The following is a 267,999-nucleotide window of genomic DNA, read 5'->3' on the forward strand; positions in this document are numbered from 1 at the left end:
GTGCCAGCAACACTCATGCAGCCCAAGACCATGATGCTACCACCACCATGCTTGACTGTAGGCAAGATACAGTTGTCTTGGTACTTCTCACCAGGGCGCCGCCACACATGCTGGACACCATCTGAGCCAAACAAGTTTATCTTGGTCTCGTCAGACCACAGGGCATTCCAGTAATCCATGTTCTTGGACTGCTTGTCTTCAGCAAACTGTTTGCTGGTTTTCTTGTGCGTCAGCTTCCTTCTGGGATGACGACCATGCAGACCGAGTCGATGCAGTGTGCGGCGTATGGTCTGAGCACTGACAGGCTGACCTCCCACGTCTTCAACCTCTGCAGCAATGCTGGCAGCACTCATGTGTCTATTTTTTAAAGCCAACCTCTGGATATGACGCCGAACACGTGGACTCAACTTCTTTGGTCGACCCTGGCGAAGCCTGTTCCGAGTGGAACCTGTCCTGGAAAACCGCTGTATGACCTTGGCCACCATGCTGTAGCTCAGTTTCAGGGTGTTAGCAATCTTCTTATAGCCCAGGCCATCTTTGTGGAGAGCAACAATTCTATTTCTCACATCCTCAGAGAGTTCTTTGCCATGAGGTGCCATGTTGAATATCCAGTGGCCAGTATGAGAGAATTGTACCCAAAACACCAAATTTAACAGCCCTGCTCCCCATTTACACCTGGGACCTTGACACATGACACCAGGGAGGGACAACGACACATTTGGGCACAATTTGGACATGTTCACTGTGGGGTGTACTCACTTATGTTGCCAGCTATTTAGACATTAATGGCTGTGTGTTGAGTTATTTTCAGAAGACAGTAAATCTACACTGCTATACAAGCTGTACACTGACTACTCTAAGTTATATCCAAGTTTCATGTCTATAGTGTTGTCCCATGAAAAGATATAATGAAATATTTGCAGAAATGTGAGGGGTGTACTCACTTTTGTGATACACTGTATATTTATTGTCACTGTACAAATAGATAGATAGATAGAAAGATAGAAAGATAGAAGCACTTTGTAGTTCTACAATTACTGACTGTAGTCCATCTGTTTCTCTGCATGCTTTGTTACCCCCCTTTCATGCTGTTCTTCAATGGTCAGGACTCTTCCAGGACCACTACAGAGCAGGTATTATTTTGGGTGGTGGATCATTCTCAGTACTGCAGTGACACTGACATGGTAGTGGTGTGTTAGTGTGTGTTGTGCTGGTTTGAGTGGATAAAACACAGCAATGCTGATGTAGTTTTTAAACACCTCACTCTCACTGCTGGACTGAGAATAGTCCACCAACAAAAAATATCCAGGCAACAGCGCCCCATGGGCAGCGTCCTGTGACCACTGATGAAGGTCTAGAAGATGACCAACTCAAACAGCAGCAATAGATGAGCGATCGTCTCTGACTTTACATCTACAAGGTGGACCAACTAGGTAGGAGTGTCTAACAGAGTGGACAGTGAGTGGACACGGTAATTAAAAACTCCAGCAGCGCTGCTGTGTCTGATCCACTCATACCAGCAAAACACACACTAACACACCATGTGATTGCAGTGCTGAGATCATCCACCACCTAAATAATACCTGCTCTGTGGTGGTCCTGTCAGGGTCCTGACCATTGAAGAACAGCATGAAAGGGGGCTAACAAAGCATGCAGAGAAACAGGTGGACTACAGTCAGTAATTGTAGAACTACAAAGTGCTTCTATATGGTAAGTGGACGGTGACTGCAGAAACTAGGAGGTGGTTTTAATGTTATGGCTGATCGGTGTATATACGCTACATAAAATCTGTATAAGTCTGCCTTGAAACTAACTTGTGCCTAAGAAGTAATGATATAAAGTTTTAGGAATATAAAAGCTGAACAAATTCAATAGCATTTGCAACAGATTGTGCATCCCACAATGATATATATACAGTTTATGCCAAAGGTACATTTTCCCTTTCTAAATAGTTCTCTATATTTGTGCATGCGTACACCATCAAAACAATATTGATATACGCATATAGCAAGTGCATGACAGATAACTCGTCTCATATATATTCATAAAGTCGTATCACACCATGTCGAACACGCTATTTTAAAAAATACAGTTAAAACAGGGAAGAAAAGGCAACAAAAAAGAGGGAACAATCAATCAGAAGGCAATTCGCTGGCGGCTGCATATGCATCAGATCATGTCTTATGTCTTCAAGGATTTTCAGAGCGAATCGTAAAACAAAACTCCATTACCTCCTGCCAGAACATGCAAATGAATCCCACCATGGGGTGAGAGGGAATTAAAGAGGCTTCTCTAATCAATGACAAGCCAAGATGAAACCATCCTCTTCATTCTCTTTTCCTCGACAACAAAGGAATGCAACCCACCTCTTTCTTACAGAAACCGACGTTCTGCCAAAGGGTAACATTTCTACACGCTTCCACCGGCTATTAGCTATTAGCATGCTGTGGTTACACTTAGCACTGGGCAGCAGCATCACTGAAGCTATTAGTTTAACTACATTTCTCAGTAACGAGGCCTTTGACCTTTCACAGTAGCGTGTATGCATGTAAGATGCATTGCAGATTAAAAATGTTTTGTTGGTTTATTTTGATAATGTGCACAACTTCTTTGTTTTAATGAATCAGATTGTGATCAATATGGTTCACGTGTGGACTGAATCAAAAGACTCAGAGTCAGAACCAAGAAACATGTATTTTCCAATTAAAATGGAAAGAGGCGACATAATGGTTTGGTGGGAATCACTGTCGCCTTACAGCAATAAGGTCCTGGGTTCAATTCCCAGACAGAATAAAGTGCTAGTAAAACAGACAATGAATGAATAAGTTAATTGACAGGGTCATAGGGTCAAATCTTGACTGCAGAGAATACAATTTAAACTACAGGAACTGATTGATCACCTGTAGCTGTATCTCAGGATGTTAGCCATTTATAAATGGAACATGCCATGATTTGTTGATTTTGTGATAGATAGATAGATAGATATATAAATAGATAGATAGATATTTAGATAGATAGATAGATAGATAGATAGATAGATAGATAGATAGATAGATAGATAGATAGAACACTTTATTAATCCCATATGGAAAGTCAGTTATTACAGCAGCTCAAGATACATTAAAGCAAAAAGTCTTAAAGTACACAAGTATTGGGGATACTGGACACAAACAACTATACTTTATGTGCCCCCTCTGACACATCTCCAATCTGCGGCCACTTCTTATCACCTGCCAGTGCTGGGTTCCCAAACAAAGCCATACCCCATGCGCACAGGCGTCTACACCAGTCACACAGATCGCACAGGTGTAGTTAAGTGAGTTAACAGGTGACAGTTTGATGCCCTGCTGTATTTCAGGATGTTAGCCATTTATAAATGGAACATGCCATGATTTGTTGATTTTGTGATAGATAGATAGATAGATAGATAGATAGATAGATAGATAGATAGATAGATAGATAGATAGATAGATAGATAGATAGATAGATAGATAGATAGATAGATAGATAGATAGATAGATAGATAGATCGATCGATCGATCGATCGATCGATCGATCACTTTATTAATCCCATAGGGAAAGTCAGTTATTACAGCAGCTCAAGATAGATTAAAGTACACAAGTATTAAAGTAGAAAGTAGAAAGGAAAGCTTAAAGACTATTGAGCAGAAGCAAGAGAAACGCTGCTTTTACTAGAAGGTTATGTGAGTGCTGGGAAGCCTGGCGATCCTGGACTCAAACAACTATACTTTATGTGCCCCCTCCGACACATCTCCAATCTGCGGCCACTTCTTATCACCTGCCAGTGCTGGGTTCCCAAAGCCGTACCCCATGCGCACAGGCGTCTACACCAGTCACACAGATCGCATATCACAGCGGCAGGAGACCCTGTCCAACATTCCCTCCCTTAAACCACTGCGCCATCCGAGCACCCCAAGTTTAAATCTATAACTATAATTTGTACAGGAGAATTTCAGTGTCTGCCACCTAAAGCTTAGTTAAGGACCAAAATGCATGTTTTCTTGATATCCACAGTATTAACTGCTAACCTAAACTGGCACGTCCCCTCCGACACGTGGGCAGCAGCCGTATGCATTTTGTCACCTACACTTTGACGAGTGCAATGCGGATCAGCACTGTGTATGGAGAGACACACCCTGACAGCACTCTTTTTCTTGTCTCTGTGCAGGCGCCATCAATCAGCCAGCGGAGGTCGTAGCTGCATTAGTTATGAGAGAGTCCCTTTCCGGGTTTTAATATCCCACCCCTATCTGAACAACAGGCCAATCGTTGTTCATGTGGCTGCTCAGCCCAGCCAGCAGGCAGAGCTGAGATTCAATACGATGTATTAGAGATCTCAGCTCTGGTGTTCAGCATGTGTTTTACCGCTGCGCCACCTGAGCGGCCTCTTAACGTCTTTTTTAAACTCAAGACCACTCCCAAAAACAATTGACGTCGAGTTTCAAGGTGTAACTGTATTTTTCTCACTCAGCAATAGCGACACGGGTCCCTCTCAGTCTTTCATAAATCGCAGATCTCAAGTGGGACTCAGGTGCCAGCCGGTATGTTTTTGTGTTGTGGGTGTGTTTGCATGGAGGCTAAGAACTTGCAATACACACCCACGCAGATGCACGGGGCTGACTAAATGACAGCCTGGGCCCGAGGACGTGCGCCGGCTTCCTGCTCGGTCTCGGGTTCGCCCGCCTCGCCTCGCCTCTCCGCTCGTCTCCTCTCCACCCGCCTCCCGCCGCCAGCCTGCTACAGCCCGCAGGTAAGGAGTCTGCGGCGCCATATGGAGCGAGGAAAATTAACAACGAGGAGAAAATCTCCACAGCAGCAGGAGGCCACTACCCTCGCTCTCCTCTCTTTTCTCCCCCGAACAAAATTCAAAGATGTAGAGCGAGGGAAAACAAGAGAGAAAGACGATAGTGGGGGCGATAAAATTAATGGGGTTCAACACTTTAACACAACACCGCCGGCAATATTTGCACAAAATTGAAGAAAAAAAAAAGCTGAGATTTCTTCTTACTGTTCGGTCATATTGTGGTATTATAAATCAGACCCTGGCTTAAGTATTTTATGCCCCTGTTTTATAAACGTACATTAACCCCATTTGTCCCCTCTCTCCCTCAGGAAGACAGTCAAGGCTGTTCCGGGCCGGATCACGCTGAGGGAGATTCCATTGTCCCCGGTGTGTCCTCGTATTTGATGCCATCACGGAGGAAAGGTCCCCCACGGAGCCTCTCCCGGCCTGGGTCATTGATTACAAAGAGCCTCCTGGTTTTGTCTGACAGATGTGAATCTGCGCTATTTAATTTGGAGCGTTCCCCTCAAAGGGACACCATTAGCCCCGCCAATAGAGGCGCAAATAGGATTCCATTAACAACTAGTGTTTCACTGGAGCCGGGAAATGTGGCGAAGAACTTTACGGAGGGACGGGGAGGCCCTTTTTGCATAGAAAATGCATCAAGTGTGATGGGCGATATAACACCCCCCCGGACCGACCGTGTCAGTGTGATGACACCCGGGCCCCGGGCTGGCATACCGTACACGCAACATGCCAGTGTCAAGCTTGTCCTTGAGTGCCATCAGAGGAGGGTGGGGTTAGTACTTAAAATGTTAATAAGTGCAATACAGTTTTAATTTAACAGCCCTCTGCATTTCTAATCAGACCAGTGGCTGTGACTAAATGAGAAAGAGAAAATTCAAGTCCTAGTCCTCCTCTTTTCCTGACACAGTGTATACATGTCCTTTTTGTCTTTGCCATTCTTCACTACATTATTTTGAATCATGTCTTGAGATCATAACATAACGTGTATTTTCCACTCATATTTATATATGTTTTTTTTTGGTCAAGGACGTCTGTTTAGCATTAATTCATGCTAGCTTTACTTGAACACAAAAACATACAATTCAATTCGGCACAACTTTTCTCACAAAAAATGAATGCGGAGCAACTAATAGAGTTCTTTTCAAATGTAAATAAATACTTACAGATTTTTTATTTGTATAAAGGTGCACAAGTGTCATTTATTTGCAAATTCAGGCTTGTCAGTGACAAGTTAATAGTTTTCGGTAAAGAGAGGAAGATGTTAGCTTGCATGCTAGTGCGTTGTGTCAGCTCAGCCCGTTGGTTTGACTGGCATGAGGATAACTGTGTTAGCTTAGTAAGCAAACTTGCGGTGACGTAATCTCTATAATCACTGTCTGAGTAGTGCGTCTAAATAATCTGCTTTATAAGTCAATGTCTTATGAATCTTCTCTACTTATGCAGCTGCGTAGGTAGGCAGTAGGCAACAAGGCAGGCCCTCTGTGTTCTGTCCACTTGTTCAAAAAGTGGGAGGGATCTGCCATACGTCAGATCTGGCATCTTTTTCCTAAATAAAAAGCTTCTCAGTGGTGCTATCGGCCAGTCGAGCGACTTCACAGACACAGTTGGAGTGTCTGGAGGGGAAGCCGGATGATGGCTAATGCCCTGCAATGGACTGGCACCCTGTCCAGGGTATTCTTGCCTAATACTCAGCATTTTTGCATGGTAGCCTATCAGTCATATACACCGACTAGGCATAACATTATGACCACTGACAGGTGAAGTGAATAACACTGATTATCTCTTCATCATGGCACCTGTTAGTAGGTGGGATATATTAGGCAGCAGGTGAACATTTTATCCTCAAAGTTGATGTGTTAAGGATTTGAGCGAGTTTGACAAGGGCCAAATTGTATTGGCCAGACGACTGGGTCAGAGCATCTCCAAAACTGCAGCTCTTGTGGGGTGTTCCCGGTCTGCAGTGGTCAGTATCTATCAAAAGTGGTCTAAGAAAGAAACACTGGCAAACCGGCGACAGGGTCGTCACGTGGGGAGCGAAGACTGGCCCGTGTGGTCCGATCTAACAGACGAGCTACTGTAGCTCAAATTGCTGAAGCAGTTAATTCTGGTTCTGATAGAAAGGTGTCAGAATACACAGTGCAAACACAATATTAGAATCATAATGGTCATAATGTTATGCCTCATCTATGTAAGTTTAAAAGCTTGCTTGTATGAAGTGGTAGCTTGGTGGTAAAGATACTGGACTAGTAATTAAAAGGTCACTGATTCAAGCCCCACCACTGCTGAGTTTCCAATACTGGACCCTTAAACAAGACCCTTAACCCTCAGTTTTTACAACAAAAAATGCCATTGTGTCACCCATGCTCCAGCTAAATAATGATGGCAAACCTGATTTTGTGTGGTTGTTGGATAAAATCCAACCACCTGGAGAAAATGTCTCTTAATAATTTATGTTCTTCCACACATGGACTGATTTCCTGCTTTGATAAAACAATAAAGCAACAATTACATCCCTTAATAACAGTAATACGTGACAAGCAGTGGTTTGCAAATCAGGTACTAGCAGTAGGTGTGGTAGTTGATAAACAGACGTAAAGAGCACCGTACAGGATGAAGATGCGTGGACATGGAGAGTCTCTTCACTACAAGCCTGTCGGTGCAGTCACGCAATAAAACAGTGCATAAATTACTTTATGTAATCATACAATGTAGATTAGCATGATAATGGCAGCATTAATAGATGCCGGGAAGCATGGAGTGACAGCACTCAGACATGCCGGGGGCACACACACACACACACACACACACAGGCATGCGTGCATACACACTTCAACTGGGAATAGCTAGGTCTCAATTCCATCAGCCACGCTGATGATGACAGGACAGGGAGCGCACCTCTTTGTGTACCTCTAGGCTGCAGTGCTACTTCACCTCATCCAGCAGTTACAGGCCTCAGGAGAGGAGCTGGTAATGGAACTAGTCTACAATGTTTTGAATTACAATGAATACAACATATTTTTCAATAATGTTATGCACTGTAGAGGGTAAAATCCCTGTAAAATAATGTTTAACTTAAACTGTCGGATTAAACCTTAAACCATTCTTGCTTGGCTTTGTTTATTGCTCTTTATACACCCAATTATGATAGTAAAAGTGTTTACCAGGGTAAAGTTCCAAAGCAGGTGTTTTATTTATTTCACAAATCTGCCTTTGTCCCAACTTTTTTTTTTAAGAATTAGTGTATATTACAAAAAAAATAATCTCATTTATGCTGCAGTGCTACTTCACCTCGTCCACCAGTTACAGGCCTCAGGAGAGAAGGTGGTAATGGAAGAAGTCTAGAGTGTTTTAAATTACAATGAATACAATGAATTCTTGAATAATGTTATGCACTGTAGAGGGTAAAATCCCTGTAAAATAATGTTTTTCTTAAACTGTTGGATTCAACTTTGACCTATTCTTGTTTGCCTTTGTGTATTGCTCCTTATATAAGATGATATAAGATAAGATAAGATAAAATAAGACTTTATTGATCCCCTTAGAGAAATTAACTTGTTACAACAGTACAAGAGAAAGATGGAAAAAACAAAAAGGAAATGACAACTAAGTGAAAAACCTTAAAAAATGTAAGATATACATTTAAGAGCTGTGTCACAAATCCAGCCTCTTTGAGCTGGAGCCATGTTTACATGCCACCCCACTCTCTCCAGGAGCACATGTTGGAGGTGTTTTCGTTTAGGTTTGAAGACCCTCTCTATGATTGGTCCCATGCTAAGTATCCACAGCTGCACCTAGTTTGAGAGGTAACGCTTTGGACATTTAAGAGGTAGCTGTGGATACTGCATTGGAGACTATTTTGATTAGGTCATGGTGGTTTGTTTTGAGCTCATGTTGTTTTGGTTAGTTAGAGATTCTTGTTCCTGTTCGTTGGCTAATGTTCATGTTTAGAAGTCTTGTTTAAAGTTAGTCTTGTTCATGTTTTGTTTTTAGTCAGTCAATGTTCTTTGTTAGCTTAGCTTAGGCTTTAGGTTCCTGTTTCATGTGTTTAGCTTTAGCTTGGTTCTTGTGTGTTTAGTTAGCTTTAGCATCTAGCTTAGCATAGTGTGTTTGTATCTGGTCTTGTCTTGTTTAAACCTGTCTTGTGTAGTCTTGTCTTGTTGTTATTATTAAACAGTTTGTTAGTTAACATCTCTGTGTCCGCTTCTCTTGTCACGTTTAGCCCCAATACCAATATGTTCAGCTCCACTTACCATATAGAAGCACATTGTAGTTCTACAGTACAATTACTGAATGTAGTTCATTTGTTTCTCTGCGTGCTTTGTTAGCCCCCTTTCGTGCTGTTCTTCAATGGTCCGGATTCTCTTAGGACCACCACAGAGTAGGTATTATTTAGGTGGTGGATGATTCTCAGCACTGCAGTGACACTGACATGGTGGTGGTGTGTTAGTGTGTGTTGTGCTGGTATGAGTGGATCAGACACAGCAGCACTGCTGGAGTTTTTACTTACCGTGTCCACTCACTGTCCACTCTATTAGACACTCCTACCTAGTTGGTCCACCTTGTAGATGTAAAGTCAGAGGCGATCGCTCATCTATTGCTGCTGTTGGAGTTGGTCATCTTCTAGACCTTCATCAGTGGTCACCCACTGAATTGGATCCACCGCGACCCTGAATAGAATGGAGTATGTAGTGGAGAAGTACAGTGTCAAGGTTTGAAAGTCAAGGGTGATAAGACACAGACTAGCACAGTGCCGAAAATTAAAATGGGATACTGGTGAGTACTGGGGCCAAGTGTGTTAAAAGCAGCCGGTGTAATCCTCTAATGGTGGTCATGTAGAGGAGCAGCAGATCTAAGTTGAGGCTTTGAAGGATCTTCATCACAAGCACTACCACCATTAGTTAATCACTTCTGCTGTGAGCCACAGTGGGGTCCTTACAAGCATAATTCAGGCATACAGCAGATCAAAGCTTAAAACAAGCATAAGCATATGACACTTCCTAGGCTGCGTGGTGTATTACGTGGTGTTTAAGTCCACAAAGGCTCAGCAGGTGAACCAAGGCATCAAACAAAAAGCATAGAAGAAATCAAACTCAGCAACATCATCCATTATATATTATAGCTTAATCTAAATCTGATTGGATTCAGGAGCCAACTACCTTTCTGGTTTATGTTCAGCCCTGCTTCACAGGGAATCAAGGTGAATTTGAGAGTAGGTCTGGATCCAGTGTGGTGTAATTATAAGATTGTAGAGCAATACAATCAAGAATGTTTTTTTCTTGCTTAATGTTTCTACAATTACATCAACCACCAATCCAATTCAGATTAATATTGATAATAATAAATGTAATTTATTTAATATAATAAAAATACATTTAATTTATATAATAATACAAAGTGATAACTAGAGACAAAAACATAAAATATTAGAGAAAAAAACACAATAAAACTAAGACAAAGAAAGAAGAATAATGTGCATTATTTATTTATTTAAGATTTTAATGTCATATACACACTTTGGTTACATTTATGACAAGAAAGTTACTGGTTACACAAGATTCATCAGTTCAAGTCTTTAATGTTAAACACAGTCAAAGACAATTTTGTATCTCTAATTCACCTCACCTGCATGTCTTTGGACTGTGATAGGAAACCAGAGCTCCCAGAGGAAACACATGCATCCACGAGGAGAACAAGCAAACTCTATGTCTGTCTGTCTGTCTGCCTGCCTGCCTGCCTGCCTTTCTGTCTATCTTATCTGTCTGTCTGCCTGCCTGCCTGTCTGTCTGTCTGTCTGTGTCTGTCTGTTTACCTGTCTATCAATCAAGCTATCATCTATCTGTTTATCTATCTGTCTGTCTGTCTGTCTACCTATATGTCTGCCTATCTACCTACAGGGGTTGGACAAAATAACTGAAACACCTGTCATTTTAGTGTGGGAGGTTTCATGGCTAAATTGGACCAGTCTGGTGGCCAATCTTCATTAATTGCACATTGCACCAGTAAGAGCAGAGTGTGAAGGTTCAATTAGCAGGGTAAGAGCACAGTTTTGCTCAAAATATTGCAATGCACACAACATTATGTGTGACATACCAGAGTTCAAAAGAGGACAAATTGTTGGTGCACGTCTTGCTGGCGCATCTGTGACCAAGACAGCAAGTCTTTGTGATGTATCAAGAGCCACGGTATCCAGGGTAATGTCAGCATACCACCAAGAAGGACAAACCACATCCAACAGGATTAACTGTGGACGCAAGAGGAAGCTGTCTGAAAGGGATGTTCGGGTGCTAACCCGGATTGTATCCAAAAAACATAAAACCACGGCTGCCCAAATCACGGCAGAATTAAATGTGCACCTCAACTCTCCTGTTTCCACCAGAACTGTCCGTCGGGAGCTCCACAGGGTCAATATACACGGCCGGGCTGCTATAGCCAAACCTTTGGTCACTCGTGCCAATGCCAAACGTCGGTTTCAATGGTGCAAGGAGCGCAAATCTTGGGCTGTGGACAATGTGAAACATGTATTGTTCTCTGATGAGTCCACCTTTACTGTTTTCCCCACATCCGGGAGAGTTACGGTGTGGAGAAGCCCCAAAGAAGCGTACCACCCAGACTGTTGCATGCCCAGAGTGAAGCATGGGGGTGGATCAGTGATGGTTTGGGCTGCCATATCATGGCATTCCCTTGGCCCAATACTTGTGCTAGATGGGCGCGTCACTGCCAAGGACTAACAAACCATTTTGGAGGACCATGTGCATCCAATGGCGGTGCCGTGTATCAGGATGACAATGCACCAATACACACAGCAAGACTGGTGAAAGATTGGTTTGATGAACATGAAAGTGAAGTTGAACATCTCCCATGGCCTGCACAGTCACCAGATCTAAATATTATTGAGCCACTTTGGGGTGTTTTGGAGAAGCGAGTCAGGGAACGTTTTCCTCCACCAGCATCACGTAGTGACCTGGCCACTATCCTGCAAGAAGAATGGCTTAAAATCCCTCTGACCACTGTGCAGGACTTGTATATGTCATTTCCAAGACGAATTGACGCTGTATTGGCCGCAAAAGGAGGCCCTACACCATACTAATAAATTATTGTGGAAGTTTGTTTTGGCTCCAAATTTAAAGCCATTATGTTGACACATTAAGAATCAACAGCCTTAATCAGGGGTACATGGCGGTCACATTAAAGTGTAAAATAAAGCATTATTTTAAATTATAGTCCATCACTAACCCTTTGACTGCAGTGGTTATGACATACCTATATGTAGGAGCACCACACTTCACACACACAGGATGCAGACAGTTATATTTACACACACTCATGCTAAGAAAGACAATGATGGTATTCTCAAGGGTTTGCTCTGTTAAAATGCAGGCGCTGCTGACCTGCTGACAGCCGTAGATGAGAAGATGGCTCCATTCAAATCGGGAAGCACAGGGTCAGTGCCATTATAGTGCTCCGAGTTGGGGCGATGAAAATTAATTAAAGTTGGTGCGTGTGGTGAATGATGGGCGGCTCTGGCGACCCACTTCTCCCCACGCAAACATCCCCCTGTGCTTTTTGACTATTGTGCGCTTGCCCCGCGCGTGCACAGCCACTGCCGGCATAGCAATGATGCTGCTCTTCTGTTTGTGTTAATGGTAATTACAACATGAAGAGTTTTGTGTAGGGAAACAATTGGTGGGCGACTGTGAAGGACTGGGAATGTGACGGTGGCATGAAGGTCTTAATGACTGCAGGACTGATGGGACACAAGAAGCTGGAGAGTTAAATAGAAAAGTCTCAAAGGAGGAAGAATAAGCAGCATCTCATATTTATCATAACATATTTAGTCAATGTGTGTAATGCGTAACATTATGACCACCTTCCTAATATTGTGTTGATCCCTTTTTGCTGCCAAAACAGCCCTGACCTGTCGATGCATGGACTCCATGGTCTGCAACAATGCTTAGGTAGGCGGTAGGTGTCAAAGTAACATCCACATGGATGGCAGGACCCAAGATTTCCCAGCAGAACATTGCCCAAAGCATCACACTCCTTCCACCGGCTTGCCTTCTTCCTATAGTGCATCCTGGTGCCATGTGTTCCCCAGGTAAGCATCACACACGTACCAGGCCACCCACGTGATTCATCAGACCAGGCCACCTTCTTCAATTGCTCCGTGGTCCAGTTCCAAGCTCACGTGCCCATTGTTGGTACTTTAGGCAGTGGACAGGGGTCAGCATGGGCACCCTGACTGGTCTGCAACTAACCACATTTGTGCTTTAAATCTCAGCTGTGCTATTGGACCATTGGGCGTCTGCACAGAGATTATTGTTTACCTATGCAGGAAGAAGCTTTGTGCTAAATTTTTGTTCCTTCTTGGATACACCCAGTGTTTCCTGGTAAAAATAGTGAAAGTTGATTGACCTTGCCAGCTCATCTACAATTGTCTGAAACTAAAAAATTTTTGCTTGTATTTTGTTTATGCATTTTCTCCTCTTTTTCTCTCGACTTTTAGCGCGTCCAATCGCTTGATTGCGTCATGCTTCCTCTCCACTAATGCCGATCCCCGCTCCGATTGAGTAGAACAAAGTGACACGTGGGCAGCAGCCGTATGCATTTTGCCACCTGCACTAGGCGAGTGCTAATGCGGATCAGCACTGTGTACGGAGAGACACACACTGATCAACACACTCCTTCCCCACCCCTGTGAAGGCGCCATCAATCAGCCAGCAGAGGTCGTAGTTGCATCAGTTACCCCACCCCTATATGAACAACAGGCCAATCGTTGTTCATGTGGCCGCTCGGCCCAGCCGGATGGCAGAGCTGAGATTCGATATTCGAGATCCCAGCTCCGGTGTGCTAGCGTGTGTTTTAGAGCTCAGGTGGTGTTGTGCTCTATTACATTAGCTTGCCACTGCTGAGTTCCAGGTTTGAATCAGTGTCATCATCTGCTGACCGGGCATCTACACAGACATGATTAGTTATGTTGGGGAAGATGGGGGAGTCTTGCAATCGAGGGATCCAGTATCAAGTGTTTCACAGTAAAACTGGGCATGATAACATGGGTGGCATTTGCATATTTGTAAATATTTGTGGATTTTAATATTTTTAATGACAGTAAAGATGTAGAGATGTTCTAAGCATGTTTTCTCAAGTATTACAAATATGAATAATTTCTTTATTAATGTAAGATTACATTATAGTGATGTGTAGGGGTAACTTCATATGATACAGCTATAACAGCTTATTACTTACAGCTACAATTAAACATTAAGTTTAGATAAAAATGACAAATGTATCAGAGCAAACACCACAACAGCACTTCTACCCTGACAAAGTGCAGAACTGCTCCACTGAGGCAGTTTAGATGCATCTCTGAAAATGGGCAACTATTAAGTCAGTGTCAGGAGCCACGGGGGACTAAATGATCTCAGCATCTCTCAGTGTTAACTACTTGCATTCCCCCCGGTCCCCCACTCATTAAAAGCAGGCAGCATCCACCCATGGAGCTTTTTACACACACTCACTGACCAACGGAACATCTAATAGCTCTTTACAGCGACAAGCATCAGCCCAGGGGTGTGAATGGATGGATGCCGGTGGATTTATGGAGCACTTTCCGAGACGGAATGCTCAGCTCACATTTACTTTGTCCTACATCAAAGCCTAGGAGCACTGGTAAATACAATCTATCAAAGAAAAAGAGATTTACAAATGCAAAAAACTGCAGGGGAGTTGTGTATTCTACATCTTTATGATTCTAAAGATGAAAATGTTTTATAACTTTAACATCTTAAGCTTTAACCATGTAATCAGGACACATTCGCCCACCTTCCACAGACATATCTTGTCCCATTCTTCCTGCAAACACGTCTTAAGATGTGCAACAGTACGGGGCCGTTGTTGTCACATTTTTCGTTTCAAAATTCTCCACACACTCTCTACTGTGGACATGTCAGGACTGCAGGCAGGTCAGTCCGGTACCCGTACCTGCATGTGGTTTTGCATTGTCTTGTTGAGTTATGAACGGATTACCATACGAACATTTTGTGTTACGAACTATCTTTTTCAGCTTAACGTACGAACAAATTTCGGATTACGAACCAAGCATCACTCTCTCTCTCTCTCTCTCTCTCTATATATATATATATATATATATATATATACAGTGAGCGAACGTTCGGACAGCGGACAGTGTTTTTTCAGTGTTTTCTTTTTATTTTGTAAAATTCAATATTAAATGGTGCAGAGAAAGCTTAGTGGTGAGAAAATGAACAAATCTATTACATTTGTTGTTGTATAATTACTCCTGCCAGTAGCTGTCACTGTGTATCAGACAGAGGGAACAGTGAGTGAGAGAGAAGAAGGAAGTCGCTGAGTAAAGTATTATTTATTTCGTGCAATTACACCTACAAAATACAACACTATTGAAATAAAGAAGGAAATAATAGAAATATGAGAGTTATTGTTGTTTCTGGTAGATACATTTTATAAAAAAAGAAGGAAATGTATTATGGTGTATGGTACAGCACATGTACTGTACTGAAATGTGTGTTTTTTATGTACAGTACTGCTGTGTATTGTTGTATATTATTATTTATTACAGTATTATCTATTCTATAATTTAAGATTAAGGGAAAATATAGTTGTATTTATAATAAAAAAGACCATTTAAGACATTAGGTAGGTAAGGTTAGGTAAGGGGGTGGTTTGGGAGGTCTGGCATGGATTAATTCTATTTACATTATTTCTTTTGTTCGTTAGTTAATTGGTTTAACTAACGAACATTTTGACTTAAGAACGGTCCTTCAGAACCAATTAAATTCGTAAGTCAAGGGTCTACTGTACTTTTCTGCATTAATGCTGCCATCACAGAAGTGTAAATGACCTTTGCCAAGGGCACTGACACAGCCCCATACCATGACAGACCCTGGCTTTTGGACTTGTTGCTGATAACAGTCTGGATGGTCCTTTTCGTCTTTGGTCCGGAGCACACGGCGTCCATTTTTCCAAAATAAGACCTGGAATGCTGATTCATCTGACCACAATACAGGTTTCCACTGTGTGATGGTCCATCCTAGATGCCTCCGAGCCCAGAGAAGTCGACGCCGCTTCTGAACATGGTTAACATAAGGCTTCTTTTTTGCACAGTAAAGTTTTAAGTGGCATTTCTGCATGTAACTTCGTAATGGAGTGCTTCACAAAGGTTTGCCAAAGTACGAGAATGGAGGTATATTAACAATGAAGTTGAGCAGACAAAATATGAAATATATCGGGTCTTCATAATATTCAAACGGACTGCAATCAAATAAAAATTAAAGTAAATGTAAGGAACACTGCATTTGTATTTTATTTGCATTTTTCATACTGTCCCAACTTTTTCTGATTTGTTATTGTAAACATACATAAGGAAAGGGCAACTGAGTGAATTTTCGCTGTTTTTTGAGAAGGTTGTCTCTCTATTTGCTTGCTTCTGCATACACATTAAAACAAGCTTTGTAAAAGACTGCTGAATAATTCAGATTGCACTAACAGTGCCATCCAGGTTCAACATAATGTCCTTTGCAGGGGCTGTAGATGAAGTACAGAAAGGATAATCACCACTTGTACTGTAGTGTGCTTAAACGTATAGCTGGAATTGTACTGAACTTGAGAACATGTTCAAATTAAATAAAAGAATTGTGTCATTTTTAAGCGACGATATCACTTAAATGTATGAACGGAAATAAAAGAGAGAAAGAGCAAGAGAGGAAGGGAGAGCGAGACAGAAATGGAACACAGGAGGCATTATAAGGTCAGAACAAGCTCTTGCTGAACCTCACACCAGAGGTTAAATGGTTCAATTACAAAATGAGCTTTGTGTGTTCAATCTACCAATTAGAGTTAGATTACAATCAGTCCCCCAAACACAGCCATTCATCACCAACTGCCAGAGAGAGTCACTTCACTGGGGGCACAGTGACCACCAACAGCTACTACGGCCATAGACGTAGACGAAGTCATTAAGCTACTGTGTTGTACTTCTATGGATTCCTCTTAACACTGAAATAGCCAGGTGGATATTGGCTGAAAAAGATGTTCTAAGACAGATATACTGTAATTCATTGCAATGAAACCATAACATTGTACTTCTATTTCTATTAAAAACCATTTGAAAACTGTGATTGAATACAAATACATAGGGCTAGGCGGTATGACCAAAAATTTGTATCATGGTATTTTTTAAGATCCTGACAGTTTTACGGTATATCATGGTATGTTTAATTCTTTGTATGACTGGGACTTTTTATATTTCTGTGACTTATTCTACTGTCATAAAGACATATAATATAAAACACTTTAATTTCACCATGTATATAATGAAGGTTTTGAGTACTATAAGTTTTGCTTGGCCCCACAAAATGACACAATATATGATGGAATCAGTAGGCATTAAACAGGTGCAATATATATATATATATATATATATATATATTTAATATTTAAGTATTGTACAATTACCGTTAGCTCTCCCTTTAACAAATAAAACAACGTTTTCAGTCACCCAGTCACCACTGACTGCTTGCTTTGGTGGTGTCGGAATACATCGGTATAGCAATTAAACTGAAGTATTTTCACCCCGGTAGTAACGTTGCTCCATTTTTTACTTTTTTGCAACAACTGTGCAAACTAATTAAGTTTTTTTTTTTTTTTGCGTTGCTGTGTCGTTTCCTGCACGACGCCCACTTTTGCAGTGTTGGGCTTGCGATTTTTGCGTTTGCCGTGGCGCTCAAAGTTCACCTGATTGATAGAGGTTTAGTGTTCCTATATCGTTCTTTTAATAAATTAAACCATGTTAAACTTTTTTTTTTTTTAACAATAAACAATTATACTCTCTCAGAAAAGCTGATTCTCAGCAGCCCGAGCTATAACACAAATTTAAAAGTAAAACAGGAGAAAAAAAAACAGCTTAACAAAGATACATGTGGAGCTTTCAGAGTAAATTTGACGGTTATTTCACACAAATGCAGATTTGTCTCATATTCGCATATTCTCATATTGATGATGTTTTGCCGCACCTAGCGCTGAGCAAAGCGGCAGTTTGCATCAAGGCTTGCGGTGAGCAATGCGCAAATTGCTTGTTAAAAAGCTTACATTTTTAATACATTTATTTTAATCCAAGTCATTATTTTTGTGTAGTTTGTTAAACGGGCGGCACGGTGGGTAGCACTGTTGCCTCACAGCAAGAAGGTCCTGGGTTCGATCCCCAGGCGGGGCGGTCCGGGTCCTTTCTGTGCGGAGTTTGCATGTTCTCCCTGTGTCTGCGTGGGTTTCCTCCGGGAGTACCGGTTTTGTCACACAGTCCAAAAACATGCAGTCAGGTTAATTGGAGACACTGAATTGCCCTATAAGTTAACGGGTGTGTGTATGTGTGTGTGTGTGTGTATGTGTGTCTGCCTTGCAATGGACTGACACCCCATCTAGGGTGTTACTGTGTGCCTTGCGCCCATTGAAAAGCCGGGATTGGCTCCAGCACCCCCCCCGCGAACCTGATTGGATATGCGGTTAAGACAGTGAGTGAGTGAGTGAGTGAGTGAATGAGTTTGTTAAACACAGGTAAGTCATAGCTGAGAACTCAATCATCACTTGAATAGAACCTCTATGGTACCAATAACAGATTGATACAGCATGCTGAATTCACCACACCAGCTGCACCCCTAAATAAGAAATCCGACTAATGTTTAAATAAATGTAAGCATGCACCACCCGGTAAATACAACAGTCGCAGCAGTAACTAAACATCACGCTTCAAAGATATTCAGATAAGCAGCGGTCAGGTGTTAGGTGGGCCAGCTTGGGTCTTTGAGCTAACCACATTGTCTTATTCACAGGGTAGAGCAGCTTCATCAGCCTGTCAGCACCGGGGCAGCCTCACTGATAACGTTACAAAGTCCCGCAGGGCTTCAGGTTACAGGCTGATTTAAAAGAAAAGACCTGATGATTTAATCATGACACCAGCCCTTTCAGACCCGGTGGTTAGGTTACTAAGAGTGGAACATGGAGATAAAGTAATTTAAAGCTGATTAACGGTCAAGATTATTATTTTTATCTATTCCCTGGAGAAAGGGCAAACACGTGGTGAAATGTCAAATGGTAAAACTATAGTTAAAAACCAAAAGGGAGCAAATACTGTGCATCAAATTTATAAACTAACGTGTTTATATACAGTATTAAGGCCCTCAGTGAGCTTAGAGGGGGTCCTGTTGCATGTAACGGGACTATTGGCATATGGGATACTTCTGATCAGCCATAACATTAAAACCACCTCCTTGTTTCTACACTCACTGTCCATTTTATCAGCTCCACTTACCATATAGGAGCACTTTGTAGTTCTACAATTACTGACTGTAGTCCATCTGTTTCTCTGCATGCATTGTTAGCCCCCTTTCATGCTGTTCATCAATGGTCAGGACTCTCCCAGGACCACTACAGAGCAGGTATTATTTGGGTGGTGAATCATTCTCAGCACTGCAGTGACACTGACATGGTGGTGGTGTGTTAGTGTGTGTTGTGCTGGTATGAGTGGATAAGTTTTATAACACCTCACTGTCACTGCTGGACTGAGAATAGTCCACCAACCAAAAATATCCAGCCAACAGCGCCCTGTGAGCAGCGTCCTGTGACCACTGATGAAGGTCTCGAAGATGACCAACTCAAACAGCAGCAATAGATGCTTCTATATTGTAAGTGGAGCTGATAAAATGGACAGTGAGTGTAGAAACAAGGAGGTGGTTTTAATTTTATGGCTGATCAGTGTATTTATAATTAATTGAAAGCAGTTTGAGATATCGGACTTTACTGTATGAGATTTGTTTTATCTGTCTGTATAAAAGATAGATTAAGATGTATTCTTGGTGTACACTGCTTGATGCATTACCAGCATCCACTCCAGGGGCCTCTCTGCTACATTTAGTGTTGATGGTTTACCTCTCCGTTGAAGCGCACTCAGTACCTGTTAAGCAAGACTTTCATTTCTTAATTAAGTGGGGAAGAAGATATTAATTTTAAAGCATAAGGAACCTTATGGTTCCTGGCATTTGATAGTGATTATCTTGCTCCCTGTACACCAGCAGAAAGGTAATTAGACTTCTGCTAGCACAATATGTTTTCTGAGCCATAAAGATACAAGCTTTTAGCAAATAAAGAGACACCAGCTATAGACAGCAGCACCATTGATTAAAATTTGTTGAATTTTTTCAGGTTGTGCCCATAAAACTGTGAAACACAGGTATGTGACACTTGTACCGCCATTTCGAATGGAATTTCGGGTTACATTAGGGACACTTTAATATAAACGCTTCCCCTGGGATGGCCAAAAGAGCACAAAACTATTTTTAAATATTCATTCCTGCTTTGATCATGCTAAATTAAAGCATACAAAAGGATGCACTACCTGCTGAATCAATCTCATAAAAAAACCCTGACCCGAGGTCAGTACAGTCTACATGCGCTAGCCTTGACGAGTGAATGGCGAGTAAGTAGCTCAGTCTGACTGACAGCGCTTTCCTCCCCTAGATGGACTGACCCGTGCTACAGTGCACCTGTATCCCTCTCCCTCCTGTCTCTTACTTACACTCTAATCTGGCCTGTAATGAAAGCTAGACCATGCACTATTCATGTCCTTCTCTAAAAGGCTGCACACAAAATCTGGATGGCTGTGCCTTCAGACGCACGTCGGCTTAACAGCGGAGAAAGATACGAGATGGTTTCAGATATCAATTCAGTATCCGTGCACAGGTCAGCACCGAGCTTCCATTAAAAAACACCTCTGGTGGTCATTCAGCAGCCAGATAGCTCTCTGCTCACTCAAAAGGTAACAGAGTAGAAAGAAAACATTCAAAGAGCAGGCACAGTTTTGTTTACAGCATGCTGTATTATTTAAAGAGAACTATTTTGTGTCAGATTTTAGAGTTTTTTTTTTTTATTATTAATACCCATGTAGTAAATGTGAGAGAAAGCTGGACAGCTTAAAGGTGAATGGCAAGGCCAAATACAACACAGCTCACAAAGAGCAATAATTGAAATGCCTTTTTCTTTTTACATAGTTATTTTATCTGTAATCTGGTTAAACACTTAATGATTTTAAACCCTCTAAAGATTGCCAGTTCCTGGAGCAGAGGAACATTCTTCTGGTCATAAGCCTGTCAGACTAAGTGCTGATTCATATGGGCAAACAGTTCCAGGTTTGATTGGTTACTTCATAGAACTGTGGATTCAAATTCCTTCTGGTGTATTAATGATCTACGTCAGAAGTGACAATGAGCACAAGCATAGGGGTAACCAGCAAAACTATTAGCATATTAATCAGTTACATGTATTTTTTTTAAATGCATTTTTCTCCCCATTTTCCCTCTCGATTTAGCGCATCCAATTTGTCTTCCGCCAATCAGGGTCCTTACACAGGATTATGAAGAACCACCCACCCACATATAGTCCGGTCCCCACCCTGCAGATACGGTGGCCAATTAGTATCTGCTGCAGGCACTGCCAATTATGCCCGCCAGATGGCGCCCAGCCGACCGGTGGCAACACCGAGCCTCGAACCCGGGAGTTCAGAAACTCGGTGCTGGTGCGTCAGCGGAATATCCCGCTGCGTCAACTGGGCGCCCAGTTACATGTGTAGTAACATTAACACTGAGCTAAATCCCAGTAGTCTAGCATAAGATAAGATGAGATAAGATAAGATAAATTAGGATAAGATAAAATAATCCTTTATTAGTCCCACAGTGTTGCAGCAGCAAAGGGATAGCAAGGGATATCACTCAGTACAAAAAATAGACAACTTAAAAGTACAATGTATAACAATATAGACAATGATCAATCTATCTATTTCCTTGGCTGCTACCCACTTAGCTACCGTGCCGCCCAGACAATTATCAATAATAAAAGTTTAAAAAAAATTAAAAATAATTGCACATTAACTAAAATTGCACATGGTAAAAATGAAGAATGTTGCACATCATTATCAATAGTTTGATAATAATAATAATTAGGGATGCATCAATACCATTTTTTCCCAATCGAGTACAAGTACATTTTTTTTTTTACTTGCCGATACCGATACCAATACCTATTGGATCAGATATCTGACATGCTAGAAAACTCGATCCGGTTGCCGAGCGCTCGGCGAGCCGGTCGGATCGAGTTGTTGGATAGTTCACTCTTAGCGATCGAGAGCCGAGTTTTGATCACCGAGCGAATGCCGAGTTGCTCCCGAGCCGGCAAATCTAGCGCCGACCAGTCGCCGAGCGAAAATCAGGGCAAAGATCGTGTAGTGTGAACCAGGCATAACGCAGCAACGTGCACTAGGCACACGGTATCGGATGTTTAGTATCGGAGCCTCGTTTGCGAGTACGAGTACAAGTTAATGAGCGCGTATCGGGCAAATACCCGATACCAGTATCGGTACTCATGCATCTCTAATAATAATAATAGGTGTGTGGTAGTATTGCACAAGTATTTCATGAAAGTACTTAAATATGTATTTTACTGTATTATTATTATTGTGGTCAGATAAATCAGTATTTCATGATGTATTATTTAAAGAGAACAATTTTGTGTACACGTGTCAAATGTTAGAGTTTTTTTTTACTAATACATGTGTAGTAAATGTGTCAGAAAGCTGGACAGTTTTCTTTCAGTGATCAATGAAACACAGTTCACTAAGAGCAACAGTTAAAATGACTTTTTCTTAATACATAATTAATTTATCTGTAATCTGGTTAAACACTTAATGCTCTTAAAGCCCAAAAACAAAAAGGGCTGTAAAGACTGTTATCTGTAACAGGGCGAATAGCTTCTGTAGCTACTGTGGGAAATAGAAAGCTAAATTTAATATAACTGCATTTCCCACAGTCCACCGCGCTCATCAATGAATATTTGCAACACCTGTCCTAAGCACTATATTAATGCGCGTTCACATCAACGTGGTGCTCAGTCTTTAATATTTATGGACTGAGCGGGTATTCCTGAGAGGTATTTATTTATTTATATAGATATTTAGAAAGAATATTTAGAGATAGAAAGAAACCAGCGTAGTAAAAAGGAAAAAAAATAGAAAAAAGAAGAAAAGAAAGGATCTAGAAAGTCGTTTCGAACGTGAGCAGTTTTGCCGAGGTGATTCGGGGGCAGTTCACGTTCACCTAGGCGAGGTTTCTTTGTCATATCGCGATCAGTGTGGTTTTTAAATACTAATCGCTTTTTTGCCCGTGAGTTTTTATTACTTTTAGTGGAGTAAATTCTAAACGCGATTTAGTAACAATGTGTGTGCACAGACACACAAACATAACTATCATATCAGGCGCAAAATTGGCCAGTGGGTAGAGAACATCTCTTACACTAAATCACCCGGAGTTTGAATGCAGCTTGGGTGATTCTCAACACCCTGAAGTAACACAAGCACCCCCAAACTCATTTAAACCTATTTCTGTTCTGCACAGTGGGTCCAAACCGTGTGCTAGTGAACAATAAAAGTAAAAGAGGCCAACTTTGGTTTTGGCTTTAAAAATATGACTAACAACATGCCCACCCATTACGTTTTACTGCACCCCCAAGGAAAGCAGTCCAGAACCGGGGCTGTGTCACAGTCACTTTTACTTACTTGCTGGATACAAGTACACTTGTTCCAGTACACTGTGTAGTTTAAAGAATGCCATTTTAAACACTGCTTTAATTTGGTGTTATTTGAAAAACCTACATTAATCTCTACCTATTTTGTATGAAACTATTCTGCTATGTGTCAAATTATTCCTAAAATTTTTTTTGTTACTTTAAGTGGAGTAAACACGTTTTAGTAACAACGTGTGTGCACAGACAGACAAACATAAATATCATATTACGCGCAAAATTGTCTGTGTAGGCCAGTGGGTAGAGAACATCTCTTACACTAAATCACCCAGAGTTTGAATGTAGCTTGGGTGATTCTCACCACCCTGAAGTAACACAAGCACCCCCAAACTCATTTAAACCTATTTCTGTTCTGCACAGTGGGTCAAAAACTTGTGCTAGTAATTAATAATAAAAGTACAAAAGACCAACTTTATTATTATTCACCACACACAACCCTTAAAGTCATCAGCAACAAGTCCAAAAGTCAGGGTCTGTCATGGTATGGGGTTGTTTTGGTGCCCTTGGCTTCTGTGATGGCAGCATTAATGCAGAAAAGTACATGAATATTTTAAAGCAACATGCCCCACGTTCCAAGAATGGATGTATATTAACAAATGAAATCACAACAGGCAGACAGAACGTGAAATATCCTGGGATCATACTGTCTGCAATAAAAAAGCCAAAATAAATGCACTTTTCAAAATTTGCATTTTCCATCCTGTCCCAACATATTCTGCATTGGGATTGTAATTTTTTTTTAGTATGCTATTTGTCACAGTCTATCAGTCTCTATCTATGATGGGTGGTAATCAATAACAGGAATCAGCTTGAAGTCTTTTTATAAGCCCAGATCGCAGAGTTCAGTTAAAATGCTCGAGGTACGTAGGAGGGTTATGGAATGGATGTATATTAAAATAAATGACAGTAACCAGACAAAACATGGAATATCTTAATCATACCGTCTGCAATAAAAAGCCAATGTAAATGCATTTGTTTCATAGTCCCAACATATTCTGCTTTGGGATTGTAATTTTTTAAATATATTTGTCAGTCACTTTTACTTACTTACTGGATAAAATTACACTTGTGCCAGTACATTCTGTGTAGTTTGAAGGATGTCATTTTAAACGCTGGTTTAATTTGGTGTTATTTAAAATACCTACATTAATCTCTACCCATTTTGTATGAAATCATTCTGCTATGTGTAAAATTATTCCTATAAGATAAGATAAGATAAGATAGCCTTTTATTATCCCACAGGGGGAAATTTGTAGTGTTACAGCAGCTTTCAAGAATACAAAAAATAGAAAATTACAAAATGTTTACATGTATGTACACATATACTAAATAGTAAGAATATGTAAAAATTACAAAAATATAAACAGTATTTATAGAGGAAGTTAAACCAAATATTGCAGTTATTAGAAATATTGCACAAAGTACAGCAGTAAAGTGCAAAGTTACAAAATAATTACAAAAGTAAAAATTACAAAAATATAAACAGTATTTATAGATGAAGTTAACCAAATGCACAGTTATTAAAAAATATTGCACAAAGTACAGCAGGTACAGCAAGTATTGCACATAATTTAAAAGTAATTGCACAGAGAAGTACTAAAAACCAAGTGAATTATTGTGATGGTAATTGTCTACGTTTGGGACGGTGCTGGTTGTATAGCCTGACAGCAGAAGGAAGAAAGGAGCTATAATGTTTTCACAATTAGAACAACTGTAGATAATGCAGTTGTTGCCATGATTTAGGACACAATTTTATCTTTCTTATATAGGCAAAACAAAAAATCATCCAAACAATAGGTTTTATTTTTGTGTATGTTGCAAATTGTTTCTCTAGTTTAGTGTTAGTAGTTTTTACAATAAAAATACTGTGCATGAAACCTAATCAGTCAGTAATTATTAGAAACTCCTTTAAAACTCTAAGACAATAAAACAAGTCTGGGCTCTTTAATAGCAATTTGTACCAGGGAACCATGTTAGTTATCATGTTCTGGCCTACATTAAATTAGATTAGATTGAACTTTACTGTCATTGCATGTAGTACAAGACAACAAAATTCAGTTTAGCATCTAAACAGAAGTGCAAAATAGCAGAGACTGCAGTGTCCTAATGATAAATGGATATACGTACTATAGGTATGTTTAGATAAAAGAATTCTAGGGGTGAGCACAGGCGTACTATTGACCTACTTACTACTGACTGTTTATACAGTAGAGAGCACTATAGACAGAGTATGACATGATTACAGTATTATAAATTATATACAATGGTAATATGTAATAGTATCCAACTCAAACACTAATGTTACCCTCATTACTCAAAATGATTTTTTGCAGTTTTAATTTTAAAAGTAATTAAAATTTTTGTGGGCCAGTATGTTTTGCTAGTCCACTTGAAGCACTTCAACCTAATCTCCCAGGGAATAGCGAGAGGAGTTCACTGGTGAGTGGTTGAATTTAGAAGCCATTGTAAATGAGACATGCTTATTCCTCACTGCCATAAAGAGAGAGATGGTGCTGCTATGGATTTTCTGCATGGTTCAATTGACTGCGAAGTTGTTTGGCTTGCAGTATTGACTTTCGCAGCATGCTGGAACACTGGGTAGGCAGGTGCTTTTGCTCAGCTCCAATTATACTGTCATAAAAACAAGTATTAATGAGCTATTCTGTCTGCCATAAACTGTTAAAAGGTTAGTGGAAACACTGAAGACATAAATGAAAAGTGACTGGACATAATCAAGACTAGACATCACAAAAGCCCTCGGATTTAGCAAATGGCGTTAGCGTTTAATATAGTGCCGCGCAATGCCACAGTCGGTTCTGATAGTCTGTATGAAGGTAATCAATAACAGGAATCAGCATGAAGTCTTTTTATAAGCTCGGATCGCGGAGTTCAGTTAAAATGCTCTCAGAGGTACAGAGGAGGTTTAGTGGAATGTAGCCAGTGGATCTTGTTGATCGAAAAGAACAGCATTTCAACACTAGATGTACTCACTTGGAAACGAGCCTGGCTCTCAATCTCAAAATCGATATACATTCTACCATCTCAGATCTGGAACTATAAATACTTCTGAATCACTGCTACACTGGTTTTCTAATAGACTGAATGACAGACTGGACAGACATGCTGGTAAACAGGCGGAGGGTCACCTTAAGTTCAGTGGCACGAAGATCAATAAGAAATCTGCTATTTCATTTCGAACACATACAAAGATGACTTGCCTAGTGACATGTGATTTGTCTTAAATTTCTCAAATTTAATGTTACTAAATGGTTATTTGCTCTGAAAATGAAGTTTTATTGGTATAAAAGCTTTTTTGTTTATATTAACACTGAGATGTATGTTAATGTGTTATATAAACACAACCCAAAGATTCAAGTGTTCTGAGTGTCCTGCATTTAATTAATTGTACAAACAGGACAGTAGGTATAGAAGATTTTACAGAAGACCACTCAGAACATTCTTGAACATTCCTAGAGACACCATTTGGAAGTATCTTTTCCGGAATCCGGGTGACTTATAGAAGCCTGGCTGGTGAAGAAAACCCAAAATTCTATCCATAAACTATAGCAATGACATTGGGACTACATTTGAAACACCCCTTTGTTACTACAAAAAACTTAAAGGATTACCTGATGAGGGCTGGTAAAATGTGTCAGTCCCAACGCCAAGAACTAGAACCAACCAAATACAGTGGTACCTTGTAACTTGACGTCAATTGGTTGTTTCAAGGTATTTTTTTCTCATAAGGATGTCTGGAAAACATGTTAATGCATTCCATGGGCTTGTAGAACTGCATATATTTTAGGCTAATGTAAAATAATGGGGTTGTTTTTGACACCTATACACTGACAACACTGAAATACAATTGAAAAACAGTTACATCTAAAATACAATAACCTGCACTTTATCTTTACTTCTTTACTGTTTCCTTATGCTGCTTAATCATGGAGATGCTTGACCTTGGAATACCGTATTCCGTTCAGTAAAGGCACATTCACATGAGAAGTGGCACAATGTGCTGTTATTTCCTATATAGAGTGTAGCGGTGCACAAAGCTTAACGTGACTTATTGTACTAAAACAACAAGCGAGCAATTTCATTAGTGGAGAGAACTTATGAGCAGTAATAATCAAGAGAGGTTTAGTGTTTCTATATCATTCTTATAATACATTGAGTCATGTTAAGCTTTTTTTAACGATACGTTTTTTAGACTCTCTTAGAGAAGCTGATTCTCATATTTTCTCAGAGCCCTGAAGTGGAACAGGAGGGAAATCCAGCTGAACACACATACACGTGGATGCTTTCAGAGTGAATTTGACAGTTACTCCACACAAATGCAGATTCGTCTCATATTCGCACTTTGATGACGTTTTACTGCACCGCTCAAGCCGCTTAAGGGAAATGTTGAGTTTTAGTGTACAAAGCATCAAGTTTCAAAGATTTTGAGTTTAGGGGACGTCAGGTTACAAGTTACCACTGTAGTAAGAAGCAGAGGAAGGGTTGACTGAAATACGTCAGAAGGTATTTGGATCCACAGTTCTATGGAGTGACCAATCAACACTTGAACTGTTTGCCCATATGGATCAGCTTTGTCTGACGGGTTTATGACCAAGAATGGCGTTGGGTCCTTGAGAATCTGGAGATGTTCTTCTGCTGTAGGAACTGGCAATCTAGTGGGATTTAAAGAAAGCAAGTGGCAGCATGAAAGCCAACAAACCTTAATGAGCTGGAAGCGTTTAGACTAGAAGAATGGACAACAATTTAGCAAGACAGGTATCAGCAGCTTGTTGGCATTACCAAAATTGCTTATTAGAGGTTATCAAGGCAAAGGATGTTCCACCAAGTATTAAAGCTGGATAAATAATAGTGCACCTGGACATTTTTTAATATAAACTCAGTATTTATGTATTAATAAATATATTTTTCTCTATTTACTGAGACTTCTTGTTTTATATTTTAATTCAGTTCTATCCAAATCACCATGATTTCTTTTTAAGGTGACTGAGGGGGAAAAGGGAGGGTTGAATATTTCTAATTGCAGCTGTACCTGCAAATAACCAAAAATGTCCAAAAGATGCAAAAATGCATCAATAACAGAACATTTTTGTATGCATAGGCAAAATACAGATGCGTATGTGTAATCAGACTGTGTGGGGAGCAGTGCATGGGTCAGCACAAGCTGAGTGTGAAGGTCATCGTATATAATCGTATGTGGAGCCCAGGGAACAGATATAAAATGACAGAATCACAGCTCTGCAAAGATAGAACCGTTGAAGCAGTTTGATTTAGCTTCAGCGCAATGAACATCCGATGAGAACAAAAATGTAAAACGATGCATAAAAACCTTAATAGCGGAGTGGCTATTTTTTACGACGGCATATTAGGGCCACTGTAAAAAATATTTTTAAGTTTTGATTTTGAGAATAAAGTCGAAATATTATGGCCAAAGAGCTCGTCAGTTCAGAGAAGCACGGGTCTCAGTACCTGGATCGGCATGCAAGCGCTGAGGGCAGCCTCCAATCTGTGTTACTGTGATTATCCACAGTATTCCTCGGCTGGTCCGGTTAGGGGTCGCCGGCGAATCGTGATCCTTATTATTGATTTGGCACAGTTTTAACGCTGGATGCCCTTCCTGACACAACCCTCCTTCTTTATCCGGGCTTGGGACCTGCACTACAATGCACTGGTTTATGCATCCTAGTGGCTTGGTAACTATAGGACAATTCAGTGTCTCTAATTAGCCTGGCTGCATATATGGATGAGCCATAACATTAAAGCCACCTCATTGTTTCTGCACTCACTGTCTATTTTATCAGCTCCACTTACTATAGAAGCACTTTGTAGTTCTACAACTACTGACTGTAGTTAATCTGTTTCTCTACATACTTTTTTAGCCTGCTTTCACCCTGTTCTTCAATGGTCAGGACCCCCACAGAGCAGGTATTATTTGGGTGGTGGATCATTCTCAGCACTGCAGTGACACTAACATGGTGGTGGTGTGTTAGTGTGTGTTGTGCTGGTATGAGTGGATCAGACACAGCAGCGCTGCTGGAGTTATATTGTCCACTCACTGTCCACTCTATTAGACACTCCTACCTAGTTGGTCCACCTTGTAGATGTAAAGTCAGAGACAATCGCTCATCTACTGCTGCTGTTTGAGTTGGTCATCTTCTAGACCTTCATTAGTGGTCACAGGACGCTGCCCACAGGGTGCTGTTGGCTGGATATATTTTTGGTTGGTGGACTATTGTCAGTCCAGCAGTGACAGTGAGGTGTTTAAAAACTCCATCAGCACTGCTGTGTCTTATCCGCTCATACCAGCACCATGTTAGTGTCACTGCAGTGCTGACAATGACCCACCACCCAAATAATACCTACTCTGTGGTGGTCCTGTGGGGGTCCTGACCATTGAAGAACAGCATAAAAGGGGGCTAACAAAGTATGCAGAGAAATAGATGGACTACAGTCAGTAATTGTAGAACTACAAAGTGCTTCCATATGGTAAGTGAAGCAGATAAAATGGACAATGTGTGTAGAAACAAGGATAATATTTATTATTATTTTCTTCAGATATTTTACCATTTGTTTGTTGTTTTAAAATCTATATATTTATGGACTATTTTAAAACATATTATCTTGTTTCTATATGTAGCAATAAATCCTGCTCTTAAGCACGTGAATGGGAAGTTATTTGACTGCCTATCAATAACTGATTTTAGCACAGCGCAATCTTTTTGTCTCTGGGTGACTCGGACTGATATGAAGTCGATATTTGCTGTCAGACTTCATTTTGGCAACAGATGCGGGACAGATTGCAGCTACGCACAACAGCCGCACTCGCACCCCCCACCGCTCAATTTATTCTCCTCGCAGGAACACTTAAAATGTATCCAAATTTCCCTGGTAGTAATAAACACAATGTACAGGCATTATACAGTATACAGTAAAAATACAGTACTATTAATGTGGTTGATTAGGGCTTGAAGTGTCGTGTGGAATAGAGGTATAATGCGACAACGCAACAATCAGTCTGGATAAAGAAGCCCTGGAAAAGGGAAGTGAAGAGGGCGAGAAAAAATCAATAAAGAACCAGCCATTCAGAGGGCCACATGTGTGTCACAGTCAATAGGAGTTAATAGGCCTGGGCTTGTCTCCACACAGAGGCTGACCGGGGAGCTCCAGTTCCTCTCCATCACCTCGCTCAGACAGCTTAATACATACTGATAGACTGACTGTCTAATGCCACGTCGGCTTGAACCGACTAATAAAGCGGCGTGAATAATAGGCCCGGATTAGGATGCTGAGCGCTAACGGAAAGACTTTGCATTTCAGCTTAAGGTCGCTCTATTGAGAACGCTTGCTTGGGTGCGAACAAAAGAGTGCAATCATTCCAGCGATCGCTCCACAGGTAATTAGACGACGGAATTTGCATCTTGACATTAGAACTATACACCGATCAACCATAACACTAAAATCACCTTGTTTCTACACTCACTGTCTATTTTATCAGCTCCACTTACCATTTAGAAGCACTTTGTGGTTCTACAATTACTGACTGTAGTCCATCTGTTTCTCTGCAAGCTTTGTTAGCCCCCTTTCATGCTGTTCTTCAATGGTCAGGACCCCCACAGGACCACCACAGAGCAGGTATTATTTGGGTGATGGATCATTCTCAGCACTGCAGTGACAATGACATGGTGGTGGTGTGTTAGTGTGTGTTGTGCTGGTATTGTGTTGAGTGGATAAGACAAAGCAGCGCTGCTGGAGTTTTTAAACACTTCACTGTCCTTGATGGATTGAGAATAGTCCACCAACTAAAAATATATCCAGCCAACAGCACCCTGTGGGCAGCGTCTTTTGATCACTGATGAAGGTCTAGAAGATGACCAACTCAAACAGCAGCAATAGATGAGCGATCATCTCTGACTTTACATCTACAAGGTGGACCAACTAGGTAGGAGTGTCTAACAGAGTGGACAGTGAGTGGACACGGTTTTTAAAACTCCAGTGTCTGATCCACTCATACCAGCACAACACACACTAACACACCACCACCATGTCATTGTCACTGCAGTGCTGAGAATGAGAGTCCTGAGAGAGTCCTGACCATTGAAGAACAGCGTGAAAGGGGGCTAACAAAGCATGCAGAGAAAATAGACTACAGTCAGTAATTGTAGAACTACAAAGTGCTTCTATATGGTAAGTGAATCTGATACAATGGACAGAGTGTAGAAACAAGGAGGTGGTTTTAATGTTATGGCTGGTTGATGTACATAACAGCAGTGGCGTCTAATCTCTAACTTTGAATGTAACAGCAAAGCATTCAGGTTCAAATGCTGTGAAATAACTGAAATGTTACACCCGTCGGGTAACGACATAAATTCACTTCAGTGAAGATTGCCCGAGCAGAAGATAAACGGCAAAAAATGAGCTAGCTAATTGAGGTCTCGGGGTCATGTTGTTTGGTCCAGTTACACGTTCTCCCCCTCATTAACATCCATTAAGACCTCATTTAAAGGGATCTAATTTTTTAATTGATTCTGATTTAATTAATTTGTAATTAAAGAGGACCTCGGGAGAAGTTCTGCAGTTGTGCAACCCTGCTGCTGAATTACATTTTGGGGAAGACTCATAAGTACAAAGAAGAAAACTAATATAATATCATCCACAGCTTGAATGGACCTGGGATTAAATAAATGCTGTAGGAGGAATACACTCAGATTATGTTTTTTAGGTTACACAAACAATAAAAAAATTATAAAATTCATATCTAGGGCAGAACCTGCCATAATGGCTTATTTGTAAAATTCCATTTTGACTAGTTTTCTTCTGAAAAATTGTAATATACAGTAATATTTTCTAAACCGAATAAAATGTTACAAGAAATGTCAGAATAAATGTAAATGTTAGGTTAAGATCAATATTTATTAAATAATTTAAAAAAATAATTGTGTAGTACTTGTTTCTATGTTAAAAATTGAGACCTTGTGACATATTAATTCGGTCATTTTCCCTGCAAACCACAAACAAACCACAATCAGGGTAATCAGTGTTCCATCATGGAACAACATGCGCCTTGCGTCTGAGGTGCCAGGTGAAGCTCCATATGTCCAAAACTGAACCTAGTTTGCAGGGAATTAAAAGTAGTGGCCAAAATAACGGAAATAAACTAACAAATGGTCAAAACAGAAGCATCTGCAGCCCACGACAGAGAAAGTGGATAGAAAAGGGACAGCGCAGAAATGAAAACTGGCTGTCCCAATAAGGCAACCTGCACAGAGCGCCTGTGGGCGGGGCGGCAATGCAGGAGCCACACATCACACAACAAAGTAGTGCGGTCTGTTCCCAGTGTGGGTCCAAATGTGTGGCCGGTGTAACAAAAGGGCCATCATGCGACCTCTGGGGGAGATTGCTTGTCCAGGGCAGTTTCTGGCAAATCTGGGTGGAAGAAGCCACCATAAAAGGAAACACTTTCACCTGGAGCGAATTATTGCTAAAACAGAAGCAGGTGACTGTCAGTTAAGAGGAACTGACACGTCACATCTAACGCGCCTCAGTGCCCCCTCTGCCAGCCATATTTGGCAAGGCTGTGGAATGGAAGCCTGTCAACCTTGAACCTACTGACTTTTTTTCTAGTCATATCCAATTACCCTCCACCGCTGACTGAGGAGCTTCGCAACTGACACACGCCCCCTCCGACACGTGTGCAGTACCGACTGCATCTTTTCACCTGCACGAGGCGAGTTCATATGCAGATCAGCTTTGTGCACGGAGAGCCACACCCTGATCAGCATTATTCCTCAACTCTCCGCAGGCGCCATCAATCAGCCAGCAGAGGTTGTACCAGTTATGGGGAACCCTGGTCCGGCTTTCCCATCCCTGAACAAAAGCTAATTGTTGTTCATGTGGCCGTCCAGCCCAGCCGGGTGGCAGAGCTGAGATTCGACACGATGTATTCGAGATCCCGGCTCTGGTGTGCTAGCGTATTTTACAGCTGCGCCACCTGAGCGGCGAACCTACTGACTTTTTTGAATTTTCTTATTAACAAAAGTGTTTGCACTCAAAGAACTGCCGCTTACTGGATGTTTTTGTTTGTTGTTTTTACTCAAAGATCTGTGGTTACCAATATCCTCAAACTTGATCATGTGGCATCAACAAGCAGATTACTGAGATCACATTTTCCCTCATTTGAATAATAATAAACACTCTTTTTTTTAATATTTTCTTTATGCATTTTCTCTCCTTTATTTTCCCCATTTTTTAGCACGTCCAATTGCCCGATTGCATCATGCTTCCTCTCCACCAATGCCGATCCCTGCTCTGATTGAGGAGAACGAAGCTAACCCACACCCCCTCCGACACGTGGGCAGCATGCCGTATGCATCTTATCACCTACACTTTAAGTACAGTGCAGCTTAGCGTTGTGTACGGAGAGACACACCCTGAGAGCACTCTTTTCTCATCTCTGTGCAGACGCCATCAATCAGCCAGCAGAGGTCGTAATTGCACCAGTCATGAGGGAGAGACCTCATCCGGCTTAGTCCCGCCCATACCTGAACTGGCCAATCGTTGTTCATGTGGCCGCTCAGCCTTAGCCGGCAGGTATTCGAGATCCCAGCTCTGGTTCCAGCGTGTATTTTTACCGCTGCACCACCTGAGCGGCATTAATAAACACTCTTGATCAGGGTATGTATGGTTTATGCATTGCACTGTTGTTGTGGACTACATGTACAATCTGGTGTATGGGCAGTTTGGCAAACAATAATACTGAACAAATTTTGCTGTTTACGTGGATTAATTAGTGTCCATGTGACCATTTGTTCAAATACAATGTGAAATTCAGGTATGTAGTAAATCACATGTAATTACATGACGTAATATAGTATAATTGAAGTTATACTGCCTCTGGTGTTAATCGTCTATTATAAAGCTTTTTGTACCAATATATCTTGGCTGAAAAATACTAGAAACCTGCCAGTACAAAGAAAAAATAAAAAGAATTCCATATATTTCTAATAGAACACAGAAGTGTGTAACACAAGAATGGGATGTGTGAAGTCCCGGCTCCAATTGACATTTCAATAAGTAGAACACAACGTTAGCAATCCATTCCCAACTTTCCTGAAACAATTATTGAGATGGTAGCTCAAGGCCATGTATGTTCAGGCTCCCCGGAGCCTGGGTGGCTGAAACAGTAATTGACTAAATTGTAGAACACATCGGGGCCATTTACTGTACAAATGTGCTGAAAATGAATCGTTTAAAAAGAAATGAGGGTGACTCTCAAATTAGCAGAGAAAATGATTGAGATGTGGCTCAGGGAATTAGGAAACGTGATTTAGAGGACTGCCTCAGATTCTGTGTGTGTGTGTATGAGTGGTCCACAGTTTTATACACCACGTGTCACTGACTTGTATTTAAATTATAGGATACACACAAAGAGATGCATAAATGAGTATCTGTAGTGGGGTAGATGCTGGCTTGGAATGAATGAACATGGATCTGATTTATTTGATCCTATTAACTGATGCATTTGTGCTGTGATGTTGACTGACATGGCACTGATCATGAAGACTGTTATATAGCAGGCGGTCATCACAGCTGTCATATCACAGCTGTTTCTGAAAGTATCAGTATCTCAGTATCAGATCAGATCATGCTCAAAGCATAGATAAGCATCGCATTAGATAAAGTATCTGGGACATATTATGCAAAAATCTTATTAAAAAACTGATCACCTCACAGCAAGAAGGGCCTGGGTTCGATTCCCAGGTGGGTTTTCTTCCAGTATCTCCGGTTTCCTCCCACAGTCCAAAACATGCAGACAGGTTAACTGGAGCTACTAAAAATGACCCCAAGTGTGAGAGTGTTTGCCCTGTGATCGATAGGAAACACCCCAGACAGGTTGCCAGTCCTTCATCCAGTGAATCAGACCCACTGCAACCCTGATCAGGATAAACTGGTGGTCAAACATACAGTGAATGAATGAGTAAATTTACTAAACTTCCATTGTTTTCAGCCTTATAAATGCAAAATCGCGTTAGTATTTAGCATTTTCGTTCATCTGCAAACACAGTTGAGTGGAATTCCTCAATACTTAAATTATAACAAGCTGGCCACTTCTGTGTAAATTTATCACTTTTTATTCTTACCATTTAAAGATAGTGACTGTCACTGAGGTTCAGTGGAGTCCTGTCGGTTTAGAAATAGCTTTGTAACCCTCTAGACAAATTTATTATTGTTGTTTTTATTATTGTTATTATTATTATTAGTAGTAGTAGTAGCAGTAGTAGTAGTAGTAGTAGTAGTATTTTATTATTTTTATTATCAGTAATATCATTATTTTATTATTATTATTATTATTTTATTATTTTGTTATTATCATCATCATTATTATTATTTCATTATTATCTTATCATTATTATAATTATTATTATTATCTTATTATTTTATTATTATTATTAATTTATTATTATTATTTTCATTATTATTATTATTATTATTATCATTATTATTTTATCATTATTATTTTATCATCATCATTATTATTAATGTATTATTATTACTTTCATTATTACTTTCATTATTATTATTATTTTAATTATTATTATTATTATTTTATCATTTATTATTATCAACATTTATATTTTTATTTTTATTATCATTATTAATTTATTATTATTATTATTTTCATTATTATTATTATTTTATCATTATTTTATCATTATTTTTATTATGTTTATTATTTTCATTATTATTATTATTATTATTTTGATTATCATTATTATTATCATTATTATTACTTTTATTATTATTATTTTATCATTATTATTTTCATTATTATTATTGTATTATTATTATTATTATTTGTATTATTATTATCATTATCATTATTATTATTAATATTATCATTATATTATGATTTCATTATCATTATTATTATTATTATACATTTTATAATTGTATTTTTTATTTTTATTTTTTTTATTATTATTACATTTTATTAATATTATAATTATTTTTTACATAGCTCTTCTGGGAATCTCTTAAATCGTGGCATAATGATGTTGTTGAAATGCTTAGATGTTCAAAATACCATCAAGATAATTGAGATTTCTATTTTACAGGGCTTGTTGTGTTCAGTTACCTGCATTGGCATTACAGTTTGGTTATACATTTACATAAGTTCTTGTTGTGTGGTTTTATATTTTCTTAAATGATCTGAAATCATTTAGTAAGTTTAAATCGTTGCAATTGCTTTTTTACAGCACTGTAATTACTTATTTCTATAAAACAACATTAAAATATATAGATTTTTTAAAAGGAAAATCAATATGTAGAGATGATGGTTAATACTGTTTGGCTTATGTATTGATTTAAAAAAAAAATTATTATTATATTTCAGGCTTCCACAACAGTATTTACAGTAGTGCTGCTCCTTCCACATCACTGGTTATGAAATGTGAACACAGCATGGCTATTGAGATCGAATCACATAATGATTTTGCTCTTCTGTCTGTTAAGAAATAATCCACGGTGGGTCCAGAGCCATCCAGAAACATTAAGAACACTCATTGACAGTGACATGTGCTCACACAGTCACGCATTCATGGTGGCACTGTGGGTAGCACTGTCACCTTACAGCCAGAAGGTCTTGAGTTTGATTCCCAGGTGGAGCAGTTCGAGTCCTTTCTGTGTGGAGTTTGCATGTTCTCCCCATGTCTCTCACAGTCCATGCATGCAGCCTTGTTAACTGGAGCTACTACAATTCCCCTGAGTGTGCATGTGAGTGTGTTTGCCCTGTGATGGTCTGGCGACCTGTCTTGGGTGTTTCCTATCTATCGTCCAATGAATCAGACCCACTGCAACCCTGATCAGGGTAAAACGGTGGTAAAATAGACAATGAATAAATAACTTTGAGAAAGGATGGTAGTAGCTCAGCGGTTGAGGTACTTGCGTAGTCATTCGAAGGTTGCTGGTTCAAATCCCATCACCGCCAGGTTGCCACTGTTGGGCACCTGAGCTGAGCACTCAGTTGGGCAGTTGTAGCCTAGCGGTTAAGGTACTGAACTAGTAATCAAAAGTTTGCTAGTTCAAGCCCCACCACTACCAGGTTGACACTGTTGGGCCCCTGAGCAAGGCTCTCAAAATTCTATTGCTCAAATTGCTTTCAGTTGGGAAGTTGTAGCCTAGCAGTTAAGGTACTTGACTAGTAATCAAAGGGGTGTGGTTTAAGCCCCACCACTTCCAGGTTGACACTGCTGGGCCCCCTGAGCAAGGCTCTCAAAATTCAATTGCTCACTGCTTTCATTTGGGAAGTTGTAGCCTAGCGCTTATAGTACTGGATAAGTAATCAAAGGGTGGCTGGTTCAAGCCCCATCACCGCCAAGTTGCCACTGTTGAGCCCCTGAGCTGAGCAAGGCTCTCAAAATTGAATTTCTAAAATTGCAGTCAGTTGGGCAGCTGTAGCCTAGCAGTTAAGGTACTGGACTAGTAATCAAAGGGTTGCTGGTTCAAGCCCACCACTACCAGGTTGACACTGTTAGGCCCCTCAGCAAGGCTCTCAGTTTCAATTGCTCAAATTGCAGTCAGTTGGGCAGTTGTAGCCTAGCGGTTAGACTACTGGACTAGTAATCAAAAGGTTGCTAGTTCAAGCCCCACCACTACCAGGTTGACACTGTTGGGCCCCCGAACATGGCTCTCAAAATTCAATTGCTCAAATTGCAGTCAGTTGGGCAGTTGTAGCCTAGCGGTTAAGGTACTTGACTAGTAATCAAAGGGTTGTGGTTTAAGCCCCACCACTACTAGGTTGACACTTGGGCCCCCGAGCAAGGCTCTCAAAATTGAATTCCTCAAATTGCACTCAGTTGGGCAGTTGTAGCCTAGCGATTAAGGTACATGCTTTGTCATTTGAAGGTTGCTGGTTCAAGCCCCATCACCGCCAAGTTGCCACTGTTGGGCCCCTGAGCTGAGCAAGGCTCTCAGTTTCAATTGCTCAGATTGCATTCAGTCAGGCAGTTGTAGCCTAGCCATTAAGGTACTGGACTAGTAATCAAAGGGTTGCTGGTTCAAGCCCCACCACTTTCAGGTTGCCACTGTTGGGCACCTGAGCTGAGCAAGGCTCTCAAAATTCACTTGCTGAAATTGCACTCAGTCGGAAAGTTGTAGCCTAGCGGTTAAGGTGTACTGGACTAGTAATCAAAGGGTTGCTGGTTCAAGCCCCACCACTACCAGGTTGAAAAAAGCATCTGCTAAATTCCTAAAATGTAAAGGTAGGAGGAGACTGGAGTGCTGAAATAACATGCGTGTAAGGAATCGTGGTGTTCTGCCCCTGCATTAACCTCCAAATTAAGTAAATCCAGGTAAAATAAGCATTTAATGCAGTTGTTCCATGCGCCCGATTATTAGCAAAACGCCGTCTGAAAAACAACCAAGTAAGGTCGAGATATTTCTTAATAAAACACATGACACAACAGCAGCAGCAAAGGGCAGAGTCACAGATCAGAGGACACAGCCCAAGATTGGTTTCAATATCAGGTGCTGTGAGGTGTTAGAGAGCGTGATCTTAGCTACACGTTACAGAGTGTACCTATTTCCTAAGTACAATTCCAATAAATTACACAGCCTGGTAAAAGGTCTGACACATTTGATGGATTGTTCTGCAGCCGCTGTGTTGATTTTAGCCGGTTTTTCGGCAGCCCTTCCCTCCCTTGTCCCCTCCACCACTAATCTTCTGCGCAGTCATCTAGAGAGCTGTATTTAATTTATGATGAGAAACAATCAAAGGTTTTTAGATGCCGGTCATTTAAAACATCAGTGATTACACCTAGGTGATCCATACACGTTTGTACAAGCCTACATGCACACATGACTGAAGCTGGATTTCCGATCCAGTGGCTTGATGCCAGGGCATGTACCTGTCACCTACAATGCTGTGGGTTTGATTCCCATCTTGGTTGAATCTATTGAAAGTTATATGTACGGCCCGACAAGCAGTCATTAAATAACACTGATAAATTGAATTATAGAATAAATAGAAGCTACAATACACAGAACAGCCTTCCTTAATGGTTAAATGTAAACCTAGAACATCCGGCGACAATGCGAGGCTCCGTCTCAAATATGAAAGTTCTCATCTGTGTTTTGACACACCCCCCTCTGTGTCCACAGGATTGGTTGGGAGTTTTCCAAACTCAGTTACATGAGTGATATCTTGGACATTTGACTATTTTGACCGATTGCTAACTGAATTGCCATAGGATTGCTAGGACCACCTCATAGTGCAAATAGTGGGGCATGAACCAGCAAACTTTTGAATAATAGTCCATTACCTTAGCTGCTAGGCTATAACTGCCCACAGTCAGAAGACTGTCGGTTCAAATCCAGGCTTCTCCATGGGTGCTCCCTGTGCTCTGACCCCAGCTTCCAAACAAGCTGGGCTATGTGGAAAAAGAATTTGTTATATATATATATATATATATATATATATATATATATATATATATATATATATATATATATATAAAGTTGATGTGTTAAAAGCAGGAAATGGGCAAGTGTAAGGATATGACAAGGGCCAAATTCTGATGGCTAGACGACTGGGTCAGAGCATCTCCCAAACTGCAGCTCTTGTGGGGTGTTCCAGGTCTGCAGTGGTCAGTATCTATCAAAATAGGTCAAGGCTCATCGATGCACGTGGGGAGTGAAGGCTGGCCTGTGTGGTCCGATCCAACAGACGAGCAACTGTAGCTCAAACTGCTGAAGAAGTTAATGCAGGTTCTGATAGAAAGGTGTCAGAATACACGTGCTGACCCCTGTCCACCGCCGAAAGCGCCAACAATGGGCACATGAGATGTTGTGCTGGTATGAGTGGATCAGACACAGCAGCGCTGCTGGAGTTTTTAAATATCGTGTCCACTCACGATATAAAGTCAGAGACGATCATCACTGTCATCACTGAGATCTTCATCAGTGGTCAGTTGGCTGGATATATTTTTGGTTGGTGGACTATTCTCATTCCAGCAGTGACAGTGATGGGTTTAAAAACTCCAGCAGCGCTGCTGTGTCTGATCCACTCATACCAGCACAACACACACTAACACACCACCACCATGTCAGTGTCACTGCAGTGCTGAGAATGATCCACCATCCAAATAATAACTGCTCTGTTGTGGTCCTGTGGGGGTCCTGACCATTGAAGAACAGCATGAAAGGGGGCTAACAAAGCATGCAGAGAAACAGATGGACTACAGTCAGTAATTGTAGACCTACAAAGTGCTTCTATATGGTAAGTGGAGCTTATAAAATGGACAGTGAGTGTAGAAACAAGAAGGTGGTTTTAATGTTATGGCTGATACACACACACTCACATAGCAACAATTAAACATGACATGGTAGTGTGGGGTACTATGCAGCATCAGGACCGTTATGGCTGTATCGTGGGATATAAAAAATCCAGTTATCCGTTTATCTTTTATCAAAGCGCAGTGTAGTGTTTACAAAGTTGCTAAAGTAGCTAAATATCAGTCTGCCCGTTAGTGCTCCTGGCAGCATTTTTCACCCCATAAAAGATGCGCAGTGTGTTGCTTGAATGAACGTTGCATCCTCTGACATCGCACCATGTGCCCGGCGTCACCCTTTAATGTGTCTGACAGCTCGTGTGATTGGAGTGCGGCTGGCAGTGGCTGCAAAGTGCAGATCAATAAACAGCAAATTTTCCATTAAAGAAAGATTACCTGGACCTTGCTCTTAAATAGCCAGTGGCTTTGGCATGGATAGAAAGAGCAGGAAATGTTTTGCGCACACGAGTTCTGTTCTGTACATAGCTGGAGGTCAGTACAGTGAGTAATCAATCTGCCATACAGCAGGCTAATGAAATACTCACTGTGTAATGTAAGCAAGTGACCTGAATGAATAAAATGAATGAATTTTTTTTAGAAGAATGGCTTTATTTGTCATACATCGATCTGGCATTACATTATGACCACCTTCTTGATATTGTGTTGCTGCCAAAACAGCCCTGTCCCATCAAGGCATGGACTCCACTAGACTCCTGAAGGTGTGCTGTTGTATCTGGCACCAAGATGTTAGCAGTAGATCCCTTAACTCCTGTAAGTTGTGACGTGGGGCCTCCATGGATCGGACTTGTTTGTCCGGCACGTCCCACAGATGCTCGATTGGATTGAGATCTGGGGAATTTGGAGGCCTTGTCAACACCTCAAACTCGTGTTGTGCTCCTCAAACCATTCCTGAACCATTTTTGCTTTGTGGCAGGGAAGAGGCCACAGCCATCAGGGAATACCATTTTCATGATAGAGTGTACATGGTCTGCAACAATGCTTAGGTAGGTGGTACGTGTCAAAGTAACATCCACATGGATGGCAGGACCCAAGGTTTCCCAGCAGAACATTGCCCAAAGCATCACACTGCCTCCGCCGGCTTGCCTCCTTCCCATAGTGCATCCTGGTGCCATGTGTTCCCCAGGTAAGCGACGCGCACACACACCCGGCCATCCACGCGATGTTAAAGAAAACGGGATTCATCAGACCAGGCCACCTTATTCCATTGCTCTGTGGTCCAGTTCCGACCACCACCATGTCAGTGTCTCTGCAAGTGCTGAGAATGATCCACCACCTAAATAATACCTGCTCTGTGGTAGTCAGGGTGAAAGCAGGCTAAAAAAGTATGTAGAGAAACAGATGAATTACAGTCAGTAATTGTAGAACTACAAAGTGCTTCTATATGGTAAGTGGAGCTGATAGAATGGACAGTGTGTGTAGAAACAAGGAGGTGGTTTTAATGTTATGGTTGATCAGTGTATATTGAGCAAGGCCCTTAACCCTCTCTGCTCCAGGTGCGCTTTGACCCCACCTCCAAACAAGCTGGGATATGTGAAGAAAGTATTTCATTGTACTGCACATCTGTATATGTATATTTGACAGATAAAGGCATTCTATCTTCTATATTCTATATCACAGCCTGCATATTTACATAGTTTCTAACAGGTACTGTATAATCCAAGTCTTTATAATGCAGTACAGTACTGTAAATAAACTTAGGCAAAGTTCTCTAGTCTAATGTCCTCTGGAGGGGCAATGTGTGGTACTGTAAGTGTGTGTGTGTGTGTGTGTTTCTAACTCTTCGCCACAAACAGAGCCGTGGTCCACTGGTCATGGCCATTATGCGCTATGATTTGCCATTCCGATTGTAGCCTCTTTCCGGCCCATTTCCTCCACTGCACAAATAACACAAAAGACCATTTTCAGTTCAATATCAAAGACTCCAACCGAATAATCACAGGGGTGAAACTGTAACTATTATACAGGTACCTCAGGGATATCCCTGCGCTACAGGGGTGTCAGAAACCATCACGGTGCAGAGTCTCTGCAGGGCAAACGCATGTGTTTGTGTTTACGTATCAACATCTGCTTTTAATTACTCAATTAGTTCAATCACTTACTAGCTCCGACATTAACATATTTACGAACATTGTAAATTTCCTACTTCAGGGTTTAGAATTTTGTAACTTTATAACATAGTGTTTGTGGTCTGTAGTAAAGTACCTTAATTACACTGATCAACCATAACATTAAAACCACCTCCTTGTTTCTACACTCACTGTCCATTTTATCAGCTCCACTTACCATATAGAAGCATTGACTGTAGTCCATCTATTTCTCTACACACTTTTTAGCCTGCTTTTACTCTGTTCTTCAATGGTCAGGACCACAGAGTAGGTATTATTTAGGTGGTGGATGATTCTCAGCACTGCAGTGACAATGACCTGGTGGTGGTGTGTTCGTGTGTGTTGTGCTGGTATGAGTGGATCAGACACAGCAGCGCTGCTGGAGTTTTTAAATACCGTGTCCACTCTATTAGACACTCCTACCTAGTTGGTCCACCTTGTAGATGTAAAGTCAGAGACGATCGCTCATCTATTGCTGCTGTTTGAGTTGGTCATCTTCTAGACCTTCATCAGTGGTCACAGGACGCTGCCCATGGGGCGCTGTTGGCTGGATATATTTTTGGTGTGTGGACTATTCTCAGTCTAGCAGGGACAGTGAGGTGTTTAAAAACTCCATCGGCAATTTTTGTAGTTGTACAACATACAGTGGTTGTTATAATTAGGGTACTTGACTGCAGACCACAGGCACAGACAATGCACTTCATGGACTTCATTACAGTGCAGAAGTTTAAAAAAATACATTTAAAGTAGAGCTGGGCGGTTCCTGAATCACCCGGGTTAATGATTCAAATCTTTGTACTGAATCAGGAATCACGAGTCCGAAATCTCAATTAACCCGGATCCTCTGACTGGCTGCTGTTAAGTACACAAGGCGAGTGAGCAGACTCACCGGAAACACCGCAGACTCAGATGATTTGGAATCTAAGTAATAAGTTAAATATTCCAATAAACAAGCAGTTAAACACACTGGTGTTCGTTATATGGCTGATTTTATGCGCATGCTTTTATTATTATTCTTATTATTATCAGTAGTCAAGGTATAGAATAGTAATGCAGCATATTTTCTTGTAAGCAAAACAACAACAAAATATAGTTATATTATTATTATTAAAATGCAAATGCTTACAGGCTACTTTAGTACTGTACCACTATGGAGTATCATAGCCCCCATGGTAATTTTAAACCCTTGACCCATTAATATACCCATCTGATTGGTAGGTGAGTCCACCCCCCTCTCCCGCATGATCAAGATTCCACTTAGAAAAAAGTGTCAACTTGTCACTGATAAGAGAAGTGTGAAGTGCCAAGAGAATTAAGAGAGAAGGATTTATTTACAGAAGATGAGTGCACAGATGACAAGTGATATTTGGATGCATTTTCATGCAGCAATCAGAATGTCAGTACAAGTGACTCAACTGACCCAAGTGAACCGGATCACATTACTGAGTGACTCAGATTAACCCGAGTCCATAAAATGAACCGAATTTACCACCACTAGTTTAAAGCTTGTTTGCATGAACCTGGAATTATGTTAATTATTATTATTTAGACTGCTGGTCCACCCCCCAGAAAAAACCCATTATTTTGTTTTTTTTACAATTTAGACACATCCAATTCCTTTACTGCATTGCCAACTTTCGTCTAATACATGATATCCATGCTGGCTGAGACAGAACTGAGACTTGTTCACTGGTCACTGTAATAGACTGCTTTGCAATTGACTACAATGTTAAAAGTTTATAAAAGACATAATAAAAGAAGCACCATTTATTCAAATAGTCAGAGAAATACAAAGCAAACATAGTAGGTCTATAGTCAAACGGGCTGTGTGGTTGTTTGCCTACTTTATCATAATTTGGTAAAACTGACTATAATTAGAAACTGAGCCAGAGTCAAAAGGTGTAGTTCAACCTTTATTTAAGCTGACAGCAATGCAGTGTGTCCAGTGGCTGGTAGTCATTATTTATTGACAGTTTCTGGCAACATAAACCACTGGCTACTGACATAAGTACTGGAAAAAATCTAAATCAGCTGGTGCATTCAAAGTCTATGACAAAAAATAAAGTTCCAGGTTTGACTGTAGTACGAACCCAGCCAAGTTCCAAAAACTAAATCATGATTAAGATAAAGCCCAAGCGGAGCTGCATGATTTGCTTGGGTTAAAGGATCAAATCTGGCTGAAAAATTTAATATGTAATATCACCAGCCTTCCCCCCCTCACTTAAAAAAAGGCATATTGGAGCCCTACGGTCGTGATTTCCTTCCCGCTATGGATGCATAAATAAACATAGGAATAAATACACAGAGGACACAGGCTGTGAATGGCTGGCCAAGTGGGGCAGCTGTTATTAAAAGGGCTATTTATCATTGTCACCCTGCCCGGGATTCATCACTCTCTGCCCGCCAGCGTTGTCACTAGGCCGCGCAGGAACAATGAGGCTCATCCGAGCAGTTTGCAGCTACAATGAATAGACACATACGCATACACACACACACACACACACACACACACACACAGATCAGGCACAAGGACCCTTGATATGACAGCCCTCGCATTTACACACTTACATACACTCGGCCGTGGACGGTCCGTCCTATTTACCGTTACCACCCGGTCAAAAACACGGCGGAGTGTACGGAAAGATTTCGGTAAACCTATTCCGGGCCTCCCTTCCGCCATACAATCACACCTTTCATTTTACGCACTGCTGGCTTATTGATTATGGCAACAATTACCCACTAATCTGTGTAGGTTGTATTAAGTGAATTCCCCCTTTGTTGGCCAATAACTAAGCAGGACCGTTTCCCAAACACCATCGCTCAGCCCGGGGGGACAAGTCTGCACAACTCCACGCTCATCATCATTAGCAGCCGCAGATAGAGTTTTCTCCTCAATTTGTCTGGCTCTGCACAAGGACTGGGCCCGAGCAAGGGCACATTCAAACATTTACACACAGTTGAAAGGGTATGGGACACGTTTGGGACTTGTAAGCTTCTGTCCATAGTTAAAAGGCTGTTTTAATTAGGCGAAACTTTCTAGACAAACTTAATGATCGTATCCATATTAATGTGCATGGTTGTTTACACTTAATTCAGCTTATAAACAGATAACCTCTGTCTTCTCCTCTGTGCTCATAAAATCTAATGTTGCTCATGTATGTATTATAAAATATTCAGTTTAATCTCTGGTTGTTACTGAGCATTCAAACAAATTCATTCACTGTCTGTTTCACCACCACTTTATTCTGTTTAGGGTCGCGCTGTGTCAGATTCACAGGGCGAAAAGCAGGAGACACAGTTTTGCCAGGTCGCCAGTCCATCACAGGGCCAACACACTCACAAACACTCGCACTTAGGGCAATTACATGGGACAGTGGTAGCCTAGTGGGTACAGATTTGGGCTATCAACTGAAAGGTTGAGCATTCAAATCCCAGCTCTGCCATGCAGCCACTGTTGGGCCCTTGAGCAACTCTCCCTTGACCCTGCGCTCTGACCCCAGCTTCCAAACCAGCTGGGATACGCGAAGAAAGAATTTTGTTGTACTGTACGTCTGTATATGTATATATGACAAATAAAAGCATTCTAATTTTTAGTAGCTCCAATTGGCCTGACTGCACGTCTTTGGAATTGCATGTGGAACCCATGCAGACACGAGGAGAACATGCAAACTGCAGACATAAAAGACCCGGAATTAAACCCAAGTCCTTTATGTGGTGAGGCGACAGCTAGCACTACCCACTGTGCCACAGTGTCACCCCATGTGTTAAGTTGGGACAGTGGTAGCCTAGTGGGTAGAGCTTTGGGCTATCAACTGGAAGATTGGTGGTTCAAATCCAGGCTCTGCTATGCAGCCACTTTTGGGTCCTTGAGCAAGGCCCCTAACCCTGTCTGCTCCAGGGGTGGCACGATGGCTGACCCTGTGCTCTGACCCCAGCTTCCAAACCAGCTGGGATACGTGAAGAAAGAATTTTGTTGTACTGTATGTCTGTAGATGTATATATGACAAATAAAGTTCTTCTAAAATGCATATAGCCCGAATTTGAAGGCCAGAATATTACTGTGTTAAATGAAAACAGGATTAATTAAATGTAAAGGGTTGTTTATCATTTCAATAGCTTTTTTATTTGTATTAGTATTCATATTTTATTTTGTAAAATGATGATGATTCTACTTTGACTGCTCCCGTTAGGTGTCTGCAGCAAATCATTCATGCGCATATTTGATTTGGCAGAGTTTTTACACCGGATACTCTTCCTGATGCAACCCTCCTATTTATCCAGGCTTGTAACCGGCAGGTTAGGTTTACATCACACCACACATCTTCTGTATTTGCAGCAGCACGGTGGGTAGCACTGTCGCCTCACAGCAAGAAGGTCCTGGGTTCGATCACCAGGTGGGGCGTTCTGGGTCCTTTCTGTGGGGAGTTTGCATGTTCTCCCCGTGTCTGTAACCAAAGAGTGTAAAACGTGACATTAAAATCCTAATAAACAAACAAACAAACACACTTCTGTATTTGTGAGCACAGCCAGGGATTCGAACCATGGAACTCAGGCTCACAAATAATTTTATGTATTATTATATTTTTAATAAATACATAAGATATACAGAATATGCAGGTTTGAATCCACAGTGGTGCAATCGGCCGGTCGGGCGACTACATACAGACAAGATTGGCTACGTCTGGAAAGGGCGGATGGGGTGGTTGAGGTCCTGCGATAGATTGACATCCTGTCCGGGTGTGTTGCTGCATTTCAGCAGTGATTCCAATTATTTTATGAATAAACACATTTAAAAAGGCATTGTTTTGTAGGAATGACACTATTATCTATTGAATGGAAAACAGTAAACAGCTACACTGTACCGTTGCTACAAAAAAACAAAAACAAGATTATTATTTTTTCATTAAAAAACGCCTGTAAAAATGTGAAAAATCTCTCAGGAAATTCTCCCGACCTTCAATGTCACAGCCTCCATGTCCTCTCTCTTTTAACACGTCATCTCTGCTTTTGTAGCCCCCTTCTGAGTTTAATCAAGTGCTTGCTTAACCAACTCCAGCCTCTTTAATTCCTATTAATTTAGCATAACAGCAATCCTCTCATGTGGAATTAACACCAGACCAGCAGAAACCCTGTACTCTCAGTGGGCCTGCAAACAGTCCAGACAGCACATCCCCCCCCCCCCCCTCCCCCCCCATTATGCTATGTATGTACATAGAAGTGTATGATAAGAATTGTTAAAATTCATAACCCTCTCATAAGACCCCCATCAAGTCTGCTTTACACCTGTATTGCATTTTTTTCCCCTTCAATCAGCAGCTTTTTGAGCGGGCACTTACGGCCGTCTTCCCATGAGAAGCAGAAAGCCATTACAGCAAGCCGGGGCTCATTTGCAGAAAGATTGGAGATCTAGCATCACATCTGAGAGGTGAAAAAAAAAGTATCAGTGTGGAGGAACGAGAATGATTTATTCCACTTTGAGTTTCCAAAAGGTTGCTGTTGAACGCTGGGGCTTAAACATAGCATCGTTTTTACAAGACACCTAACACCAGAATACAGACCTACTTTAAATACTAAGTTGTGTGGGTAGCATATAAATGGAAAAAACTTGACTTTTAACCTTTATTAAATGCTATTGACCTTAGAGAGGTCACGCTTTTACAAACATCAGCTGCTTGAACTCTGTTGACCCCTAAGGACTCATTTGACACGTTCTGTAGCGCCTTAATAGAAAGCTTTTGAATGATAGGAAATTGGCTAAATTGTACTGAACTACACTGACATTGTAACGATACACTCAGCATATAATATGATGTACTTTGCTTCACAATACTGAGTTTATAATTACAACCCCAAATCAGAAAAAGTTGGGACAGCATGGAAAATGCAAGTAATAATAAAAAAACACAGAGTTTCTTACATTTTATTTCATTGCAACTTCATTTCGTTTACTAATAAACATCCATCCTTGCATTTCAGACCTGCAACACATTCCAAAAAAAGTTGGGACAGTAAAGCATTTACCACTTTGTAATGTTGCCATTCCTTTTCACCACACTTACAAGACGTTTTGGCACCGAGGATCCCAAGTGATTTAGTGTTTCAGCTTTTCCACAAAGTTGAATCAGTTCATCTGTACACAAGTTTGTTGTAGAGATACGTTTCGTCACTCAATCCGAATGATTTCTTCAGTCCGCCATCACAGAAGTGTAAATTACCTTTGCCAAGGGCACTGACACAACTCCATACCATCACAGACCCTGACTTTTGGACTTGTTCCTGATGACAGTCTGGATGGTCCTTTTCATCTTTGGTCCGGAGCACACAGCATCCATTTTTTCCAAAAAAGACCTGGAATGCTGATTCATCTGACCACAATACACATTTCCATTGTGTGATGGTCCATCCTAGATGCCTTCGAGCCCAGAGAAGAAAATGGGACAAAAAGTCTTCTTTTTTTAAGATGCATTTGTGCATGTAACTCTGTATTGTAGTGCTTGACAAAGGTTTGCCAAAGTAATCCCTCACCCATGTGGTTATATCAGATATTGTTGAGTGGCGGTTCTTGATGCAGTGCCGTCTGAGGGATCAAAGATCACGGGCGTTCGGCTTAAGCTTGCACCCTTGGTCTTTACGCACTGATTCTTCCAGGAATCCTGGAATCGTTTAATGATATTATGCACCGTAGAGGGAGAAATATGCAAATTCCTTCCAATCTTTATCCCAGCTTGTTTGGAAGTCGGGGTCAGAGTGCAGGGTCAGCCACTGTACGACGCCCCTGTAGCTGAGAGGGTTATGGGCCTTGCTCAAGGGCCCAACAGTGGCTGCATGGCAGAGCTGGGATTTGAACTATCAACCTTTCAATTTATAGCCCAAAGCTCTACCCACTTGGCTACCACTGTCCTTTGAGCAAGGCCCGTAACCTTCAATTATACTATCACAGTACTGAAGGTATATTTGGATAAAGTCCTTGGTGCAGCTGTCTAACATAATACCTCACCACTGTGGAGTTTTTAAGCTCTGGAGCAGTGCTTCCAACCTGGCTGGACACCTCGAGACACGATTGGTAATGTCTGAGGAAGGGAAATTGAATACTGTGAGTGGTGGCAAATAGAGGAAAAAAAAGACTAAAGTTACCCATGGACCAAAAATACTGCCTTATACGATACGAAATAAAAATTCAACGGTAAATTGGAAAGAATTAAAATAAATAATTATTCCATAATATTCTTATTATGCTTTATGAAAAACAGATTAAACGCAGCCTGTGGCGACAGGAGAATCAGTACATGCAGGCAGGGGGTAAGAAGCAACCTCGAGCGGGGAGGCAGAGGGTGATGTCTGCCTTTTAATGACCCGAAACTTTAAATACTGCATAATATATAACAAAAATGAATAGTTCATTTAACTCTCACAATAACTCACAGAGAGACCATTAAAATCCATCACTCTTAATGTCAACACTGTAAGCAGTAAATATGGATGAAGGAAACATGAGATGAGCATCAAGGGAGAAGGGAAAAATAACACAATCAGCTAGCGCAGAGATCGAAAGCATCCTGTTACACTAAACGCTCAACACGACTGGAATAGAAACAGATACATGAAATATGCTGTCGGGTTTAGAAGAGACAAAAACCCAAATGGTGAACTGGTGAATCAGTAGCAGTTGCAAAGGTTAAAACTGATAACATGACCAAGCCCTGATAAGCTGGTCTCATGTTTTCTTGTTTGGCAAGACTTTTCTGACAAGGTAAAAGTCTATTTATTCAAGAGTTCAAGAGGCTTCATGGTCATTTCAGCTATATACAAGTACATATTGAAATGAAACAACATTCCTCCAGGACCAGGGTGCAACACAGAACACAAGTGCAAAACAACACAATATACACAGTACACTAAATACAATAACCTACAATAAATACAGGAGACATTGTCTAATCTAAAGGAATTGAGGGGGGTGAGACCAAGATAAATGTAGTCTTGGCCAGTATATAGTACTGAGTAAATGTTCTGATCTAAAATATAGCAGCAAAAAGGCAATATTGTGCAAAGGTACGAGTGAAAGTCACTGAGTAGTTGACACTGAGCTCTACGTATTTTAGAGTTGTCAGAGTCCAGGGAGCAAGACTGTGTTGGCTGGTTGTGTGTGTGTGTGTGTGTGTACGAGTACGAGTATGTGTATGTATATATGTGTGTGAGTTTGTGTGTGTGTGAGTGAATGTGTGACGTGTATGTGGGTGTGAATGAGTTTTGTGTGTGTGTAAGTGTGTGCATGTGTGTGAGTGTGGCTCTGTATGTATATGTGAGTGTGTATGTATGTGTCTGTATGTATGTGTATATATTTGTGTGTTTGTATTTATTTATTTATGAATGTATGTGCATGTGTGTATGTGTATGTATGTATGTATGTATGTGTATGTATGTATATGCATGTGTGTGTATACATGTATGTGTATATATTTGTGTGTATGCATGTATTTAAGCATGTACTGTATGTGTGTATATATATATGTGTGTGTGTGTATATATGTATGTGTATGTCTGTATTTAAGTGTATGTATGTGTGTATGCATGTATATGTATATATTTATGTACTGTATGTATGTGTATATATTTGTGTGTTTGTATTTATTTATTTATGAATGTATGTGCAAGTGTGTATGTGTGTGTGTATATATATATACAGTATATATGTATGTGTATATATATACATATATATATATATATATATATGTGTGTGTATATATATGTATGTGTATGTCTGTATTTAAGTGTATGTATGTATGTATGTGTGTATGCATGTATTTAAGTATGTGTATGCATGTACAGTATGTGTATGTATTTGTGTTTGTATTTATTTATTTACGAATGTATGTGTGTGTATGTATTTATGAATATATGTATGTGTGTATGTATGTATTTATTTATAATGTATGTATGTGTGCATGTTTGTGTATGTATGTATATGTATGTGTGTATGCATGTGGGTGTATACATTTGTATTATATACACATTGTGTATATATTTGTGTGTATGTATGTATTTAGGCATGTGTATGTATGTATGTACAGTATGTGTGTATGTCTGTATTTAAGTATATGTATGCATGTATGTGTGTGTATGTATGTATTTATTTATGTATGTATATGAGTGTGTGTGTATGTATGTATTTAAGTGTATGTATGTATTTAAGTATATGTATGCATGTATGTGTGTGTATGTATGTATTTATTTATGTATGTATATGAGCGTGTGTATGTGTGTATGTATGTATTTAATCATAGGTGAAAGTGGTCTTAAAGGCAGGTAGGAACAAAGCGAGGGAACAAGAGTGTGTGTATGTATGGGGCCAGTGATAGCTCAGTGGTTAAGGTACTGGACTAGTAAACAGAAGGTTGCCGGTTCAAGCCCCGCCACCACCAAGTTGCCACTGTTGGGTCCCTGAGCAAGGCCCTTAACCCTCAATTGCTCATTGTGTTCCGCTCACTGTGTAAGTCGCTTTGGATAAAAGCGTCTGCTAAATGCTGAAAATGTAAATGTATGTATGTGAGTATGTGAGTATGTGAGTATGTGAGTGTGTGAGTGTGACTGTGTGATTGTGCATATGTTAGTGTTAGTTTGTGTGTGTGTGTGTGTGTGTGTGTGTGTGTGTGTGTGTGTGTGTGTGTGTGTGTGTGTGTGTGTGTGTGTGTGTGTGTGTGTGTGTGTGTGTGTGTGTGTGTGTGTGTGTGTGTATGTATTTAATCATATTCTGTGTTGTGAAAGTCGTCTTAAAAGCAGGTAGGAACAAATACTCACTAGGGAGGGAACAAGAATTCAAACTTTCAGCACACAAAGCGACTGTGCACTTTAAATGGTTACCTACTATGTAGGACATACTGTATAAGTAGTTTGGGATGCAGCTACTAGACAGGATGACAGGCAAGTGTAAAATAATTTCTCGCAAGGGACACATTGTAGTAATAATAAATGTATCTTTTTTTTTTTTTAATATGAACTGCATAGTGTACTGCAAAAATAAAATGTCTCTCTATACAGGATCTGAATGCAAATAACAGAGCTAAACAAGCAGCTCACAGCAAGGGTCTGGGTTCGATTTCCTTCCTGTTTGGAGTTTGCATGTTCTCCCCGTGTCTGTCTGGGTTTCCTCCCACAGTCCACAGACATGCAGTAAGGTTACTTTAAATACTGCATAATATATAAGGAGCTACTATAAATTGTTTCCTGCCTTTCGCTTACTGAATTAAACCCACCACAGCTCTGACCAGGATGAAGCACTTGTAAAACAGACAATGACTAAATAGAGCTGAACAGTGTGATGTTACTCATGAGAAAAGATGGAATAAATGAGACGTTTAATTTTAAGACTTTGGCTTGTTTGTGTGTGTTGTGAATTAAACTCTACTGGTATTGGGACACGTCAAAGCTGAAACTTGTAGTGAACATTGCAAACTAAATTTTCTTAGCATGATAAGGTATGTAATGTAGTTTCTTTTTAATTTTGCAATATATATTGCAGTTAGAGAGACATTAAAAAAGAACAGACTAACAAACACTCCGAACAAACCTATACCCCAACCCCACTACCTCAGGTATTTTTGTATAGTATAACTGACACTTACTTTCTCCCTGTAGCCATACCTGAATCCCCTGGCCTGACCACAAAACAGGGAGGGGGGGTGCAGAGAGGAAAATAAAAAAAGAAATATAGAACCACTTGTCATCCCTAGCAATCTGCTTAGTAATGAGAAGGCTTTCCCCTTGGGTGAAAAGATCTGCTATAATAGATTTTTAATGGCTTTCCTCCTCTCCACGAGAACTACTTCCAGCACCCAATAGCAAGTTGGGAGGAGTGGGGATCAAGTAATTTCAGCCTCAATGGTGTGAGGTCAGCAAATATAATCCATTGAAATCATTAAAGCTTTTAAGTGTCTCAGTTAATCTATTTTTCTCTGCTGTTTTCATCTTTCTTTTCTATTTTTCTAAAATTGTAAAAGGAGAAATATCTCAATCAATACCCACTTTATTAGAAATGAACAAACTGCTATAGGAACTGTATTATTTGAGCATGAAGGTACATTAAATAAACATGAAGTTTTTGTTTTTGTATGAGTCAAGGACAATTCAATGGTCTTGTTATGATACCTGATATGTTTATCTTTAAGTTAAAAAATTAAACCTTGGTTACCCGTCCACACAATCAGATATATTCAGAGATATACACTGATCAGCCATAACATTAAAACCTCCATATAAAAGCACTTTGTAGATCTACAATCACTGACTGTAGTCCATCTGTTTCTCTGCATGCTTTGTTAGCCCCCTTTCATGCTGTTCTTCAATGGTCAGGACCCCTACAGGGCCACTACAGAGCAGGTATTATTTAGGTGGTGGATCATTCTCAGCACTGCAGTGACACTGACATGGTGGTGGTGTGTTAGTGTGTGTTGTGCTGGTATGAGTGGATCAGACACAGCAGCGCTGCTGGAGTTTTTTAACACCTCACTGTCACTGCTGGACTGAGAATACTCCACCAACCAAAAACATCCAGCCAACAGCGCCCCGTGGGCAGCGTCCTGTGACCACTGATGAAGGTCTAGAAAATGACCAACTCAAACAGCATCAATAGATGAGCGATCGTCTCTGACTTTACATCTACAAGGTGGACCAACAAGGTAGGAGTGTCTAATAGAGTGGACAGTGAGTGGACACGATATTTAAAAACTCCAGCAGTGCTGCTGTGTCTGATCCACTCATACCAGCACAACACACACTAACACACCACCACCATGTCAGTGTCACTGCAGTGCTGAGAATGATCCACCACCTAAATAATACCTGCTCTGTAGTGGTCCTGGGGGGTCCTGACCACTGAAGAACAGGGGGAAAGCAGGCTAAAAAAGCATGCAGAGAAAGTCAGTGAGTGGAGCTGATAAAATGGACAGTGAGTGTAGAAACAAGGAGGTGGGTTTTAATGTTATGGCTGATCAGTGTATATATTCAGTCAGTTGTGTCAGTAAATTTGATTGTTGGGCAGTTGTAGCCTAGCGGTTAAGGTATCATACTGGTAATCAGAAGGTTGTCGTTTCAAATCTGATTCCAGTTGGTGATTGATCGTGTAGTGTGAAACCCCCTATCGCCAATCAGTCGTGTAGTGTGAAATACACAGTGACTTGAAAGACTCCGATTACAAGAGATCCAGTTGTGTAGTGTGAACTGTACAGCGACCTGACGACTTGGAAAGTCGTGTAGTGTAAACTTGGCATCAGGAGTTGCTATGTAGGTATGTCTAATAGTAGATACTGAGACTTAAAACCCCTCTGAATATCTTTAGCAGGTTTCTTACTGTGGTGATGGAAATATTTTGCCACATTACCACATTAGCACTAGTACTGCCCCAACAGTGAATTGTCATTATTATTACAAGGGTTCTTCAAAAAGTTTCCACACTTTTTAATCTCTATTTATTAAGAATTTCAAAAAAAGGGCAGTTGTAGCCAAGCGGTTAGAGTACTGGACTAGTAAGCAGAAGGTTGCTGGTTCAAATCCGCCACTGCCAGGTTGCCACTGTTGGGCCCTTGAGCAAGGCCCTTAACTTTCAATTGCTTAGACTGTATAATGTAAGTCGCTTTGGATAAAAGCGTCTGCTAAATGCTGAAAATGTAAATGTAAAACAAATTACATCACTTCTCTATATTGTCACCTTCCTTTGTGATGCATTTTTTCCCAGCGTCGTACCAACTTTTTCATGTAATCGACGCACCGCTGCTTTTACATCAGCATCACAGGGCGGCACGGTGGCTAAGTGGGTAGCACTGTCGCCTCACAGCAAGAAGGTCCTGGGTTCGATCCCCAGGTGGGGCGGTCCGGGTCCTTTCTGTGTGGAGTTTGCATGTTCTCCCCGTGTCTGCGTGGGTTTCCTCCGGGTGCTCCGGTTTCCTCCCACAGTCCAAAAACATGCCACTAGGCTAATTGGAGACACTGAATTGTCCCATAGTTACCTAGCCGCTGGGATGCACTGACCAGTGCATTGTAGTGCCAGTCCCAAGCCTGGATAAATAGGGAGGGTTGTGTCAGGAAGGGCATCCGGCGTAAAAACTGTGCCAAATCCCGCCGGCGACCCCTAAAAAGGGAAGAAGCCGGAAATGCCGACCCCGTAACCGAAAAACGGGACAAAAGGCTGAGGAACAAGATTACAAGGGTTCTTCAAAAAGTTTCCACACTTTTTAATCTCTATTTATTAAGAATTTCAAAAAAAGGGCAGTTGTAGCCAAGCGGTTAGAGTACTGGACTAGTAAGCAGAAGGTTGCTGGTTCAAATCCGCCACTGCCAGGTTGCCACTGTTGGGCCCTTGAGCAAGGCCCTTAACTTTCAATTGCTTAGACTGTATAATGTAAGTCGCTTTGGATAAAAGCGTCTGCTAAATGCTGAAAATGTAAATGTAAAACAAATTACATCACTTCTCTATATTGTCACCTTCCTTTGTGATGCATTTTTTCCCAGCGTCGTACCAACTTTTTCATGTAATCGACGCACCGCTGCTTTTACATCAGCATCACAGGGCGGCACGGTGGCTAAGTGGGTAGCACTGTCGCCTCACAGCAAGAAGGTCCTGGGTTCGATCCCCAGGTGGGGCGGTCCGGGTCCTTTCTGTGTGGAGTTTGCATGTTCTCCCCGTGTCTGCGTAGGTTTACTCCGGGTGCTCCGGTTTCCTCCCACAGTCCAAAGACGTGCAAGTGAGGTAAATTTGAGATACTAAATTGTCCATGACTTTGTGAAGTGATGAATCTTGTGTAAAGAATAACTACCGTTCCTGTCATGAATGTAACCAAAATTGTGAAACATGACGTTAAAATCCTAATAAACAAACAAACGTCAGCATCACATGTAAATCTTCTTCCTCTTAAAGCTTCTTTGAGTGTGTAAGGGGTCGGTCGACACCGCTGGTCACCAGCAGGGAGCCTAGGCAGTGCAGTAAGAGAGCAGTTGGGAGCAGCTCTCAGAACTCCATTTCCCAGAAGCCCCAGCACTGATTACTGCTGATCACTGCTGATCAGACACACCTGCTAGGCTCTGCATAAAAAGCTCATCCAAACCATGGCTCAGTGCTGCACCTTTGTAGAGGGGCAGACGGTATGGTAACTAGCAAAAAGGTGAACAGAAAACAACAAGAAAGGAAAAGAAAAGAGAGAAAAGAATGGAAAGCTGAAACAAAGAAAAAAAAAAGTAATATCAAAGGTTTCAAACTCCAGCAGACAGATTAACTGAGGTCTAAGCTCAGAAAGAAAAACCTAACCTGGGTGAAAACAGTGAGCTGAACTTAAAGGATTGGTTTCCCAGACAGGGATTAAGGCTAGTCCAGGACTACATTTTGCTTTAAATAGAGAATCTCATTCAAAATGCTGTGTAGTCTAGGACTAGGCTTAATCCCTGTCTGTGAAACCAACCTCATTGTCTAAGTTTATTAACTTCTGAGAACACAAACATTTTAGTTAGGAGTGTTTTCATCCCCAAGGCTGAGGATAGTTTTGTGTTAGACTTTATCGGCTTACTATTGTCTCCCTTTTTTTGCAACTGGATGACAAACTGGACTGGTCAGTGAATACTAACACCTTATACAGAAAGGGACAGCGCTGGCTCTATTTCCTAAGAAGGTTAAGGTCCTTTAATGTATGCAAAAAAACTCCTGCATATGTTCTACCAATCTGTTGTGGACAGTGTTCTTTTTTATGTGGTGCTGTGCTGGGGTGGCAGCATTAAAAAGAAAGATGAAGCACAACCGAACAAACTATCAAGCACTCGCAACTGTGAAAGCACACAAACGTTGTCTGTTCATCTCCACACCCTACACATTATTTTTTTTGGTTATTTTAGTTCACATTCACTGTTTAACCTAAAGTAAATAAACCAGTAGCTCTGCTTTTGTGTCCAACCAATTACTACTCCTCTCACCCTCACTGCTTCCAATGAAAATGCTAAAACTTTTTGGAGATCACTTATTATGGCAGTATTAGGTAGGTGGTCATAATGTTATGCCTCATCGGTGTATATAATAGTAATAAACACATTTCAAATCAAAAGTTTTAGTTTAGAAGAATATAAAGTTTTAGAATGGTCTCAGATCTGATGAGCACGTTCCAGTGCCCTTCCAAACTGGGTGCCTTCTTACAGAATTGGAAATACACATCAAGTCTCATAAGTAAATGGCAAAATAGTGACAGAATACTGCAATTAATATGCTGTCAAACGTATAACGTTCTGCAGGACGCTCTCATGAATATAATTCAGTAGCCTATAATTGCCTTAAATTGCCGTCATATATTTGAGAAATTTGATCATTTTTGCGCAACGGCCGCACAAACCGAAATCCGATCCTATCTTTTGTACCACACGGAACGTTTGAAAACATAAGCGATTACGTTTTACCGTTAGCGAATGTCACAGATCACAGTGCAGCTGATGCCACCCTGCTGCTAGTGTACACAGTGAGACACACGGGGTTTGCGGTTGGTCTGGTCTCAATGATAACCTCCATAGAGTTAGCTGCAGGGGTAATACATTCAATAATTGTTTCTGCCAAACCCATACATCTATATGTCACCAAAATTAATGTGATTTTTCCCGCTAAACAATAGTTTGTCACATGCCTGAAGTGTACCGTAATGTGCCACACGAGCCACTGCCAGTTTTTTGACCCTATTTTTTTTATTCGACAGCCTTTAAATGATTGTACTTTTAATTAGTTGCCTTAAATGTAAATAGAATTTGTATTTAAAAGTTTCACCTTGTCCTCTTTCATTATCATTTAATTAAACTTGTTGATTCAAACGTTCAGTCCTTGATTAGTTGATTAGCACTTTTTATTTAGTCGGGGTAATTTGGTCCCTCAATTACAGGCGTGAGTCTGGTTAGCACTGTCCTTAAAACACGGAATCGATCCCTCAACGTGGCACCCTTAATTTTCCCCCCCCATTAATTTAGAGTAACCAATTTGCTGCCGTGATATACTAGAAGGCTGACTGGGGTGAGGTGTAACAGTAAGCACCTGCTTGGCTTATGACCTCTAGCAACTTGGCTCCTGTATCTACCGCCTGGCTGGAACGCGGGTACACGGCCCGCCTCGGGTCTGGTTACACGCGGCTCACGTCACCTTTTAAAAGAACAAATAAAGCTTGGCCTGGCGCTGCCCTGAGCTGCAACTCATCCTGCGACAGAGCTACAGGATCGGCGCCAAATTGTAGGATCAAAGGGTCAACGAGGAATTAAGACGCGGTGGCCTAAACGTTCCTCATGCAGAAATGCAGTGTCTGATGGCAGAACAGATGAAAAGCAGGAGCTTTTCTTACAGACCGGTGCTCTCGATCGGATTGCACCGGGAGCCCAAATGAGTTCAATGAAAGTCTCTTTAAATCAGGCTGCATTTTAAGCTACACCAATGTGAGAGAAACATATTAATTTACACTAGAAGTATTAATACATAATTAATTACCACTTTTAAATATGCTTAGGGCATGATTGCTAGTAGTCATATTCCAATATTCCAGTGCCCAGGTGGCGCAGCGGGACATTCCGCTAGCACACCAGCGCCGAGATTCTGAACTCCTCGGTTCGAAACTCTGCATTGCCACCGGTCGGCTAGGTGAAATCTAGCAAGCGTATTTGGCAGTGCCTGCAGGAAGGGATGACCGTAAGGACCCTAATTGGCGGCTGTGCAGACTGGAAAAGGGTTTCGTTAATGAGTGGAAAAGGGTTCCGTTAAGGACTGCGTGTGGGTTGGAGGAGGCGTGAGCAGCAATATACCCTCAACTGCAAAAAAAATGGGGATCCCCCAGCAGCAAAAATTGACTGCACTAAATTGGGAGAAAATGTGAGAAAAACGCATAAAATATACAGTATATATACAGTGTATGCCAAAACAGCCCTGCAACTGTGATGCACTGTATATTCTGACACCTTTCTATCAAAACCAGCAGTAACTTCTTCAGCAATTTGAGCTACAGTAGCTCGTATGTTGGATCGGACCACACGAGCCAGCCTTCGCTCCCCACGTGCATCAATCAATGAGCCTTGGCCGCCCATGACCTTGTCGCCGGTTTACCACTGTTTCTTCCGTGGACCACTTTTGATAGATACTGACCACTGCAGACCAGGAACACCCCCCAGTCGTCTAGCCATCACAATTTGGCCCTCGTCAAACTTTTCCTGCTTGTAACACATCAACTTTGAGGATAAAATGTTCACTTGCTGCCTAATATAGCCCACCCACTAGCAGGTCCTGTGATGAAGAGACAATCAGTTTTATTCACTTCACATGTAAATGGTCATATGTTATGTTATGCCTGGTCGGTGTATATTTGAGCCAGCAGTAAACCCCATAATAAACTAATGAAGGAACTTAAATTTGAATGTGTTCCAGTCATTCAGCGAATTAAAATGAATTGAAATGTGGATGACATGCAGGATAAAAAGAAAAATAAATAGCGCCATCATAATCGAGCGACAGTGATTTCCTTGCCCTCGGAATTACCCCACGCTAAAAGAAAAGGTGATGAGGTCCATTGATTTGCAAGTAATACACGAAATTATTGCTTGTGTTTAATTGTTACTAAAAGAGGGGCGTTGAGGCCAGGAAATCAAGACCTCTGATAAATGGGCTCAGCAGAATGCTTTAAGGGGCGGACAGGATCAATATATCAGTTTGTCAAACCCAATCTCGGAGGGAACAGCGGGGCTTAGATTCTGCGCTCGAGTCAGCACGGCACGTTATCAGAAATCAAAGGACCCGAGCGTGACCGAGGGAGGGAAAGGGGGCGGGGAGACCGAACGAAGGCCACACTTACTCCATGGTAATTAAAAACCATTTTATCAAGCCTGTCCTTTCAACAACCTCTCCTGCTTTCTATTGTCAACACGGCGGGCAGAGAGTGAGCACTAATTTGACTTTAAATGAATGAACTGAAAGTATTTAAAATTCTGCATTAGCAGGGGAGACTGAGCTAAAGAACAGGCCGATCGCAGCACCTGTGTGCTAATTCGCTATACCTTTAAGGCTCAGGAGCTTCGCCTTTTTCCTTTAGACCAAAACATCTGTCCCATAGCAATTTGTAAAGAAAAACGTCCAACACAAGTAGAACAATTGGCAACACCTTTATAGACCTTTGTTGTTGTTGCAAATAATTTATATATAATATTTAAATTATATATACATATGTATATGTGTGTGTATGTGTGTATATATATATACAGTATATATACTGTATATACAGTGTATCACAAAAGTGAGTACACCCCTCACATTTCTGCAGATATTTAAGTATATCTTTTCATGGGACAACACTGACAAAATGACACTTTGACACAATGAAAAGTAGTCTGTGTGCAGCTTATATAACAGTGTAAATTTATTCTTCCCTCAAAATAACTCAATGTACAGCCATTAATGTCTAAACCACCGGCAACAAAAGTGAGTACACCCCTTAGTGAAAGTTCCTGAAGTGTCAATATTTTGTGTGGCCACCATTATTTCCCAAAACTGCCTTAACTCTGCTGGGCATGGAGTTTACCAGAGCTTCACAGGTTGCCACTGGAATGCTTTTCCACTCCTCCATGACGACATCACGGAGCTGGCGGATATTCGAGACTTTGTGCTCCTCCACCTTCCGCTTGAGGATGCCCCAAAGATGTTCTATTGGGTTTAGGTCTGGAGACATGCTTGGCCAGTCCATCACCTTTACCCTCAGCCTCTTCAATAAAGCAGTGGTCGTCTTAGAGGTGTGTTTGGGGTCATTATCATGCTGGAACACTGCCCTGCGACCCAGTTTCCGGAGGGAGGGGATCATGCTCTGCTTCAGTATTTCACAGTACATATTGGAGTTCATGTGTCCCTCAATGAAATGTAACTCCCCAACACCTGCTGCACTCATGCAGCCCCAGACCATGGCATTCCCACCACCATGCTTGACTGTAGGCATGACACACTTATCTTTGTACTCCTCACCTGATTGCCGCCACACATGCTTGAGACCATCTGAACCAAACAAATGAATCTTGGTCTCATCAGACCATAGGACATGGTTCCAGTAATCCATGTCCTTTTTTGACATGTCTTCAGCAAACTGTTTGCGGGCTTTCTTGTGTAGAGACTTCAGAAGAGGCTTCCTTCTGGGGTGACAGCCATGCAGACCAATTTGATGTAGTGTGCGGCGTATGGTCTGAGCACTGACAGGCTGACCCCCCACCTTTTCAATCTCTGCAGCAATGCTGACAGCACTCCTGCGCCTATCTTTCAAAGACAGCAGTTGGATGTGACGCTGAGCACGTGCACTCAGCTTCTTTGGATGACCAACGCGAGGTCTGTTCTGAGTGGACCCTGCTCTTTTAAAACGCTGGATGATCTTGGCCACTGTGCTGCAGCTCAGTTTCAGGGTGTTGGCAATCTTCTTGTAGCCTTGGCCATCTTCATGTAGCGCAACAATTCGTCTTTTAAGATCCTCAGAGAGTTCTTTGCCATGAAGTGCCATGTTGGAACTTTCAGTGACCAGTATGAGAGAGTGTGAGAGCTGTACTACTAAATTGAACACACCTGCTCCCTATGCACACCTGAGACCTAGTAACACTAACAAATCACATGACATTTTGGAGGGAAAATGACAAGCAGTGCTCAATTTGGACATTTAGGGGTGCAGTCTCTTAGGGGTGTACTCACTTTTGTTGCAGGTGGTTTAGACATTAATGGCTGTATATTGAGTTATTTTGAGGGAAGAATAAATTTACACTGTTATATAAGCTGCACACAGACTACTTTTCATTGTGTCAAAGTGTCATTTTGTCAGTGTTGTCCCATGAAAAGATATACTTAAATATCTGCAGAAATGTGAGGGGTGTACTCACTTTTGTGATACACTGTATATATATATGTGTGTGTGTGTGTGTGTGTGTGTGTGTGTATATATATATACATATATACAGTATGTATATATACATGACAAAGTGAAAACATGTTTTCAGACATTTTTGTAAATCTTTTAAAAATGTAAACATTTAAACATAATAGGTAAATAAGAATTCACACCCTTTGCTATGACGCTCAAAATTTAGCTCAGGTGCATCCAGTTTACACTGATCATCCTTGAGACGCTTCTACAACTTGATTGGAGACCACCTGTGGTAAATTCAGTTGATTGAACATCATTTGGAATGGCACACACTTGTCTATAAAAGGTCTCACAGTTGACAGTGCATATCAGAGCAGAAACCAAGCAATGAAGTCAAAGGAATTGTCTTTAGACCTCCGAGACTGGATTGTGTCAAGGCACAAATCTGGGGAAGGATACAAAAAAATTTCGGCAGCATTGAAGGTCCCGAAAAGCACTGTGGTCTCCATTATTCGGAAATGGAAGAAGTTTAGAACCACCAGAACCCTCCCTAGATCTGGGCACCCGACCAAACTGAGTAATCGGGGAAGAAGGGCCTTGGTCAGAGAGGTGACCAAGAACCCAATGGTCACTAAGGCAGAGCTCCAGTGTTCCCTTGTGGAGATAGGACAACCATCCAGTAGGCCAACCATTGCTAACACACTCCATCATATATATATAAATGTGTGTGTGTGTGTGTGTGTGTATATATACACCGATCATGCATAACCTAATGACCACCTCCTTGTTTCTACACTCACTGTCCATTTTATCAGCTTCACTTACCATATAGAAGCACTTTGTAGTTCTACAATTACTGACTGAAGACCATCTGTTTCTCTGAATGCTTTGTTAGGCCCTTTTCATGCTGAACTTCAATGGTCAGGACTCTCCCAGGACCACTACAGAGCAGGTATTATTTAGGTGGTGGATCATTCTCAGCACTGCACTGACACTGACATGGTGGTGGTGGTGGCCGATTGCAGCACCTGTGTGCTAATTCGCTATACCTTTAAGGCTCAGGAGCTTCACCTCTTCCCTTTATACCATAAATCTGTCCCAGAGCAATTTATAAAGAAAGACGTCCACCACAAGTAGAAAAATGGACTTTTGGAGGGTGAAAGAAGCTTTATTGCAGCATTGACCACTGAGAACCTGTTTAACAAAAATACAGTGCTTCACATCCCACATGAAGGATGAGAAACGATGGCGTGTACCATCAAAACTTGGCACCTTCTACCTCTTTATATGCAAAATAAACAGTCACTGGGCCCGCTGAAGTATGCACGGTTTCTGTTACCCGAGCCACCATCAATGAGCCTAAGCCATACGCCAGACACGGGATACCTGCAAACAAGATGGAGGGATATTATAGCTATTGTACAGTCAAACAATGCTGTTTCTGCTTAAGGATTATAGAATAACACACACTGTACACACACTGGTACACCTTGCTGAACACGGAAACTGATACACAACACGTCCAAAAGTATGTAGACACCTGCCTTAAATCATTTGCTTTACTATGGAGTTGCTTCCCTCTTTGCAGCCATAACAACCTTCACTCTGCTTTAATGGCTTTTGTGACTAATGTTAGACAAACAAGCTCATAATCAACATTCCAATTCATCCCAGTTGTGTTCAGTAGGGTTGAGGTCAAAGATCTGTGCAGGCCACTGGCCATTCCACACCAAATTTGGCAACACCTTTATAGACCTTAGTGTTGCCGCAAATAATTTATATATAATATTTAAATTATATATAATTTTGTTTCTACACTCAGTCCATTTTATAGAAGCACTTTGTAGTTCTACAATTACTGACGGCAGACCATCTGTTTCTCTGCATACTTTGTTAGCCCCCTTTCATGCTGTACTTCAATGCTCAGGACTCTCCCAGGACCACTACAGAGTAGGTATTATTTAGGTGGTGGATCATTCTCAGCACTGCAGTGACACTGACATGGTGGTGGTGTGTTAGTGTGTGTTGTGCTGGTATGAGTGGATCAGACACAGCAACGCTGATGGAGTTTTTAAACCACTGATGAAGGTGTACAAGATGACCAACTCAAACAGCAGCAATAGATGAGCGATCGTCTCTGACTTTACATCTACAAGGTGGACCAACTAGGTAGGAGCGTCTAATAGAGTGGACAGCGAGTGGACACGGTATTTAAAAGCTGTGTCTGATCCACTCATACCAGCACAACACACACTAACACACCACCATCATGTCAGTGTCACTGCAGTGCTGAGAATGATCCAGCACCTAAATAATATCTGCTCTGTAGTGGTCCTGACCATTGAAGAACAGGGTGAAAGCAGGCTAAAAAGATATATAGAGAAATAGATGGACTACAGTTAGTAATTGTAGAACTTCAATGGAGTGGAGCTAATAAAATGCTCAAGCTCGTTGTTATGTGCTCTTTATGTGTCCATGCTGGCACCTAATACAATAGTCACTAGAAGTGTTATCTGTAGAAACCTAGGTTGATGACTTTCAGCATGCTGAAGAAGTTGTTCTCGAAGATCAGGTCCTGTGGGGCAGCTTTGGTACAGTGGTACTTGATGAAGGGGAAAGCTCCAGTTCTCAGGATGTGGTAGTTGGCACCTTGTACCCGCCAGTTAAAGTTGGACAGTCCGAACTGGTCGTTGATGACGGCACTGTAACGAACACAGAACGAGGTCCAGGGTGGCAGATGGCGCTGGGACAGGTGGCATGTCAGCACCTCGGAGGCAGCAGGACGGGGACGGGTGTTCCGAAATGTACTTGGGAAAAGCACAAGCTTTAAAAAACAAGCGTGAATCCTGCGCAGGATTTCTGTCATTGCCTACTGCTTACAAAAGTATTCGGACACCATGCTAATACAGTTATTGCCATTTAAAACTAAATTCACTAAACATGTTTACACATGGTTCACATTGCTGTTCCATAACCCCAATAACAACCGTATTGCCGTAACCACCGTAATCACCGCGCATCCCAAACCGCGTACTACCTTACTAGATAGTGTGTACATCGCTAGGGATGGTGGTAACATTTAGACATACTATGTAGTACGCTAGTACACAATTTGAGACGAAACCTTGGTCCGTCATAAACGTTTGCTTTTACTGTCCGGTCAGAAACAAACGTATAGTCTTGGTTCCGCCTGAATAACACATTTATTCATCTTTATTTATCTTTTATTTAAATTTAAATGCCGTAAATGTACAAGTTAAATGTATGAGAACATACACTTTCGAAATTAATTGGTTCCAAAAAGCTGTTCTTAAGTCAAAATGTTCGTTAGTTAAACCTATTTTTCCCATAAGAAATCATGTAAATAGAATTAATCCGTGCCAGACCTCCCAAACCACCCTTCTTATCTAACCTTTCTAATGTCTTAAATGGTCTTTTTTGTTATAAATACAAGTATATTTTCCCTTAATCTTAAATTATAGAATAGACATTCCTGTAATAAACAATAATAAACAATAATAAACAGTAGTACTGTACTGTACATAAAACACACATCATTTCAATACAGTACGTGTGCTGTACCTTACACTGTAATAAATTCCTTTCTTTTTTTATAAAATGTATCTACCAGAAACAACAATAACTCTCATATTTCTCTATTATTTCCTTCTTTATTTCAATAGTGTTGTATTTTGTAGGTGTAATTGCATGAAAGAAAGAATACTTTACTCAGCGACTTCCTTCTTCTCTCTCACTCACTGTCCCCTCTGTCTGATACACAGTGACAGCTACTGGCAGGAGTAATTATACAACAACAACAAATAGTGATTTTTTTTTTTCACCACTGCGCTTCCTCTGTACATTCTTTGGGGACATTTTAATATTGAATTTTACAAACTATAAAGAAAACACCGGAAAAACACTGTCCGCTGTCCGAATGTTCGCTCACTATATATATATATATATATATATATATATATATATATACAGTGTATCACAAAAGTGAGTACACCCCTCACATTTCTGCAGATATTTAAGTATATCTTTTCATGGGACAACACTGACAAAATTACACTTTGACACAATGAAAAGTAGTCTGTGTGCAGCTTATATAACAGTGTAAATTTATTCTTCCCTCAAAATAACTCAATATACAGCCATTAATGTCTAAACCACCGGCAACAAAAGTGAGTACACCCCTAAGAGACTACACCCCTAAATGTCCAAATTGAGCACTGCTTGTCATTTTCCCTCCAAAATGTCATGTGATTTGTTAGTGTTACTAGGTCTCAGGTGTGCATAGGGAGCAGTTGTGTGCAATTTAGTAGTACAGCTCTCACACTCTCTCATACTGGTCACTGAAAGTTCCAACATGGCACCTCATGGCAAAGAACTCTCTGAGGATCCTAAAAGATGAATTGTTGCGCTACATGAAGATGGCCAAGGCTACAAGAAGATTGCCAACACCCTGAAACTGGGCTGCAGCACAGTGGCCAAGATCATCCAGCGTTTTAAAAGAGCAGGGTCCACTCAGAACAGACCTCGCGTTGGTCGTCCAAAGAAGCTGAGTGCACGTGCTCAGCGTCACATCCAACTGCTGTCTTTGAAAGATAGGCGCAGGAGTGCTGTCAGCATTGCTGCAGAGATTGAAAAGGTGGGGGGTCAGCCTGTCAGTGCTCAGACCATACGCCGCACACTACATCAAATTGGTCTGCATGGCTGTCACCTCAGAAGGAAGCCTCTTCTGAAGTCTCTACACAAGAAAGCCTGCAAACAGTTTGCTGAAGACATGTCAACAAAGGACATGGATTACTGGAACCATGTCCTATGGTCTGATGAGACCAAGATTCATTTGTTTGGTTCAGATGATCTCAAGCATGTGTGGCGGCAATCAGGTGAGGAGTACAAAGATAAGTGTGTCATGCCTACAGTCAAGCATGGTGGTGGGAATGCCATGGTCTGGGGCTGCATGAGTGCAGCAGGTGTTGGGGAGTTACATTTCATTGAGGGACACATGAACTCCAATATGTACTGTGAAATACTGAAGCAGAGCATGATCCCCTCCCTCCGGAAACTGGGTCGCAGGGCAGTGTTCCAGCATGATAATGACCCCAAACACACCTCTAAGACGACCACTGCTTTATTGAAGAGGCTGAGGGTAAAGGTGATGGACTGGCCAAGCATGTCTCCAGACCTAAACCCAATAGAACATCTTTGGGGCATCCTCAAGCGGAAGGTGGAGGAGTGCAAAGTCTCGAATATCCGCCAGCTCCGTGATGTCGTCATGGAGGAGTGGAAAAGCATTCCAGTGGCAACCTGTGAAGCTCTGGTAAACTCCATGCCCAGGAGAGTTAAGGCAGTTCTGGGAAATAATGGTGGCCACACAAAATATTGACACTTCAGGAACTTTCACTAAGGGGTGTACTCACTTTTGTTGCCGGTGGTTTAGACATTAATGGCTGTATATTGAGTTATTTTGAGGGAAGAATAAATTTACACTGTTATATAAGCTGCACACAGACTACTTTTCATTGTGTCAAAGTGTCATTTTGTCAGTGTTGTCCCATGAAAAGATATACTTAAATAACTGCAGAAATGTGAGGGGTGTACTCACTTTTGTGATACACTGTATATATATATATATATATATATATATAGAGAGAGAGAGAGAGAGAGAGAGAGAGAGAGAGAGAGACATTTGGCGTCAACTTGTTCGTGACGTCACGTGTTTCGCGAATTTCTGTTCGTAATCCGAAATTTGTTCGCACGTTAAGTTGAAAAAGATCATTCGGAACCCGAAATGTTCGTATGGTAAACCGTTCGGAACTCAAGGGTCCACTGTATATGCAATACAGTCTTGAGAAGCTTCAATTTACCTGACTGCATGTCTGTAAACTGTAGAAGGAAACCAGCGCACCTATAGGACACACACACAGACACCAAAAGAACATGCAAACTCCACACAGCGGGGAATCTTGCTGTGAGGTGACGGTGCTACCCACTGAGCCACCGTGTCACCCTCTACTTTCAAATTAACCAAACATTTGTTTATCTAAACATAAAGCTTTAAGCAAGCTTTTTTGGTCCATGTCATGAACAGACACAACTGCTTCAGCAACTTCTAATTCATGGCGGATCTGGGTTGTTTTGGGATCACATTTTACCATCTGAACAAATTTGCTCTTAGATTACAGTTTAGTTTTAATGCAATTACAAACATTTATTTCTAACGATGATTTGGGAGCCTAAATTCGTTCAGAGATTTTAACTTCGGTCACCAGATGTGCCCAAATATATTGTACCGTATATTGTATTACTAAAGGTAATCTGCATCATAGTAAGAGACGGTCATAGTGCATGTAAACATATTTAGGTAGGTGGTGTGTACATTTTTCACCAGTTTAAGATGTTTCGAAAATCATATTGCATATTGCATCAGCTTTAGCACAACTACAAGTACCATAGTAATTAGTATCATACTGCCTGAGGTCAACACACTTTTTAAAAAGACAAATACAATAAGAATCGACCAATGATGAGCTGTTTGCTATTTGAATATTTAATAAACACATTTGAATGTGTAGAAAGCATTTATGGGATCATTATTAAAAGTTTAATTGGCAGATTGGCTTAAGAAATGAGCTGTTAAGAGAGTAAAGGTTCTGCACAGTTGTCGTCTTCTTTGTGTTCCTTTGTAGTATTCTGTATGGTTACGTCCAGCACCTCCTCAATATATTTGATCAATCCCTGTGACACACAAACAATTTTGTTTAATATTAAGTTTAATATTGTACTTTTAATTGGAGTAACAAATGACACTATACTACAACTATAGAGACAATTGAAGTCTAGTGGTTAAGGTACTGGTCCAGTAATCAGAAGGTTGCTGGTTCATACCTCACCACTGCCAGGTTGCCACTGTTGGGCCCTTGAGCAAGGCCCTTAACGCTCAATGGCTTAGATTGTACACTGTCACAACTGTAAGTCGCTTTGGATAAAAGCTGCTAAGTGCCGAAAATGTAAATGTACATTCATAAATATATATTTAGGCACTTGGGTGGTGGTCCAGAGTTTGAATCCCTAGCGTTGCTGTCGGCCAGTCGGGTGGCTACATACAGACATGATTAGCTATCCCTGGGCCCCTTGATGGACTGGCATTCTGTCCAGGGTGGGTTTAGTCAGGGGGTCTAAATACTATCTGAATCCACTGTACTTGTTTTAAAATAGATATTATATGTATACCAAAAATATAGGCTTTTATTCTGAGACATGCTATATATAACTTGTTATAAGAAGCTGTGTAAATGATGAGGACACAGATGCTTGTACACAGACCAGAAGAGGCAGACATACTTGCACCCTGAGCCAAACTCATAGCTGTTATCCTGGCAAGGAGATGCTGCAAAAAGTACTAAATGAAAATGTAACTGACAGAAAGTTTTGACATGATTAGATTAAAACCCTTTGGTTAATAACAGAATTTCTTTTCTGACAGTAATATTGACTAAAATTAATAAGGCTTTTTCCTGACAATGAACCTCTTGAACAACGTAGCGTGACCTGTCTGGTTTCAAAACTTTACATCTGTTTACTTCCAGTCAGTGCCTGCTATGCATAGATATCCTCACCTGTTTCAGTGGGATCAAAGATCACAGGCGTTCAGCTTAAGCTTGCGCCTTTGGCCTTTATGACTGAAATTCCTTCTGATTCCTTGAATCATTTAATGATATTATGCACTGTAGAGGGAGAAATATGCAAATCTTTTCCAAACTTTCTTTGAGGTACATTGTTTTTAAACATCTCAATCATTTTGGAGATCCTCTGATCATCTTTGCTCATCAAAGACTTTCCTGGATGCTGCTTTTCTACCAAACCATGATTACAATCACCTGTTAACATCACCTGTTTAGTTTTTTTTTACCTCATTACTAGCCCTAAATTGCCCCCGTCCCAACTTTCTTTGGAATGTGTTGCAGGCCTGAAATGCAGGAATGGATGTTTATTAATAAATGAAATGAAGTTGAGCAGATAAAACATAAAATATCTTGGGTTCGAATGGTCTGCAATCAAATAAAAGTCAAAGTAAATGTAAGGAACACTGCATTTTTTTTATTTGCATTTTCCATACTGTCCCAATTTCTTCTGAAACAGGTGAGGAAATCAGATGTATAGATGTGTAGCAGGCGGAAAGCGGACATACGTCACGCTACATTGTGCAAGAGGTCGAGGGTCTATAATATTGACCATAATTAACTCATAAAACATAACTTTTTTTTTCCAAGGATGGCATATTTTTGAAGCTGATTGTAACTGGATGCTTGTACTAGTGCAGCAGAGCTGTTATTTAATGTCACCCTTTTAATGCTGTAAGCATGGTACTGATTTGTACACCTCAAACGAACAGACATGATGTGCAAATTGTTAAAGCTCGAGAAAACATTTTCTTAAACAACGGTTCTAAGAAACAATAGTGTAAATGGAGCAGCTTCACGTTCCCACTCATTTTTCCCAAGGCTATGAGAGTGGAGTTATTATCTCACAGTATGCTATTCCCTCTAAATAGCTAATTGAGAAGCGAAGATTTCCAGAGGCATGGAATTTAATTTAAATATGCAACTGTGACCAGTGCTTTCTTTTACTACTCCAAACTTTTGCTTCCAAAGTCCTTACCTTGCAAACAGTCACGGATGCATCCACATCGAAACTAGGAGCTCGGCTCAGTATGCATCAGCGTGCGCACACTGGATGATTAAAACGTGCGGAGGACGCCGTTAACAGCTTCCACGTTTATAAGGAAGGAACAATTCGAGGAAAAAAGAGCAGCCAATCATTAGTTCATTAACAGTGTACCTTAAAATTGGTCTCTCCTTGCATATTTGGGGCTGATATTTCTTGATGAATGACGAAGAGGTTGCGAGCAAAGGTCAGCAGGGCTCCCTGGAGATCCTGGGAGATTGTTCTGTTAACGAGACGCAGAGACAAACGAGCTTACTAATGATCCCCATCTACTGCCATCAGAGGAAAAACCAAAAACAAAATCACCTTGTTTGACTGCTGGGGATGCTGGGAGTTTAATGAGAGCTCTCAGGCTTAAAGAGGGCTGTTGTTCTTTAGGGAGCAACAAGAGAAGGAAGCAGGGCTTGAGTGGTTAGCCGAGCACTGAGTGATGTATGCTTTTAATTGTGCACGGCAGTATTTTGTGAGACAAAACCTTTTATTTGAATTATTTGTAGTGGGACAAGGAAGTGGACGCTCAGCTTCTGGAGATTTACGTACCCAAACGTTGCCGTTCGAGTCTTGGGTGCAGTGGTCTGTTAGTCTAGCCCTAAAGAGCTAAGATTGAATAGGGGATGGCAGAAGCCATGCAATGGATTGGCAACCTGTCCAGGGTACTTCTGCCTTGCAGCCAGTTTTTCCTGGTTAAACAAGACCTACCACGATCCTGACCAGCCAGGATAAGGTGGTTAATGAAAATAAAATTTACACCACTTGTTAAAAACAGTATATTTTAATATACAAACATGGTAATTTAATCCAATATATAAAAAATAAAAAAAGTATTTTTTATATACAGTATAAACAGGATAATTTAATCTAATATAAAATATAATAACAATTTATTTTAATATAATCTAAAATATAAAATATAAAAACAGTGTATTTTTAATATACAAACAGGGTAATTTAATGTAATATAATATTTAAAATACAAAAACAGTACAATATTAAATCAATATAAAAATATATATAAATATTTAAAAATGTATTTTTTAATAAACAAACTAATTTAATCTAAAATTATATAGAATATAAACAGTATATTAATATACAAACTGTGATTTTTTTTATTCTGAAATAACATATAAAAAATTTTAAATCTACAAACAGTGGATTTTTATTTTAAAATAATATATAAAATATTTAAAAAATCTACAAAAAGGGCATATTAAAGTAAAATAATATATAAAATACAAAAAAACAGTATATTTTAATCTAATTTAATGTAAAATAATTTATAAAATATTAAAAACTGTATTTTAATAAACAGTGTAATTTAATATAAAATAATATATAAAATATAAAAAACTGTATATTTTAATATGCAAACAGTGTAATTTATTATAAAATAATATATAAAATATAAAAAAAAATTATATTTTAATATGCAAACAGTGTAATTTTAATCTAAAATAATATATAAAATATTAAGCAGTATATTTTAATATACAGGGTAATTTAATCTAAAATAATATATAAAATATTTAAAAACAGTATATTTTAATAAACAAACAGGGTAGTTTAATCTAAAATAATTTATAAAATATTTAAAAACTGTATATTTTAATATGCAAACAGTGTAATTTAATCTAAAATAATATATATAAAAATAAAAAACTCCTTTAATAAGAAAACAGTGTAATTTAATATAAAATAATTTATAAAATATTAAAAACCATATATTTTAATATACAAAGTAATTTAATCTAAAATAATTTATAAAATATTAAAAACAGTATACTTTAATAAACAAACAGTGTAACCTAATGTAAAATAATATATGAAACATAAAAAAGTGTATTTTAATAAACTAGATTTTTATCCAAGACTGCTGGAATTTGCTTTAACTTCACTACAGGGTAATTTAATATAAAATAATATATAAAAATATAATATAAAAAACAGCATACTTTAATAGACTTGCCACTTAATTTTCATCCAAGACTGCTGGAATTTGCTTTTATTTAGCCACAGAGCATTAAAAGGATGGGTAGTAATGATGGGTAATAAGACATTAGCATTAAATTCATTATAAAAAAATGTTATATATCAACTCAACTTTTTCTTAATGGGCCTGAATTAGTGGAGAAAAGGGCTTGTCCAAGCTGTTCGCATAAATTGGAAACACACAACTCACACAAAGCAATGTTGTTGTATACTGTTGCACTAATATGCACTGATAAAAACATGATTTGATAGGAGGGGGCAGAAAGAAAGGAAAACAGAAACATGGAAGCAGTGTGTGTGTCGTATGGTTGTGCTAACTTACACCATGCCGAGGCTGTTCCTCTCTGTACCGTCATGGAGTGTGAACACGGAGCCTTGCTTTTCCTGAAACAACAGATGATAGCAGCTACAGCGCCAATATGTTAAAGAAAATAGCTATTCTTCCAGCTCTAGTGGGCATTCGAGAGACCCTTTACCTTGATGTCAAAGCCTATGCCCTGTGCCTTGCAGATCTTGAAGAACACACTGTAGTGGATAATTGAGAGGTGAGTATGAAAGAGCTGGTTGCTCATTACTGCAAAACGGCTCGTCGTTGATGCTGGCTGAGGAAACACACAGTGAACCAATTACATTTCAGTATTAAACATGGGTGCCGGATTATTCTTTAATGAACCACATTCAACTGAGCTATTTCTAAGCAACACTGGCAATGTATGATTTGCTAATATTCAACCCCAATTCCAAAAAAGTTGGGACGCTTTGTAAAATGTAAATCAATGTAAATAAAAACAGAATGCAATGATTTTATTAACAATAGAACTGCTATCAAGTTCTAAATGAGTTAATCATTTTCATGAAATGGTAAAATGTCTCACCTTCAGCATCTGATATGTGTTCTATGTTCCTTTGTGAATAAAATATGGGTCCATGAGATTTGCAAGTCATTGCATTCTGTTTTTATTTATATTTATTTACACTTTACACAGCGTCCCAACTTTGTGGAATTGGGGTTGTAGTTTAATTAGTGATCAATCAGTCTAATAATAATAATAATAATATTCAAAAACAGTAATAAGAAAGGACAGCGGTAGCTCATCGGTTAAAGTAATGGACTAGTAATCACAAGGTTGCCGGTTCAGTCTACACCACCACTGTAGTTGCCACTGTTGGACTCTTGAGCAAGGCCTTTAACTTTCAATTGCTCGAATTGTATTGTCATAATTGTAAGTCACTTTTGGAAATGCTGCAAATGTAAACGTAATAATAGGTGCTTTTGTGGTGCACTGGTTTATTACGATAGTCCACCACCTCTGAGATACTGGTTTGCATATCAGCCAACTGGGTATCTACACGTACATGATTGACTATGTCTGATGGGGCGATGGCTGAAGCCCTGCAATGGATTGGCGCCCTATCCAGGGTATTCCTGCCTTGCACCCAGTGTTAAAAACTTAAAAAAGAGTAACACGGTATGTTATTATTTATAACAGTAACTACTACTGTATGTAATTACTTTTATTTATTTTTAATTGACACCACATGTATCTGTGTTTAGCTGAATTTTCCTCACTGTTTCACTTTTAAACTTGTGTTACAGCTCGAGGTTCTAAGAAACTGTAAGAATCAGCTTTTTATTTCAGTGTTTTTTATATTATATTTGTGTTATTTTTAGAGTATACAGTGTATCACAAAAGTGAGTACACCCCTCACATTTCTGCAGATATTTAAGTATATCTTTTCATGGGACAACACTGACAAAATGACACTCTGACACAATGAAAAGTAGTCTGTGTGCAGCTTATATAACAGTGTAAATTTATTCTTCCCTCAAAATAACTCAATATACAGCCATTAATGTCTAAACCACCGGCAACAAAAGTGAGTACACCCCTTAGTGAAAGTTCCTGAAGTGTCAATATTTTGTGTGGCCACCATTATTTCCCAGAACTGCCTTAACTCTCCTGGGCATGGAGTTTACCAGAGCTTCACAGGTTGCCACTGGAATGCTTTTCCACTCCTCCATGACAACATCACGGAGCTGGCGGATATTCAAGACTTTGCGCTCCTCCACCTTCCGCTTGAGGATGCCCCAAAGATGTTCTATTGGGTTTAAGTCTGGAGACATGCTTGGCCAGTCCATCACCTTTACCCTCAGCCTCTTCAATAAAGCAGTGGTCGTCTTAGAGGTGTGTTTGGGGTCATTATCATGCTGGAACACTGCCCTGCGACCCAGTTTCCGGAGGGAGGGGATCATGCTCTGCTTCAGTATTTCACAGTACATATTGGAGTTCATGTGTCCCTCAATGAAATGTAACTCCCCAACACCTGCTGCACTCATGCAGCCCCAGACCATGGCATTCCCACCACCATGCTTGATTGTAGGCATGACACACTTATCTTTGTACTCCTCACCTGATTGCCGCCACACATGCTTGAGACCATCTGAACCAAACAAATTAATCTTGGTCTCATCAGACCATAGGACATGGTTCCAGTAATCCATGTCCTTTGTTGACATGTCTTCAGCAAACTGTTTGCGGGCTTTCTTGTGTAGAGACTTCAGAAGAGGCTTCCTTCTGGGGTGACAGCCATGCAGACCAATTTGATGTAGTGTGCGGCGTATGGTCTGAGCACTGACAGGCTGACCCCCCACCTTTTCAATCTCTGCAGCAATGCTGACAGCACTCCTGCACCTATCTTTCAAAGACAGCAGTTGGATGTGACGCTGAGCACGTGCACTCAGGTTCTTTGGACGACCAACGCGAGGTCTGTTCTGAGTGGAACCTGCTCTTTTAAAACGCTGGATGATCTTGGCCACTGTGCTGCAGCTCAGTTTCAGGGTGTTGGCAATCTTCTTGTAGCCTTTGCCATCTTCATGTAGCGCAACAATTCGTCTTTTAAGATCCTCAGAGAGTTCTTTGCCATGAGGTGCCATGTTGGAACTTTCAGTGACCAGTATGAGAGAGTGTGAGAGCTGTACTACTAAATTGAACACACCTGCTCCCTATGCACACCTGAGACCTAGTAACACTAACAAATCACATTACATTTTGGAGGGAAAATGACAAGCAGTGCTCAATTTGGACATTTAGGGGTGTAGTCTCTTAGGGGTGTACTCACTTTTGTTGCCGGTGGTTTAGACATTAATGGCTGTATATTGAGTTATTTTGAGGGAAGAATAAATTTACACTGTTATATAAGCTGCACACAGACTACTTTTCATTGTGTCAAAGTGTCATTTTGTCAGTGTTGTCCCATGAAAAGATATACTTAAATATCTGCAGAAATGTGAGGGGTGTACTCACTTTTGTGATACACTGTAAGTGTCAAAAACAACCCCATTATTTTACATTAGCCTAAAATATATGGAAGTCCATGGGACCATGGAACGCATTAACAGGTTTCCCATACATCCTTATAGGAAAAAATACCTTGAGACTCAACGCCTTTTAAACTCAACGCCAGTCCCAGAACCAATTGACGTTGAGTTTCAAGGTACCACTGTAACTGTTTTTGCCAAATGTTATGCACAATTATTTTATATTTGATCAGCCTAACTGAGTAAACAAAATAGTTATTGTAGCATATGTAAAGGTTTGGACACCCTTCCAGGACCTAATTACTTGGTTAGGCCTTAATTGACCTATTAGAAGTAATTAAGCAGGTCAAGAAATGCAGAAATACACTTAACCAGCAAGCACCTGACTGAAGATCTAAGTCTAGGCTAAGCAAGACCCCCATGTGATAGCGATGGACCTGCAGGAAGGTTAGCTGACACAGTTTTAATGTGCAGCGTTGATTGCACCAACATGATCTGCATTAAAGAGTCATTAGAAAGAAAACCTTATCTGCAAAAACATCTAGATAAGCCACAAGCAATATGGAAACAAATGCTCCGGACTGATGAAGTAAAAGTTGAAGTTGGCCGCTATCACTAATGTATGGAGGGGGAAAGAGCGGCGTTTAATGAAAAGAACACCTTGCCAAATTTGGCTGGCACGAAGACTATTCTATTATGCTTAGGTTGTATAGCAGCCAACGGCCCAGGAAACGTTGCAAAGGTAAAATATCAGCAAATTTTGGAAGCAAATGTGAGAGAGTCAGTCAAGAGACTGGAGCTTCTTTATAATTACAATCTGGGGGTAGATCACCCAAAAATAAGAGTATTACAGAGAAGACAGAGACATTTTTGTACAAGCCACAATCAATTACATTTTTTTCTCTTAATATTAAGTACAGCGGTACCTTGAAACTCAAAATCAATTGGTTCTGCGAGTGGCATTGAGTTGGAAAACCTGTTAATATGTTCCATGGTCCTGTGGACGTCCATATATTTTAGGCTAATGTAAAATAATGGGGTTGTTTTTGACACTTATACACTGAAAATAGCACAAATATAATATAAAAAACATTTAAATAAAAAGCTGATTCTTACAATTTGTCAGCACCCTAAGCTGTAACACAAGTTTAAAAGTGAAACAGTGAGGAAAATCCAGATAAACACAGATACATGTGGACGCTTTCAGAGTAAATCTGATGGTTATTCCACACAAATGCAGATTCGTCTCATATGCACACTTTGATGACGTATTACTGCACCGCTCAAGCCGAGCACTGAACAAAGCGACTGTTCATTGTTAATTTGAATACATTTTTTAAAAACTAAAAGCATGATGTAAGAACATGTTGAGTTTAAGGGAAAAGTTGAGTTTAAAGGTACAAATTTCTCAAAGGGTGTTGAGTTTCAAAGATTTTGAGTTTAGGGCACGTTGAGTTACAAGGTACCACTGTAATGACACACTAACATTGGCTAAAATAAATACTTAAATAATTACAAGTTTTTGTTAATAGTTAAATATACTTCAAAGCTTGTTTTTAGTTTAGATTGCCAATTAAAATTAAGCCACATGTAAATCATCTGTGCCTCCGTAGCCCTTCTGCAGGCCATACATGGCAAGGCATTAGGGCATTATTCTGATAATTAGAGCAGGAGGCAGTCAAGAGACTGGAGCTTCTTCATAATTACAATCATCTGGAGGTAGATCACCTCAAAAATAAGAGTAGATATACTAACAAAGATTGAAAGACACCTAGCTATACCAGGTTAGCTATAAAAAGTGTTGACACTCAAGTTTTTGTTAACAGTTGTGTTTACTACAAAGGTTGTGTGTACTTCTTTTCACAAATAAGGTGATTGTCAAATCAAATGAACCCACATGTCAATCATCTGTGCCTCCACAGCACCTCTGCAGGCTATAAATGGCAAGGCATTATGGCAATATTCTGTAACCCTATACTCTCACTGATCCCCACAGCGAGTGGGCTTGTTACAGTGAATAAACATAAAATACACTTCTTAAATGATTATTTTACATTAATAGCAATAACAGATGTTAGCTCTGTAGGACTTTTGCGAGGGTGAGCACTACAGGAGCTGATTAGTTGCGATGAGCAGGACTCTAAGGACTTTGAGCGTACGCGAGACACATTCTGCCCGACAGAAGTAAAGCACAAGCATCGCGGCCCGTCTGCAGGCCATACATGTCAAGGCATTAAGGCATTATTCTGTAACCCTAAACCCTCACTGATCTCCACAGCAGGTGGGCTCGTTACAGTAAATAAACATAAAATACAGTTCCTAAATGATCATTTTACATTAATAGCAATACCAGATGCTAGCTCTGTAGGACTTTTGGGAGGGTGAGCACTAGATTGTTTGTGTACAGCACAACCAAGGACAGCAAGAACAATTAAAAGATGTATGTGAATGCTACAGGAGCTGATTAGTTGCATTGAGCAGGACTCTAAGGACTTTAAACGTACACGAGACACATTCTGCCCGACAGAGGTAAAGCACAAGCATCGCGTCCCCGTCGCACTCTGGAGACGCTGAGCGATTCTCTCCGAAAGAGCTACTCTGTAAGGTGTCAAAGGCACCGTCCTCATCCGACAATAAAGACCCTTTCCAGTCGGGACTTAATTGTGTTTGTAATATCCAGGCCCCTTGTGACGGCCGGAGCCATTAACGTGAAGCAGGATATACGCCGCACGCGCGTGCACACACTAAATGAATGTTTGATAAAATAATACAAGTCTCAGATTAACAAGCGTAAACTTGGGCTTGGCGCTAATAAAGAAAGTCTATTGTTCAGGGGGCCGGCATCAGGTTGATGAGGTGCTCAGGCATGCATACACATGCATAATGAATGCTATATGAATTATTAATGAGTTGATTATTTAGGCTCATCTATCAAAATGATAATGAATTTAACATCTAAGCACCAATCAGGTCCAAAGCGTAATTACAGCGTTTAGTTGTATTTAACCAAAAAAAAACCCCAACAACAACAAACCTTTGGCTGATCACTCTTTATAGATGCAGTGATGTATAGAGACAATATTCTGGTGAGAGGACCATTATTGCTCTCAGGTCCACTCACTGGCAACAGATGCTAGATAATTACATTCTCATACTACCCGGCTACATTTAACGATCTTTTGTTAATTCTCTTCCTTTAGTTCAACAAAGGCTTAGTGTCTTAGCTCTTAGTTCACTTAATGGCTGTAAACGTATTAAAAATACCTAGATTTTTGCATTACTTGATAATAAAAAGTGGTCTCATCTTCATCTATATCATAGTAACAGACATTTTCATTTAATAATTGAATGAATATATTAATTGATAATTAACAGTTCAGTTCAGGTAATCTTAAATAGCTCTTCTGCAGGTCTATTGCTATCATATGGGGGTCTTGCTTTGTCTCTTTATCCAGCATTCAGTCAGTTCTGGGCATTTCAAAACACTATTGTTGTACTTTTGTAATGGCTCAACTGAAATATAGAGTGGCAGGGGGTATGTGTTGCAGTATACTGCTCACCTGCCATGCCACTGGGGTCAGTAGATGGCATGTAGGCGCAGATTCTTTCAATCTACAGGCTTTGCGCCTTATTAGGCATTCATTTGCTTCAGCTGTGCTGTGTGCAGTGGGCTTCCTTCACCATGCTTTACAGCTGGAATGCAGTTTTTCCTAGTACAACCCCAAATCAGAAAAAGTTGGAGATTTGGGACAGTATGGAAAATGCAAATAATAAAAAAAAAACTTACATTTCTTACATTTACTTCGACTTTGATTTCACTGCAGACAGGATGAACCTGAGATATTTCATGTTTTGTCTGGTAAACTTCATTTAATTTATTAATAAACATCCATTCCGGCATTTCAGGCCTGCAACCCATTTCAAAAAAAGTTGGGACAGTAAAGCATTTACCACTTTGTAATGTTGACATTCCTTTTCACCACACTTAAAAGATGTTTTGGCACCGAGGAGACCAAGTGATTTAGTGTTTCAGCTTTTATTTTGTCCCATTTTTGTCCAATCAGCCCAATGCTGATTCGTCTGACCACAATACACGTTTCCACTGTCTGTATGATGGTCCATCCTAGATGCCTCCTAGCCTCTTCTGGACATGGTTAACATAAGGCTTCTTTTTTTGCACAGTAAAGTTTTAAGTGGCATTTGTGCATGTAACTCTGTATTGTAGTGCTTGACAAAGGTTTGCTAAAGTAATCCCTCACCCATGTGGTTATATCAGCTATTGTTGAGTGGCGGTTCTTGATGCAGTGCCATCTGAGGGATGGAAGATCACGTGCGTTCAGCTTAAGTTTGCGCCCTTGGCCTTTATGCACTGAAATTCCTCCTGATTCCTCGAACCGTTTAATGATATTATGCACTGTAGAGGGAGAAATATGCAAATCCCTTCCAATCTTTCTTTTTTTCTTTGATAAACTGGAGATCCTCTGATCATCTTTGCTCATCAAAGACTCAGCCTTTCCTGGATGCTGCTTTTGTACCAAACCATGATTACAATCACCTGTTTGGAATCACATCAATATTTAGTTTTCTCACCTCATTACTAGCCTTAAATTGCCCCCGTTCCAACTTTTTTTGGAATGTGTTGCAGACCTGAAATGCAAGAATGGTTGTTTTTTAATAAATGAAATGAAGTTGAGCAGAAAAAACATGAAATATTTTGGGTTCAAACTGTCTGCAATCAAATAAAAGTCAAAGTAAATGTAAGGAACACTGCATTTTTATTTTATTTGCATTTTCCATACTGTCCCAGCTTTTTCTGATTTGGGGTTCTACATTCATTTGAAAAACATTGTCCCAGACATGAGCATTCAAATGGTTTTCTTCCTGGTGTTCCTCACTGAACAATTTTTGCTTTGTATCTTTAATCTCTGTTTATTATTTGTACCGACTGACTGTTGAAGAAGTCATTATGCCAGAGGATCACATACTTCCTCCAGCCTGACCTAGCATGAATATTTTATCAATAAAATTAAACCATCGATCATACAATGTACACTTTTGAGTGTGTTATTAGCTTGGGCTAAATTTGTTTGCTTGTTATGACATGGATAAAGATCAGACCACATTTTTTGAGCAATTGATGCCAAAATCCAGGTCATTCCAATAGTTTACAAATGTACTGTTCACTGCATAGATAAATAGTGATTGCAGAATATATAAGATGATTTGAGGAGTACTGTATTAGCTGTAGATGCTCCTTGGAGTACAGAGGGTTTGGCGGAAGGGACCTGCAGACTGCTGGCGTGGCAGTTCAGTGTTCCTCCTGTCATAAGTAGCATGAGCTGGGTCATTGCCAGCTGGTTACTGTAGCCCAGGTCCAGATCAACAGCCCATACCTAAAAATCACACACACACACACACACACACACACACACACACACTCATACAGATTAAAAAGTATTGGTTTGTAATGTTGTGACATCCAATGAATTAAAGGAATAGATTTCTCCAGATTCCTTGAACCTTTTGATGATAGTATGCACTGTAAAAGGTAAAATCTTTAATGGCTTAGTGAGACGTATTTTAAACTGTTGGATTATTCACAATAAATTGCAGTTTTACATCCAAAACAACCCCATTATTATTATTTTATTATTATTTTCTCCCTTTTTTTTTAGTTTTAAGGTACCACTGTAATTTATCACATAATGATTTATTATTATAACATAGACCAGCATTACTGAGCCTTCTTTTATTTCTAAGACAAATTATTATTACTGTAAAATTGTTACTTCATGGTATCAAAAGATGAGTGCGCTGGTGATCACATAAAAAAACTGAGTTCATGTAAGAGCGAGAGATGGTGAGAAAGACGAAAAGAGCGAGAAAGAGAGAGTCTCTATATCAGGCAGGCTGACGGGCTACTCTCCTCACATCTGTATGGTTAATGGCATCATTATAAGGATATTAAGGGGTCAAGCCCCATCGTGGCCTTATTCTTAAACAGGGCTAATTTTTCCTGATAATAATCTAATAGCTGTGCCCCTCTTTAAACAGTGGGAAATAAATCACCAGTGAAAGAGTTGTTAATAACTAAGTGGCAGTTGGCAGCCTCTCCCGTCGTCTCTATTTGTCAAGCTAAACGCTCCTGCCAGGGAATGCAAATGGCGGTGCAGCTCCTGAACTCTACCCCCCCCCCCCCCCCCTCCTTAATCGAGGCTTTTAATCGGGGCTCACCAGAGCCAGGCTGCATAGATATTTTCATCCACAAGCTTAAACCAGACCTTAACCCAGTAAAGGTAACAATAATAGCTCAATACAATCTGTTTGAGTGGGATTTCTTTTCTAAATGGCCTAGTCACAATGATGACTGTGATGATTATGAAATTTTAGCTGATTAATGGTAATACAGATAACAGGGATAAACGATTTTATTGCCTTTCTTGCTGACATTACACCACTTATATATTTTTTTATATTATAATGAATTAGGCACGGCACGGTGGGTAGCACTGTCGCCTCACAGCAAGAAGGGCCAAGATTCGATTTGCTGGCCAGACTGCAGGTCCTTTCTGTGTAGAATTTGCATGTTCTCCCTGTGTCCACTCTAGTTTGCTCCCACAAGTTCAAATACATGCATGGGTGGCACAGTGGCTCAGTGGGTAGCACTGTCTTTCCTCACAGCAAGAAGGTCCTGGGTTCTTGGAGTTGGTCTGTGGAGTTTGCATGTTCTCCCTGTGTCTGCGTGGGTTTCTTCCGGGAGCTCCGGTTTCCTCCCACAGTCCAAAGACGTGCAAGTGAGGTGAATTGGAGATACAAAATTGTCCATGACTGTGTTTGATATAAACTTGTGAACTGATGAATCTTGTGTAATGAGTAACTACCGTTCCTGTCATGAATGTAACCAAAGTGTAAAACATGATGTTAAAATCCTAATAAACAAACAAAAAACAAACAAATACATGCACTCAGGCTATACTAAAATTGCCCCAAGTGTGAGTGTGTGTATTAATGTGTGTGTGTGTGTGTGTGTGTGTGTGTGTTTTTTTGCCCGGTGATGGACTGGCAACCTGAATAGAGTGTTTCCTGCCTTTAGCACACTGAATCAAAGCCACTTGACCCTGATCAGGATTAGTGGTGGTAAAACAGACAATGAATGAATTATATAATTAATAAAATGAATTATATTATGCTTTCATTAAATAAGCAGTAAATGTACTGACCTGCTGTTAATTACCATAACCAATAGATTGTATTTATTTCTGTAGAGGAACACATACCTAGTGCTAGATTTTGGGTCAGAACCGCATGGTTTACGTCTTGCCACAACATCTCTACTGGGTTCAAGACAAGCTCTTAAATAGGCCAATTCAGAAGAATTGAAATCAGCTTTTTTACTCATTCAGACAGTCAGAACTTTTTGTTGTATTTAGGATCACTGTCCTGTTGCACTACCTTATATAACTGTTGCAGTTATACACTGCCTGGCCAAAAAAAAAAAGTCACACACTCTAATATTTGGTTGGACCGCCTTTAGCTTTGATTACGGCACGCATTCACTGTGGCATCGTTTCCACAAGCTTCTGCAATGTCACAACATTTATTTCTGTCCAAAGTTGCATTAATTTTTAACAAGATCTTGTATTGATGATGGGAGATTTGGACCACTGAGCAAAGTCTTCTCCAGCACATCCCAAAGATTCCCAATGGGGTTCAGGTCTGGACTCTGTGGTGGCCAATCCATGTGTGAAAATGATGTCTCATGCTCCCTGAACAACTCTCTCACAATTTGAGCCTGATTAATCCTGGCATTGTCATCTTGGAATATCCATTGATGGAATAACCTGGTGGTTCAGTATATTCAGGTAGTCAGCTGACCTCATTCTTTGGGCACATAACGTTGCTGAACCTAGACCTGACCAACTGCAGCAACCCCAGATCATAGCACTGCACCCACAGGCGTGTACGGTAGGCACTAGGCATGATGGGTGCATCACTTCAGCCGCCTCTCTTCTTACCCTGATGCGCCCATCACTCTGGAACAGGGTAAATCTGGACTCATCAGACCACATGACCTTCTTCCATTGCTCCAGTGTCCAATCTTTATGCTCCCTAGCAAATTGAAGCCGTTTTTGCTGGTTAGCCTCACTGACAAGTGGTTTTCTTAAGGCTACACAGCTGTTTAGTCCCAATCCTTTGAGTTCTCTTCGCATATCCCTGAGTTCTACTGTAGTTTTTCTACCATTTGATTTCACCAAACGTTTAAGTGATCACCGATCACGATCATTCAAGATTTTTTTTCCGACCACATTCCTTCCTCGAAGATGATGTTTCCCCGTTGGACAGTTCTTAACCCGATTTTAGTTTTCTCTGCTTGATGCATGCCAATAATTTGACCCTTCTGAAACAGCTTTTCCACGACCACAGGATGTGTCTTTCAACATGGTTGTTTAACAAATGAGAAGCTACTCACTGCATCAGTTAGGGTTAAATAACTTGTTGCCAGCTGAAACATAATCACCCATGCAGTAATTATCCAATGGGAGGCTCTTACCTATTTGCTTAGTTAAATCCAGGTGGTGACCTTTATTTTGGCCAAGCAGTGTATATAATCAAAGCTCCCCAAAGCTTACTAATCATACAACCATCAGGTTTTGCAAGTTTTGCAGTTAGTATGATCATGATCATTGAAGTATGCCTGTGGGAATTTGTGCCCATTCAGTCAAAAGAGAATCTGTATAGTTTACATTTACATTTTCTGCATTTAGCAGATGATTGTATCCACAGTGACTTATAGTACCGTGACAGTATATTGTCTAAGCAATTAAGGGTTAAGAGCCTTGCTCAAGTACCTACAACTAAGGCTACAACTGCCCTATATTGGGCACAAGTTGGGCACTGAAGGTCAACAAAACTTCAGTTAATATTGCATTTTATTCCACAGCTGTTTAATGGGGCTCTGTACTACAGACCACTGGAGTTTCTTTATGTCAAGCTTTTCTTTATGTCACATAAATTCAGTAATTAGAAGGGGTGTCCATATAGTGCAGTTTATCTGATATCTGATATTTCCACCCCGTATATAATTAAATCTGTCTTGTTTGACTTAACAATGCTTAAAATGATTACATCTAAAGAATGCTGGTCTCTTACTACAGCTCAATAAATTGTTCGGTGCAAAATAAAAAGCAATATTACAAGGTTAAAATCTATATCCAGCTCTGACTGGCTAGGCTGGTTGAGCTAGTGGCTGAAAATAGGACCTAGATATTGTTCAGGATCGATCCAGGGGCGTCTCCTGACTCGCAGTTTATACCAGGGGTTTGTGTGATGGGCCAGACTCCAGAGAGCCATTTAGCCAGTCTGTAAGAATCACCCGGGCCTGCCTCATTGTCAGGCACGACAAAGGCGTCTGATATATACGCCTGGATCGTACCTGTTTTTTCTATAGCCTCTTAGCTTTCATTAAAAGCTGCGATCCTGCAGCTGAGCCTCCCCTTGCACACAATGTGAGGCAGACCTACAAGGGCAAACACGTGCGACCCTCCCTCCTTTTTTGCCTTTAAAAAGATACACCAGCTTTCAGCAACAGGTTTGAATGTAAATTGATGTTCGAATAGAGACAGGTTTGCTCTGGTCTGGCTCTGCCATCTGGTTGCGTGCCAGGATTGATGGGATGTAATGCCCATAATGCTGTCTGAATTCCTTGTGAATTCTAAGGGAGACACGAAATGAAATTCATTCTGTGCTTTGTTGTTGTCGTATTTTACTGGATCAGGTTTGTAATGGACTGATTCTGAACAATATCTAGGTCTATAGACTGATCAGACATAACATTAAAACCACCTCCTTGTTTCTACACACATTGTCCATTTTATCAGCTCCACTTACCATAGAGAAGAACTTACTGACTGTAGTCCATCTGTTTCTGTACATACTTTGTTAGCCCCCAGCATGTTCTTTAATGGTCAGGACTCTCCCAGGACCATTACAGAGCAGGAATCATGTGGGTGGTGGATCATTCTCAGCACTGCAGTGACACTGACATGGTGGTGGTGTGTTAGTGTGTGTTGTGCTGGTATGAGTGGATCAGACACAGCAGCGCTGATGGAGTTTTTAAACACCTCCCTCACTGTCACTGCTGGACTGAGAATAGTCCACCAACCAAAAATATCCAGCCAACAGCTCCCCATGGGCAGCGTCCTGTGACCACTGGTGAAGGTCTAGAAGATGACCAACTCAAACAGCAGCAATAGATGAGCGACCGTCTCTGACTTTACATCTACAAGGTGGACCAACTAGGTAGGAGTGTCTAATAGCTTTGCCTTCTTTGTATTCAGTCACATGATACAAATGACACATGGTAATTAATATTTCATGGATAAATTGATATAATTGTCACTTTAGACAAAGCATCTCTCCTAAACACCATAAATTTAAATGACACAATGACCGCCTTACCTTTGTGTCATTTTCCGTATGTATTTGAATACAAAACCAGGGTTCATTTTGCTTTCTTTAATTATTTACATTGATTTATTTGTCTCTTATTTAATCGTATGTGATTACGAACACACTTCTTGAGTGATGTGTTGACAAGATACCTTCAAACTGAAGAAACACTTCGGTTTACTTCACTAGCTGTGTAATTCTTTTTAAATTATCAGTCATTTTACTTAAGTAACATCTTTGCTACTCTGTGCACCCACCTCTGTAATCCACTTTGTGTGGGTTACAGCAGTGTAGGTTTGACTGAAGCGTGCAGAGGTGGCTTCTCCGGGGTGCTGTGGGATCCATCAGCACTGAGTAAACCAATTCGGTTTACGCTTTTCCTTACAAGCCCTAATGTCCTTTTACGCTGTAGGAGATCGGATTGAGAAGCTCCCCTCTGCCCTGTATATTCCAGAAGGCCAGTTCACACACCACTGCTCCTGAGTGCTAAACGCTCAGCGCTGCCATCTCTCAACAGGGCTTTTAAACATTTAGGAAACAGCACAGGGGTTTGGACTACAGGCGCTTTTAAATGCAGACTATTACAACGAGAGCGCGTTGCTCTGCCCTCTAGTGTCCAGTGAGGGTAGAGCCGATTCAATGAGGAACAATGAACTCGGACAATTGCATATCTAGTATTGCAAAATAAAATAAATAATTACTGTAATTACACTGTAATTACAGTTCACATTCAACCAAGATTTAGTATCTACAAGGTGTAACCTAGAAGTTTTTATGACTATTGTTTCAAAAAGGCGTGATGATATGTAGGTGTTACACAGCTCAAGATTGTTAGAGACACTGCCTAGAGGAAATTTGGCCGGTTCTCCTTGAGTCTGTGTGGGTTTTCTAAAGATGAAGTAAATGTGTGTATCGGCACCCTGTTTCCACGCATCCATAACCCCCCACAGGACCACCACAGAGCAGGTATTATTTAGGTAATGGATCATTCTCAGCTCTGCAGTGACACTGACATGGTGGTGGTGTGTAAGTGTGTGTTGTGCTGGTATGAGTGGATCAGACACAGCAGCACTGCTGGAGTTTTTAAATACCGTGTCCACTCACTGTCCACTCTATTAGACACTCCTACCTAGTTGGTCCACATTGTCAAATCAATCAAATCAAATCAAATCACTTTATTGTCACGTCACATTAACACAGGTGTGAAAGGTGAGTGAAATGCTTAGGTGCGTAGTCCCTCACAGTTCCAATACACATTAATTATATACTCATTAGCTTACATAAAAACTAGCACCATTTGTTCAGTATATACAGATATAATACAGGAATCTTTATGTGCAGATGTGCAAAATTATGAAAAGTGAATGAATATAAATATATAAAATACAATTGAAATAATAAGTCCGAGATGTACAGTTATTGTGCAAGATATGAGTTACACATGGTAAAGTAAAGTGCAGAGTGCAGAATGGGTTGTAGGGGGGGGGGGGAGATCACTGTATAGATTGTGAGTGGTGTGCTTGTTCATTGCTGTTCAGCAGTCTGATGGCTCGGGGGAAGAAGCTGTCTCGGAACCGGCTGGTTCTGGTCCTGATGCTCCTGTACCTCCTGCCGCTCGGCAGCTGTAAAAACAGGCATTGGCTTGGGTGGGTGGAGTCCTTTATAATCCTCCTGGTCTTCCTCAGGCAGCGGCTGGTGTAAAGATCTTGGAGGTTTGGCAGTTGAACCCTGGTGATACGTTGGGCTGTCCGTACGACCCTCTGCAGGGCTTTCCGTTCCAGAGCTGTGCAGCTCCCGTACCAGGCGGTGATGCAGCCTGTCAGTACACTTTCCACAGTGCACGTGTAAAATGTCCTGAGGATACGGGTACTCATGCCAAACCTCTTGAGCCGTCTGAGGAAAAAGAGGCGTTGTTGGGCCTTCTTCACCACCCGTGTGGTGTGTTCTGTCCATGTGAGGTCCTCAGTGATGTGGACCCCGAGGAACCTGAAGCTGCTGACCCTCTCCACCGTGGCTCAGTTGATGGCGATGGGGGCGTGCGCTGTCTCCTGCTTCCTGAAGTCCACAATCAACTCCTTGGTCTTGTTGACGTTCAGATAGAGGTTATTATCCTGGCACCAGTGTGTCAGGAAGCTGACCTCCTCTCTGTAGGCTGTCTCGTCGTTGTTGGAGATCAGACCTATGATCGTCGTGTCATCTGCAAATTTGATGATGACGTTGGAGCTGTGACTAGCAGTGCAGTCATGTGTGTACAGGCAGTAGAGCAGGGGACTCAGAACGCAGCCCTGGGGAGCTCCGGTGTTGAGGGTCTGTGAGGAGGAGGTGATGCTTCCCATCCTGACCACCTGGCGTCGATCAGACAGGAAGTCCGATGTAAAGTCAGATGTAAAGTCAGATTGTAGATGTAAAGTCAGAAACGATCGCTCATCTATTGCTGCTGTTTGAGTTGGTCATCTTCTAGATCTTCATCAGTGGTCACAGGGCGCTGCCTATGCGGCGCTGTTGGCTGGATATTTCTGGTTGGTGGACTATTCTCAGTCCAGCAGTGACAGTGAGGGAGGTGTTTAAAAACTTCATCAGCGCTGCTGTGTCTGATCCACTCATACCAGCACAACACACACTAACACACCACCATCATGTCAGTGTCACTGCAGCGCTGAGAATGATCCACCACCCAAATAATACCTGCTCTGTAGTGGCCCTGTGGGGGTCCTGACCATTGAAGAACAGGGTGAAAGCAGGTTAAAAAGATATGCAGAGAAACAGATGGACTACAGTCAGTAATAGTAGAACTACAAAGTGCTTCTATATGGTAAGTGAAGCCAATAAAATGGACAGTGAGTGTAGAAACAAGGAGGTGGTTTTAATGTTATGGCTGATCGGTGTATATAAATAGCTATTTAAAAAAACAATTTATTGTAATATATAATAATTAAGAATATTTTTTAGGTGCTCAGTGTCTATTCAGGGTTTTCCTGCCTTGCACCCAGTGTTTCCTGGTGGAACCAGACCCGCCACAATCCTGACCAGGATAAAGTGATTGACATAAAATAATTATATGAATAATTAATAATAATTTTTTATTATATGATAATGATTTTTATGAATATGATTTGCATGTATTCATACATTTGCATATATTAATACATTTTATTTTAAACATTGTGATAATTAAAGGTAAGGTGCTGAGGCCATACAATAATTAGCATATTGCAAACAATGTATCATAATTATCATTATTGTTAACCTTTGTATGTTTAATATTTGTACTGTATATACTGCATGAGACTTTGTAAAGATCATTTTGTTAATCCCACCTGACATGATGAACTGAAGCATGACTAATGCCCATTTTCCATTGCATGGTACCCTACAGTACAATAAGGTACGCATCCAAATTCAGAACTATCCCATGGGTCTGTGTCAGTGTTTCAGTGTCATCCCATGGCACTGTCGCCTCACAGCAAAAAGGTCCTGGGTTTGACCCCCAGGTGGGGCAGTTCGGGTCCTTTCTGTGTGGAGTTTGCATGCTGAGATTTCAGCTCGACGGAATTCTTTCTTCACGTATCCCAGCTTGTTTGGGAAGCTGAGGTCATAGCGCAGGGTCAGGCAGGGTACAGCGCCCCTGGAGCAGAGAGGGTTAAGGGCCTTGCTCAAGGGCCCAACAATGGCTGCATGGCAGAGCTGTGGGTAGCACTGTCGCCTCACAGAAAGATGGTCCCGGGTCTGATTCTCAGGTGAAGTGGTCCGGGTCCCTTCTGTGTGGAGTTGGCATGTTCTCCCTGTGTCTGTGTGGGTTTTCGTCCAGGAGCTCCGGTTTCCTTCCACAGTCCAAAGACATGCAATGAGGTGAACTGGAGATACAAAAGTGTCCATAGCTGCGTCCGGAATCGCATACTTACAGAGTTCGTTCTAGATTGGAGGAAGTATGCACTACTCGGCCGGTAAAGAAGTACATACGTACATTCAGTACAGAAGTTTGCAGTATGCACACAACACAACGCTACGTCCTACATCCGCCATCTAACCAACGTCAAGTGATGACGTGAGGATGTGATGACGTAATATCACCATAGTTACAGACTCATTACAAACCCCATCGCCAAAATTTTGGATATTTATCGTCTTTTTGTTATTTATTCGTCTTTAAAATGTTTATTTTATTTATCTTACTTACACCTGTAAACAGAGGACTCTCCGTTTTCCGCCATCTTTCTCGGTTCTTCTTTTGCTTCGAACGCCTACGCAGCTCCAGCTGCATTATGGGATACATTAGCGGACCACCAGTGTGCATCGCTTGCATACTCAAACATGGCTGCCCAAGAAGTAGGTCATCCGGGTACTTCTCGCGTACCTTTTTATGTGTACTATGTATTCGGACGTACTAACCGCTCTCGCGTACTCGTTTCGCGTACTATCGAGTATGAAAGTATGCGATTCCGACTGTGTGTGTTTGACATTAAAGACTTGACGTTGACGTTAAAATCCTTGCTCAAAGGCCCAACAATGGCTGCATGGCAGAGCTGGGATTCAAACTCTCAACCTTTCAATTGATTGCCCAGAGCTCTACCCACTAGGCTACCACTGTCCCTTGCTGGCTGGTTAATAATGGAGATCGGTGCATGACTCTCCAGATGTGAAACTGATCCCTGAGTAACCCTGCCTCATGCTGGTGAAAAGAAGTGGTTGGCTACTACACGCTTAGGAGTATCAGTGGGGCCGTGTGTTAGGTATGGCTCTTCTAGGTCAGGGTAGGGATCTGGAGCAGTAGGGGAGAGATATGACTAGATAATTTGATATCATTAGATTAGGGAGAAAAAAAGGGTTGTTTTTTATTCTTAAACTCTAAGGCAAGATATTTTTCTAGCAAATGATGAGAGACAACAACCAGACACGCCAACGCATGGTTGAGGTATTGCCGGATCAAAGGTCATGGCCCTAGATGGGGAATTAGTTTATTGACACAATAAGAACTGACAGTTTACTAGATGGGAGTGAACCCTCAAGGAGCCATTCATCTCTCCAATAACATCACTTTCCTTAACACAGTAGATTGAGCACTCACTCCGGCAAGGTGTAATAAAATAGCACTAACTGAATAGACACGTGTCTGATCTCATCTCGGCGGCTTCTACACACGGTCTTGTTTCCACCATCGACTGTAAAAATCGACTGTTGACACCGAGGAATCAATCTACCTCCGAGTGCTCTTATGTTCAGTGAAAGGATCAGCTGACATCCTGTAGCTGTTTGCTGATTTGTGTTGAGCTGTTAACCACACATCATGCATGATTGCCATTTCACTGCCTTAATTGGAGATCACTGACCTGCTGTTCCAAACTGCCAGGCTCCAAAAAGGTGACCAGATCCAGGGAGAGGTGGCCCAGGATGTTGCGTTCCCGACAGGCCTTGCCGACGCTCGTGCAGACGGAGTGGAGGACATCGGGGCAGACGGAGCTCTGGGGCACGGTGCAGCCCAGCACATGTAGAGAACCGGGGCCATGCAGCTGGTCTCCACACGAGAGAATGCGTACCTCTGCACCTGGCTCCACCAACAGATCCACTGTCAGGGATGTCACACTGTCTGACGGCGGGTAAGCCTCGATCACGCCACCTGAGATTAAAAATCTAATTAGTGCATTTGTGTCATTTTTTAAAGGTGTTAAGTTGAAAAGTTGCTTAACCTTTTAACTAGTTGACGCCAAACAAGGCTGCATTTACATGATAAGTGTGTGGCTCTTTGTTCGGGACAAGACTGGATGCATTTGCCGCTTACCACAACGTTTAAGTCTTTCACAATACGCGGATACACCGATTTCTGCTGGCTGTGACAGTACTGACAGTTTATTCACAAGCGGTTTTGTGAGAAATGTATTTTACAACCCCTAATCAGAAAAAGTTGGGACAGTATGGACAATGCAAATAAAATAAAAAAGCAGTGTTCCTTACATTTACTTTGACTTTTATTTGATTGCAGAGTTTAAACCCAAGATATTTCATGTTTTATCTGCTCAACTTCATTTCATTTGTTATTATACCTCCATTCCTGCATTTCAGGCCTGCAACACATTCCAAAAAAAGTTGGGACGGGGGCAATTTAGGGCTAGTAATGAGTAAAAAATCTAAATAATGATGCGATTCCAAACAGGTGATGTCAACATGTGATTGCAATCATGGTTTGGTATAAAAGCAGCATCCAGGAAAGGCTGAGTCTTTGATGAGCAAAGATGATCAGAGGATCTCCAGTTTGTCAACAAATGCGTGAGAAAATTATTAAAATTTACCTCAAAGAAAGATTGGAAGGGATTTGCATATTTCTCCCTCTACAGTGCATAATATCATTAAAGGATTCAAGGAATCAGGAGCAATTTCAGTGCGTAAAGGTCAAGGGCGCAAGCTTAAGCTGAACACCTGTGATCTTTGATCCCTCAGACAGCACTGCATCATGAACCGCCACTCAACAATAGCTGATATAACCACATGGGTGAGGGATTACTTTGGCAAACCTTTGTCAAGCCCTACAATACAGAGTTACATGCACAAATGCCACTTAAAACTGGCCAGAAGCGGCGTCGACTTCTCTGGGCTCGGAGGCATCTAGGATGGACCATCACACAGTGGAAACGTGTATTGTGGTCAGATGAATCAGCATTCTAGGTCTTTTTTGGAAAAAATGAACGCCGTGTGCTCCGGACCAAAGACGAATAGGACCATCCAGACTGTTATCAGTAACAAGTCCAAAAGCCAGGGTCATTTACACTTCTGTGATGGCAGCCAATGTGTGCAATGGAAATTTCATCTGCTTTGTCCAATAGTGTTTGATAACAGTGGAATAGTGGGGTTCTCACCTGCTCTGAGAAATTCTTTCAAGAAACAGGTCCAGTTTGGATATGATCTATCGAAAGGTTTGGCGTACGAGGTCAGCAGAGCAGGTAGCGCCTCCTGAAACTTCAGCAGCACTCGTTCCTGCATAAACAGAGGTAGCAAACACCACCTAAAATCAGTCCAGCACTGCGTAACAGTATAGTTTAACTAACAATAACACCCAGCGGCCTGTATGAGAGGGATTCTAAGTGACTGACAGTCAGTTACAGTAGCCTAATGACTTTAACTGACAATGCAATCTGGTTGTACCTGCCCCCAAGAATTTAGGTGACGAGCAGGGAGATAAATACCTAAGCAAGCCGATCAATCAACAGATCAATTACGGACAGTTACTGATCAATAGATCTCTTGTTCCGCTAACTAGAAAAGGCCGTATTGGCTTCGGCACTTGATTATCTTGTTAATTGCACAGTTTGACTTCCAGTGAGTGGTTGTTAAAGCCTGATTGTTGCTGAATATATTGTTTGCTAAAGCTCCCAAAACTGAATAAACAGGGAAAGGAGTGTGGAATGAACTACAGTATGCAAGCATGAGCTGAAATACAATTGGAAAAGGATGTGAGGTGAAGTCTCTGATCCCTATGTGAACCTGCAGGTAAAAAGAAGAGGTTGGCAACTGTACACATGTCTGAGGGTGGGGTTCCACAGCAGGAGAAGAGATTTAAACAGTGTAATTGAATTTGACTAGATTGGGGGGGAAACGGAAATGCATAAATAGAATTTTTAAAAATCCAATGACCCAAGGTATACAGCCAAAACAACACTGGAGTGACTTCAGGGTAGATCTCTGTCTGGGTTTAAGTCTGAGCTTTGGCTGGGCCACTCAAAGACATTCAAACACCTGTGATGAAGATGGTATTGGATGGCAGTGGTAGAAGAAGGTAGTGGAAAAATTGAAAAAGCATAAAAAAAACCAATGACCCAAAGTATACAGGCAGAACAATGCTGGGGTGGCTTCAGGGCAGGTCCCTGAATGTCTTTGAGTGGCCCAGCCAAAGCTGAGACTTAAACCCAGACAAACATCTGTGGAGAAGATGGTATTGGATGGCAGTGGTAGAAGATGATAGTGGAAAAATGGAAAATACATTAAAAAAACCCAATGACCCAAAGTATACAGCCAAAACAACACTAGAGTGGCTTCAGGGCAAGTCTCATAATGTCTTTGAGTGGCCCACCCAAAGCCTAGACTTAAACCCAGACAAACATCTGTGGAGAATATGGTAGTGGATGACAGTGGAAAAATGGAAAATGCATAAAAAAACCCAATGACCCAAAGTATACAGCCAAAACAACACTAGAGTGGCTTCAGGGCAGGTCTCATAATGTCTTTGAGTGGCCCAGCCAAAGCCTAGACTTAAACCCAGACAAACATCTGTGGAGAATGTGGTAGTGGAAAAATGGAAAATGCATTAAAACAACCCAATGACCCAAAGTATACAGCCAAAACAACACTGAAGTGACTTTAGGGCAGGTCTCTGAATGTCTTTGAGTGACCCAGCCAAAGCCTAGACTTAAACCCAGACAAACATCTGTGGAGAATATGGTAGTGCCCATATGTTGGAACCCAATTGAAAAAGCATTTAAGGTGAAGTCCTCTGTACTACTGTGAATACTATAGTATGACATGGTCACATGATATCATTTAAACACGTCTGTGTGTTATGATGCGAATGTGCTGCAACTATCTCCATTCGGCGACACGGTGGGACGAGAGAGGAGGGTTTTGATATTCAAGTCATGAAACAGCCATCATCATATTCAAGTACTGTAAGAACCGGGGTCAATCACCGCACAGCGATGTCGCCCTGCCACATGTCATAAAGCACACAATGGTGCGGCAAAGAGCGGGCAAGGAAGCAACCCCCTCCCCCCCCTTCCCAAGAGCGCACGTTTGGAGAATTTGCCAATGCACTTCCATGCGAACCACGGGGTAGCTGAGAATTTGATTCCATTTTTCATTTGGACTTAAACTGCAGGCTGTGGCGTGTGAGAGGATTCATGCTTTGCTTGGTTTCTACATAAAGATGAGCGATCGGACCTTAGATAAATAAAGCAGACGTGCCGTGATGGCTGTTTGATCTCTCCATTATAGCATGTAACTCCTGCAGATGATGTTTTTTTGGATAATACACTGAGAGAAGGCGGGGTGTTTTATATTCATGGTTTTTTATTGTTGTTGTTGCTCTGAATTACCAACAGCTGCTGCTTTTGTAAATCAAATAACATGACAGACAACAGCGTTGACATAACCTATGAAGCTAACGATTCTTAAATGTCAAAGCTGAGTCTTATGGTTAAAACTTTTTGGACTTTTTATCCAGTCTGATGTTAAAATTAAGAGTAAAATTACTAGAGTGGCTTTAGGGTAGGTCTCTGAATGACTGAGTGGCCCAGCCAAAACTCAGACTTAAACCCCGACAAACATCTGTGGGGAATATGGTATTAGATGCAGAGGTGGAAAGTAACGAATTACATTTACTCGCGTTACTGTAATTGAGTATTTTTTTTGTGTACTTGTACTTTTTAAAGTAGATTTTACAACCAGTAATTTCACTTTTACTTAAGTATGTTTTGTATTAAGAATTGTAATTCACTACATTTTAAATAACATCCGTTACTGAGTTAAAAAAAAATCGCGTCTGGGAAACTGCTGCAGTGAATTCTGCGATGGAGAATAAACTGGAGCTAAAATAAAGGAGCTGTAATCTAGGTATAGAGTAGGGAAGGGTGATTTTAAAAGTTTAACATGTTTGGAGTTTAATGTTTCATTATTTAATAACATAGTCTGATGTCAAAGAATGGCAAAGTTTTGTCATACATCTTGAAGGTTTTCTTTGGGTCATTTAGTGAAAGTCACAACACTTGTAACCTTGACTTGTTTTGAGTTATGGATTTGCAGTATGACTGTTGTTTGGTATTTGTTAGTGATGAAAAGAAGGCTGGTCTATAGAATCCACAATTAATGCCAACTTCAGTGGTTATTAGTGATGGGAATTATGGATCTTTGAAGGGAGTCGGATCTTTCGGCTCCTTTCCTTTTAAAGAGCCGTTCAAAAAAATGGCTCTTCGTTCCTCGATATTAATATCAATATTTAATATCACATTTTGCTACCTTGCCTTTAATGTAGGCCTAATTCAAACAACACTTCAATGAGAAAAAAGATTGTTGTCAAAATTATACACGAAAAAAAGTTTAAAATAATTGCAATAAATCATCTGTTGTATAGCTTGTAGTCAAACTGGGCTTACATTTCAAGCATAAAAAACATTAGAAACACAAAAACAATTTAGTAAAATGTACAAAAAAAAGTTCTTTGACTTTTGAAGGTCCGCTCGGTAATACGTGATAGAGAAAAAACTACAGGGAAGAGACATACTGTGGTTGCATTACATTAAGTTTCAGAAAAATCCTCTCTTGTAAGAACTGAGCACAAAAAGAAATATATACAGGTCCTTCTCAAAAAATTAGCATATTGTGATAAAGTTCATTATTTTCCATAATGTAATGATAAAAATTAAACTTTCATATATTTTAGATTCATTGCACACCAACTGAAATATTTCAGGTCTTTTATTGTTTTAATACTGATGATTTTGGCATACAGCTCATGAAAACCCAAAATTCCTATCTCAAAAAATTAGCATATTTCATCCGACCAATAAAAGAAAAGTGTTTTTAATACAAAAAAAGTCAACCTTCAAATAATTATGTTCAGTTATGCACTCAATACTTGGTCGGGAATCCTTTTGCAGAAATGACTGCTTCAATGCGGCGTGGCATGGAGGCAATCAGCCTGTGGCACTGCTGAGGTGTTATGGAGGCCCAGGATGCTTCGATAGCGGCCTTAAGCTCATCCAGAGTGTTGGGTCTTGTGTCTCTCAACTTTCTCTTCACAATATCCCACAGATTCTCTATGGGGTTCAGGTCAGGAGAGTTGGCAGGCCAATTGAGCACAGTAATACCATGGTCAGTAAACCATTCACCAGTGGTTTTGGCACTGTAAGCAGGTGCCAGGTCGTGCTGAAAAATGAAATCTTCATCTCCATAAAGCTTTTCAGCAGATGGAAGCATGCAGTGCTCCAAAATCTCCTGATAGCTAGCTGCATTGACCCTGCCCTTGATAAAACACAGTGGACCAACACCAGCAGCTGACATGGCACCCCAGACCATCACTGACTGTGGGTACTTGACACTGGACTTCAGGCATTTTGGCATTTCCTTCTCCCCAGTCTTCCTCCAGACTCTGGCACCTTGATTTCCGAAAACAGTACTTTGGACCACTGAGCAACAGTCCAGTGCTGCTTCTCTGTAGCCCAGGTCAGGCGCTTCTGCCGCTGTTTCTGGTTCAAAAGTGGCTTGACCTGGGGAATGCGGCACCTGTAGCCCATTTCCTGCACACGCCTGTGCACGGTGGCTCTGGATGTTTCTACTCCAGACTCAGTCCACTGCTTCCGCAGGTCCCCCAAGGTCTGGAATCGGCCCTTCTCCACAATCTTCCTCAGGGTCCGGTCACCTCTTCTCGTTGTGCAGCGTTTTCTGCCACACTTTTTCCTTCCCACAGACTTCCCACTGAGGTGCCTTGATACAGCACTCTGGGAACAGCCTATTCGTTCAGAAATTTCTTTCTGTGTCTTACCCTCTTGCTTGAGGGTGTCAATGATGGCCTTCTGGACAGCAGTCAGGTCGGCAGTCTTACCCATGATTGCAGTTTTGAGTAATGAACCAGGCTGGGAGTTTTTAAAAGCCTCAGGAATCTTTTGCAGGTGTTTAGAGTTAATTCGTTGATTCAGATGATTAGGTTAATAGCTCGTTTAGAGAACCTTTTCATGATATGCTAATTTTTTGAGATAGGAATTTTGGGTTTTCATGAGCTGTATGCCAAAATCATCAGTATTAAAACAATAAAAGACCTGAAATATTTCAGTTGGTGTGCAATGAATCTAAAATATATGAAAGTTTAATTTTTATCATTACATTATGGAAAATAATGAACTTTATCACAATATGCTAATTTTTTGAGAAGGACCTGTATATAACGGCTCCCAGAGGCGCGACTCGGTTCCTTTCGTTCATTTTAAAGGGCCGTTCAACATAATCGGATCGTTCGTGAATGACCCATCACTAGTGGTTATACAGTTTGAAAAAGTTTTATGGGATGGTCTGTACTAAAATGATACATTACACAATAAATGTTGTAAATTTTAAATTGTTTTCTATTATATTTTAATTAAAAACAACTATTGTTAGATTTATATCCACTTCTCCTGTTTGCATTACACAGAAGAGACACCCTCTCCTGTTAAAAAAGTATGAGTTACTTTTTACTTGAGTAGATTTTTAGATTAGTAATTTTACTCGTACTTAAGTAAAAATTCATGAAATTAATAGTACTTTTACTTGAGTACAATATTTAAGTACTCTTTCCACCTCTGATTAGATGGTAGTGGTAGAAGATGGTAGTAGAAAAATGGAAAATGCAACCAATGACCCAAAGTATACAGCCAAAACAACACTGGAGCAGTTTCAGGGTAGGTCTCTAAATGTCTTTGAGTGGCCCAACCAAACCCCAGACAAATATCTGTGGAGAATATGGTAGTACACATATGCTTGTCACCCAAGTGGAAAAGGATTTGAGGTGAAATCCTCTGTACTACTGTGAAGATGGTAAAACACAGATGCGCACCATCCAATCTGTCAGAGTTTGAGTTGATTTAATTGGTTAAGCTGCTCAAATCCAGTTGTGCAACGTCTTAAAAAGACGTTGTGTAGTTTATTTCATCCAACATGTATTACTAGGTGGCAAGAGGACACGGGTGCTGGTATAAACATATATGCAAATGTTTCTAGACTTGTTTTATTGTACTCCTGAGCATCGAAATGTACAGAGATTATTTAATAGTTAAAAATAACCAGTTTAAAACTGCTAAATTATCCCAAAACTGTCTATTAGTAATAAATGTTACTATAAACTTAAATGTTTTCTAACCTTTTTCACACAGGCTACAAAAAACAATCAAAAAAGACTGTCCATCTGTTGATGCTATTAGGTATATCACTTCCCACTGTGTGAAATGACCCATGTGCTGGCAGCATGTTCAAGTGTGTAATGCGTAACATATAGTATGTATGGACTCCCCCACTCACTGAATGGAACGAGACCCATACGTCTTTAGCTTCTCTTTTCTGAATGGGGTGAAATCTAGGAGGCCAGGGTAATTCGCCTTAGGACATGGGCCTCCAAAACGCCCCTTATCCTAAAATGCTCAAATCTTTCATTATAAGCCTTCCAGGTCTGTTCTTTAATTTGCCTGTGGGAGGTCGACGGCTGGCTGCATAAGTTCTGGTATCTGTCATTCTGCATGAATTAAAAGGATCACTTGAGGAATCAATGATTAAACAATATGCACACAGTCTGGGAAATAGCAGGAGGGTTCCATGTGGTACTCCATGGTCAAGCACTGACAGAATATTTTACAGCATGCACAGACATAAAAGCTACCGCTTCCTAGAGACTAAATGTATACTATGCAAAATCATTTAATAAAGAATTTGCAGCTACACCGATCAGGCATAACATTATGACCACTTTCCTAATATTATGCATAACTTCTTCAGCAATTTGAGCTATAGTAGCTCGTCTGTTGGATCGGACCACACAGGCCAGCCTTCGCTCCCCACGTGCATCAATGAGCCTTGGCCGCCCATGACCCTGTCGCCGGTTTACCACTGTTCCTTCCTTGGACCACTTTTGATAGATGCTGACCACTGCAGACCGGGAACACCCCACAAGAGTTGCAGCTGTGGAGATGCTCTGACCCAATCGTCTAGACATCACAAGAGCATTTGTATAGCCAGGTTCGAATCTCGGCTCTGCTACCGGTCGGCTGGGCGCCCTCTAGCAGGTGCAACTGGGACAGTGGTAGCCTAGTGGGTAGAGCTTTGGGCTGTCAACCAGAAGATTGGCGGTTCAAATCCAGGCTCTGACCTCAACTTCTAAAGCAAGCTGGGATATGTGAAGAAAGAATTTCATTGTACTGTACATGTGTATATGTATATATGACAAATAAAGTATATCTTCCTCCTATCTGACTTCCAGTCTGCTGGGTGGGAAAAAGACCGGACTAAGGGGTGGGGTTATCAACGTTGAGTAAGGACCTTGGTTGCCCAGGGTGCCTGTACAGAAAGTGGAGGAGCGCAGGGATCTGGGCGTCCTTGGATACACCCATCTTGGACGCCGTCTGGGTCCCCAGCAGTGGATTGGCTACGCTAAATTAGGAGGAAAATGAGGTAAAATGTATTTTTTTTGTAGTACCAACTGTAGTAATTGCAGCCCAGTGAGAACATCCTAATTGTCTGTATTCTTTGGCTGAATATGCTTTAGCAGAAGACTTGATTTACTCACTGAACAGAAGGTATTATTTGCCCATTATTCCTTATAAACGCTCCTGGAATTAAAAAGTTGGACTGATGATGCTGCATCATAATATTTTTAGCATTTACGCTTAAAATTTAATAGCATACGCTCATAAACATAAAAAACAGAGAACAGATGAACAAGCACTTTCTCGCGAACACCCCACCGTAAACACAACCATTCACATTTGGCAAAATTCATGTTTCCGAAGTAAGAGGCACTTAAATGGAACAAGTAAATTAACAGCGTTTTATGAATACGGATCTTTATAAAATAGATGACACGCCAGAGTAACCCCTGCGCTCCGCGTGCTGTTAGCCGGGCTTGCCATTGATTAAAAGGCTGGAGTGGTGGAATAAAGGCCGGCTCTGGCTTCCATATGGCTGTAAAGCCCTAAGGGTGTAGGGCCATTTCATCAGGCCCCAACTCCCTCGCCTCTCTCAGGGACCTCAGCTGGTGAAGAACCCCCCCCCCCCCCCCCCCCCCAGTCTCCCCCTCCTTGCTCCCCACACACACACACACACACCACCACTTTTCATTTAAACTGCCATCCCTTGCTTTCGCCATAATGGAGCTTGGCTGGGCCTTAGCAGCTCACCCCTGTAATTAACAGCGCCAGTGTTGCCACAATTACATCCCCTTACTCAGCCCTTGTGTAAATTAGGGACTGAGCTAATTGCTAAGAGGCCGGGTGCTAAGCCTTCTACGTATACGACAGAAATAAACACAGGACCCAGTTTTGCGTGCGGCCTATATGGTGATAACCTTGTAATTAGTTTACACAAAGCTTACAGTTTAATGGCAAAGCGAAGTAATTAATGCATGACAGAAAATCAAAAGACCCATTATAAGCCTATCAGGGATAAAGAGCAAAAGCTAGGGGAGCTACACGTAGCATTAGAGACATATTAAATCAATGTGTAGCTGCTTAGCAAATGCGTTTGTATTGAGTTAGGAGTTAGGACGCGATCCAATATGCTAACACCCAACCATTCCCAACAACTCTATTCACATTTCATACGAATTTACCTGACGAGCACTTTTTGACATCTCGGTTATAGTGATCTCTCATTATTTACTTATACAATTACTGATTGACTCATTGGGTCTGTCTAAAAAACCTAGTGAGCCCTCTATAAAGATGGCATTTTATGCCATCATACATGCGCTCCCGAGAAGGAGGCTGTCTGAATTCTTAGACGCCTTTAAAAATGCTGCCTTACACTGATCAGGCATAACATTATGACCCCCTTTTGCACTGTGACACCTTTCTATCAGAACCAGCATCAACTTCTTCAGCAATTTGAGCTACAGTAGCTCGTTCACATGCTCCAGCCTTTGCTCCCCACGTGCATCAATGAGCCTTGCCCGCCCATGACCCTGTCACCGGTTTACCACTGTTCCTTCCTTGGACCACTTTTAATAGGTACTGACCACTGCAGACCGGGAAAACACTAAAGAGCTGCAGTTTTGGAGATGCTCTGACCCAGTCGTCTAGACATCACAATTTGGCCCTTGTCAAACTTGCTCAAATCCTCATTTTTTTAACTACAGAAAGCAATTTTACAGGGCACAAGTTAACTCTATCTCCTGAATGTTAATAGAATGGCAAATTAAAAGTCCAGACCTTCACCCAATAAGGATGTTGTGGCTAAATGTCTTCCTCACCATGTCTTCCTCTGTGTGCACGTCTAATCATCAGCAACAGACAATGCTGCTAAAATTGGTTTTATCAGCTATTTAATACAAGGATCTTCATATTTAGGAGATAGATTAGAGAAATGCAGCTGTAGAACACAAGAAAGAGTGAACAAGACTGTAGAGACCTTACCTGAGCCCAGGCCGTCCTCCAGAGCTGTGGTCCGTGACGTCGATACTCCTGCAGAGCCCAGGGCATGAAGCTAACATGACACACATCAAAGTAGGCTATGCCACATCCACTCAACCCACCGTCCGTTTTAAAGAGCCAGCGCTGCACCTCTAAATGATCTGTGATCAGCTGAGAAAGACACTCATGGAGCTAAAAAATAAAGAAATAATTAATTATAATAAAATACACAAAACACAAATCATAAAACAGTACATTGGCCTGTAGCAATGTCTAGCTGTGCAGTTTATAGAGTTAGAAATCCTAATTTTATTTGGAGGGGGTTAAATATTTCCAAGTGCAACTGTGCAGTATATTCAAATAGCCATATAGCCCAACATCAGCTCAGCATCAGCATCTATAATTGATGGGATCCAATTCATTCCATTGTCAGTTGAATTTCATTCTACTTAACCAGGTACTGATTAAATAATCACCTGATCTAAATATTATTCTTGCAGTAGGTCCTGGTAGGTAGCAAAACAGTGCTAGTAGCAGAGGCATCATTAAAACAAATTTATTTGAACACATACCTACAGGACATGCTATGAAAATTCACTTTGGCACTACATGTACTACTGTATAATGCCCAGCATCTTTCTAAAAGATTGGGGGTTTAGGTTTTACATATTGACTAATGAGCATGTGAATATTTAATTCAGCAAACAAGGTCACAGAATCGTTTAGCTCTATGTCTAAGATGTTTAAGCCACTTAAACTGACCAGGCATAACATTATGACCACTGACAGGTGAAGTGAATAACACTGATTATCTCTTCATCACGGCACCTGTTAGTGGGTGGGATATATTAGGAAGCAAGTGAACATTTTATCCTCAAAGTTGATGTGTTAGAAGCAGGAAAAGGGGCGAGCGTAAGGACTTGAACATGTTTGACGAGGGCCAAATTGTGATGGCTAGACGACTGGGTCAAAACTGCAGCTTTTGTGGGGTGTTCCCGATGTGCAGTGGTCAGTATCTATCAAAAGTGGTACAAGGAAGGAACAGTGGTAAACCGGCGACAGGGTCATGGGCGGCCAAGGCTCATTGATGCACGTGGGGAGCGAAGGCTGACCCGATCCAACAGACGAGCTACTGTAGCTCAAATTGCTGAAGATGTTAATACTGGTTCTGATAGAAAGGTGTCAGACTACACAGTGCATCACAGTTTGTTGCATATGGGGCAGCAAAAGGGGGACCAACACAATATTAGGAAGGTGCTCATAATGTTTTGCCTCATAGGTGTATATGACTTGTAGATGTGGATGCAGTTTTAGTCAATGGTTGTGCAAACCTAACAGCTTTTCGATGCATTAAATTTCCGATGGATTAAATTTCGTTGAGGATGTGAGAGATCTCCAAGCCAGGACAAGATACATTTGTTTATTTTTTATTATTTAATTGTTTTATTTTTATTGTTCATAAATAATATTTTTATTATTTAATTGTTCCATTTTTATTGTTTATAAATATTTTTTATTATTTAACTGTTTCATTTTTATTGTTTATAAATATTTTTTATTATTTGTTTCATTTTCATTGTTTATAAAAATTTTTTATTATTTAATTGTTTCATTTTTATTGTTTATAAATATTTTTTAATTATTTAATTGTTTCATTTTTATTATTTATAAATAATATTTTGTATTATTTAATTGTTTCATTTTTATTGTTTATACAAATATTTTTTTATATTTAATTGCTTCATTTTAATTGTTTATAAATATTTTTTATTATTTAATTGTTTCATTTTTATTGTTTATAAATAATTGTTTTATTATTTAATTATTTCATTTTTGTTTATAAATAATATTTTTTATTATTTAATTGTTTCATTTTTATTGTTTATAAATAATATTTTGTATTATTTAATTGTTTAATTTTTTTTGTTTTAAAAAATATTTTTTATTATTTAATTGTTTCATTTTTATTGTTTATAAATAATATTTTTTATTATTTAATTGTTTCATTTTTATTGTTTATAAAAATATTTTTTATTATTTAATTGTTTTATTTTTATTGTTTATAAATAATATTTTTTATTATTTATTTTATAATTTTTTCGCTGCCTCTTCAAGGCGTAGACTTGAGACTTGACATATCAAGAATTTTATATTGAAATTATAATTTATTTGTTAAATACAGATAAAGTTGCACTTAAAATTTTGTTTTAAATGTTTGTACAGTGCTGTTAAACAAGCCAAAAATGCTGCAAAATGTTCTGTGTGTAAAAGTTAAAATAAAAACAGCAGTTTTGCGTAAGTGTGATGTTGTAGGTTCTGTATTTATTCCTTTAGAATATTTGTTTCACAGTCTGAGCATTGTTATGTAGATAGCTAGTTTAACCGTGGTGCATTGAGACATGTATTATTACTGCTTAGTTGTTTGAGAGAAGAAATGATACTCAGTATCGGTATCGGACATAAAAAAGTGGTATTGAGCCAGCGCTAGTTGCTGTCATCCTTAAAATTTTAAAGACAGCGGTTCATAAGGTCAGGGTCAACCAGAAGACATTGGGGTCAACCAAGCTACAGACCTCAGCGAATAAAAACAACTATCTACTGACCGGGATGACCAGCAACTTATTTGAATGTCACTCAACTCAACAACCATAAGATGACATAAAAGTACCCTTTCCTAAAGAATAACAAATGGGAGCTGGAGAAAAGTGCATGATAAGGATTGTTTGAAATAAGCTTCTAGGGCAAACACTGAGGTCGTACAAAGCTAGAAGCTCTTCATCAATCAGAAGCAAAGAAGATCCAGGCTGAAGTGTAAAAAAGACCATGACAATTGGACCATAGAGGCTGGAGTAAGGTCATTGTTTCTGTTCAGTCCAATTCTCAGCTTGGCCCAATGCCTGGTCATCTAATAGTCAGCAAGCCACAGTGTCTGACACCTACTGTGTGGGGGAACGGCTAAAAACTGTGGGTGCTTATCAAGTCTGGTAGGACCCATGAATCAAGCCAAGTACAAGGTTATCCTGGATGAAAACATGCTTCATTGTGCCCTGAAGGTGTTCCTCAACTCCTAGGAGGTCTTTTTTGCATAATTTGAGGTCTGTAACACTCTTTGGAATTTTGTAGTTTGCTGTCAGTAGTGAAAGGGGTGGCTCTGGGGCTAGTCAGACTCCGGCCACTAGGAGTCAACAGCGAGCCAGCAATCAGGCCTAAAGCTCAACACCTGTGCACAGGTTATAAAGGGACAGCGAAGCAGTCAGAATTTGCTGGGTCTTTGTCTCATTTGAGCAAACGCAGCCGGTAATCTGGGTAGAGGACTGAGAGCTTTCACTCTCACCCTCATTTCTATCTTGTCTCAAGTTTCTCTCTAGGAAATAAATAAATATATATTAGTTAGTAAATATTAAAATATAAGTTCTTCATTCTCTCAGTTAAATCTATTGTAGTTCTACTCTTGTGTTGGGAAAGGCTTTAGTTATAATTTCTTCTTTTCCTGAGGTGGCCAGTGTTTCCCCTGGCAGTCCTTTGTTCTCAGTTTTTCCCGCTCAAACATTTCCCCAAAACGGGTGGTTTTTGTGTTTCCATTTTTGTGTCTCTTTGAGTCTATTGGGTCTTAACCCACCTGAGTAGAGATATTTTCTATAGTGCCTACTTGGCTGAGTTGTTGAGTATTCGGTTGTAACACAGCAGCCTGGGTTCAAATCCCACTCAGGAAGTCTTTGTTTTTTTGTTCCACACTCAGACAACTAAGCATTTGGGTTCTAGTCCTAGCTAGTCTGGTAGCTCACCCTGTAAAGGCACCTGCGTGGTACACAGGAGGTATGTGTTCAAATCCACCACTGGGTGAGCACTATTACAAGTAGTTCGTAGAATAAAGAAAAGAGTCATGTTAGTCAAACACATACCAATAAATATTAAAACTCATTTTTCCAGAGCTGTTGATACACTCACATACGTGCACGACTGCTCATTTGTGTATTTATCCAATCAGCTAATCATGTGGCAGCAATGCAGTACATAGACATATACAGATATTGGCCAGTAGCATCTGGTAGTGCCTTGGACTGATGCATGGATGTTGGTGCCAATTAGCTGGATGTTTTATGTGCAAAAGCTATACAGAATGGTGCAAAAAATCTGGTGAACTGAAATTCTGTGGACAAAAACATACTGTTGATGAAATGCAGTGGTGGAGAATGGCCAGACTGGTTTAAGCTGACTAAAAGACTATGGTAATAATATGATAAATATTATAATATGAATAATTATATCTGCACTCATTTAAAGTAAACTCAAACCATTTGCAGAACCTTTTAAAACGGTGCAATATTTGTTAAACTTTTTAAAAGTTGTTAAAATATATTTATAAACACTGTTCTATCTTTATTTTCTTTAAACCTGCTGTAAAGTTGCAAATTCCCCCCTGTAGAACAATAACAATCTATCAAATAACCAGTTCTTTCAAACCTTGAGGGATATATGAAATGTTGGGCTGAATGTACTCAAAGTAATTGTGAATAAAAGAGCGCTGAACGGGAGTAAAACCAGAGTGAATCTGATAAGGGTCAAATCCCGATGGCCAGACAATTGTATCTGTCAAAGTATCTGCAAGACAACAAGGAGAGATAAGCCACAAACCGGCGACAGGTTGTTGGGCGGCGAAGACTCTCTTAAGGAAATGAAGGTGGTGTTGACATACGTTTGTCAATGTAGCGTATTATTTAAAACGTTTAAAGAAATGTATTGGCAAAATGCATGGACAGCTGTATAGCATAATCAACCCTAAACAGGCAGAATAATGTCTTTTGTAAAAACACTGCTGTCCATAAATATTGTCCAGATTTTTAAAAGACATTATTCTGCCTGTTTAGGGTTGATTATGCTATACAGCTGTCCATGCATTTTGCCAATACATTTCTTTAAACGTTTTAAATAATACGCTACATTGACAAACGTATGTCGACACCATAGCCTTCATTTTCTATTTCATATAGAGTCTTGTCCGCCCAACAACCTGTCGCCGGTTTGTGGCTTGTCTGTCCTTGCTGTTTTGGAGATATTTTGACCCAGTTGTCTGGGAGAGTTTTGTGCACAGAAAGACTAACAAAAATTAGCTTTAAGATTTTAAGTATATTTTGACATATTCTCTGATTTGTAAAAATGCCGCTGTCCATAAATATTGTCCAGATTTTTAAATCCGAGAATATGTCAAAATATACTTGACATCTTGAAGCTAAGTATTTTTAGCTTCTCTCACTCACATAAATGTGTGTGCATAGGGCATAGGGCAGTTGTAGTCTAGTGGTTAAGGTACTGGACTACTAATCGAAAGGTCGCTGGTTCAACAGGTTTCCACTGTTGGGCCCTTGAACAAGGCCCTTAACCCTCAATTGCTTAGACAATATACTGTCACAGTACTGTAAGTCACTTAGGATAAGTGTCTGCTAAATGCCAAAAATGTTTAATAAATAACCGTCCTTTTTGCTTCCTTTGAGATCTCTGTCCTTTCTGTTGTCTGCAGCTGTAATTTGTGACTGTATACACACGCATCAAACCCATTAAGAGCAGCGGAGGGGTCGTGACCTTGCCGGTACTACTGCAGATTTAATTGATAAAAGACCCCAAGGAAAGACAAGTCACAAACCGCCGACAGGTTGTTGGACGGCCAGGACTCATTGATGAGAAGAAATTTAAGGCTATGGTGTCTGGTACATTTACATTTTTGGCATTTTATCCAAAGCGACTTAAGCAATTAAGGGATAAGGGTCTTCCTCAACAGTGGCAATCTTAAAGTGGTGGGGCTTGAACCAGTGACCTTTGGATTAATAGTCCAGTACCTTAACCACTAGGCTACTAGGCAACTGTGACTCAAATCGCAAATTATTTTTAACACTGGTTATGAAGTGTATGTGCAAGTGAAGAGGACATGAAGACAGTGTCCGGTATGTCCCAAGACTTATAGATGAATATTAGATGTGCGATCTAAATATATTGGCTCATCAGTGTACATTTTATTAAGTAAAAATCTTAAATCGTAGGACTTACAGCAGCTTAGTTGGCTACTCAGTACTCCAAACTGCAAGCATGACTATTTTTTCCCAACTGAATTAAAAAAAATAATAAATCCAACCTGCTGCAAAGTATAGATGTCAGCATGTCCTGGGGGTGTGCTGACCCCAGCACTGCTGAAAATCCTCCTGGCTCCAGATTTCGTGCCATAGAGCTGCGCTACAGCGGGTTCCGGGCCCAGGACTGGGACCCCTAACTCATCGGCCACGGCAAGATCGTCCATGTGGGGGACGCCCCCAACGATATAGGCATGTTTCCCCTGGATCAGGTTTTTAATGCGGCGTAATGTGTGTGGGCTGTACTTCAGCAGTGTGGAGACACACATGGAGTGATTCTGTAAGACAGAGATATTAACAGGGGTTTAAGCATTACATTCATTATTAAATATAATTTCTGTGTATAATTTGTATAGTTTGTTTACACCTAACGTATTATATTCAATATCATGGGAATAAAGTTGGCATTGGCTGAACCTATAAGCTATAACAGCCTCCACTTTTCACTACATTATAACATAGCAACAGGGATACATTTCCATTCAGCCACAAGAGCATTTGTGCTGTCCAGTACTGATGATGGCTCACAGTGGGAGTCCCAAGGCCTTTTTTCTGCAAACTCAACAAAACATCTTAAACGCCTTGCCTTGTGAATAAGCTGAAAAGGACTTTGGCTTCCTCAAACTACTGGCTCTAGGTTAGAAGTGCTAGATCCTGTAAAATGTCTAGTATAGTCCAATTAGTTCCATTTTAGTCTAGTATAGTCCAACAGTATGGTCCAATTGCTGTAAAAATTGTACGGCACCAGTGAAGCAGAAAGGCTTGAGGGCTTTGCTCAAGGGTCCAACAGTGGCTGCATGGCAGAGCCTGAATTTGAACCGACCTTCCTATTGATAGCCCAACGCTCTACACGCTAGGCTACAACTACCAGAAGACACTTTTTATAGCTGGTTGAGTGTGTGTGCGCCTGGTCATGGTCGCACGAGTACGGTTTCATTAGGAATCAGTGGACATAGGGCATGAACACACCCCAGGGCTTCAACCAACATGTCTGTGTAGACGCCCCGACCAGCCGATAGCAACGCTGAGATCAGGGTTCGATTGGTGGGCTACAGTAACAGACCGCTGCACCACTCAAGCACTCTGTTAGCAATAAGGGAAATAGAAAACGCACTTTTTATGTCTACATACTTTTGGCAATGTAGTGTATAGTTTGACACGTGTCTAAATAAATGTATTGGCAAAATGCATGGACAGCTGTATAGCATAATCAACCCCAAACAGAATAATGGCTTAAATATATGTACAATACAGATAATATTTATATAATTAATTTTTTTTTTTACTCTTTCTGTGCACAAAACTCTCTCACATCAATGTGTTTGCATAAATAACCGTCCTTTCTGCTTCCTTTTAGGTCTCGGTCCTTTCTATTGTCTGCAGCGGTAATTTGTGACTGTACACACATGCATCGAGCCCATTAAGAGCAGCCGGAGGGGTCGTGACCTTTCCTGTACTACTGCAGGTTCGATTGATAAAAGACCGCCGAGGGGAGGCACCGGGCCGCGCTTTCCCTCCCGCCCATCCTTCCCGCACACTAAGCGATGGGCTCCTTGGGACTCGCACTAATTACTTCACATCTGTATTTATTTGATCCATACGGAGTTTTCCCTCCCGTCACTGGCATCGGTGAGCAGCGATTCATCCCGCTGACAGGCCTGGCTGAGCTTACACACGCCGATAGGGAAAAGCGGAGAGTGCCTTGCGTGCTTCGCTGCGAGCTAGCGGCGGCCGGGCAGTAAGTAAGGCTGCCATGTGGGAAACAATGCAGAGCCACTTACGTCGTATTGATATGCAGTAAACATGAGCGGCCGGATCGAACGTGAGCAGGACGCGGCCTGCTAAGAAGCCTTTTGTTTAATCAGGACCTGAGCCGGCTGCTATTAGATATTGGATTGTCCTGCGCATTAAAATACGAGCGATTGCAAATACGGGCGATTACAATGATTTGCAGTTACAATTAAAACGAGAGGTAACCTTTAACCTAAGTAAAAACCATAGCAGCACTTCATTAATAATTAACTTTTTAATCTAGTGTCCTTATTTATTCATACACATTTCACAAACACCTATAAAACAGGCTAATAAAAAGGCAGATACATTTTTCTTAGATAAATATTAGGAAAACAAACATTTCATCACCAAGACCTTGGTGCATAACTGGAAAAGGTGGGGGGGACACAGGGACGCGTATTCATTACTGAGATTTACCAACAAAATACCTCAGACACCCCCAACAGGACAATAGCAGATTTACAAGACATTATAACCAGCTGGAATGCTTTATTTAATCCAATATAAACCAAACCCGGAAGTTGGTAGAGTGGGTGCTTTACAGTAGCATGGTTTTCTAGGTCCTGGGCTCGATTATTGCTAATATTATTGCTTTGGGTCACTGTTTTCGAGGGGTTCTGTGTGTTCCCCCTGTGTTCACAAGGCTTAACTAGAACCCACTGGAACCCTGACCCAGATAAACTGGATATTGAACATATAAAGTGCATACAGAAGCAACCCAGGGATACTAAAATAAAACAGCTGGACACAATAATGAAAACCCAAGAATAAATGAACAAGGAGATAATAGGTACAACCACTATGTCTCTAAAATAGATTTAATTCTTCCTTAAATGCTGTGATGATTTTTGGTGAATAGTTAGTAAGGAAATCAAGTGGTTGGATGGAATAGGTGGAGACCTGAGTGTCTGTCTGCACTCCTGAACTCAAGCTCTCTTCTCATGTTTAGTTAATGGTATTTTGTCCACCCCCTGTATTTTTATTCTTGTTGTGCTCTTGTGTTTAGTACAATAATGAAAACCCAACAACAATAAACGAGCAGGGGGATGATGAGTAGAACCACTTTTTGTCTCTAGTAGATTTAATACTTCATAAAATGCTATAATACAAGTTCCTAATGGTTTTTGGTGGGAAGTTAGGAAAAAAATCAAGTGGTTGGATGAAAAATCTGTTGATGCATGCTCAATAATCCAGGTAAACAAATCCACAAAGTTGAATCAGTTCATCTGGACACAAGTTTGTTGTAGAGATACGTTTCGTCACTCAATCGGATTGAGTGACGAAACGTATCTCTACAACAAACTTGTGTCCAGATGAACTGATTCAACTTTGTGGGGTTGGATGAAAAAGTTGTAGACCCAAGTGTCTGCATACACTCCCAAACTTTTTATTCTTATTGTGTTCCTGTGGTAGTCCAATAATGAAAAACAGACAACAATAAATGAACAGGAAGCTAATAAGTACGACCACTTTTTGTCTCTAGAATAGCTTCATTCTGTTCTAAAAATGCTGTGATTCAAGAGGTTGGATGGAATAGGTGAAGACCTGAGTGTCAGCCTACACTCCTGTATCTAAGCTCAGGTTTAGTTTCTGGTATTTTGTCCACTCATTGTATTTTAATACACTCACTGTTTAGTACACTGAATTAAAATGGAACTAATGGGAACTAATGTGACTAAACTAAAATGAAACTTTGAATATACAGTAGTACTGCTGAAAACTGTTGTTTTAGAAGTACACTTGGTAGACTAAGCTGACATGTCTTTATGAGAGAAAAAAATAAAATACCCTAAGAAAACACATGCAGACAAAAAACATATACCAAACTCCACAGACTGCAACCCTAATGCGATGAAAAAACCTCATGACCCTGACGATCTCGAGCTCTTGAGTTCAAATCTCGGCTGTAGTATCGACTGACTGGGCTCTGACAGACGTAAATGGCTGTGTCTGAGGGAGGAAATAGACACTGGGTGTGTTCGAAAACCTAGGGAGCTGTCTTACTGTCTACATAGGCAGCTGCCTCAGTAGAGAGGATTCTAATAAGTCATAGACTCATAAGTCAGGTTATTCGAACGCACTGCTTAGACAGCGATAACAGCAGGTTTTGCTTACTAAGCTAACACAGTTAGCATCATGCCATTCAAACCAATGGGATGAGGTGGCACAACACGCTAGCATGTCAACTAAGGTCTCCCTCCGTGTACCAAAAATGGTTCAACTGTCCCTGACGAGCCCGAATTTGCAAATAAATACGCTTGTACACGTTTATACAAATTAAAAATCAATTATAATTTATTTACTTTTAAAAGTAACTCTGTTCAGATCTCCACACCATCCGCAATGTTTTTTTTTTTTTTTTGTGAGAAAAGTTGTGCCGCAATGAATGCTGGGATTGCCTTGGCCGCTCAGGCAGCATCGGATGCTACCTCGTTCTTAAGTCAAAAAACATTGAAATTTTAAGATGCCTTAGTAGACAGCATTTTAAGGCATCTAGGATTTCGAACAGCCTCCTTCTCGGGAGCGCGCATAGGATGACGTAAAATGCTGTCTATGTAGAGAGCGCACTAGGTTTTCGAACACACCCACTGTCTCTGGTCAGTGAAAAGAAGTGGTTGGTGACTACATGTGTGTCAGAGGGGGTGTGAGAGTCTACATCTCTCCTCACTCAGGGTGAGAAAGTTACTTGGAAACTGGATACAAAAGCTGGAACTTAACCCCCATGGCACACAGATTTGTGGAATTGTAGAAGTCTGTTATTCTTTAAATGTTAATATGAACAAACAATTATGAAATCATGAAAATGAACAAAAAAATCATGAATCCCTGTTTATAAATGGACCATTTTAAATATCTTGAGGTAATATCAGTACATTAATATTAGTAGTATTTATTATTACTCTAGTGTTTATTATTACACTAATATTTATTAGGGTGGCACGGTGGCTTGGTGGCTTGGTGGGTAGCACTGTCACCTCACAGCAAGAAGGTCCTGGGTTTGATTCCCAGGTGGAGCGATTCGGGTCCTTTCTGTGTGGAGTTTTCATGTTCTTCATGTGTCTGTGTGGGTTTCCTTCAGGTGCTCCGGTTTCCTCCCACAGTCCAAAAACATGCAAGTGAGGTGAATTGAAGCTACTAAAAACCTATCCAGGGTGATTCCTGTCTTTTGCCACCACAACCCTGAATAGGATAAAGTGGTAATACTGCGTAAAACAGACTTTTACTATGTACCTCATACTAAAAACTAAAGGAAACGTAGTGAAAAGGTATTAATAGCTGGTGTGTGTGTGTGTAGTGCACCTTACTGGAAAGTGCTGATGTGCCGCAGGTGTGAGGATGGTAAAGCGTTCGGCACAGCTAGAAGAAAAATCGGTGCTCTTTCCAGTCTCCACAGCTCCATGCAGACCCAGCAGCTGAGTGTAGTAGTGGATCAAGTCTTCTCCCAGCCGTACGGGACACACATAGATCACCTCCACGTTCTTATCTAGGTCAAAAAGTTACAACGTGGCAAATAAAATTAGCACTTTGTTCAAAACTAGAGGGTGGCAGAGCGGCACAGCTGGTACAGTAATACGGTCCTGCAAACCAGGGGTTTGATCTTTCAACGGTTGCCACACTTGTTTCATTTGGGTACATCAATAAATGCAGACAGCAGATTGGCTTTTTTTGTGTGTGTGTGTGTGAGCTAAAGTGAACTTTGTCCAGCCTGCCACACACCCTCCGCGTCCCTGACCAGAATGAGGAGGTTGACAAAAAATATATATGAATAAATGAATGGGAAACTTCATGTTGTACAGCTGTGCTATCAAATTTTAATGCTGTTTACCGTGTATAAAACAAGCCTCGACTAAATAACACTTATAAAACTTATAGAATAAATAGTTTAAAGCAAAACAGTCCCAGTTAATTATATTTGTGAGGTTAGAAAAGACTGTACAAAAATCCTTAAAATATTGAGTAGGACAAAGCTAGAAAAGCTGGACCATCAGAGTTACTCTGTCTGTATTATGCAGGGAAGGAAGCCAACTCCTGTAAATCAACATGGTGGCATAAACTAGGCATAACAACTAGAAGGTGCCTGATAACAAAAAGGCAGGTCTGGAAAATACTGCTTGCTACCAGCTTGATAAAACCATAATGCATAATACTGAAGTCAAAAATCGGGTGGCGCAGCGGTAAAATACTTTCGCCCACTACTGCTATTTGTGGTGCTATTTGTGGTGCTATTGGCCGGTCGGACGCCTACACAGACATGATCTGCTTTCGGGGGTGGATTGGTGTGTGGTTGAACAATCTGGCTATTAGGAATGCACTTGTCAGTGTGTTTCCAAGGCTGGATAAAATAAGGAGGGTTGCATCAGGAAGGGCATCCGGTGTCAAAACCGTGCCAAGTCAGGTATGTGGACTGATCAGCTGTGGCAACCCCTTTAAATATAGGAGCAGCCAAAATGAATTAAAAATATATATACTTAAATATACTAAACATACAAATAATATACTACTATAATGAAGTACTATCAGTACATGACCAGCTTAACTTTGGACATATTTTTAAAATGTTTGTGTGTAAGACTATTGACTGTTGGTCAGAGCAACACAAAGGTCACTTAGGGTCAAAGTTATGACACTGTAGCCCTCTTAAAAGCATAAAAAATAATAGAATTTGACACAAAAATGCATGTCAATTTTCAGGATTTATTTTTCTGATTTTTAGATTTATTTAATTTGAGATCATTTCCTACATACACTATATGGTCAAAAGTATGTGGACACTTGACCATTAGCTTTTTGGACATCCCATTTCAAAAACAAATTATATTAAAATAGCATGACCTCTATGTCATCAACAACAGCCACTCTTCTAAAAAGACTTTGAAGCAAGTCTGTGGGAATGTGTGCCCAGTCAGTATAAAGAGCATTCGTCAAGAAAGCCTCAGTTGCTGTTCCAGTTCATTCCCAAGCTGTTCGTTGTGGCTGAGGTCAGGGTACTGTGCGGGCCACTGGAGTTTCCTTAAATCAAGTTTTAATTCATGGCTTTATAGACCAGGGTTTTTTTAACTTTTTTTCAAGTAACCCACATTTTGTCCATGAATCTGACCCAGGCAACACGAACAATGCATTAAAATGAAAAATGCTCAATTAATAAAATGATGGTAATCTGATCCAACTGTGGTTTACAAGATGTAATGTAAAGCCTCCACAAGAGGTGTTTGTGTACACATTTAATTTCGTGTTTGTGCCTGTTAAAATGTGTTCATTTAATTATTATTTTTCTCTGTGACCTATGTTGCTGGCTCACGACCCACCCAAGGGTCATGACCCAGGGTTTGAAAAAACCCTGCTATAGACCATGCTTTGAGCACAGGGGCACAGTATTGCTGGTGCAGGGAAGGGTCTTCATTAAACTGCTGCTGGTGGCACAGTGGGTAGCACTGTCACCTCACAGCGAGAAGGTCCTGGGTTCGATTCCCAGGCAGAGAGGTCCGAGAGGTTTCCTCCCATGGAGATACAAAATTGGCTGTGATGGTTTGACATTGAACTTGAACTGATGAATCATGTGTAACCTGTAACTACCTGTCCTGTCAGGAATGTAACCAGGTCTTACCTATGACATCACACAGACGGCCAATCTGGGTGTTTTGAAGTACATCAAACCTTCTGATACGGGAACGCTGCTGCTGAGAGTATCCTTACACACACACAAACACACACACACACACAGTTAAAAGTTAAAAATACACCTCTATTATAAGACATATAGATCCAGAACTCTGAACAGACTGTTCTACTTTAAGCACATAAAGGTAATTAAATGATTAAATGCAGCTGAACTATCAGAGTGTAGCAATAAAAGCAATAGGGTTCAACTTCTTAATTATCCAAGCTCACACAGCACTCGTCTCAGCCTCCCCCAGAGTGAATACAGCACTCCATCTGCTGCTAATTACCATCCACACTCTTCACTTCATCATCCGATCGGAGCACAGATCTAACCGCTAGACAACTAACGCTTAGAATAGATGATAAATACGAACCGAAGGAAAGTTTGTGAATCCTTCAGAAAACTACTTCACATGGAACTGCTGAATCAATCCACTGCTGCAAACCTTCCAGTGGCTGCTGACTTTATTTATTTATTCATTCATTATCTGTTTTACCACTGCTTTGATCCTATTTAGGGTTGCAGTGGGTACGATTCACTGAGCAAATACCTAGGGGGACTTTTTTAGTATCTTCAGTTATCCTGACTGCATGTCTTTGGACTGTGGGAGGAAAATGAAACACCCAAAGGAAACCCACACAGAAAGGACCCAGACTGCTCAACCTCACAGCTAAAAGGGTTTGAATCCCCGGCCAGGCAACTAGGGTCCTTTCTGTTTGGAGTTTGCATATTCTCCTTGTGTCAGCATGGGTTTCCTCCAGGTACTTCAGTTTCCTCCCACAAGCCCTAAGACATACAGTCAGGACAACTGGAGCACTCACTGTCCATTTTATCAGCTCCTCTTGCCATATAGAAGCACTTTGTAGTTCTACAATTACTGACTGGAGTCCATCTGTTTCTCTGCATGCTTTGTTAGTCCTCTTTCATGCTGTTCTTCAATGGTCAGGACCCCCACAGGACCACTACAGAGCAGGTATTATTTAGGTGGTGGATCATTCTCAGCACTGCAGTGACACTGACATGGTGGTGGTGTGTTAGTGTGTGTTGTGCTGGTATTAGTGGATAAAACACAACAATGCTGCTGGAGTTTTTAAACACCCCACTGTCACTGCTGGACTGAGAGTAGTCCACCAACCAAAAATATATCCAGCCAACAGTGCCCCGTGGGCAGCGTCCTATGACCACTGATGAAGGTCTAGAAGATGAGCAACTCAAACAGCAGCAATAGATGAGTGATCGTCTCTGACTTTACATCTACAAGGTGGACCAACTAGGTAGGAGTGTCTAATAGAGTGGACAGTGAGTGGACACGGTATTTAAAAACTCCAACAGCGATGCTGTGTCTGATTCACTCATACAAGCACAACACACACTAACACACCACCACCATGTCATTGTCACTGCAGTGCTGAGAATCATCCACCACCTAAGTACTACCTGCTCTGTGTTGGTCCTGTGGGGGTCCTGACCATTGAAGAACAGGGTGAAAGCTAGTTTAGAAGATATGCAGAGAAACAGATGGACCTACAGTCAGAAATTGTAGAACCACAAAGTGCTTCTATATGGTAAGTGGCGCTGAAAAAATGGACAGTGATTGTAGAAACAAGGAGGTGGTTTTAATGTTATGGCTCCAGCACCCCCCCACGACCGATAAACGGTTAAGAAAGTGAATGAGTGAGTGAGTATTACCTAAAGAAGGCATGTGGATGATAGTCCTCTTGGAGTTGATAATGTGATTCCAGTTAGCAGCTAACCACTGCCCAGTACAGACCAAACACCGAGGAGTGGCAAGCAAGAAACAGACACGTACACACACACACACACACACACACACACACACAGAGCATCAACGTTAACAACAAAAACACAGCAAATTACACTCATCTATCTCTCTGGGCTTCGAGGTGCCAAGTCAAGCATGAATCGTATTCATTAAATCAGCTAAGTGCATACTTCAAAACATCTTCCCTCTATTAATTCAATTAGCAGGTTACATGATGCTATCTGCCAGGGGTACATTAAGGCTTAATTAACACTGTTTGACTGCTTAAAGCACAGAAACACGCACAGGCGTCGGTCTGCTCATGCAGCGAGTGACGGTATTAACAAAGGAAGGTGTTGAGTCGTAATTAAGAGACATGCAAAATTCATAAAGATGTTACGAGGATGTCAGCGCAGATAAAACATCTGTTCTGACGACTGGAAATGATGAACCATGTCATTGTACAACTCTGCAGAGGTCCCATCTTTCATAGCGTGAGTACCTCAGCAGTGGAATTTCATTTGTAACAGTCTTGTTTAAACAATACAAAGCCAGGAAAAGCAAAGAGCAGATTTATAGTGACTGGTGAAGTTCACGTCTCCAGGGGGCTTGTAGTTTAATGTCAACGTACTACATAATAAACAACCCCAAATCAGAAAAAGTTGGGACAGCATGGAAAATGCAAATAATAAAAAAACACAGTTTTTTACATGTGTAAGACAGTATGAATCTGGTCAACTTCATTCATGTATTAATAAACATCCATTCCTGCATTTCATGCCTGCAACACATTCCAAAAAAAGTTGGCACAGTAAAGCATTTACCACTTTGTAATGTTGCCATACGTTTTGGCACCGAGGATACCAAGTGGCATGTGGTTTTTCATTGTCTTGTTGAAAAATGCATGGACGTCCCTGGAAAAGACGACGTCTTGAAGGCAGCACATGTTGCTCTAAGATCTCAATGTACTTTTCTGCATTAATGCTGCCATCACAGAAGTGTAAATCAAGGGCACTGACACCGCCCCATACCATGACAGACCCTGGCTTTTGGACTTGTTTCTGATAACAGTCGGGATGGTCCTACTGGTCTTAGGTCCGGAGCACATGGCATCCATTTTTTCCAAAAAACACCTGAAATGCTGATTCATCTGACCACAATACATGTTTCCACTGTGTGGTGGTCCATCCTAGATGCCTCTGAGCCCAGAGAAGTCGACACCGCTTCTGGACATGGTTAACATAAGGCTTCTTTTTTGCACAGTAAAGTATTAAGTGGCATTTGTGCATGTAACTCTGTATTGTACTGCTTGGCAAAGGTTTGCCAAAGTAATCCCTCACCCATGTGGTTATATCAGCTATTGTTGAGTGGCGGTTCTTGATGCAGTGCTGTCTGAGGGATCAAAGATCACGGGCGTTCAGCTTAAGCTTGCGCCCTTGGCCTTTAGGCACTGAAATTCCTCCGGATTCCTTGAATGATTTAATGATATTATGCACTGTAGAGGGAGAAATATGCAAATCCCTTCCAATCTTTCTTTCAGGTACATGGTTTTTAAACATTTCAATCATTTTCTCACACATTTGTTGACAAACTGGAGATCATCTGATCATCTTTGCTCATCAAAGACTCAGCCTTTCCTGTATGCTGCTTTTGTACCAAACCATGACTACAATCACCTGACATCATCTATTTTGAATCACATCATTATTTAGTTTTTTTATCTCATTACTAGGCCTAAATTGCCCCCGTCCCAATTTTTTTGGAATGTGTTGCAGGCCTGAAATGCAGGAATGGATGTTTATTAATAAATGAAATGAAGTTGAGCAGATAAAACATGACATATCTCTGGTTCATCCTGTCTGCAATCAAATAAAAGTCAAAGTAAATGTAAGGAGTTGGGTTGTATTATGTAGCATGACAAGCATTTAAGTGCTACATACAGTGCTGTGTCAAAGTATTTGCTCCCTGTCCGATCACACTTAACACAGGTTGGACACATGTCGGAGGAAGTTGTACCAGCAACAGCGGATTCACAATCAGGAATTGGAAAGGGATTGTGAGATAAAAAGGGAGCAAATCCAGAGGAAAGAAACAGCCTGTTAGTGTGAGTAAATTAACAACTAGGCCAATATTTTCAGTTTAAAGGGGCATTTATTTTTTCACATTGATGAGAGGTCTTTTTCATGCTCACCTCGTCTTAATTAACAAATTTGCAATAATAGAGAAAATAGGAAGGGACAGAAACTACACTACAGAATCCTCAGGGTCAGAGTGCCAATCCATCACAGTAGTTCAGCCACCCTTCCCCTCAGACCTGGCCAATCATGTCTTTATAGACACCCGGCCAACCAGTAACCCTGCCGAGATTCGAACCTGCACCTCAGCAGTGATGGGCTAGTGTAATAGACCTGTAGAATCCTAAACAAATTCTTAAATCTGATTTATTAAATTCTAATTTACCAAGATTTGCTAAAGCAAGGGCACTAATTTGCATGTGCAGTAAAAAAGCACATACAGTATGTAGTTAGCAGATTCAGCCTCCCATGTTTGTGTTTCAGCCCCTGTCTCTGGGAGAACATGGTTAGGAAGGCTTTGATTATTGCCCTTGTGTGTGCGTTAAGGTGTGAATGTGTTTGTGTGTCTGTCCTGCGATGGACTGGCGCCCTGTCCAGGGTGTTTCTGTGTGCCTTGCGCCCATTGAGAGCTGGAATAGGCTCCAGCGCCACTGCGACCCTGCTTAGGATAAACAACTTAGAAAATAAGTGAGTGAGTGTACTGGTAAATATGAAATATTAAGTTAATATGAATAGCACATAGGATGACGTTTGGGACACAGCCAAGAAATCAACTATGTTTACATGAGTAAAAATCACAGATAACATGTACATTAAATGTGATTTGATGTCTGGCAAGCTATACACACTATATATTAATAGTATATGTGGGTGCATCTAACCTCTGCCCTGCTGTGGAAATTCTCCAGGTGACGGAGGCGGGTGGTCCGCAGGCTCTTCCTCACACGCCTCCGCTGGATATGCAGCCAGCAGAAAATGCCAATGGTTCGAGCAGCCCACTTGCGTTTGTTTTGACGCAGGTAATCGCTTCGAGCGCGGTGTCGCCTCCAGCAGGCCTGAATGTGCACCGCTGCCGCCTGCTCCCCACCCTCGCCCCTGTATCTCTGCCCAGGGTGGTTAATCAGCTCCAGTACCTCCTTTTTGTTTTCCAGAACTGAAAGAAGGCAGTCGGGCCTGCCCCGGTGCAGCTTGCCGCTCTGCACCAGGGCCACGAGGCGCTCCCCGCACACCTGTGCATGAGGCACGGCAAACTGGCGCAGCAGTCGTTCCAGCTGCCACACTGCCTCCAGCACGGCGGCCCAACACAGACTGAAGCTCTGTTCGAAGGCGCAGAAGTCAGAAGCGTGGGGATCAACGCGGCCCTCCGATATGCTGAAACTGTGCTGGCTGACGGGGGATGCTGTCAGTGCTGGAAGACGCTGAACACATGAGAAACAGACATGGTGTTAGTTTATACTGTATCAAGCACAACCTGTCATGTCTCTGATAAGCATTTCAGTAATGTCATGTCAGGTGTTATACACTCTCATGAGTCATAACAGTTGATGGCATTTATAACAGAAGTGTTATGTCAATTGATTCATTTATTTATTCATTGTATTTTTACCACCGCTTTATCCTAATTGGGGTTGCGGAGGGTACAATTCACTGGATGAAATGCAGGAAACACCCTGGACAGGTTGCCAGTGTTCTACCATGCACTGTCTCCTTAAAAAACAGTTAAGTAGTCAACAAAGAATCATGTACAGGCTTTAAAGACTGGCATGTGTACTATTTTAAGTAATACGTCCTAATATAAATAAATATTTGGAGGGCAGTTGTAGCCTAGTGGTTAAAATACTGAATTAGTAATCACAAGGTCGCTGGTTCAAGTCCCACCACTACCAGACTGCCACTGTTGTACCTTTGAGCAAGACACTTAACCCTCAATTGCTTAGACAAGTACTGTAAGTCACTATGGATAAAGGCGTCTGCTAAATGCCGAAAATCTACATTTAAATGCTATTGTGTGGCAGAGGGGTAAAGTATGCTAGCCCAATACTTTTGAGATCCAGGAATCCATGTTCGAATCCCATCGGCTGGTCAGACGACTACTCGGACATGCACGAGGAACGGTTGTTACCACGGATAGTCTGTGAAAGCCCGTCTCTGGTGGGTAAAAAGAAGTAGTTGGCGAGTGTGCACGTGTTGCAGGGAGGTCAGTGATTGTCTCTGGCTGTCCTTGGTCAGAGCAGTCTCAGAAACGAATTGCTGAAACGAATATTACTTGATTATGAATTACAAGCAAATTTGCTGGTGATACCTGAGAGTTGTAAAGGAGGATTCTGCAATCAGAGGCAGCAGAGGGAGGTGGAGTCATTGTAGCCCATGAGGATCGACACAGTGGGTCAGGAGTTGCAGAAACCTGAGTGGAACCCTTAGTCCGTCTCATGGCTGGCAGCTGTTTCTCGTCCTTGTTACACACATCTGTCCACAAATCACAATATCAAACCTGATGAAAGCTCTTTTTAGGCTTTTTCAGCTAAAAAATATTTTCTATTGGCTTGAAACATTAGGACCACCCCCAAAAATGAAATGGCAATGCATATTTCATAATTATTGAGCATGTGATGGTTAGGGTTATATTAAATGTTGAGCTGATGGTAGTTACTAGAGGTACAGGTACATGTGCTGAGTGCAGCAGATATGATCAGGCTAAAAGACCTGAGTGACTTTGATAAGGCCAATATTGTGCCTCATATGTGTACAAATATACACTGATTAGCCATAACATTAAAAAACACCACCTTGTTTCTACACTGTCCATTTTATCAGCTCCTCTTACCATATAGAAGCACTTTGTAGTTCTACAATTACTGACTGGAGTCCATCTGTTTCTCTACATACCTTTTTAGCCTGCTTTCATGCTGTTCTTCAATGGTCAGGACCCCCACAGGACCACCACAGAGCAGATATTACTTAGGTGGTGGATCATTCTCAGCACTGCAGTGACACTGACATGATGGTGGTGTGTTAGTGTGTGTTGTGCTGGTATGAGTGGATAAGACACAGCAATGATGATGGAGTTTTTAAACACCTCACTGTCAGTGCTGGACTGAGAATAGTCCACCAACCAAAAATATATCCAGCCAACAGCGCCCTGTATGCAGTGTCCTGTGACCACCGATGAAGGTCTAGAAGATGAGCAACTCAAGCAGCAGCAATAGATGAGCGATCGTCTCTGACTTTAAATCTACAAGGTGGACCAACTAGGTAGGAGTGTCTAACAGAGTGGACAGTAAGTGGACACAGTATTTAAAAACTCCAGCAGCACTGCTGTGTCTGATTCACTCATATCAGCACAACACACACTAACACACCACCACCATGTCAGTGTCACTGCAGTGCTGAGAATGAATGAAAGGGGGCTAACAAAGCTGATCAAATGGACAGTGAGTGTAGAAACAAGGAGGTGGTATTAATGTCATGGCTGATCAGTGTATATATCCACAATTCTAAATCTTAATTCTATATTGCTATAAAAGCTTACACTTAGGATAGACTTAAACAGGAAACATGTCTGACCCATCTTTTTAGGCATGTTGTCCAGTCTCTGATGCTGGGATGCTGCTTTGTGCTTAACAGGAATAGGAACCAAACAATGAGCCTGATCTTTCTTTAAGAAACTGCCAGTTCCTGCAAAACAAATACAGAGTCTATTAATACAACCGTATAATAAGTCACGTTCATTCTGATCAGAGTCACATGGCATGTTTTTGGACGGAGGAAACTGAAGTACCCTGAGTAAACCCCATGTGGACATACTGTAGTTAGAACATGCTAAACTCATCACAGACTGTAAACAAGAGGCAAATGATTCCCAGGACCCTAGATCTGAGTGGCATTCAAACTAGCCTATGTGGCCAAAAGTAAGTGAACCCCTGAGCATAAGCAGGACATGTAATTGCAAAACCATAGACAATCTCTACTCTTCTGGAAAGACTTTCCCAAACACAATTTGGAGTGTGTCTGTGAGAATTTGTGCCCAATTGTCAATCAATAAAAGCTTGATGATGGATGAGAATACAAGGCTTCCTGTTAATCTACTAATTCATCTCAAAGGTGTTTAATGGGGTTTAGGGTCAGGGCTCTGTGCAGGCCAGTGGGTTCCAACAAACATGTCAAATCAGTCAGGCTGGGCAACTCAGGTGGTGCAGCCGTAAAAACACGCTGGAACCAGAGCTGGGATCTCGAATACATTGTATCGAATCTCAGCTCTGCCTGCCAGCTAGGCTGAGCGGCCACGTGAACATCGATTGGCCTGTTGTTCATATGGGTGGGACTAAGCCGGATGGGGTCTCTCTGTCATGACTGGTGCAATTACAACCTCTGCTGGCTGATTGATGGCGCCTGCACAGAGATGAGAAAAGAGTGCTCTCAGGGTGTGTCTCCCCGTACACAACACTGAGCTGCACTGCACTTGTCAAAGTGTAGGTGATAAGATGCATACGGCATGCTGCCCACGTGTCGGAGGGGGCAAGGGTTAGCTTCGTTCTCCTCAATCAGAGCAGGGATCGGCATTGATGGAGAGGAAGCATGACGCAATCGGGCAATTGGACGCGCTAAAAAGGGAGAAAATGCATAAAACAAAATATGAAAAAAAATCAGTCATGCTGAAGAAGAAAAGGTCCTTTCCCAAATTGTTGCCGCAAAATTATAAACATATATATAATTTTTTTTAATTACCCACTTTATCTCCCAGTCTAGTCGTTCCTAATTCCAGATTGTGAAACCGGTGCTGCTTGCACAGCCTCTGACCAAGGAGAGCCGAAACACCACATGCCCCTCCGACACGTGTCCAGTCTGGGTTCCCACACAGAGCTCGTTTTTACATAAGGAGAGCCACACTAGACTCCGTGTTACTCCCCATCACTTGTGTAGACGTCCGGATCAGTCTTGGAGATTGAATATAGCAGTTGCAGCGGGAAGAGACCCTGTTCAACCTATGGGAGCCACACCAAATGGGTGTGGCCGAGCAGAAAACACTTGAACCTAATAATTTGGAAGGGTGACTATATATTTTGGCCATGCCTACAATAGAACTATACACAAAATTTATATCTGTAAACAGTAAGAGGGGCCAGATGGGTAAATAGCAGTGGGACAGTAATAGCCTAGTTGGTAGAGCTTGGGGCTAGCAATTCAGAAGATTGCTCGTTCAAATCCAGGCTCTGCTATGCAGCCACTGTTGGCCCCTTAAGCAAGGCCCTTAACCCTGTCTGTGCCATGGGTGCCATATAATGGCTGCTTCCAAACAAGCTGGGATATCCTTTAGGCAAGGGCCCTAAAGCAAGGCCCTTAACCCTGTCTGTGCCATGGGTGCCAAACAAGCTGGGATATCCCTCATGCCTAGTTCACAGTACACGATTTTTGCCCTGATTTTCGCTCGCCGACTGTTCGGCGCTAGATTTGCCAGCTAGGGAGCAACTCGGCGTTCGCTCGGCAATCGCAACTTGGCTCTCAATCGCTATGTGTGAATTACTCAACAACTCGATCCGAGCGGCTCGCTGAGCGCTCGGCCGAAGAGAGATTTCTAGCATGTCAAATATCTGGATCTGAGTTGCACGACTGGCAATGAGTGCTATGTCGAACAGCAAATGAGAACGCAAGATTCAGGGTGAGGGGAAACACAGGGGAGGTGTTGTAAAAAGATGGGACAAGGGCATAATATACTTTATATCAGAATATATCGGCACACACACAAGTTTTACAGTATTTCTGACCTGATCGTTCAAGGTTTAATGATTCCTGTCTGCTCCAGGAGTGCTTATACAATGGCTGACCTCAGCTTCCAACAAGCTGGAGAATTTCATTGCATTGTACTTGTGTATATGTTAAGTGTGTTCTTATGTTCTTGCCTGTTGCTTTGTCCTCCTCACAGAAAGGGTTTCTGTTCAGAACACCTACAGGTACAGGAACAGCAAGGCTTCCAAGTGTTGTGCCCACTTTCTGGGTTCCAATCTAAAAAGAGATTTAAAAAATACATACAGTGGATTCTAAAATTATTCAGACACTGTGACTTTTCACACACTTTATTTTAATGTAGAAGTTTAATTGATAGAAAGAATAGCAATTTTTACCCATCAATCTACACTTAATTACCCGTACTGATGAAGTGAAAACTTTATAATATAAAATTTATAGTATTTTACAAAAAATCCCCTTTAGCAGCAGTCAAAGCTGCATATGCATCCTGGGATTTTGGCAGTTTATCCCATTATTCATGGCAGATTTTCTCAAGCTTCTCAATCTCAACAAGTTGGATGGAGAGATGAACTCCATATGAACATCCAATTGAACTCCGCGACCCTAATTGGATAAGCGGATAAGAAAATGAATGAATGAATGAATGCTTTTTACTTTTAAAGCTCTCCGTGGTCTGGCCCAGCTCATCTTAGATAGCTCCTACACCCTTACTTTCCCCCTCGCTCCTTAAGGTCCTCTGGTGGTAGGTTTCTCTCTACGCCTCTGACCAAACTGCCCTCAATGGGTACTTTCTGCCTCAATCCCTGCAAGATTTCGTCCCTACTGAAGACTTATCTCTTCGAACAGTATTTGTGTTCCCTCTCTTCTGTGAAGCAACCTTGAGAAGGTGCTATATAAATAAAACTTATTATTATTATTATTATTATCATCATCAAACTATGTCTTTAAGGACTTCGATTTGGTCATAGTGGCATGGACATGCTTGAATAGAAAGGAGCCTTTTCCAAACTGTTGCCACAAAGTTGCATGCTTATTATTTTTGCATTTTAACTGATATCTGAGTTTGTGTGTTTCAGCCATATCTACTGCTAAAAGGTGTATAAAATATATAAAATAAATGATAGGCTTCCAACTATATAGCAACAGTTTGCAACATAAGTGTTTTGGTGTTGCACAAACTCTCTGTCTTCAGGCTTGAAAAACCACCAGCACTTGGAGAACACTACAAGAACACACCCCACTCAATAGCTTGTTCGCGGAGAACGCTATTAGCTTTGGGTCACTGACTACATTTCTCCCTCCAAACAAAACTAGTCTAAAACGCTGCTAGACGAATACATCCATTAATCAGACTGGTGGCAGCTTGTAGATGTCAAAAAATATGGTTTCTTCTTTCCTCCTTCTTCGCTCTCTTTCTCTCTCACTCACTTTTTCGATGGCTCATAGAAGTGAGATGATGTTGTGTGATTACAGCCAACAGATTTCCTGCATTCATTAAAAGAAAGTTGGAGTTGGCTTACAGGCAGTTAATGACATTGTAAACTAGCCAATAAGCCCCCCTTCCCTCCAGCAATCAATCACAAGCTGGCAATGTTTACTGGAGACTTTGAACATGGTTCAAAATGTTTATTTCTCTTTCAGTTTCTCTTGAGTGAACAGCTGTTTGAGATCGACGAGAATTAAATGCCATCAGAGCAATGCCCAGAATGTTCCTGCGTCCTCATATCCATAAAACAGCTCATGAATCAAAAGGCAAGAAGCGCCCCGTAATAATATATCAGTGTAATACACAATTAGAAGACTGTTTGGATTATCGAGAAGGCGATGCTGACTCTCACACTGAATCCTATCAGTCGGGTCATTTTAATGATCACTAATCAATCATGCAATGTGCTCAATATGTATGAGATGCATTATCAGGATGCAATACCACAAACCAGATAAAAGCGTGTTATCTACAGCTATTTTACAGCCTATTAGAACCAACAATAAAGACAAGAATGGCTAATAAGCAGAAAAGCACAGCTGCCATTGTGTATGCAGCGACTAAACAAATCTCAGAACATAAAATAACATGTTCCAGCTTGTAAGTTATTAGAAATAGTGCAAAGCTGCATAAGTTTTACAATTATTCTAGCGCTTTGAACATGATATTACACAAAGGAAACCATAGTAAAATACTTAACATTTTGTACAAACATTTTAAAACCCCAAATCAGAAAAAGTTGGGACAGCATGGGAGATGCAAATAATAAAAGAAAACAGAGTTTCATACAGTTACTTTGACTTTTATTTCATTGCAGACAGTTTGAACCTGAGACATTCCAAAAAAAAAGTTGGGACAGTAAAGTATTTACCACTTTGTAATGTTGCCATTCCTTTTCACCACACTTAAAAGACGTTTTGGCACCGAGGAGACCAAGTGATTTAGTGTTTTAGGTTTCATTTTGTCCAATTTTCCATGCAAACACGTCTTAAAATATTGTACTGTAGTGCTTGACAAAGGTTTGGCAAAGTAATCCCCTGCCCATGTGGTTATATCAGCTATTGTTGAGTGGTGGTTCTTGATTCAGTGCAGCTTAAGCTTGCACCCTTGACCTTTACGCATTGAAATTCCTCCCGATTCCTTGGATGGTTTAATGATATTATGCACTGTAGATGGAGAAATATGCAAATCCCTTTCAATCTTTCTTTGAGGTGCATTGTTTTTAAACATTTCTATAATTTTCTCACACATTTGTTGGCAAACTGGAGATCCTCTGATCATCTTTGCTCATCAAAGACTCAGCCTGTCCCGGATGCTGCTTTTGTACCAAACCATGATTACAATCACCTGTTGACATCACCTGTTTGGAATCACATCATTATTTCATTTTTTCGCCTCATTACTAGCCCTAAATTGCCCCCGTCCCAACTTTTTTTGGAATGTGTTGCAGGCCTGAAATGCAGGAATGGATGTTTATTAATAAATGAAATGAAGTTGAGCAGATAAAACATGAAATATCTCAGGTTCAAACTGTCTGCAATGAAATAAAAGTCAAAGTAAATGTAAGGAACACTGTGTTTTTATTTTATTTGCATTTTCCATACTGTGCAAACATCTTCTGATTTGGAGTTGTACTTAATGATTATTTATATGCATTTGTAGCCTAGTGGTTAAGATATTGGACTAGTAATCGAAAGGTCACTGGTTCAAGCCACACCACTGTCTGGTTGCCACTGTGGGCCCTTAAGCAAGACCCTTAATCCTCAAATGCTTAGATACAGTATTACGCTGTACTGTAAGTCGCTTTGATTAAAAGCAAGTTTTTTTGAGGCAGTTTAGCCTAAAGTACCAGACTAGTTATCGAAAGGTCGATTGTTCAAGCATTAATTCAGGTATTAATCATTTATTGTGACAAATAATATAGGCCATCCAAAAAGGGGGAGTTTCTTTTTTACTATAAAATTTGAGATATAACATTTGAAACACTTCACATGTAATTAAGCCAGACTTTTCGTACAGCTAATGTAAGTAAACAGCAAAGTCTCAGATATTGCCGAGAAAAGATCATATTCGTTACAGAATTTACAGACTTCCATTTAAATATATATTAAACACTGTTGTTCCATTATTATCTGCTTTGCAGTTCCCCAACTATTTTGTCCCAATATTGCTCAGCCTTAGCATTCAAGTACACACGTATTAAGCGTCCTGCTTCTGCAGACCCGCTGTCCGTTCTCACACCACTGAGCCAAGTGACACACCAGCAGTGACTGCCAGCTGTGGAAATGCTACAAAAAGGATGCTGAAATGACCACAGCAGGAACAAGCAGCTCTAGAGGCACTAGAGAAAGCTGCAGCTAAGGTGGTGAAGGCAGCGGGCACGGAGCCAGCGTCTGCTGGTTGGGTAAAGCTGCGCCTGTCTTATTGGCATGCAAAAACAGGTACGGGCACCTGTCCTGAGACAGCTGTAACGCAGCAGCCCATACAACCACAATCAGGCACAGACACCTTCTTCTGAAGAATGCTGATGTGCAGCAATCTGCGTCTGTCCGCTTTCTCAAGCCAAATCTCTCATCACCCACTGCTGCAACTTGACAGCATTAGGGCTACTAGTGACAGGCGCTGGATGCAGGAGATGGTGGCATGAAAAACGTATGCACTACATCAAGTGGTGACCTTTAAAAAGATCAATTGTGGACCAACAAACAAAGTGACTTTAAATTTGTACTTTGAAGAACTAGAAATCATCTCTTATTACAGCCTGAGCAAAACTACTGGCCATCATTAAATAAGCACTGAAAATATTCCTTAATACATTTCTTGAAGACAATTCTTACATGCGAGTGTGGCTTATTCATGGTATGATGACCTTACAATGTCTTACAAGGCTTTTCATTAAACAGTGACATGCTTCTGGAACACTGGAATACCAACCACTACATCCAGATCCAGGTTGGGGTTCTAGTGGGCCTAGCACCCCATGAAAAGATACCCTAATAGGAATACACCCCTGACCAGGAATAAGTTCATCACAGAGCATCACACATACACTGATCAGCCATAACATTAAAACAACCTCCTTGTTTCTACACTCACTGTCCATTTTATCAGCTCCACTTACCATATAGAAGCACTTTGTAGTTCTACAATTACTGACTGTAGTCTATCTGTTTCTCTGCATGCTTTGTTAGCCCCCTTTCATGCTGTTCTTCAATGCTCAGGACTCTCCCAGGACCACTACAGAGCAGGTATTATTTGGGTGGTGGATCATTCTCAGCACTGCAGTGACACTGACATGGTGGTGGTGTGTTAGTGTGTGTTGTGCTGGTATGAGTGGATAAGACACAGCGGTGCTGATGGAGTTTTTAAACACCTCACTGTCACTGCTGGACTGAGAATAGTCCACCAACCAAAAATATATCCAGCCAACAGCGCCTTGTGGGCAGAGTCCTGTGACCACTGATGAAGGTCTAGAAGCTGACCAGCTCAAACAGCAGCAATAGATGAGCGATCGTCTCTGACTTTACATCTACAAGGTGGACCAACTAGGTAGGAGTGTCTAATAGAGTGGACAGTGAGTAGACACTGTATTTAAAAACTCCAGCAGCGCTGCTGTGTCTGATCCACTCATACCAGCACAGCACACACTAACACACCACCACCATGTCAGTGCTGAGAATGATCCACCACCCAAATAATACCTACTCTGTGGTGGTCCTGTGGGGGTCCTGACCATTGAAGAACAGGGTGAAAGCAGACTAAAAAGGTATGTAGAAAAACAGATGGACTACAGTCAGTAATTGTAGAACTACAAAGTGCTTCTATATGGTAACTGTACTGTACATGCGTTAATGTACTGTATATATGACAAATAAAAGCATTTTTCCTATTTTTTTTCCTGTATTCAACCTGTATAACATTATATTTGAATCATCTGCAACAGTAAAGCCTTTACAAACTCTGCTATTATAAGACTGTGGTAGAAAAACTAAACTTACAGCAAAGACAGTTTTCTTGTGTAAATCAGGGAGCCGAATGCCATAGGTCTGCTGTATAAGGTCCCTGTTCTTTGGATGATCAGGGTTGTACAGTATCCTCATAGTAAATGCTGCCTTGTGCTGGTAGCAAGAAAAGAAACAAATGGGTCACTGACAAACTACAATTGCACTTGTGAGCAAGCTGGTGATTGATAATTAAAAGACCAACCTTTTCCCCTGCAGATGGTCCAGCTGTCAGGCATTTCTGAGGGTTAATGTATGGGATGGACTCAACAGGTGGACACCTAATTGCATAGGAAGGTTTGTCAGAAGGTCATTACTGAAATGTGTGTAGTAATTATCACTATGGATCTGTATTATACCATTTTGAAATCTTCTGAACTGTCTTCTTTTCAACATCCTCAATGATGGGAAGGACTGTTACTTGTTTATGTACTGTCTCTAGGTATTCGCCGGCCCGGTCCTGTGTAAACATTACAAGAATATAATATTAAACCATTTTTTTATTTTGAAAAGAAGTTAAGCAAATTAAATAATATAGAAACAAATATAAAATGTATTAAATGTTTGCTTTGTATATTTAAAAAGTGAAATAATTATAACACAAATAATGGGGACAAAATAAAAAATAAAAATTCTATTTGACTTTTTGGAATGTGGATTGAATATAATTTAATGCATTTTTAATTTGTTTACATTAAAGTATTGTATAATAATGCAATATGTTATGTTTTATTACACTTATTTAAAGGGAAAAAATGGAAACAAGAATGCATGTTATGTGACTCACCCAATTATGCCACTACTTAATAAATTTTATGTGACTCATGTTATTTCAAAGCACAGACACAAACCTTTTCAATGGCATTTTTATTTAATACCGATTTTGAGGGCGGCACGATGGCTCGATGGGTCGCACTGCCACCTCACAGCAAGAAGGTTCTGGGTTCGATCCCCAGGCAGGGATGCTGGAGTGGATCAGAAACAGCAGTGCTGCTGGAGTTTTTAAATACCGTGTCCACTCACTGTCCACTCTATTACACACTCCTACCTAGTTGGTCCACCTTGTAAATGTAAAGTCAGAGACAATCGCTCATCTATTGCTGCTGTTTGAGTTGGTCATCTCCTAGACCTTCATCAGTGGTCACAGGACGCTGCCTACGGGGTGCTGTTGGCTGGATTTTTTGGTTGGTGGACTATTCTCTATAGCTATTCTATAGCGCTGCTGTGTCTGATCCACTCATACCAGCACAACACACACTAACACACCACCACCATGTCATTATCACTGCAGTGCTGAGAATGATCCACCACCTAAATAAAACCTGCTCTGTGGTGGTCCTGTGGGGGTCCTGACTATTGAAGAACAGGGTGAAAGCAGGTTAAAAAAGCATGTAGAGAAACAGATGGACTACAGTCAGTAATTGTAGAACTACAAAGTGCTTCTATATGGTAAGTGGAGCTGATAAAATGGACAGTGAGTGTAGAAACAAGGAGGTGGTCATAATGTTATGCCTGATCAGTCTATAATAGACTCAGTGACCTTGATACATTCCTCTGTCCTTCTGATCGCAGCATCCAGCGCCTCAAGATCCACAGTACCATCGTCCACTATAGCGGTCACCCTCTTTTTCAGCTGTATTAAATCATTCTGCACCTGTCAGAAGCAAAACAACACAACTATTTAATATTGTATAATACAGAAAATAAACTATTCTGAGGTGTATATTACTGTAAATAATAATGTATTTAGAATTCATAAAATTATGAAACAATTTATCATTTATTTACCTACCTCACCTCGTTAAATTAATCAACTTTTATCTAATTCTACTGAACTTTGAGGTAAGTAAAGTTTGGGCATGATAAAGTTACCTGCACCAGAACACGTCCAACCTTATCTCCTCTTTGAAGAATATCTGCCATTTTTAAAACTTTTAATTAAAAAGTTATAGGTTGCAATAATAATAATTAGGTTGCAAAAATAAAGTTTTAATAATGCTAAGGTAAAAAATAAAGGTAAAATATGCTAAATAATTAACTGCATTGCTAAATGACTAACTCTGAATGTGGATGTGCGTTCCATTTGTCACTGTTGTCTATAGCAGCACAAACACGTGACCAATGTTGCTATGGAAACCGAGTGTAAGGCGGTTTAACTGCAAACAGATACAAATATTTTGGTTTTGTTTACTGTTTATTTACTTAAAAAATTTTGTAACAGTCAAACTTGGCTTATTATTATTATTACTATTATTATTACTGTTATTAATATTATTATTATTGTTATTATTATTATTATTACTATTGTTATATTATTATTTTTAATATTGTTATAATATTATTATTACTATTATTATTAAAATTATTATTGTTATTGTTGTTGTTTTGTTGTTGTTGTTGTTATGCATTATTATTACTGTTATTATTATTATTATTATTGTTAATTATTATTAATATTATTACTATTACTATTACTATTGTTATTATTATTATTATTATTATTATTAATATTATTGTTGTTATTATTATTATTATTACTGCTACTATTGCTACTATTACTATTGTTATTATTTTTATTATTATTGTTAATAATATTATTATTATTGTTATTATTTTTATTATTGCTATTGTTATTATTATTATTGCTATTGTTATTAATATTTTTATCATTACTTTTATTATATTACTATTGTTATTAATATTATTTTTATTATTAATATTATTATTGTTGTTATTATTATTATTATTATTATTAATATTATTATTATCATGTCTCCTGTTATTATTCATTTTCTGAGTGGAGTTTGCATGTTCTTCCCGTGTCTGTGTGGGTTTCCGCCGGGAGCTCCGGTTTCCTCCCACAGTCCAAAAACATGCAGCCAGGTTAATTGGAGACACTGAATTGCCCAATAGGTGAATGGGTGTGTGTGTGTGTGTGTGTGTGTGTGTGTGTGTGTGTCTGCCCTGCGATGGACTGGCGCCCCATCCAGGGTGTTACTGTGTGCCTTGCGACCATTGAAAAGCTGGGATAGGCTTTTATTTATGTGTTTGCTGGGTTGTTTTTTTCCACAGTATACCACATTTTCAAGTTGGTTAAAACTTTTTTGCTGTAAAAAAGATACTTTGTTGTGTATCATATGTAATAGTAAAACTATTTACTTTGTTTCTACACTCACTGTCCATTTTATCAGCTCTAATTACCATATAGAAGCACTTTGTAGTTCTACAATTACTGACTGTACTCCATCTGTTTCTCTACATACCTTTTTAGCCTGCTTTCACCCTGTTCTTCAATGGTCAGGACAACCACAGAGCAGGTATTATTTGGGTGGTGGATGATTCTAAGCACTGCAGTGACACTGACATGGTGGTGGTGTGTTAGTGTGTGTTGTGCTGGTTTGAGTGGATAAGACACAGCAGCGCTGATGTAGTTTTTAAACACCTCACTGTCACTGCTGGACTGAGAATAGTCCAGCAACCAAAAACATCCAGCCAACAGATACCCGTGGGCAGCGTCCTGTGACCACTGATGAAGGTCTAGAAGCTGACCAGCTCAAACAGCAGTAATAGATGAGCGATCGTCTCTGACTTTACATCTACAAGGTGGATCAACTAGGTAGGAGTGTCTAATAGAGTGGACAGTAAGTGGACACGGTATTTAAAATCTCCATCAGTGCTGCTGTGTCTTATCACTCATACCAGCACAACACACACTAACACACCACCACCATGTCAGTGTCACTGCAGTGCTGAGAATGATCCACCACCTAAATAATACCTGCTCTGTGGTGGTCCTGTGGGGGTCCTGACCATTGAAGAACAGGGTAATACCGGCTAAAAAATGTATGTAGAGAAACAGATGAGTGCAGAAACAAGGAGGTGGTCATAATGTTATGTGTTATCGGTGTATGTACGTCTGTCAGTTCGAGCTAGTATACGCCTTGGACGTAAAATACGTCATGACGTAATTCCACGCGCCGCTCCATCACTGAGAGGTGCGGATAGGTGAGGGTAAAGCTACGCTAGCGGATTAAATTTCTTCATAAATTCAAGTTGTCAGCAATTTTGAAACATGTCTGCTGATAAAGAAGATGAAACTACGACTCTACCTTGTGTTATAATTACAAGCTGTGATTCGGGGTTCAAGGAGCAGGACTTAGTCAGGCGTAAGTATAAGAGAAAAACTGGCTAACAGTGTTAGCAGGGTAGCTAGCTATCAAAACAGAACTAGACTGCTGTACTAAATACAGTAGTATGCGAGATAAGTACACATTTAATGGTGTTCTTAACTGTATTACCATAGTATTTTATACCAAGTTTGCTGTTCTGACACAGACCGAGCTGCGGTGATAATTTCTTACTAATTATTATCAACTAGCACAACAATAATAATTATTATTACATACTCAGGCACTACGTCAACTAATGTAGCCATCAGTATGTTGTTATACTCCAGAATGACAAGCATCCTTGATAAGTAAGCTTAACCTTATTATCTTTAAAATGTCAACTATCTAATCGTTAAATTAAGTAAAACAGAGTATCTGTGAAATGTTTACAACCATAATATTTATCACAGGAGATATTATATGCTTTTACTAAGTGAAACCACTTATTTCCAAATATAACATCACTAAGTCTTCTCCTATGATGCATTCACATATACAGAACCATTGCAGATCCTATAGGGTCCTGTCTTGTGTATATTTTATCACACCCCACATATTTCCAAATGGATTGAGGTCAGGAGACCGGGGCAGCCATAGCAAACCCTAATCCCTTGTGTGGAATTAGACATTTGTTTTGGATCATTGACTTGCTGGAGGGTTCAAACATGGCAGAATCTTTAGCCTAGTGGCGCGGTGGCTCGGTGGGTAGCACTGTCACCTCACAGCAGGAAGGTCCTGGGTTCGATCCCCAGGTGGGGCGGTCCGAGTCCTTTCTGTGTGGAGTTTGCATGTTCTCCTCGTGTCCGTGTGGGTTTCCTCCAGGTGCTCCGGTTTCCTCCCACAGTCCAAAGACGTGCAAAAGGTGAACTGGAGACACTAAAGTGTCCAAGACTGTGTTCGATATAACCTTGTGAACTGATTGACCTTGTGAACTGAGTAACTACCGTTCCTGTCATGAATGTAACCAAAGTGTAAAACATGACGTTAAAATCCTAATAAACAAAAAAAACAATTATATATCAACAAAAGACTGTCGCCTCACAGTGAGAAGGTCCTGGGTTTAATTCCCTGGCTCCTTTCTGTGTTGTTTGCATGTTCTCTCCCTGTGGATTTCTTCTGGGAGCTCCGGTTCTCTCCCACAGTCCAAAGACATGTAAGTTAGGTGAATTAGAGATACTAAATTTGACACCTGTAACTGTGTTGGACATTGGACTTGAACTGATGAGTTTGTGTGTAATTTGTCCTGTCATAAATGTAACCAAAGTGCACAATTTAATTTGGAATCCTAATAAATAAATATTTCCCATTATCTTTTATTTAAGCACCCTCAGTTTTTTTTATTCCAGAATTTCAAGTGCATATTAATTTAAAAGTGCAGCTGACTTTAATAATAACGATTTTTGAGCTAAATAACATTTAGGCTTAATAATTACACCTAAGCAGAGTTTTATCCATCAATGGGGTCTGTATGAAATGTCAAGTACAGCCTATTGGCCAGCAGTAGGCAGTGTTGAACTTGAGATGAATTAGGTTGACAATACTTTTGTAAATGCTGGTAAGTGACAAAGTTACTCCACTCCACTCCACTCCAGTTTTAGGTTATAATGCTCTTATCTTTCTCTTATTTATTTAAACTGGGAAATTAATTGTACGGCACCTCCATATTTTGGAGATAATCTGAAGGCTAAACTTGTGTTTGTTTAGATTTTTTCTGATGCAATCCACTACTGTAATTTATGTTTTTTACAATCATGATGATGACTGACATGCCGAAGGTTGTGTAAGTAAACATGTAAACACACAGCCACAAAGAAGCCTCCGAAGTGCACGCTGTGACTGTGAAAACGTCAATAGTAAATAATAACTGAGTATTTACAGCTACCTACAGCTATATCAGTGTCATACTGAAGATAGGGTTATTATTAATTCAACTGTATGTTGTACATCATCTAATTAACCCATTTATGTGCTTTTTTATAGAAATCCTGGGCATGTCGTCATTACCCAAACCCACAAAAAAGGAGGACAATGTGATTTGGTATCCATGGACAATAAACAACAAATATTACACTGCCGATGTCAGTCTTTGTGTTGTGCCAAGCCCATTTAATATGAATTTAGAGGTGGCTCAGTCTGCACAGGCTTTCATCGTCTACTTCGATAGCAAAACGGTGAGTTCCAAGTCATTTATATACACCGACCAGGCATAACATTATGACCACTGACAGGTGAAGTGAATAACACTGATTATTAGCAAGTGAACATTTTATCCTCAAAGTTGATGTGTTAGAAGCAGGGAAAATGGGCAAGTGTAAGGATTTGATTTGAATGAGTTTGACAAGGGCCACATTATGATGGCTAGACGACTGGGTCAGAGCATCTCCAAAACTGCAGCTCTTGTGGGGTGTTCCCTGTCTGCAGTGCTCAGTATCTATCAAAAGTGCTCCAAGGAAGGAACAGTGGTAAACCGGCGACAGGGTCATGGGCGGCCAAAGCTCATTGATGCACGTGGGGAGCGAAGGCTGGCCCGTGTGGTCCGATCCAACAGGCGAGCTACTGTAACTCAAATTGCTGAAGAAGTTAATGCTGGTTCTGATAGAAAGGTGTCAGAATGCACAGTGCATCACAGTTGCAGGGCTGTTTTGGCAGCAAAAGGGGGACCAGCACAATATTAGGAAGGTGGTCATAATGTTATTCCTGATTGGTATATTTGTGATGGTTGTAAATGTATTATTATTATTACTACATTTGTATGATTTGACTTGTACCTTGACCTGTTGATGTTACAGAAAGACGGTCTAAATGCGGTCACTCCATGGTTAGCACTCCTGGAAGAAATTACTCTGGAAGTTCTCATCTTAGTGTGTGACCATGTATGTGAAAACGGTTAGTGCTGTCCTACAATACCTGATTTTGGTTATATCTAAAGGCTGTTAATGAATAAAAACAATAATATTGGAATATTTGTTACTGCATTAACAACAGCTTTGCTCAGGTTTTGCTAAATGTATAAATTAACTTATAAATAATGCATCAGTAGCTCAGTTTAAATGTCAAAGCAACTCATTACAATTAAAGCAAGTTAACAATTGGGCTGACCATATTAGATTTACACTTTTTATAGTCCAGATTGTACAGTTAACTCTTCCACATAGCAGTTGTAGTACAGCAGTCTAGGGTGTTTGCAAAACTTTTATATTCATATAAAAAACAATTATATTTCCTATGCTGCCCCGTGATATAATGAAACCACAATGCCGCGGTGTGGATGGGATAACTCATTGATGAATGACCAAACTGTGCCAGTGTACCAGCTTGAGGATCGATATGAACCGCATTGCACATTAGGTTTAAAAATGTTATTATTCTAATGTAACATGACCGTTTTTACAGAGCTGTTTAGTTTGTGTTACTTTGCTGTTGCAGGTGTAAGCAGACATGAAGCTCAGCAGTGGTGCCTCGCTCACGCATTTGAACTGGTGGAGCTCAACCCTCAGGAACTGCCTGATGAGGATGGTAAAACAAATATTACAAATGTCATTTCATAGACTGTGTATTCTAAAAAAATATAAAAACAAAAACATGAATTAATTCCTTTTCACTAACTGTTTTATCCTGGTCAGGGACATGGTGGGTTTGGCAGGAATCTTCAAGCCATGTTTTCATCTTAAATGACTGCTTAATCCTGTCCAGGTATGAGTCTATACTCACCTCGGCCACAAGATGCAAATGCACTATGGACAGGTTCACAGCTGCGGTGTTTTCATATTGCATGTTCCAGCTGTGTTATTGGCCAGCCGGGTGTTTACACAGTCATGATTGGTTATGTCTGGAAGAGGGGAGGTTGCTGAAGCCCAGCGATAGATACCCAATCTGGGATATTTCTGCCTCATGCCTAGTGAATCACTGCAACCCTGACCAGGATAAAGCGGTTGATGAAAATGAAATGAATTTTATGGCCCACACACTCACATTTAATTAAAGCAAACTTATTTTCAGATGAACTAGAGATTAGAGCTTGAGAAAGTGTCAGGACTTAAAACACTAGTCCACATATAGATAGATAGACAGATAGATAGACAGATAGATAGACAGATAGGTAGGTAGGTAGGTAGGTAGAAAGAACTTTGTCATTGCTCAGTACAGGTGCAAGGCAACGAAATGCAGTTATCTAACAGGAGTGCAAATAGTAGGAAAAAACAGAGAATAACATTAAATTTATATATCTATGATTAATATATAATTATAACTATAGCTATTTACATACATTGTATTATGTCTATGTACATAGTACTATATGGGCGGCACGGTAGCTCAGTGGGTAGCACTCTCGCCTCACAGCAAGAAGGTCCTGGGTTTCATCCCCAGGTGGAGCGGTCCGGGTCCTTTCTGTGTGGAGTTTGCATGTTCTCCCCGTGTCTGTGTGGGTTTACTCCGGGTGCTCCCATTTCCTCCCAGAGCCCGAAGACATGCAAGTGAGGTCAATTAGAGACACTAAATTGTCTAGGACTGTGTTTGATATAACCTTGTGAACTGATGAATCTTGTGTAATGAGTAACTAACGTTCCTGTCATGAATGTAACCAAAGTGTAAAACATGACGTTAAAATCCTAATAAACAAACAAAAATAGTACTATAGACATAATAGTAATTATTATAATAATAAGCATATGAAAAACAAAGGGATTAGTTAGGTATATATTATAATAACAGTAATACTAATTATAAAGATGTGTAAAATAAATAACTATTCAACTGTAACTTTATCTATATAAAAACACTGCTAAATAACTATACATATTAAATAATTGTGGGTAAATAATCGTGCAAATGGTAAATAATGAATAATAGGTCCAGTGTGTAGTCCGAGGGTTGGTGGTAAAGGCATGATTTAAAAAAATTTGCTAAGGTATTTGGTTGTATCACTTTACTGCCCAAGCTTGTACAAATAACAGTTTTGATTGAAGGGTCATTTGTATTGTTGTCAGTAACATTTACTACGATCACATAAATTGTGTTTAGACGATCCAACACAAAAAAGCAGCTCAATACTTTTAGAAACACGGACACTTTAATTATCTCTGAGTGTGTAAAGCATTAATTAACACTTTGTATTCATTACTTTTTAGATGACTTCCCAGAATCCACTGGAGTAAATAGAATTGTTCAGGCTCTGAACGCCAATGTCTGGTCCAGTGTAGAGATGAAAGATGGTAAGATTTGGATTCTAATTCACTCAAATGTACAGAAATGCACATACCAGTAACAAACTATGTAGCTATTTAAATATTTGATTATTCAAGATGTTCATATTTGTTCACCTCTGTTTCTTCATAGAACATAATCAGGGATTTGGCCTGATGAGCAGTTTGGTCGCAGCACATCATAATAATCCACGACCAACAGCAGAGACACAGGTTAGAAATCATACATCAAGACAGATAGAGTTTATAAAAGAAACCCAATTATCTACATTATTATAACAGTTTGAGACCAACAATCAGATTTGATAATCTTTTTAAAACCTTCAACATCTATCAACTATCTAATAGCTTTTTAGTTATTTTCTAGCAATAATAACTATTTGGCTGCTATAATAGGCAGATGTAAATATTATACAGATACTAAAATCCAACTTGTTTCTACTCATTGCCAACTTAAAGCTGGTTTAGTAGCAATTAACTAGCCAGTCTTCTGTTATGAATTTATTGTTAACTTTATTTTTATTAAAATATTATTTTTAAGTACATACAGTGGGGTCAAAAAGTATTTAGTCAGCCACTGATTGTGCAGGTTCTCCTACTTAGAAAGATGAGAGAGGTCTGTAATTTTCATCATAGGTTCACTTCAACTATTAGAGACAAAATGAGAAAAAAAAATCCAGGAAATCACATTGTAGGATTTTTAAAGAATTATTTTGTAAATTATGGTGGAAAATAAGTATTTGGTCAATAACAAACAAGCAAGATTTCTGGCTCTCACAGACCTGTAACTTCTTCTTTAAGAAGCTCTTCTGTCCTCCACTCGTTACCAGTATTAATGGCACCTGTTTGACCTCGTTATCTGTATAAAAGACACCTGTCCACAGCCTCAAACAGTCAGACTCCAAACTCAACCATGGCCAAGACCAAAGAGCTGTCGAAGGACACCAGGAAGAAAATTGTAGACCTGCACCAGGCTGGGAAGAGTGAATCTACAATAGGCAAGCAGGTTGGTGTGAATAAATCAACTGTGGGAGCAATTGTAAGAAAATGGAAGACATACAAGACCATTGATAATCTCCCTTGGGGTCAAGATCTCATCCCGTGGGGTCAAAATGATCATGAGAACGGTGAGCAAAAATCCCAGAACTACACGGAGGGACCTGATGAATGACCTGCAGAGAGCTGGGACCAAAGTAACAAAGGCTACCATCAGTAAACACACTACGCCAAGAGGGACTCAAATCCTGCTTAATGTCCAGGCCCGTCTGAAGTTTGCCAGAGAGCATATGGATGATCCAGAGGAGGATTGGGAGAATATCATGTGGTCAGATGAAACCAAAATGGAACTTTTTGGTAAAAACTCAACTCGTCGTGTTTGGAGGAAGAAGAAAAACCCAAGAACACCATACCTACTGTGAAGCATGGGGGTGGAAACATCATGCTTTGGGGCTGTTTTTCTGCAAAGAGGACAGGACGACTGATCCGTGTTAAGGGAAGAATGAACGAGGCCATGTATCGTGAGATTTTAAGCCAAAACGTTCTTCCATCAGTGAGAGCATTGAAGATGGAACGTGGCTGGGTCTTCCAGCATGACAATGATCCCAAACACACCACTCGGGCAATGAAGGAGTGGCTCCGTAAAAAGCATTTCAAGGTCCTGGAGTGGCCTAGCCAGTCTCCAGACCTCAACCCCATAGAAAATTTGTGGAGTCCGTGTTGCCCAGCGACAGCCCCAAAACATCACTGCTCTAGAGGAGATCTGCATGGAGGAATGGGCCAAAATACCAGCTACAGTGTGTGCAAACCTGGTGAAGACTTACAGGAAACGTTTCACCTCTGTCATTGCCAACAAAGGTTATGTTACAAAGTATTGAGTTGAACTTTTGTTATTGACCAAATACTTATTTTCCATCATAATTTACAAATAAATTCTTTAAAAATCCTACAATGTGATTTCCTGGATTTTTTTTTTCTCATTTTGTGTCTCATAGTTGAAGTGTACCTATGATGAAAATTACAGACCTCTCTCATCTTTCTAAGTAGGAGAACCTGCACAATCAGTGGCTGACTAAATACTTTTTGGCCCCACTGTAAGATGTAAAAATGTCATCTTTCAATAGCAATATATTTTTATCATCAACCGCTTTACCTGGTCAGAGTCGTGGCAGGCCCGTTTCCACCCAGCAACACTGGGCACTAAGCAGAAACACTCTGGACAGGGTGCCAATCCATTGCAGGGCTATGACCATCCCACACAAGCCCCCTAGCCACTTTCAAAACATGCTCTGTAGATGCCCAGCCAGCCAATAGCATATTTTTAGTCATTTTAACATTTTCTTCGGCATTAAAAGCATGATAAATAGTTTATTGTTTTTTTTTTTGTGTGTGCATTTTAAATTGACCTGGTTTACTGTGAATCAGCAATGATGCAGTCAAAGTGCCGTCAATTCCGACTCCACATAAATCGTGTGGTGTGTTTCCCGTCATTATTGTTCTAATTGTATTCATCTATCTTTTGCTGGCCATCCTCTTTCTCTTACCTTCAACTATGCCAAGCATAATTGTGTCAAAATGTGTCCAAAATAAGAGAGTGTCAGTTTGGTTATCTGGGTTTCAGTAAGAAGTTAGGTTTGATTTGGTCAGGAATCAATTTGTGTGTCTTCATCAGCACCATCTTCAAAAGCATCTATATTAAAGTTTATTATTAAATATTTATTCTAAGGTGATTATAAAATGATTTCTATCCATAGAAGACTAGGCTTCTGTCTGTTAAAAATAAACCAAAATCTTATAACCGAATTGATTTTTTTCATTAAAATTCATTGACAATTTATTGAATTTATTGAGATCGTAATCACAGAATCACAACCGGTGACATGTCTAGTTAGTCTCTGGCAATAGTAAAAGTCTGAAACTTTTTAAATGAGAACCTAAAGTTAAGAGTGTACAATTCCTTACATTTTAAAATACTATAAGTTGATATTTTATTTTCTAGGGCTTATCTGCCTGTACAGAAGGAAACACAGAAGCACCGAAGACTGAAAGCAGTCAGAACAGCACAGAGGGGGTGAACTCGGTAGTAGGTGAGACTGTAGGAATTGCATACCAATCCACACCTAATATGCAATATGATAAGATGTGCAAGATGGTAATTGTACTGTCATGCAGACCCAATGACTGACTTGGACATTCAGGAGCTGGCCAATCTCACAGCTGGGGATGCGGATGTGGACAATTTTGAGCGTCTCTTTACTAAACTTAAAGAAATGAAAGGTGAGGCAACACACCTTCAGTTTCATTATTTTATTGCTAGAACAAACAAACAGCTTTTGGGTCTATTTAAAAAAGAAAAAAAGATTGCACTCCCTATTTAAAACCAAATTCCAGAAGAGTTGGGACAGTAGGTAAAATGCATATCAAAGTTTTACAGGTATTTAATTGACAACTATGCAAAGCTTTATCAATTACTTAAAGCAAAGCTTTATCAAATCATCAAATGTATTAATTTCTGGAAATATACACCGATGAGGCATAACATTATGACCACCTTCCTAATATTGGGTTGGTTCCCTTTAGCTGCCCCATACGCAACAAACTGTGATGCACTGTGTATTCTGACACCTTTCTATCAGAACCAGCATTAACTTCTTTAGCAATTTGAGCTACAGTAGCTCGTCTGTTGGATCGGACCACACGGGCCAGCCTTCGCTCCCCACGCCCATGACCCTGTCGTCGGTTTACCACTGTTCCTTCCTTGGACCACTTTTGATAGATACTGACCACTGCAGACCGAGAACACCTCACAAGAGCTGCAGTTTTGGAGATGCTCTGACCCAGTCGTCTAGCCATCACAATTTGGCCCTCGTCAAACTCGCTCAAATCCACATCAACTTTGAGGATTAAATTATAAAATGTTCACTTGCTGCTTAATATATCCCACCCACTAACAGGTGCCGTGATGAAGAGATGATCAGTGTTATTCACTCCACCTGTCAGTGGTCATAATGTTACGCCTGGTCGGTGTATGTGTGTACAAGATTTGATTTCATGCTGGGGCATTAGCACAAATGTGATTCTTCTGTTTATCTGTCTATTTTTTGCCGTAGATAAGGCCTCTTCAATGCCTCGTGAACAAAGGAAGGTGCATGCAGAAAAGGTAGCTGAGATACATCCACACTGTCCATAACCAGCAAAACATCAAACCCTGACATGTCACTTAAAGCATTTGTTCTGGTCATTCTTCACTATTAGGTTGCCAAAGCATTCTGGATGGCGATCGGCGGCGACCAGGACGAGATCGACGGCTTGTCTTCGGGAGAAGAGAGCTAAAACCATGTAACGTCTGTTATTCATAACTCCCTGCCACCAAGATCCTTGGCCTTGGGTCGTGCCATCAAATATATGAGCAGATATGGTGGGGAGAGCAAGCGCTCCAGCCCCAAGACTTTAATAACCTGGTGCAGAACCATTACCAGCTGCTGGCATTAAATATTGTAATTTAGGACGGATGGGAGAGGGTGCGGCTCCCCACATCTGCCTTCTGTAGTGGGTCTAAACCAACGTGAGCAAGTTCATGCACCAGATGCATAGACGTGTGTGTGTGTGTGCGTGTGCGTGTGTGCATGCAGGCAGTCTTTGGTTCTTCGGTTGAGGACTGTACTTTGTGCTGTTGTGTATAATTTTGTTCCCAGTATAAAGGGGCAGAATTATGGACAAAGCCGATAGTTGTTTTTTGGATTTGCAAATGTTTTGTACAAGTAATCTTACCTTATCATGATCTGACTAATTATTTCTAATACTAATCACCTATTAAAATGATTAATGATGCTAAATTATTTAATATTTCTATTAAAAATGATGAATCGTTTGTCAAATTGTTCGTTTCGTTAGTGGGATGGGTCACATTTAAAGCAAATCAAGTCATGTTTTCTATATAGACAAGGATTGGTAATAGAATTGGTCATAATAAAAAGTGGCGGTACGGTGGCTCGGTGGGCTGTGCTGTCGCCTCACAGCAAGAAGGTCCTGGGTTCGAAACCCAGGTGGAGCGGTCTTGGTCTTTTCTGTGTCCACGTGGGTTTCCTCCGGGTGCTCCGGTTTCCTCCCAGGATTCCCAGGTCTGGGTTCTTTCTGTGTTCTGTGTTGAGTTGGGCGGCTCGGTGGGTGGCACTCTCTCCTCACAGCAAGAAAATCCCAGGTTCGATTCCCAGTTGGAGAGGTCTGGGTCTTTTCTGTGTAAAGTTTGCATGTTCTCCACATGTTCTCCACGTGTCCTCATGGGTTTCCTCCGGGTGCTCCGGTTTCCCCCCACGGGCCAAAAACATGCAGTCAGTTTAAGATACTAAATTGTGAATGTGTGTGTTTGTTAGGGCAGTTGTAGCCTAGCAGTTAAGACACTTGACTAGTAATCAGAAGGTTGCTGGTTCAAGCCTCATCACTGCCAGGTTGCTGCTGTTGGGACTAACATCCTTTTATTCTGTTCTTCAATGGTCAGGACCACCACAGAGCGGGTATTATTTAGGTGGTGGATCATTCTTAGCACTGCAGTGACACTGACATGGTGGTGGTGTGTTAGTGTGTGTTGTGCTGGTATGAGTGGATCAGACACAGCAGCGCTGCTGGAGTTTTTAAATATCGTGTCCACTCACTGCCCACTCTGTTAGACACTCCTACCTAGTTGGTCCACCTTGTAGATGTAAAGTCGGAGACGATCGCTCATCTGTTGCTGCTGTTTGAGTCGGTCATCTTCTAGACCTTCATCAGTGGTCACAGGCTGGATATTTTTGGTTGGTGGACTATTCTCAGTCCAGCAGCGCTGCTGTGTCTGATCCACTCATACCAGCACAACACACACTAACACACCACCACCATGTCAGTGTCACTGCAGTGCTTAGAATGATCCACCACCTAAATAATACCTGCTCTGTGGTGCTCCTGTGGGGGTCCTGACCATGGAAGAACAGTATGAAAGGGGTTTAACAAAGCATGCAGAGAAACAGATGGATTACAGTCAGTAATTGTAGAACTACAAAGTGCTTCTATACGGTAAGTGGAGCTGATAAAATGGACAGTGAGTGTAGAAACAAGAACCACAACTATTACAAAGAGAAGCTGCAGACGAGATGTCACCTCTATGCAACTTCAGGTTTCAAGATCATCAGTACAAACATCTGGTCTGCTTAAAATAATTTTTTTTTAAATCAGGTTTCAAAATGCATCTTTTTATTAAAAATCCTTGGATAAAAAGTAATACAATAGCATAGCTTAATGCATGGAAACCTGTGTAGGTAAAAATGCGGATACATCGAAGTACATATATGGTAAACGAAACGAAACATCTGACACTTACACAAGGACGATAAGTACGGTATCATTAAACGAACATTTTAATTCCACAAAAATGCTCTGAAGGGGCATGATGAACATATACATAAAAACTTACAAAAGAATTAGGAGTTTAATTAGCCACTTTGCAGGGAGGACCAGAAGCGTCCAGATCTTTGCAGCACTGTAAATGCTGTTCCATCAGTTTACTGAATAACACCAGCAAATGTTTCACGTGCAAGCAGAAAGAGCCTTGAGAGGAATCCAGTCAGCAATATTTCAACGTGTAATTGCTTAAGCTAGCAGCAGGAGGCAGCTGGAGTCTGTATTGCCTGTTCAAACACTGCTGAACTGATGAGCTCTGGCTTACAAACACACCAATTGGCAGAGCGTGCAATGAATCAAAAGAATCGAGTCGAGAATCGAGACAGCACTGGAGGAAAAAAAATCCTACTGGTAGACCTCAATGTCCAGGTCCAGCTATTCGAACTTAACATCCACAGAACACAACAAACCTTTAGGCTGCTATTATTTTCCTCTAAATACAATCATATTAAAACAATAAACCTTTGGAATCTGCGACTGGTTTTCTGCGTAGTAGCTGAAGAAATGTGGTCTGATCTTCACCCAACTTCTTATAAAAAACAGTAATCTAAACTTCTAAATGTTTATTAATCCAATTTAAAACAGTCTACACTTGGAGAAAGTGTAGTACTATTGCCAATGTTTGTAGATCCTTTAATAATAATACAACCCCAAATCAGAAAAAGTTAGAACAGTATGGTAAATGCAAATAAAACAAAAACGCACTGTTCCTTACATTTACTTTGACTTTGTTTTATCTGCTCAACTTCATTCCATTTATTAATAAACATCCATACCGGCCGCTCAGGTGGCGCAGCGGTAAAAAAAACACGCTGGAACCAGAGCTGGGATCTCGGATACATCGTATCGAATCTCTGCTCTGCCTACAGGCTGAGGCTGAGCGGCCACGTGAACGACGATTGGCCTGTTGTTCAGATATGGGCGGGACTAAGCCAGATGGGGTCTGGTGCAATTACGACCTCTGCTGGCTGATTGATGGCGCCTGCACAGAGATGAGAAAAGAGTGCTCTCAGGGTGTGTTCCTCCGTACACGCAGCTAGGCTGCACTGCACTCGTGTCGGAGGGGGCGTGGGTTAGCTTCGTTCTCCTCAATCAGAGCGGGGATCGGCACTGGTGGAGAGGAAGCGTGATGCAATCGGGCAATTGGACGTGCTAAAAAAAAGGGGAGAAATTGCATAAAGAAAAAATATATTAAAATATATATATATATATATAACTGATGTCCTTTTAAACAAGGCTACTAGAAAACATCTGTACTGACTACTGCGCACAGTAGGCTTAATGCACACGTGTAGACTGGAACTTTAACATGTAGTCCTCTCAGAGGTCCGTTTTTCCTATTTATTATTTTTTCCCCTGTTCGCCCAATCTAGACGTCTCAAATTGCGACCCATTGCGATTGAGGAAGGTTGTACACACGTGCCAGCCAGCGGAGGCCGTGATTGCAGCAGCGATTAGAAATCCTCGCTCGATCACTGTCCATCCACGTACAAACAGCCAATCGTGTCCGTCTAGGCGCCCGGACGATCGATAGCACAGCTGAGATTAGAAATCACACTGCGCAAAAATGCCAGGATGTTCCTTGTACATCCCATTTTGAAGTAGGTGACAGAAAAGGTATTAAAAATACTAACCTGATGCTATTGGATACGAATAAAAATCACAAAAAAGAATCGGACAACACAATATGTACAGAAGCTGACAAACAAGCAATATTGCAAATGACAACTTGACTAAATACACTGTATTTGTATGTGAGACGTATGATACATCACATGGTGTGTATCGAGTATTTATGTATGAATGGGTGCAACCCAATAAATTGCTGGGTGAAGCCTGTATGTGTAGAACAAATGGCACTGGAGCCAACGGTGTCCTGAAACGCTACACTGCTATTGGACAGAATTGAACTTCCCCAATATGCATGGAGTGCACATCATCTTTCCAGATGTGTCGACTGCCAATTGTAATTTTTTTGGATAAACTGCGTGCAAAAAGACGTTTGGTTCGTAAAGCCAATCATCAGAGCCAATCAAGATCTCCTTAATTATCATATTGTGGAAAGTCAATTTGGCTTCTCCTATAAGCATTTTAATACTGAATCTTAATGCATCAAATATATACACCGATCAGCCATAACATTAAAACCACCTCCTTGTTTCTACACTCACTGTTCATTTTATCAGCTCCTCTTACCATATAGAAGCACTTTATAGTTCTACTATTACTGACTGTAGTCCATCTATTTCTCTGCATACCTCTTTAACCTGCTTTCACCCTGTTCTTCAATGGTCAGGACCCCCACAGGACCACGACAGAGCAGGTATTATTTAGGTGGTGGATCATTCTCAGCACTGCAGTGACACTGACATGGTGGTGGTGTGTTAGTGTGTGTTGTGCTGGCATGAGTGGATCAGACACAGCAGCACTGATGGACTTTTTAAACACCTCGCTGTCACTGCTGGACTGAGAATAGTCCACCAACCAAAAACATCCAGCCAACAGCGCCCCGTGGGCAGCATCCTGTGACCACTGATGAAGGTCTAGATGACCAACTCAAACAGCAGCAATAGATGAGAGATCGTCTCTGACTTTACATCTACAAGGTGGACCACCTAGGTAGGAGTGTCTAATAGAGTGGACAGTGAGTGGACACGGTATTTAAAAACTCCAGCAGTGCTGCTGTGTCCGATCCACTCATACCAGCACAACACACACTAACATACCACCACCATGTCAGTGTCACTGCAGTGCTGAGAATGATCCACCACCTAAATAATACCTGCTCTGTGGTTGTCCTGACCATTGAAGAACAGGGTGAAAGCAGGCTAACAATGCATGCAGAGAAACAGATGGACTACAGTCAATAATTGTAGAACTACAAAGTGCTTCTATATAATATGGTAAGTGTAGCTGATAAAATGCACAGTGAGTGTAAAAACAAGGAGGTGGTTTTAATGTTATGGCTGATCAGTTTATATCTTTCCTATATCTGATCATTGATCACTTATCACGATGTGCATTCTACCCTCATGGAAGGAGACACCGACACCCCTAGTTTGATTAAAAAAAACAAGCCAAGTGCACTATGGATTGCACTGAAGTGCTCAATGAAGAATGACTGCACAGTTCCATGTGAGCTTTAACACAACCACACAGCTGCTTCACTGAAGGCTGTTAAAAACACAGTACAAACCCCCCCGAGTAAAGCGCTAATGAAACAGCCAAAAGCCAAATACATCCAGAACAAACTGTTGCCTGGAGATTCGTATAGTTTTCCTAAATCGCAGTGTTCTTGCAGTACTTCACATACTGCAAACATTATATAGTTGAATTATAGGGTGGAAAAAAGTCACCGTCAACTATCCATATTTTCTTTTAAAAAATATGAAAACCTTTAAACGCTTTAGGGTTACAAATACCTCATGTTTTAAGCTATACATAAATGTAAAATAAAATAAAAACACCCAAAAATATATATCTCTGTATGACCAAAACTACTCTACATAACATGCACAGCTGTATAAGCCACGCTGTGTAGGTCTCAGCAATAGAAAGTGCTCAAAAGTGTGTGTGGAAATGACAGGACCGGTACTGAAGCAGTGGAGTGACACTCCGAGAAGGGACACGTGTAAGGAGGTCAATCAGCCAGTCCGACTCTCTTTCTGAGTTCTCGGCTGATCTGCGGGAGGTCTGGAGGGACCCGGGTGTTGTCATCTGAGTATTCTTCTGAGGTGTGATGATTCCAGTGCTGCTTGTTCTAGGACACACTGGAGCAGGGGATTCTGGGTGAGCCCATCTGGGTGAGCACCCTGTCCAGCCATTGCAGGGGGCCGTTCAGGTGCAGCTCGATCCAACAGGGGGTGCTGGTCACTGTCTGGCGTCTGCGGGGAAAAGAAGAATGTGGTCAATGACCTTCGTAAAGCTTCATAATAAAGGCACTACCTAATCGCATCACTCGAGCCTTTTCAAGTATAATATGCAATCTGATGTGAAATTCAAACTTTAAGGTGTGTGTTTACTGATTTAACGTTTTTTGATTCACCAAGCGTTCAAGTGCCTCTACTTTACTGATGTATCTGCACTATGAGGCGGTCCTAGCAATCCTACGGCAATTCAGTTAGCAATCGTTTATTTGAAATGTCCAAGATGTCGAAGTCTAAAGCAGCTAAAAACACTACTCGGGTAACTCGGTGGAAAACTCCCAACCAATTCTGTGGCTGTAGAAAGAGGTGTGTCAAAAGACTGATGAGGAGCGCCCAGGTGGCTAGCACACTAGCACCGAGTTCAACTCCTCGGTTTAAAACTCGGTGTTGCCACAGGTCGTCTGGGCACATCTGGCAGGCATAACTGGCAGTGCCTGCAGCAGATATTAATTGGCCACCGTATCTGCAGGGTGGGGGCCGGACTATGTGTGGGTGGGTGGGTCTTCATACGCTGTGTAAGGACCCTGATTGGCGAGAAGAGGAGGGCTGTGCGCGTGTCGGAAGAGGCGTGTACAGCGACGTGCTCTCCTTGGATGCAATCTGGTATCTCTCAGCAGCGGAAGACAAAATTGCGTGTGCTAAATCGGGAGGAAAATGGGGAGAAATGAGAATTTTCGTATTTGAGACAGAGCCTCGCACCGTCGCTGGATGTTTTAGGTTTACATTCAACTATTAAAGTAGGCTGTGCTGTGTATTGTTGCTTTATGCTGCCATCATAACCAAAAAGGCAACATGTTTGCTTAGTAAAATGTGTGAAGAGGTGTGGGCGGAGCTTTAATACTAAAGCACTCTGCACAGGTGCCTTTATCTGACAATAATTTTTTTATTAATATGCTTATTGTTATTATTGCTATTATGTATATAGTACTATGTACATTGATATAATTTCATATATGTAAATAGCTATAATTATAAATTTATATTCATATTAATCTTAGGTATATGTTACTAATATTCTCTGTTTTTTGCACAATGCTACTATTTGCACTTCTGGTAGATGCTAACTACATTTTGTTGCCTTGTATCTGTACTGAGCAATGACAATAAAGTTGAATCTATCTATCCATCCATCCATCCATCCATCCATCTGGATCCTTACACAGCGTTTGAAGACCCCAGTCCACATATTGTAGCACAACATAATTTATGTTTTTGTGTAGAGCAGAGTAGTACACAAAGGGAAATATGAGGGAGCGCCAGTAATGTTATTACGAATTTGATTTGGTTTGAAAGCTTTGGCATAAAAAACACCCCCTTGAAATAAAACCACTAGTAGTGCTACAGTCCAGTCTGAAGTAGCTGCTGGACTGAAAAATAAATGAATTCTTTTCAGTCCATAAGCCAGCATAATAGAGAATAAGTACAGCCTGTATGTGCCTGCGTGGGTGCATGTACTCCACTGATAAAGCCAAAATCAGTGCTTTAAATCAAGCACTACAACAACAAGTGTTAACAAGCAAAGTGAAAGAAATGCTTCAGCATCAGAGGATCCTGGCTTCTAGAGGATCCTAGTTTTGGTTACTGGGAATTAAAGATGGACTGGTTAGCCTTTTAGAGAATGATAACAATTGCAGATTTTCTTTCTTAACAACACAAGTGTCTTTATTTTGTGATAAATGCAACATGCCATTTCAAACCCTGAGTTGCAACCCTTAGGTGGGTCGCAAGCCAAAAAATGGGGCGCAGAGAAAAATACTAATAATTAAATGAAGGCAAGGCAAGGCAAGTTTATTTGTATAGCACCTTTCATACACAGTGGCAATTCAAAGTGCTTTACATAAGGAAAAATTAAAAGCAGTAAAACATTCCTGAGATCTAGAACCTCAGAAAGACTTCTTGCAAACATTTAGTTACAATTAAGACAACATGAAATTCAAACAAGAGAGATAAAAATTAAGAACATGAAAAATTAAAAGAAAATATTGTAAAATATACCCTACAATTTAAGAAATATGAAATTAAAACGAGAGATAAGCAATTAAGAACATGAAAACTAAAGGAAAATATAGTAAAATATACCCTACAGTTTAGAGAATATAAAATTAAAACAAGCAACAAACACTCATACACTACTCTATAAAAAATTATTAAGAGCATGAAAAACTAAAAGAAATATGGTAAAATGAGGGTAATAGCAAAAATTTCGAGCTCAATCATAGGCACAAGAAAAAAGAAAAGTTTTTAACCTGGATTTAAAGATTTCTACATTTGAGGAACATCTAATATCTTCTGGCAGTCTGTTCCAGTTATATGCAGCCCAACAGCTGAATGCTGCTTCACCATGTTTAGTTTGGACTCTGGGCTCAACTAGCTGACCTGAGTCCATCGATCTAAGAGATCTACTGGGTTTATATTCTCTAAACATATCTGAGATGTATTCTGGGCCGAACCCATTCAGTGATTTATAGACCAGTAGCAGCACTTTAAATTCTATTCTGTAACTAAATTCTGTAACTAAATCAACTGATCAGCTAAATCCAGATCAAACCACACACTGTAATGATCAACAAGAGACATAGTGTGTGTGTGTGTGTATGTGTGTGTGTGCACATGTTTACCTGTACTCTGCTCCCCAGCCTTTGACAAAGCTCATGCGAATTGTGCACATGCGAGTCAGCTGGTACACGGCCTCGAATCCCTGATTCACCGACTGAGCTAACAGAGCCGCAAACTCCTGGTTGTTGAAGATCTTAAGATTACAGCCTGAAACAAACACACACACACACACACACACACACACACATACACCGATCAGCCATAACATTAAAACCACCTACTTGTTTCGACACTCACTGTCCATTTTATCAGCTCCACTTACCTTATAGAAGCACTTTGTAGCTCTACAATTACTGACTGTAGCCCATCTGTTTCTCTACATAGTTTGTTAGCCCCGTTTTATGCTGTTCTTCAATGGTCAGGACTCTCCCAGGACCACTACAGAGGAGGTATTATTTGGGTGGTGGATCATTCTCAGAACTGCAGTGACACTGTGCTGGTATGAGTGGATCAGACACAGCAGCGCTGATAGAGTTTTTAAACACCTCACTCTCACTGCTGGACTGAGAACAGTCCACCAGCCAAAAATATATCCAGCCAACAGCACCCCGTAAGCAGCATCATGTGACCACTGATGAAGGTCTAAAAGATGACCAACTCAAACAGCAGCAATAGATGAGCGATCGTCTCCGACTTTACATCTACAAGGTGGACCAACTAGGTAGGAGTGTCTAAAAGAGTGGACAGTGAGTGGACATGGTATTTAAAAACTCCAGCAGCGCTGCTGTGTCTGATCTACTCATACCAGCACAACACACACTAACACACCACCACCATGTCAGTGTCAGTGCAGTGCTGAGAATGATCCACCACCTAAATAATACCTGATCTGTGGTGGTCCTGACCATTGCAGAAAAGGGTTAAAGGGGGCCTAAAAAAGTATGCAGAGAAATAGATGGACTACAGTCAGTAATTGTAGAACTATAAAGTACTTCTATATGGTAAGTGGAGCTGATAAAATGGACAGTGATTGCAGAAACAAGGAGGTGGTTTTATTGTTATGGCTGATCAGTGTAGGTCCAAGTGGTCTTGTAGAGTACCCTGTGGAAATACCACACTCCATGCAAGAGTGATTCATGAAGGACACGCACACAAAAGTATGTGCAATCAATCACATCCTGCTGACACAAGGCATGCTGTGTGTTTTGTTTGCGCTTGGCTTACCTGGAGGAATCTTACACACGGTGGCGGGATGCCAGCCGTAGCGCTGGTTACAGTTGGGGCTCTGGACAAAGATGGCACTGTCACTCAGACACTCCGCAAACACTTCGCCGCCTATGTAGTACAGTCGCACTCCTCGACCTTAAAAATAAATCCAAAGTGCAAGTAAGCAAAGTATAAAAATTAAGAAATAATGTTTTACTTCATTATATGATTCACTTGAGATTGTGTGTTGTGTGACATGTGGTACCGATGTGTCTGCGCGTGAGCTCTACAGCAGTGTTGCGGTTCACGTTGGACAGCAGACCCAGGCAGAAGCGCTCGGCGTTGGAGGGATCCGTGAAGCCGTCCACGGTTAAGGAGGGCTGGGACGCGTGGAACGTCTCTCCGACGCGCTGGTTCAGCTCATAGTACGAGATGGAGCACCAAAACGCGGACTCACAGTATGTTACTGGCTGCAGATCTGAGACACACACAACACACACAAACACAGAAAGATAATAGAAGGTCATTAAAAAATTAAAGGCGGTTCGAATCTCAGATCTGCTACCAGCAGGCTGGGCGCATGTATGGACAATGATTGGCTTTTACGCAGATTGGATTGCTGGAGGGGATTCCTTATAAGTGCTGCAATTTTGACCTCTGCTGGCTGTTCGATGGTGCTTGCGCAATGTGACGGGGGATAATGGAGATTAGTGTGACTGTGCACAATACTGATCCTCATGTGAGAAGAAGCGATCGGCTACTGCGCACATTGGAGGGGCCGTGTGTTAGTCACAGCTCTTCTCGGTCAGAAGTGCAATTGGGTAATTGGATACGACTACATTAGGAGAAAAATGAAGAAAAATGCATTAATAAATAAAGGAAGGAGTATAAGGTGTTAAGAAAGCCACAATACTTAAACTGGGGTGACCATACGTCCTCTTTTTCTCAAACATGTCCTCTTTTTGGATTTAAAAACAGATTTTCCGTCTCTGTCGGGATCCTTAGGAAGCAGAATGCATGACCTGCCAACTGCCAAGTGTCCAATAAAGGTGCTAGTTCAGCAAAACACAAAAGTGCAACTACACATAGAGTTCGTCAGGTAAATGAACTATTCCGTGAGATCAGGTAACACAGAAGATGCTGTTACTGCTGCAGAGGGAGTTTTTGCAATTTACAATAAGGAGCATTACAACAGCTACAGATCAATGGACTGCACTCCTGCCTTGTTAAAATGTCTTTCCCTGATACTGAAACAGAGTAAACATTTCTAAGTGTGCGTACTAAGATAGAGGACATTGTTAACACCGTGATAGCGCCACATTCTGTCCAAATAGCTCTACTGATGAACTATTTTATTTGTTGTTTTTATTGTTTAGGACCAAATGTTGAATGGAAAGTAATAAGAACTGAACATAAAGGCATTTGTTAGTTGTCTTGTTAAAGAGCAGCTGTTTATATATTAAAGTTCAATAACATTAATTGCACTAAACCTTCCACCCAGTGCAGGTGTCCGTTTGCCCAATGCTACCATCTTACCACAAGTGTCCTCTTTTTTGAAAGCCAAAATATGGTCACCCTACTTTGCTACTTTTAAAGAAACAAGACAGAAGATGAATCAACGCCTTCGAAATGTGGTGTTGGAGAAGGATGTTATCAATACATCATACGAAGAGAGCGATCACTGGAGAAGCACATCATGGTCGGAAGAATAGAAGGAACAAGGCGAAGAGGAAGACCAGCAACTGGATGGCTCGACACAATCACAATAATGGCAGAGAAGACCCTGGCGGACCTATCTAGACTTGCACGGGATCGATATTCATACAGATCGTTCATTTATCAAGTCGCCATGGATCGAGATCGAGCCGAAGGCCAATAAAAAAATTTAAAAAACTTTGCTGAGGTTGAAAATACACCATTACAGATTTCAGGCTCTGTAAAAACATAAAGCAGTGGCAGACATCATCTAACCAAACAGCACAAGGAGCCATTCTACTTGCTCATGTGTTTGCTAGTGTGGCTTTAACTGGAATAAAGGGATTTGTTTCACAACTGGTAACTCTGGCAAGATTCAGACAAAATCCCAGTTGTTTAACACTAAATGATAATGTGCATGCAAGAAGATGACGTTTTTAATGCTGTCATCATACATTTTTATGTCTGTCTTTCTGCTAGATAGATAGATAGATAGATAGATAGATAGATAGATAGATAGATAGATAGATAGATAGATAGATAGATAGATAGATAGATAGATAGATAGATAGATAGATAGATAATAGCAACACTACTATGCACTTCTTATTGTACAATGTAAGTACCAAAGGTATCCAAATTAATTTATTAGGATTTTATCGTCATCTTTCACGCACTGTGGTTACACAAGATTCATCAGTTCACAAGTTTAACGTGAAACAGTCACAGACAATTTTGTATCTCCAATTCACCTCACTTGCACGTCTTTGGACTGTGGGAGGAAACCGGAGCTCCCGGAGGAAACCCACGCAGACACTGGGAGAACCTGCAAACTCCACAGGGATGACCCAGACCGCCCTACCTGGGGACCAAACCAAGGACCCTCTTGGTGTGAGGTCACAATGCTACCCGCTGAGCCACCGTGCCACCCAAGATATCCATAATGTGCTCATTATTTATGTACTATTACATCATTTATCACAATATTAATCATTTCTCCATCCTCAAAATAAGAACGAATAAATTATTGTTGGTGTTGGTGTTAATATCAAGGATGTAGAAACCACCCTAACCCTGGTTGTGGTAGGAAGTTAAAGTAGGATTTAAAAATCTCCAGATCTTTGAGGTCTGTAGATGATACACATCTACTTTATAGTTTGTAATGTTTAAATCTGGTGATCGTGGCAGCCACTGAGGGCACCAAAGTTTATCTTGGTGTTTATCAAACCACACTGTAATAAATGTAGCTCTGTGCATGGGGCCATTATCATACTAGAACATCAGCAATCTAGCAAGTTACTGCAAGTAACTACCATCAGCCCTACATTTAATATAATCCTGACTTCACATTCATAAATAGGGTTGTCTCCTACTGTTTTGACTCATTAGTGTATGTTCCTAAAGCAAGCTGTAGCTGCTGTTTCTCCTGTTCTGATTTCATCTCAGCTCAGTAACAAACAACTGACCTTCCAGTCATAAATACATAATACCTACAATTACGCCATTTCCTTAACAAGACCGCAAGCCCAGGCTCACTGCCCAAATGACAACTGAACCAACAAGCACCACTAACAAACAACTAGCTCTGACTCATGTACACATCATGTGTGTTGTGGGTCAGCTCCTCTAGCTTTGCTCTGGGTGGGAAGCTGAGTAAGTCAGGGCTGTTAGAGACCTCATCCGCTCTCTAACAGCGGCGCACCCTGCTGAGGCGCACTTCCGGTCTCGCTAACCACACTGTGCAGGTCCTGACACAAACAAACTTGTGTAGAGATTACATACCACAGATAATCCAGATATGTTACACCAGTTTTAAGAAAGCGGAAAGACTCAAATCAGGAGGAATCTAGAGGTGCAGCATGCCTCATGTTAAATAAAAAGAATTGCATTTAAATATTTGTTTTTTTTACCTGAATGGATGAATTTGTGCACATTTATATAAGAATGTAAAAGCACTGTTGTTCACAAATAGGTTTTCTTCAAGCCCAGCGATCCTTTGATGTTTTTTTCTTTACATTTGCTAATCCATTCTGAGAAAACGAGCCTTTTTAAGTAGACTTGGTCCATATTAAATACAACCCCAAATCAGAAAAAGTTGGGACAGTATGGAAAATGCAAATAAAATAAAAACAGTGTTCCTTACATTTACTTTGACTTTTATTTGATTGCAGACAGTTTGAACCCAAGATATTTCATGTTTTGTCTGCTTAACTTCCTTTCATTTGTTAATATACATCCATTCCTGCATTTCAGGCCTGTAACACATTCCAAATAAAAAGTTGAGACAGGGGCAATTTAGGGCTAGTAATGAGGTGAAAAAAATAAATAATGATGTGATTCCAAACAGGTGACTGTAAGCATGGTTTGGTACAAAAGCAGCATCCAGGAAAGGTCTTTGATGAGCAAAGATGGCCAGAGGATCTCCAGTTTGTCAACAAATTTGCATATTTCTCCCTCTACAGTGCATAATATCATTAAAAGATTCAAGGAATCAGGAGGAATTTCAGTGCGTAAAGGTCAAGGGTGCAAGCTTAAGCTGAACGCCCGTGATCTTCGATCCCTCAGACGGCACTGCATCAAGAACCACCACTCAACAATAGCTGATATAACCACATGGGTGAGGGATTACTTTGGCAAACCTTTGTCAAGCACTACAATACAGAGTTACATGCACAAATGCCACTTAAGACTTTACTGTGCAAAAAAGAAGCCTTATGTTAACCATGTCCAGAAGCGGTCCAGATGTTTATTAATAAATGAAATGAAGTTGAGCAGACAAAACATGAAATATCTCAGGTTCATACTGTCTGTTTTTTATTATTTGCATTTTCCATGCTCTTCCAACTTCTTTCTGATTTGGGGTTGTATATCAGAAATACATTTTAAAATATCTAGCTTTATATACACCGACCAGGCAAACATTATGGGCACTGACAGGTGAAGTGAATAACACTGATTATCTCTTCATCACGGCACCTGTTAGTAGGTGGGATATATTAGGCAGCAAGTGAACATTTTATCCTCAAAGTTGATGTTTTAGAAGCAGGAAAAATGGACGAGCGTAAGGATTTGAGCGAGTTTGGCAAGAGCCAAATTGTGATGGCTAGACGACTGGGTCAGAGCATCTCCAAAACTGCAGCTCTTGTGAGGTGTTCCCGGTCTGCAGTGGTCAGTATCTATCAAAAGTGGTCCAGGGAAGGAACAGTGGTAAACCGGCGACAGGGTCATGGGCGGCCGAGGCTCATTGATGCACGTGGGGAGCGAAGGCTGGCTCGTGTGGTCCGATCCAACAGACGAGCTACTGTAGCTCAAATTGCTGAAGATGTTACTGCTGGTTCTGATAGAAAGGTGTCAGAATACACAGTGCATCACAGTTTGTTGCGTATGGGGCAGCAAAATGGGGACCAAAACAATATTAGGAAGGTGGTCATAATGTTATGCCTGATCGCTATATAAAGCAATCTCACACATCCCCACTCCTTGCATTACAAATGCAAATCTTCACAACCACTACCCTCATATGAGGTATATTTAAATAATAAAGAATTTTGAAGTGCTGTGCTATTCATAATACTTATCTATGGTTTGAAGTCTGTTGTTTTGCCACTGTAGGCATGCTTCATCTATTCACTGATCATTTGCTGCAGATTCTAAAGATTTTAGTAAAATCCAAGCTAAAATTATATAATGAGGAATCTGCACTCTGTATAACTGTTTATATTTTTGTAATTATTTACATCTTCATACTTTTTAATATATGTGTACATGCATGTAAACACTGTAATTTTCTAATTTTATATTCTTGAAAGCTGCTGTAACACTACAAATTTCCCCCTGTGGGATAATAAAAGGCTATCTTATCTTATCTTATCTTATTAAGACTTATATATAGCTGTTAGTTGTTCTTACCATGGTTGCTGTCTGTAGGGGAGACAGGGCTGGGTGACAAGTTTGGGGAACCTGCAACAGAAACAGAATGACACAGCAGTTTCTCTGTGATTAGTCACATGGCGTGTATTTTAATCAGAATGTAACTTGGAGAAGAAGAGAAACTAATTCCTAACCTGTGCTCATCTGGATATCACTGCTCTCACCATCTTCACTGAGGTACCCTGGCGGTGGGGTCTCTGAAATAGAAGACAACCAAGGACAAAATTATTAACATCCTACACCGGAGACCATAAGTCTTATGTTTGTGTGTGCAGAAAAATGATGCTGTACGACTACCTAGATATAAAATCTAATAATAAATGAGAAACCATGTGAGAAAGTGGGTATTTGTTAGAATACTCAGACATGTAGCCAGGGTCAGAATTGACTTTACTCGACTGCACTTAATTAATTAATTAAAATATATATGAATTCGAGTATATCACATCATTTTTCAGGATGTTGTAAGCAGTGCATCCTTTTTCCTTACTAATGCAAAACATATTTTATATAAAGATATAAGTGCACAGTTGGAAGGGGTCGGTCCACGTAGTAAGAGAGAGTAAAATGCAGTGTTATTGGCCCTAAACGGACACTACAGTGCAGCAGATTATCTGAGCACAGTATCCGACCCTAAATTGAGAAACGCCTTGACGAGGTACGGACTGAGTGCACACGACCTGGCCGTGGAGACGGGGTGACACACCCGGTCCTGGCTGCCCCGGGAAGAGAGGTTGTGCCAGCACTGCACTCTCAGTACAGTAGAGACGGAGCTGCACTTCCTCACCCAGTGTACCAAGTACCACCACATTCGGTCCCAATTCTTCCCTAAATTTAACACCGTCATCCCCGACTTCAACTCCCTCCCAGACCCCGACAGACTGCCCCACCTACTGGGGGAGCACAGAGAGAGCTGCACACTAGCAGCACTCTATACACACACCTGCCACCAGGTGAGGGACAGTGGGTGACCATGTCTCATACACGCACGCACACAACAAACGTTTATGACTACATCATTATTGTAAATGTCACCTTTTTAATTGTTATTATTTGCACTGTTTATATTATTATTTTATTCTATTTTATATTTTTGTTTATATTTTATAATTTTGTATATATTTGTTCTTATTGTTATTGTTATTATTTCTCTGTAACTGAGCTTTGGCAATACAAATGTCCTTATTTGTCATGCCAATAAAGCTTCTTTTGAGTTTGAGTTTGAGCAGCTGGGAGCAGCTCTCAGAACTCCATTTCCCAGAAGCCCCAGCACTGATTACTGCTGATCAGATACACCTGCAGGGCTCTGTATAAAAGCTCACTCAAACCATTGCTCAGTGCTGCACCTTTGTAGGGGGGCAGACGGTATGGTATGTAGCGTGTAGCAAAAAAGGTGTGCTACATATAAACCCAAGCAGATAGCTTAACTGAGGTCTAAACTCAAAGAGAATCTGAGTAAAACAGTGAGCTGGACTTAAAGGGTTCAGCTCACTGTCTTTAAGTTTAGTTACATTAGTAACATTTTAGTTAAAGGAGTGTTTTCAGCCCCAAGGCTGAAGTTAGTTTTTGTGTTAGACTTTATCTGATTACTACTGTCTCCCTTTGTTTGAGTAAGCCAATTTTCAGTGTCTCCTTTGTTTGCCATTCCCGCCTTTTTTTACTGCCACCTTTTGGAGTGCTTTTCCCACCTGTTTGCACTGCTCCTTGGCTCGGAGTTGCTTGTTCGAATATTTACAAGTATTTACAACAGTGAAAGCACAGACACTGTCTATTCATCTTCATTATATCAGTTCACCTTCACTGCCCTTGGGTCCATCCCCCCATCCCATAAAGAATGGTATTGGCCAGTTGAGCATATACACAGACAACATTAGCTATATCTGGGTCTAGCCTAAGCCCTACCTAGGCTATTGCATCCAGTAATTTCTGGTGGAACCGAACCGGACCTGTCGCCACCCTGATCAGGATCAAGCGGTTAATACAAATACATTATACAGTGATCTCAGGAAATATTCAGACCCCTTTGAGTTACTGAACTTTAATGTGTTGTGGGTTTGATTTTAAATATACCTTTAGATAAAACTGCAATTTTGTACCAGTCAGTCTACATGTAATTACCCATAATGCCAAAAAAAAAACATGTCTGTGGATGAACTATTAAAAAATCAAAACCAAAATATTTTCTCTAAAGTATACATCCCTTACTCAATGCCAGGATTCATGGCAAGCTTTTTCTATCTTAAAATTGAGGTGTGTGGATATTTTTGCCCATATAGACAAAAGAGCATTAGAGGTCGGGCACTGAGGTTACACAAAAAGGCCTGACTCACAGTCAACCCTGTAATTCATTCCAAAGGTTTTTTAATGGGGTTGAGGTCAAAGCTCTGTGCAGACCACACCAAGACAAACCTCTAAACCATGATTTGTCCAAAATATTTACCATGACCCAGGCAACACAAACGATACATCAACACGGAATATACTTACTTACTAAAAATGGAGGCAATCTGGTCTCACTGTGGTTTACTAAGTGTAACATAAAGGGGGCGCTCATGTAAAAGTTCATTTCGGGTTTCTGTGCCTTTTAAAGTTTGTTTATTTAATTATTTTAAATAAAAACTAATCAATGCTGTAAAATGCCACAAATTAAACTTTTTCCCTACTGTTACCAGATTGTTGATGATGGCAAAGCATATACAAGACACTTTCCACCACTTGTTTTCTTAAATGTGTATCAACTTCTACCTGTAACCATAAGATTATGTCATTATGTCATAATAACCGACATTTCTTTTTCCCTTCTCTTGTAAAGTCACCTTGAGATTGTACATAGCACTATGTAATTCATTATTTTGATGTTCTTGGTTACATTTCCAAAACTTATTTAAATGTGTATCATTATTCTGGTTGGCCTAATCAGAACTGAACAAAAAATACATAAGGGCTTCTATTATTCTAGCTTAAAAAAAGAAGATTTTACTTCGTCTAGAGTGGAACTCTTAGTAAAATGTACTGCACCGTAGATCACCGTAGTCTGTGCTTTGTTTATTAAAGACCCTAACAACACATCTACTTATTTATTTTGGATTTGGCACCATGTTAAACACATTGTCATTTATGGAAGGACAGACAACTCAGTATGTCTGTTTTTTTGTATTTATATTTTGGGTCCATTTTATATTTTCATTTTTATTTATGTGGCAGAAAATCACAGAATCACTGGGCGTAACACAGCCCTGATGGGGCGCCAATCCATCCCAGATTGCCCTGAGACATTAGCCAGCAGTAATGTGTGACCCAAACGACGGCAGAGCAACATGATTCTACTAAAACATCTTAATTCATCAAGTTAAAAAGCTAAGTGTGTTCATGTGAGACTAAACGGACACTTCTGTAGCTCAGAGTGCATGTCTGGCTGATTGTCTGCTTTTTACTCTCACCAGGTATATAATTGATCTGAGGCTCTATGCCAGCAGGAAAGTTGGTGTTTTCAGGAATAGAGTTGCTATAGTCGTCCAGTGGAGGAAACTCGGCAGGGATTTCAGTGTGCCGGGGAACCAGAACAGGAGGCAAAACTGCAAAAAACACAAACGCACACAATTAAGAAATCGTAAGAGTAATATCTACTGGGGCTAGGTGAGTTAATATGTAGCTAATTTTCATTATGAACTAATTTAACATTTATTATGCTCGAATGTAAGCGTAAAACATGATGGACCCTGCAACAACCAAAAAGAAAAAGCGTGAACATCGCGGTGTTGTGGTTGCTTGGCATGCGGTTGGCTGATCTATACCGCGGTATTTCAAAATTGCGGTTAGCGCGACAGCCCTAGTGGTGTGTTAGTGTGTGTTGTGCTGGTATGAGTGGATAAGTAGTTTTTAAACACCTCACTGTCAGTGCTGGACTGAGAATAGTCCACCAAGCAAAAATATATCCAGCCAACAGCGCCCCATGGGTACCATCCTTGACCACTGATGAAGGTCAAGAAAATGACCGAGTCAAACAGCAGCAATAGATAAGCGATCGTCTCTGACTTTACATCTACAAGGTGAACCAAGGAGTGTCTAATACAGTGGACAGTGAGTGGACACGGTATTTAAAAAATCCAGCAGCGCTGCTGTGTCTGATCCACTCATACCAGCACAACACACACTAACACACCACCACCATGTCAGTGTCACTGCAGTGCTGAGAATGATCCACCACCTAAATAATACCTGCTCTGTGGTGGTCCTGACCATTAAAGAACACTGTGAAAGCAGGCTAAAAATATATGTAGAAAAATAGATGGACTACAGTCAGTAATTGTAGAACTACAGAGTGCTTCTATATGGTAAGTGGAGCTGATAAAATGGACAGTGAGTGTAGAAACAAGGAGGTGGTTTTAATGTTATGGCTGATCAGTGTAAATCATGTGAGCTGTGCTGTGACCAAACATCTTGATGCAAGTAAACAGTAGATATTTACACAGTTTTAGTTATAAGCCTATTGACATACAAAAACACCTATAAACAGATGATTATCTTTAGCTGGAATGACTATTTGGCTTAGCACAGTTCACTTGTACTTAGAAATCTCACCTGGTGTCTCCACACGCTGGTAATGGTACGGGTTGACGCACACTTCGTCTTTCTTCATGTGGAAAGCGAACTCACACAGGTCTATAGCACGCAGCTCGTGGTGGGACTGCAGATCGGGCCAGCGCCACAGTCTGCAGTAGATGACATGAGGGAGGCCTTTTCTGTGAGATACCTGCAGACGGCCATCCAAAGACCTAAAAGACAGGAATGTGTATTTGAGTACTTGCATTTGCAAACCCCGTTTTCATAAAGGTTAAAAAATAAATGCGTAAGTCTGTAATGCCCTTCATTGGACTGGCACCCTATCTAGTGTGTAATTACGGGATAGGAACTGAAACCTTTGCGATTCACACTAATACACAATAGTTACTGAAGACAAATAAACACATGACACATTTTAATGTGCTTGCAGTTATTGCTGAAGGCTGAAACCCAGAGTATAAATAAAGTTGCTTTAAGGTATGCAACTGAATGCAACTGCTTTCTCAAAGCTAGTATTGAGAACATTAGGTAATATACAGTACATTGATCAGCCATAACATTAAAACCACCTCCTAGTTTCTACACTCACTGTCCATTTTCCACTTTGCAGTTCTACAATTACTGACTGTAGTCCATCTGTTTCTCTGCATGCTTTGTTAGCCCCCTATCATGCTGTTCTTCAATGGTCAGGACCCCCACAGGACCACTACAGAGCAGTTGGATCATTCTCAGCACTGCAGTGACACTGACATGGTGGTGGTGTGTTAGTGTGTGTTGTGCTGGTATGAGTGGATCAGACACAGCAGCGCTGCTGGAGTTTTTAAATACCGTGCCCACTCACTGTCCACTCTTTTAGACACTCCTACCTAGGTGGTCCACCTTGTAGATGTAAAGTCAGAGACGATCGCTCATCTATTGCTGCTGTTTGAGTTGGTCATCTTTGAGACCTTCATCAGTGGTCACAGGACGCTGCCCACTGGGTGCTGTTGGGTGGATATTTTTGGTTGGTGGACTATTCTCAGTCCAGCAGTGACAGTTAGGTGTTTAAAAACTCCATCAGCATTGCTGTGTCTGATCCACTCATACCAGCACAACACACACTAACACACCACCACCATGTCAGTGTCACTGCAGTGCTGAGAATGATCCACCACCCAAATAATACCTGCTCTGTGGTGGTCCTGTGGGGGTCCTGACCATCGAAGAACAGCATGAAAGGGGGCTAACAAAGCATGCAGAGAAACTGATGGACTACAAAAGTGCTTCTATATGGTAAGTGGAGCTGAGTGTAGAAACAAGGAGGTGGTTTTAATGTTATGGCTGATCAGTGTACATGAAGCTTATTTGTTTATGTTAAGGCACCAGGCAAAATATATGAATCATGTTTACTGAAGTGTGTGATGCTTATTCTGAGTAGAGCTTAACATGATTACTAATCGAAGCATGCTCTCTGACAGGGGATGCACATGACATCAGGCATGCACATTTCAGCATGACACCACTGTTGGGTAACTCATTCCAACTTCGCGGTAAATAAATTCAAGCAATTTTTAAACCCACAGTGCTAATCTAACAATGACATTAGTTAATTATTAAGATCCATGCTTAAAATATAACACCTTGGTCATATTGCTCAGTCACAAATATTACCGGCTGCAACTCGGTGGTGTAAAAAGTTTTGTAATATAATCGTACTTTGTGCCATGACTATAGGCAATGGCTTCCCTGTGCCCATATAAAGAAAAAGTCCAAAAACAATACAGTTTAATCCATTTAAAGATGGTTACTAAGAGCCATTGCTAAGCAACTTCAGATTGATTTCATGTACAACTGTAAGCTATTACAAATGATATAGGGGAAGGCACGGTGGCTAAGTGGGTAGCACTGTCGCCTCACAGCAAGAAGGACCTGGGTTCGATCCCCAGGTGGGGCGGTCCGGGTCCTTCCTGAGTGGAGTTTGCATGTTCTCCCCGTGTCCGTGTGGGTTTGCGCCGGGTTTCCTCCCACAGTCCAAAGACATGCAAGTGAGGTGTACTGGAGACACTAAATTGTCCATGACTGTGTTTGGTATAACCTTGTGAACTGATGAACCTCGTGTAATGAGTAACTTCCGTTCCTGTCATGAATGTAACCAAAGTGTAAAACACTGTGACACAGAACAGTGGTCTTCAGGAAAAAACCTTGACTGTCAAAGGATGCTCCAAAGTAATTCGTCCAGATGATGAAATGTGATCTAAGAACCACCCGAAAACAAGTCAACCTTGAAACAGAAGCTTTTAGAATACAAGTGGCACTGTCCAGATTACAACAAACTTGAAACTAGTGCTGGGCGATTTTCACGATTAATTCGGTTAATTCGAATGAACGTTTTCACCCGATGTTAGAATGTGACAATCGCGATTGTTTACATACTTTATATTTTAATTAAAATACCAACATGTCACGAAGCAGAAACTGACCAGACGCTCGCGGAATATAAATCAGGGAAAGTTTAATATAAAAAGGGCGAAAACAGTGTCCAAAACCAGCGAAAACCAAAACAGTAAACGGAAGACAACAAGGATTATACACGGTAACGGTTAGATTCAGTAATAAGGAGCGCAAACACGATCTGCAAAACGAGACACAAACAGAAGAGTTTAATTAAGATTCACTGAATCAAACACCGCTGAACTGAATCAAAATACGGAGCCGATGAGCGCGATCAGGCTGGAAAGTAACGAATTACATTTACTCGCGTTACTGTAATTGAGTCTTTTTTTTGTGTACTTGTACTTTTTAAAGTAGATTTTACAGCCTGTAATTTTACTTTTACTTAAGTAAGTTTTGTACTAAGAATTGTAATTCGCTACATTTTAAATCACATCCGTTACTGAGTAAAAAAATCGCGTCTGGGAAACTGCTGCAGTGAATTCTGCGATAGGGAGTCGGATCTTTTGTCTCGGTTCCTTTTAAAGAGCCGTATGTATGTAACGACTCCCAAATGCGCGAATCGGTTCCTTTATTTTGGCTTAAAGGGCCGTTCAATAGAATCGAATCATTCTACGACACATACTAGTGGTTAATACAGTTTGAAAGTTTTATGGGACTAAAATGACACATTACACATCCTTAAATGTTTAAAATGTTGTATCCACCCCCCAAATCACAAGAGGACAAAATCAAAGCTGAGCTGAGTGATCACTTGATGCCCCCCCATGTAGATACTGATACAGACTCACTCAGTGGTGGAAACAGCACAGTACAGGCTCGTGTTCCTTTTAAGAAACCTGTAAAGAACTTTTTGTAGTTTTTTTCCTAATATAAGGAGGTTCTGCTGAACATTATTTAAAATAAAAGTTGTTTGTGAGCTATTCTTAGATATAGATAGATAAGGATATAGATAATTTAGATCTATTTTGTTTTAATTATTGTGATATCGTTATTGTTATAAAGTTTGAGTCCCTTAAAAGGATAATTATAGGTGGTGCTGTTACTATTTTTGCACTTCTGCAGCCTTTAATTACAATGCAAAAAAGAAATTTGAGTCTTATTTTAATTGCATTATACAAGAACAAAAAAAATCGAAATCGTAATCGACAATCGGCTATAATTTTAAAATAATCCAGCCCTACTTGAAACAAGAAGTATTTGTATGTAAAGCTCACTTGACTGAACTAATTCTAGGCTGATATTTAACAATTAACAACAATTAATAGTTTCAGCCTTGGAAACATTCGTCATATGACCAGCTTATTTAAAGCTAATTAATACAACATAGGGGATTCCAAAAGTATTTGCACCTCTTGGATATGATTTTGTGATCTTTGCTATTATCTGATATGTACATGATGGAAGCGGTTCATTTGAGTAGAGGAGCAGAAGGCCGTATCCCACCCCCTTTAGTTAGTCCAATTGGAGTGGAGCAAGCATCTGCTCAAGGAAAAGGTCAGGTGGTGTGAGTGAGCCCTGCTACTTCGGCATGAATCAACCCTGACTATTGTTTGCTAGGCAACTTGAAAGGTTCTACATTATGGTAATGTATTTTAAGGACATTATGTTTTTACTTCTTACGATTTACAGATAGCAGAGAGGGAGGTACGTCTGTCGCGATCAAGAACTTTTAGGTATTACCCAATTTTATATACCATGATTCATCGGTTCAAGTTCAATGTTAAACACCATCACGGGCAGTTTTGTATCTTCAATTCACCTCACTTATGCCTAGTTCACACTACATGCTCTTTGCCCTGATTTTCGCTCGCTGACTGGTTGACGCTAGATTTGTCGGCGTTCGAGACTCGGCTCTCAATTGCTGTGTGTGAACTACCCAACAACTCGATCCGAGCGGCTCGCAGAGCGCTCGGCGACTGAACAGAGATATCTAGCACGTAAAATATCTGGATATGAGTCGGCCGACTGACAATGACTGCGGTGTCCAACAGCCAATTAGAACACAAGATACAGGGTGAGGGGAAACGCAGGGGAGGAGTTGTAAAAAGGTGGGACAGGGACACTTACTCAAGTTTTACAGTATTTCTGACCCTACCGTCCTCTACAAAACATAACTCACTATAGAACAAACAATCCCTGCTGGTCACGTAGCCCAATCCACTCAGAATCTTTTTTTTTTTTTCCCTGATTTTACGCTGTACATTTTTGGACGTGGTATCATTCCACCCCTCGTCACACAAAACGTAGTTTGGGAGACCAGAGAAGCTCGCCTGCGATTCCAGTTGGTGATAGATCATATAGTGTGAAACCCACAATCGCCGATCAGTCGTGTGGTGTGAAATACACACCGACTTGAAAGACTCCCGATTACAAGAGATCCAAACGTGTAGTGTGAAGTGTACAGTGACCTGACGACTTGGAAAGTCGTGTAGTGTGAACTTGGCATTACATGTCTTTGAACTGAGGAGGAAAACAGACACAGGGAGAACATGCCAACTCAATGCAGAAAGGACCCAAACCCTTCCACCTGGGAATTGAATTCAGGACCTTCTCGCTGTGAGGCAACAGTACTACCCACCAAGCCACTGTGTCACCCATCATGGTAAAGATGTGTACTGTATATTAGCAGTGGGCATACTTTCACACTGTATTTCATAAATGCACTGCAGTGCTTTCTTTAACCATGATTATGAAGGTCATAGTTCATGCAAGCTCCTGTTAAGTCATTTAAACCTAGTATTTTTCTTAATAACCTATTTAAAACTGTTATACTTCTATAGACACACATTCAGAGAAGCAAAAACTAAAATAGGTTTAGTGTTTAGGTTTTACTTTTTTGCTTAATAACAGTAAAGAAGTTAAACTTATAATTCAATTGTAAAAACATGCTACAGGTTTTATAACTCAAAACTAATAACCCAGAATACACTGATCTGGGTTCCTCCGAGTCATTTACAACAGAATAGGATTCATTCAAATAAATCCCCCGTTTAAAGATCCACACTTCATTCACCATGAAGCAGGACACAAAGCGCTGCAGACTGGTCTGTCTGCGAGAATGCTGACTGAAAGAGAGCCAGCAGCCTCTATTGTGCGATCACGTCCACTCAGACAAAAGCCAAGTCTGAGGTCTTCTAGTCACTCATTCACAATCTGCAATTCACTTTCTCTTCTCTCACTTTCTCTGACCCCCAGACCGTCCGGACGCACAGCAGACCAGCCCCCCACATTCAGTTCAAAACCAAGTCGGAACCAAGAGTGTCAGCCCTGCCCCCCACATATACCAACTCACAGAGCTTTCAAACTGGTGCACGCTTCAGAATTATTTTAAAACTCTGTATTTCTGTATTGTGTACGAGCACGCAATGCAAGAATCTGCAGACGAGGGTCACATGATACACAGTCTGCTGACACGAAATGGCAAAATATTGCAGAAAATAAGAAGAATTAATGCTGAGAAAGGAATTAGGCTGGAATGAATGGTCAATTGTTTAATGGCACATGAGACAGCTGCACTGTTTTTTCCGCAATAACAGTTTAATATATGGTCTATATATGCCCTTTCACCCTGAAGAGCTTGAGCGTTGGTGTTTAAATCCAAGCAATGCTCAGCAGGCACAATTGGCCGTGTCTTTGAGAGGGAAGGTTGACTGGGTTTCTCATCATTGCCAGTGCAGAAATGTGACCTCTGTTGTCTGGAAGTAGTGGATTCACAGAGGGCATAGTGTACGGTCCTCCCATTTTCAAAAAAGCACCCTTGATGGGTGAAAAGAAGCGACTGCGTAAGCGTTTTCTACTCCATTAAATAAATATTTGGGGTGGCACGGTGGCTAAGTGGGTAGCACTGTCTCCTCACAGCAAGAAGGTCCTGGGTTCGATCCCCAGGTGGGGCGGTTCGCGTCCTTTCTGTGTGGAGTTTGCATGTTCTCCTCGTGTCTGCGTGGGTTTTCTACTGGTGCTCCCACAGTCCAAAGACATGCAAATGAGGTGCAAGTGAGGTGAACTGGAGATACTAAATTGTCCATGACTGTGTTTGATATAACCTTGTGAACTGATGAACCTCGTGTAACGAGTAACTACCGTTCCTGTCATGAATGTAACCAAGTGTTAAACATGACGTTAAAATCCTAATTAGGGATGTCCCGATCCGATCTCAAAGATCGGAATCGGGGCCGATCAAGGCATTTTTTAACTGATCGGTATCGGCTTTACTAAGACCGATCCTAAACCGATCCTTCGTTTTACATCAGCATGTCCGCTGTGTGTAAATACTTTAAATTGGAAAGTGAAACAAGTCCAACAGTGAAGTGTAATGTCTGCAATGCGAGCGTTTCACGAGGCGGTGGGAGCAGAGCTGCGTTCATTACTGTAGAATTTTACTATTTATATGGTGTGTGAGTCAAGGATCACTCCGGTTTACAAAACAATAACTTTTAATCCGAGTATGAAAACCTCAGGGACCATAACGTACAGCTTTTACGAGTTTACGTGTTACAAGACTGAACGACATCTCAGTATCAAGCACTCTGATTGGCTTAGTTATGTAACCGAGCATCATAGTGATGCACTTGCTTAATAAAGAAATAAATACACGGTATATATCACAAATTGTCGGGAGCATAACGCTTTATTAACTTCTTCTGTTACGGTACCGAATAGCGGACAGCTAGAGTCATCGCGTCAGCCAAGCACGCTATTCCATGCACTATGGAAGCCCCAAAGGGTCAAAACACACTCACCGCGTAGAAACGTCCATCAAACCATTGTCACAAAACAACCACAGAAAAATTTTTTACAGTTACAACACGCATACAAGTACGGTGGCTCATAAGAAACAAACCAGATATCATTTAACCAAACAATCTACAATTACTACCAATTTGATACGGCACCTAAAAAATAAACACTCAGTCGAATACAGCGAGTTTATTATTATATGATGAGAAGAGGAACCAGAGGCTGATTTTCCTCAAAAAGAACCTTCACTTTATTTGGAGTGTTCTAGTTTTACTACTACAATGCTGCACTAAGTTTGTTTACTTTTATTTTGTAAAAATAAAAGAACATTAAGCAATAGCTTTGGATTATTTTCCTACAGCACTGCAGAGCTATTCAGTTGTTAAACGTATACATTGGATTAATTTGAATAACTGTAATGTATTTGAAGTGTGCACTGTGTGAACAGTATTATCTAGTTCTTATCAAGACAATATCTAAAAAATACAAGTATCGGTTTGAGACTCGGTATCGGATCGGGATCAAAATTAAAGATCGGGATCGGGAACAAAAAAACGTGATCGGGACAGCCATAATCCTAATAAACAAACAAATACATTTTTACTATGTAGGAGAAGTGTGGAGTAGTAGTTTATGTTTGGTCATCAAGGGTGCGAAAATGACCCTTCTTCGCTGAAATGCTTGTGCTGGTGGTCTGCTGTGTGTGTGCCTAATTCTGCAGGTAGATTAAACAGGACAGAGTTTGACAGTAATGGTTTAATAATAGCAAATGCTTAAGGAACTAGAAGAACTGCATTCAATTTAGTAGCGCATAACCTCGAATCAAATTAGAAGTGTTCAACATTCAGGAGGCTTTAGTGTCATTTTAACTATTTACAGGTGCATACTGAAACGAAACAACGGTCCTCCGGGAACAGAGTGTCCCACAACACCAAGTCCAAACAATACAATATGGTGGGTATAGTGGGTACAGCGTTGGGCTATGAATAGAAAGCTTGTCAGTTCAAAACTTGTCTGTGTTATGCAGCCACTTTTGGGCCCTTGAGCAAGGCCCTTACAAGGCCGTACAATAGCTGACCCTGCGCTCTGACCCCAGCATTTCAAACATGCGGACATGTGTATACACCGATTAAGCATAACATTATGACCACCTTCCTAATATTGTGTTGGTCCCCCGTCAAGCCTGCCAAAACAGCCCTGACCCGTCAAGCCTCGAAGGTGTGCTGTTGCATCTGGCACCAATATGTACAGTTGCTTGTCTGTTGGATCGGACCACACGGGCCAGCCTTCCCTCCCCACGTGCATCAATGAGCCTTGGCCGCCCATGACCCTGTCGCCGGTTTACCACTGTTCCTTCCTTGGACCACTTTTGATAGATACTGACCACTGCAGACCGGGAACACCCCACAAGAGTTGCAGTTTTGGAGATGCTCTGATCCAGTCGTCTAGCCATCACAGTATACACGTGTACACAGCGTTAAAGACCCCACCCCTTTTTACTGTCTGCTGCAGGCACTACCAATCGTGCCTGCTAGGAAGCGCTTAATCGACTGGTATTCGAACTTGGGGCGATCAAAATCCCAGCGCTGGTGTGCTAGCGGAATATCTGGCCAATCCTTCCAGCTCAGGCCGACATGCTCGTCTGGAAGGCATTATATGTTGCTTCAAGAGCATCTACTGTTGATGGTTTCCTTGCAGACTTGCATGTTCTTCATGCCATCGATGCTAATACACCCACATACCATGATAAACCCTGATTAGGGCTGAAACGATTCCTTGAGAACCTCGAGTAAATCGATTACTAAAAATCATCGATTCAAATTTTTTGCATCGAGGCATCGTTTAATCCATACAACTATATACAGCTCACGTTGTTTCGCACGGACGACTTTCACTTTTGCGCACCTGTGGGCAGGTGACGTGAAGAAGCAGAGGGCTGCGTCCCAAATCTCATACTTAAACAGTACTTAACAGGACTTAAACCGGGTACTTTTCACGTACAGTTTAATGAATACTACGTATTTGGACACGCTCGCCTGCGTACTGTTCAGTGTGAAAGTAGCGGTTTAGGACGCAGCCGAGATTTGATAGCGCGGACTGCAAATTATAGAAAGAGAGAAAATAGCGAACAGGAGACTGGACAGAGAAAACCACAGAAAGCTTGAGATCATTTTAAGCTGAAAAAAAACAAAAACTCAGTACAACGTCCACGCCATCAGAGCGTCTTGTTGATACGCTGACTCTTCTTCATCGCAACCACCACAGGCTTTTTTGCAGGCTTAGGCAAACACACACATACATGCACACAAACACTAAATCTACCTGATCTAGGAGATACAATCCTGACAGAACCTCCTACAAATTCCACAAAACCTCTCAACTAAATATTAAAGCTTTATGTTCTGTGTGAACTGTAGCTGAAACCTTTAGTTCTGAAAGTTGCACAAATTAGAGGCAATGTTCATGTATTATTGTTTATTAATATTTATGCCTTAGTTTTAGGTTGCCTGTTTACATTTTAAAAGTAATTTGTTTTTATTTTGATGTATTTGTTTTTGCATTTCAAAAGTGTTCTCTTTAAACTGTCCTGTATGTAAGGAATAAAAATGTACAGTTTGTTTTAAGAGACACGTCTTATTTAATCTTATATGTATTTATTTCTGCTCTTTATTAAAGCAAAAGTATTTCTTATCCGATTACTCGATTAATCACTGGAATAATCGATAGAATACTCGATTACAAAAATAATCGATAAATGCAGGCCCTAACCCTGATCCTTCGACTTTACACTGGAAACAATCCAGTAAAAAGTCACTTCATTATTTTTTTCTCTACACCAGTAGCTAATAGGGTTTGTGTCTACAACTCAACCATCTTACATCCACCACCATGCTGAGGTGTGAGCTTCACTAACCACAAATCAAGCATGCTTCTATTCTAAAAAGTGAAAAACTAAAATACATTAAATTTAATTTGTTTTTTCTTTGCTGGCCTTCACAAGCAAGCAATTTCTGCTTTACACTTTATCCACCGAAGAACAAAGTCATTCTGCTTTTGAAGCAAACAAAAACATAATGCAGATTGAGATCTTGCAATGCAATGCTGCAATATAGTTCCTGCTGCATGACTATAAGCACTCAGGGTTTTAACCGCCAGCTCTTGGGCTGAACCACAAACAAAATAGCAGCCCACACCCTCCACAGGGCCCACGCTGCATTCCTGTGGAACAGCATACAAACACATTTTCTGTTGTGTATTGAGTATCCAGTGACCTTGTCTTGGTGTGTGATGATCGGGGGCTGTACGTACACCAGGTTTAGCAATGTCCGCAGGTTGCTTGCGGCAGTAAGGTTACAATGAATTGTGTTCTGCCCCAAAACGGCCTTACTGATTGCTCTGTGGTACTTTTTTACAAGACGGTTTAACGTCATGTTTTACACTTTCGGTTACATTCATGGCAGGAAACGGTAGTTTTATCTTCACACAAGGTTCATCAGTTCACAAGGTTATATGGAACACAGTCATGGCCGATTTAGTGTCTCCAATTCACCTCACTTGCACGTTTTTGGACTGTGGGAGGAAACTGGAGCGCCCGGAGTAAACCCACGCAGACACAGGGAGAACATGCAAACTCCACACAGAAAGGACCCAGACCGCCCCACCTGGGGATCGAACCCAGGACCTTCTTGCTGTGAGGCGACAGTGCTGCCCACTTAGCCACCGTGCCGCCCCATGTATTTATTTAATGTGGGATTTGTTTTAAATTTTCATGTCAGTTTGTTTTTTTTTACACAAAAAGGGAAATGTGCATGTCATCTGGCCCCAGCCACGCTAATTCATATGTTTTGGGATTGTCCTGCTATTACAAACTTCTGGCGATCAATCTTCCAATGTTTTTCTACCATTCTGGACAAACCCTGCCCTTTGGTCGCTCTGTTTGGGTTATCGCCTAGAGACGTTTTACTCAATGCTCCATATTCCAACGTTGTAGCCTTCTCTACACTCTTGGCAAGGCGCCTAATCTTGCTTAGATGGAAGCACGTCTTTTCACCCATGTATAATCATTGGTTAAGGGACGTTGCACAATTCCTTTATCTAGAGAAGATTCGGTGCACAATGAAGACCAACACAGAAGGTTTCTCCCACGCTTGGGGAACGTTCCTGGAGTTTTTCTCGAACATTATTTGCCTTGATATTCCAGACGCTCCTTGAATTGTTTTCACTATTGCAGTGTTGTGGCTGACTTGCGTACAAACAATTGAATGTCAAGCTGTGATATAATATTTATTTATTATTATTTTTTATATATTTTTTTTTGTTATTAATCTATTTTATTATATCTTATTTCTTTATTATTAGTCTTTTATTAATTCTATCATTATTATTTATTTTATTATTATAATTTTTTTATAATAACCTCTTTCTCTTAAGTCTACTTTTTTGGGAACGAAGGGGGGCTGTTGAAGTAGGTCCAATTGGGAATTAGGGAGGGGGATGGGTTTTTGCGATGTGGCAACTTATAATAATTTGGAATAATATGTAAATGCAACACTGTGGTTGTTTATATTTTGTCCTGTCTTACTTTGTCACCTGTACTGCAAAACCTTAATAAAGAGAAAGGGAAATGTGCAGCATTGTTTTGCGTTGTTTGTACCTACCTCAGAAATAAAAGGACATTCATTACTTAGATAAATAAAAGATAAGCACAAATATTTTTGTCTTTTATTTTATTTTTTAAAGAGAAATAATAAAAGGAAACTTAATTTGTCTTCAATTTAATTCTGTTTAAAAAATCAGGAAAAAATCGTATCGTGAACCCAGTATCGTGAATCGCATCGTGGGTAGAGTGTATCATTACATCCCTACTCCCAAGCAATTCTGTGGACACGGGGGGATGTGAAAACACGCACAAAAAATTTCGTCTTTCAGCTATTAAGGTAGGCTGTGCTGTGTATTGTAGCCTACATTTATTCTATCATTAAATTTATTAGTGTTATTTAATGACTGCCATGAAATGCAGCACTTTTCTTTAAAAATCCGAGAAATCTGTGATTTTTGAAAAACGAGGTCCATGAAATTAGGCAAATTTCCCTGTGAATTTAGCAGGGCCCTACTGATAACCAAACAAATAAGCACTGCTGTCTAAACAATTCTATCAGTTAGACTAACAGCTGACTGTGATATTTGAATGGCAAACAAGCTGAGACTGCTAAAGTGGATATCACACATCAATTCCAGGAAAAGCTGGCTTTGTGACGAATCCTGACTCCTTAGGAAAAGCACTTTTTTGTTCATGTATATATTTAGCACAAAAGCAGCGCTAACACATCAGTAACCAGTACATCTGATACCACTAAAAGATTCTATAACATGTTGAAAGTGTTAAGCTGCATCAATAAACTTAACACAGATGTAGATACATATACTGATAGGAATTTGCATGTACCTAAGTCACTTCAAATAAGTAAATTAAGATTATTATTAAGTTATGGTACTAAAGCATGGGCCTTGAATCAGGATAAAATACCGCAGCAGACTGCTTCTACAAACATTAGTGAAATAATGGGTCGCTCTTAGGAGCTCAGTGAATTCCAGTGTAGTACTGTGATAAAATGCCACCTGTGCAACAAGTCCAGTCATGTAATTTCCTTGCTACTAAATATTCCACAGTCAAATGTCAGTGGTATTATAACAAAGTTGAAGCAATTGGGAACAACAGCAAGCGCATAGTGCGCAGAGTCAATCGCTACAGACCTCCAAACTTCATGTGGCCTTCAGATTAGCTCAAGAACAGTGTGAGCTTCATGGAATGGGTTTCCATGGCCGAGCAGCTGCATTTAAGCCTTACATCACCAAGCGCAATGCAAAGCATCGGATGCAGTGGTGTAAAGCACACCGCCCATGGACTCTGGAGCAGTGGAGACGTGTTCTCTGGAGTCTGGCAATCCGATCCGAAGTCTGGTGGAGGGGGGATTATGGTGTGGGGTTGTTTTTCAGGAGTTGGGCTCTTAGTTCCAGTGAAAGGAACTCTTAATGCTTCAGCATACCGAGAGATTTTGGACAATTTCATGCTCCCAACTTTGTGGGAACAGTTTGGGGATGGTCCCTTCCTGTTCCAACATGAAAGCAAGGTCCATAAAGACATGGATGAGCCAGTTTGGTGTGGAAGAACTTGACTGGCCTGCACAGAGTCCTGACCTCAACCCGATAGAACACCTTTGGGATGAATTAGAGCGGAGACTGCGAGCCAGGCCTTCTCGTCCAACATCTGTGTCTGACCTCACAAATGCGCTTCTGGAAGAATGGTCAAAAATTCCCATAAACACACTCCTTAATCCTTGTGGAAAGCCTTCCCAGAAGAGTTGAAGCTGTTATAGCTGCAAAGGGTGGGCCGACATCATATTAAACTCTATGGATTAAGAATGGAATGTCACTCAAGTTCATTTGCGTGTGAAGGCAGACCAAGATCAAGAAACATGAAAATATTGGCTCAGTCTGTTTTGTTTATTTCAGAGACCTGCTTTTGATGTTCCAAAACGCATCTCTATGGAGATAATCATCATGGATTTCAAAACATGACAGAATTATGATCTAAAATTACGCAAACCAACCATGAGGTCTGTTTTATGTCAAACCAGAACACAAGTCTTGAGGGACAGGCAACGTGCAACATGCTGGTTTAAAGAACAACGTGTGATCGAGCACCAGATAAGCACGAGGCGCAATAAGTCATCAACAACGTTGGCTTCCTCTCTGCATAAATGTCTAACAAACAGGATGTTTATAGTTAAACTGCATTAGTATACACACAGAAGGAGTAAGAAAACACACACTTTCTGATATCAGTTCCATCCTCAGCAGCTTGTTTCCCTTCCACATGAAAACGTGACCTCAGGCACCCACATTTCTCTGAGGCTTGAATTAATAACACAAAGTGAGTCATGGGAGATTCCCAATGAGCTACCTTTATCTACTTTCTCACCCTTGCATTAGCCTAAACAGTCTGCCTTTACTGACTTAAACGTTTGGAACCCACGAGCAATTACAGACCTGTGTGAACAAGTAAGGTTCAAAACGCAGACATCAAGCTCTTAGAAAACGGCTACAAATCCCAGCAGCCCAAAACTGGATTCCAAATGGAATGGAAACCAACAAGGAAGGTGTGAATAATAAAGTGTGCTTTAAAACCCTGCTATACCTGATACAGTATCACCACCTCCTTGTTTCTACACTCACTGTCAATTTTATCAGCTCCACTGACCAGCCCCCTTTCATGCTGTTCTTCAATGGTCAGGACCCCCACAGGACCACTACAGAGCAGGTATTATTTGGGTGGTGGATCATTCTCAGCACTGCAGTGACACTGACATGGTGGTGGTGTGTTAGTGTGTGTTGTGCTGGTATGAGTGGATAAGACACAGCAATGCTGATGGAGTTTTTAAACACCTAACTTTCACTGCTGGACTGAGAATAGTCCACCAACCAAATATATCCAGCCAACAGCGCCCCGTGGGCAGCGTCCTTTAACCACTGATGAAGGTCTCAAAGATGACCAACTCAAACAGCAGCAATAGATGAGCGATCGTCTCTGACTTTACATCTACAAGGTGAACCAACTAGGTAGGAGTGTCTAATAGAGTGGACAGTGAGTGGACACGGAATTTAAAAACTCCAGCACAACACACACTAACACACCACCACCATGTCAGTGTCACTGCAGTGCTGAGAATGACCCACCACCTAAATAATACCTGCTCTGTAGTGGCACTGTGGGGGTCCTGATCATTGAAGAACAGCATGAAAGGGGGTTAACAAAGCATGTAGAGAAACAGATGGACTACAGTCAGTATTTGTAAAACTTCAAAGTGCTCCTATATGGTAAGTGGGGCTGATAAAATGGACAGTGAGTGTAGAAACACGGAGGTTTTAATGTTATGGCTGATCGGTGTATACCACTGTGTTATACTCGTACCAGCACCACACTTGCTACCACGATACACTTAAGGCTACATTTATCATGATACACAGCAAATCTGCTTTGTTTCCTATGGAACGAGGTAGTCATGCTTACCTTGCACTGTGCAGATTTGCTGATTTGACAACCAATTTTTACCACTTGCCTCTGCACTCAAAGCTCGGTTTTTCTCTGACCTTTTTGAAAAGCCGCTAATAAGCCAAAGTCAAGCAAAGACATGGAGGGGAGTCTCTCCGTTTCACAAAACTCTGATCTGTTCCACTTTAAATTTGAGGCACGGCATTGTGAGGAAAACAAAGCATGGCAACTGAGATGCTGTTAAATAGGAAGACTGGGTTTGCATTTTAGAATACTGGAATCATTTTTGTGAATCTGTGTAAAACTGCATGAGATTACAATGTAAATAATGTCAACATTGTGCATTGCTTTCAAGAGAAAAGACAAAAGAGAAGAAAATAAATTATTAGTCGTAATGATCGTATTCCAATTATTAGGCTGGATGTTTTGTAAACAAGTATGATGGTGATGGACACAGCACAGACTACATATCTTGTCAAATTCTTTAAACTGGACATCAAGTCCAATAAGAATGTCAATGATTGACCAGTTAACCAATAACCGGCATAGTTGTTTTGGGTTTTTTTTGTTGGTTTATTAGGATTCCAACATCACGTTTTACACTTGATTACATTCATGACAGGAACGGTAGTTACTCATTACACAAGGTTCATCAAGACACAAGGTTATATCCAACACAGTCATGGACAATTTAGTATCTCCAATTCACCTCACTTGCATGTGTTTGGACTGTGGGAGGAAACCGGAGCACCTGGAGGAAACCCACGTGGACACGGGGAGAACATGCAAACTCCACACAGAATGGGGATCGAACCCAGGACCTTCTTGCTGTGAGGCGACAGTGCTACCCACTTAGCCACCGTGCCGCCCCGACATAGAAGTCATTGGTACTTATTGGAACTAACTGAAATCAGAACAATGAAATACACTGTAATAGGGCTGCACGATATTTCGTTTCAGCATCGTCATCGCGATGTGTGCATGCGCGATAGTCACATCGCAGGACGTGCGATGTTTCTTAATGCAAATTATATCAAATACGTCATGCTACAACTTTTTTGCCGCTTGACACAAAACGAAGATTCACACGGTTCTCATTTTCAATGACGGCTCACACGCCTTGTGTACTGAGCAGCAGCCAGTCAGAGGACTCATAGGATCCGGGTTCATTGAGATTTCGGACTCGTGATTCCTGATTCAGTACAAAGATTCGAATCATTAACCCGGTTGATTCAGGAACCGCCCAGCTCAGGTATTGAACAGTCTTATCTGCAGCATTTCTCTCCCATTGATAAAAATACGGAACGAAGCGCGTCCCATATCGGTTCAATATGGAACGCGACATTTAGTTTTCAAATACGGAACGATTCCGTATTTTGCGGGACGGTTGGCAACCCTAGCAGCGCTAACATGTCAATATAACATCTCGATTCGTACACAGAAAACGGTTACATTTGCTGACAAGCCCAAACTTGCTAATAAAAACACTCGTTAAAAATCAATAATTATTTATTTACGTTTGAAAATAACTTTGTCCGCTCCGTCAGCCATGTTTATTTTTCTGTGAGAGAAGAGATACTGAAGCTTTCTTAGTTTAATGCTCATTTTCAACCAAGTACAAAGATGTAGCTTGTCATAATCTTTTGTATCCCTTGTAGGCACCACCCTTTTTCACAGATGAGCCCCTTATTTAGAGTAAGATACATGCATTATTAATATTACTAATAATGTGGTGAAAATTCCTGCATTTTTTTAATATCGCAATATATATCACAGGGGGAAAAAAATCGCAATGTCAGTTTTTTCCAATATCGTGCAGCCCTACACTGTAATGAAACACATAACAATCACAAACAGCAAAGCAGTTTTGCGTCAGCACAAAGTCTGACTGGAGGTTAAACTGTGCACATGTGGATCTGTTTTCTTATTTACTTTTATTTACAAAAATCATGTGGAGATTTTAATCATGCACCAGTATAAAGGTAAAACTGTTTATTATCTTCTAAAAATGACACTAGTGTTGTCAGGAAAAGCATGATTAGCATGTTTAGTTAGTGATTGTAATAAACTATGACTCTATGATGTGTTGATATGAAACTCAGTGATGCGTTTCATATTTTGATGGGGCACTATAGGCATGTCTGTTAATTGTCAACTAATGTTAGTTAATTATTGCTTTAAAAAAATTGGTGAAATCTGCATACCTAGTTTATGGTTAAACATTGCCCGACAAGCTTAAACCAACCTATTCAATTATTAAACACATCACATAGTTTTGAAAATGCAGCTCTCAATACAAATCAAGTGCCAGCTGTTGGAATAGCATTTAAATTTAAATGCCATTTTTAAAGCATTACTCAAGCAATTACTTCATCTGTTAATTATTAACATGCCAATCTAAGGTTATTAAACTTAAATGAACCTATAAACTGGGTTGACACTCTGATGACCAACGTTTCATTCTTTGTTGCTGTGTATGTCTACGTCACAAAGAAGTCCAGAAAGGGGAAAAATAGGCTTTCAGAAAGAAATTATTCTAACCCATGAGTATCAAATGACAGAATAAATGGAATCAACATCAATGCATCTGGTACCTCAATGTTCATTAGTATTACAACACAAAAAAACACAACTCTGTGCCATTTTTACAAATTGGAACTGAATCTAATCAAGATGGCATTTTCTTCTGAATCATAACACGGGCATGCCAAAAACTGTTAGTCATGTTCATTATAACAGCTGAGATGGCAAGACAACCAGCTTATGTATTCACATTCCTGTGGATTGTTTAAGCACACTTTCATTTTCAATCATACATAATAGAACACGAGAGGGAGTGTGTTATCGCGAATACATCATTTAGACATACATTTATACAACAGTTTTTACAAAATAAAGAAAGAAAATAAATCAAAGAAGCCCTGAATTTCATAATAAATATGCTTTAATATTGGCAATACCTTCCGCCAAAAAGTAGTTCCACAACGAATATAAAGTTTAACACTACAAAGCAGACATCCCAAGTTGCAAAAACTCATTTCAGGGAGGTAAGAACAACAAGAAGAAAAAGTCAAGAACCTCCAAAGAGAAAAAAAAGAAACAAAAAACATCTTGCACACACCAAAGGATATTGGTGAGAACAGAACTCTTAGGAGCTGCTAACTGGGCTATTAAGCTAACTGTTCGCGTTACAAACACATTAATGTTCCCTACATAGTGCACTAGATTGTGTATCGGATAACGCATTCATGTTCACTACATAGTGCACTAGACAATATATTAGACAATTGATTTATGTTCTCTACACAGTGCGCTAGATTGTATATCAGATAACGGATTTAAAACGCGATCAGGAAGAAAGGGCTGTGTCGCCTGCATGCGCGTTTGTGTGCATGAAGCTTGTCGTTACTGGCAACGCGTCAGCGGAGTAATACCATTGTGGTGTGAAAAGACCGTGCTGTTATCACGAATATCAGCACAGTTAGAACGCTTCTCAACCAATCAGATTGTAAGGTCGGAACTACCTGTTGTATAATAGTGTTTGACTAGCTAGTCTAGCTAGTCTTTACAAGAATCAACTGGCTAAAGTAAAAATATACAGTGGTACCTTGTAACTCAACGTCCCCTCAACTCAAAATCTTTGAAACTCAACACCCTTCGTCGAGAAGTTTGTATCCCTTAAACTCAGCGTGTTCAGTTTGTTTTTCAAATTTTATTTATTTAATTTAAAATTAACAACGAACAGTCGCTTTGTTCAGTGCTCGGCTTGAGCGGTGAGGTAATATGTCATATAAGTGTGAATATGAGACGAAACTGCAGCTGGATTTTCCTCACTGTTTCACTTTTACATTTTCAGCATTTAGCAGACACTTTTATCCAAAGCGACTTACAATTATGACTGAACACAATTTTTGAGCAATTGAGGGTTAAGGGCCTTGCTCAGGGGCCCAACAGTTGTAACTCGGCAGTGGTGGGGCTTGAACCGGCAACCTTTTGATTACTAGTCCAGTACCTTAACCACTGAGCTATCACTGCCCTTTTAAACTTTTAAACTTCTGTTACAGCTCGGGGTGCTGAGAATTTGTAAGAATTAGCTTTTTATTTTATTGTGTTATTATATTTCTGTTATTTTCAGTGTATAAGTGTCAAGAACAACCCCATTATTTTACATTAGCCTAAAATATGTGCAAGTCCACGGGACCATGGAACGCATTAACAGGTTTCCCATACATCCTTATAAGAAAAAAATACCTTGAAACTCAACGCCTTTTGAACTCAACGCCGGTCCCAGAACCAACTGACGCTGAGTTTCAAGGTACCACTGTAGTTCAATTTGAACATCATGATCAGATCATTTGATTAGTACTGACTGACAGCACTGGAATTCTACCTTCTGCTTGCTAAGTGGAATATTTAATTAGAAGATGTTGTTGCAGTAATTTCTATTAACCATAACTGAGAATAAACTCTGTATTAACTGACTGTAAATTATTATATGGAAACATATGATAAAGTGATTATTAGTTGGTATAATTCAATAATAATAATAATCCTGACCAGCTGTATTAACTTTAGGTGATCATGTAATCATTTTAGAGGCCACCATATATAACTATTACGATACCGATTTTACCATATACAATGCCAATGCCAATACAAATAGTATTTGGCCTCTATTGTTTCATTTCCTTTAATTCAGCCATGCTGGGCAGCTTTCAAGCATGAACTGCCCCTTAAGGTTCACCACAGCATCTCAATAAAGTTTTGACCTGGCCACTTCAAAACCCATTTCTTTGTTACTTTTGAACCATTCATAAGAGTACTTTCTTTTTGTGGTTAGGATCATTGTCTTGTTGAGAACTCAATTGCACTTTAGTGTTACATTACTGACTGATGACCAGACATTCTCATTAATGGCAAATCACTTATGCTCCAAAACAATAAAGCATTCCTACCACATCACATACTGTCATGGTGGTATGATGAACTTATGGACTTAACTTAATAGTTATACGCTAGATATTACAGGACCCATTGCTTCCAAAAAGTTTGAATTTTGAGTTATTGACAGAACATTATCCCAAATTATTTGGAGGTCTTAAATGTGTTTTGGCAAAAAAAAAAGATGATTGTAAATACTTAGATTTTTCAGAGCACACAAGGTCTATAGACCACTGAAGTCGTGTCGTCATTTTGTAGTCCACGCCATGTTGTTATGCCCATATTTGGTAACCCGGGTCTAAGATAAATTTTGAATGGGAAATATGAATGGAGATTTCGCAAATTGCCTCTCTCGCATCCTGTAGTCATAAAAAATGTTTCAAAGCTGTTACGTTTTGTTTTATGGAGATTCTTCTGTCTATTATCACTGGATCCTCTGAATTATGAAGTCGTTAAAAAGACTCAAACTATGAATATTGCTACACGTAAGCTAATGCTACTGCGCACTGAATTGACGTCACTAGACTGGAAGCCTCTTAATGTTTTCTTTTTCTTTTTCTTTTATAAGCCTCTTAAATGAGCGCACGAAGCAGCAAGATTCACCAGTGTAACAGTGGAGTGATATGCACAAGTTTTACTTTATATTTTTAGTAGCTAGCTACATTAAAGTAGAAAGCAAGGATGGTCGGGTGTTACGCCTTTGGTTGTACTTACCAAAAGCGAGCCGCTCGTTCCGTTGATTTAATTGGTGTAGTTCAGTGACGTCTAATTAATGTGCAGTAGCATTATCTTTCGTGTAGCATTAGTAGCATTACGACCCTTTAACAACCTCGTAATTCAGAGGATCCGGTGATGTACAGGAGAAAAATGTACACGGGACAAAACGTACAGGGTTCTGAAAATGTTTATTTAGCACAGGATGCGTTAAGAGTCGATTTTTTAAAAACCCCGTTCATTTTTCCCATAGGAAATCTGAGTTAGACCCGGGTCTCCAAATATGGGCATAACGAGGACTACAGAATGACGCACGACTTCAGTGGTCTATTATTTAGATTCGGTCTAGATATTTGTGTTATTTTTGCATCTTGAAGGAAATGGATGTTTTACCCATTTGTAGATGTAATTTAGTGGAGTCCCAGCTCCTTTACAATCCATTTGTACACCCTTCCTGACTAATATTTATTACACTGAGCTGACAGTAATTAAGTCTGGGTGTCTGGCCTAATCAAACCCAACCATCAAATCGAAATGGTTTCTTTATTCCTGCAGTAAATAAAATTATTGAAAAATAGTTTGTGTCCGGAGGTGAGGGTGAGTTGACCCTTACCTCCCTTCTATACCAGGCTTGGAGCAACTTGTACAGAAGTATTACCCTTCCCTCGTCCCGCATCCTAACATACTAAAAGGGCACTGCACGGGGTGACAAGGCAGCCTGCCCTCCCTTTAAGAAAAATATAAAGAAATAAACAGTTTCTGTCCATAATGCATAATGTCTTATATTACATTTGGTTAAATTACCTAAATTAAGTGCTACAAGTATGCAAAAACTGAAGAAGAAAAGGAAAAGAGACAAAAATGATTAATGGCACTGTATATAAACAAACCCTGGGTTTACACCAACTTTGTCCCAATTACCAGAAGACTCGGAAGCAAACGTGCATCCATAGATAATAATCATACCTGCATACAAGTCAATTTTGCACAAAGTATACAGGCCTACAAGCACACAATACAGGTATGTTTAACACGAACTCAAAAATGATCACATCTGTTAAAAAATGTGGTAATAGAATGAATAACCTGGTATCTACTGGTGTGACAGATGGTGTAATAATATTCAATTTGAGTGCATGGTCACAGTGATCTAACAAAGCACAAATCCACTGTCCCAGTTAGAAACACGTTGCATAACAGCTGCTAAGCTGGCACTGTTCACAGGGTTGAGTTCGCCCTGCTAAATGAAACCCTTCAGATAACCTGCCTTCATTACATAATGCAAGTCTTTTACCAGTCCGCACTGTTTGTATAACAGCAATCCAAAATAAGCAACTAGCTATCGACGTAGCTTGCTAATAACTGTAGCCAGAGTCTTAACAATGGTAAACCGCTAACCTGCGATAATCCTCATAAATGAAAAGCAAACATGCTACCTGGCATACTGGCACAATGTGAATGTCAGGACGGTTGCGCTAAGTCTAAGTTACATAAATGTAGCATGAAGCTAAACAAATTAATCCTAGCTAACCGCTAAGGTTGCTAACTTGCGTGCCAACTTCCACTCGAGCTAACAAGTTCAAACTTTCACCGTAATGCTATTAATGAACGCTAATAAACACGTAATAGCGTAGTTAATAGTGTGTTAAAGACAACAATGCATATTAAAAATGCTTTAAAAACACATGGCTTACTTTTTTGATACACGGGAACCCTGTTTATCATTAATTCACTTCCAAGCTAACTTTAAATAATAACGTAGGTAAAATTTAATGCGGCTTGGTATAGGTCAATGCTTCCTTCAGCTCAGTCTGAATTTATCGTGAATACGAGTTTCACAAATTAACGCTTGCACTTCAAATAAACGTCGGACCTTTGGAATCAGTTTTTAATCCCAAGCTGGCGACTTGTTGCAGTTTTCCATGGTACGTTATTAAAATTATTATTATGTTCAAAAACACAACCCAATACAGACAGGTTTACCAGCCGTGACAGTTTATATATTTGTATATTTGCAATACAAATAAATAAAGAAAGAAAGAAGAAAGCAGCGTCGACGCATCTTAAGAAAAGTTGGTGCACTTGAACATAAACTTGAAAAAAACAACAGTGTAGTGTTATTTACATGAAAGCCGCAAATAAGGATTTCTTTATATGTATATGCAGTCTGTTTTTATTAGTATATATTTAGGAGAAGGGAAAATAATATATCGTGTAGGTCTGAATGTAGTTTACCAGCAAAATTAAATAGCTACCAGGGTTGAAACTTTCAGATAAACAGAATTCGACAAAAGTAGCAATACCTTGGTATAGTAATGCATTTTGTATTGTTATTCTGCGTAGTAATGGCCTTTTCTAATTCGTCCAGTTGTCCAGTTTTCTTCAATTTCTTTACCAGACTCTTCACCGCCTTCTCACACCATTTCTCTTCTTGTCCGTTCTGCTCGCCTTTTTTCCACCCGAGCAGCTTCTTCACAATCGGAGGAGTAAACGGCAAAATAGACATCTTGCACACTTTTACTCGTGGCCCTCTTCTCTGTTCTTGTACTATCCGTTACGCGTTTTAGGAAATCCGTGGAATTGTACAAAAATGTCGGCTAAATATTAGCTAAACAAACTTTACTACAGTAGTTTTAGCAGACATTTAGATTGTAGCTGATATAACAGCACAGTTCAGCACTGAGTGAAGAACTGAAGTGCAGCTGCTCCCCGCCCCCATCACATCGCCTCCTACTTCGATAATGCTCAGAGCTGGAGTCAGTTCCAAATATATTCACACTTTAAATGTAGTCCACTACTTTGGATTATGAAGCCGTTTTTTCTGCCCTAAGTAGTCTACCTAGATAGGAAGAATAGAAGTATTTGGAATTAAGCCCATAGCTTAACATTTGGGTAGTGTAACTAGTAAACATAGATAGACCCATGGCCTGTTTACTTTAAATACGTTTTATAATTTCTCTATTTAAGGTCGTTTTAAACAAGTTTCTTTTTTTTCTGGAACATTGGTTAATAATTTGACTTACAAAAGAATGTTTATTCTTAACATTAAGCAAAGTGCTTCGGAGTAAAATACATTTCTAAGCAAAGTTATTAATAATTTTAAGCAGCCATAGCTGAATATTTAATACACTCTACTATGTATATAGTAACAGATTTCAACTAAAATACATAGTAATTACATGTTATTACTATGTCAAACTCACATTAACAACCCCAATTCCAGAAAAAAATTGGAACTCTAGGTAAAATTACAAATAGGTGGCACAGCGGTAAAAACACACGCTGTTCACCAGAGCTGAGATCTCGAATACATCGTATCGAATCTTGGCTCTGCCTGCCAGCTGAGGCTGAGCGGCCATACAAACAACGATTGGCCTGTTGTTCAGATAGGGGCGGGTTTAAGCCGGATGGGGACTCTCTCTCAGACTAGTGTGATTACGACCTCTGCTGGCTGGTTGGTGGCGCCTGCACGGAGATAAGAAAGGACTGGGGTAGAGGGTGTGGCTCTCCATACACAGCGGTGTACTGCACTGCACTCGTCAAGTGTAGGTGATAAGATGTTCGATTGCCGTGCACGTGTCGGAGGGGGCGTGGAGCAGCCTCGTCCTCCGCAATCAGGAGCAGGGACCAGCATTAGTGAGAGGATGATTGATGGGCAGAAATTGGATGCACTAAAGTGGGAGAAAAAGGGGGAAAAAAATACAATAAATAAATAAAATAGAAACGTGTCTTCTGATAAATCTCCTGATGAATCCAAAAAATATGGATGATGTTCAAAGAGGAAAACAACTATACCAGTTTTTACTATAACAAAGTTTAAAAGTCACATCTGTCATGGTTTGATTTGTGTTTGGATAACCTCCTCATCTATGAAGGCACTAGTAACGCTGAGGGGTACATACACATTTTGGCACGACAAACACTGATGAGGCATAACATTATGACCACCTTCCTAATATTGTGTTGGTCCCCCATGACCCTGTCGCCGGTTTACCACTGTTCCTTCCTTGGACCACTTTTGATAGATACCACTGCAGACCGGGAACATCACACAAGAGCTGCAGTTTTGGAGATGCTCTGACCCAGTCGTCTAGCCATCACAATCTGGCCCTCGTCAAACTCGCTCAAATCTTTATGCTTGCCAATTTTTCCTGCTTCTAACACATCAACTTTGAGGATAAAATGTTCACTTGCTGCCTAATATATCCCACCTACTAACAGGTGCCGTGATAAAGAGATAATCAGTGTTATTCACTTCACCTGTCAGTGGTCATAATGTTATGCCTGGTCAGTGTATGTTATTATCTGGGATAGATCTAGATTATATATTTTAGGGACATCACTGCTTGTTTCAGCAAGACAATGCCAAGCCACATGCTGAACATTTTACAAGTGCTTTATAATAAGAGTGCAAGGGCTAGACTGTTATGACATACAGTATACAGTGTATCACAAAAGTGAGTACACCCCTCACATTTCTGCAAATATTTTATTATATCTTTTCATGGGACAACACTATAGAAATAAAACTTGGATATAAGTTAGAGTAGTCAGTGTACAACTTGTATAGCAGTGTAGATTTACTGTCTTCTGAAAAGAACTCAACACACAGCCATTAATGTCTAAATGGCTGGCAACATAAGTGAGTACACCCCACAGTGAACATGTCCAAATTGTGCCCAAAGTGTCAATATTTTGTGTGACCACCATTATTATCCAGCACTGCCTTAACCCTCCTGGGCATGGAATTCACCAGAGCTGCACAGGTTGCTACTGGAATCCTCTTCCACTCCTCCATGATGACATCACGAAGCTGGTGGATGTTAGACACCTTGAACTCCTCCACCTTCCACTTGAGGATGCGCCACAGGTGCTCAATTGGGTTTAGTCCATCACCTTTACCTTCAGCTTCCTCAGCAAGGCAGTTGTCATCTTGGAGGTTGTGTTTGGGGTCATTATCCTGTTGGAAAACTGCCATGAGGCCCAGTTTTCGAAGGGAGGGGATCATGCTCTGTTTCAGAATGTCACAGTACATGTTGGAATTTATGTTTCCCTCAATGAACTGCAGCTCCCCAGTGCCAGCAACACTCATGCAGCCCAAGACCATGATGCTACCACCACCATGCTTGACTGTAGGCAAGATACAGTTGTCTTGGTACTTCTCACCAGGGCGCCGCCACACATGCTGGACACCATCTGAGCCAAACAAGTTTATCTTGGTCTCGTCAGACCACAGGGCATTCCAGTAATCCATGTTCTTGGACTGCTTGTCTTCAGCAAACTGTTTGCTGGCTTTCTTGTGCGTCAGCTTCCTTCTGGGATGACGACCATGCAGACCGAGTTGATGCAGTGTGCGGCGTATGGTCTGAGCACTGACAGGCTGACCTCCCACGTCTTCAACCTCTGCAGCAATGCTGGCGGCACTCATGTGTCTATTTTTTAAAGCCAACCTCTGGATATGACGCCGAACACGTGGACTCAACTTCTTTGGTCGACCCTGGCGAAGCCTGTTCCGAGTGGAACCTGTCCTGGAAAACCACTGTATGACCTTGGCCACCATGCTGTAGCTCAGTTTCAGGGTGTTAGCAATCTTCTTATAGCCCAGGCCATCTTTGTGGAGAGCAACAATTCTATTTCTCACATCCTCAGAGAGTTCTTTGCCATGAGGTGCCATGTTGAATATCCAGTGGCCAGTATGAGAGAATTGTACCCAAAACACCAAATTTAACAGCCCTGCTCCCCATTTACACCTGGGACCTTGACACATGACACCAGGGAGGGACAACGACACATTTGGGCACAATTTAGACATGTTCACTGTGGGGTGTACTCACTTATGTTGCCAGCTATTTAGACATTAATGGCTGTGTGTTGAGTTATTTTCAGAAGACAGTAAATCTACACTGCTATACAAGCTGTACACTGACTACTCTAAGTTATATCCAAGTTTCATGTCTATAGTGTTGTCCCATGAAAATATATAATGAAATATTTGCAGAAATGTGAGGGGTGTACTCACTTTTGTGATACACTGTATATCCTTTACAGTATTTCCTTAATTGGCAGTAACTGCCTGATCCCGGTCAATGTCTGGTGTCACCCAGAAACCACTGGGTACAAGGCACTTTGCACAATGTTCCAATTGATCACAATATGCCACAAAGTGAATAAAAAAGATTTATTTATTTAGCCACTCCTTCACACCTGGTGCAATTTAGACCCAGTTCACCTGCTGATGATTTTGGAAATGGTTGATCAAAGTACCCAGAGGATACCCACACAGACAAGTAAAATATATGAAAATTGCTTATTGACAGTGGCCAGGAGTGAGATTCTAACCCAGGACCATGTTTTTGGAGTTTATGTTGCCATGAACCACCCACTCTACCAGCTTTTGTTCTGATTAAAATACTACAGTGACTGTATTCTGATTAATGATATTGAGTTCAGGTGTTTAAGCCATACCATTGCACCAAAATCACTTATATAAAATAAATAATAGGCTTTTTAGTATGTGGAAACAGTTTGGGAAAGGCCCTTTCTTGTTCCAGAATGACTAGTGTAACAGGCCCACCTTAAGTAGATATCAGTTACAGAATCATGCCCACCTGCCATGCCAATATAGCCGGCATAGCGGCATAGAAGCGCAGACTGACAATGGTGTTTCCTTTGAACAGGCAGTCTCTGCACCTCATCAGCATTAATTCACTTCAGCTGGGCGAACTCTTTAAATACGGCTTTGTTGGCCATGGTCGATGACCACCACTCAGCTGGTGCTGCAGTACTTCTCAGCCATTGTGGTGTAATCGCCCCTGGACTGGCGAGCTACCTTTTGGCTGCTCTACTTTTTTTATAGCCGCCCCCGACATTTACTGAGTCCTTCTTCTGAGAACATTAGTTATCACTCGCTGGTGAACCAAGTAGCTAGCATTGTGGTAAATCCATTTCTGGTAAATTGTGGTAAATTGTCAATGTCCCTGTGGGGATGATCTGATGATTGCTGGGGATCTAATCTGTTATTATGAATTTGAACATCCATTGCAAGCAAATTTCCTCAGATTCCCTCCTTTTCATAACAGTAGAAGGGTGGTGTCCACATATTTTTTGGCCATGAAGGTCGATGGATGGATGGATCGGTGGATCGGTGGATGGATGGATGGATGGGTGGATGGATGGATGGATGGATGGACACCAAGTAGCTAGCATTGTGGTAAATCCATTTCCACCTTTTCCCTTTTATCGAATTGTTGTTTTTTTTTTGTGTGTGTGGTCGTGTGTTTTGCTGGGGACAAATTGTCAATGTCCCTGTGGGGATGATCTGATGACCGCTGGGGATCTAATCTGTTATAATGAATTTGAACATCCATTGAAAGCAAATTTCCTCAGAAACACTCCTTTTCATAACAGTGGAGGGTGGTGTCCACATATTTTTTCGCCATAATGTTTATCTTGGACTGAAAACAAATACATTTCTGTGTTCTAAATTTATGGCTTTGGACCAAATATTATCCCAAAGAAAACAGAATGGAACTTTAAAAGGTGTTTGAAGTTATAATAACTAATGAATGAAATGTCAGCGTTCGGGTGTGTGCTGCAGTTCTGTATGAAGTTGAAGGGGGTGAAACGTCTTCTGTCCTGGAGTGCACTCAGTTGCAGGCCTGTTGCAGCTTGTTCTATCTATGCAGACACTGTAAGATCTTCTGAATCTCAGCATGTCTGTTCAAGTGCATGCGCATGCCAACTTGAGAAAAAGTCTGCATTACAGGGCTTATCAAATACCTCTGATTTGTACTTTGTGTACTTTGTGTGCACGTTATTATGCATCCTGTGTTATATCGTATGTTATTACAAATGTCTATACTGTCACCATTAAATAGTAAAGACAGTAAATATGCTGCTATACTATATTTCTGCTGAACTGCTTAGTTTATGATAGGAATGTGTGACATATTGATTTTGGAGTTTGGGAATGTATTTCTATCACTATGCTCATTTTTTGAAAAGCAAGAATAGCTGAATGGGGGACAAATTTAAGATTTCTGGAGATGGATAGATGGATGGATGGATATAGATGGATGGATGGATGGATGGATGGATGGATGGATGGATATAGATGGATGGATATAGATGGATGGATGGATGGATGGATATTGATAGATAGATAGATAGATAGATAGATAGATAGATAGATAGATAGATAGATAGATAGATAGATAGATAGATAGATGGATAGATGGATGGATGGATGGATGGATGGATGGATGGATGGATGGATGGATGGATGGATATGGATGGATGGATGGATGGATGGATGGATGGATATAGATAGATAGATAGATAGATAGATAGATAGATAGATAGATGGATGGATGGATGGATGGATGGATGGATGGATGGATGGATGGATGGATGGATGGATATTGATAGATGGATGGATGGATGGATGGATGGATGGATGGATGGATGGATATATAGATGGATGGATGGATGGATGGATGGATGGATGGATGGATGGATGGATGGATATAGATGGATGGATATAGATGGATGGATATAGATGGATGGATGGATGGATGGATGGATATAGATGGATGGATATAGATGGATGGATGGATGGATATTGATAGATAGATAGATAGATAGATAGATAGATAGATAGATAGATAGATGGATAGATGGATAGATGGATGGATGGATGGATGGATGGATGGATGGATGGATAGATAGATCTGTCTTGTTGAGTCTATCCCAGTCGTTATAGATAGATGATAGAGGGATGTCATTATACGTCACTGATGAATTTTAAATGTAATTGTGCAAGTATTTTAGGTTGTGTTTTTACTTCAGTGCCATACAAGCTGTTGTATGTATTGGTGCTCAGTTTTTAACATATGAGGGTCCTTCAAAAAGTTTCTGCACTTTTTAAACTCTGTTTATTAGGAATTTATTAAGAACAAAAAGTGTTTATGGTTGAGCACGTAGCCACTGATGCACCGCTGCTTCTACATCATCACCACATGAAAATCTTCTTCTCCTTAAAGCTTCTTTGAGCGTCCAAAAAGGTGAAAATCAGATGGCACTAAATCTTGACTATAAGCTCTCTCTCATTCTCTCAGACACGACCAATTACCCGCCCTCACCATTTTCAACCAAAATATAAAAGTGCGGAAATGTGTTTTAAATGTCAAATTTACTACCTTTTTACTGCTAAATTAAAGGTACAATTATTGATCACTAGGAATGTAACGATGCACCACAAGACAGTTAAAAATCGGTGCACATGTGCCACGATTCGAATCGGTTATTCATTTAAGATGAATCGATATTCACTTTAAACAGCAGAGAGCACTGGCGCTATTCACCTCGCCTGGTTGACGTTATTACAGGGTTGCCAAGTTCAGAATTTTCCAGCCAAATTTATTTATGTGAGGATACTTTCTTTATTTGTATTATTCATTAATTTATATAATGTTGGATTTGTTTTAAAATTTCATTTCAGTTTTTTTTTTACACAATAAGCATTATTTGGCATAGTTTTTACCTACTTCAGAAATCAAAGGACATTGATTATTTAGATAAATAAAAGATAAGCACAAATACAGTATTTTATTTTATTTTTTAAAGAGAAATAATAAAAGGAAACTTCAACATAATTTGTCAATTGCATTTTGTTTAAAAAAATCGGGAAAAAATCGTATCGTGAACCCAGTATCGTGAATCGTATCTCATCGTGGGTAGAGTGTATCGTTACATCCCTATTGATCACTAATGTTACACTTAATTTGGGTGTTTTGTATCAGTAAATATTCAGCCATTTATAAGTGGTCAAAAGACTTTGACTTTGTTTTTTGTAGTCTGGGTTTGAGTAGCCTCCAAATGGACTTACTGTAGTGGTCAAGCATTTAGTTCTGTGTCACTCTTTTGGTGTACATCACACATTCCATAGGGCAAATGAAACACTAGACAAGTCTTTGTGACTGAAGCTCTTGCCACCCATGCCCTAAAAATAAACCCTTCAGGAGTAGCTTAGACCTTTTGCTCCTGCCATGCAGAGTCTAAAATAAGGTCAGCTAAGAGTGCTTAGCATTTTCCACATGCCAGACGTCATGATAGAATGTTAATTGTTTCATGGTATCGTGCATTACACCGGTCTTAAACGCATATGCAAATAATTCGTCTCTCCACGTATTTATTCAGATTCTGTCCATGGATCATGTCCTGACTTGTTCCGAGCTGACGTCCTTCGTGTGAAACGCAGAGCTGGATAGTGTACAGAGAAGCGCCTCGTTGGCTGCCCTCAGCATGTGAAGTGTCAACACATTCCCTTTTTACAGCACTCTGCTGCTGACTCTGAAAATAGAGGACCCCACTTCAACTAATCCCCCCCACTAAAGTGATTTAATTTCACCTTCAATGCATCCTGTTGGCTAAAGCGCCTGCTGTGTGGTCGCTTTGGTCTTGTTATGTGGTGTTATTGATCAGTGCGGACCCTGCCCCCTCTGTGTTGACAGAACTGGACCAAGGCTAATAATAGCCCTGCCTCAGGGCCCATGCTGACAATCCCCTTTCCCTTTTATCTTTTTATACCCCGCCATCAATGGACACTGCTATATATTCTCAGTTCTTTGGCATGACATCCTGCTCTCTAAGTTAGGAAAGAGGCGCTGAGCAAACTGCTTTGGGTGAACACTTTGAGTTACCGGATGTGTCATACTGTCATGGTGCTAATTTGACCTAATACGCACTGATCCATGTGGTTTCCTGCCCTCTGTGAAGTGTTAAACTTTGCAGATTTAACTTTGTGTTCTTACAGTACAGTCAAGTTTGCTAGCCCACTATTGCTGGGAGCCAGGGTTCGAATCCCTAGCATCGCTATCGGCTGGTTAGGCATCTACAGTACATTCAACCATGATTGGCTTTGTCTGAGGGTGGATGGCCGAAGCCTCGCAATGGATTGGCTTCCTGTCTAGGGTGTGCTACTACATTGCATCTAGTGATTCTGGGTAAACCAGACCCACACAACCCTGACCATGATTAAGCGGTGGTAAAACATGAAAAGGAAGTTATGTTTTTGTGTTTAGTCCAGAATGCAGTTACTTTGCATACTGTTTAAATATGTTTTAAATGCTGCGTAAAAAAAACATATTCTATGTTATCTGAGTTAATATAACATGACCATAAGTGTGCATATAAAGCCAGTGACAGATTTATGCAGTATAAAGCATTATGGTATCATAGCAATTATTTGAAGCTGAGCGTTAAAGGTCAGCTGGGGTCAGAGCGCAGAACTGGAGCAGACTGGGTTAAGGGCCTTGCTCAAGAGCCCAACAGTGGCTGCATAGCAAAGCTGGGAATCCAACTGGCACTATAATTTTAAATTATTTTATTTATGCATTTTCTTCCCTTTTTCTCCCTTTTTAGCACGTCCAATTGCCCGATTGCGTCATGTTTCCTCTCCACCAATGCCGATTCCCGCTCTGATTGAGGATAATGAAGCTAAACCATGCCCCCTCCGACATGTGGGCAGCATGCTGTATGCATCTTATCACCTACACTTTGACGAGTACAGTGTAGCTCAGCCCTGTGTACGGAGAGACACACCCTGAGCTCTTTTCTCATCTCTGTGCAGGCGCCATCAATCAGCCAGCAGAGGTCGTAATTGCATTAGTTAATTGCATTAATCTCGCCCATGTTCATGTGGCTGCTCAGCCTAGCCGGCAGGCAGAGCTTAGATTCGATACGATGTATTCGAGATCCCAGCTCTGGTTGCAGCGTGTGTTTTTACCGCTGCGCCACCTGAGCGGCCTAACTGGCACTATATTTTAATGGTATTCAGGACTTTGACTAGGCTACACCAAAACCTTTCATTTGGCTACACCAAAGTCATTCATTATCCCAATATTATCCCAAATGTCGTGGCAATTGGTGCAAGACCTGGAGCAGACAGGGTTAAGGGCCTTGCTCAAGGGCCCAACAGTGGCTGCATAGCAGAGCCTTTATTCCAACTGGCAATCTTCTTATTGATAGCCTAAAGCTCTAGCTCAGGGGCTGTATGTAATCCTCAACCTAGGTTTCTTTTGGAAAACATGGCAATTGGTTTCTAGTTTAGGGTTATCTAAACTATGTCTAAGTGTCAATGAATAAGTCTATGTGTGATGCCCTGCACAGGACTGGTGGCCTTTCCAGTCTGTATTGCTGCCTTGTGCCCAGTGCTTTTGTGTAGGCTTCATAGCCACCTTAATCAGCATGAAGTGGTTATTTAAGGGAGTTTTTCCTTGCCACTGTCGCCCTTGGTTTGCTCAACAGGGGTTTTTGGTCTGTCGGTCCTGGATTCTGTAAAGTTGCTTTGAAACCATGTCTATGGTAAAAACGCTATACAAATACATTTGACTTGACTTGACAACAACTGATATTATGATGTGTTGGGTGCCATATTAGGTATCAGTGGTAGCTTAGCATAGCATCTAAGAGCAGAAGTAGTGTGGGCCACTTTAAAATGTATTTGAATAAGAAAGCCATGGGATAGATGTTCTCGAAAAATACAGTTAACAGGGCGGCACGGTGGCTCAGTGGGTAGCACTGTCGCCTCACAGCAAGAAGGTCCTGGGTTCGATCCCCAGGTGTGGCGGTCCGGGTCCTTTCTGTGTGGAGTTTGCACGTTCTCCCCGTGTCCGCGTGGGTTTCCTCCCACAGTCCAAAAACATGCCGCTCCCAAGCCCGGATAAAATAGGGAGGGTTGTGTCAGGAAGGGCATCCGGCGTAAGAATTGTGCCAAATCAATGTGGATCACGATCCGCCGAGAGCCGACCCCGCAACCGAACGGGACAGAGGCAGAAGAAGAAGAGGATAAATACAGTTAACACAGTGTATTTTAGATGCAGCCATCAATTCGTTTAACTTTGGTTACATTTGCAAGGTAAGTAATAACCACTGAACATTTAGAATCTCTATAAACTCTGTAACTAGGCCTGTATTAAAAACAGCTTTAGGATCTGAATTAATATTGTTAAGCTGAGTTTGAAGAGGCACTGTGTGTTGCCATGTGCCTATAATCCAGTCTGCACAAGCCCAGCACCTGTTTACACCCCAGGGATTGGATAAGGACAGCTGGTGTGAAGTGTGGACAGTGTGTGTGTATATGTGTGTGTAAGAGAGATTGGGAGGCAGATGGGCTACGGGAGAGGAAAGGGCAAGTTCCAGGTCCACGGCTAGAGGAAGGAATGGCTGTGGACAAAAGGCTGGAGAAGCAGGCTGTATGGTAAATGACGGCAGACAATCTTACGGGTAACAAAGGCATTGTGTCGGACTGCGCGCTGCGTACATGGGAAGCGGCCCAGATCTGGAGCGGGTGTGGAGGGATCAGCTGGACTTTACACGACAATGCAAAGCAGAGGGGGGTGTGGATTATTCGGCTTTGTGCGACCACAATAACACTTAATTACGCTGATGGAAACCTGAAAGAGAGTGTGTGTTCGGTAATAAAACCAAAGCTACTGGTGTGTGACTCCCTGACTTTATATTTCAGATTACTTAATAATAAAAGACCCAAAACTTACAAAGTACATTGTGACAGTGTCCTTTATGTGTGGCTCATTACTGATTTTTAAGATTTTTTTTGAGTGTGTCAGTAATCATGGTAACTGTTCCCATTCTTTGAAAGCAGTATTGACTCGTACCCTCCGTGGTTGACTGCATCACTTATTCTATGCAATTATTGCAATAATTTAAACTAAAAGCTTTAAAATCTGGGGCAAGCTGTAGCCTAGTGGTTAAGGTATTGGACTAGTAATCAGAATGTCGCTGGTTCAAGCCCCACCACTGCCAGGTTGCTCCTGTTGGGTCTTGAGCAAGTAATAAATATAGTAAAGCAGCATTCATCACTGGCCACTCTATTAGACACTCCTACCTAGTTGGTCGACCTTGTAGATGTAAAGTCAGAGACGATTGCTCATCTATTGTTGCTGTTTGAGTTGGTCATCTTTGAGACCTTCATCAGCAGTTATAGGATGCTGCCCACAGGGCACTGTTGAGAATTCTCAGTCCATCAGTGACAGTGAGGTGTTTAAAAACTCCATCAGTGCTACTGTGTCTTATTCACTCATACCAGGACAACACACACTAACACACCACCACCATGTCAGTGTCACTGCAGTGCTGAGAATGATCCACCACCCAAATAATACCTGCTCTGTGGTGGTCCTGGAAGAGTCCTGACCATTGAAGAACAGCATGAAAGGGGGCTAACAAAGCATGCAGAGAAACAGATGGACTACAGTCAGTAATTGTAGAACTACAAAGTGCTCCTATATGGTAAGTGGAGCTGATAAAATGGACAGTGTGTGTAGGAACAAGGCGGTGGTTTTAATGTTATGGCTGATCTGTGTATGTATATAATATAAGTAAAAGCATCTCCATTATTATTTACCACACACAGTTAAAAATAATTGTGTATTACCATCTAGTGGTGATTTTTAGTATTGCATTGCACATGTACATTCTCAAACGGTAATACTTGTATTAAACACAGCTGGTTCATTCATAGTCTGTTTTGTCATGGCGTTTACTTGGTCAGGGTCGCGGTGGACTGACCATGTCGCCAGTCCACCACAGGATAGACACTCTATCTCTCTCTCACAAACACATAGGGCAAATTAGTATCACCAAATAACCTGACTGCATGTCTTTGGTCTGTGGAAAGAAACCAGAGCTCCCAGAAGAAACCCATGCAGACGCAGGGAGAACATGCAAACTCCACACAGAAAAGACCCGGACTGCTCCACCCGGGAATCAAACCCAGGATCTCCTTTTTTTTTTTATTCTTTTTTTTTTTTTTTTTTACCCCTTTTTCTCCCACTTTAGCGCATCCAATTTCTTACCCGTCAATCATCCTCTCACTAATGCTGGTCCCTGCTCCTGATTGGGGAGGACGAGGCTGCTCCACGCCCTCTACCGCACTCCTTCCCCATCTCCGTGCAGGCGCCACCAACCAGCCAGCAAAGGTCGTAATCGCACCAGTCTAAGAGAGAGAGTCCCCATCCGGCTTAGTCCCGCTCCTTATCTGAACAACAGTCCAATCGTTGTTCATGTAGCCACTCAGCCTCAGCCTCAGCCGGCAAGGCAGAGCCGAGATTCGATACGATGTATTCGAGATCTCAGCTCTGGTGAACAGCGTGTGTTTTACCGCTGCACCACCTGAGCAGCACTCAGGAACTTCTTGCTGCAAGGTGACAGTGCTACCCACTGTGCCACTGCAAAGGTACATTATGGATGTGTTCGAAAACCTGGTGAGCTCTCTACATAGACAGCATGTTACGTCATCTTACGCACGCTCCTGAAAAGGTATTTTGACAATAACAAGGGAGCATCCGATGCTGCCATAACGGTGAAGGCAATCCCAGCATTCAGTGCAGCACAACTTTTCTCACAGAAAAATAAAAGAATTTTTGGTACATGGAGGGAGATATTTGTTGTGCCACCTCATCTCATTGGTTTGAATGCCATGAGGCTAACTGTGTTAGCTTAGTAAGTGAAAACTGATGTTATCGCTGTCTAAGTATTGCGTTCGAATAACCTGACTTATAAGTCAATGACTTATTAGAATCCTCTCTACTTATGTAGCTGCCTATGTAGGTAGTAAGACAGCAAGGCAGTTCACTAGGTTTTCGAACACACCCTATATGTCCAAAAGTATGCGGACATCCCTCCTAATAATTAAGTATAGATGTTTAACTACATTAATTGCTAACAGGTGTGTAAAATATATGATGTGAAATAAATACTATAATAAATAATACACTTTAAACATAGAAATGGAAATAATTTGGAGAAGGAAGGAGAACGAAACTCCTTGCATGCGGTGACTGGAGGAAAACTAAAGTCTATAATGTTTACTGGGACTTTAATAGTATCATGAAGTAATGCTATCCACTATATATGAGCACATTTAGTTATTAGAATAGCAATACCAAGCAGTATCTCAAACTGGTTGTAGTACAGAGGAGGCATCCACGCTCTAGTGTATCTAATACATTGACGGCCAGAAGGCAAAACCCCCCCATTTGCTCATGAAGCGGGCCTAGCGTGTGTGCACCTCTCTCTGGGGGCGCTTTAAGACAACTGCAGGCCACATATCCTAACTGCTGCACTGATCGACTTGATCCATCTTCAGCGTAGCCTGCCCCGGCACTGAGTCCAGCACACACTCAGGTCCCAGGAGAGAGGAACCCATCCGCAGAGAGGTTTCCACTAAATGAGTGGCCTGGGTATTTATGCACTGCATGATGAGTACATCCAGCCTCAAGGCGCTGGTAGAAAGAGGGTAATAATTGGCCATGCTGACCGTCTACAACCACTGAATATTGTACACATGTGCACACACACTTTGATTGAATGTGCTGCAACACGTTCCAAAAAACCTGGGCTAGTATTTAGTAAAATACTAAATAATGATTTCACACAGGTGATGTCAACAGGTGATTGTAATCATGGTTTGGTACAAAAGCAGCATCCAGGAAAGGCCGAGTCTTTGATGAGCAAAGATGATCAGAAGATCTCCAGTTTGTGTAAGAAAATAATAATAATAATAATAATAATAGAATTTTATTTATAAGCGCCTTTCAGGTCACCCAAGGACACTGTACAATTCAAATATGAGCAAAAACAAAACAAATGACACCAATAAGGTACATTATAACAGATTAATACAGGGAACACAGAACAGCACAACAAGCCAGAGAATCAAGTATAAAAGGAATAAAATAAAATAATAACTTTAAAAATAAGAAAATAAAAAGATTAAGAGAGTAAGAAAAAATTATAATGTTAAAAACAATGAACCTCACAGAAAGATTGGAAGGGGTTTGCATATTTCTCCCTCTACAGTGCATAATATCATTAACTGATTCAAGGAATCAGGAGGAATTTCAGTGCGTACAGGCCAAGAACGCAAGCTTAAGCTGAACGCCCGTGATCTTTGATCCCTCAGACGACACAATAGCTCAACAATAGCTGATATAACCACATGGGTGAGGGATTACTTTGGCAACCTTTGTCAAGCACTACAATACAGAGTTACATGCACAAATGCTACTTAAAACTTTACTGTGCAAAAAAGAAGCCTTACGTTAATCATGTCCAGAAATGGCGTCGACTTCTCTGGGCTCTGAGGCATCTAGGATGGACCATCACATTCCAAGTCTTAAAAAAAAAAAAAAATGGACCATCCAGACTGTTATCAGCAACAAGTCTAAAAGCCAGGGTCTGTCATGGTATGGGGCAGAACTAATGGTTGAAAGAGCGCTTTCTGAACCAATCAGACCTTCTGATTTTAATTTTTAGTAAGAAATGTTGTTATTTGCATTTATTCAGTTTGTGCCACACAGATGATTGTCAATAAAACACTTGGTTGGCTTTCTAACGAGTTCGTGTTTTACTTCACAACCGGGAAAAGTTTGGAGGTTTTTAATTATAAGCACATTTACAAAATAACGGATTATATTCCTAATGGGACACACAGTTATAAATTTAATAGCATCTGGAAGAACAGAAGCTAAGGTAAGCAGTGGTTATGATTTTTTTGGCTGTGTTTTGGATTTTGGCCGCTGTGCCGTTATTTTTGCAATGAAAACAAAACGCATCAGTTTAAGCTTTTAACTGGTACCTTCTTGTTACGGAAATTACATTCATTTGCACAATGACTAGGAAAGTAAAGGCATTAAGTCAAACGGCAAAATAGAGTCGCTAATCTGTTGTTGTTTTTTATCTGAACGTACATATTATTTGTTTATTTCTACCCTACATTTCCAATATATGTTTTTTGTATATTATATTGACCCGTGACTTGACTCGGACTCTAGCCTAAAGACTCGTGACTTGACTAGGACTCGTATTTTGTGACTTGTGAACATCTCTGTCTTATAGGGACACACCAAAGACCGTGCATTTCTTAAACACACACATGACATGCTCCTGCAGTTTTATATAGTACTGCAAAATTGATAAATATTGATAATAATGTTTCTCTAGTTCATTTTATTATGGCCCAAAAGCCTATTGTTTTGTTCAGGTGTCCAAATACTTTCCGCTATGTTGCGATCGCACTTACCCATGCTTACCCACACTGAGCAGAGGATTTTAGCGGAAGCAGCGAAAACACTCCCCCTTACTAAACTAATTATTATGAAATTACTTTCAGCGCAATCAGAGTCCCCCCTGCTATGACTGCCTGTGGCCAGACGCATGAAATTGCCTAAGTTAATATGGGTTATGAAACGGGGCTAATGCTGTGGATAATTCCTGCACGCACACTAATGTTATTTTGCATGAAATTGGGCCTTGTCTCCTTACAGAGCAGCCCTACAGCAGTCTGCTTGTAAATTGTCATGTATGGGTAATTAAGCATTACTCATGAACATTAAAACATGCTTATTTTGGAGAGCCCCTGGCTGAATTACGTGTCCTATCTTGCGGTGACTGAAGAAGCTGAGATGCAGAGATGTACCAACTCGTATAGCACAGGAGTAATTAATGTATTATATCTGACTTCATAAATCAAGGGTATAATAAAGGCATGACAAGCTATTCATTTATTATTCATTTTCACTGAACACCTCTGGTGCCACCCAGTAACACTGGCGGCTTGTCAGGAATATATCCTGGACGGGGCGCAAATCCATGTTCATTTTCCCTCCCACAAGGAATTTAGAGCAGTCAATTGATCGCCTGCATGTTCTGGCATGTGTGTGTAGACTGAAGTACAAGACTGTTGAACTCTTAATAGACAGTGAGTGGAGGTAAGAATAGAACCCAATTACCCAGTACCCACAAACTGACAGAGTCTTACACAGAAGCTCTGCAAATGCGATAAGATGGAAAGAAAATAATCCCCCTTTATACTCTCATCAGTGACCTTGTAGGACAGTGGAAGACTTCTTAGCTAGAACACAGGAGCTGGACTGAACCAGCTAGAACTGGGTTTTGGATGTCATACAATGCAATTGACACACTTTTTGTCACGTAAACCACTTTCCAGTAACATTCCATGGTAGCAGTGTTCTTGGAATATTGGAATGTGACTACTGGCCCTAAATATATCTACACAAGGTTGGGGAGGTCCATAACTGATAATTTGTACAAACATGGGACAGAGTTGCAATGACACACTCGCTGTTCATTTTATCAGCTCCACTTACCATATAGAAGCACTTTGTAGTTCTACAATTACTGACTGTAGTCCATTTGTTTCTCTGCATGCTTTGTTAGACCCCTTTCCTGCTGTTCTTCAATGGTCAGGACCCCCACAACCCACCACAGAGTAGGTACAGTATTATTTGGGTGGTGGATCATTCTCAGCACTGAAGTGACAATGTTGTGCTGGTATGAGTGGATCAGACACAGCAATGCTGATGGAGTCTGTGAATGCTGGACTGGGAATAGTCCACCAACCAAAAACAACCAGCCAACAGTGCCCCGTGGGCAGCGTCCTGTGACCACTGATGAAGGTCTACAAGATGACCAACTCAAACAGCAGCAATAGATGAGCGATCGTCTCTGACTTTACATCTACAAGGTGGACCAACTAGGTAGGAGTGTCTAATAGAGTGGACAGTGAGTGGACTGTACTGAGTGGACTGGACTGAGTGGATTTACACTGTACTCCAGCAGCACTGCTGTGTCAGATCGACTCATACCAGCACAACACACACTAACACAGCACCACCATGTCAGTGTCACTGCAGTGCTGAGAATGATCCACCACCTAAATAATACCTGCTCTGTAGTGGTCCTGTGGGGGTCTTGACCAATGAAGAACAGCATGAAAGGAGGCTAAACAAGTATGTAGAGAAACAAGGAGGTGGTTTTATGTTATGGCTGATCAGCTGATTAATAATACTTCCCACACCCCTCCCTTTTTTGTCATTTTATTACACATCAACCTTCTACTGCATCACATCAACCCATTACAATGAGACCTGAATTCAAAATATTAAAAAGTTTACTAAATTAGATGTCCTTCGTTTATCCTTCCCTTTCTAATTTACTTCTGTCTAAATTAATGACTGAGGAAGTGCTAAATTGCACCCTTCAAATGTGATACTACATTACTATTTTTTTCGCAGAAGTTTATTGTCGTTTAAAGTGGCGTGCCACATGAAGCCAGCTATATAATGCTTAATTAGTTCCCAACAGAATTGCAATTTCCTCATATATCGTTTCATTAATTTGATGCAATTCTGGACTGATGCTTCAAGCTATGCAATAAAATTGTAAATACCTCTGCCGCAAATGGCGGATCTTTCTTTTATGGTTTAGGGGGTGTAATGGATAGAAACGGCTTTGCAGTTTATGAGATCTTGTGATGTTCGATGTCTCTTTTGATACTGTTTTCATTAAATAAATTAAAAAATGTCTAAATTAGGAACACGTACTTTGTGGATAGAAGCTCACAAAGCAGTGTCTTACAAAATATATGATAGTGGACTACTTTGAGGTTCTTTTTAGTATGGTAATAAGCGATTAGGAAGATTTTTTAAAAAATATTTTGTTTATGCATTTTCTCCCTTTTAAGTGTGCCCAATTGCCCGATTGCGTCATGCTTCCTCTCCACCAGTGTTGATCCCCGCTCTGATTGAGGACAACAAAGCTAACCCACGCCCCATCCGACACGTGGGCAGCATGCCGTATGCATCTTATCACCTACTCTTTGACTGCAGGGCAGCTCAGCACTGTGTACGGAGAGACACACCCTGAGAGCACTCTTTTCTCATCTCTGTGCAGGCGCCATCAATCAGCCAGCAGAGGTCGTAATTGCACCAGTTATGAGAGAGAGACCCCATCCGGCTTAGTCCCGCCCATTTCTGAACAACAGGCCAATCGTTGAATAATAATATTGTGAGGAATAATTAACATTAACATGATAATTAACATGATACGATGTATTCGAGATCCCAGCTCTGGTTCCAGTGTGTGTTTTTACCGCTGCGCCACTTGAGCGGCCGCGGTTAGGAAGACTTAACCTTGTCCCTTTTTGAAGTATTGTGCTGCCAAGTCAGACCTCAGGCCAGTCAATCAGGCATTCTTATCCAAAGTCAGTGCCTGTTATCAGAAGTGATATTTTGGATGAATATTAGACAAGCCTTCCCAAAAGTGTGGAAGTTTAATTCATTTATTAACCACCTCCTTGTTTCTACACTTACTGTCCATTTGATCAGCTCCACTTACCATAGAGAAGCACTTTGTAGTTCTACAATTACTGACTGTAGTCCATCGATTTTCTCTACATACTTTTTTAACCTGCTTTCACCCTGTTCTTTAATGGTCAGGACCCCCACAGGACCACCACAGAGCAGGTATTATTTAGATGGTGGATCATTCTCAGCACTGCAGTGACACTGATATGGTGGTGGTGTGTCAGTGTGTGTTGTGCTGGTATGAGTCGATCAGATACAGCAGCGCTGCTGGAGTTTTTAAATACCGTGTCCACTCACTGTCCGGGCGGCACGGTGGCTAGGTGGGTTGCACTGTTGCCTCACAGCAAGAAGGTCCTGGGTTCGATCCCCAGGTGTGGAGTTTGCATGTTCTCCCCGTGTCCATGTGGGTTTCCTCTGGGTGCTCCGGTTTCCTCCCACAGTCCAAAGACGTGCAAGTGAGGTTGATTTGAGACACCGAATTGTCCAAGACTGTGTTCGATATAGCCTTGTGAACTGATAAGTAACTACCGTTCCTATCATGAATGTAACCAAAGTGTAAAACATGACGTTAAAATCCTAATAAACAAACAATCCACTCACTGTCCACTCTATTAGACACTCCTACCTAGTTGGTCCACCTTGTAGATGTAAAGTCAGAGATGATCGTTCATCTATTGCTGCTGTTTGAGTTGGTCATCTTCTAGACCTTCATCAGTGGTCACATGATGCTGCCCACAGGGCGCTGTTGGCTGGATGTTTTTGGTTGGTGGACAATTCTCATTGACAGTGAGGTGTTTAAAAACTCTGTTCTCTGTGGACTCTTTTAAAATGATAATGCATAAACCCACAATGGGTTTGAAAACATTGTTTAAGGAACATGATGAGAGTTACATATGTTGACTTGGCCTCAAAATTCCCAAGATCTCAATCAGATTGAACATCTGTAAGATGCCCAATCTATGCTTGGATATGCTGCTAAAATCTTGCTTCCAGATACAGGACAGCTTTAAGAGGTCCTGTGGAGTCCATGCCTCGGCAGAGCAGAGCTGTTTTGTTGGCACAAGGGGGACCCACACAATATTAGGCAGGTAGTATTTGTGTTTTGGCTGTTCAGTATAAATGGTCCACCTGCCATGCAAATTGGCAGGGGTTGCAAAATCATGCTCATCTTTCATGCTATTAGGACGGGCAGGGGGCATGGAGGCACAGATGATTAAATGTATCGTTTTCTTTCATTTTTGTTTTCTTGTTTTTTCTCATTGAGTGTTAACTTGATGCAGGAGATGCATCTATATATTCATGGTTTCCTACTTGCAGAGTTGCTGGCTCCTCTAATGGCAACCTGCTTTTCTGTGGAAACCATGATGCTGGTCTCTGGCATTTCTTATCTTTTTCTAGGGAACTGTTACGGCACTTCGCTGGATTTGTGAGCTGCCCCCAGAGGCGACATGACAATTCTCTCATAAGTGGGATCTCCTGCTAGATATGTCCAGAAATTGTTCCCTGTTCCCATGGTTTCTTGGTGCCTCCAGATCCACCACAGAACTGACCAGGATATTGTAATTAATCAAAATAAATGACTGATGATGAGTATAAACTTTAAAGTTTGGTGGTGGAAGAGTTAAAGGTCTTATGATTCATCATCAGTGCTTCCTTTCAGTGAATAAGTACAAATTCCAACAGTCATGCTGTAAAATCTAATGGAATAACATCTTACTGGGGTGACGTCTGGAGTTATTACCATGGTAATTCACAAATTTTTACATGTACTTTTAGGTTTCATGTGTCCGAGGACTTCCAGTCATGCAGTGGCACACATGGAAACAAGGTAGAGTAACCAAAATGTAACCATTTCGAACTGTCTGTCTGTCTGTCTGTCTGTCTGTCTGTCTGTCTGTCTGTCTGTCTGTCTGTCTGTCTGTCTGTCTGTCTGTCTGTCCGAGTGTGCATGTGTGTGTGTGTGTGTGTGTTAGTAAACTGCTCAGCCTCATTACATGCCCAGTCCGTTTGCAGATCCATGTGTAAACCATTTCCCTCTCTTTCCCTCGAAGCCTCATTAGTGATAGCTTTATGACAGAGCTCTACCTAAATGCACAGATTTTCCCATTCCTGTTTCTGCCCTGTGCTGCAACCGCTGCCAAGCGCCAACCCACTGCATTCACTGCACACAGGCAATCAAGGCCACAAAGGGAGGAGAAAGATCTAAACATAACCAATATTTAAAAAAAATGCATAGTTCTGACTCAGCTTAAACATTCCAACACGGAGCAAGCAACATTTCATCTAGTTCACAATTTTACAAGGGATCTAAAACAGCAACAAAAGGGTTATCAAGAGTTATCAGACATAAGATTGTCACAAATCAAGCCTCTTGGAGTGTGTTTTATGTGCCACGCCCCACTCTCCAGGAGCACATGCTGAAGCCACGCCCCTCATTATGATTGGTCCCCACTGCTTATTACCCACAGCTGCACCTCGTTCAAGGGGAAAATAAGGAGTCAGTTGGGGACCACTCTTTGGGGATTATTTTGATTTGATTAGCTTGACCTTTGCCCTGTCCGTTTGATCCTCGCTTTTGTTATCATAAATTTGCCTGTTTGCCTTGTTTTGTTTGTTCAGTCTGCCCTGTTTGTTTTGTTTGTCCTGTTTGTCTTAGTCTAGTTCTAGTTTAGCTCTATTCATGTTTGTTTAGTGATTGTCTTGTACCATGTTGTTAGCTTAGCTTAGGGTTTAGGTTCCTGTTTCATGTTTAGCATTTAGTTTAGCTTTAGCTTTGTTCTTGTGTGTTTAGATTTAGCATTTAGCTTAGCAGTGAGCTTTAGTGTAGGTTGTGTGTTTGTCTTGTCCTCACCTGTCTTGTTTACAACCTTGTCTTGTCATTTGTTATTATTAAATCATTGTTCAACATCTCTGCGTGTGTGTCCACCCCCTCTTGTCTAGTCTAGCCCTAATAATAGCCATTTTTAATAATTAAAGTATATTATGTGTTGTGTTTTGATGCATTGTTTGATGCTATTGCTAGAAAGGCAGTTGTAGGAAATGTCAAGTATATGCTGTTGTGAGGGCACCACATCACATGTAAAGGGCGGCCAATAGAGGGCACTTTAGTGATGCTTTTTCAACTATGGGGGCACCAGTGGCACCAAGTCTGCCAGTAAATAAGACATTTGCGCTGGACTGAATCATTCCTATAGGATTAACAAGCATGCAAGATGAAATACATTCCCTCTGCCACAAGGTGGTGGTAAAATATTTTTGCATGTACTCTTCTACACCGTGCCAGGAAAAAAATGAGCCCACAGTTTCTATGCACTGGCAACAACAGAACTCTCCCTCTTTGGGATTATTTCAGGGAACAGATCTAGAACCAGAATTAACATGACAACATGGACAGAGCTGTTCTAACAGTAGTCATTCTCCTACATTTTCCTATGAGCTGTTTTGTAAAGACAAACACAAGAGTGATTAAATGAAATGAAAACAGCGAGACGGACTCCGGTGGAATAATGGTTCTCATAAATAAGAAAGGAAACGCCACGGTCCGTTTTGTTCCTGCATGATGTCATGTGGGTTATGGATGTGTGCTCTGTAGGCCACCTCCTCCACTAAGCTTCGTGCATTCCACAGTCTCAACGTGCCATGTCTTTGAGAACTTGGCCCACAGAGCGGGTGAGAAAAAAGCAAAGTAGTAGGAGAAATTACAGGATTTAAAGAAGGACTGTGAGGAACTGTAAGCGGAGGGGAGTGGAAAAGAAATGCTAGTCCGTCTTGTATTCGATTCACGCCTAGGTTTTGTTTTATGGAAGTTGAATCAGAGCAAAAGCTCAATAAAAAATTCTTTATGAACAATTTGGTGTGACTTACATCCCAAATCAGAAAAAGTTGAGACAGTATGGAAAATGCAAATAAAATAAAAATGCAGTGTTCCTTACATTTACTTTGACTTTTATTTAATTGCAGACAGTATAAACCTGAGATATTTCATGTTTTATCTGCTCAACTTTATTTTTATTTGTTAATATACCTCCATTCCTGCATTTCAGGCTTGCAACACATTCCAAAACAAAGTTGGTATGGGGGCAATTTAGGGCTAGTAATGAGGTGAAAAAACGAAATAATTATGTGATTCCAAACAGGTGATGCTTTGGTACAAAAGCAGCATCCAGGAAAGGCTGAGTCTCTGATGAACAAAGATGATCAGAGGATCTCCAGTTTGTCAACAATTGTATGAGAAAATTATTGAAATGTTAAAATCAATGAACCTCACAGAAAGATTGGAAGGGATTTGCATATTTCTCCCTCTACAGTGCATAATGTCATTAAACAATTCAAAGACTCGGGAGGAATTTCAGTGCGTAAAGGTCAAGGGCGCAAGCTTAAGCTGTACGCCTGTGATCTTCGATCCCTCAGACGGCACTGCATCAAGAACCGCCACTCAACAATATCTGATATAACCACATGGGTGAGGGATTATTTTGGCAAACCTTTGTCAAGCACTACAGTACAGAGTTACATGCACAAATGCTACTTAAAACTTTACTGTGCAAAAAAGAAGCCTTATGTTAATCATGTCCAGAAGTGGCGTTGACTTCTCTGGGCTCGGAGGCATCTAGGATGGACCATCACACAGTGGAAATGTGTATTGTGGTCTGATGAATCAGCATTCCAATTCAGCATTGGAAAAAATGGACGCCGTGTGCTCCGGACTAAAGATGAAAAGGACCATCCAGACTGTTATCAGTAACAAGTCCAAAAGCCAGGGTATGTCATGGTATGGGGCTGTGTCAGTGCCCTTGGCAAAGGTTATTTACACTTCTGTGATGGCAGCGTTAATGCAGAAAAGTACATCGAGATCTTAGAGCAACATGTGCTGCCTTCAAGACGTCATCTTTTCCAGAGACGTACATGCATTTTTCAACAAGACAGTCCTGACCTGTCCCCAATAGAGAATGTGTGGAGAATCTTGAAAGGAAAAATGCGACAGCGACGACTCCGTACTGTTGCACATCTTAAGACGTGTTTGCAGGAAGAATGGGACAAAATAAAAGCTGAAATACTAAATCACTTGGCATCCTCGGTGTTAAAACTTATTTTAGATGTGGTGAAAAGGAATGGCAACATTACAAAGTGGTAAATGCTTTACTGTGCCAACTTTTTTTGGAATGTGTTGCAGGTCTGAAATGCAGGAATGGATGTTTATTAATAAATGAAATGAAGCTGAGCAGATAAAACATGAAATATCTCAGGTTCATCCTGTCTGCAATGAAATAAAAGTCAAAGTAAATGTAACTTTAGGATGTTAACTAGGACTAGTTTGGTAAGACTCATAGCAACTGGTTTCAGATTTTTAGGGACATTAACCAAGAACATTTTGGTCCCTTTGAATCTCTTGCATGCTTTCCTTCTTCAATAGCTTCAAAGTCAGCACACATGTTTCTGATAGAGCTCAGAACTTCATAGCGCACTCCTCTATCTCTCATTCAGAAAGAGAGCACAAGAGAAAAAAAGGGGGAAGAAGTTTCCACTGGAACCCGGAGCAGTTTATTTTCCATGTGTCATTCTCCGGGGCACACTTTAAAGCCTGCTTAATCACACTCTGTTGCTTTGTCTACACCCTAAAACACAAATGCAAATGAACGTTTTAGTTTCCTCAAGCTTTTTTATTTGAATTTTTAATTGTATTTAAAAAAAAAACATAGCCTTCTAGCAGAAGCATTTTACTCCTTGTTCTCCCAATGAAGTCATTTCCAATTTCCCAATTGAAACTTCTGATTGTAACCCTGACTGAGGAGACCCACAGACTATCACATGCCTTCTTTGACACATCCACCCCTTGTGCAGACACTTGCTGGAGCAATGAGCAAGTGTAGACCTCCCTTCCAACTGGTGAAATCGGACCTAGAGAGCTCAAGAACTCAGCAGCACTGAGGAACTGTAGATCTCCCTTCCAACTCATGTTAGATGCTTGGCCAGGTCGATAGCACAGGTGAAATCGGACCTAGAAAGCTCAAGATCTCAGCAGCAATGAGGAACTGTAGACCTCCCTTCCAATTCCTGTTAGATGCCTAGAAGGTTGATAGCACATTTGAAACTGGACCTAGAAAGCTCAAGATCTTTGCAGCAATGAGGAACTGTAGACCTCCCTTCCAACTCATGTTAGATGCCTAGCCAGGTTGATAGCACATTTAAAATTGGAGCTAGAAAGCTCAAGATCTCAGCAGCAATGATGAACTGTAGACCTCTCTTCCAATTCCTGTTAGATGCCTAGAAGGTTGATAGCACATTTGATATTGGACCTAGAGAGCTCAAGATCTCTGCAGCAGTGATGAACTGAACTGTAGACCTCCCTTGCAATTTGTGTTAGATGCCCAGCCAGGTCGATAGCACAGCTGAAATTTGACCTAGAGAGCTTAAGATCTCTGCAGCAATGAGGAACTGTAGACCTCCCTTTCCAATTCATGTTAGATGCTTGGCCAGGTCGATAGCACAGGTGAAATCGGAACTAGAAAGCTCAAGTTCTCAACAGCAATGAGTAAGTGTACTGTATACCTCCCTTCCAATTTGTGTTAGATGCCTAGTCAGGTCGATAGCACATTTAAAATTGGACCTAGAAAGCTCAAGATCTCAGCAGCAATGATGAACTGTTGACCTCCCTTACAATTTGTGTTAGATGCCTAGCCAGGTCCATAGCACAGCTAAAATTGGAGCTAGAAAGCTCAAGATCTCAGGAGCAATGAGGAACGGTAGATCTCCCTTCCAATTCGGGTTAGATGCCTGGCCAGGTCGATAGCACAGTTGAAGTTGAACCTAGAGAGCTCAAGATCTCAGCAGCAATAGCTCAGATGACCTGGACCTAGAGCTCCACGGTGGGTCTTATTTATTGGCTGAATGGTAGGAAACACCCTAGATGGGTTGCCAGTTCATCACATTGTAAAATTCATTCATCTCTTTTTGCAATTAGACAATATTAATCACTAACTCAACCTTTGAATTGCATTAGCAAACTGCAGATAGGAACCTGGTATGTCTTCAAAACCCACAGACCCAGTGAGAAAACTACCAGCAGTTCTCCTCTCTGAAACACTGCAATCACACCCAGCTTCCTGTGCCAGAATCATAAACACGAGGTAATATTTCATGCCTATTTTCATTTTGTCTTTCTTAATTCATCACTCGAGGTGTGAGAGTACAGATCCAAGTGTAAATACCTGTTGTGGTGTGTGTCATGATTTAAACATGAGTCTCAGTGTGTAGTAAAAAGTTGTGGGGGGGGTTCTAGTGTAAAATCAGAACCAGGCCTCAGGTTGCCGTATGAAAAACCTCAGCTGGAACGGTTCCCTTCAAAAGACGTTGTTACTTGAGCAGATTGGCTCATTGTCAACATTTTACTTCATAGTTTATCACTAAAAGCTATTTTACTTGGTCACACACCTCTGAGCCTTCAGCTGATTCAAACAGTGTGTGTGCACGTCTGATTAAGACGTCAATGCAGGGTTGTTGTTGTGTACAGTGTATCACAAAAGTGAGTACACCCCTCACATTTCTGCAAATATTTCATTATATCTTTTCATGGGACAACACTATAGACATGAAACTTGCATATAACTTAGAGTAGTCAGTGTACAACTTGTATAGCAGTGTAGATTTACTGTCTTCTGAAAATAACTCAACACACAGCCATTAATGTCTAAATGGCTGGCAACATAAGTGAGTACACCCCACAGTGAACATGTCCAAATTGTGCCCAAAGTGTCAATATTTTGTGTGACCACCATTATTATCCAGCACTGCCTTAACCCTCCTGGGCATGGAATTCACCAGAGCTGCACAGGTTGCTACTGGAATCCTCTTCCACTCCTCCATGATGACATCACGGAGCTGGTGGATGTTAGACACCTTGAACTCCTCCACCTTCCACTTGAGGATGCGCCACAGGTGCTCAATTGGGTTTAGTCCATCACCTTTACCTTCAGCTTCCTCAGCAAGGCAGTTGTCATCTTGGAGGTTGTGTTTGGGGTCGTTTTCGAAGGGAGGGGATCATGCTCTGTTTCAGAATGTCACAGTACATGTTGGAATTCATGTTTCCCTCAATGAACTGCAGCTCCCCAGTGCCAGCAACACTCATGCAGCCCAAGACCATGATGCTACCACCACCATGCTTGACTGTAGGCAAGATACAGTTGTCTTGGTACTTCTCACCAGGGCGCCGCCACACATGCTGGACACCATCTGAGCCAAACAAGTTTATCTTGGTCTCGTCAGACCACAGGGCATTCCAGTAATCCATGTTCTTGGACTGCTTGTCTTCAGCAAACTGTTTGCGGGCTTTCTTGTGCGTCAGCTTCCTTCTGGGATGACGACCATGCAGACCGAGTTGATGCAGTGTGCGGCGTATGGTCTGAGCACTGACAGGCTGACCTCCCATGTCTTCAACCTCTGCAGCAATGCTGGCAGCACTCATGTGTCTATTTTTTAAAGCCAACCTCTGGATATGACGCCGGACACGTGGACTCAACTTCTTTGGTCGACCCTGGCGAAGCCTGTTCCGAGTGGAACCTGTCCTGGAAAACCGCTGTATGACCTTGGCCACCATGCTGTAGCTCAGTTTCAGGGTGTTAGCAATCTTCTTATAGCCCAGGCCATCTTTGTGGAGAGCAACAATTCTATTTCTCACATCCTCAGAGAGTTCTTTGCCATGAGGTGCCATGTTGAATATCCAGTGGCCAGTATGAGAGAATTGTACCCAAAACACCAAATTTAACAGCCCTGCTCCCCATTTACACCTGGGACCTTGACACATGACACCAGGGAGGGACAACGACACATTTGGGCACAATTTGGACATGTTCACTGTGGGGTGTACTCACTTATGTTGCCAGCCATTTAGACATTAATGGCTGTGTGTTGAGTTATTTTCAGAAGACAGTAAATCTACACTGCTATACAAGCTGTACACTGACTACTCTAAGTTATATCCAAGTTTCATGTCTATAGTGTTGTCCCATGAAAAGATATAATGAAATATTTACAGAAATGTGAGGGGTGTACTCACTTTTGTGATAGACTGTATGTGTGTGTACAGTGCTGTGAAAAAGTATTTGTATGGAAAATGCTAATGAAATAAAAATGCAGTGTTCCTTATATTTACTTTGACTTTTATTTGATTGCAGACAGTTTGAACCTGAGATATTTCATGTTTTATCTGCTCAACTTCATTTCATTTATTAATAAACATCCATTCATGCATTTCAGGCCTGCAACACATTCCAAAAAAAGTTGGGACAGGTGCAATTTAGGTGTGAGAAAAAGATTGAAATGTTTAAAAACAATGTACCTCAAAGAAAGATTGGAAGGGATTTGCATATTTATTCTTCTACAGTGCATAATATCATTAAACCATTCAAGTAATCAGGAGGAATTTCAGTGCAGAAAGGTCAAGGGTACAAGCTTAAGCTGAACACCTGTGATCTTTGATCCCTCAGACGGCACTGCATCAAGAACCTCCACTCAACAATAGCTGATATAACCACATGGGTGAGGGATTACTTTGGCAAACCTTTGTCAAGCACTACAATACAGAGTTACATGCACAAATGCCACTTAAAACTTTACGGAGCAAAAAAGAAGCCTTATGTTAACCATGTCCAGAAGCAGCGTCGACTGCTCTGGGCTCGGAAGCATCTAGGTTGGACCATCACACAGTGGAAACGTGTACTGTGGTCAGATGAATCAGCATTCCAGGTCTTTTCTAGAAAAACGGACACTGTGCGCTGGACCAAAGACGAACAGGACCATCTAGACTGTTATCAGCAACAAGTCCAAAAGTCCAAAGGGTCTGTCATGGTATGGGGCTGGTATCCTCTGTGCCAAAATGTATTTTAAGTACGGTGAAAAGGAATGGCAGCATTACAAAGTGGTAACTACTTTACTGTTTCAACTTTTTTTGGAATGTGTTGCAGGCCTGAAATGCAGGAATTACATACAACATTGCATAGTAAGAACAATTACATACCATCAGTATAACACAGTGGAGGTAGTGTAATGTGGAAAGGGATGCTTTGTTGCGTCAAGACCTGGATGACTTGCACACTTGCAGGGTTGAATGATTAATCGTCCTGTCTATTAAGAAATTTGACTAGTAATTTGCTTATGTTGCCATGATTATAGGCAGTGATCCACAACACAAAAGACCGTCCATATCTGAAAGGCTGGGAAAAATAACTGAGTTTTTTAACTGAGATATACTCTGGCACGACCCAATTAATGCTAAGCACTGTTTCAGATTTAGATCCCGTCTACATTTTTAATATTAACTATAGCTATAACTCACCTAAACGTGCTTTGATACGTCTCTGACGAACCCCCGACCAGATTGCATGTGTGTTTATGCAAAACTATTGTCGAGGCATGCGAAACCTTAGCATGTATTTGTGTATCGTGTATAATAGCTTTTGTGTGGACGTGTTTGTGTGTGTACGTCTGTGTCAGAACCCGCAAGCTGCTTTAGCTGACCTCTGTAAAAGCGAGCCTCATGACAGAAGGTCTGCCATTGTCTGTGTGCCCGGGCTGCCGTGGAGCCAGTCCGTCTGCCGTCCGCCAGCTTTGCTTGCTTATAACTGCTGAGAACATCCGATCCCCTTGGGGAGGCCGGGGAGGGAGAGAGCAAGGGAGGGGTGAGAGAGTGAAGAGAGAAAGGAAGAAAAAGTAAGAAAGAGAGAGAGATGTATTATGGCGGAGGGTTGTGGCATTCTTGTATTACGATTTATTTCTTCTGTTTGGAAAATTGACATGCATTACCTTCTACAGCAGCAGCCGTGTCTGTCATGTCTCTGTGTTTATTTGTGAATGAGTATAAAGAGCCAGAAATAAGTTAGAAATAAGTACCAATAGCAATTTTTTGTAAAGGTATTGGAACAAATGACATTCTATTAATTTTGTCAGTTGTTGTTATATGCAGAGTTGAACAGTTCAACCTATAAAAAACAGGTAATTCAACTAAAACCAAAAAGGTTGCTTCGCTTCAGGCTAAAGCCACTTACAGTCGCCAGACTGCTCTCATTTGCTTAAGTGCATTGCCTGGAGGCAGTCCTCCAGTCTCCACTGGAAATGGGAGACTCACAGTTCATTGTTTCGTCAGTACAGGGCTTGTCATCAGTTAAATAAACCAACCCAGTTTATGTAAACACTCGCAAAAATGACATAAGCTTATAGGACAAATAAGCAATGCTTCAGTTAGCTTAAACTCTAAGTTTGTGTATTGTTAGAAATTCGGCATACAGGAGTCAGGAGACCGGGTCTTCAGGGTAGAGTAGTTTATTAACACATACAGATGTATGGGCGCAGCTTGGAAGACCAACAGAATCTAACCAGACATATTTTTGGGGACACTTTATCTACACTAGAAATGAGGGGAGGTTTTAAGACAAAGAGGAGGAGGTTAAGTGGGGAAGGAAATGGCAATGGAACAAAGATTGGGGTAGTGTGATAAAAGGGGTGTTGGTTTTATAACGGGTAATACAAGATACAAGAGGGGGGTCAGGATACAAGATGACAAAAGGTGTGAGGAGAAAGGACTAGGTGTCTGTAGGAGACGGGAAAAGGGAGTAGGTGAGGCACCAACTGTAGAAGCAGAAATACCCGATGCTGTGGTTATAACTAAAGAAGTTACTTCTTATTTATTTATTAGGATTTTAATGTTTAATCTATAAACCCATTGAACAAAGTGTGTGTCATGCAAGCACCAGCACACCAGAGCTGACTTCTCAAACTCGTAAGTTCAAATATCAGCTCTGCTCCCAGCAGGCTGGGCACCTACACGAACAATGATTGGCTTGTTCGTACGGAGGGTGTCAAAGAGGATTCTTCATAACTGATGCAATAACGACCTCTGCTGGCTGATTGGTGGCGGCTGAGGCATAAGGCATAATAGGGATGAGTGCGTAGCTCTCCATACGCAAATCTGATATTGCTGAAAAGATGCAGTCGGCTACTGTGTTTTACACACTTTGGTTACATTCATAACAAAGGACAGGTAGTTAATCGTTACACAAGATTCACCCTTTTTTTTTGCCTCTTTATCTGCTAATCAGGGTCCTTACACAGCGTTTGAAGACCCCACCCACATAGTCCGGTCATTCCGCCCTGGCAGAAACGTGTCTGCTGCAGGCACTGCCAATTATGCCCGCTAGATGGCGCCCAACCGACCGGTGGCAACGCCGAGTTTTTTAATTGTGTTGCAAGCATCAGTTTCTAAATGTGTTTCTATCTATTTCCTCGGCTGCTCCCATTGTGGGTCGCCGGCGTATCGTGATTATTTATTTGGCACAGTTTTTACACCGGATGCCCTTCCTGACACAACCCTCCCTATTTATCCGGGCTTGAGACCGGCACTACAATGCACTGGATTATGCAGCTAGATACCTATAGGACAATTTAGTGTCTCCAATTAGCCTGGCTGCAAGTTTTTGGACTGTGGGAGGAAACTTATGCAGACACGGGGAGAACATGCAAACTCCGCACAGAAAGGACCCAGACCGGCCCACCTGTGGATCGAACCCAGGACCTCTTGCTGTGAGGCGACAGTGCTACCCACTTAGCCACCGTGCCGCCCATCAGCATTATTCCTCAGCCCTGTGCAGGCGCCATCAGTCAGCCAGAAGGGGCCGCAGTCGCACCAGTTATGAGGACATGTGATCCGAATTTTTTAACCCTCTAACCCTGAACAACAGCCAATCATTGTTCATGCTGCCGCCCAGCCCAGTCGGAAAGGCAGAGCTGAGATTCGATACGATGTATTCGAAACCCCAACTCCGGTGCGCTAGCGTACTTTACCGCTATGCCACTTGAGCGGCTGAGGTTTTATTTTATAATTAATCTAGTTTTCCTCCCGTAGTCTGTACAGTATTACAGTGCCAACATCTGTCTAAAACTTTTGCCTTTTTCCTGTTAACCACATTTATGTGAGTGAGTGACCGAGTTAGGTGCCAGATTATTAAAACGAGCATTAATAACTACAAATGTTATTGAAAAAATAGCCTAACAGTCTTACATTTATAAATCCTTGCTCTTAAATGACGTTGGCTCTAAAATGATCTTGGAGTGGTGCTAATTAATCCCTCACACAGTGAGGACATTATGTGATGATTACCTCCAAGTGTCCACTATGGGAAGAGAAAACCTAATTAAAGAAATTAGTGCAATGAGTCCATGGAAAACTCTCAAGCCAAGAAGACATGAATATTATCTTCAGGTATTGAAGAAAACTAAACAAAATAAAAGAACAAAATAACAAGATGAGACAGATAGACAGGGTCGGGGTATTAGTTTGAGACAACACGACCTGTCCTGAACTTGGCCATGAAATCACAAACAAGCCGTGGGCACCGCAGCTTATTTCTGTCTGTTGGTTTTAAAATAGCATTAGGTCACAGCTATTTAAAAAAGAATACAGTTCAGAACAGTGAATAAATAAACTAAAAATGCGTTTTGGACAAGTAACTAATTGTGTAATGTAAGCTTCTTTCATAACATGTTGGCTTACCATAAAATTTCTCATAAATTCTTTATTTACACTAGTAAATAGAATTACACACAAATGCGATCTTGTTGAGTTGGAAAGACGCTGACAATGTGTCTGTGTTTTGGCCATTTTAGGAACACCACACTTACCACCATGCCAACGAGACCCCTCTGCTCTCAGTACAAGACTATACATTTATTTCCTTTTGATTTAATGGGCAGTTGTAGCCTAGCGGTTAAAATACTGGACTAGTAAGCACTGCCTGGTTGCCACTGTTGGGTCCTTAACTCTCAATTGCTTGTTGCTTCATTGTACACCGATCAGGCATAACATTATGACCACCTCCTTGTTTCTACACTTACTGTCCATTTTATCAGCTCCACTTAACATATAGGAGCACTTTGTAGTTCTACAATTACTGACTGTTGTCCATCTGTTTCTCTACATACCTTTTAAGCCTGCTTTCACCCTGTTCTTTAATGGTCAGGACCCCCACAGGACCAGCACAGAGCTGGTATTATTTAGGTATTAATACCTAGGTCTTTTAAATACCGTACTTTTATTTGATTGCAGACAGTTTAAACCTGAGATATTTCATGTTTATCTGCTCAACTTCATTTAATTTATTAATATACCTCGATTCCTGCATTTCAGGCCTGCAACACATTCCAAAAAAAGTTGGGACGGGTGCAATTTAGGGCTAGAAATTAGGTGAATAAACTAAATTATGATGTGATTCCAAACAAGTGATTGTAATCATGGTTTGGTACAAAAGCAGCATCCAGGAAAGGCTGAGTCTTTGATGAGCAAAGATGATCAGAGGATCTCCAGTTTGTCAACAAATGCATGAGAAAATGATTGAAATGTTTAAAAACGATGTACCTCACAGAAAGACTGGAAATGATTTACATATTTCTCCCTCTACAGTGCATAATATCATTAAACGATTCAAGGAATCGGGAGGAAGTTCAGTGCGTAAAGGCCAAGTGCGCAAGCTTAAGCTGAACGCCCGAGATCTTCAATCCCTCAGACGGCCACTCAACAATAGCTGATATAACCACATGGACAAATAATTACTTTGGCAAACCTTTGTCAAGCACTACAATACAGAGTTACATGCACAAATGTCACCTAAAACTTTAGTGTGCAAAAAAGAAGCCTGCTGCATACTGTAGACATTTTTTTTAAGGCAGGTGTGTAATATACTTTAAACATTCAAAACAGCATCAATTCTTCTAGGTACTACTTTCCAGATTTACCATAAACCTGACAAGGATGATTTGATTACTAATTACTAACAAAATAATATACATTGTTTAGTATGCTATCCATTTAGGTTACTTTAACTAATTTTCTTCCTCACAAAATGATCACATGACTTCCCAGGCCCTGCCAGGAATCCATACAGTATATAAATAAGACATCAGAGGTACCTCCTGGCTGTACTTCAAAGTTCTCCAGCTTTTCACCTTTTACATCATTACTCGACTCTAACAGTATATTTTACGAGCCTTACTAAAAATATTTCATCTGTATCTCTGTGTGAGAAGCTCCTTGAGTGATTCACGCCCATATTTCTGCATTCCATCTAGACATTTATTATGAAACCTGTCAGGGTTTAAGAACTCTTTCCATGGCCAGGATTGAAGGTGATGACATATATGATAAGTATTTGGATGCTACTTAACAAGTTCTGAGAAACAAAGCAAATAGTTTTTAAATACTGGATTAAAATGAGAACTTTTAATACTATGTATAACCACCCATGTTTACAACCACCAGACACCGCTTAGATTAGAAATGTCTCTTGTGGTGCCCTGGTGGCGCAGTGGGATATTCCGCTAGCACACCAGCACCGAGATTCTGAACTCCTCAGTTCGAAACTCGGCAATGCCACCGGTCGGCTGGGTGTCATCTAGCAGGCATAATTGGCAGTGCCTGCAGCAGATTTGTCTCTGTACCAAGTTAAGATACAGATATAAAACATAAACAATTAAAAACTACAAAAGATAATATAACTATAATTCTAAAATGTAATAGCAATGTTAAAATCATCTTTGGATGATCAAACATCTTTTACCTCTTTAGTGTTATATAACATGAGAGACAGTATTATTCTAAATGCAGTATGTGTAAGGATTTATTTGTAATAGCTGGACTCACCTATGTAAATAAATCCTGCAATTCAGTGGCGTTGACGTACTATTGCATACTCTAAATACCTGACATTTTGGGTTGAGCTCTTAGTGTCTGTTAGAATATGTGTTCCAGTGCATGGTAATGATAATTTTGTATTAACCTTTAAGCGGAATAATTCGCTAGCGCACTAGAGCTGGGATTCTGAACTCCTTGAGTTTAAAAATCAACACTGCTACCCGTCGGCTGGGCGCCCCCCTAGCCGGCCTGACAGAGCGAAAAGGGCAAAAATGTCCAGAAACAAGTGTGCCAAGCTTGTAGCTTCTTTCCCAAGACTTGAAGCTGTAATTGCTGCCAAAGGTGCATCAACCAAGTATTAGGCTAAGGGTGTGTACAGCAGTGGCGATTTCTCTAAGACTGCAAGGGAAGCTCAGCTTCCCCTAAAATGTCAAAAATTAAATGGTCAAAAATGTACAGTTGTGTTAACATTTCATTGACTATAAATGCGTTAGAACACGTTCATCTCGAAGACGAGTTCGTTCAGAATCAGCTACTTATCACAAATCGACTGACTCGATTTTGTTAACTTCTCATACATTCCCTTAGCGTCAATGCATTTGCCCGTAGAAGCTGAGCGTCTATTCACTTCAATGGGACTGCATGGAACGGTTTTTTTCATTGCTTTGAAACTCGCCGATCATTGGATAAATGCCACAATTTTGTCCCGCCCCCGGACGCTGAGCGTCTCTGGGGGTGAATGGAGCTGTGGGCGGGTCTGGACGCTGAGCTTCTGCAAGATGATTGGAGGATCAGTCGAAAGGCTGAATCCCGTTTTGATTGACAGCTATTTTGAGATCTACACGTCACTTAATCACTGGGAGCTTCAGTCCCATCGCGGATTTTGCGAGTGAAGTCGAAAGACAAACTGCAACCCATTTCTTCGATAGGATCACAGGCCATTTTCTTGAAAAGGAACGGAGGGCAGAATTTATGTATAAATAAATTGACAAATTTTATGATGTAAGCCGATAATTTCTAAACCCTGTTTTCACTTCGTAATTATTGGCGATTGTGTGTAGATGTTTGAGGCAAAAAAAGAACTCAGTCTATTATAGAATGAGTCTGTAACGTAATAAAATGTGGAGGAGGTGAAAGGGGTGTGCAGACTTTCCGACTTGACTGTAATTGGTAATGCCTGCAGCACACGAAATTGACCATTAAGTCTGCCGGGTGGGAAAAAGACCAGACCGAAAAATGTGGATGGGTCTTCGACACTGTGCAAGGACTCTCAGACACGACTGGAGTCTCCAGCAGCGGAAGACGAATTTAATACGCTAAATTAGGAGAAACTGAGAAGATGCATAAATAGAATAGCAACAAACTGGATCAAGATAAGCAAAATAGGAACAGTATAAGCTTCTCTGGGTTCACGGGTAAATGCTACTTGATATACAGTACATTATTCTCTAGATCCCTGCCTGCAGCTGCTTTCTCATAGCAGAAATCTGTTAGCATCTGAGTGTGATATTTGCTCAATAATGAACTAACTAAACCAGAAAAGACAATAAATTGGTTAGTATACTGTGCGAAAAAATAAAAACGAACAGAACTCTAAGCGTTCAATTGTTCAAATACTAAATGATTTATGTCAGTCATTCTTTAGCCCTACCCTTTGTAACTAGTAAAGAAAAAGATGCCAGACATTTCACACTGATAATAAATAAAACACAAAATCTGAACAGAGTTTCAGGGTGGAGGAAAAATGTCTGATTTTATTTTATGGTTTTCATTGTATCTTTTTTTTCCTCCCAGAAATATTCAGCCTGAGGTGATGGACTTGCAAAATACTGGATGGTGTTTTTGTGTCTTTTCTTTCTTCTCACGTTCTTCTGTCAAACATAAAACTCTGATGTAGGGCTGGCTCGATAGCATTTTTTTTTATGTCCGATTCCAATACCGATACTGCAAATTGAGTATCTTTCGATACCGATACCAATCCGATACCGTCATTTCTCCTCTCAAACAACTAAGCAGTAATAATAAATGTCTCAATGCACCATGGTTAAACTAGCTATGTAAATAACAATGCTCAGACTGTGAAACAAATATTCTAAAGGAATAAATACAGAACCTACAACATCACACTTATGCAAAAGTGCTGTTTTTATTTGAGCTTTTAAAACACAGAACAGCATTTAGCAGCATTTTGGCTTGTTTAACAAAAGTGTCTACAATTGGAAGAAACCAAAGCACGCTTATTAAAAAACACCTTGCCAGATTTTGAAGAGGACTCTGTGGCTAAACGAGAAATGGTGTAGTTTGTTTTATTTCTTAACACTAATGGATTAATCGTTGAGGATGTGAGAGAACTCCAAGGCGGGACAAGATAGGTTCTTTATCTCAGGTGAGCGATTTATCATTTATAAAGTGATTTTTATTGTGTTTAAACAGTGTGGCAGTAGTAGATGATTTTTTAAAATGCTAAAAGTTTAAGTATATCAGTCTGTTTTAATTCTCCACATTTTCCTCCCGATTTAGCGCACACAATTTTGTCTTCCGCCGCTGAGAGATGCCAGATTGCATCCGAGGAGAGCATGTCGCTGTACACGCCTCTTCCGACATGTGCACAGCCCTCCTCTTCTCGCCCCTGCATTCCGCACAGGCATCTCTTCCGCCAGTCAGGGTCCTTACACAGCGTATGAAGACCCACCCACCCACACATAGTCCGGCCCGCACCCTGCAGATACGTTTGCCAATTAGTACCTGCTGCAGGCACTGCCAATTATGCCCGCTAGATGGCGCCCAGCCGACCGGTGGCTGGTGTGCAAGCAAAATATCCCACTGCGCGACCTGGGCGCAAGTGTGTTTTAATTTCTGAATGGCTGTTGCGGATGAGTTGTAGTTCAGTGGCACATGTTAATGATGTCCTCAAGCGTGAGTGGCAATAAACGGCGCTCTGTTGGAACGTATCTTCGTGTGTTATTTGTTTTACACACAAACAATGGCCTTATTTACATTAAGTGTTATTTACATTAAGCAACAGTATCGGATCAGATTACATGTTTATTTCCTTCCAATATCCGATCCAGTGATTTGGGCCAATATCGGACTGATATTGAGTATCGGATCGGTGCCAGCCCTACTCTGATGCCAGATTTTTTACTAGCTGAACAAACTAAAGAACAAAAAAGAAGGCTTGAATTTTTTTTTATCCATACAAGTACAAGTACAGTCTTTAGTTTAAATCTGTTGGTAATTAAGCTTTCCATTAGGGCAGCAGGTGGCTAAGTGGGAAGCACTGTCGCCTCACAGCAAGAAGGTCCTTGGTTCCTCCCACAGTCCAAAGACATGCCGATAGGCTAATTAGAGACACTGAATTGTCCCATAGTTACCTAGCCGCTGGGATGCACAGACCAGTGCATTGTAGTGCCGGTCCCAAGCCCGGATAAACAGGGAGGGTTGTGTCAGGAAGGGCATCCGGCATAAAACTGTGCCAAATCCCGCTGGCGACCCCTAACGGGAAGAAGCCGGTAATACCGACCCCGTAACCGAGGAACAAGAAGAATTAAGCTTTCCATTAAAGCTGTGGCTGATCTAACCTCCACAGAAATCCCCTCCCCTTTATCAAAATAGCTTTTAGGAAAGTAATACTATTTTCCACCTATTAGAAGTCAGGATCTTAAAAATGACAAAGCGGCAGGGTAGAAAGAACACCTTTGTGTGTGTTCTGTTGTCTGGCTTGGTGAAATTAAGTTATTCAGTTTCAAACCTGTGCCCCAAGCAGACGGATAGAAAAAAATCTCTTTTGTGAGCCACACACTAGGCTTTCTCCATCATGCCTCTTCTATATATGTGTATGTGTGTGTGTTTTGTTACCTACATCTTCCTTTCTCTCCGAACAAGAGCTGACAACTTCTTGTCGGTCCTGGTCGGTTCTAGTAAGATCCGACAAAAGCCCCCTTGTTCCCGTGTTACTGTTGTCAGTCGGTGCACTTTGATATTAAAAACTCCGGAGTGAAGAAGGGTGGGAGGGATTGAGTGAGCGAGAGAGCGAAAAAGATGAAAAGGATGAAAACAAACTCCTACTGTCTCCTAACCCCCGTGTGTGTAGGTGTAGCCCCATAATGAACTCCCAAATATTTGTCCAGTCAAAATAAAATAAAAACGCCTCTTTGACGCCCTTGCAGGCCGAGCGTCTTCTGCTCGCTTCCTTAACAGTGATGCCATTGACATGTACAGTACCTGCTTTTCTAGCAAGATGTCTGGACGGCCGTCTTACCTCATCACATGTAGCCTAAGCTGAAAATCCCCCCCACTGCATTATAAGTCTAGTATTTCTGGCTTGATCACTCGAAAATCCCCCTAAAACTAACAAACACTGTACACATTAAAGTGTGCCAGCCCACCACAAACCTGCACTTATTAAACCTGAAAATATTAAAGCTGGTCTATGGCAGGCTTATAGCGTCTGTTAAATGTCTGTAAGATTTATGCCACCTTCTATTAGGGTTAAACAGCGTCCATTTTTAATACTAGATGTGATAGACTAACCATTACTGTAGCAAAACAAATTCAGGTTGTAAATTTTTTTTCTTTTAAAACAGGTAAAATATGGACGTTTGTCCAACCTACTTAACAAATTATTAAAATAAAAAAAAATGACTTTGTGATTTTAAAGATGAATTTATTAATTTTTATGAGCCGAGCCGCCCTAATCATCATGGTCAGAGGTCAGAGTCTGGTGGTGTCTCAAAACATTGGAGGAACCTATACTCCAGTTGCCTTGTCATCCATCACAATGCAACACACACTCACACATTCATTTTGACTAACAGATTGCTAACTGAATTGCCGTAGGATTGCTAGTGTAACAGACTTGAGTTCTGTGGAGTAGTGAGCTGACAATGTATGATGTATGTGTTTACATATTGAGTGCATTTTGTCTTTTTGGGGATTCCATAATCTATGGGAAAGTGTGCTTCTCTACACACGTGATCATCTCTCTGTGTAGTCTGTGCTGTGGCTCAAAAGAACAAGCCAGTAAAATATTCTGCTCCCAATAGTTTGTCTATGTACAGATTATTTATTACTTAATAAACTTTATAAACTCTGTTATACTAGGACCGCCTCATAGTGCAAATTAACCTGTAAACATGAGACACTTGAACACTACACAAATGCAAAATGTTAAATCATTAAAGAAAAACTTTAAATTTTGAATTTCACAATAAATTGCATATTACACTGGCTCATTTCACAGTTTGTAACATGATTTTTACAGCCGTAAATTAGGTAAGGCTTTACAAATAAATAAACTAAGAAGAACTAGTCCATTAGTCCAGTTTATACTGGCAAATTTAGTTCTGCCACTGAAATAGGGAAACATTATACATCATATAAATATTTTTATATGAATAAAATGTATTTATATTTAATCTAAAATTTACCAAATGTGACTGCTTAAATATTACTGTTTAAGCTCTACAGTTTGCATATGTAAATTGTAGACTGGGTTGTAGACTGGGGACGTTTCTCTGTTAACTGTTGGTCTGGTAGCTTTGAGCCTATGGTACTTGAGCTTATGATGCATGTAAATTAAGCTTCTATAAGTGAGGCGCCCAAGTGGCGCCGCTAGCACACCAGTGCCGAGATTCTCGGAACTCCTCGATTCGAAACTCAGCATTACCACCGGTCGGCTGGGCGCCATCTAGCAGACATAATTGACTTTGCCTGCAGCAGACACGGTTCTGCTAGGGCGGGACAACCGGACTATGTGGGTGGGGTCCTCAAATGCTGTGTAAGGACCCTGGTTAGCAGATAGAGAGGTGCCTGTGCAGAATGCATGGGTGAAAAAGGGTTCCGCTAAGGGCTGCGTGCGGGTCGGAGGAGGCGTGAGCAGCAATATACCCTCCTCGACTGCAATCGGGTCCCCAGCAGCGGAAGACAAATTGACTACACTAAATTGGGAAAAAATAAAAGAAAATGCATAAATAAAATAGAAAAGAAGTTCGTGAAATCTTACTTGAATCTATCTGTACCTAAGGCAAATGGGTTTATTATTTGTTAGGAAGGCAGCCTGTTAGCCTGATGTGCTAACATCACCTACATTCCTATTAGTTTCTGTTGTGTTATTGTGTTCTGTTATTTGATATTTGAATACTAATTTCAATTTCAATACTAATATCCCACTTGTATTTAGCTTTTTGAATGTACCCAACTAGCTACTGTCGGAGAAGTAATGACACAGATGGTTGACAACCAATTAAACATGCTATTTAGTACAGTATACTGTAATATGTGTATCAGCTATTTAAGTCCTAGTATTTTTATTATGGTAAAGGTGTTTAAATGTCTTTATGCTATTTAGTATTTGTATTCCATTACATAAATGAATGATTTAAATGGTTTAAAATTGAGGGTTGGTTCAAAGCATGAGCTGTGCTAATGACCGAAAGGCAGTACATTGAAATCCCTTGGCTAGCAGAAAGCAACTGGTGATCCTGCGAAATGCTTTTTGATAGCATTGCAATCCAATACTTTGAATAAAGGTGTTTTGGATTGGAAACATTGGAAACAGCTTGTGAACTGCATAATGCTAGCTCCAGATTTCTCTACGAAGCGCATCAAGTTTCAAAGATTTCGAGTTTAGGGGACGTTGAGTTACTAGGTACCACTGTATTTCTGTTTAGAAGCCTTAGTCCTTTATGCGTGACCTTAGCATAGCCAGTGGCACTTTGATCTTTTTTCCCACCCCTGAATATCACAAAGAGCTATGAAATATCACTCATGCTACAATATATTGTCCAATATTTGTACCTGCTTGAATATATAATGTAAGTACTCAAGTAATTTTCAACACTCTCTTTCATATGTACTGACATGATAGAAACAAGTGTAGAGACATTATGTCAAAGCCTATGTAGTACACTCATACAGAAGATATAAAGTCATTTGGGATCGGGCCATGGAAGAAGACAGGCCACACACTTTTTTTCCCCCAAAAGGAAGGACAAGCTTCGGCACGTTGACCTTTGCAGAAGAACGCAGAAGTGAGTGTAATGAGGCTGACTTTTCTTTTTTCTTTTTGTTTTCTTGCCCCCTCCTGTGTCTCTTCTCCTATTCCAAGGCGCCTGCTATTGCGCTGATTTGCGGAGCCCTCTGGGCACTTATTACGGCATTTATATCAACTTGTTTAATGCTGTTCATACAAGCAAGAGATGACAGACAGTTTGAGAGGAATGCCAACAGTGTTGTAAAAAAAGAGTACACTCCAGAAGTAAAGAAAATACACAGATCAGCCATAACATTAAAACCACCTCCTTGTTTCTACACTCACTGTCCATTTTATCAGCTCCACTTACCATATAGGAGCACTTTGTAGTTCTACAATTACTGACTGTAGTCCTTCTGTTAGCCCCCTTTCATGCTGTTCTTCAATGGTCAGGACTCTCGCAGAACCACTACAGAGTAGGTATTATTTAGGTGGTGGATCATTCTCAGCACTGCAGTGACACTGACATGGTGGTGGTGTGTTAGTGTGTGTTGTGCTGGTATGAGTGGATCAGACACAGCAGCACTGCTGGAGTTTTTAAATACCGTGTCCACTCTATTTGACACTCCTACCTAGTTGGTCCACCTTGTAGATGTAAAGTCAGAGACGATCGCTCATCTATTGCTGCTGTTTGAGTTGGTCATCTTCTAGACCTTCATCAGTCGTCACAGGACGCTGCCCACGTGGCGCTGTTGGCTGGATATTTTTGGTTGGTGGACTATTCTCAGTCCAGCAGTGACCGTGAGGTGTTTAAAAAGTCCATCAGGGTTGCTGTGTCTTATCCACTCATACCAGCACAACACACTGATCATTCAGTGCTGAGAATGATCCACCACCCAAATAATACCTACTCTGTAGTGGTCCTGTGGGGGTCCTGACCATTGAAGAACAGCATGAAAGGGGGCTAACAAAGCATGCAGAGAAACAGATGGACTACAGTCAGTAATTGTAGAACTACAAAGTGCTCCTATATGGTAAGTGGAGCAGATAAAATGGACAGTGAGTGTAGAAACAAGGAGGTGGTTTTAATGTTATGGCTGATGGGTGTAGGTATTTCATTTTAAATACCATCTATCCTTCCAGCTAGATAAGTAAAACATCAGCCCCTATGATGAGTTAAATAACAAACCAAGTGTCATTATTATAAATAGTGTGATTTTTTTTCTCAATAAGCTTGTGAGAACTTTTCGGGCCTGGCACGCCTGTACGTGCAGGGCCTGTTTTAGCGCTAGCATTTGGCTCCGTAGCTGCAGGCTCATTCCTAATGGGGATCCTCTGCCTTGTTAATGACTGTTTGAACATTGTCAGCGTTATCATCACTGCCAGACTGCCGCCACTCGAACCTGCAGCCACAGGCCAGAGCAAGGGTGGGACCATAAATTTAACTGGCAGCACAGGATTCACAAGAGGACAAGAGAGGGGATTTGCAGCCAGCAGTTGCAAAACTCTGTATAACTTGTTATTGCTCTCATTTTTAAATGTTACAAGTCAAATTAAACTGTAAACCTCCCCCTTGTTTCTACACTCACTGTCCATTTTATCAGCTCCATTTACCATATAGAAGCACTTTGTAGTTCTACAATTACTGACTGTAGTCCATCTGTTTCTCTACATACTTTTTTAGCCTGCTTTCACCCTGTTCTTCAATGGTCAGGACTCTCCCAGGACCACTACAGAGCAGGTATTATTTAGGTGGTGGATCATTCTCAGCACATGGTGGTGGTGTGTTAGTGTGTGTTGTGCTGGTATGAGTGGATAAGACACAGCAGTGCTGCTGGAGTTTTTAAACACCTCACTGTCACTGCTGGACTGAGAATAGTCCACCAATCAAAAATATATCCAGCCAATAGCACCCTGTGGGCAGCGTCCTGTGACCACTGATGAAGGTCTAGAAGATGAGCAACTCAAACAGCAGCAATAGATGAGCGATCGTCTCCGACTTTACATCTACAAGGTGGACCAACTAGGTAGGAGTGTCTAATAGAGTGGACAGTGAGTGGACACAATATTTAAAAACTCCAGCAGTGCTGCTGTGTCTGATCCACTCATACCAGCACAACACACACTAACACACCACCACCATGTCAGTGTCACTGCAGTGCTGAGAATCATCCACCACCTAAATAATATGCCCTGTGGTGATCCTGTGGGGGTCCTGACCATTGAAGAACTAGGCTAAAAAATTTTGTAGAGAAACAGATGGACTACAGTCAGTAATTGTAAAACTACAAAGTGCTTCTATATGGTAAGTGGAGCTTTTTTATGCATTTCCCCCACCTTTTTCTTCCGACTTTTAGTGTATCCAATTACCCAATTGCATTATGCTTCCTCTCTATTGATACTGATGCCCGCCCTGATTGAGGAGAGTGAGACTGACACTCCCCCTCCGACACGTGTGCAGTAGCCGACTGCATCTTTTCACCTGCACGAGGCGAGTTCATATGTGAATCAGCTTTGTGTATGGAGAGCCACACCCCGATCAACGCATTATTCCTTGACTCTGTGCAGGCGCCATCAATCAGCCAGCAGAGGTCGTAATTGCCTCAGTTATAAGGAGGTCCCTGTCTGGCTTCCACCCTGTATGAACAACAGCCAATTGTTGTTCATGTAGGCGCCCAGCCAGCTGGATGGCAAGTTCGAAATGTCAGCTCTGGTGTGCTACCGTGTTTTACTGCTGCACCACCTGAGCACTTGTCTCCGAGTTTTTAACAGTTTGTGGAAAGCCCCTTTGTGTAGAAGCATGACTGTGCCCCAGTGCACAAAGCAAAACTCTTTATAAATATGCACAAATTCCCACTGACACACCAACTTATTGTAAAAATCATTCTCAAAATTTGATTTGTAGCCACAATGGTAGGTTTTAAAATCTGATGTCCAACAAGCTAATGCAGGGGTGTCTAACTCATTTTCACCGAGGGCCACATCTGCATTATGGGCCGATTGTAACGTATCCCGCTGTGATTACAGTCTGCCTGAAGTCTTGGACAATTTGTTGTTTTTCTTGAAGGCTAAATTCTGTGTTTGGTGTCAAAATGTCAAATTTATACTGTATATTTATAATGCATATCTACATTTATATTGTACTCCTTTACCACAGACATGGCCTCATAACACAAGAGACATACCGTTTTTTCTTCTTATAGCACAAACTTGTATTCGTCTTCCCATCATTAATTAAATTACCTCCTTCTGCTTCAACTTTGTCTTCTTGTACATTTTGGGATTATTTGTAAATATTTCTCAACATCATCTAGTGGTCGGATGCGTCACTTTGCAGGTCACAAAATCGGCATGCATTGTGGGAGATGCAGTTTATGTATGATTTATGTGTACTTTAAGACAATTGTTCTGCCCTCGCTAAGAGTTTTCCCCCTTTCTCAGCTAGACAGACAGACAGACAGACAACTCCCTCCACAATACAGTTAGGTCGGTTTTATTTGCTTCCCAACTGTACACTGTTACCATGTACTGTACACTGTGTGCATCAGAATGGAGTAAAACTACAAAATACAAACAATAAAAACAATAAAAAACTTAATACAGTACAAGCACATAGCTGTAGTTAAGTGTTACATCTAGTAAAATTTGAAATTTGACCAAACGTAAAATAGCGCTAACGAGTTAGCATTTTGTGTAAAAAAACTAATTGCTGTGGTAACAGTAACAACCGTATTTAATTACGGAATTACGGTAAATTTGTAACTGAAACACTGTAACAAACTCGCTAAACATTTACAAACAACTGAGAATATAAACGTCTACTCCTTACAGACGATGCTTCTGTATTGGATTGCGAGAGAATTAACTTCTATTTATTATTATTTACGCTACTGACTTCACCCCGCATTCTTTTGCCGCTAAAATGTAAAAGTGACATGGCTTTTTAGCGAAGGTCAAAGTTAGTTGCCATGACTACGATGTCACCGGTTGCCGCTTAAAGGCGCAGATGTCCCATTAAATAACAGTAGACCCTTGAGTTACGAACGGTTTACCATACGAACATTTTGGGTTACGAACAATCTGCTTCAACTTAACGTATGAACAAATTTCGGATTATGAACCGAAATTCTCGAAACATGTGACGTCAAGTTGACTCCAACCGTCTCTCTCTATATATACAGTGTATCACAAAAGTGAGTACACCCCTCACATTTCTGCAGATATTTAAGTATATCTTTTCATGGGACAACACTGACAAAATGACACTTTGACACAATGAAAAGTAGTCTGTGTGCAGCTTATATAACAGTGTAAATTTATTCTTCCCTCAAAATAACTCAATATACAGCCATTAATGTCTAAACCACCGGCAACAAAAGTGAGTACACCCCTAAGAGACTACACCCCTAAATGTCCAAATTGAGCACTGCTTGTCATTTTCCCTCCAAAATGTCATGTGATTTGTTAGTGTTACTAGGTCTCAGGTGTACATAGGGAGCAGGTGTGTTCAATTTAGTAGTACAGCTCTCACACTCTCTCATACTGGTCACTGAAAGTTCCAACATGGCACCTCATGGCAAAGAACTCTCTGAGGATCTTAAAAGACGAATTGTTGCGCTACATGAAGATGGCCAAGGCTACAAGAAGATTGCCAACACCCTGAAACTGAGCTGCAGCACAGTGGCCAAGATCATCCAGCGTTTTAAAAGAGCAGGGTCCACTCAGAACAGACCTCGCGTTGGTCGTCCAAAGAAGCTGAGTGCACGTGCTCAGCATCACATCCAACTGCTGTCTTTGAAAGATAGGCGCAGGAGTGCTGTCAGCATTGCTGCAGAGATTGAAAAGGTGGGGGGTCAGCCTGTCAGTGCTCAGACCATACGCCGCACACTACATCAAATTGGTCTGCATGGCTGTCACCCCAGAAGGAAGCCTCTTCTGAAGTCTCTACACAAGAAAGCCCGCAAACAGTTTGCTGAAGACATGTCAACAAAGGACATGGATTACTGGAACCATGTCCTATGGTCTGATGAGACCAAGATTAATTTGTTTGGTTCAGATGGTCTCAAGCATGTGTGGCGGCAATCAGGTGAGGAGTACAAAGATAAGTGTGTCATGCCTACAGTCAAGCATGGTGGTGGGAATGCCATGGTCTGGGGCTGCATGAGTGCAGCAGGTGTTGGGGAGTTACATTTCATTGAGGGACACATGAACTCCAATATGTACTGTGAAATACTCAAGCAGAGCATGATCCCCTCCCTCCGGAAACTGGGTCGCAGGGCAGTGTTCCAGCATGATAATGACCCCAAACACACCTCTAAGACGACCACTGCGTTATTGAAGAGGCTGAGGGTAAAGTTGATGGACTGGCCAAGCATGTCTCCAGACCTAAACCCAATAGAACATCTTTGGGGCATCCTCAAGCGGAAGGTGGAGGAGCGCAAAGTCTCGAATATCCGCCAGCTCCGTGATGTCGTCATGGAGGAGTGGAAAAGCATTCCAGTGGCAACCTGTGAAGCTCTGGTAAACTCCATGCCCAGGAGAGTTAAGGCAGTTCTGGGAAATAATGGTGGCCACACAAAATATTGACACTTCAGGAACTTTCACTAAGGGGTGTACTCACTTTTGTTGCCGGTGGTTTAGACATTAATGGCTGTATATTGAGTTATTTTGAGGGAAGAATAAATTTACACTGTTATATAAGCTGCACACAGACTACTTTTCATTGTGTCAAAGTGTCATTTTGTCAGTGTTGTCCCATGAAAAGATATACTTCAATATCTGCAGAAATGTGAGGGGTGTACTCACTTTTGTGATACACTGTATATACAGTAAGCGAACGTTCGGACAGCGGACGGTGTCAATATTAAAATGACGCCAAATAAGGTGCAGAGAAAGCTTAAAGGTGAGAAAATGAACAAATCTATAACATTTGTTGTTGTATAATTACTCCTGCCCGTAGCTGTCACTGTGTATCAGACAGAGGGGACAGTGAGTGAGAGAGAAGAAGGAAGTTGCTGAGTAAAGTAATTTTTTTGTGCAATTACACCTACAAAATACAACACTACTGAAATAAAGACGATAATAGAGAAATATGAGAGTTATTGTTGTTTCTGGTAGATACATTTTATAAAAAAAGAAGGAAATTTATTGTGGTGTATGATACAGCACGTACTGTACTGAAATGTGTTTTTTATGTACAGTACAGTGCTACTGTGTATTGTTGTTTATTATTGTTTATTACAGGAATGTCTATTCTATAATTTAAGATTAAGGGAAAATATACTTGTATTTATAACAAAAAAGACCATTTAAGACATTAGAGAGGTTAGGTAAGGGGGGGGGGGGGGGTTGGGAGGTCTGACGGATTAATTCTGTTTACATTATTTCTTATGGGAAAAATAGGTTTAACTAACGAACATTTTGACTTAAGAACAGCCCTTCGGAAACAATTAAATTCGTAAGTCAAGGGTCCACTGTATAAGTGCGTTTCTGTAACTACTCGGACCATCACAACAATCATACGTCTTTTAAGCTTTCGCGGGCCACATAAAATGACGTGGCGGACTTGAGTTTGACACCCCTGAGCTACTGGTTTGGTGTCCATATGCTTTTTGCCATATGGTGTAGCAACTACAGGTTATTTCTCCTGTTGGTCTTAAGTAAGCAATACATCTTCACACAAACGTATTTGAAAGAACAGGGTGAAATTCTTGTTTTACTCAATATGTTTTCTCTTTAAACAAAAATAAAGTATAATAACAGCTAAAACTATTACATCCAAATAGACACAATGGTAAACGTTGCATCAAGGTCTGCATTATCAGTCGGAGACTTTAATCTTCAGCCATTACAGCTATGACCAGATGGAATTACTTTCCTGCGTTGGCTAGACCCAGCAACGACCTGAAATATATTCCATCAATAACCAGCCATAACTTTTATAACCTCATGGGCAGCATCAAGCCTAGTTCTGATCACCAACTCCAGATGTTGCAGAGGTTTATGTCTTGATCATGGTCTAGACTTTTCAGATCTTGCAGAGGTTTATGTTTGCGATTTTACTTCAGACTTCTGAGATAAATTCAGCTTCACACAAGGTCAAGATGCCTGTCACATCATTTCAACTCCCCGGTTATATTCCTCCTGGCCCCCCCGTTCCCTCTCCGACTCTCTCCTCGGGTCCTTACACCCAGGTGTTGATTGAAGCCAACATTTACAGTCATTCAACAGGTGTAACAGGGACGAGCTGAAAGACACAGCCAGATTAGAGCTCTCTGACAGGCTCTTGTGGGATGGCACAAGAGAAGTGAGACACTCGGGCTCTCCGGCACTCGTCGCAGTTATAAATGCAGCTGAACAAAAGCAGAGAGGAATGCGAGTGGGGGCTTGAGTTACGCACTGCCTCAGGGAGGTTATTAAGGCAGGGGCACTGCTGGGGCCTTTTAGAGCCTCCAGCACTGTTTCTGTTCAGCCAAGAGGCCCCTCTGGTAGAGAACATGGGGGGAGAAAGAATCAGAACTCTCAGAAATGTACCACTGGTAAAAAGTCGCCACTATATATGTTTCAAGAACACTTATTTTATGTTTTACTTGATGAATTTATATTTAACTTCTATTCCAGTTACACCATTTAAAACATTTCATAATAAGCAGGTGAACTGCTAACAGGTGAGGGTATCATGTATCGTGTATAAAAAGAGAATCCACTTAAGGCTCTATCTTTACCAGCAATGATGGTTCAACTCCTGTAAGTTGTGAGGTGGGGTCTCCATGGATCGGACTTGTTTGTCTAGCACATCCCACAGATGCTTGATTGGATTGAGAACTCGTTGTTGTGCTCCTCATACCATTTTTGCTTTGTGGCAGGGCGCATTATTCTGCTAAAAGAGGCCACAGCCATCATGGAATACCGTTTCCATGAAAGGCTGTACATGGTCTGCTATAATGCTTAGGTAGGTGGTACGTGTCAAAGTAACATCCACATGGATGGCAGGACCCAAGGTTTCCCAGAAGAACATTGCCAAAACATCACACTGCCTCCGCTGGCTTGCCTTCTTCCCATAGTGCATCCTGGTGCCATGTGTTCCCCAGGTAAACGACGCACACACACCCGGCCATCCATGTGATGTTAAAGAAAATGAGAGCCTTGTCTGCCCATGACCCTGTCGCCGGTTTACCACTGTTCCTTCCCTGGACCACTTTTGATAGATACTGACCACTGCAGACCTGGAACACCCCACTAGAGCTGCAGTTTTGGAGATGCTCTGACCCAGTCGTCTAGCCATCACAAGTTGGCCCTTGTCAAACTCGCTCAAATCCTTATGCTTGCCAATTTTCCCTGCTTCTAACACATCAACTTTGAGGATTAAATGTTCACTTGCTGCCTAATATATCCCACCTACTAACAGGTGCCGTGATGAAGAGATAATCAGTGTTATTCACTTCACCTGTCAGTGGTCATAATGTTATGTCTGGTCGGTGTATTATTGTGAAAGATTAGGCAAGGCAAAAAAATCACTGTTAAATATGCATGACCTTTGCACCCTCAAATGGCATTGCATGTAAAGCTTATGTGGTAAATATAGCAACTTGGGTTTTGGAATACATTTTCACTTAATACAGTCTGCCACAAGCTAATAACCAGCTATGACTGTGCCATTAATCTGCTCCAGGGCACTACTACACCTCAGGACAGGTTGTTTTAACTTTTGGCACTGGAACAGAGAGCCAGGGAAGAATACATACAAGAGGTGTCAGCCATTGGATTCATCTGCTCCTTTACTTTACCTGCCAGGCTGAGATTCTGTTTTGTAGGGAAGAAGGGCGGGACCTAGCATTCCTGCATCAACTATCAAAGCCTCAACAAAATCACTGTTGAAATCTGTTACCCCCTCATTTGAGTTGCTACAACAAGCTGGGCCTATGCAGCGCTGCACTTACAACTTGGTTAGAATCTAAAAAGGGAACAAGTGGACACTATGAATATAGAGTGATACATTTTGGCTTGAATTCCCCAGCCTTACAATGGTTTATTAACAAGGTACATTGGAAGGGACCAGGATGTTATGTATTACTCATTCTTTATTTGCTTTAGAAGACATTACAGTTTCACAGCAGCACAATTGCCCTTCTGGGTTTGGTGGTTTCCAGGGGCAGAGTGCGAATCGGCCCAGCCAGGACAAAGGCCATCACAGAGTGACTTTGCAAATTTCTTTAGTGTTAAAGAAAGCAAGGAGACATGCGCATTGGCCAACATTTCCTTAAAAAAGCCATAATCAGGTGCTGTGAATTAGCACAGCACAGGATTCTCAGTTTGATTTGAATGACAACAGGTCAACTCACACTTCCTGTGGTGTGCAGAACTGGACAAAGGCAACTGACTCATTAGAAAGCCCAAGTCCCACCCCTTGATTGCAATAGAACTTCTACAATGGCTCTGGGTCCAAGATGTGGCAAGCTGGGACCCAACAAGCTTCAAGATTCTGGTTGCTACGCCTGACTTGATGTACATCAAGGATGCATTTGACCGTGTACGCTAGACCACCAGCAACCAGTCATGGAGGTGGGGGATTGGGACTGAGTGGAGGATTCCAAGAGCTACAGAGGACTGGTTTAAGTTGTCAAACATGAAAAGTAGGGTTGATCTTTATAAATTGACCTAGTTGAAGGGTGTAGGCCACTGGGTTAACTCTTCAGACTACCCTAAAAGGCCTCACTTATTAGGACATCCACCTCAGACATCCACCAAAACCTAGTTGCCACATTTCCTAGAGGCAATGGTGCTAAAGTTTCAAATAAAAACCCTGATAAGATTGGTAAATCCTAGGGACTGCTGGACCCAGTTTCTGGGTCTTTGCTTGATCCATCTGTATGTAGCCTCTGGATACTACAAAGCTGAGAAGGATTATAGAGCTGGTTGTCCAGAAGATTCTATATATACGATTATATCTTACAGAGCTGGTTGTCCAGAAGCAGCTGATAGGATGGGTTATGGGTTTGTCTCACACACTAATAAATTAGTATGCTTCCTAAATAGACAACCACGTACTGCCCCATGGCTTACTAAAATGTCTTGTTAATGAATCTCTGGAATATAGCGGGGTCATTCATAAACCCAAATGATATCACTTGGTACTCATAGTGCCCAGATGAAGTGATGAAGGCTGTCTTCTACCCAACCCATGACCAGACTTGGATGAGATTGTAAGCATTGTGCAGGTCCAAATTGGCCAAATGAAGAGTTCTTGAGGGCAGTTAGGTTGATCCTGCATGCCCCTCATAATGTTGTTGAGACCCCAGTATTTAATCCAAAGATTCAGGGAACTCAGGGTCTTTTCTTTTCAGAAAAAAACCCCAGCCCCAACCAAAGATGAGGATGGACCAATGTGTCCTGAGGCTGAGGAGTCCTAGGTGTACTTGTCCATATCCTTCTGTTTCAATTCCAATAAAGAAAACAACCAGCCTCAGGAAGGGAGTCGTACCTAGGAGTATGTTAATTGCTAAAGACTATCCAAAGGTCATGGTACAAACCATCAACAGGTCAACCATCTCTGGAGGCCCCTCGACCAGGAGAGGGGCTGTCGGGTCCCCATTAGACAAGTTTTTTCACAGAGTGGAGTCCAAAGGAAAACTGAACTGGTGAATCAGTTAATTTGCCGAACCTGAATCAATAGAGTCCAGTAGGGTTTTCTGTTGCTGATGAAGATGGTGACCTTAAGAAACACCCCTAAGAAGCTGGGGACAGTCTTTGTTCTGTCACCAGTTCCCCTGCCTGTGATGGACCTGGCCTTGACAGAGACGCTGAGGGCATGCCGTATTATTATCAGACTGAGTGATCATGAGCATGGGGGAGACCAGTGCCACCAATCAGCCTCCTCCTGCTTCTCTAATGGGTTTGTCTCTTTGGTTGGACAACTACGGTACAGTGTGACCATTGGGTCATAGCTCTCCTCAACCCAGACAATTGGTTAATAAAGTGATTCAAAGGAAAGCCTACCTGGTGGCCAACTTATCTTTCTGATGTTCCCCTCCTGGTAGGCTGTCATTAATGCCTCTGAGTTTAGCCCACTCTGGGTGGCGAGTGTGCAATATTGGCAACAGTGGCTGATATGGAGACGATACGTAATGTGTAACCCTGCCTGATATAAAGGAAGGGGTGATGTGGGCAACCTTTGAATGCTTGGTGGGAAACTGCAAGTACTGGAGCTCAGCCCCTGTGACAATGTTTGCTAGCCCTTGAGCTCCAGTACTTGCAGTTTCCCACCAAGCATTGGTAGGCTGTCATTAATGCCTCTGAGTTTAGCCCACTGTGGGTGGCGAGTGTGCAATATTGGCAACAGTGGCTGATATGGAGACGATACGTAATGTGTAACCCTGCCTGATATAAAGGAGGGGGTGATGTGGGCAACCTTTGAATGCTTGGTGGGAAACTGCAAGTACTGGAGCTCAAGGGCTAGCAAACATTGTCACAGGGGCTGGTGAATATGATTGGGAGGGAGCTCATCAGCAGTGGGGCCAGGACCCAATTGCAGTATCAAATAAAAGGTAAAGTGTTTGTGACAGTAGAAATAAGACACAAAGAAACAAAAGGTGAGAATGTACCATGGGACCTCTCAAGCCATTAACTATAAGTAAATACAACAGAGCCCTAAATACAAGTGGAGCTGTGACCACACAGCTACTCAATCCACCGACTCCCAACACGCAGTCAAGACCCCAGTGCTTCTCTTCCAAGCTAAACTTAAAGGAAGAGCAAAAATGGATGATAGGTGTCAATTCCGGTATCAACTCTGAGTCAAACGAGCAAAAGAATCGCAATGCAAAGTCAACTACCTTACTGACTACATTAGTACATAACTAAGTATGTCTCGGCACTGAATGGGGTTTTCTGAGGTTATTAAGTGGACTAGATAGATACTTTATTTATTCATAAGGAAATTACAACTATCTATCTATCTATCTATCTATCTATCTATCTATCTATCTATCTATCTATCTATCTATCTATCTATCTATCTATCTATCTATCTAGTTTTAGGGTCAGACTATAACTGATGATTTAGAAATTGCTGCCACATAAACAATTACAAATTCTGATCTAAATTAGGAGACAAAAAATGACACAACAAACAATAGGAGGAATTTTGTGTTTTTGTCCGATTGGTGGGAAAGCTTTGCTCTCAAACTCTCTGGAATCCAGTAAGAGAAACCACAGAAGCAGCTTTAAGTGCTGCTGGTGCCTACTGGACTGCAGAGAAATGAAAGGAAAGAAAAAAAGAAAGGACACAGCAATTCCAAGAGCTGACACAGTGGATTTGATTATAGCAACAATGCAGTTTGTTTGAATGTTTTCTGATTTGCAGCAGAAATCAAGAGAATGAACGGAACGTACAGCCACCAATACACTGTCATTCTGCTTCATGGAACACTTAATCAAGGGAACACTTAATCATTCCAGTATAACACAAAGTCAGTTAAATTTCAGGGATATCAATCTGCCCAGTTAGGAAGCATAAGCGACTGTGAATCAAGTTCACCTGCTTTGGTGCAAATGAAAGTGACAACTGGAGAGGCAACAGCAAGACAACCCCCAACAAGAGAATGGTTTATCCCTCCTAACTGATTCTTCTCTAGTTTTGTGTTTTGTGTCCTTGTCACTACTAAGGCGTGAGGCATGAGGCGGTACCTGCAGCTCTTTCAGGTTGCACAGGTAGTCCAGCTCCTCCAGGATGGCACATCCATACGTGCTGTCGCAAGAAGGTTTGCTGTGTCTCCCAGCACAGTCTCAAGAGCATGGAGGAGATACCAGGACACAGGCCGTTACACGAGGAGAGCAGGACAGGCCCGTAGAAGGGCATCAACCCAGTAGCAGGACCGGTATCTGCTCCTTTGTGCGAGGAGGAACAGGAGGAGCACTGCCAGTGCCCTACAAAGTGACCTCCAGCGGGCTACTGCTGTGCATGTTTCTGAACAAACTGTCAGAAACAGACTCCATAAGGGTGGCATGACGTCCGAAGGGAGCCCGACGTCCTCTTGTGGGACCTGTACTTACAGCCCAGTACTGTGCAGCTTGATTGGCATTTGCCAGAGAACACCAGAATTGGCAGGTCCACCATTGATGCCCCGTTCTCTTCACAGATGAGAGCTGGTTCACACTGAGCATGTGACAGACGTGAAAGAGTTAGGAGACGCCGTGGTGAACGAAATGCTGCCTGCAACATCATCCAGCATGACCGGTTTGGTGGTGGGTCAGTGATGGTCTAGGAAGGCATATCCTTGGAGGGTCGCACAAACCTCCAAGTGATAGCCAACGGTACCCTGAATGCTGTTAGGTACCGGGATAAAATCTTCAAAGCCATTGGCAGACCTTTGCCGGTGCAGTGTGCCCTGGGTTCCTCCTGGTGCAGGACAATGCCCAGCCTCATGTGGCCAGAGTGTGTAGGCAGTTCCTGGACGATGAAGGCATTGATGCCATTGACTAGCCCTCACGTTCCCTAGACCTAAATCCAATTGTATCAGTGCATCTGATGCTGCCAAGTCATGCCACAGACTGTCCAGGAGCTCACTGATGCCCTGATTCAGGTCTGGGAGGACATCCCCCAGGACACCATCCGCCATCTCATCAGGAGCATGCCCAGACGTTGCTGGGAGTGCATACAGGCACGTGGTTGCCATACACTCTACTGATTAATGTTATGAGTTGCTGTGATGAAATTCATGGAAATTGGATGAGCCTATGATTTCAATGTTTTACTATGTGTGAACTGTTCAACGACGCCAATCGCTCGCAGATTCAAGAAGAATATCTAACATGCTTAATATCTGGACATGTCGGCGACTCTAAATCATGTAGTGTGAAGAGTGTTGCGATCAGGTTATGACTGGCAGTGAGTGCGGTGTTGAATTACAGCCAATGAGAATGCAAGATACAGAGTGGGGGGAACCCATGGGAGGAGATGTACATGTGTGGAACAGGGGGATAATATAGTTTCTATCAGAATACACCAGCACACACACAAGCTTTACCGTATTTGTGACCTTATCACTTTATTTACTTCCAACTATCTCTGCAGAACAGACAATCCCTGCTGGCCGTGTAGCCAAATCCACTCCATCACCCAGATTCATTTATTTTTCCCATTTGCTTTTACGCTGCATATCAGTGCACAAACAACTTTGATCACTTGATTCCTGTTGACGTGCATTTTTGGACATAGTATCATTAAACTGCTTGTCACTTCTTGCATGTGACAAAACGTAGTTTGAGAGACCAGACCTACTCGTCTGTGATTCCTCCTGGTGATAGATGGTGTGGTGTGTGACCCCCTATCGCCGATCAATGGTGTAGTGTTTTTTAACGACTTAAAAGACTCTCAATTACAAGAGATCAAGTCATGTAGTGTGAACTGTACAGTGATCAGAACAACTTGAAAGTTGTGTAGTGTGAACGTAGCATAAGATAAACCAAGTTGTTTATACAAGTAAGAGTACTGTTGAAGAAAAAATACATAGTAAAGGTAAAGTTGCTCATGCAAAACTACAAACCCTATTTCTAGAAAAGTTCAATCAATAGTGATAATAATTTAGAAGTTAATGCCTGCACCACACATTTTTTGGACAGAGGGATGCTTAGCACTTTGCATATTGCATATTTTGTGCTTTTTAATGCATTTTCTCCCTTTTTCTCCCGATTTTTAGCACATGCAATTTTTACCCAATTGCGTTATGCCTCCTCTACACTGGAGCTGACCCCCTCCCCGATTGAGGAGAGCGAGACTGTCACACGTCACCTCCGACATGTGTGCAGTAGCCGACTGCATCTTTTCACCCACACGAGGCGAGTTCATATGCCAATCAGCTTTGTGCACAGAGAGCCACACCCTGATCAGCATTATTCCTCGACTCTGTGCAGACGCCATCAACCAGCCATCAGAGGTCACAATTCGCTTAGTTTTGAGGAATCCCTATCCAACTTATCATACCCTATGAACAACAGCCAATCTTCGTTCATGCAGCCGCCCAGCCCAGCCTGAAGGCAGAGCTGAGAAACGATACGATGTATCCCAGTGCTAGCGTGTTTTGCCACTGCGCCACCTGAGCGGTTAATTACACTTTTTAATCATTTGCAAACTGAGGATACTATTTGTTGCAAATTTGCAAGTAGAATTCCTGCCAAGCTTGCTTGGTACAAGACTTCAGCTGCTCAACAATGTGTGATTAGTGTTGTCTGATTCTCCTTTCCATGATGTGCCATATTTTTTATAGGAAACAGATCTGGACTGCAGACAGGCCAGTCAAGCACATGCAGTTTACTAGAATGAGGGCTGGCATTGTCTTGCTGAAATAACTATCGACCTCTGTCGATACCAATACCAATCTCTCTCCAAAATACCAATTTACGCCTTTGCACAAATGGTGCCTTCACACATTTGCAAGACACCCATGCTGTGGCTAGTAATGCACCCTGTACCATGTTGATAATATAGTGTATGGTCCTTTTAATCTTTGACATAGAAAACTTGATGAAAACAAGCTGAAACACGGACTCATCTGACCTCAACACATTCAACGTCCATGCATTTGTCAACAAGACAATGCAAAACCACCTGCTGCACACATTACAAAGGCATGGCTGCGGAAGAAGAGGGTACGGGTACTGGACTGGCCTGCCTGCAGTCCTGACCTCTCCCCAATAGAGAATTCGTGGAGAATTTTGAAATGAAAAATGCGACAACGACGACCCCGTACTGTTGCACATCTTAAGACGTGTTTGCAGGAAAAAAGGGACAAAATAAAACTTGAAACACTTAATCACTTTACAGTGTGATAAATGCTTTACTGTCCCAACTTTTTTTGGAATGTGTTGCAGGCCTGAAATGCAGGAATGGATGTTTATTAATAAATGAAATGAAGTTGAGCAGAAACTCTGTGTGTCCCAACTTTTTCTGATATGGGGTTGTACTTTCCAGGTTGGAAAGAAAAATTTAATTTTAAATAGAACAGCAGTAGTGTTCTGCTGATATTACTACTGATATTCTGTAAAATGTGCAAGTAGTTGTTATTCATTGTTTTCTCCATTGTTCTGTTTCAAACAGTGATAAATACTTTACTTCACTATAACACTATTTGGATACAGTTTTGGTTTGGTGTTTAGTGCTTTCTTTACCAAACATAGTTATATTAAAGATTTACTTAAATTATTTACAGATCATTGTCTCAAAGGCTTTAGGGAGCATGGCTTGGCCTGTCGTAGTCCAAAGCAAACTGCAAATCCCAGAAGCTGCAGCACTAATTAGTGCTAATGCACAGCACCTGACTCTGGGACTATTTAAGAGTAGACTGGAGGCCAGCGAGATGCTAAGTATTTAGGCTTAGCTCAGTTGGTAAGGTAGAATGCCTGTATGTGCTTTTCATGCTGCCTGTTCCAGACATTTGCTTCTGCTGTTTGGAAGCAATTGCTTATATTTTGAATCTTCAATGCAAATTAGTTTAAACTGACTTAACTAGCCAGCTCAATAAATAAGCTATTAGGTTGTCAAGGAAATCCAACCTTCACAGATCCATCTGGATTTGTATATGATACAAACTGACTCTTAAATTGTATAAAAAATAGAATTTTTAGAACTTTTTTAACCAATCATTTAGGAATCTAACCTTATGAAGCATTGCACTTGCATAATTGCATACTTTATTCATCTCTCTCACTCCCTGTTGTTTTTAGCTTAGCTTTGGGAGAGAAGCATTGGGACTTTGATTACATATCAGTAAGTTGGTGGACTGAGTAGCTAGCTTGCTGGCTGTGGTCGCAGTTCCAACTAGTGCTCTCTCCTGTTAGTTATATTTAGCACTACAAGAGTGTTGTTGAATATACATTTTTATTAAAAGCCCTGCATCTGCCCTTGGGTCCAGTATCAACCTAGTGATGAATCTCAGATTCTTACCACCCATGTTTTTAAACTTGAGATGTGCAGCAGTGGCCTTGAGTTCATCCATTAATATTTTCTGACCACTGATTTCTAAGTAGTGGATATTTAAAAGCATACTCTAGCAAGTTCTACTGATTTATGTCAATCATATGCTGTCACACTTGGAATTTTCTTACAACCCCAAAACAGAAAAAGTATATAAATAAAAACATGAGTTTCTTGCATTTACTTTGACTTTTATTTCATTTTGTCTGCTCAACTTCATTAGATTTATTAATAAACATCCGTTCCTGCATTTCAGGCCTGCAACACATTCCAAAAAAAATTGGGACAGTAAAGCATTTACCACTTTGTAATGTTGCCATTCCTTTTCACCACACTTAAAAGAAAGATGTTTTGGCACCGAGGAGACCAAGTGATTTAGTGTTTTAGCTTTTATTTTGTCCCATTGTTCCTGCAAACATGTCTTAAGATGTGCAACAGTTTTCAAAAAAATTCAAAATTCTCCACACATTCTCTATCGTGGACAGGTCAGGACTGCAGGCAGGCCAGTACAGTACCCGTACCCATTTCTTCTGTAGCCTTTGTAATATAATGCAGCATGTGGTTTTGCATTGTCTTGTTGAAAAAAGCATGGACGTCCCTGGAAAAGATGACGTCTTGAAGGCAGCATATGTTGCTCTAAGATCTCAATGTACTTTTCTGCATTAATGCTGCCATCTCAGAAGTGTAAATTACCTTTGCCAAGGGCACTGACACAACCACATGCTATGACAGACCCTGGCTTTTGGACTTGTTGCTGATAACAGTCTGGATGGTCCTTTTCATCTCTGGTCTAGAGCATACAGTGTCCATTTTTTCCAAAAAAGACCTGGAATGCTGGTTCATCTGACCACAATATGCATTTCCACTATGTAATGGTCCATCCTAGATGCCTCAGAACCCAGAGAAGTCGACGCCGCTTCTAGGCATGGTTAACCTAAGGCATTTTTTTTTTTTGCACAGTAAAGTTTTAAGTGGCATTTGTGCATGTAATTCTGTATAGTAGTGCTTGACAAAGATTTGCCAAAGTAATCCCTCACCCATGTGGTTATACCAGCTATTGTTGAGTGGTGGTTCTTAATGCAGTGCTGTCTGAGGAATTGAAGATCATGGGCGTTCAGCTTAAGCTTGCACCCTTGGCCTTTACGCATTGAAATTCCTCCCGATTCCTTGAAACGTTTAATGATATTATGCACTGTAGAGGGAGAAATATGCAAATCCCTTCCAATCTTTTCACATTTGTTATATCAGCATATTTTTTTTTCAGTCTTGACACTGAATAATTGATTTTGCATATTATAAACATGAAAGGTTTAACCTGGGTATTAATAGTTTAGGCAGACTGTGTTTATCTATTCTTAGGACTGGAATCAAAACCGCATACACACATTTAGATCATTCCAAAGTGTAAATACTTTTCTTGCTACTGTTGACACACACACTCCTACTTTTCCACATCCAGGTATATCAGTTTAGACAAAGGGTGGTGGTGTTGCACCCCTGGAATGTGTAATCTGACCCATAAGCCAATGCAGAATTTCTTCACTCAAACTTTTTCTCCAAGAATGAGGGGTTTAAAATCCCTGAACACACACACACACACACACACACACACACACACAGCCCCAGATAAAGAACCCCAAAGAATACAATACCATTACTATTTAACGTGGTGAGGCATTTTCTTCTTGTCTAGTTCCATGGGAGATACAGAATACGATAAAGACGTGAACGGGAGCTGGCAGGGCTGGACTGTGTGATTCCCTGTGAGATGCACTTCAGCTTTTGGCACGGACTGGCCGAATTCTGGGTTAGATTAGTAAGAGAAGAAAGCCAGCAGAAAGAGCGAACGAGCTCTGTGATTTTTTTCTGTCTTTTTTCTTTGCAGGATTGTTAAGAATTGGTAATTTACACACAATGTTCAACAAATGAAGATCAATGCACAAACCAACACTTGCAAGCACAAACAAATATACCATTACATACCAGGAGTGTTTCCAGCATTGGCTTGTAAAGGACATTTGTCATTTTGTGTTGCAGTTTGGGGATTGTTTTTCTGAGACTGAATGAAAAACATACTAGTCAAAAATGTGCATCATATTAATCATTTATCTATTTTTATTATTTAGAACTGAATACATCTGGTGACTTCTCTGAGGCTGCATTCACATGAGAAGCAGTAAAAACTTTCCTATGGAGTGTGGTGGAGCCATTTAGCTTGCCGCTGCACTTCCCTGAGCTTTGCCACGTTGGGCTCACAATTTTTGCTTACCTGATTTAACTGACCCGGTTTGGCACTGATCTTTTCAAAACACCTCCAATGAGACGAACTGTTTGATATGACGTATTAAAAGCGACTCGGGTAGACTGAATGGAAACCTGTTTATCCTCTCGAGGTTAAAGACGGCAAGTCGATACTGCAGTGCCAACAATGCTGCTCCTGCTAGATGTGATGGGTACCTGGCGTGAAATGTCCAGAACTTACAACAGACTTTATCACAGACTGGACTGAACAATGAAGAACTCCAATTATTATTTTTGCTAGTTATAATTTGACAAAGGTTTGCCAAAGTAATCCCTCACCCATGTGGTTATATCAGCTATTGTTGAGTGGAGGTTATTGATGCAGTGTCGTCTGAGGGATCGAAGATCACGGGCGTTCAGCTTAAGCTTGCGCCCTTGGTCTTTACGCACTGAAATTCCTCCCAATTCCTTGAATCGTTTGATGATATTATGCACTGTAGAGGGAGAAATATGCAAATCCCTTCCAATCTATCTTTGAGGTACATTGTTTTTAAATTTTTCAATCTTCATTGACTGCAAGTCAAGACTGCAGTGCCAACAATGCTGCTCCTGCTAGATGTGATGAGTACCTAGAACTTACAATGGGCTTCATCACAGACTGGACTGAACAATGAAGAACTTCAATTATTTTTTTTGCTAGTTATAATTTTCAGTTCAACTTAATTGTATTTGTATGATTTGTGTAAATCCTATTTATTTAAAGTATCTTCCAGGCCACCCAAAGATGATGGGGGTCCCTGCTGAGTCTGGTTCCTCTCAAGGTTTCTTCCTGTAATTTTAAGGAAGTTTTTCCTTGCCACTGTTGCCCTCGGCTTGCTCAATAGGGGTTTTTGGTCTGTTGGTCCTGGATTCTGTAAAGTTGCTTTGAGACCATGTCCATTGTAAAAAGCGCTATAAATAAATAAATAAATTTGACTTGACTGAACAAAGCTTAACATGAACAAAGCCTTAAGTGACTTTTTGTACTAAAACAATGACCAAGGTCTTTCATTACTACAGAGAACTTATGACCAGTAATAATTGAGAGGTTTAGTGTCTCTGTCATTCTTTTAATACATTAAGCCACATTAAACTTTTTTTCCCGACAGTAAGTGTTTAAGACTCTCTCAGAAAAGCTGATTCAGCACCCTGAGCTGTAAAACACAAGTTTAAAAGTGAAACCACCACACCTAAATACAAAGTACAGGAAACACTGTTAGTTTAGACTGAAAGGACATTTGTTCAGATGATCAAATATATTTCAAGCCCCAATGAAAAAAAGTATGTCATGAATTAGAAGCTGCTGAGACACTGGTCACAGTCAAGTGAGCTTTACATCACTGTGTGCTTACAGACCACTGCACAAAAACTTGATTGATTTAAGGTTTGCGGCTTATTACATGGGCAAACAAAAAGCAAAAGCAGGTGATTCAATCTTTAACAGCAGTCCAAGACAATGTAAAGCTGGCTTGACTGTGGACAGTGCCACCCATGTTTTAGAATCTTTAAATGCTATGCTAGATTTAGTGGGCTTTGGATGACCTGACCAACAAGACAAAGCATTGACCTTGGTTGAGGATTACTATTACATGTACTTTTTAATGGGAGCAGTCAAACTAGGCCTATTTATATAAGCACATAAAAGGCAACAGCTATACAAAATCATAAAAAAACCCAACAAGGAATGGGGGATAAGTGACCCCCCCTCCCCTCCCACATTTTCTCCCCTAATCTAGTCATATTTTTTGTTTGTTTATTAGGATTTTAATATCATGTTTTACACTTTTTGGTTACATTCATGACAGGAAACATTAATTACTCATTACACAAGGTTCATCACTTCACAAGGTTATATCGAACACAGTCGTGGACAATTTAGTATCTCCAATTCACCTCACTTGCATGTTTTTGGATTGTGGGAGGAAACCGGAGCACCCGGAGTAAACCCACGCAGGCACGGGGAGAACATGCAAACTCCACACAGAAAGGACCCAGACCGCCCCACCTGGGGATCGAACCCAGGACCTTGTTGCTGTGAGGCGACAGTGCTACCCACTTAGCCAACATGAATCTAGTCATATCCAATTGCCCTGATTGCGTTACGCTGCACCTCTATCAATACAACCCTCAACTGCTACTGAAGAGCTTCGCACTGACAACCCCCCACCCCCCCCCCCACGACACGTGCGCAGTACCGAGTGCATCTTTCCATCTGCATGAGGAGAGTTCATATGCGGATCAGCTTTGTGTACGGAGAGCCACACCCTGATCAGCATTATTCCTCAACTGTGTGCAGACGCCATCAATCTGCCATGTAGCCACCAGCCAAGCCGGATGGCAGAGCTGAGATTCTATATGATGTAATAAGATTCGAAATCCCAGAATTAAGAACTTTTTGATAAAGAATGTGTACAAATTAGTCACATCAAATTCCAAGACTACCTAAACTATATAATATATACTTATAAGTGTATCAAATATACATAATTACAGTGGAAATGGCTTGTGGGGGTTAAATGATATATAACTGATGCCACTAGTCTAATCTATTTGCAACTTAATTTTAACTGTCTTGTTGAACAACTGCAAATTTAAGACCTACGATTGCAGGAGAAATCAGTGAAGTGTCTAAGTGTCTTCGATGTGGAATTGACTCACGGCTATTTAATTCAGTACAGATGCAAACAAACTAGGGTTGGCAACTTGAATAAAACTATGGGAACTGGTCCTGATAAGGTAAAATTAAACATATAACATTAAATAAATGCAATAACCGTATATGACAGGTTAAATAAATGCAGTTATTTGAACTTGAACTTCCTATGAATTCTATTACTAGTTTTTAATCTTTTATATGTCATGCACCAGCACACCAAGTTAAATTCCTTGTATGTGGAATCAATCCTCATTCTAATTCTAGAGCTAAGATTGACGCTACTGCTCAACACTAATCACTGCTGTGTTCATGCACAGTTGATCCAGCATAAACTGTTTGCATGTATCACCGCAAAGCTGTAACAACAATCCAGCCTATAAAAGAAACCCTTTGCAACATTATACATTTCAAAAATTTCTTTTTTTAAATGGAAAGTCCCTATTTGCCCAACCAATGCTTTTGTCTTTTTTGTAATGTGGACATCCAGTCTCTCAGGAGCAGGAAACCCAACACAAACCGATCCTTCAGCCCGAGCCCGCAGAACCACCGGCGTAGCCGGCCAAACCTCAGCCTGGAAGATTGGAAGCCAAGTCAGTGTGACTGCATTTCCTGAGTCCACCCCATTGAAAGTTACAATATGGAACATATTAGGAGAGCGCAGAAGAGAGAGAGTGTCCCCACGTTTGTAGTTTTACAGCCCCCTTTAAAAAAAAGTCCTTCCTGTTGAAGAGACCAACTGGTAGAAAAAAAAGATGGTAAAATCTTATATAATGCCTCAAAAAGGACAGGGCATTTATTATATGTTACAGTTCGTATTTAGAAGTTTTCGGAACCCTGTTAGATAATCTTTATTCTATTATACACATCAGAGTTTTCTACAACAATGGCAATAAACAACATCCACAACAAATATCCATTATCTTGGTCTTCATCACAGATAGCACAGATACTTGCATTTTGGTTACTGTAGCATGTTTTAGTGCATTTCAAATGTATACTAAGACAACAATATGGCTGCTGGGTATGTGCAAGTGTCTGGGCCATGATGTACCAGTAAGTCATCAGTTAGTTTCATAGATACAGTTGAGTGTTGCAGGGCAAACACCAAATAATTGATGATCTTCTGATCTACTCACATTCTTTATACAATAAAATATGCTGGCTTCTACAGACTTTGTAATGCACTATATACGAGGGATCTTCAAAAAGTTTCCGCACTTTTGTATTTTCATTGGAAACGGTGAGGGAGGGAGGAGTAGTAATTGGTCATGTCTGTTTCTCCCATTTTCTCCCAATTTAGTGTAGTCAATTTGTCTTCTGCTGCTGGGGATCCCCGATTTTTTGCAGCTGAGGGGAGGGTACATTGCGGCCCACGCCTCCTCCGACCTGCGCGCAGACCAGCCTCCTCCGACCCACGCACAGCCCCGCATTCTGCACAGGCGATCCTATCCATCAATCTGGGTCTTTACACAGCATTTGAAGACCCCACCCACATATTCCGGTCATCCCTCCCTGCAGGCACTGCCAATTATGCTCGCTAGATGGTGCCGAGCCGACCGGTGGCAACGCCAAGTTTCAAAAAGAGGAGTTAAGAAACTCGGCGCTGGTGTGCTCGCGGAATATTTTTGAATTATTTTTTTATGCATTTTCTCAATTTTTCTTCCAATTTTTTGCGCGTCCAATTTTTACCCAATTGCGTCATGCTTTCTCTCTACTCGTACTTACCCCCACCCTGATTGAGGAGAGCAAACTGATGTACGCCCCCTCCGACACGTGAGCAGTAGCAGACTGCATCTTTTCACCTGCACGAGGCGGGTTCAAATGTCGATCAGCATTATGTACGGAGAGCCACACCCTGATCAACATTATTTTTCTCTCTGTGCAGATGCCATCAATCAGCCAGCAGAGGTTGTAGTTGCATTAGTTATGAGGTCCCTATCCGACTCTCTTCCCTGGATGAACAACAGCCAAATGTTGTTCATATAACCGCTCAGCCCAGTCGGATGGCAGACCGCTGTGCCACCTGAGCTTACAGAGACTTGCCGCAAAGCCATTCCAGTCTTGCTTTGGCTCTATGTCCCCGGTCATTGTTGTGTTGAAGGTGAAATTTATGAGAAGGTTCTTTCAAGAATGTTCCTGTATTTTGGCTTCATTCATCCCTCCCTTACTTCTTACCAGTCTCCCTATTCCTGCATCTGAGAAACACCTCTATAGCATGATGCCGCCACCACCATGTTTCACCATAGGGAAGGTATTAGCCAGGTGATTTGCAGTGCCTGTTTTTTTTTGCCAGAAACAGTATTTCCTGTTGTCTATTTTCAGTTTTGTCATGTGACCAGAATCCTTTATATTAGCACACTCCAGATGGTTGTCCATCCATTAGGTTCTTTATTTTAGAATAACCAGTGTACTCATCTTCTAACCAGGACCCTTCTTTCCTGGATGCCCAATTTGTCTAGACTCTAGGAAGGTTTGAGGTTGTGCCAAGCTTCTTCTATTTAAAAATCTTTGATGGCACTGTGGTTCTGAGAATACTCAAATCCTTAGATATTGTTTTATACCCTTGTCCTGATCTATGCCTTATCACAATTTGATCTCAGAGACCCCCCAGACAATCCCTTGGACTTTTCGTCTTAGCAATGCAGAGTAAAGTGTGGACCTATAGACCAAGGCGTGTTCAACTATGTCCAATTGTTGGTTCAAATAGCAACATGTGAACTCCAGTTAAGTTCTTGACACATCTCCAAGACTATTAAAGCAAACAGGATTCATCTAACCACTATTTGGAGTGCCACAGGTAGTGGTCTGAATTTGAATGTGCCGAATGTGTATTCATAAAACTCTAATAACATCATTATGGGTGACTAAGTGTAGATTGATGAGCAGAAATAGCAATTATACCCAATCCATGTATGTACATAAAATCAACAACACAGTGTGCAAAAACTCAAAGGGTCTGAATACATTTTAAATAATAATATGGTCTAATACTTCGAGACTGATACTGTTGTCTGGTGTATCAGATAGCACCTACCCTATAAAAACCTCATTCTTTAAAACCAAAAACTATAAATATTTAAGTGGTAGAGGTCATTTTAGTCTGATACCTTGTGAACAGAGGCTCGTTCCATCATGGTAGGGGTTAATTGAATGTGGAATGCCTATTTAATTCTGCTGGAAAAAACAGAGCACTGGCCAGGGTTCAGGAGATAAAAGTCTGAGCCATGTCCTGACTGCATGCTGCTAAATGAAAAGACTGAGACAAACTTGGATTCATGATCATAGTGTGGAGAGAAAGATGGAAAAACATAGATCATTCAATCATTAAACTCAAGTTTTTGATACTGCAACATAGTTACAGCAAAGTTCTTATAACAAGGTCTGTTTATTTTGAAGACTTTTCTCAGGAGTGTCTTCAAACAATACAGGACCGGGTTACGGACTATTTGTATCAGAAGAAACTTAAAGCAAATCCCAAATATGAACAAGTCTAAGAAATTGGATATTGCATGAAGGCAAAACATCTCAGTGACTACAGTTAACATTTAGTAACGTTAGATAACCACCATATGCATATTATTGGGGAGCTTAGTAGCTTACTATGGAGCTTAAACAGTATGTGTTATTATTCTAGCTAACTTGCAGACTGACTTGGTAATTTAAAAAATGCCTCTAATGTGTGAATTGTGTTCACACTTTAAAATGGACTTATCAGCATGTGTTGGAGACATTTTATTTTACTCAGCAACTGTAAAAAAAAAAAAAAAAAAAAAAAGTTGCTTACAATTACAGTTAATTACAATGGTCATGAGTTCATGAGGTCTGTTTGCTTGGTGGTGCAGCGTCCTGATGACTCCTAGTTTGTGCTCCAATGGATGATGGGAGTCAAACCTTAAATACTGGTCCGTATGTGTTGGTTTGCAATACACATTTACTTTCAAATGTGCCCCATCTCGAGTTGCAATTTCACAATCTAAGAAGGCTAAACTGTTGAAAGCTAAACAACACCAGCTCAGACTGAAGAAGTCACTTGGATGAGTGATGAAATGTATCTCTACAACAAACGAACTGATTATTGAGCATGCATCAAGAGAAGCAAGTCAGAACATTTTAATACGCTCTTTTCTTTGAAGAGTGAAATAAAAATACAACCACCAATAATGTCAACCAGTGATCCATTTCTACTTAAACCCACTCTTGTTACATCCTACACAGAGAGAACAATCTTCGGCTCCTAGCGAATAGTTGTGCTAGATAATAAAAGATAGACATCTCAGCATCTTCTTGAAGCATGGGAGAAAAGTCTAACTGAAGGCACAAACCTAAAACACGGACTATTGAGTGCCTGTTCTCAAGCTTATAGCTTATAAGAACTGAGAGCATATTTGGGGGGAGGTCAAAAGTATCTGTTGATTAATGCTGTCAGACTTCTGCTTTTGGCTTTGTGTGTGTGTGTGTGTGTGTGTGGAGGGAGTGCTGTGGCATTCTTTTAACCTCTGTGGAAACTCACTAAAATAAATCCTGCGCATACGTCAGCAAGGCCGCTCTTTACCCTGTAATTACAGCCAGGGGTGGGAGGGGGGGGGGGGGGGGGTGTGGGTGGCTGAGGGCCTGGAGCTGCCTCCGAAAGCACCTAGGGCTCCGCAGAAGCCTTAAGCCTTTTCACTGCTTTGTGGTTGAAGACTTTAAAAGCAGTAGCAACTACGTGAGGTCTGATTCAGTTAGCATTGAGCTAATCCAATATCCTAACGTTGTCCTTACGTCGTTATCCCGTGAGCGTTTTAGCATCAAGCTGCACTCATGCCAGTTATTTGTAGTTAGCATTGCCTTGCCAATGGGTCACTCACTCACACAAAAACTTACATCATATGCATAAGTTCTTGTACCAATGCTTTAATTAAGCACTTAATCAGGTTTGGTTTGGCTCTGGTAGAACCCCTAAATGCTGGGCGCAAATCAGAAATACACCCTGGATAGAGTGCCAACACATTCACACATAGGTGCACTTTAGAATAAGTCCACCATCTGCATGTTTCAGATGCTTTGCAGGTACAGTGGTACCTTGAAACTTGACAGCAATTGGTTCTGGGAGTGGCGTCGAGTTTAAAAGACATTGAGTTTCAAGGTATTTTTTCCCATAAGGATGTATGGGGAAACCTGTTAATGCGTTCCATGGTCCTGTGGAAATGCATATATGGATTACAGGAGAGGAAAGCCACCAAAAACATCACTGAAGCAGCTGAAAAGGCATCAAGGTGGCTGTGGATCAAAAGGGGTGATCCATGGTGTAGCTCGCTACTTGGACTGGGTTAAGGTTAGGGTTAGGGTTAGGTTAGGTGAGGGTGTCTGATGATCTAAGACCCGAAACACCCTATGGTCCTGGGTTCATCACTGAAGGTGTGTCCAAGTTGCACCACATGGTGTTTTCAGAACTTGCGAAGTGCGTCGAGTTTCAAAGGGGACGTCAAGTTATGAGGTACCACTTTAATCGGATATCCAATCACAAAGCAGGATGCATATTGCTGCTTACCATTTGCTACTGCGTGGTCTTTTAAAGGTGGTAGAGCAATCTGTTAGAATCTGCTGCTACTGTCCAGCAAAAGAGAATTGAGTATATCCAAACTAAACCAGTGCAAAAAGTAGAAGGGGAGAGGGGTAAACAGAAATCACAGGCCATCGTGTCCCCATCTTTCATGCATTATAATCTCTCTGTGGATCCCCTCTTCCCCCTCAAACACTCAGTCATTATGGATGAACGTGTGCACGCATGTTCTGGTAATTGTGCATCACCCTGTAAAGCAGCATTGCTGCGAGTGAGTGTCTGTGGTCGGAACGTTCTCTGTAATTATGCCACTCAAAGCCTAGGTGAGAAGATTTCCGCAGTCAGCTTCATGAGAGAATGCGAGCAGGAAGTCTTCCAGCCACTTTGTGTAATTTTTCTTTCTTTCAGCGTCAAACGTGCTATTACTAACCTGACCGAGCAATGAAACCACGTGTTTTGGGTTGGACCGGGAGCCGCAGCTATCGTTTATTAATTCGCTTTTACTAAATGCTTTATTCTGGGCGGGGTTGTGATTGGTCTGGCAACACCCAAAAACAATAGTGGTGAGACAAAAATACACCCTGGACATGGTGCCACTTGTTGCAAAGCAACACTCACACATTTAATTACTTACTCACAGACAGGGGCAATTCAAAGCAGTCAATCCACCTTCTTTTAAAGGTGGAAGTGAATGTTACACCAAATAAAGCATAAGCAGACACTGAGAGAATATGACTCACAATGACTGGATGCAAAGATTAAACCCAGGTCTTTATGACCCATTGCTTTGCAACACCTGCTTTTTCTCCCAATTAAGCATAGCCAATTAGTCTTCCGCTGCTGGGGACTTTGATCGTATTTAAGGAGGGTATATTTGCCTGACGTGTGCAGTCCACCGCCTCTTATTCGCACATACTTTGGTGGATTTGTGCATGAGGCCAGTCTTGCGCATGGAGAGTCACGCACTGATCTCCGTGTTCCTCCTTTTCTGTACAGGCACCTTAGGCTACTAGTCAAGGTCCTTACACAGTGCAGAAGACCCCACCCACTTTTTAGTCTGGTCTTTTCCCACAAAGCAGACTAGTGTCTTCTGCAGGCACTGCCAATTGTGCCTGCTAGGCGGCACAGCTGTCACGAATCCAGTGCTCCTGGAGTGAGCCTAGGTGCCATGCCCCTCTCTCCGGGAGCACACTCTGTCTAGAGACAACGCCCCATTTGTGATTGGTTCCCTGCTGATTAGCCGCAGCTGCACCTCGTCTGAGGTGATGGGCTCAGGGCTTTTAAGAAGGCAGCGGGGGATCAGTCAAAAGGAGACTATTTTGGTTTTGGTTCTTCATGCTCATGTTTAGAAGTCTCGTCTTGTATTAGTCTTGTTCATGTTTAGCTTAGGTAGCGTTAGCTTAGCTTAGGGTTTAGGTTAGCGGTTAGCAGTTAGCAGTAGCTTAGGTCATGTGTTAGTGTGTCTTGTCTTGTTCTACCTTGTCTTGTGTCTTTTGTTATTATTAAACGTCTTGTAAAGCATCTCTGCGTGTGTGTCCGCCCCTCTTGTCAAGTCTAGTCCAATTTGTTACGACAGCGCTGGTGTGCTAGCGGAATATCCCTCTGTGTCACCTGGGCACCCAAAAAATACACTAATCAATTATTATAATTTAATTAGTAAAATACCTGGCTTAGATAAGTAACCTGCCCTTTTGAGTAACCATTAATAACCACCATAGAAAATACCAGTTGCATTATTTTGCGAAAGACACTGGATATTCCATTATGTTCTATAAAATGGATAAAATGCAAAAGTCTGGGAAGGGCGCCCAGTTGGCGCAGTGGAATAATCCGCTAGCACACCAGCTCCGAGATTCTGAACGCCTCGGTTCGAAACGCTGCATTGCCACCGGTCAGCTGGGCGCCATCTAGTGGGCATAATTGGCCGGTCCTTGCAGCAGACACTAATTGGCCACCGTGTCTGTTAGGGGGCAGAATGGCCGGACTATGTGGGTGGGTTCTTCAAATGCTGTGTAAGGACCCTGATGGGCGAAAAGGAGGGGTCCGGAAGAGGCGTGAGCAGCAACATACCCTTCTCGAATGCAATCAGGGATCCCCAGCAGCGGAAGACAGATTGACTATGCTAAATCGGGAGAAAATGCATAAATAGGAAAGTTGGGGAAGGGAGGGGGTGCAATACAATGTGTGAGAAAAAATTTTGATCTTCAACTGAGTCAGCACAACTGTGAAGCATAGTGGCGGATGCATTCTGGTTTATGGCTGCTTTACTAAAGAAACCTTGCATAAAGAAATGCTTGATAGATTTTAAATAATGCAGCAACACAATGACCATTACACGCCATACAAAGTAAAATACTGCATTGGCATTGTGGTGAGTTAAATGTTTTTAAAGTGAGCTAAGAAACTCTGTCCTTTTCTTTAGCGAATCTTTATGACCCTATAATTACACTGGAAGAATGCCACCTTTCTTCTGTACTTGCTTTTATGACTGTAAGCCATTAACGTACAGTTTACAAGCACCGGAGAGGCAGCAGTTAGCGTTTACGGGAGTAAAGGAGAGGTCGTTAGGGTGAATAGAACAGGGCAGGACATGTAAATCTGGGCGATGCCTAAATTGTATCATGAGAATACGATGGGTGAGTGACTAAGATGATGCGGAAAAAAATTAAAAGATCACGGATGGTGAGAACTGCTTGGCAAATGTCAGTCAGTAATCTTACAGGTCATGATATAAGAAGTGCTCACTTATGTGTACTAAACCTTTCTGCATGAACAAGTTTAGTCAGTATGGATAACTAACCTTTGTACTAACTCTGTTTAAGCATTGATTCTGATTCAATTCTATTAATGTGTGGCTCGGACATGAACGGCTCTAAAGCACTGCCAGGAAGACGTAAACAATGGTTTTAAATGGCGGTGGCAACAACATAACCTGTTATACACCGACCAGGCATAACATTATGACCACTGACAGGTGAAGTGAATAATACTGATTATCTCTTCATCACGGCACCTGTTAGTGGGTGGGATACTGTATATTAGGCAGCAAGTGAACATTTTATTCTCAGAGTTAATGTGTGCAAAGTAGAAGCAGGAAAAATGGGCAAGCGTAAGGATTGTAGTGAGTTTGACAAGGGCCAAATTGTGATGGCTAGACGACTGCCTCAGAGCATCTCCAAAACTGCAGCTCTTGTGGGGTGTTCCCCGTCCGCAGTGGTCAGTATCTATCAAAAGTGGTCCAAGGAAGGAACAGTGGTAAACCGATGACAGGGTCATGGGCGACCAAGTCATTGATCCTGATCGGTGTATATGCAGTAGAAGGCAAGGTAATCAGCATAATTTTACTGAGCACAATCTTATTTCTTACAATCTATTATTTAATGAGATGCTTAGAAGCCTCAAAGTCACTTATACAGCTTCTCTATAGATAAATGTTATTATTACGAGGGATCTTCAAAAACATTTCAGCACTTTTATATTTCCGTTGGAAATGGTGAGGGTGGGAGGAGTAGTAGCTGGTCGTGTCGGAGAGACAGAGAGAGCTTATAGTCCGGATTTAGCGCCATCTGATTTCTCCATTTTTGGACACTCAAAGAAGCTTTAAGGGGAAGAAGATTTTCATGTGATGATGATGTCAAAGCAGCAGTGCATCAAGGGCTTTTTTTCAAAAATTTTTTACCTTATGGCATTAAAAAGTTGGTACAACGAGTGACTATTTATTAAGAATTTCAAAAACAAATGACATCACTTTTCTACAGAGTTTTAAAAACTATTGTATTATTATTATTTGAAACACCCATTAGTTGCTTCACATAATGTCTTAAAAATAAAAAGTAATAAAAAACAATTGTTTAATAAACATTTAGTATTTATTGCTAAATTACATCATAACTGACTAACATCTGGCGGATCAGCACCCCAGGGGGAGACAATATTATACACAACATAATAGACAATATACGTATATGTTTGCTTTTTAACTAAGCCTCCCTTCAGTTGTAGCAGAAATCTCAGCTTAACCAGAATTCTATGAGTCATCTTAATTTTTTAGTGAGACAGTGGTAGCCTTGTGGGTAAAGCTGTGGTTTACCAACGAGAAGGTTGTGGGTTTGAATTCTGGCTCCGCCACGCATTTGTTTACCTTTCGGCTCCACTCCAGCTTCCAAAAAAGCTGGCATATACAAATCAAGAATTTTATTGTACTGTACACGTGTATATAGATATATGACAAATAAAGGCATCCCATCTGCCCTAGATTATCCTTATGCTTATTATTGTATTGGGTATGTTGTAAAAGTATGTGGACACCTAACCATTAGCTTGTTGGACATCTCCTTAAAAACCACAGGTAATACACCTGAGTTTCCATCCTTCAAGCTACAATAGCCTTGGATTGTGTCTGAGGAAATTTGCAGTAGCATTTGTGAGGTCAGGGAGTGATGTTGTACAAGAAGGCCTGGCTTGCTGTCAGTGTTCCAATTTATCTCAAAGATATTCAATGGGGTTGGGGTCAAGGCTATTCCTTTACATCAAACGCTTCAAGAAATGGATGTTTACATTTACATTTCCGGCATTTAGCAGATGCCTTTATCCAAAGCGACTTACAGTATACAGTCTAAGCAACTGAGGGGTAAAGGCCTTGCTCAAGGGCCCAATAGTGGCAACCTGGCAGTGGTGGGATTTGAACCAGCAACCTCCTGCTTACTAGTCCAGTACCTTAACCGCTAGGCTAAACTCTTATGTAAATATGTTTACATATTTTTTTATGTTTAGTGTAGTTCTGTGGTTCTGGACTGTAGATGTCATGGCATTGCATGGGCTATTAATGCTGCTCTGTCTGCTCTGTCCTTTTTTAGTTTTTTAGGGATTTGCTTAAGGGCGGATCTACTTGAAGTGGCAAAAATGCTTTTGCCCTGGCTGTGCTGTTGTTTTGTTTGGAGTGTGGCGCAGACTTTTTGTCGCGTTGGGCTTGCGTTTTTTGTGCTTGCCGCAGCACTCAGACTTCACCTGATTGAACTTTGACCCAGTTTGCCACTGAGCTTTACAAAGCGCCTCCAATGATATGAACTGTTTGATATGACATGATAAATGCGACTACGAACAACGCTTAATATGAACAAAACCTGACTTATTGTATTAAAACAGCAAAGGATTTCCATTAGTGGAACTAATGAGCAGCAATTATTAAGAGAGGTTTAGTGTTTCTATGTTGTTCTTTTAATACATTGAGTCACGTTAAGCTTTTTTTTAACAAAAAGTGTTTTAGACTCTCTTGGAGAAGCTGATTCTTACAAAAAAAGACACAGTATTTTTAAATACCGGGTCCACTCACTGTCCACTCTAGTAGACACTCCTACCTAGTTGGTCCACCTTGTAGATGTAAAGTCAGAGACGATCGCTCATCTATTGCTGCTGTTTGAATTGGTCATCTTCTAGACCGTCATCAGTGGTCACAGGATGCTGCCCACGGGGTGCTGTTGGCTAGATATTTTTGGATGGTGGACTATTCTCAGTCCAGCAGTGACAGTGAAGTGTTTAAAAACTCCAGCAGCGCTGCTGTGTCTGATCCACTCGTACCAGCACAACACACACTATCACACCACCACCATGTCAGTGTCACTGCAGTGCTGAGAATCATCCACCACCCAAATAATACCTACTCTCTAATGGTCCTGGGAGAGTCCTGACTATTGAAAATAGCATGAAAGGGGGCTAACAAAGCATGCAGAGAAACAGATGGACTACAGTCAGTAATTGTAGAACTACAAAGTGCTTCTATATGGTAAGTGGCGCTGATAAAATGGACAGTGAGTGTAGAAACAAGGAGGTGGTTTTAATGTTATGGTTGGTTGGTGTATATGTGGATGCTTTCAGAGTACTAAACTCCATTTAGTATGATGCCATTCCACTGATGTCAAGTCAGAGCCCCTCATTAACAGCCTTATTTTGCTTTTGGAAAATACATTAAGTGTCTTGGCTTTATTTAATTGTATTGTTCGAGAGTCTGAGCTATACATTTACTAGGCACAGTCTAGAGTGCGTCCAGGAAAAGCAATATATCGTCTGCAGTGAGGCTTTGGCAGGACAAAAGCAATAATGACAAGGTTTAAATGTGCTTTAAAAAAGTTAGAGGACTCACAAGCATGAATGCACACTGAAAACAAAATAGTTTGTAGACTTAAAGGACTTGGCTCAAACGTCCTTTGACTTAGAATGGCAAATAAATTAGCTTACAAAAATCTTTCCAGTCTTTGTGAGTCACATCCATGAGGGAACAGATCAAAATAAGCAAACAGAATTGTTTGGGTCCGGGCCCTGCTGAATTCTGCCAGAGAGGAGGAGAACTACTTAATCAATACCATGCACGAGGTAGTGGCGCAAAGCTGCTTACATGGCTGTTCTGTTCTCATCCCTACCTCGTACACTCCCTCCCTCTTCCCTCGCTAAACGCTGCGTCTTTGCCACAACTTTGAGTAGCCAGGCGCCTTCCCAGGCCTCTCGCTGGATTCTCCTTTTTTTCTCTTCAACAGACTACCCAAGTCCGCTCTAATTAGGCCCCTTTTTTTTGTATCCGCTATTTTGCCTTGTGTAATTTGTACACTATGTGTATCAGGTTCTTGGTCTGTCTTGTAGTTCAGCTTGCCAGTTCCTTCCCCCAGCGCTGATCAGGCTCTCTTCCCACAAGGCAAACAAAAAAGACAGCATAATGGCCCCTACTTGTAGGCAGAAGAGACACTCCTTCGACTTAGGGCTGTTTGAACTCAGTACGGGGTTGGCGGCAGACACGGCACCAAGGGAAGAACTGCAGGCCGCGAAGCCCACGGCTTTGCGTGAGACGGCTTATACGCAGTGCCCTCTCAGCCACACATTTCTAGCACCTTTGAGGAAGGCGCAGGCCGTGTTTTCTCAACTTGTTTCAATTAACCGGCCCCGTCACACTCTCAGCAGGACATGGCCTGTCTTTTCCCCTCTGATTTCAGTACTTACAGTAAAGTAAAGCTCTTTGAACTTGAAAAAAAAGGTGCAGTTAGGTCCAGCCAAGGCTCACCCAATAACGCTGGCACTGTGATTGTTCAACTCAGAAAACAATGTTTGCTGCTGGAGTCGAACTGCTCCTTTACACGTTCTGAATGCTGGAAAAATTCTCCCCCAGTCCCCCTTTCATAACCCTCCCTCTTTTTTTTTTCCTTCGAGTTTCCGAGCAGTACCCACACTTAGCAGGGAAACGAGTCTGGCCACATGGAGCCCACACATTCAGCTGCCAATAGAACCCCTCGGTTTTGGCAAGAGTAGACGCGGCCGTCTATCAAAGCACCAAGTCTGAAGACTCCTCCCTTGTCACTTACTCTGTGTAGGTCCTGCAAACCACTGGCTGCAGACGTTCAGTGCTCAGCTAGCATGTGGGCTGGATTTAGCCAGAGCCACAGATGGTAAAATGTGCCAAGCCATGTCCCTCTTCACTGATCTCCTCCCTGCTATTTAGAATCAGACACTTAGGCTCAGGAGGAACTTAAGGAACCTGAGGTTGCAGCTCTTCGTCCATCACTGAGAGTGGCACCCGGGCATGGTTGATGGTTGTATCCCTGTCGGAGAAGCTTTCTGAACTTTGGAGTAAAAATATGTTGGCATGGCTTGGTAGTAGGGATGTATATAATCAAAGTGATTAGCAAATAGCATAGATTGATGTATAAGAAAAGGGCCACTGTGATGCTCTTCACAGTCTTCTTGAAAGGTTGTTCTTCCATTAAAGTTCAGGAAAAAGTACCGCACCATTAACATCTGGCTCACACAGGCTGTCATGTAAGACTGTAATTGCATTATATGTAAATGCATTATATAGTATTATTATCTAGTGTATAGATATGAAGCAAAAAAAAGGAACAGTGGGTTCACATGACCTATAGAGAAAATTGGCTGGACTGGACTCTGAAAACAGGTGATGTTTGTTGTCATGGTAACGTGTACACTAAGTGGTACTCTACACATGCATGTCATTTTGAATGGGATTTCTTGTAGCGTGCATGTAAACAGTAGTGGTGGTAAATTTGGTTCATTTTATGGACTCGGGTTAAACTGAGTCACTCATGGCTTGGTAGTAGGGATGTATATAATCAAAGTGATTAGCAAATAGCATAGATTGATGTAGAAGAAAAAGGCCACTGTGATGCTCTTCAGTCTTCCTGAAAGGTTGTTCTTCCATTAAAGTTCAGGAAAAAGTACCACACCATTAACATCTGGCTCACACAGGCTGGCATGTAAGACTGTAAATGTAGGACTAGATTACTCCTTACTTTGCAAGCAAGCTTGCTAAAATGCTACGTCATGGCTAAACAGCACCACAATAGGAACAGATATACATCAGTGGCTATTAACTAAGTCTCTGGACTACAAATCAGGTAGGAGTTTAAATACTAGCTCTGCTACACCGCCATGGTTTAATGCTGACATAACAGGAATTCCTGTACTGTCTAGTGCAGACATCAAGGATCTAACTTCAAACGAATGATGCACGATAATGCTAACATCTCAGTGACAATGGTCAGCCCTGGTGTACACAGACACTCCTGCTTGCCCTCGCAGATAATCACAAAAATCACAAATGTAACGATGAGTGAAGCTGGCCTGAAGGGAATCCTTCTTCTTATCTGCTGCATCATGTGGCGGTGCTTGAGGGCCACTCCACCCATTCTGAGTATCGCCTGATGTAGATTCAGACAGATAATGTTAGAGACACACCTGCTACAACCTTATCAAAAGGCCATCATGATGCTAATGATTGTTAGAAGGCTATAAATGATTGCAGCCTTATATCAGTGCAACTGCTTGTTAGGCGCCCTTGTTCGATGACAGGATATTCTGCTACCACACCAGCACTTCCCAAATTCGAGTCTCAGCTCTGCTACCGGTCAGAATTGGCCACTAGTCTGCTGGGTGAGAAAAGCCCAGACAAAAAAAAATAGTGGACCCCCTTTGATGTGTGTAAGGACTCTGGTTAGTAGCCTGAGGTGCCTGTACAAGAGTGGAGGAATGCAGAGATTAGTGCATGACTCTCCATGCACGAGACTGGCCTCACGTGCAAATCCACCAAATTTTGGGGCGAATAAGAAGGGTTTGGTGGACTGCGCACAAGCAAAAACACCCTCCTCAGATGCGATCAGGGTCCCCAACAGCAGAAAACTAATTGACTACTCTTAATTGAGAGTATCTTGTCATCATAGATTAGCGCAGACTGTACAATCAATCGCCATTAAAGCTCACACAGCAAACAATCTATTAATCACTTTAACAACGTCTGATCTAAAAACAAACCCAAAAATTATATATATGACTGCTGCTTTAGTATATATTGTGTTTCCTTCCTGCTCATTTGTGTTGTAACATGATGTAAACTATTGGAGCTTATATCTCTTATTATGACTGAAATATTACTAACACTAGCATTTATTTGCAGCCTAATAATCCATTAATAATCAAACTAATTGCCCAATCAGAATATGATACATCCATGTATACACCTTAATCGTCATTTTCTTTTATATAGTTTCTATCCAATTAAACAAGGTAATTTTTTAAATAATCTTTTAAATAGAAGAATAACAACCATGTAAACATCTGTATTCGATTACATTCCCAATCTGACAGTGAGTACGTTCTGCACATGTGCATTTGTGGCATTGCGGAAGTATGAAATTCAACATATTATAATATATTTTATATATAGTTTTATATTGCAAACATTAAGACTTCAAGCATTGGAAGACCGTAAAGCATTAAATAACGTTGTTCAGACAAGATTTTAAGCAAATAAGGGACAGTTGGATCACGTGACCTGTTTAACAAATTGTCTTGAGTAGAGCAAATTGAGTGCTTGAGTTGAATATGATATATGATATATATAGATTAGATATAGATATATAGCATTATATAGTATTATTATCTAGTGTATACATATGAAGCAAAAAAAGGACAGTGGGTTCACATGACCTATAGAGAAAATTGGCTGGACTGGACTCTGAACTCAGGTGATGTTTGTTGTCATGGAAACATGTACACTAAGTGGTACTCTACACA

At 41.0% G+C, this 267,999-nt stretch overlaps 4 protein-coding genes across 5 annotated transcripts; 1 reads left to right on the plus strand and 3 right to left on the minus strand.

The window, feature by feature from the left end:
* Positions 1-63,971: 63,971 nt before the first annotated feature.
* c11h15orf61 (chromosome 11 C15orf61 homolog) lies at positions 63,972-65,840 on the minus strand. Its single transcript, XM_063004671.1, has 2 exons — positions 65,348-65,840; positions 63,972-64,210 (listed from the first exon to the last, which is right to left on the minus strand). Exons 1-2 carry the CDS (start codon positions 65,688-65,690, stop codon positions 64,083-64,085), a joined length of 471 nt encoding a protein of 156 aa, XP_062860741.1. The 5' UTR covers positions 65,691-65,840; the 3' UTR covers positions 63,972-64,082.
* A 3,525-nt stretch (positions 65,841-69,365) lies between these two features.
* On the minus strand, positions 69,366-134,086 carry iqch (IQ motif containing H). Of its 2 annotated transcripts, XM_063004138.1 has the most exons (21): positions 133,964-134,081; positions 133,632-133,745; positions 132,451-132,551; positions 132,297-132,372; positions 132,089-132,208; positions 126,757-126,859; positions 124,424-124,534; positions 123,162-123,325; positions 121,741-122,277; positions 118,712-118,778; positions 116,966-117,049; positions 114,666-114,844; positions 109,572-109,844; positions 103,448-103,636; positions 94,166-94,283; positions 92,645-92,931; positions 82,103-82,261; positions 74,026-74,151; positions 73,872-73,933; positions 71,675-71,783; positions 69,366-69,571 (listed from the first exon to the last, which is right to left on the minus strand). In XM_063004138.1, the coding sequence occupies exons 1-21, from the start codon at positions 134,012-134,014 to the stop codon at positions 69,470-69,472; spliced, it is 3,132 nt and encodes a 1,043-aa protein (XP_062860208.1). In that variant the 5' UTR covers positions 134,015-134,081; the 3' UTR covers positions 69,366-69,469. The 2 variants fall into 2 exon arrangements, with proteins under 2 accessions (XP_062860208.1, XP_062860209.1); XM_063004139.1 differs by lacking the exons at positions 69,366-69,571; positions 71,675-71,783; positions 73,872-73,933; positions 74,026-74,151; positions 82,103-82,261 and adding an exon at positions 90,507-91,171 and having other exon boundaries at positions 133,964-134,086.
* Positions 134,087-136,080: 1,994 nt separating this feature from the next.
* On the plus strand, positions 136,081-146,331 carry aagab (alpha and gamma adaptin binding protein). The gene is made up of 10 exons (XM_063004673.1): positions 136,081-136,257; positions 138,241-138,431; positions 139,050-139,146; positions 139,687-139,776; positions 141,390-141,473; positions 141,598-141,677; positions 144,460-144,547; positions 144,633-144,737; positions 145,571-145,620; positions 145,716-146,331. The coding sequence occupies exons 1-10, from the start codon at positions 136,164-136,166 to the stop codon at positions 145,791-145,793; spliced, it is 957 nt and encodes a 318-aa protein (XP_062860743.1). The 5' UTR covers positions 136,081-136,163; the 3' UTR covers positions 145,794-146,331.
* A 5,040-nt stretch (positions 146,332-151,371) lies between these two features.
* On the minus strand, positions 151,372-189,153 carry smad3b (SMAD family member 3b). Its single transcript, XM_063004331.1, has 10 exons — positions 189,043-189,153; positions 188,342-188,376; positions 165,788-165,981; positions 164,647-164,781; positions 161,341-161,403; positions 161,186-161,236; positions 155,847-156,059; positions 155,600-155,737; positions 154,438-154,582; positions 151,372-151,777 (listed from the first exon to the last, which is right to left on the minus strand). Exons 1-10 carry the CDS (start codon positions 189,151-189,153, stop codon positions 151,654-151,656), a joined length of 1,209 nt encoding a protein of 402 aa, XP_062860401.1. The 3' UTR covers positions 151,372-151,653.
* Between the last annotated feature and the right edge of the window lie 78,846 nt (positions 189,154-267,999).

This window comes from Trichomycterus rosablanca, chromosome 11 (assembly GCF_030014385.1).
Source record: "Trichomycterus rosablanca isolate fTriRos1 chromosome 11, fTriRos1.hap1, whole genome shotgun sequence".
Taxonomy (NCBI): domain Eukaryota; kingdom Metazoa; phylum Chordata; class Actinopteri; order Siluriformes; family Trichomycteridae; genus Trichomycterus; species Trichomycterus rosablanca.

Coding starts and splice junctions, on each gene's coding strand:
- c11h15orf61 (XM_063004671.1), bottom strand. CDS start 65,690: ATGACAGAAATCCTGCGCAGGATTCACGCTTGTTTTTTAAAGCTTGTG. Junction 64,211..65,347: donor GCTGAAAGTCATCAACCTAG/GTTTCTACAGAT, acceptor TCTTGTTTGCAG/GTATCCCGTGTCTGGCGTAT.
- iqch (XM_063004138.1), bottom strand. CDS start 134,014: ATGGCAGATATTCTTCAAAGAGGAGATAAGGTTGGACGTGTTCTGGTG. Junction 74,152..82,102: donor GAGCATCTACAGCTAATACA/GTACTCCTCAAA, acceptor GTGTTTCCTCAG/CCAGCATCAACGACGAGCCG. Junction 73,934..74,025: donor GCATAGGCTTTGACATCAAG/GTAAAGGGTCTC, acceptor CTGTTGTTTCAG/GAAAAGCAAGGCTCCGTGTT.
- aagab (XM_063004673.1), top strand. CDS start 136,164: ATGTCTGCTGATAAAGAAGATGAAACTACGACTCTACCTTGTGTTATA. Junction 138,432..139,049: donor TCTACTTCGATAGCAAAACG/GTGAGTTCCAAG, acceptor TTGATGTTACAG/AAAGACGGTCTAAATGCGGT. Junction 144,738..145,570: donor TAAACTTAAAGAAATGAAAG/GTGAGGCAACAC, acceptor TTTTTGCCGTAG/ATAAGGCCTCTTCAATGCCT.
- smad3b (XM_063004331.1), bottom strand. CDS start 189,153: ATGTCTATTTTGCCGTTTACTCCTCCGATTGTGAAGAAGCTGCTCGGG. Junction 161,237..161,340: donor TGATATCCAGATGAGCACAG/GTTAGGAATTAG, acceptor TTTCTGTTGCAG/GTTCCCCAAACTTGTCACCC. Junction 151,778..154,437: donor GGCTGGGGAGCAGAGTACAG/GTAAACATGTGC, acceptor TTTTCCCCGCAG/ACGCCAGACAGTGACCAGCA.